General features: G+C 35.4%; 3 protein-coding genes, 1 long non-coding RNA gene and 1 other non-coding gene across 10 annotated transcripts; 2 read left to right on the top strand and 3 right to left on the bottom strand.

Annotated features, from left to right (window-relative positions):
* Positions 1 to 10,384: 10,384 nt before the first annotated feature.
* On the bottom strand, positions 10,385 to 64,419 carry LOC136029549 (E3 ubiquitin-protein ligase HUWE1-like). Of its 2 annotated transcripts, none has more exons than XM_065708024.1 (4): positions 64,343 to 64,419; positions 32,281 to 32,352; positions 20,072 to 26,758; positions 10,385 to 15,575 (listed from the first exon to the last, which is right to left on the bottom strand). In XM_065708024.1, the coding sequence occupies exons 3-4, from the start codon at positions 26,703 to 26,705 to the stop codon at positions 10,486 to 10,488; spliced, it is 11,724 nt and encodes a 3,907-aa protein (XP_065564096.1). In that variant the 5' UTR covers positions 26,706 to 26,758; positions 32,281 to 32,352; positions 64,343 to 64,419; the 3' UTR covers positions 10,385 to 10,485. The 2 variants fall into 2 exon arrangements, with proteins under 2 accessions (XP_065564096.1, XP_065564095.1); XM_065708023.1 differs by lacking the exon at positions 64,343 to 64,419 and adding an exon at positions 48,690 to 48,748 and having other exon boundaries at positions 32,281 to 32,354.
* A 6,059-nt stretch (positions 64,420 to 70,478) lies between these two features.
* LOC136029548 (uncharacterized) lies at positions 70,479 to 149,226 on the top strand. Of its 5 annotated transcripts, XM_065708018.1 has the most exons (11): positions 70,482 to 70,497; positions 78,108 to 78,229; positions 87,475 to 87,572; positions 92,166 to 93,007; positions 113,055 to 114,199; positions 118,372 to 118,541; positions 122,939 to 123,123; positions 127,688 to 127,835; positions 130,586 to 130,803; positions 134,032 to 134,887; positions 143,380 to 149,226. In XM_065708018.1, exons 3-11 carry the CDS (start codon positions 87,534 to 87,536, stop codon positions 144,085 to 144,087), a joined length of 4,311 nt encoding a protein of 1,436 aa, XP_065564090.1. In that variant the 5' UTR covers positions 70,482 to 70,497; positions 78,108 to 78,229; positions 87,475 to 87,533; the 3' UTR covers positions 144,088 to 149,226. The 5 variants fall into 5 exon arrangements, with proteins under 5 accessions (XP_065564092.1, XP_065564090.1, XP_065564093.1 ...); XM_065708020.1 differs by lacking the exon at positions 78,108 to 78,229 and having other exon boundaries at positions 70,479 to 70,497; XM_065708019.1 differs by lacking the exon at positions 70,482 to 70,497 and having other exon boundaries at positions 72,777 to 78,229.
* Positions 149,227 to 151,514: 2,288 nt separating this feature from the next.
* On the bottom strand, positions 151,515 to 159,123 carry LOC136029546 (uncharacterized). Its single transcript, XR_010618065.1, has 2 exons — positions 158,858 to 159,123; positions 151,515 to 151,758 (listed from the first exon to the last, which is right to left on the bottom strand). It is a non-coding gene; the product is annotated as an uncharacterized LOC136029546 (long non-coding RNA).
* A 1,594-nt stretch (positions 159,124 to 160,717) lies between these two features.
* On the top strand, positions 160,718 to 234,946 carry LOC136029545 (nuclear receptor subfamily 2 group C member 1-like). Its single transcript, XM_065708016.1, has 10 exons — positions 160,718 to 160,960; positions 189,064 to 189,185; positions 208,035 to 208,214; positions 215,383 to 215,561; positions 218,520 to 218,734; positions 220,900 to 221,041; positions 222,751 to 222,853; positions 224,485 to 224,679; positions 227,417 to 227,554; positions 229,823 to 234,946. Exons 1-10 carry the CDS (start codon positions 160,926 to 160,928, stop codon positions 229,909 to 229,911), a joined length of 1,398 nt encoding a protein of 465 aa, XP_065564088.1. The 5' UTR covers positions 160,718 to 160,925; the 3' UTR covers positions 229,912 to 234,946.
* Positions 219,657 to 219,729, bottom strand: Trnav-cac (transfer RNA valine (anticodon CAC)). Its single transcript has one exon. It is a non-coding gene; the product is annotated as a tRNA-Val (tRNA).
* Positions 234,947 to 243,692: the final 8,746 nt, after the last annotated feature.

Here is a 243,692-nt window from a genome sequence, read left to right as displayed (position 1 = left end):
TGAGCCTTGCCAACCACATTCAGTCTTCTGTTTTTCATTGTGTTTTTCAGTTTAAATGCGACATTCATTTTTGTGTGCTTAATATTTCTAAGGCCTTCGATCTGTAAGCCATTAATTCTTTAATGGTATTAATATTTCCATCGTTTCGAAAAATTTCTGTGTCGAAAAATTTGAACAGTAAATTTAACTGGAGTTTTTCGTCACATTCATCGCTCAGGTCAATTTAACTTTAACAGTGCCAGAGAAATAAAGTAAAAGATCATTTCAGGACCTTTTTTAATAAAAACTCCGAAAGGCTGTTAATTGGTTTTTTATCCACCTGCTCAACTTTTTCTTATATTTATTTTAGTTCCAAAATCATAATTTTTTTAGTAGGGTTTTAAGACGACTAACTTGATCTTAACCATTTTTTTGAGAAAGGAGTGTCACCATACAGAAAAGACGGAGAAGAGATTCTTAAGAGGGAATAAATATATGATTTACACATTACAGCTTTTCAGAATTTTCAAGTAAAGTTTTCCAATCTGGAATGCAAGTCGCTGCACTCATATTGTGAATGATGTTAACATACTCGCTTTTTTTAATCTACCTGTCAAATATATTTAACAGATGGAAAATCATTTTTTTTGAAAAGTTCGTTTCGTACTTCAACCATAGAATTGATGTTTGGAAAAATGAAAAAAAAAAAAAAAATATCAGCAACTCGTACATTGTTTTCTGAAATCTAGAAATATAAGGTATCGTTTTGCTTTTACTTCAGAAAAAAAATATCATTTTGAACAAACCCAAAAAATATATTTAAGGAACCAAAGCCTTGTATACTTCAGTGTGGGAAAGATTCTCAAGGACATTTTAGAACAAATTTCGTTCAAATTGCCTACTAAAAGCTATTTTGTGTTTGAAAGCAAAGGTTTTTTTTTGTAATATTTTTATTTCAAATAAATATATCTGAGCGAATCCCATATCAATGTACAAAGCTAAGAGTCAATTAATTTCTTGACTGTTAAATTAATTGAAAAAGGAGTGAAATTAGAATTGGTAAGATAATAATAAAAATAATTCATTTCTAACCCACTAATATAATAATATAAACACTGTTGTACAAGAGAGAGAGAGAGAGAGAGAGAGAGAGAGAGAGAAAGAGAGAGAGAAAAAAAACGAGAAAATGTCAGATTTAAAATCATGAAGAGGTGGCAAATGACCAAAGTCTAATGTCTGTCAGTCTTTAGCTCGTAACAGCAACTTTTCTAAAAGTATCACTTATTCCAAATTAATGTGAAATCCTTCAACTACGTTACCAAGGCGGAAGCAAAAATAAATAGAAACGGAAATACCGAGTACTGCTAGAAGAAAAATCTTTTTTTGAGAAATGGGTAAAACCCAGAAAGATATAAAACTGAACAATTACTAAAAGAGAGAATAGCTTGTGCAGAGCTTTACAGTTATATATCGCTCTACTACCAATGATCTTTGAGTATCCAACCCTAATCTTAAACCTGGAGTTGAAAACTAGTCGTGAATGAAAGGAACATAAATTATTAGTAGTAATGTTAATACCGAACCATCGAAAAGATGAGTAAAAAGGGGCGGGAAACTTTTACAAGGAAGGGGAGATGGAGAAGAGGGAGAGGAACCTCCTGTCTGAAGGGCCATGAAACGGAGCTCAGTATCGCCGGTAGGTAGGCACCGTAAAGTCCAATGCCATATTCTTCACCTTTTTTTATAGCTAAGAGATCATCAATATTTGCAACATATGAAACGTTAGCTAAACCCTAAAAATAAATTAGAGGTACATTCAGATGTACCTTCAGATGGCCGCCCTGGCCGAGTGGGTTGGTGCGCTGGATTCGATATCCCTTGTCTGAGAGGACGCGGGTTCGAATCCCAGTGTACCCAATTCTTCAGTTTGGGACGGGGGTCAGTGGCGTGACTCTGTAAGCTTAGCCAGAGTCGACCCAGCTCTAAATGGGTACCTGGAGAAATCGTTTTCTAGTGTGTCAATTATTCTGTCTCTGATAAACATAGGATGTCGAGGCCTAGGTGATTTATTTTACCAGCTATGAAAGTCTGGGTCGTCAAACATTTCATCGAACAGACGTTCCAGCACCCTATAAGGGATTGTCTTCGTTTCAAAAGGTGTCCAGCTGGCCAATTTTTCGAAGGAGACACCGGTAAATAATCAAACGCATCGCTTGTCGGGAATGCCATTGCCTGGGTTGACACTCTTTGATCTGCTTTCTTCATAACGTTTCTTAGGTATATTATTGACCAACAGGTCCCTAGTCCGTCGTCGCCTTCATACTTTAGCCACTCTTTCAATAGGCATGTAGCTAGGGAGTGTTGCCATCGCTTCACCACTAAAAATCCAAAAACTGTTCATGCTTTCTTCTAGTTTGATCTTAACTAATCCTCTTGGTTATTCCGGCTAACAGTGGCATCAATTCACAAAAATATAAGAGGGATCAAAATGTAATTTTTTTTAAGTCTAGGAGACGGGAAAGGGCCATTTTTTTCTATTTTCCCAATAACATTACCAAAAAAAAAAAAATTTTCAATCAATATGCCCCCCAAAAATCTAGAAATCTAGAAGTTCTTTTTCAAATCTTGAGAGGAAAAAGATAAGAAATATGGGACACATGCCTCCTATGAAAAAAATATAGATTATTGCCACATGTTCTTATTAGTTGAAGTAAAAATGTACTTTGTTTATTTTGGTCCGCACTTATTTAGATAACTAATTCTTGGATCGAGCCGGGTAAGCACTCCTTTGCCGAAGGGCACTAATTCACGAAATATAGGGAGGGGGGCAATTTTTTCAAAGAAAATCATAAAAAAAAACCTTTATAAAAATTTACAGGGCCCTCCCCTAACCTCGATTTGTGTCATAGGCTCGTCCAAGGGAATGGAGAGTTTAAAAAAAGAAAAACAATACAAGAAGCTAGGTCCCTAACGGTTTGTAAAACATTGCTCAATAAGACAAATTACAAATTGTTTACTTTGATAAAATTGACGCACAACCTAAAACAGAAAAGATACACTCTTAGTTTGAGCCCCATGGGGTAGGAAATGTCAACTGGGAAATTAAACATACTACTTGTAAAAATGTAACTAACAATTATTGTAATTTAACTCAAATCCCATTTTGTCCGGCACATATAAATTAAAACGAAAGATAATCAATCTATAGACTAAGTTCGCTGCACATGAAAAATTCTGAATCACCTCCTCAGTCAATCATATCTGCATCTATACCTCGTTCACGCCTAGTGTCAGAACTCGAATGTATTCTCCAGAGTTTCCACGTGTTGTACCACAGTTGAATTGTCTTAATTACCTTGGATAGGTCATATGATATATCAGTGAAAATTCCAACAAGCATTATCGGCTAACTTACATGAGATTTTTTTTTAATATTTAAGCCCTAACTTCCAATTCTGGTTGAAGCTCATTTCCGAGAATTATGATTGACTTGACATCAGTAAAGTAAGCGAGATTATCCCCACATTTATACTAAAAAAGAAAAAAAATACCCCCTTAATTTCCTATATATTCATGTAATTTGAGCAGTTTTACTTTTTTCCAAATTTGACAATACCCCTCATCCTAAGAAAATCAAAAATATTGAACACACTTCACTGAAAATAATACTAGTAAAAATATTAAAAATTGAGTCTAAAAAGATATCGTTTTCGTCTAGACTTAAAACAACAGTAAAGTGGTATTCAGAGTGTATCTAAACACTCAAATCTGGGAAAAATTGTAATCCGTGTTAATTTCATTTTTACGATTCGTATTCAATGTTAATGGTCAAATGTTAGTTTCATGGAAGCTTTCGGATAAATCTACTTTATGTCGGGGAAAATCCCATGAATAGTAGAAGCACTATTGTCTTAATAGACCATTAGGTTACAATTCTGTTTCTGAAAATATAATAGTAACTCGTTCAATCAGTGAAATTTTCGAAAATAAAGTCTTAACAATGCATGAAAATCTGTTCCAACTCAAAGCATGCAAGTCGGGTATCTGGGAATCAAACAGTAGATGCAACTGCTCAATGGTAACTGCTATCAGTGAATCTAAGCTCCCAGATCCTGTTAGCACTAAGCTACCAGACATCCACTGCGATCCACGGCAGAATACAAAAGAATTGTGGCAGAGTTGTAATATATACTTTCCAAAACCAATAAACTTGTAAAAATAGTCTTTACTAATAGATTATACACGGGTAACTGTTAACTGTAATAAAATATATTTGAGTCTCTCAGAATCTTTGGCGTCTTTATTTAAAACTGAATGCACTTGAAGCCCTGCCGTCTATTATTGTATTCTCAAGAAATCCCACTCGGAGAATACATCCAATATCAATGAAACGATAAGTGAGTGGTCCAAAAAATTGACCTGGGAAGGTGTTTCCAAATTCCTATGCACACTCGTCTCCCAACTACTATGGTAGAATTTTTCGTTTAATATTTAGGCCCTACAATTATTTGTTGATAACTTCACATTTTGGTCAGTCAGTAGTTGAAGTTCACCTCCTAAAATTTTCATTGAACCTGGTATCAGAAAAGTGATCAAGAATGCCTCATGTTCATACTCCACTAAAAACCTCAAAATATTCAGAATATCATATATATTCATGTAGTTTGCACGATTTTACTATTAGTTTTGTAAATATAACCCCTTCCCTAAAATAATCACTTGTATATGTACCTTCACGGAATCAAGACACGCTTTGTTTTCTAAGAAACTATTAGCAGATAGAGGGCGAAAAAGATTGGAATCAATGACACTGACAAATGCTTAGTTCTGGAGGAAGGTGGCTAACGTACAAAGAAGTCCCCCACCAAAACAAATCCTGCACAAGCGCCTGGAGGGGAAAGGGGGATCTAATTTTTAGAGGAAGACCTGAAACTATATATATATATATATATATATATATATACCCAAAACAATCCGAAGGCAATTTCTCTGGAAAACTTCTAGCAAATGCTCATCCGCTTTCTGAAGCGCTCACGCTTATGTCAGACTTTTTTTTAGATATAGTATATACTACTCTAAGAATAATTAATGTGTTGAATACAGTTCACTAAAAACAATGCGGGTAAAAATTTTGAGAAACATGGGCGTAATTTGCTATGGGGCAGGGGGGAGCAACTGCCCCCCACACCTCAATTTACCCCCCCCCCCCTCAGCTGAATTTTAGTTCCTTTTAAAATATTGTTAAAACTAAGACAAACCTGCTTAATTCAAGCATCCACAGAAACGGGTCAGTTTTCTTCGGTAGCCTCAAGATTTACCTTTATGGTACTATTTGGCTCATTTTTCAATTTCACGGTCATTTTGGGAAATTGGTTCGAACCCCCCCCCCCCCCCCTCCCCTCAAGGATTCTAATGAAATTACGCAACTATTGAGAAAGGAATCTAAAGACGTATCATTCTCTTCAGGACCTAGAATGGCAGCTAAGATGAAACTCAGAAATGTGGTTTAGCACTTCGGATTTGTTTCCGTAATGGTTAAGGTTTGGTTCCGCCAAGGTTTGTCTCTTGAAGGGTCATGAATACTCCGAACTCTTACTATCCACTAAAAGAAGCCAAATTTGCATAAACAATATCGCTCTTTTTATTTACATACAACTAATCAAACAAAATAAATCACTCGTTCGGAGGACCATAAATTTTATCGGTGATTTTCTTTCCAAGTGTGTCTTTAAACTGAAAAAAAGAAAAAAACAGTAAGAACAAGAAACAATGACATAACCTTAAGACAAGATAAAAATTAAGAAGCATGATCTAGTTAAACAAGTGTCCATTTCTGAAAAACCAGAAAACATGCCACATCCCTAAGCCGCTTTGTTGCATAAGATGTGGCAACTCAAGAACATTATGACTTCCAAACACTTTTATTAAACTCTGTCTCTTTAAAAGATAAAGATTCAAAGATCAAATAATCGGTTTATTGCATTCACAAGTAGCTATGGCCATTTGAAAGAGAAGTGGGTATGGTCTCGGCATGAAGTTTTACAAGCGAGCTCAAGTATGAATATGAATTGCTAAGATGAAACATGGAAGAATTATTTTTCTGTCCTGATAGATTCACCACCAAAGGCTAAAAAGAGTAAAATAAAAAAAAAATTTACAGAAACTTTTATTTCCAAATGCACTAGGAAGTAAGTTGATATATAAATAAAATTAGTTTTATTGAGTTTAAAAAATTGATTGAATGAGATTTTTCGATTACTTACTGCCAAAAAGTAAGTTGATATATAAATAAAATTAATTTTTTTGAGTTTAAAAAATTGATTGAATGAGACTTTTCGATTACTTACTGCCATAAAATGAGAGCCCAGTAGTTTAAAATATCCAGAAATTCAGGTGCATTGCTAATTCGTTTTTTTTTCGTTTTTTTACTGGTTGATAGGCTAATTTGGCAAATTGGCTTCATTTGGCTTTAAGCTAATTTGGAAACGTATGTGCAAAAAAATAGTTAAAAAGCTCGCCTTTTCAGAAATTTACTGCTTTAAAATTTCATTGCTTCACCTATTTGAAGATTCGCGTGAAGGAAAACCATCATATTACCAAATCACATTAAATCAATATCACATCATATTACTAAAATTAAAGCCAAACACATTCCGAGTTTTGAATGGACCATTTTTTTAAGAGGTAGGAGAATATCCGGTCATTTGCACAATAAATTGCAGTATATCAGGCTTACGGACCTAGATTTTCCACTATTCCCAAATTTTTGGGCTTCCCCTAGGGAAAATTAGATTTTCCTCAAATTCCCGAAAAATTAGCGTTAACACAAATCAATGACCTTAATATAATATCATTATTCGTATATCCATGATGATTTATTTTTGAAGAAACTTTGAAGAACCCTGTTTTCTTTCTGGAAAATTCAGGATAGTCAAAGGCTGGAAGTATTGTACAAAATTACGCAAATGTTCAAAATTAACACGAAAGTTAACACAAAATGTACAAAAGGAAAAAAAACATTGGTCATTGCCTGTTCACTGCAATAAGTGAAAACTTTTGCTTTTAAGGTTGAAATTATTGTTTATCGTTTAATAAAATTTCTTTTTAATTTGCTTTGGTAGTAATATAGTGTTGTCCTGTCATAATAATAATATCCAGTCAGTAAGAAACAAAATACAAAAGTATACGTAAACAGGCGATAAACTGTAAAGAGTTTCCGTGACTAAAGTAAAAAATAAGACAGAATAAAATTATGTAGTAGTTTAGGCAAAATATTAATATACGGGGCCAGAGGGATTCTCCTCCTCCTCTTCCCATCCCAGAGCTATTTTAAAAACCTAATTTGACATAAAATATTATGAATGTTAATAAATTGAGAGGGAGTAGTCAATCTGAACATGTACCAGTTAAGATAGGAACGGGGCCACAATTAGTGATATGGAAAGAATTAAAGAGAGATGGGCAGAGCATTTTGAGAATGTGCTCAATCGAGATAAAATTGCAGGAAAAGATGTAGAGAAAAATGAAAAAGTTTGTGATACCTCGGATGTGAAGGAAGATTTGTTCTGTGAGGAAGAATTAGCAACAGTACTAAAAGGATTGAAAAATAATAAGGCTCCTGGTGCTGATAGTGTGGTAAATAAGTTTCTTAAAAATGTCGACTCTGAGCTAAGAAATAAGTTACTGAAAATTATGAATATGATTTTGAAAACGGGGAAGTGCCTAGCGACTTCAGGAAAACCTTAATTAAGCCACTGTATAAGAAAGGTGATAAGAGCGAGTGTGTTAATTATTGAGACATTAGTCTAGTCTCTGTAGGTACCAAATTACTTAGTAATATGATACTTTTTCGACTGAGAGATGCTGTAGACACAGTTCCAAGAGAAAATCAACGCAATTTTAGAAAATGTAGAGGATGTATTGACCAAATTTTCACTCTTAAGTCAATAATTGAAAAGTACCTGAGTAATTAAACACCTTTAGTCCTCAGTTTTATAGATTATGAGCAAGCGTTCGATTCAGTTAAAGAAGAACTTTAGCAAAGGTTTTATCCTTGTATGGTATACCAGACGAATACATTAAAGTTATTAGTGCTATGTACGAAAATAACACTGCTGCGGCTAAGGTAGGAAATGAGGTTAGCAGCTTGTTTCGTACTAAATCAAGGAAAGGCAATGGGAGACCAAGGAATCAAATGGGGAAGAAAAACTCTCCCGGACTTACATTATGCTGATGATTTAAGCATCCTAGATGAAAGTGTGAGCAAAATGGATGAACTTTTAGAAGTTTGAAAATTAATGTTATGAAGACGAAGTCACTAAGGCTAGGAATAAGTGAAGATGAAAAGGTGACGTTGGGTAACGAAAAGACTGATCAGGTGGACAGCTTCACTTACCTTGGTCGTATTATTAGTAAAGATGGTGGGAGAAGTGAAGATGTTAAAAGTAGAACAGCCAAGGTTCAGGGTGTTTTTTCGCAGTTAAAAAAAAGTTTGGAAGAATAGGAAGATAAGCCTGCGAACCAAGATTAAAATATTGGAAGCTAGAGGGATGACAGTGGTCAAATATGGCTCTGAATCATGGGGACTCCGAAAAGCGGATGAAGATTTGCTAGATGTATTCCAGAGGAATTGCCTAAGGATTGCTCTGGGTACCCGGCTTACTGACCGTATTTCAAACAGTAGGCTGCATGAAATGTGTGGTTCAATCTCACTTCCTAGGGCTATAATGAGAGAAAGGTTGAGATACGCTAGGGCACGTTCTGCAGATGAGAGATTGCCAAAGATTGTCCTTCTCGGCCAACCGTCTAGGGCTAAACGGAAAGGAAGCTGTCCGCGATTGGAGTGAGAGGATGTCATAAAGAAAGATTTAAAGGAAACAAGATTTCCTGGGAGGTTGTAAAGAGGGAGGCACTGAATAGATTGGGATGGAGGAGGAGCGTGCGTAGCTGTTGCTCTTAGTCGAATTGGTGCTGCGGTGACTTGTTAGTAGTAGTAGTGCTGTAGATATTCTACGATCATATCAGCTTTAAAAATTGGTTCTAATGCTTAAATTGGATTGAATTTACCTATTAATGGAATTATGTATTTACCATAATAAATTATTCATTATAATGTATTTACCTATAAATTTACTTTTCATTCCCGCAGATATTTTTTCAGCGGGGTGAGGAAATAGTAAAAAAAAATGTGTTTTATTGATAATTTGAATATGAAGTGTTCAAAAATTCGGGCAAAAAGTTTTCAGGGGAGAGTCTGGGCCCGAGCCCCTCCCCCTGGGTATTTCTCTGATTGCAATCATCCCTACCCTCTTTCTTCCCCTTTTTTATGACAGACGGTAATCAAGACTATGATTTTTCCATTCTTTTCTTATATTCATGATCCATTCTTTTCTTATATTCATGACTGGTTTTTCAATTTCGCAATTTTAAGTTTCTTCCCATTCTTTCGTTTTTATTGCACCGAAGCTAATCTGGTGGATTGGTTTTACATCGGTTTTTGACTAATATTGCACCCTTGATATAATTACAGCCAAGCACATACGCAGGACTCTTTACTGGTGCAATCATACCATCTGTATTTCTGTTTCTTTGTTTTATGACAGACCGTTATTGAGACCATGATGCCAGCTGACCTTCAACACACTCTTCGCGACTTAATGAGAGGATATTCTTATACCCTACCCAAAATAAAATTTTACCAATATTGAGATTTAGCTAGCACTAATTTACGCTAGTCATAATTTTTCCGTCAATTAGAAAATTCTATGAAAAATCTCATTGGCTCAAATTAACGCTAGCTATATCTCTGCATTAGTAAAATCTCAGCGTGAAAGGGGCATTAACAACACATATCAGCCAATGGTTCAATTGACTTAATAAATATTTATTTTTCATTCTGCTTTCTAGTACAAGAATTATGTGGCTTTAATCAAGCGTATCTGCAGGGGTGCACATATATCAGACCTTCAGGTTATCTTTTCACGTACCAAGTTTCAAAAATGACTTTTTAAATCCTGAAGGAATCTATTGACACTTTGAACAAAACTAACCCATGACACAGATGGTGGCATTTTGCAAGATCTCATCGAAACCAAAATTTGATTCTTATACTTCACAGGATATAATCTAATGTTTAGAAATTCTCAATTTTTTGCCAAAAAAGGGAAAAAATTGTAAGTCACAAAAGTCGACAAACAAATTCATAGTAACATTGTGAACATTTTCAGAGCGTAAAGAAAAAAAACTATTTAGAAATCAATTATTTGAAAAATACTACAAAACTGACTTACTCTAGTGAACATACTCCTATCATCTCTGCGCCACTCTGGTACATAAGAAGTATTCTTTTGAATTGATCTCCACCCATAGTGGATTCCTCCTAGAGCCGGAATCATAACAATGAGAACCAAATTTCTGTTGACGAATCTTTTGAATCCTTCGCTGAACATTACTAAAAAATAGGAAACCGAAAAAAAACACAATAAAATTGCTAAAAAAAAAGAAAATTTAGGCAAAGCCAAAACCTTCAGAACATTCCCGAATAGCTTTCAGAAGATACTCTCTCAATTTATCATACGTTTCATAAGCCGGCAAATCAAGCTGATTAAAGCACGTGTGAGCCGAGGGTAGACGATCTGTTGACCTGTCATCACGATGAATCTGGAATTTTTGTGTTCCATTCATACCTTCAAGTGCAGCAAACCCTTGAAGAGGCACTTTTGAAGTACCTGTGACAAACTGCAAGAACTTAGCACGATCTGCCTGATCAAAACTACGCAGAGCCCGCCAAAACCACTGAATCTGTAGAGAGTTCACTTGGTACTTGTGATATTCAGTATTAGCTCTTAGATCTTCAACGTCGACATTGGGCAATCCAGATATTAAAAGTTCCAACTCTTGTTCATTAAATATAGATATGAGTCTTTTCGGGATAATGTCATAAAATCCTTCTAAGAAAGCATCTAGTTGTTTTCTGATCGCTCCAGTCATTTTCATCTGGCACACTAAACGAACGTATTCCATTTTATTCTCCTCGGTTACTGTGATATTTCTTCCATTAGGCTTCAAGTCACGAATCTCAGTTACACCAAACTCTTGCACTTCCGTGGAAAAGGTCAGCTCATACCCCAGTTCAGCAATATCATGTTCCATTAAAAATACCAAGCCCTGATAAAAACTATAGTCTTCGGTTTCCATATCTGTGTACTTTACATGCTTTCCAAGTATGTGCTTATAGAACGATCTCGTAAAATAGCATTCTAAAAGCTTATTATCATATATGGCTTTGGCAATCACTCTTCCAACAAACTTGAAATACTGTAAGTGATTTGGATTGTAGTGTGAGGATTCATTAATCATATAGGTCACTCTATCACCAGGTGAAATTTTGAAAAGGGCATACATTGGATTAAATATCTCTCTTGAAATGATAACATACCACTCTCTAAGAAGACCACCGGCATCTTGTCCTTCTTCTCCTTCAAAAACTATATAAAATCGGTGCTTCCATTCTTCTGCATTACGCCTATGTAACTCCCTAAACGAATCTTGGAAAACGTGCTCCCTACGGACATGAACAGCCAGATCTTCCCTTCGGTGGCCTTCATCAGCTTTTTCAAGCTCAGATCTAAAAAAACGTCTCTTCACGTCAAAATCTAAGACACGGGTATGGTCCACTAGAACTGCAAACGGACCATCAGTTAAATTGCAACTAGACTGGCGAAGGATTTGATTCAAGACTGTCCGATGTTTTTCCGCAAAACTCAAAAACTTTTGTACTTCTGGAGACAAGTTTGCTTCTTTAGGTACTGGTGTTGGTAAGTCCGTCGAGCCAATGGGCAATGGGGAAGGTGGCTCTTGTAGTTCAGCCGGGGCAAGTTCCTCTTTTTTATTTTTTGCAGCAGATCCGTGAACTAAGAAGAAAGCCTCTACCGTAGGTTGTAAGATAAGCACGGCATGACTATCAGGGGTTTCAGACAGTAGCTCCAAGCAATTACTTAAAGTTATCCAAAGCTCATCTAAGTCAAGTTGCTCACTAAGAGATTTTTGCGGTACTTCAGGTGGAATAGGGGTACTTGTTTCAGGTTCATTATCAACTTCCATAGGAGCTTCTTCATTAGTGATATTGGTCTCAGTCGATGTTTCTGTTTGTCCTCCCCTGTCAGCTTCAGCTACTGGCTGTTGGACTTTAGACGATTTTGCTTCCTTTAACTGAAGAACAACCTTTAGTATACGCAAGAAAAAGGCCTGATTAGAGCCTTTTGTAGTTAATGGTGTCATAGAGGATAACTGTAACTCACTAGTAGGTACAGCCAAAGCCTTCGGCTTTGATGGAGCAGATAAAACAACATTATCACGGGTAAAACGATCTACCATCACGCCCTTGTAACTTTTCGACGAGCTTGGTTCTTCAGGTACTTCTTCCATTTTTTCACCAACATTAGCTTTTACAGACTGGACACTACGTAATTCATTAAGAAGACTTTGAATCTGGTCTCTGATCACACATCCTAGTTCTCTGGCTCCATCTAGAAGCAAATTTAAGATCAAATCACATTTGGAAGCATGACTTAAATTCATGAGTAAAGACGTAGCATCTTCTAGGCCTTCTTCGGAGCAACTTTTAGAAGTTAATACACCGACAGCAAGTCTAAGAGAAGGCTCAAGGGCCCCATTTAACAGAACTGTCTGAGCTTTAGAGGTTTCCTTAGCAGCTTCCTGCTTTTGTATTTCACGTCGCTCCCAATCACGCATTCTACCTTCTTGACGCCTGGAAGATGGCGCTATCGACCCAGGCAATCCCAACGACACAAGGGAGAGTGCCTTTAACATTCGATCCGTTAACAAAGCGGACCTTTTGACCACCGGCATCGAAAGCATCGAAAAAAGCTGACCAAAAGGTGAAGTTTCGAACGTGGTCACACACTGTTCAGATTCGTTTGTCAAAGTAGAAATAAAACCCGGTTGGATTTTAGCCCCTGACTTTCCTTTTTTAGATGCAGAGGTGTCAAGGCGCAATAAAACATCCCAGAAACTAGGAACAGTATCAGATTTTTTACCTTTTGGAGTTTTCTCTGCCTTTTCATCAGTTTCTTCTTTTGGCAAGAATGTTTCGGGGAATGTTTTTGCTAGCTGAATTATGACATCTAAGACATGGCGACACACAGTAGGTGCTGCTTGTGGGTGCACAAGAATGTTGGTTTTCTCTACACCTGGTGCTTTCTTGCCAGTCGCAGGACGAATTATGGAAAAGACGCTGGTCTTAGAACCCAAAGCTGCATCCATACTAATATTCAACCAAAACACACCTGCCTCTTTTGTCGCTGGTAACTGAGCTTTCTTTTTAAGACATGTGTCTTCTTTCTGTTGGTTGATTTTCTCCAAAATAAGAAGTAATGATTTTATCACCCACTGTCGGGTTTGGTTGTGATAGCAAAGATTTCGTATGACGCGATGTAATCTTGCAATATTTAATTTTGGCTCATCTAGAAATAGGAGAACAAGGAGGCAAGTAAGACCATCAACATCAAGAAGCTGTTTTCCTTTTGGCTTTGGTTGGTAAGCCGCTTGTGAGGATGTTGTTGCAGTGGCACCTCGACTACCCCATGCTGTCCAGCCTGAACGAGATGAGGGCATGGCTTGTATAGCATACCTGGCACCTGCAAGACGGACAGTTGAGCGTAAGATTGAGTTCAGCGCACTAGCATCCGAAGAGAATATTCGCTCATTTAGGTGGCGATTGCGTGCTTCCCACTCTCTTCTAAGTCTTTGTGCTTCCGCTGCTAAGTCAGGAGGTAAAAGAGCTATTTGGCTGTCTTCCAAGTCAGCAAGGACAGTTTGACGCAAACTTGTTGGTAAGCTTTGCAGGAAGCCAGCAGAATCCTCTGGTTGGTCTGTACTAGCAGCTGAAGAAGGAACAAGAGCCGGAACAATTCGCTGTTGTTCAAGTCTCTGTTGGGTAAGAACTTCTTCTTGAATTGAAGGAGGCAAAGCAGCTAGAAATTCCGGATTTACTTCAACATTCGAAGCACTTGACGGTATATCATTTACAGACCGTGGAGTACGACCTTGAAGTCGCTGCATTCTATTATGTTCATTTATAACTTCTTGTCTCATTTCTTCAGGCAGCGCTGCAAGAAAGGACGGATCTACGCCTTCTGGCACAACCAAATCTCCTAAAATAGCTTGGATTTCTGGTGGTATTTCTGTAGCGCTAGGCTGAGGCGGTGCTAGTGCGGCTGATTGTACATTGCTTGGTAAGTTAGGCAGAGGTTCCACGACCATTTCAGTTTCAGGCGCACGTTGTCTCTCTGGCATAGCTGGCTGCGCCGAACACAAATTCATCAAAGCATTCAGTGGTGTCTCCGTACCTTCTGGCTCCACAGCAGGCGATGGGGGCTGTTGCTGTTCAGCATTCTGAATTGTGATATCTTGGCCTTGAGATACTGCAGCCACTTCACTTATTCCCGGCACTTGCTGTTCTTCACTAGGGGTAAGAACGGTTAAATCACGGGAAGACTCGCTTTCGGGATGGAATTCGACAGTATCTGGTGTAGAAGAGACTTCTGCATTTTCATTCTCTTGGTCTCTACTTAGGATAGAATCAAGTACTGATTCAACCATAGATTGTGCGAGGTTCATGGTTGCATTTTGAACATCCCCTTGCTGTGAGGATTCACTTACTTTCTGTTCTTCTTGTTTTTCTTTCTTTTCTCTTTCTTGTCTCTTTTTAGCCTCTTCTTCTTCAAGTTGTTTCCTTCTTTTCTCTTTTCTTTCCGCGAGTTCTTTGTCCTTCTGTTCCTCAATATGTTCCATAATAGAAGGTTTCACAATTGTCAAGCAGTCGTGAATAGAGCTCGCATCCATAACAAACGCCTCTTCAAGCCAGCGACCAAGTGTGCTCGGGGTTTGACCGGAGTTTGATATTCCAACAGATGAACCAAACATTCCTCCGCCTTGATCTCTTACTTCAAAATGATCATCTTCTTGTCCCCCAAAAACGGTATCAATAAACAAGAAACGCGATTCACGGCCTAATCCAAGTACTTGTGAAGCATCCAATTGTACTAGATCTTGGTTTGCCGATGGTCCCAGCAGCCGCTGAATAATCACGGAAGTGTTAGGTCTTTGTGAGGGGCGATTTCTTGTTCGACTCATACGGTGCCTAGCTATTACGGTGCCTTGACTCTCCTGAGCAGAGGCTTGTGCAGCTGCTTGTCGATCACTCAAGAGCGGATGCGTAAAGGGAGTAAATCTTGGGGCAGGTGCACCTATGCTTTCTGGTGCTGCGCTGGTGGCGTCATCAAAGGAGTGAAGATTGAGTTGTAAAGCTCTTATATTACTTGGGTCATTGAAAATGAAACCTCCAAGAGCACTTGATAGTGTTGCGAGATTGTCATGGTCGCCCAATGTGTGAATCATTAAGTAGTCGTCGTTCTCAACATGTCGTAGAAAGGAGTCTTCAGCTGCTTGTTGGTAGTCATTCGATTCCTCTTCCATAGCAGACCCACCTTCATCATCGTTGTCACCGTTATCTTCATTTTCAGATGCTTCATCATCTTGTTCATCAATATTTTCTTCATCATTCTCTTCGTCACCTACAATGAAAAGATAAATATTAGTTTTGATATTAGCCAGAGAAGAAATGCAGCAGAAAAACAAAATAAAGAGACTTCAAGTAGGCTACAACAAAGGAAAAACCAAACAACAGAAAACCAAAGCTTCTGTTTTCAGACACAGCAATAGCAGAAGATTTCACATGGTAATCACAACTCAACTGACATGTGGCTCACATGTTTTTCGGTATTAAAAAGTAGTTATTTTAAATTTGTAGGATCGGCACTAATGCTCACAAAATAGTGCACAGATGGTACAAAAATCAAAATGGGCACAAAAGATAAGCATGGAAGAAACTTTTTATATACGCATAAATGTCATTTGATTCTGAAGGTTTTCATTCACTAAGCATTATATTTAATACTTTTTAAAGACACGCTGCTTTAAATCAGGAACATCTATTATCTGAATAATCTTAAATGCAAAACTAATATCAATATTTAATTTCAAGTTTGTATGCCATACTAAATACGTTGTATGGCCATACTAAGACATCAAATGCTTTAAACAAAACTTTAAGACTAGTAAGTCGAAATAAGGTTGCAACTGGAAAGAAAATGATGGGAGAGAGAGGATTGCACTTTAAAAGCATCTGCGGTCTTTTGTTAATTTTTTCATATAAACAAGTTAGAAAAATCACAATTACTTCGTTAACAGCCAAATATTTGTAATGGCAATATTATTGATCCAAAAGGTCAACTATCAAAATTAGCAAAGTAGTCAATTTTTCAGTAAGATTAAGCATATTTTTACTTAAAAGATAGAGTTCTTAGATGGACGACTTAAATTCTCAATGCCCCCTACCCGTTCATACACACCTACGTAGGACAAATGTCCTACCTAGGGTCGTAGGCGATGAAAATTTTCCCTTCTGCCAACTGAAATACGTTTATCATTAATTTTTTGGCACTTCAATGAACCTCACCACACCCTCACCTCCACCAACCCTCACCACACCAACTTCTCAGCGAATGATACACATGTAGCACTGTGTTTGACACCAAGTCATGCAAGGATTTTCAATCAGCGGAACTGGAGGACCACATTTGAAGCTCGGCTTCTGTAACAGGTCCCTTTCATTCACTGAAGTACCAAACACTTGATGATAAACTCGTTGTCATGTCAATATTATTCTTTGTATGGCTGCACTTGTTTTAAATGGACAAATGGAATAGTCTTCTATTTAAATATTTTTCTACCATTAACTTTATAAAAAGGGTTTTTCTTAATAGGACTTGAATCTCGTTTGAAGAATGGAGAGGGCACCTCCAAATTTTGAGGCTTACTTGTCACATTACAAATGCTGTTAATTTCAAACCTTTTCAAGCCAGTTTGTTAGTGAAAAGGCTAATATATGGCACCTCATTTGGGCTAAAATAATACAAAAAGATCTTCAATTATTATTACTGGAGGCAGGGAGTTGGTGCCCTGACGCTCCGACCCTCCCCCAAGTCTTCTTTACCATTTTTCAGAAATGCAAGCAGGATGCGCCTCGCTTGAAGCGAAACCATGTCAAAATTTCCAATCCATACTATTGGATGTAAAAATAAAGGCCAGTCGCCCCCCCTAACATTCACCTACCCCTACCGCCACCAAATTTCAGCAGAAAGATACACATATGGCACCATGTTTGAAACTGTTGAGGGCAGCAAAGAATCTTAGCCAGGGCACCTTGTTTGAATATAAACATGGATTACCAATCCTCATTAGTAGAGGCGAAATATAGGGTTGTGAGCCCTTAACATCCATCTACCCCCAAATCCCTACACTTCTTAGCAGAAAGGCAAACATGTGGCACACTGTTTGAAACCAGTCACGCAGTGATCTTCGACCTGTGAAACTGAAGGACCTAGCTGGACGTGTGACATCCATAATTAACCCTTCCCATTCAATAAACTTCCAAAATATTGGTAATGACAGTATTGTTATTTGAGCAATATTCTTTTGAATTATTTTTTAACAGGCAGATGGAAAAAGTCTTTTATCTTAACTATCATTTTTCAAACGCCCACTTCGTAAACAAGTTTTTCTTAATAGGACTTCAATTCTAATTTGAAGGATGAAAATGACGCCTCCAAATTTTCTGCCTTAGAATATTCCATTACAAACGCTTTTATTTTCAACAGTTTTCTAACCAGATTTTAATGAAACGATAGCCATTTGGCACTTCGCTTGAGCCCGAGTTGCACAAGGATTTTCAAGCGGTATTATCAGAGGCCAAATGTTGGCACATTGATCCTCCTAGTCTACTGTTTTTCGTCGTTGTTTTTTTCATGTCAATACATTTAATCTTGTACTTCTGATTACGATTCGTCACACTTTCTTACGGTTCGTACAAGCCGCAGGACCTGGCTCTAGGACAAAAATCAAACGAGGGGAGATGTTTGACTTGCCCTCCCCCGTTCGAACAAGAAAGTCAAACTATGATTAAAAAGTGAACATTAAAAAGCGGAGAAAACATTGTCAAAATAACCACACGTAAGAGCAAGCTTAGTCCAAAGGACACATCTTGACATTATTAAAAAATATATTAATATGAATAATAATAAGTAAGTTTACATCAAAATAGCATCAACAAAAAGTGACAAACAAATAATTATATTATAAAATATCAAGTTTAATTTAGAAATTTATTAACCGATTTAATGCTTGAAGCTTATACTTTTAAATTTGAAAGATATTACTTTAAAATATAAAGCATACTATTTCTAGTTGAAAAAGTAATATAGGAGAAAAAGATATAAGACAATAGGAAGCATATAAAGAATGGTTATACAAACTAGATCAAACTAGTTTACATATTAAAAAATCGTGATACAAGAATATTAGACATACTAAATTATAAAACAAAACATAGACTAAAACGTACTAATTGACTCACTATAACATTAGAATCTGGTAGAAATCAGTAAGAAAAACAAAATGCACATTAAACAGGTTTCCTTTTTATGCACCCTCTATTATAGACTTGCAAGGGTGCGGCATCTTAAAGGATCACCCTATCTCAAATATTATAAACTTTTTAGTTCTGTGTGGCTGAACTATTTAGAATTGATTCGGCGGTCTTGTCATAGCTTGTACTGTTTGGATATAAGATCTGAATAAACGACGGAAAACTAAATGCCAATACCATTCTTTCCAGGGCATCTAACAAAAAACTATTCACCTTCTTGCGTTTTGCGCCGCAAATAGAGATATTCAGTTTTAGTGAAACTTACATTGTCAGAAAGTGTTAATCTTGTTTTTTCGATTAGATAGAGCAGAATTTTTTTAAGGACAAGACATTCCTAAAAATGTTCTAGTGTAAATGCTCGAGAAACATGAAAAATTCGCTCAAGGGAAAAATCATTTAAGTAATTTGACAGCCTTGGGAATTCCCTGTAATAAAAAACACTTTTGACTGACAAGCTTCTCGAAAAAATACATTAAATTTCATTGTCTTTTTCAGTCAAATTCCACATTCAAACGGTATATTTTTGACAGCTCTCAATGATGGCTAGTCTCATGCAAGAACTCGTTTTCTCCGCCAACTCCGCCGACGCGGAGGCTTACAATATGATTTTCAGGCACGGCGAACTCGTAAATATTTTTTTTCTAAGCTTTATTTTTATATTGTTTGCTTTCACCTGTTTCTACACTATTTTTTCCAACATAAATTTCTTCTATTTGCATCTTAAGAACTAGATACAGTCCCCCCACACCCAACCCCACTAATTACATTTTTTCGTGTGGAAGCAATAGGTCTTAGTGACCCCAGCCTCAAATTAGTTTGGTGAGTCAGATCATAATTACAATAATAACCTTAGGGACTAAAAAATCTATAATCTTAAAGGAAAGGTACTACATTTTTCTTTTCTTTTCTTAACTTGATTTCTTAAAGAAAGCGAAATACTATGAAAAATAAATATATTTTATTTTTTTCTAAGATGCTTGCTTCTACTTTTTTTCTTCCATTGTTTTGGTAGTTTAATTTTTATTCTTTTTTATACTCTTCGAAATTACATCCTTGTCTTTGTGCAAACTAATGGAGAGGGAATGGACAAATTACATTTCAAATGAACAACAGTTAGGTTTATTGGCTTTTTTAAGTTCACAGATTATAGATCTATAAGCACTTTATAGATTTACAAGCAAAGTTTATAGATCTATAACTAAATAGATTTATATGTCAAGTTTACAGATTTGTAAGCAAAAGGAAGAGCATCTTTCAATGGAGACTAGTTCATTCATACGTGCTTATCTTTGTTTTACAGAAATGAAGAGACAAGGTTCAAAAATGGTTGTAATTTTACAATAGGTTAACTTAAGAGTTAGTAATAAATTAACTAGCTTCATATAACACATCTGCACTTTTTGGTGGGATAAAAAGAAATAGAAATAAAAGAATCAGTTTTAAAGATTTAAGTCTAGAACAGACATAGTGCAATAAAATTAAAGAAAAACATAAAAACTACAAATTAAAGAAAATATGACTCACCCTCATCAGCGTTTTCTTCCTCATCTTCGTCATCATGTTCGTCAATCTGAGACCCTTCTGAATCTGATGTGTCGTCCTCATGGTCTAAATTTTCCATCTGCGAGTCAGACATATGGACTTCTCCCAACACTTGACTCTCAGGATCTGAACGGCCTCTGTCCAATATAGTATCCATTATTTCTTCTAGTACATTTTCGGCATCTTCTACAATCGGATCATTCGTCGTAGAGAGGTCATTCTCTGTTCTCTCTGTGTCTTCTCCTGGATGCGCTTCAGCTTGTGCATCACCTTCAGTTGTTTGAGGGGTTGGCTCAGATACATTTGCTGCAGCTTGCGGTCCCTGTGAACGGGCTAAAGGAGATGGAACCGGGATATTTACGACACGAGTCAAAAACTCGAGAGGTTTCAGAACAGCATTCACAGTTGCTGCTAAGTTTGGGCTAGAAAGATCAAGACAATAGGAGGCGCGAGCCAACTCTGACACTATTCCACGTTTAATCATTACTTTTACTAAAGGAGTATTGTTATTTGGGGGCGTTGCCATACCACGGTTTTCTTTTTGGGAAGCTGAAGATTCAAGAATGCTAGAAATCAAATTAGCTATAGCCTGAATTCGAGTATGTTTATCACTTGATTCCTGAAGAGCTAAAGCACGCTGTAAAGCATTTTTAATCTCAACTATTAATATGTTCTGGGCATCCGGAGTATGGCTGCATGATGCTATTGCACCAAGAAATAATTTTACGTGAGCTGGACAGTCTTTGTCTCCAGCCGTCTGGGTAGATGGCAATAAGTTATCGAGGATAAAAGCAATAGCAGAACAGTCCTCAGTAACTAATGGACTTGCACCAGCTTGAAAAGAATATTCAGTTATGACTTTCGAACACCCAGCATAGGATCTTACCAACTCTCCGAGAAGCCGACAGATAATGCTTTTGGATAGAAGGTGCTGTTTCTTCTTTAAGCTTTCATCTTCTTTTGTTTCCTTTTTCTTTTCTTTGGAAGAGTCAGGGATTTCTTCCGAAGCTTGATTGAGCAAATCAATTGCACTAGGGTTTCTCAAGACTTGTTGCCTTTGCTGCCAACCGTGAGGCTTTGGTTCTTTAGAAGGTATAGGCTCAGCTTGGAGAGTTACTGCTGCTTCCTCAGGTTCAAGGATCAATGCGTTAAGGAGGCTATACAGAACTTGACGCCCTGTTTCACTCAAAACAGGAACAGGGGATATAGGTTTGTTTGGATTTGCTTTTACAACTAATCTTGGCTCTTCTTCTTCTCCTCGGCGGAAAGTCATTGGTACATCCAGCGTTAGTGTTGATTTTGCAACATCTGCAAACATATTGCTATCTCTGCAAGCAGCCGAGGCAAAAACTCTCAAAAGGAAATTTATTTCTCTTGTAGCGACCGCATTTACTGACACAGATGCAGCAACCGTTTTCTCCATAGCATAACGCAATGAAGCCTGGTCTTCAAGGAGGTGCCGAATTAATAAGGTTGCAAGAGAGATAAAGCCATGAAAGGTAGAAATCTGAGTTAAGTCAAGAAGTTTCTTCATTCCTCCTAAATCAACAAACAAAAAACTATGTTCGTACTCACGAGTGAGTCTTAAACAAAGCCTTAAAACAGCGTGCAAAGTATCACCATCAATACTAGGAACCATGAGTCCAACGCATGATCTTACTATGATTAAGCCCTGTTCTATATTTAATGGAGACAAGTTTTCATCAGCATCCACTTCCATACTTTCAAAGTTTACCATATCTCCAGGGGTTTTGGCTTGTAAATCTTCTGATTTTTTGTTTTTCAGACAAATCATAACAGGTCTTCTATTACTAGTTTCTTCATTTATTTGCACCATAGCTGTAAACTGAATGACATATCGACGCCTTCCAGCAGTAATCTTTACACTAGTTTCACCATCCCAAAAGGCTTTATCTATTATATCATTATTGGGCTTAGTATAGGTACACCATTTACCAGAAACAACATCATACCACTTCCAATCATGAGAGACTACTTTCTTCATTAATTCACGCCTAGAAGCCGCTACTACAACCTTGGAATACTCATCTATCATAAGTAACAAAGGAGCCATCCATTTGGGCAAAGGCTTCTCAACTTTGGTTTGATGCAAGAATTGCTGTGAATTTTTCAAGAGAGATACTAAGCGATCTAATGTACCAGATCGTGCAATGGACTGTGCACTGTCAGACTTAAACTCATCAATTAGTAATGTACACAGATGCACCTTGGTTGAGAGGCTCAATGACGCAGGGTTGTCAATAAGTTCTTTAACTACATGATCGACGTCAGAGCTACTGCCCATTATTTGTTCTATTTTGTCAATGGCTTCATTTATACGCAGCAAAACTGTATCTAAAACGGTTGCTTTAAAAGATTGGTTGGCTCTGTTTACAAGGGCAACCAAGAAGTCACAGACCCTAAACACAGTATCAGGTAAAGACTCGATTGTTTGCAAGCAATTTGGCAATATATCAGGAGAAAATTCGTGCATAGAACCATAGTCAAGTGGTTCGAGAGTTAGAATGACTGCCTCATCTTCTTTAGCTGGTTGGGGCGGTAGTAGGGATGGAGTTTCAGGAACTGTTGCATTGTCACTTTCTAATGCTGCATTGGAATTCCGGGATGGTGCATTCGAAAAATTCAGCAAAAATTCAGTTGCTTGTTCTAAGCTGCTAGTACACAGTAACGCTTCAATACATTCAGACCTTTCAAAGCCCATCTCCATCAAGCAAGTTAAATGGATTGGATCAATAATAGGCTCTTCACTACGTGGAGCTGGATTTGCGGCAGGCGTTGGCTGAGAACTTCCTTCTTCTACAGGTACAGCCGCTCGAGGAGAAAGTTTCTCTTTAATAGTGGCTTCACCATTTAAGACGTGGCATAAGATAGACAGCAGAGAATCTGTCACCCGTGCAGCATATGTCGTGCATACTTTTCGACTCCATACTTTCAGTGCAACCCCCACTGCAAGCTTATGAATCGTAATAATGTATTTCAAAGGAGTGAAATTAGAGCTTGGTTCCTCTGGGACAGTATGTGGAGAGTCAAACAAGCTTTTTGGATTGCACAGTCTTTCAATAAGAGTAAACCAAGCATCTAGGAATTCTCCAATCGACTCGGACAGTTCAGGAGTTTCAAAATCAAACGTCAAAACCCAGTCAACAGCATTAAAAAGATGTCTCAAGCCTCCACTTTCAATAAACTTCTTCAAAATAAGATGGTATATTAATTTTTTGTCGTCCAACAGCATAGACTGAGTAAATCCAACATAACAGATCAAGTAAGTTAATCTTGTTTTTACATATGCCTTAGATTTTGATTCATTCCACTGAGTGTCAATATTAGTTGGCTCCCATGCAAGGCCACTACTGAGTAATTGGCCAAGTATAGAAGACACTGCTAGTGCAGACGGAGTGGGGACACTTCGAGGTACCGGTAGGAGAGGGGATCGTCGAGGACGAACTGGTGAACCAATGCACAATTTTACAAGCAAGCCAAATAATTCTGCTAGAGACCTTCCAAGTTTAGATGTAGAAGATAGGAGAGGCTTTACGAGACGAAGCTGTGCTATACTAGGTCGCTTTCTAGAGGGAGTGTCTTCAGCATCAACATCCATGCTGGGGCCAGGGGAAGCTGTTTTTAAGGCTTCTAATGCAGCAGTGACTCCTTCATTTGAATCTTCATTTTTTCTTGCAACACTAAGAAGCCTTTCAAGGTCAGCAAGAGCACCCGTGGGAATAGATTCGTCCGATACAACACTAAGTAGTATAGTAGATTCCCAGACAAGACCAGTATAGAGTTTAGATAGCTGTTTGAGTACTCCAACACCGAGCGAAGAGGCCCACTGAGTGATAGCAGCCAGACGAATGTCTGCCTGACTTGTGCGACACACATGTATAAACATAGTAATAAATGAATGAGTTGCTGAAATAGCATGGAGAATAGGAGTAGATTTTGGGTCTCTATTAGCTTCCGAGGGATTGTCCATTAAAGATATCTCGTGGAGAAGATAAGACCCAGATTCACTGGTATATGACGTCAGTGGCGATAAGACTTCAATAGTTTTCTGCAAATGAGATAGTCCTACTTTTAGGACTTGAGCTTCATGTGCCAGGTTGAGGATTGACTTACATACAGAAGAAACAGATTGACAAGCAGTAGAAGAGGGAAAGTCTAGAGGTAAGTTTGGTAAGGAGAGGATGCTCATCAGAGGATCTAAACCATTTTGAGTTACAAATTCTCTACAATGGTCATCTGTTGAGTTATTACTCAAAATGGCGTCAATAAACTTCATTACATTGGTTACGTAATCAACAAGAGGAACTTTCTCAGGTGTAGCAGAGGGCGGCTTCTGCTGTGGCTCTGCTCTAGGGCCTTCATCATCGTCTTCTTCTTCATCAGAGCTCTGGTTGGCTTCTGCAGGGCTATCTACATTACCGACTGTTGCTGTTTCTTTTGGGGTATATGTAGGATCTCTACCTAATGTGCATAATTCTTCAAGCAATTTGATTATAGCACCAGTAGCATCTCCTCGGAGACTAGGCTGGTGACGCATTAATTCATCCATTGCACTACCAAGAGTGGCAGCAGTGTCACCCAAAGGGTCCGAGCCTCGCCTCCTGCGCATTGCGGGCAGATACTCAGGAGACACAAAAACCTTAAATAATTTTTCGAAAGGTTTACAAGCAACAAAAGCCTCAAGGCCACGACTGTTCAAGCAAAGAGCACTAAATACATTTGGCAAGGATGCCAGTACTTCTCGAGTTACAGGGACATCTTTGACTAGTAAAGCTTGAAGAAGGACGTCAGTCAATCCACTATCCTGAAGAGATGATAGAAGAGAGGGCTCATGGAAGACGTAGACAGTAACAACATCGGTAGCAAGAAGAAACAGGGAGGACCCATAGTATTCTGCATTACTTATAATGTGCTTCAAGGAACTAGGTAGACTTCCCTCCATCAAGTGTCTAACGCTATCAGAAAAGCCTGAATCTGCAACAGCTTTCTTAAGAAAGTTTAACATGGATTTTAGCAATGCAGCACGTTGTGGTAGGCAGACAACACTAGTCTTTGGTTTGGTCTCGAGGTGAGATATAGCAGCGGAATCAGAGCTTGAAGGCTGATCAACTTCCATAGCTTGATCTTCAGTCTGACTTGATAGACTTTGATTAGTTGTACTTGGTACATATATCTCAAATGGCTGTTCTTTTCGGCATATGTTAACTTCACTTTCAAGTCTTTGAATGAAAATATTATGCCCACTATGAGCTTGGAAAGCCGTAAAATCTAGGTTTGTTATCAAGTCTATAACTCTTACTGCACGGGTCACAAAGGTGATATGCTCTAGTTCTGTACCATGCCACTGAACAACTCTTAAAAGAGACTCTATGATACCACAATTCACTAGTGCATCTCCACCAGCTTCATAACTGGCCAGATGATATAAGAAGCTGAACAATGCAGTAGCTAAGGGAAGAGGAAACGGCTGAAGCTCAGAGTCAGGCTTGGTTAGAGAAGCAATACAAGACCGTACCATAACAGGCAAGAATCCGTGGTAAGATCCTGCCCCTGTAACATCCACAATAGTGTTGAATTTGGGCACATTTGGATTACGATCAAGATGTATTATAGATGTTAGAGTCCTCAAAGCTGCAGCACGAATTTCCATCAATTGCATTTCGTTCATTTCTAGTACATCAACAAGTTCTTCCAATAATCCTGGATAAAGTAGGGTATGAACATTTTCGCCCAGGGAATTAGAATACACAAGGACAGAAAGCGCTTGCAAGCGTGCTTGAACACATTGTAGTCTTTTTCTATAGTCACTGAATGAGTAGGAAAGTCTAAGCAGGGTAAATAATTGCATTTGTTTAGATTCAGGAACGTTAAAAGTTTCAATCAATTCAGTCATGAATTCTGCAGGAGACACTTTGATTTTGTCAACATTATCAACATGAATGACGACATTACGTCCTGGTTTCTTGGGCTCATTTTGGTTTTCAATGTGAAATTCAAAGTGCAAAGCTGTTGCACTAGAGGGGAAATTGGATATTGGTTGTTCCTTGCAGCATTCAGCGATACCAAATCCATTCTCTTTTCCACCCCAGCTTTCAGCAAGATGAGTAAGGCGAGTGAGAAGAGTTTGGCGACGAGTAGGTGGCAATCTCCATATGAAGTTACTTCTTTTACTGAACATGTAGAGTAAGTTTAGTACCCCCAACACAACAACTAAGCAGGTGGAGGACAATAGATCCGCAAGGTATTCCATAGAATTGTATAAATGCCGAGAGAATGAATGTTCAATGAGTAAGGTAGTGAAATGTAGAGTCCATAGTAATAATTCTTTGAGCTGCTTATTTTGGGGCATATCACAGGCTAGAACCCAACTTCCTTCTTTTTCTCTAGCAACCGCTTTTGCCAATATACTATCCAAGCGGTCGAGCACATCTATCCAATGGTACAATTCACATTTACCAAAAGTCCATGATTCTATTTTCTTCAATTCAATCAATAATTCTTCATCGCTGGCAGTTTTGAGGCGTTCTATTAGAAGTCGACAATCAGTAGGAAGCTCAGAAGCTATTTTCTTATTTTTTGTTCGGTCAATCTTCATCGTGATTCGGGTCAAATCAGGTCATGACAAAAATGCGAGGCTCTGGTTTAAGTCTGTAAGGAAAAGCTTTGAGTTATTAAAATAAAGAATCAAAGAAAAATATGAAGAGGCGCCAGAACATATGACTGAAACCAATTATCGATCTTAAAAGCTACATTATAATTGATCATAACATATTTGTAATAAACAAACTATTAACAAGAGCCTTGCATTTAGGGTCATCAATGTCTTTTGGATCAAATTAGGTTGATCCAAAAGTAAACAACTGTTTTTTGGAAGGCGGTGGTTACTTTTGAGGTATATAATCTGAGGAAAACCAAGGTTTTATTACCGAAAGTTGAATTTTTTTTAATCTTGCTTAATAAAGTCAAATATAAAAAAAAATTGCATTCTGTCTCATGCACACGTAACTATGACGATGGTAATTATAAGAACTGAGAGAAAAAATCTGTACAACTCTGGTTAGACACTACGTCAGAATTCAAAACGAAAAATCCCAACACTTTCAGGCGCAAAAGAGAATTCGTGGACAACAGCAAAAATTAGGGTCTTCTTTTTTTATCATCATGAATTGAACACTATGATGACAAGCTGTACGAAAATGTGGTTCGGTTCAACTGTCTATTACTATTGGTTAAGATGGTTAGACCACGTTCTACAGATGAAGGCTGACAGATTGCCACTTTTTTTACTTTCTGGCCACCTATCTGAGGTCTAACAAAAAGCAGGTTGTCCCCAAATAGGATAGGAAGAGGTCACAAGAAAGGATTTAAAGGAAACTGGAACTTCAGAGAAGTGGGTATAAAAAGAAGCTTTCAACAGATTTGGGTAGAGGAGGAGCGCGCGTAGCTGTGTTGATCTGCGGCGGCCTGGCACTGCAGTGTGTTATTAGTAGCACTAGCGGTAGCATATAATTCAGAACTATATGAAACATGTAGAAACATAGTAAAAATTCTAAGAAAGCAGGGGGTTAGAGAGCCCCACAGTGGCACTAATTGGGGGAAAGAGGTATTTGCCACCTATATTTCTGACCCCCCCCCCCCCGATGTGGTATTTTCATTGAAAAACCCCACCCCCGAATATTTTCGTGAATTGCTGCCGTTGGCAACCTTCCCTGTCGCTTAAATGACTGGAGGTATTGCAATGCAATACTGTCAGTTTAGTTAGCAAAACTCATCTGTTAATATTACAGCTGAATACACGAGCATCAAAATTATAAACTTGCAGAATTATAACTTTTTTTACACATAGTGTTTTTTTGTTAAACAATTCCAAATTAAACAAAGTCAAAAAATACCCCCCCCCCCTCTTTAATCTGAAGCTTACCCTTTCATGGGACTTTGATAAAATGTGCGTCTTTCAGCTATTTTCCAGTAAAATTTTACCTCTCCCCTCCGCAAAATTAGAACTTTACGATTTGTTGGCAGGATTATCGCCGAAATTATTCTAATTTTAGAAGACCTTCACATTTCTAGCTAAAGGAAAAAAAAGAAGAAGAAGAAAACCACAAACACGTACGACTCTTGTTAGCTTTAGGTTCTTTGCATTTTAATTTAGCACCACTCACTTTATCGTTCACGTTCGGCTACGACAATGACCAAAAACAAGTTATAGGAATGTGCTATAAAAATCTACCATTTACCAAATCTATCTATGTCTGCCATATAGATCTAACCGAAAAAGAAAATAAACTATCTTTAAATCAAGGACAACATCCATAGGTGCGAATAAGTCCGACCCTTCTAGGGGGAGGGGTATCAAGAGTATTTTTCCTGCGGAGGGCGAATAGCAAAACTGCATTTCTAGGCCACTATCTTCCTATTTTTCAACGGAGGGTACTTCAGTCTCCAGTGCACAGGTATTCAAACATCTAACACAAAAAAAATTACATTCTTCGTTTTTACTGAAAACAGCATAAGCATTCATTTTTTCTGAACTAGATTAATTTACAGTTTACCAAGGAGGAAAAGTACATTAGTTGGTGTGCTTCTTTAACTCTTTAATATTAAAATTGGATATGTGTTTTTTCTTTCTTTTTAATGACAGCTAATCTTCACAAGAATTCTCACACGGACGCGCGTGAATATCTGCGCATAATCCTATTAGACTCGAATCAGCTCCTATTCATTTTTTATTTGCATTTCATTTATTTAAATGATAATTACACCACATGCTAGTGACGAGGTCGACTGCTTCACCACAACCTTCTATGTGCTACCATGAATTTTAAATATATTTCTTTTTTTTCAAATGTGAAAGATATTCATCCAAGACCCTTAAGAAACCTTTATGAGCTACTTTTGCTATTTAATTCAACATAAGCTTTTTTATCCTTATTTTAATTTTTAAATAATTATAGCTTATCCTGAAAAGAAATGCGACATAGCTTACCCCTTGATAAAACGCGTGATAATTACAAGACGTCTTACGACAACCCTGAAACACCTACACAGGCTCCACAGTTTAAAAAACCTAAAACGTTTTAGCTTTCCCGTTTCAATGCCCCCCCCCCCCACCATGTAACATATTCCACTTGTATTTTGTTTTTTCTTAAGGTGGCAGTGCATAATTTCTAACTGAATCTATTTCAAACTTCTAAATAACTTCTAACTTTTCATTTAGAGCTTTATCTTATCTTATGCATTTTTTTAATGCTTCGGTAGAGTTTAATGCTCTGATTTCACTTGCGATTTGTTGAGTAAAATCAACGCAGCACTGCGTATTTTGGATGAATCACTTAATTTTGATTCTTGGCCCATTCATTTAAACATAAATTGAATCTACAAAAAGCCAGCACTGGCTTTCTTTCAATGAAGTAATCCAACAAATACATGCTCGATAAGTCAGTATGACTGGTTCTTCTTTTTTTTTAAATGAGACAAATAAAATAAATACAATAGATGAAAGAAAACGAAATTAATGACATGAAAACTGCTTATATCTCGACCTCCTGGAATCGGTTAGCGAGTAAATGTAGTGATTTTACAAAATCCAAATATTTCTTTTTTTCTTTTTCGGCGATGATACTAATTTTTAGAATATCATCTTAAAAAACAACACAGTTAGGTCAATGAGGTGCTCTGATGCACAAATAAAAAAAACGCCTAAGAAAAACAAATAAATAAATAAAAAACGTAGACGAGTTTGTTTTTGAATAAATCATATACTGCATATAGTAGATATATACTTAAGACTAAAGTGTAAAAAAAAGAAAAGTATTAAAATATACACTGTTTATTGAAAAGGAGGGAGTATTTCCAAAAAAATTGCCAATGGATTGTTCTGGGTACCAGGCTGACAGATTGTATTTCAAACAGAAGGCTGTATGAAAAATGCGGTTCTATCCAGCTTTCTAGGACTATGACGAGAAAAAGTTGAGATGACTTGGGCACATTCTGCAGATGAAGCATGACAGATTGCCGAAGATCGTCCTTTTTACCCCACCGTCGAGGGCTAAACAGAAAGCAGGTCGTCCGCGGTTGGGGTGAGAGGTTGTAAAGAGGTGGGCTTTGAATAGATTGGGACGGAGAGTGTGCGTAGCTGTGTTGGCCTCAGGCGGCTTGGTGCTGCGGTAAGTTGTTAGTAATAGTAGCAGTAGTATTTCTTGTCATTTCCTTCGAATACAAAAATACAGTTCTACCGAGTCCAATATAAAAGCTAAAACTGGGGAGCCCATCCATAAATCCAAGAGCCAAGTTTTATTAATTTGCAAATGCCAAAATTAACAAATAGGCTTATATGATGAAACTCCACGAAATAGTGGGCTAGGTCATTAGCGCAAAACCTAACTGAATTAGAGGAGGGGCGAGAATATAGGAGGGCATATTTAATGGCGAGAATGTAAGAAGAATTGGCCAAATGTCTGGTGTATATCTAAGGGCGGCGGTATTTTGGCCCAAGTCAAGCGGCAATTCCCCTGTAAAACTGTCTTTTATTCTAGTAAATAAAGCTGGTGCAATAAGAAGTCACCTCCTTCGCTCTAGCAACACATTTGAACTAATCAGATTCTGCAGCTGTTTTTGTCTTGAATTTGGAAATAATTAACCACTTCTAAGAGTCTATGAAAATGTCTCATATTGTATGACATATCTTCAGTATATATATTATACTACGAGCTTTAAAAATAAATTCAGTATATTGACCAAAAAACAAAGCTAGTAAAAAAAAATGACGAAAGCTAGAAAATAATAGTTCATCATTTTAAACTGCAGATTTTCTTTTTGTTTTTGCTGAAGAAATGTAACACAACAATAAGTTACACTAAAGGCTGTTATTTGTGAACCGGCAGGCGAAGCCAGCGTATCTTTCTCATCTATCTTATATTTATTGTGGGTTGTTTTTTTTTCTCCCTTTCATTGTATATCTTAGAACTTTAAAACAAATCAAGCCCACTAACCAAAAACCAAACATTAAAAAAAAAGTTTCCTTCTTTTCAACATTTCATTAATTTTGAACATCTAAAGAAAAAGAAGTTTAACTTTTTAAGATATAATACGAATATTTATTCGAACAAATAATATTGGTGCAATAAAAGGAGCGATTTCACTATCACCTTCTTCCCTCCAGCAATACATATGAAATAATTCTACAGGTTCTGTAGCTATTTGTGCTTCGAATTAGAAAAAATTTAACCACTTCGAAGAATTTATGAAAACTTCTCAAATTTTATGACATGTTTTATCATATATTTTATAACATTTTTTCGAGCTTTGAAACTAAGTAAAGTCCATTAACCAAAAAAAAAACTGATACCCAAAAAACAAAAACAAAATAAGTAATGATATAACCAAGTTATTACTTGCTTCCATGATAACACTTATTTTTTTCTCACAATTCCACTAATTTTAAACATCTGAATGAAATGAAGTTTAACTGTTCAAGATACTAGAACCAACTATTATTCAAACAAATGATGTTGCTGCAACGAAAGCGTAAAAAAATATAATGGAATAGCCTATTAATAATCTGTTTCCATAAATAATTAGTTTCCACCTACAAAAATTTTAATCAGTTTCTGTTTCACGAGATTCCACTTATTTTAGACATGTAAATAAAAAGAAGTTTAACTGTTTGAGATACTAATGTGGTAAATAAAAGCAGCAAAAAACCAAAAACATAGTAGTATAACAAAGTTAATTGGCATAATTAGTTAGTTTCCAATTACAATAAATTTAAATAACATCTTCTTTCTGAAAATATTGCTAGTATTCAACATTTAAAAGAAAAGAAATTTATCTGTGTGTCTATATTTTCCTTAATGCTGGTTTTTGCATTCTCGACCGGAAAAGATAAGCAGGATTAGTCAAGGAGTCTAGTTTTGATTATTCCAGAACCCTCAGTCTTTACATAATAAATTATAGGTAATATAAAAAAACAACTTGCATTTAGTTTGGTATAAAAGGTTGAGCTGGTTCTGACAATTCCTTGAATTACATGAGACTTCAATTTTACATTGGGTAAAAATATTGAAAAATATCAATATTAGTCAAATGTTAATATTTACTGAAAAGAAATGCAATTTTGTTTAGTGTTCAATAATACATAATTAAATCATATCACAAAAAAAGGTAGTTACCTGAGTAAGTAGAGTTTCAAACTTCAAAAAACTTCTTTTTTCTTATAATGTAGTGTAATCACACGCAAATTCCTAAAATTAGAGAAGTTACTAACGCTTTTCTAATGGAAATGACACGAAAAGATTCTTCAAAATAATTAGAACTAGTACTACTACTAATAAATACTCATCTCGGCAAAAAGCCCCTCTCAATCACAAAAAAAATACAATCTTACATCCAAAAATAGCAAAACAATACATTCCAGAAGTAACATTTGATAGATATAAAAATAATCTAGAAAACGACAACCAATAAAATCCATAAATTTCCATAACTTTTTTTTTACCTGTACCATTAAGGAGAATGAGGGTGGCACAGCAATCTACCAAATTTTGAAATTCGAATTATCATTTAGTAAGACTATATATTTTACATGAATAAAAAAAGCGTATTGTTTGGCAATTTTCTATGAATTTGCATCCAACTTCAAACTGATGGACAAGTTCAATCTTCCTTGGCTTCATTGGGAAAGATAGTTTTAGTCCAGATTTTTTCTCTTATTGATGTCCTATCAAGAGTGAGAATTCAAGCAAACTAAAATGTTAAAAAGTTGCAATGCCTCTCATTTTGAATGCCTGAATTGGGGCTTCATGACATGAGGAAATAAGGAAATAGGAATAAGGGAATAAGGAATAATAGTAATAGGAATACGGAAATAAAAGTTAGGGAAATTTATCGATTTTATGGGTTATCATTTTCTAGATTATTTTTATATCTATCAAATATTGCTTCTGGAATGTATTATTTTGTAATTTTTAATGGGGTGAATGGGGGCTAAAAGGGGGCAAAATGCAATGCCTCTCAACCGGAATTACCAGAGCTGTGTCCAATATCCAATGTCAGGGTAGCAATTTGGAGCTTGTATGAAATCTTAAAAATTGCAAAGAACATTCGATAATCAATATTTAGAATATAGAAAAAGATTAGGATGCAGAAAGTTAAATTAGGTCAGGTTTTAACAACAAAACCGTTTCACCACATGACAACCCAACAGGAGAAAATATCTCCTGCAGAAAATACTGCCCGCGCGGAAAATGGTTTTTTAGTTTCTTTATACTCTCCCCCCCTCCCCAAAAACATCATTCTGGCAAAAATCCTGGTTATGGATTTTCTGACCAGTGTGACTTGCCTCGGATAGTTCAAAGGTGGAAAGGAATGAAAACTTGGCAAATTTCCCGCTACTTGTACTCTTTTACATATTATGCGATCTCTACATATCAAAGTATATTTAAAGGTCATTCTTCTTTTTTCTTTAATTTGTTGAAAATCAGGTAGCAATTTGGTAAAATCTACAAAGACTTTTTTAAAGAAAAACTCGAATATACTTCAGTCAAGTTTTCCATAGTTCATTTAAACCAATGTCTTCAAGATAACTTGAGAATGTATAAAGCACCAATATCTACTGAATCTACATAAAATATTTAGTGCTAAAAAGAAAAAAAAATATTTAAGCTCATTTTAAAGGATATATTAAAGCTGAGTTTACATGCGACAAACGTTGCGTTTCCCTCTGATGCTGTAAGAGGATATGCAAAAAAATGATGCCTTTTCACCAAAAAGGTACTGTTTTCTTGGTGAGAGTTTAAAAATATTCAAACATAGGTGTTCAAAAAAAAGGAAATCTCAGACAAGGTTAGGTAGGTTGAGCTCAAACCTCTAGATCACTTATTTCCCAAATAAAGCATTAAAAATAGTTACTTTTGATTAGGCTAGCTCTCAAACTTAACTCCAAAAATGGGTATACATGTTTCTGAACCCCCATGCAACTCATCCCTCATTCAATTCAACATCCATACAATTCAACCATCATTAAACTCGAGCCCCGTTTAGGCAATTCAGCCTAACCTAAGGGTTGAATTGCACAGAATTTGAGTCAAACAAAGGTTGAGTTATATGGAGTTAAGTTGAAGAAGAGTCCAGTTACATGGGTTAAGTTGCATGGGAACCCTAAAAATGAGATTCAGTATAGAAGTAATTTCTTGGTCAAAGCTGGCATAAAACAATCCTGTACAGACTAATATACAAATTTTTCAAGCTTTCAACCTCTTTCCTACACAATTATCCTCTTTTCTATTGTTTAGTCACTTGTTGCAACTGCCAGGAGTAAAAATGAAAAAACATAATGAAACCAACAAAACTGAAATTTTTATTTGATTATTTTGATACTCCTATCCATAATTATAGACCACAACAGGTTGTGCTAGCCATATTCAGCATCAATATATTATTCAATTAATTCCAGCAATTGCTGTAAATTGCCAGATGAAGAAGCATTTGTGTGCTCTTTGCAAGATGAAAAACTGAACAAATCAGACAATAAGTTCAGTAACTTTTATACTTTGTATTTTTTTTAATAAGTTCAGTAACTAATTTATACCAGTGTCATTTACTTCCTATTACCAACTTATATATTTACTGGAAAATTTAATCCTAACAGAGGTTTGATATTCCTCCATTAAGGGATGCTGAAGTATGGCTGATTCAATAACAACATTTTAACCTTTTACATTTGTGAAAACTCACCAAGTTACCCTGTCTGCACCTAAAAATATTCATTTTAATTTTCCCATGTTTTGGCCCTCGTTTGACTTGGTTTGACATTTGACAATAAATTCTTTGCAGGAAGGAAAGTTCCGAAACAGAATTCTGAAACTTTTGTTCAATGAATTCATCAGATCACACCTTTTTGGCACCTTAGTAATAAACCATCTTTGTGTTAAATACATCATAAATGCTCCTTTTCATAAATGCTACTTCTCAAAATACAAGATTACAGGGTTATTGTCTTCTGGTTCTGGAAAGATGATCTTACAACTACTTTTTGAGTTGAACAAGCAGGCATTTAGCCAGTTTTTTTTTTTCTTTTACCTTTACACTGGTTTAACAAAACGAGCTTGCCGATTACAGCGTTATAGACAAAAATAGGCAAACCCCAAAGTGGAAAACGATCTTAGGGCTGAGAAACATTTTTGTTTCAACATTAGGCCTTCTATTATGCTAGATTGAAAAAAAATCATTATTTTTAGAAGCCAACTGATAGTTACTTCTTAGATCAAAGTAAATTTCAAATCATCATTAGAAGAGGGGGTTTCAATAGGGAGATTGGCTAGGATATCTCAATTGTTACAATTTTTTGCATGTCTGGCAATTACCAAAGCTAGTAGGGTTCTTGGAATCATCCTATGGAGGGAACTACCTTTATTTCATGTGTCTGAATATGATTAGGACTACCAAAGTCTCTTAAAAGGTGGTGTATCAAATATTTTGTATCCTAACTATAAAGAAGTAACATATACAGAACTCAATACATTTGCACACCACAGGTAGTCCTCAATTACTTGCACACCACAAGATGGGAAAAAATTAAACCAGTATCCTGAAAGCCTACTTTTACAATTGTTCTAGCTCATTCTCTTAGTTTTAACTGAGCTGTTATTTAAATTTATATCTTCTCAATGAGATGATGAAATCAAGATGTAGTCGAAGAGGAAATCAAGACATAAACAGAAGCGTTGTTTTTCACATTATTAAGATAAAATTATTCTTTCCTTAAAGTTAAATTTTGCTCACTAATGCATTTAATCCATTTTGAAAATCATTATGCTGGATTGTAGAAGTGGATTTTAGGTTCCTGAATTGCCTCAGGTCAGTAAAAGGTAGAATTTGTTTCCTTTAGCCAATCTGCAAGGAATCCTTCATAAAGTTTTGAGAAAATAGGAGTAAGAGTAATAGGACGAATGCCTTCAAAAACAGGCTTTCTATTTTACTTTTTCAAAGAATATATGAAACCCTGTTTCCGAATTGTTGGAATTCACCTAGACTTGGTAATCTTGTTAAAAAGGAAAGAAAAGGGCTTAAAAAGGAAGTCATCAAGGGCACTAATAAGAGAAAACGGGATATCCAAAGGACAAACACTTGTTTTTCTTAGTTTTTCAATTTTTATCTTAGATGGGGAAACAGTGGGAAAAGAAGGGGATATGGCTCCTGTTGGTTATTGGTTGGACAATGCTGGAAAGGCTCTGGACAATGGAAGCAAGAAATCTATTTAAAGTATTGACAGTAACATCAGGAGACTTGGGTAGATTGAGGTTAAGCTGCTCAAGCCTCCTGTCACATAGATTTTTATAATCAGAATACCAATTTTCTGGTTATTAGTGAACAATTCTTTGACCTTAATTTTGTAATACAATTGTGCCAAATTACAAATTTCTCTTTGAATGGATTCTCTTAGTTTATAGGCTTCATCTAGTTTACCATTTTTGAAAAGCTTCAATTTGGTTATAATGAGCGTTTTTAGGGTATGGTTAATAAAGGGTTCTTTATTAAAGCCCCTTTTAAATCTTTTTTTCTGAGAAACAAATTTGATATTTATCAATTAACTTTTTGTGGAATGTAGCATTTTCTTATCAAGATTTTTTAAACTATAAATATCAGACCAATCTTCAGTATTCAGCCACATACCAAAAGAAAGAAAACCTGAATTTAGAAGAGGGTAATAAGTGCCATTAGTTATTGAGAAAGAATGCTTAAAATTTGAGGAAGGAGATAAAACAATCAAAAGATGATAACTCCCTCCTAATGGGGGCAAAGCTGAGTGAGGGCTGTAAAAATTATACATATTAGTTAAAATAGCATCAAGTGAGGTATTTCCCCAAGTCGATGGTATTTTAACAACTTGCTTTATCTGCATTGGGGTACTTGGAAAGAACAAAACCAGCACTTGTCTGCAATTGCTGGATGAATTTACATTCTGAACCAATATTTTGATTTGGGGAGTAATAAAAAACAGTTATTCCAATAAAATTAAATGGACAATGGAGTACTTTTGGCCTAATACGTAGCCAGAGAATTTCATCATACTCAGATAAACTAGGGAATCAAATAACCTTTGGGTAAAGGTTACTCTTAGTAAAGAACAAAACACCACCACCTTTTTTCTTGAGTGGGTGGTCTAAAGGACATAGTTTAACAAACTCTGAATAATTTGTCAGGTCCAGGGACCCCAGGTCATGGGACCATAATGCAACAATAGCTATAATTTCTGTTAGATTTGATTCTGAAAGCACCTCGAGTTCAGTAAGCTTTTCAAAATTAAAACTTTCAGCATTAGTAACTAAGAGCTTAAAAAAAACAAGCCAATTGGAGAATTGTGACAGGGAGAATTGATGAGTTTGAGAATTTCCAGGGTGGGGCTTTGGAGAAGGAGGGTTGGAGAAGGATTTATCTTGGGGATTTGGAGGTGGGGGATAGGCAAGGATATGGACAAATCATGATGAGGAAGGCGCAATTTGTTTCCAGTTGATGGGAAGTGAAAATAATTAGGATTTATTTCAAGACATTTATTAAATGCAAAAAGTCTCAGACCTGACTCACTTTGACAGGGTAGGCACAAGGGATAAAGCAAATGGGCTGGAGGTGGGGTTTCTTGGATATAGGGTAAGAAGGAGTTAAATCGAGAGGATTTTTAAAAGAGAGGAAAGGGAGAGATGGAAAGGCAAGAAGGTTCTGGGAAAGGGAAGTGGGGTGGGAAATTTCTGGGAGGAGGGAGGTCAGATTTACTTTGGCAAATGACAGGTGAGGCCTGAACCAGTCAACAAAATCTTGAGCACATGGAGCGGATAGGATATGCAAGGGAGTTTGTGACTGGAAGGGTATGAGTAAGACGAGATTACAGGAGGATTTAGGTGTAATGGTGATTTGACTGGCCATGAGTAAAGATCTGGGTTGGAAAGGTGTTTTGGGGAGAGGATACCTGGATATGTTGCTTTGTATTGGATAGGGAGGGAGGTAATGAGAGGTATTTAATAAGGGAAGAATGGGACCTGTAATGCTGCCTAAAAAAAGAGGCTTTCCAGGGTGAAATCTTTAATTGGTAACAGTTGGGACTGCCCAAGTTTGTAAACTCGGCTATTGTTTGCAGCTTGTTTTTTCTTGCAAAAAGGAAAAGAGGGGACTTATATATGCAGGTTATCACACCCTAAACAAGGCCTGCTTGATACTAACTTACATAAGCGAACATGGTCAAAATTACCCTTTGCTTTAGTACACTTGCCAGTGAGGTGAAAACAATGTAAGTGCAATAACAAGCACTTCTTTTGGTCATACTTGCTATTTAAAAAACGAAAACAAACTCTTGGCTAGCTTCATTTCATTTTTTTTAGGTTATGGGTAACAAATCAAGTGATTATAGGGTACTTTGGACCTAATTTGCAATTTCCTTGCTTAAAAAACTTGCAATTTTTTTAACACTATTATCAGGAATACTCTTTTTCTAGCAGCTTGCTTGGAGCACAATCATGTCCAAAAGCACATTTACAAATATATACATGCATTTATATATATATATATATATATATATATATATATATATATATATATATATATATATATATATATATATATATATATATATATGGTTGTATATATATATATATATATGTATGTATATATACATAGGCTATATATATATATTTATAAACATATATTTTGGTCTCAAAAGACCAAAATATCTCATCTTATCTAAGTAATTTAGGGCTCTCAAATTTCAGGAAAACATTATGGGAGTTTATGCTAACATTATCGTCTGTTTAATATCAATAAAACAGCACTTATACTTCTGAAACCATGATTACACATTCATGAAACCCAAGATTACAAAGCAAAAGAGAAAAAAATCCCAAGAGTTTCTGCCATTTTTTCTCTCTTTTCTTTATTGGCTGTTGGTACTGCCCAGATTGTTTCACTTATTTTCTTGTTATCCCCCCCCCCCTATCTCTATCTTTCTAGTTTTCCTTTTAATTTTTACATATTTTATGTCTTGTTTCTCTTTGTGTTTATTCACTTATTTCTGCCCCCTTCCCCTTTTTGACCAGTTTTTATCTTTTTAGCTCTTTTTTTGACTTTATGCAGTTAAATTATTGACACTTTTTTAATGTCCCTTTTAATTGTTATATATATATATATATATATATATATATATATATATATATATATATATATATATATATATATATATATATATATATATATATATATATATATATATATATATATATATATATATATATATATATATATATATATATATATATATATATATATATATATATATATATATATATATATATATATATATATATATATATATATATATATATATATATATATATATATATATATATATATATATATATATATATATATATATATATATATATATATATATATATATATATATATATATATATATATATATATATATATATATATATATATATATATATATATATATATCTTGATCTTTTTTGTATTTATTTGCTTATTTTGCCCCCTTCCCCTTTTTTAAAAGTCCCTTTTAATTTTTTTCTGACTTGTATTTCTTTAAGCTGAGTTTGACCAGTTTGTATCTTTTTAATTGACTTATTACAGTTTAATTATTGACTCATACATTATTATTTTTATTTTTTGTTGTTGTTTTTTGTATTTTTGACATTTTTGTGCAATTTTTTGTTGACTCTGAAGTCTGAATTCGGCCCCTTGTGGGCTTGTGATAGAGATTTTTTTAACAAGTATATTATTATTATCTTGCATAAGTTTACCTTTTTGTGAGATTTATGTCTCATTCAGACCTAAAAGAAGAACTGTTAGAATTATTACTGCTCAGAGGTCAAACACATAAGAAAATATTGCAAGTGCTGTAATTGAGTGTAAGGACAAGTATCATATTCCCCAATAAAAAAGTGCATTGATAACAACAGATAGGGCCAAGAGTATGATCAGCATAAGAAAAAGGGTTTTTTGCTATTTTGAAAGAAACAATTAATCACAAGATACTTGTTTACCATTGTGTCATTCATCAAGAAGTACTTTAAATTCATGGAAGAAAGTTGTAAATTTATGGAATTAGTGATTACAGTCATCAACTCCATTTTGAAATGGAGAGTGACTATGCTGATCAATACTTCATAACAATGAATATGGCTTATCAAGAGGGGACGTTTCAAAATTTTTTGCATCCCTTTTTCCAGAAATTAATGCATTTCACCTTCAGAGGGGTGTTCAATACCCAGAGCTAACAAATGATCAGTGGGTCCAAACTTTTACGTCGTGGTAGACATCATGTCTCGTCTAAATAAGCTTAATTGTAAACTACAAAGAAAAGGAAAGTTAATTTTTTTGGTATTAGAAGAAGCAATAACATTCAACAAAAATATCCTTTTTGCTCAGAATATTGAGATGGAGATATTGTTTCACTTTCTGAGTCTGCTGAAGCACTGCCAAGAAAATAATTCCTTTATTGATAAACATCACTAACAAAAAAAAATCAAACCAAAAAGGGAAAGGATGGCAAATGCAAGCTATTTTAGCTGATTTTAAGAGCTGGAAATACTGTTCCAAGCATTGAAACTGCTCATGTCTTCCTTCTTCAGATCATTTAAAGCAGGCCACTTGTATTGTGGCCAATGCTATGATAAATGAGTGGAAATTTTCTCCTTTTGAAACTGACATTGGTAACTTTGAAATACAGTTGCTGGTTTTAAAAAACAAGGAGATATGGCACTGTAAATCTGAACATCTTTGTGTTAAATTGGAAATAGTAGAGAGAGAAAAACGTGACCCTAGTTCACAATACAAGTGGCCCACTTTAAATGATCTGAAGAAAGAAGATATGAGCAGTTTCAATGCTTGTAACAGTATTTCTGGCTCTTAAAATCAGCTAAAATAGATTGCATTTGCCATCCTTTCCCTTTTTGGTTTTGCATATACATGCAAACAATCTTGTTTCAAGCATTATCAGAAGTAAACTGAAAAGTTGTCTTATTGATGAGAACTTAGAACCATGCCAAAAAAAAAAAATAAAATAAAAAAAAACAATACACACCTAACTGATTCAAACTTCACAAGGAGATACAAGCATATTGTTTGCATCAACAAATATTTATTTAGTGTGATAACTTTGTTCAATTTAATGTACTACTTTATTTAGTGCAAAAATAGTTTATTAAACATGCAGATTTTAGCTAATAAGCTTGCTGACCACTACCATAGGGTATAAATCAAACTGAAGAAAACATACAAAAACAATACTCTGCAATATCAAACAAGTTTCAATATCTCACATTTTTGTCCATGTTCATAAATCATTTTTTGATAACATAATTTTATTTGATTTCTTAAGAAACTCAGCTACAAGATTTGAAAATGATGTTATTTACAAGAAGGAATTGCCTTCTATTTTGAGCTCATAAGGCACTTTGACAAGGGTGGAAGAGTCAAGAGCCAAGAGCACATATGGTATGAGCTCTAGCAAAATTCTAAGATTCAATAGATTGATTTAAAAGGAAAATCAGAGGCTGAATGCCCGTCAGGATTTATAATAAGAGCTCTGAGTCATGAGGTCCTTCTAAATATCAAAATACATTAAGATCCAATCACCCATTCATAAGTTATAAATACCTCATTTTTTCTAATATTTCTTCTCCCTTCAGCCCCCAAGATCGTCAAATTGGGGAAAACAACTTTATCAAGTCAATTTATGCAGCTCCCTGACACACCTACCAATTTTCATCACCCTAGCACATCCAGAAGCACCAAACTCGCCAATACACTGAACCCCACCCCCCAACTCCCCCAAAGAGAGCGGATTCAATACAGTTACGTCAATCACATATCTACAACATTTGCTTATTCTACCCACCAAGTTTCATCCCAATTTCTCAACTCTAAGCATTTTCCAAGATTTTTGGTTTCCCCTCCAACTCCTCTCCAGTGTCAACAGATGTGGTAGGGATTCGAAATAAGAGCTCTGAGACATGATTTCCTTCTAAATATCAAATTTCATTCAGATCTGGTCACCTGTTTTTACATTTATGTTTAAGTTTACATTTACGTTCTTAAGTTTTAAGTTTAAAATTACCACAATTTTTCAAATTTTTCCAAATCAACACCCCCCAGCTCCCCCAAAGAGAACAGATCCGTTCCAATTATGTCAATCACGTATCTATAACTTGTACTTATTCTTCCCATCAAGTTTCATCCTGATCTCTCCACTCTAAGCATTTTCCAAAATTTCCAGTTTCCAAGATTTCTGGTTCCCCACTCCAACCCCCATGTTCTTGGATCCAATTCGAATTGAAAATAGAGTATCTGAGACATAAGATCCTCCTATATATCAAGTTTCATTAAGATCCAATCATCCATTTGTAGGATAAAAATACCTCAATTTTCACATTTTCCAAGAATTCTGGTTTCCTCCTCCTCCAACTCTCTCAATGACACCAGATCTGGTTGGGATTTAAAATGAGAGCTTTAAAGCACAATATCCTTCTAAATATCAAATTTCATTAAGATCTGATCACCTGTTTGTAAGTTACAAATACCTCATTCTTCTAATTTTTCTGAATTCCCCCCCCCAACTCCACCAAAGAGAACGGATCTGGTCTGATTATGTCATCCATGTATCTTGGACTTGTGCTTATTCTTCCCACCAAGTTTCATCCTGAGCTCTCTGCTTTAAGCATTTTCCAAGATTTTCAGTCTCTCCCCCCCCCCCCCAACAACGCTGAATCCAGTCGAGATTTAAAATAAGAGATATCAGTTACAATGTCTTTCTAAATATGAAATTTCATTTAGATCCGATCACTCCTTTATAAGTTAAAAATCCCTCATTTTTTATAATTTTTTTTCAGAATTAACCCCCCCCCCAACTCCCCCAAATAGATCAGATCCGTTCTGGTTATGTCAATCACATATCTAGGACTTCTGCTTATTTTTCCCACCAAGTTCCATCCCTCCACTCTAACCATTTTCCAAGATTTAAGGTTCCTTCCCCCCTCACCCCCCAGTATCACTGGATCCAGTAAGGATTTAAAATAAGAGCTGTGACACATGATATCCTTCTAAATATCAAATTTCATTAAGATCTAATGACCCATTTGTAAGTTAAAAATATGTCACTTTTTCTAATTTTTCCAATTTAACCAACCCCACTCCCCCCCCCCCCCCAGATGGTCAAATGGGGGAAATGACAATTTCTAATTTAATCTGGTCTGGTTCCTGATATGCCTACCAAATTTCATTATCCTAGCTTACCTGGAAGTGCCTAAACTAGCAAAACCAGGACAGACAGACCAGCAGAGCAACAGACCAACCAACAGAATTTGCAATTGCTATGTCACTTGGTAGATTCCAAGTGCCATAAAAACCATCATGAATTAAAATCAAGTTGCCATAAAGCCATGGCTGATTGGAGAAAAAGCCAAGACAGATAATCTGAGTGAGAGGCAAAGCTGGCATAAGTCTTTTCCAGGACTGTATTAAAATGATGTCATTTTCACTTGTTGATAGATGATCTTATCATTCATTCATCCATCCATCCTAGGGCAAAACTAATCTAGATAGTCATAGAATTAACAGATGATTGAGATTTTTGAGTTGACTCATGACAGACAATGTCCACTGGACCTGTATGCAAAACAGGCGACTGAATTTGCTTGGAATCATAGGTGAACAAGTGACCTAAACCTAACAGGCTTGCCCACTTAGAGTCTCAGACAGACTACTGTGTTTTAAGATTGACACATACCAACAAGTCCCCTGGAATTGCAGGCAAATAGGAAGATCCATAGTTTTCCAAGTATTTTGGTAAATAGCTGGAGTAGCTAAGACACATTTGGAGATGCATGCCTGCCTAGAGTCTATGATAGGTTGACCAAGTTTTAGAATTTACACATGGCCATACATGTTTATAAATCCTTTTTTAATGATATTATTTGATTTTATTTCTTAAGAAACTCAGCTACCAGATTTGAAAAATGATACTTTCTACAAAAAGGAATTACCTTCTATTTTGTAACTCAGCAACATTTCTCAAATGTTTGTCATCAGCTGAGTTGCTTATGAAATCAAGTGAAATTATATTATAAGAAAAATGATTCAGAAACATGGATAAGATTAAAAGAGTATATGATAGATTGAAATTTGCTTTATTATAAAAAGTAAGAATTTCATTAGTAGTGTTTTATCTAATTTTGTAAATAGCCTAGAACTATATATAGAACTCTTAGTGGGGGAAGGGAGGGTGCATTGCTACAAAAATGACTATAAACATCAAAAACCACATATGAAATATAATGGTACTACTCTAATTGTTTTATAGTGTATCCTTCAGAAAAGCTGGTCATATCAGGTGGTACCAATGAAATTCTTACTTTATAATGTGAGCATGGTTCTATTCATTAAATTGTCATGTAAACTTCCATTGTTATTGGCGTTTTTCAATAAAATTTGTCTCCAACACTATTGCAATTGCTCTGCAGTATGGTTTTCAGATCAAGAATACAACAAACCTGTTTTAACAAAGAAAACATGACAGGATATCATAAGAAGATAAACAATAAAGAAACATATTATTATGACTTTATCTAGAAGCATCAGAGATGGAGTGAGGGGATGTAATGTCACAAATACAGTCTTAACACTACAGGTCCAGAGGACCTTAAGGCTCTTAAATGGATCATATCTCAAATAAAAGAAATCTACTAGTATTACCTTTATTTTATTAATATGTTTCCTTCTGTGGATCCACTAATCTAGGATATTACATTTTATCCTTAGCCTTGTCAATAGCATCACTTAATTGTAAAAAAATGAGAATAGTTGACTAAATATATTATTTAAAAATGCGCATGGAAATAGAAACAAACATGAAGATCTGATTAATTGAACCTCCCCCATGTTCTTAAATGGAAATTTTATTTATTTATTATGTTTGTGCAGCTTTTTATATAGTCTAGGGCTATAACTGACCCTATTAGAAGGACAGGGTGTAATTGTCATGATAGCAGCAATTATACATAGAAATAGGGTAAAATATTGAGAACTTAGACAACTAATCCTTATTTCAATAGCTAAATTGCTGTAAAATCCTTATCATACCACCTACAGAGTGGATTGCTTCACCATTGGATTTGTCAAGATCTTCTTAATAAGTATGATATTAACTTCAATAATTAACCATAAACAGCAATCAAAATTCTATATCTACTGGCAAACAACAATGGAGCCTAATCTTGGACACACATTTAAAGCTTGAACCTAATCTTGAAAAATACTGCCTAATCCTGGACACAGGACCTTAAAGTTAGAAAAAAGCATAAAATTGTAGTTTAGCCACTTTTTGCTATCTTGAAAAGGGGTTAGGTTAGGAAAATAAAACTTTCAGTAATAAGTTCAAGGCCAAAAACATACTCTGGGAAGGTATTGTCAAGCTTCCATGTTAACCATCTTCTGATTTCTAAATCTTAAAAACGTACCTACTTTAATTTACCTATTAAAATTGACAGGCAGTAGAATAAGACCAAGTGATTGTCAAGGGAGACATAGAACTAGCCTGGGAAAATTTTAAGAACACTCCACTCCAAGCTGAGAGGATATGCAATTCAAGTTCATTCATGAAGGCACTAAAACACTCCCACACCTGAACCAGTCTATTAAAGGGGCTATGAACCATAAGAAGAAGGCTTTTTCAAAGTATAAGAAATGCAAATGCACACACCACAGCAATCATTTCGCAAGAACAAGGAATAAAGTGAGACAACTAACTAGGCACTTTATAGCTGATTATGAAGATAAATTGGCATTGAACATTAAAGACAACCCAAAGAGGTTCTGGAGATACATATCTGCTAAAGATAAGAGCAGACAAACCATTCCATTCCTGCTCAACCCTGAAGAAAAAAAGCTGGCAGAACCAGATGACATTACAAATTTGTTGAACAACACATTTGAAGCCAACTTCTCAGTAGACCTCCCTGACAAGCCACCATGTTCTGCCTCCCAGGGTGGTTGAGTACCAAATGCCAAAAATTTATGTCATAATGGATGAGATTAAGATAAGGCTGAGTAAACTAGACCTCAACAAGGCTAAAGGCCTAGACAGTATATATCCCAGGCTCCTTAAAGAACTTGTGGATATAGTGACCAAGCTGTCACTTCACATTAGTAGCCTACCTACATATTGATGGAAAGCCACTATTACTCCAATATTCAAGAGAGGATCTAGAACCCAGCCTGAGAACTATCAACCCAACAGCCTGACCTAGGTTGTTGCCATTATTGAAGTGATAGCCAATGATGTAATCATATTGCATATGACCAAAGGATGGCCTTCTTTTTGGTGGTCAGCATGGCTTCAGGAAAGACATGCCTATCAAGCAAATCTAATATTAGCTTATGAATCTATAGCTTATCTGCTGGGAGCAGGGTTTCCCAGTCAAAATGTTCCTACTGGATCAAGCTAAGGCCTCTGATAAAATGTCTCATTGTTACCTGATCATCAAGCTGTCAGTATATCAGATGGATAATAATGTTGCCCAGTGGACCCACAGCTTCATATCTGATAGAATCCAGATTGCTGTTGTATATGATGAAAGGGGTGACCTCATCTACTCCATATCAGTTCACCACCACATTAAGAATGGTGTCCCCCAAGGGACCAAATTACATGCAACACTGTTTGACCTCTACATGTATGACACTCCTTAGGTGGTCAAGAATGGCTTGGAACTGTATGCTGACAATTATAAACTCTTTGGTCCAGCAGCCTTAACAGAAAATTACTCTTCTCTGCCAGAATATCTTGACAACCTCTGTCTATGGACAACAACCTGGATGCTGGAATTCAACTCATGTAAATGCAAAGTCCTTCATCTCAGTCTAAACAATCCCTGCAATAGGTATCAAATGGTTGACTCTGGAGGTGCCAATATGCCCATTCAGAGTGCCAAGGAAGAGCAAGATCTTGGGTTAATCATTGACAATAAGCTTAAATTTCATAATCCAGGTCAGAACCAAGCAGCTAAGGCAAACAAGGTCCTCGGTTTGATCAAGTGTCCAGTGATAAGTCACCAACTGAGAGTTATCAAGAAGCTTTACACAGCCCTTGTTCATCTTCACCTTGAGTTTGGCATGTCAATTGCCAATCCACACCTTAAGTGTGACATGAAGATACTGGAGAAGGTCTAGCATAGAGCAACCAAGCTCCCTTTTGCCAAACAACAGATCTCCTACAAGCATGGACTAGAAAAAATTGACTTGCCTACCCTAACATACCATAGAAAGACAGGAGATGTCATCCTCACATTTAAGATGATGACCAGTGACACTATTAAGCCCATTTTTGATCATAGTAAATACACCAGAACACAAGGAACCCCTTTAAGACTACATCAAAAATTTAGCAGAAAGCATGAAAAGTTCAACTTCTTCACTTATCATGGTGTTCCACTGTGGAATTCACTCTGCAAATCTACCATGATTGTCAGATCAGTTGACAGCTTCAAGATTGGTATCAACCATGACTAGAGTGGTAAAACATTGAAGATGCAGTACAATGAACTAGTATCATCCAGCAGGGTCTATTAGGTGCCACCCATTTCTTTTAGTTCTCTAACAAGCCTGGTCAGCAATGTATTTAGTGGCACCCAACAATGAAACCAGACTGTCCTGTATAAATCTAAATAAAAATGATCAACTTACAAACTGTGACACAAGTATTCAGTTTCTGTTAGGTTGAAACATCTGAATGTTCTTCAACCTTAGTCACAAGAAGATGTGATTTAAGGTAAAAACAATATTTTACCTTAATTCTCAGTTATCAGCTTCTTTTTCTCTGGTTTTAGTTCTCAAAATGCAATTCCTGTTTTTTGAGTAGAATTTGAAGCCATATTGATGGTTTTTTCCTTCTAAATTTAGGAAATATATTCTTAAATTTTGGAAATTTCATAAATTGGGAGCAAAGCTGAGAAGCTCAAAACATTTTCTTATGCTTTATTTCAGCAGAAGATCTGTTTTGCAAGGTTTCACTTTCATAATAAAAATATTTTTAAAGGTCATCAAAGTTTAATACCCTCTAGAAGAAGGAGCAGAGGTTGGTAGGCCTACTTCAAAATACCTTCAAATGATAAACTTTAGTCTCTAGACCCATCCCTGATAGTTTCCTTTTTTCCTTCCCTAACCTCTTTCCAAGACGCCAAAAAGCAGCTACACTAGAATTTTAACAAAAACATTTACATAGACTGTCGAATTAACTCTAACAACATAATGCACTTAAAATTTCTGGTTGAAGTTAAATAAACCTTAGAATTTTATTATATTAATCATCAATTTAAACAATAATGTGCTACAATATTACAGACTTTACATTAATCGCTTAATTAAGAACAATAGAGTCTTTTTTTTCATTATCCAAAGGGAAAATAACTATCCCATAAGTCAATATCGTTTAGAATTCAGCCTGCATTAAGAATTCCATAATACTAACAGACACAAGGAGCTTGTCCACATTTCTAGATAGGGTTAAAAGATTACCTTTTTTGCAATGATTCAATGAATTTCAAGATTATCTTTTATTCTTTAGCAAATAATGATTATGAGGATTAATGTCAGTGTTGATCATTGAATATTTAGCAAAGAAAAGCTGAAATTTCTTCATCACACCGAAAATTAAAAAATACGACTAGAAAAATAAAAGGAAGAAATGAATTAAAGATTTAAATTTTTTCATTACTTCTAATTTATTGGATCCATTTGCTAATTTTATTTTGTCATTAGGATAAGATAGGTATAGATAGATACTTTATTTTATGAATAAACCAAAAACAGGTATTTCACAGAAAAAAAAATACACGTAGACGCTACAAAAAAAAGAAAAATGAATACACACTATCGAAAACAAAACATAAATACTAACTAAAAGTCAAATCTCTTCGTGCGTGATAAAAATATGTTTGCAATAGTCTGATCTCTATTATTTCTAATTATCAGCGATAAAGAAAACGGCACACTTAGTTCATATTCATTCATTTCGAATTCCATTACTATACCTGCTCTACAACAAACAGGACAATCAAATAGAAGATCACAGCATGTTTCCATTAGAAGGCACAAGCACAATGGAGAGTCAGCTTTCCCAATCCTATTTTAAAAAATGAAGCAATCTGCTATTCCCAGTAATAAGCTGTGTTAATCTGCTATTTGTGTGGATTTTTGACGCTGAGATAAGGTCATCTTTATTTTCGAAAAAGTTAGCCGACCATGTGCTAACAGAGTTTTTAGACTCATCAAAACAACTTGCAACAAAAACTCATTTAAAAATTTACGGTCTATATGAAAGGGCTGAGATACACTAAAGTCATTAAAGGAATCACCCAAAAAATGTGCAATAATATGGTCAGTATAGTGGCTATGATGTACCAAATAGCTGATTCCACTCAAGGTAGGACTCAAAACCCACGGCCAATTTTAAAGTCGACAATTTTTTCCGTATCTTAATATACTTAATTCCAATGCTCTAAAAGCCATTGGAAGCCATCCTGCAAAAGCAGTTACCACATGCGTTTGAGCTGTGTTAAAAGATATAAAAATTATGATCATAGAAGATCTTTGCGCCGACCATAGCATTCGCTGAATGTTTTTTTCTAAGCTGCAAATTCCAATTTATAATTAAAATTGGTTTGAAACGAACAACCGGCTAGAATTGTTGCGCTTAAGAAAATTTCGACTGCACTGAATAAGCTTTAGCATTAATACCCAGTATTTTAGGAAGTCTCACTCTGTTTCATACCCTGATAATTTTTGTTTTTAATTTTAATGTCGATCTTTAGTTCACAAGAAAATATTTAACCATTTTAAAAATGTTGTCGTTTTCATGTGGAACTATTTTGTCTGTCACGGTTTCAATTTTCAATTTCATGTAATTTTTTATTTATTCAGCTAAAAATCGCGTCTTTGACGATGGCTGTAAGATCTAAGACCCGAGTAACAACGACAAAACAGCTGTGTGGTAAGCTATTAGGATACCACAAAAAACATAAAGCTAGTTGGATTATGCAAAACTATATGAAATCTTTCGAGCAAAGGGAAATAAACTATTAATCTGACTTTCAATATTTTTAAAGTCTTATTTAGCCATCAAGTTACGTTAGGTTTGGATGGTCCAGGTTTTATAATAAAAAAATTCACTGATGAAAAAAAGGATAAAATAACTAAAGTAATGAAAGTAATTGAATGAAAATCAGCTAAGGCTAGAACATCATTTTCATTTATTTAAAGCCTTCGTAGAATGTTTCCGATTTTCCAACAGATGTTCTTAAAAGCGTTTTTTTTTTTTTAATATCAATTGCTTCTACATTTTAATCGGTGACTGTCGAATGTATGTCAAGAATTGACAAAACTTGAGAGATGGAAAAATAAGAATATTAAGCAATTTGACATTTCAGCGGTTAATTTTTTAGTATTGCTATTAAACAAGTAAAACTTTGAATTCGGTCCCATTTTCAATATTTTCTTTTCTGTCTGTTGAGAACGACAGTTCACCAGCTGTATGAATTTTGGACCAGACTTGACCCTTTTAACTACCCTTTCTCGGTTCATTACTCGCTGTTTAGTTGAAAAAAGGCTTGTGCCACCTTTATCGGAGTTGGAGTCATCAACAAATTTTAAAACTGTATGATTAGAGGCAGAAGCTGACCTATTGTGATTTCATCACCATCCACCAACACCAAAGTTTCAGTAGAAAGGTGGATTGTTTTTTTAATCTAATGAAGTGAATACCTTGGTAAAAGGAACTTCAAAATGCTAAACTAAAGAGGCAGCAGTCCCTTCTGTAAGCTTTCGACGGAGGACATAAATCTATTTCAGGTATATAGGGAGGGCAAGAAGAGACAGTTTTTAAAATCATAAAAAACCTGTGCGCTCTTTGTACTTTCCACATTATGTAGTATCTGCATGAAAATTGGTAGGCTGTCTAAAATTTGGACTTGTTTTTTTTTTTATCAATTTAGGACTTGGATATCGTTTATATACCAGATCAGGAATCTTCGTCAGTTTTAAACCAACAGAAGAGACATTTTGGAGGCCATATAGAAATTTGGATTGCTCGAAGAATATTCATTTTGATTGATCACTTTTTGGAAGACACAGTTTTGGAAGAGAAAATAGGGTTCTTTAGTATAATTATCTACACCAGGACTTCTTTGATATTAACAAACAACGTCTTCCACCTCAAGATTTGAGAAAATCGGAGCTTGAAGGGTCGCACGCAGGTAAACAGTCGAACAGAGATGTATTTTCATGAATAGTTGGTCCATTTCGGCCTTAAAACTATCTATTACCTATAGGTATAAAATTCTACTGGAGTTTAATTGAGCTGCTTGACGGATTTTACGTTTACTAGTTGTTGGGTTTCAAAGGAAAACAGTTAATGGCTTCCATTGCTACGAATACTGGCTTTAGGCTGTGAAGATTTCGACACCTGATATTTAGCAAAAACAAGAATTTGGATATGGTTTTATTTTAAGCCGTTTCATTTGTTATATTTTTTAAGCTTTGTGAGTCTCTAGTATGTTCCAGAAATCGGTGCAACTGCTTTATAAATCAGCAAACTTTCTTTTTGAAGTCGCTCTGATAAAAAAATTGCTGTGAATTTTTGTGTCCTATGATGCACATGAAACATTCGTCTATAATTGCATTTTAAATATGGTACAAAATACTTTTTTTCTACTTCAAGATATTTAATTTAATTAATAATTTAATTCATTGCCTTGAAAGCCTTTTTCCATGATGTTATTTTCAGTTTCTTATGCTAAAATTTCTTCATTGTCACAAAAAAGCACAAAGTTAGTTGTCATTTTGTTACTCATAGTAAATTTTGGTTATGAATTCACCATTGCAAAAAAATTATCTGGGTATCCGGTGCTTAGTTTTTGTTTGAATCCTATCTTAAGCTCACATTTCCGGTTGAGAACAGGAAAATGAAACTGCTTTATTAAAACGTCAACAAGGAGCTGTGAAAGTACGGGGTACAATTGGCCAGTTTCGCTGGATTAATTTAGGCTATAGCTAAACTATAAAGTAGTTATTAGGTAAAAACAACAAGGTAATTTTTGAAATATAGCCCCCCCCCCAATTAGGAAAGAATTAGAGTACCTGACTTGTATATAGCTAGTTTTTGAAATGAGTCAAAACTTCACATATATTGCTCTGAGCTCAATTTATAGCTTCTATTTGTAGCAGTCACTTTGTTCACAAAAACTTAGCTTTTAATTAGCTCATTTTTTTATTGAATCAAAAATAAACTTGTTTTGGGAACTTATCTGAAACTGCCCTTTGTACTTTGTCTATATTTATTCCAATAAGTGCTTGGCTTTTTCTAACACGGAATTAAGCAATAATTCTTTTTTTTACCGAGTCAAGACTTAGATAGTTTGTGCATTAATTTTGTTTGAAACTTACATTTAATAGTCATTTCGGCTACTTTACACTTTAATTTTTGCGGTTGACGGAAGAAGTTTGGAACCACATTGACTTTGATAGCAAAAATATAAGCGACTGAATTTCTTTTCGTCCACCATTTTGGAACAAAGTTAAGTAGTAAATATTTTTTAAACTTTTATCATTATTGACTTCTGGGATTATTCCTGAAAAACTCTTATCTTCCACCAGTTTATGTTTTTTTATCATGGAAAATTTACTCCAGAATCATTATTTTTGTATTCAACGCCAAATTCACTCGTAATTTTCTATTTAGAAGGTTATTCTCATAAGCCAAAATCAATGCCACGATATTTGACTAGTTAATGCAATCTAAGCTCTTGTTTTAGGTGGTACATTTAAGTATTTAAAATCGGTGCAGCTTCCAGAGCCATTCTTTTTTAATTGCATCCTTGGTTGATTTTCACTTTTAAAAATGTTGCCTCGGGTGCAATCTCGCATTGGTGACGTGTGTTCATATGCTGTGTAGGTTTTATGACTGTCTTAGCTCTATGACTGTCTACCTTAGTTCTGCTGCTCTAGGAATGAGGCATGGATGGATAATAGATAGACATATCTGTTAACAAATGAATTAGCATCATTTTTAGACAATCCTAATAAGGGGGTTTAATGCCAGAATTTCCTCTCATTCAATTCGACTATTTGTATTGGCGGACTGTCTGCTAACGCAAAAGAATTTGAAAGTATTGACTGGGGTAATGGTAATTATTGTTAGTGATATAGATAAACTGATAGTATTGCAATGGAACATGTTTTCACTAATAATACAAAAATGATGGAACTTTGCTCGTATATTAATAAAGAAAAAGTGCATTTAATTTGTCTCCAATAAACACATTTAAATAATCTGAAAAAAGTGTCCATACCAGGATAGAAATGCTGTTGAAAAGATAGGGATTCTGGGAGAAAAGGGGGCGGAGTGCTCATTTTTGGTAAAATTCTAGTTGATTGACTTTTGGCTATCTTGGAAAGGGGTTAGGCTAGGAAAATAAAACTTTCAGGGATGGGTCTACAGGCTAAAGTATGTCCCAATAAGTTATTTTGAAGTACCCACCTCCAATCCTTCTCCCTCTAGAGGGCCCTGACCTGTGATGACCTTTAAATAAACGTGTGTTATAAAAGTGAAACCTTGCAAAATAGATCTTCTGCTTGTATGAAGTTCAACAAAATTGTTTTCAGCAGCACAACTTTGCTCAATCCCAATTTATAAGGTTTTGAAAATATGCAAATACATTTCCTAAAATTTGAAAAAAAAACATTGATACATCTCAGAATTCTACTCAAATAACAGGAATTGCATTTTCAGAACTAAAGGCAAAGAAAAGGCAACTGGTAACTGAAAATTAAGGTAAAATGTTGTTTTTTCAAAATTTCAATAGGTATAGACCTGTAATGTAGGCAAATTTCAGGGCCCTCTAGAGGGAGAAGGAGTGGAGGTGTTTACTTCAAAATACCATCCCACAACATACTTTAGCCTTTAGACCCATCCCTGAAAGTTTCATTTTCCTAACCTAACCCCTTTCCAAGATAGCCAAAAGTCAATCAACTAGAATTTTACTAATACTATAATAGCCTATAAAGAATAAATAATTTTCAACCATTGATATTCCACTAGGTCCTGCTGCTGCTGTTGACCAGGTTTCAATTAGTGGAGTAACAGATCTGCAAAGTGATCATTGCACCATTAAGACTATAATCTCAAATATCTCTCACCAAACTAAACCTAGAAAAAGGAAGTTTATCAACAAGAAAAGTAAATGACCCACTTTCAGACAAATCCTACAAGAAGCTAATTATATTTTACTTGAAGACTTTTCCCAAATTGACAATAAAGTGAAAATACTTACCAAAATTATGATGGTTGCTGCTCACAAAGTAATTCCCAAGACAAGTCCCAACATTTGTGCTCCACGTGGCAATAAGAGAATTAAAAAAATGGTACAATGAAGTATGATCTATTGCAGTGAAAGCTACAAACATAGCAAAAAAGGAATTTCAAAGACATCCATCAATAAGCAATGCAAATGAATATGAATGTAGTTCAGCTAAAGTGAAAAAACAACATGTTTACAGGCCAAAAGAGAGGCATGGGAAAAATGTATGACTAACATAGATCATCACACTATAGTATCTAAGATTCACCAATATGTAAGCAAGATGAATGGGAAGAGAATGACACTTGATTGCAAGTATAAAATAAAACACCTGGGTCAACTAATAACTTCTGATTCTTTAAAAGCTGAATTTTTTACAAATAAATTCATGAAGAAACATCTAGACACTGTTTTGCCAAATCCACCTGTATGTGTCCTCCCTTCCATAGCCTTCCATAAGAAGTTGTTAATGTTACCTTTTTGGTTATCTGAGTACAGGTTGTGATGGGATACTGAGTTGGTTATGATGAGATACACATCAAGTGGTTGATTGGAACACCTGACATGTTTCAAGCTCAACTCCAGGAAGCATGTAATAATGCATGGAGTGATGCAAAATTTCCTACTACCAGTAAAATTATATTTATTTACCCAATCCTCAAACCTGAAAAACCACTCCTGTATCTTACAGACCAATATCAGTTCTCCCCACAATGGATAAAATATTTGATTAAAAGATTTTAAGGAGATTAGAATGGTTTGCAGAGGTGAATCAAATAATACCCCAATCTCAGACAGGTTTTTAGAAAGAGTCATAGTGCAATGGACAACATAAAGAAAAAAAAAAAAAGAAAAAAATATTACAGCTCCCGTCTTTCATGCGCGGCTTCATGTGCAATTAGTTTTAAAAGACAATATCATTCCAAACATCAAATTTCGTTAAGATCCCATCGCCCATTCATAAGTTAAAAATACTTCATTTTTTCTATTTTTTCTAACTGTTAGAATTATTACTGCTCAGAGGTCAAACACATAAGAAGATATTGCAAGTGCTGTAATTGAGTGTATGGACAAGTATCATATTCCCCAATAAAAGTGCATTGATCACAACACATAAGGCCAAGAGTATGATCAGCATAAGAAAAAGGGTTTTTTGCTATTTTGAAAGAAACAATTAATCACAAGATACTTATTTACTATTGTGTCATTCATCAAGAAGTACTTTAAATTCATGAAAGAAAGTTGTAAATTTATGGAATTAGTGATTACAGTCATCAACTCCATTTTGAAATGGAGAGTGACAATGCTGATCAATACTTCATAACAATGAATGTGGCTTATCAAGAGGGGACGTTTCAAAAAATTTTGCATCCCTTTTTCCAGAAATTAATGCATTTCACCTTCAGAGGGGTGTTCAATACCCAGAAATAGCATTTGATCAGTGGGTCCAAACTTTTACGTCATGGTAGACATCATGTCTCATCTAAATAAGCTTAATTGTAAACTACAAGGAAAAGGAAAGTTAATTTTTTTGGTATTAGAAGAAGCAATAACATTCAACAAAAAATATCCTTTTTGCTCAGGATATTGAGATGGAGATATTGTTTCACTTTCTGAGTCTGCTGAAGCACTGCCAAGAAAATAATTCCTCTATTGATAAACATCATTAACAAAAAAAAATCAGATACAAGAGAAGTATTTTTTCAGCAGGTTTCAGAAACAGCAGAGCAGCTTCAGCATTTGTCAAAAATCTTCTCAATGCTATGATAAATGAGTGGAAATTTTCTCCTTTTAAAACTGACATTGGTAACTTTGAAATACAGTTGCTGGTTTTAAAAAACAAGGAGATATGGCACTGTAAATTTGAACATCTTTGTGTTAAATTGGAAATAGTAGAGAGAAAAAAATGTGACCCTAGTTCACAATACAAATGGCCTGCTTTAAATGATCTGAAGAAGGAAGACATGAGCAGTTTCAATGCTTGGAACTGTATTTCTGGCTCTTAAAATCAGCTAAAATAGCTTGCATTTGCTATTCTTTCCCTTTTTGGTTTTGCATATACATGCAAACAATCTTTTTTCAAGCATTATCAGAAGTAAACTGAAAAGTTGTCTTATTGATGAGAACTTAGAACCATGCCAAAAAAAAAAAAAAAAGAAAAAACAGATACACACCTGACTGATTCAAACTTCACAAGGAGATACAAGCATATTGTTTGCATCAACAAATATTTATTTAGTGTGAAATTTTGTTTAATTTAATGTACTACTTTATTTAGTGTTTATTAAACATGCAGATTTTAGCTAATAAGCTTGCTGACCACTACCATGGGGTATAAATCAAACTGAAGAAAACATACAAAAACAATACTCTGCAATATCAAACAAGTTTCAATATCTCACATTTTTGTCCATGTTCATAAATCATTTTTTGATAACATAATTTTATTTGATTTCTTAAGAAACTCAGCTAGTAGATTTGAAAATGATGTTATTTACAAAAAGGAATTGCCTTCTATTTTGAGCTCATATGGCACTTTGACAAGGGTGGAAGAGTCAAGAGCCAAGAGCACATATGGTATGAGCTCTAGCAAAATTCTAAGATTCAATAGATTGATTTAAAAGGAAAATCAGAGGCTTAATGCCCATCAGGATTTAAAATAAGAGCTCTGAGTCATGAGGTCCTTCTAAATATCAAAATACATTAAGATCCAATCACCATTCATAAGTTATAAATACCTCATTTTTTCTAATATCTCTTCTCCCTTCAGCCCCCAAGATCGTCAAATTGGGGAAAACGACTTTATCAAGTCAATTTATGCAGCTCCCTGACACACCTACCAATTTTCATCATCCTAGCACATCCAGAAGCACCAAACTCGCCAATACACTGAACCCCACCCCCTAACTCCCCCAAAGAGAGCGGATCCAGTACAGTTACGTCAATCACATATCTACAACATTTGCTTGTTCTACCCACCAAGATTCATCCCAATTTCTCAACTCTAAGCATTTTCCAAGATTTTTGGTTTCCCCTCCAACTCCTCTCCAGTGTCAACAGATGTGGTAGGGATTTGAAATAAGAGCTCTGAGACATGAATTTCTTCTAAATATCAAATTTCATTCAGATCTGGTCACCTGTTCTTAAGTTAAAATTACCACAATTTTTCAAATTTTTCCAAATTAACACCCCCCAGCTCCCCCAAAGAGAACAGATCCATTCCAATTATGTCAATCACGTATATATAACTTGTGCTTATTCTTCCCATCAAGTTTCATCCTGATCTCTCCACTCTAAGCATTTTCCAAAATTTCCAGTTTCCAAAATTTCTGGTTCCCCCCTCCAACCCCCATGTTCTTGGATCCAATTCGAATTGAAAATGGATTATCTGAGACATAAGATCCTCCTATATATCAAGTTTCATTAAGATCCAATCACCCATTTGTAAGATTAAAATACCTCAATTTTCACATTTTCCAAGAATTCTGGTTTCCTCCTCCTCCAACTCTCTCAATGACACCAGATCTGGTTGGGATTTAAAATGAGAGCTCTAAAGCACAAGATCCTTCTAAATATCAAATTTCATTAAGATCTGATCACGTGTTTATAAGTTACAAATACCTCATTTTTCTAATTTTTCTGAATTCCCCCCCCCCCAACTCCACCAAAGAGAACAGATCTGGTTCAATTATGTCATCCATGTATTTTGGACTTGTGCTTATTCTTCCCACCAAGTTTCATCCTGAGCTCTCTGCTTTAAGCATTTTCCAAGATTTTCAGTCTCCCCCCCCCCCAACAACACTGAATCCAGTCAGGATTTAAAATAAGAGATATCAGTTACAAGGTCCTTCTAAATATGAAATTTCATTTAGATCTGATCACTCCTTTATAAGTTAAAAATGCCTCATTTTTTCTAATTTTTTCAGAATTAACCCCCACAACTCCCCCAAATAGATCAGATCCGTTCCGGTTATGTCAATCACATATCTAGGACTTCTGCTTATTTTTCCCACCAAGTTCCATCCCAATCCCTCCACTCTAACCATTTTCCAAGATTTAAGGTTCCTTCCCCCCTCTCCCCCCAGTATCACTGGATCCAGTCAGGATTTAAAATAAGAGCTGTGAGATATGATATCCTTCTAAATATCAAATTTCATTAAGATCTAATGACCCATTTGTAAGTTAAAAATATGTCACTTTTTCTAACTTTTCCAATTTAACAAAACCCACTCCCCCCCCAGATGGTCAAATGGGGGAAATGACAATTTCTAATTTAATCTGGTCTGGTTCCTGATACGCCTACCAAATTTTATTGTCCTAGCTTACCTGGAAGTGCCTAAACTAGCAAAACCAGAACAGACAGACCAGCAGAGCAACAGGCCAACTGACAGAATTTGCAATTGCTATATGTCACTTGGTAGATACCAAGTACCATAAAACCATTATGAATTAAAATCAAGTTGCCATCAAGCCATGGCTGATGGGATAAAAAGCTAAGACAGATAATCTGAGTGAGAGGCAAAGCTGGCATAAGTCTTTTCCAGGATTGTATTAAAATGATGTCAGTTTCACTTGTTGATAGATGATCTTATCATTCATCCATCCATCCTAGGGCAAAACTAATCTAGATAGTCATAGAATTAACAGATGATTGAGAATTTTGAGTTGACTCATGACAGACAATGTCCACTGGACCTGTATGCAAAACAGGCGACTGAATTTGCTTGGACTCATAGGTGAACAAGTGACCTAAACCTTATAGGCTTGCCCACTTAAGAGTCTCAGACAGACTACTGTGTTTTAAGATTGACACATACCAACAAGTCCCCTGGACTTGCAGGCAAATAGGAAGATCCATAGTTTTCCAAGCATTTTGGTAAATGGCTGGAGTAGCTAAGACACATTTGGAGAAGCATGCCTAGAGTCTCTGACAGGTTGACCAAGTTTTAGAATTGACACATGGCCATACATGTTTATAAATCATTTTTTAATGATATTATTTGATTTGATTTCTTAAGAAACTCAGCTACCAGATTTGAAAAATGACACTTTCTACAAAAAGGAATTACCTTCTATTTTGTAACTCAGCAACATTTCTCAAATGTTTGTCATCAGCTGAGTTGCTTATGAAATCAAGTGAAATTATATTATAAGAAAAATGATTCAGAAACATGGATAAAATTAAAAGAGTATATGATAGATTGAAATTTGCTTTATAATAAAAAGTAAGAATTTCATTAGTAGTGTTTTATCTAATTTTGTAAATAGCCTAGAACTATATATAGAACTCTTAGTGGGGGAAGGGAGGTTGCATTGCTACAAAAATGACTATAAACATCAAAAACCACATATGAAATATAATGGTACTACTCTAATTGTTTTATAGTGTATCCTTCAGAAAAGCTGGTCATTTCAGGTGGTACCAATGAAATTCTTACTTTATAGTGTGAGCATGGTTCTATTCATTAAATTGTCATGTAACCTTCAATTGTTATTGGCGTTTTTCAATAAAATTTGTCTCCAACACTATTGCAATTGCTCTGCAGTATGGTTTGCAAATCAAGAATACAACAAACCTGTTTTAACAAAGAAAACATGACGGGATATCACAAGAAGATAAACAATAAAGAAACATATTATTATGACTATATCTAGAAGCATCAGAGATGGAGTGAGGGGACGTAATGTCACAAATATAATCTTAACACTACAGGTCCAGAGGACCTTAAGGCTCTTAAATTTATTATATCTCAAATAAAAGAAATCTACTAGTATTACTTTTATTTTATTAATATGTTTCCTTCTGTGGGTCCACTAATCTAGGATATTACATTTTATCCTTAGCCTTGTCAATAGAATCACATCATTGTAAAATAATGAGAATAGTTTACTAAATATATTATTTAAAAATGTGCATGGAAATAGAAACAAACATGAAGATCTGATTAATTGAACCTTCCCCATGTTCTTAAAGGGAAATTTTATTTATTTATTTATTATATTTGTGCAGCTTTTTATATAGTCTAGGGCTATAATTGACCCTATTAGAAGGACAGGGTGTAATTGTCATGATAGCAGCCATTATACATGGAAATAGGGTAAAATATTGAGAACTTAGACAGCTAATCCTTATTTCAACAGCTAAATTGCTGTAAAATCCTTACATACTACCTATAGAGTGGATTGCTTCACCATTGGATTTGTGAAAATCTTCTTAATAAGTATGAGATTAGCTTCAATAATTTAACCATAAAGAGCAATCAAAATTCTATATCTACTGATAAACAACAATGGAGCCTAATCTTGGACACACATTTAAAGCTTGAACCTAATCTTGAAAAATACTGCCTAATCCTGGACACAGGACCTTAAAGTTAGAAAAAAGCATAAAATTGTAGTTTAGCCACTGTTTGCTATCTTGAAAAGGGGTTAGGTTAGGAAAATAAAACTTTCAGTAATAAGTTCAAGGCCAAAAACATACTCTGGGAAGGTATTGTCAAGCTTCCATGTTAACCATCTTCTGATTTCTAAATCTTAAAAACTTGCCTACTTTAATTTACCTATTAAAATTGACAGATGGTCAATTGACATCAAGGGAGACATTGAACTAGCCTAGGAAAATTTTAAGAACACTCCACTCCAAGCTGAGAGGATATGCAATTCAAGTTCATTCATGAAGGCACTAAAACACTCCCACACCTGAACCACTCTATTAAAGGGGCTATGAACCATGAGAAGAAGGCTTTTTCAAAGTATAAGAAATGCAAATGCACACACCACAGCAATCATTTTGCAAGAACAAGGAATAAAGTGAGACAACTGACTAGGCACTTTATAGCTGATTATGAAGATAAATTGGCATTGGACATTAAAGACAACCCAAAGAGGTTCTGGAGATACATATCTGCTAAAGATTAGAGCAGACAAACTATTCCATTCCTGCTCAACCCTGAAGAAAAAAAGCTGGCAGAACCAGATGACATTACAAATTTGCTAAACAACACATTTGCATCCAACTTCTCAGTAGACCTCCCTGACAAGCCACCATGTTCTGCCTCCCAGGGTGGTTGAGTACCAAATGCCAAAAATTTACATCATAATGGATGAGATTAAGATAAGGCTGAGTAAACTAGACCTCAACAAGGCTAAAGGCCTAGACAGTACATATCCCAGGCTCCTTAAAGAACTTGTGGATTTAGTGACCAAGCTGTCACTTCACATTAGTAGCCTACCTGCATACTGATGGAAAGCCACTATTACTCCAATATTCAAGAGGGGATCTAGAACCCAGCCTGAGAACTATCAACCCAACAGCCTGACCTAGGTTGTTGCCATTCTTGAAGTGATAGCCAATGATGTAATCATATTGCATATGACCAAAGGATGGCCTTCTTTTTGGTGGTCAGCATGGCTTCAGGAAAGACATGCCTATCAAGCAAATCTAATATTAGCTTATGAATCTATAGCTGATCTGCTGGGAGCAGGGTTTCCCAGTCAAAATGTTCCAACTGGATCAAGCTAAGGCCTCTGATAAAATGTCTCACTGTTACCTGATCATCAAGCTGTCAGTATATCAGATGGATAATAATGTTGCCCAGTGGACCCACAGCTTCATATCTGATAGAATCCAGGTTGTTGTTGTATATGATGAAAGGGGTGACCTCATCTACTCCATATCAGTTCACCACCACATTAAGAATGGTGTCCCCCAAGGGACCAAATTACATGCAACACTGTTTGACCTCTACATGTATGACACTCCTTAGGTGGTCAAGAATGGCTTGGAACTGTATGCTGACAATTCTAAACTCTTTGGTCCAGCAGCCTTAACAGAAAATTACTCTTCTCTGCCAGGATATCTTGACAACCTCTGTCTATGGGCAACAACCTAGATGCTGGAATTCAACCCATGCAAATGCAAAGTCCTTCATCTCAGTCTAAACAATCCCTGCAATAGGTATCAAATGGTTGACTCTGCAGGTGCCAATATGCCTATTCAGAGTGCCAAGGAAGAGCAAGATCTTGGGGTAATCATTGACAATAAGCTTAAATTTCAAAATCCAGGTCAGAACCAAGCAGTTAAGGCAAACAAGGTCCTCAGCTTGATCAAGTGTTCAGTGATAAGTCACCAACTGAGAGTTATCAAGAAGCTTTACACAGCCCTTGTTCATCTTCACCTTGAGTTTGGCATGTCAATTGCCAACCCACACCTTAAGTGTGACATGAAGATACTGGAGAAGGTCTAGCATAGAGCAAACAAGCTCCCTTTTGGTAAACAACAGATCTCCTACAAGCATGGACTAGAAAAACTTGACTTGCCTACCCTAACATACCATAGAGAGATAGGAGATGTCATCCTCACATTTAAGATGATGACCAGTGACACTATTAAGCCTATTTTTTATCATAGTAAATACACCAGAACACAAGGAATGACTACATGTAGTCTACAATAAGACTACATCAAAAATTCAGCAGAAAGCATGAAAAGTTCAACTTCTTCAATTATCATGTTGTTCCACTGTGGAATTCACTCTGCAAATCTACCATGATTGTCAGATCAGTTGATAGCTTCAAGATTGGTATCAACCATGACTAGAGTGGTAAAACATTGAAGATACAGTAGGATGAACTAGTATCATCCAGCAGGGTCTATTAGGTGCCACCCATTTCTTTTAGTTCTCTAACAAGCCTGGTCAGCAATGTATCTAGTGGCACCCAACAATGAAACCAGACTGTCCTGTATATATCTAAATAAAAATGATCAACTCATAAACTGTGACATGAGTATTCAGTTTTTGTTAGGTTGAAACATCTGAATGTTCTTCAACCTTAGTCACAAGAAGAAGTGATTTAAGGTAAAAACAATATTTTACCTTAATTCTCAGTTATCAGCTTCTTTTTCTCTGGTTTTAGTTCTCAAAATGCAATTCCTGTTTTTTGAGTAGAATTTGAAGCCATACTAATGGTCATTTTCCTTCTAAATTTAGGAAATATATTCTTAAATTTTGAAACTTTATAAATTGGGAGCAAAGCTGAGAAGCTCAAAACATTTTCTTATGCTTTATTTCAGCAGAAGATCTGTTTTGCAAGGTTTCACTTTCATAATAAAAATATTTTTATATTCCTTCTAAATTTAGGAAATATATTCTTAAATTTTTGAAACTTCATAAATTGGGAGCAAAGCTGAGAAGCTCAAAACATTTTCTTATGCTTTATTTCAGCAGAAGATCTATTTTGCAAGGTTTCACTTTCATAATAAAAATATTTTTAAAGGTCATCAAAGTTTAATACCCTCTAGAAGGAGAAGGAGCAGAGGTTGGTAGGCCTACTTCAAAATACCTTCCAATGATAAACTTTAGTCTCTAGACCCATCCTGGATAGTTTCCTTTTTTCCTTCCTTAACCTCTTTCCAAGACGCCAAAAAGCAGCTACACAAGAATTTTACCAAAAACATTTAAATAGACTGTAGAAAAAATTTGTCAAAATTTTAAGGTTGAAAACCTAGGCTATAGGTTTTTCACTTGAGATAACTAACAACATAATGCACTTAAAATTTCTGATTGAAGTGAAATAAACCTTAGAATTTTATTATATTAATGATCAAATTAAACAATAATGTGCTGCAATATTACAGACTTTCCATTAATCCCTTAATTAAGAACAATAGAAAGTCTTTTTTTCATTATCCAAAGGGAAAATAACTAGCCTATGCCATAAGTCAATATCGTTTATAATTCAGCCCGCATTAAGAATTTCATAATACTAATAGACACAAGGAGCTTGTCCACATTTCTAGATAGGGTTAAAAGATTACCTTTTTTTGCAATGATTCAATGAATTTCAAGATTATCTTTTATTCTTTAGCAAATAATGATTATGAGGATTAATGTCAGTGTTGATCATTGAATATTTAGCAAAGAAAAGCTGAAACTTCTTCATCACACCGAAAATTAAAAAATACGACTAGAAAAATAAAAGGAAGAAATGAAATAAAGATTTAAATCTTTCATTACCTCTAATTTATTGGATCTATTTGCTAATTTTATTTCGTCATTAGGATGAGATAGGTATAGATAGATACTTTATTTTATGGTTAAACCAAAAACAGGTATTTTACAGAAAAAAAAATACACGTAGACACTACTAAAAAAAAGAAAAATGAATACACACTATCGAAAACAAAACATAAATCTATATATATAAAAATAAGTTGTCTGTTTGTGTGTGTGTGTCGAGTGACGTCATGTTTGTGTGTCGACTGACGTCATGTTTGTCGACTGACGAAATTAAAGACCGGGACATCGGGACATAGGGAATATAAATGACGACCGGGACACTCAAAGAGAAAGCGACCGGCACACAAGGAATATTCGATTAGCAATCACCATCAACAAAGCACCGGGACACAAATGACGACCGGGACACAGGGAATATAAATGACGACCAGGACACACAAATGACGACCGGGACACAGGGAAACAACAACAACGGGGACGCCGGGGGGCACAGGGGGATATATAAATTACGATGGGGACACAGGGAATGTTCGATTAGCAATCACCATCAACAAATCTCAAGGGCAATCATTAGAATAATGATGTATAGATCTGAATACAGATTGTTTTACCCATGGAAAATTATATGTTGCATGTTCAAGAGTCGGTAAACCTGACAATCTATTTATATGCACAGACAATGGGACAGCCAAGAATGTTGTATATTCGCAAGTTTTACGTAGTAAAAAATATATTTATATCTATCTATATTCACAGGTGGGACACAGGGACAAAATAGGGAATACAAATGACGACCGGGACACTCAAAGAGAAAGCGACCGGGACACAAGGAATGTTCGATTAGCAATCAGGGACACAGGGAAACAACAACAACGAGGGCGCCGGGGGGCACAGGGGGATATATAAATGACGACGGGGACACAGGGAATGTTCGATTAGCAATCACCATCAACAAAGCTCAAGGGCAATCATTAGAATAATGAGGTATAGATCTGAATACAGATTGTTTATCCCATGGACAATTATATGTTGCATGTTCAAGAGTCGGTAAACCTGACAATCTATTTATATGCACAGACAATGGGACAGCCAAGAATGTTGTATATTCGCATGTTTTACGTAGTTAAAAATAAATTTATATCTATCTATATTCACAGGTGGGACACAGGGACACAAATACAATGGCGCGTAACCAATATGGCGCATAACGACTTACGCGTGTGGGGGAGCTTGGGGGGCGCGAAGCGCCCCCACCAAGTAGGTGCTGGGGTGGCACGAAGCGCCACCCCAACAGCTAGTCTATCTATATAAAAATAAGTTGTCTGTGTGTGTGTGTGTGTCAAGTGACGTCATGTTTGTGTGTCGACTGACGTCATGTTCGTCGACTGACGTCATTATAAGGATTGATCTGTATGCGTCATGAAGTTGTTTGTCGACTGACGTCATGTTTGTCAACTGATGAAATTACATACCGGGACACAAATGACGATCGGGACACAGGGAATATAAATTACGACCGGGAACCTCAAAAAGAAATTACAGACTGGGACACCAGGACACAAATCACGACCGGGACACAGGGAATATAAATGACGACCGGGACACAGGGACACAACTACAACGGGGACGCCGGGGGTACAGGCGGGATATATAAATGACGACCGGGACACAGGGATTGTTCGAATAGAAATTACAGACCGGGACACAACTGACGACCAGGACACCGGGACACAGGGAATATAAATGACAACCGGGACACTCAAAGAGAAATTACAAACTGGGACACCGGGACACGAATGACGACCGGGACACAGGGAATATAAATGACGACCGGGACACAGGGACAGATCATTAGAATAATGAGGTATAGATCTGAATACGGATTTTTTTTCCCATGGACAATTATATGTTGCATGTTCAAGAGTCAGTAAACCTGACAATATATTTATATGCAACATATATATATATATATATTCACAGGTGGGACACAGGGACACAACTATAATGGCGCGTAACTAATATGGCGCGTAACGACTTACGCACGCTGGAGGGCTTGGGTGGGCGCGAAGCGCCCCACCGACTAGGTGTTTGGGTGGGGCGAAGCGCCACCCCAACAGCTAGTTCTAACTAAAAGTCAAATCTCTTCGTGCGTGATAAAAATATGTTTACAATAGTCTGATCTCTATTATTTCTAATTATCAGCGATAAAGAAAACGGCACACTTACTTCAATATTCATTCATTTTGAACTCCATTACTATACGTGCTCTACAACAAACAGGACAATCAAATAGAAGATGACAGCATATTTCCATTAGAACGCACAAGCACAATGGAGAGTCAGCTTTCCCAATCCTATTTTAAAAAATGAAGCAATCTGCTATTCCCAGTAATAAGCTGTGTTAATCTGCTATTTGGGTGGATTTTTGATGCTGAGATAAGGTCATCTTTATTTTCGAAAAGTTAGCCGACCATGTGCTAACAGAGTTTTTAGACTCATCAAAACAACTTGCAACAAAAACTCATTTAAAAAATTACGGTCTATATGAAAGGGCTGAGATGCACTAAAGTCATTAAAGGAATGACCCAAAAAATGTGCAATAATATGGCCAGTATAGTGGCTATGATGTACCAAATAGCTGATTCCACTGAAGGTATGACTCAAAACCCACGGCCAATTTTAAAGTCGACAATTTTTTCCGTATCTTAATATACTTAATTCCAACGCTCTAAAAGCCATTGGAAGCACTCCTGCAAAAGCAGTTACCACATGCGTTTGAGCTGTGTTAAAAGATATAGAAATTTTGATCATAGAAGATCTTTGCGCCGACCGTAGCATTCGCTGAATGTTTTTTTTTCTAAGCTGCAAATTCCAATTTATAATTAAAATTGCTTTGAAACAAAAAACCGGCTAGAATTGTTGCGCTTAAAAAAATTTCCGACTGCACTGAATAAGCTTTAGCATTAATACCCAGTATTTTAGGAAGTATCACTCTGTTTGATACCCTGATAATTTTTGTTTGGAATTTTAATGTCGATCTTTACTTCACAAGAAAATATTAAACCATTTTAAAATGTCGTCGTTTTTATGTCGAACTATTTTGTCTGTCACGGTTTCAATTTTCAATAAGATATAATGTTTTGTTTATTCAGCTAAAAATCGCGTCTTTAACGATGGCTGTAAGGTCTAAGACCCGAGTAACAACGACAAAACAGCTGTGTGGTAAGCTAATAGGATACCACAAAAAACATAAAGCTAGTTGGATTATGCAAAACTATATGAAATCTTTCGAGCAAAGGGAAAGAAACTATTAATCTGACTTTCAATATTTTTAAAGTCTTATTTAGACATCAAGTTACGTTAGGTTTGGATGGTCCAGGTTTTATAATAAAAAAATTCACTGATGAATAAAAGGATAAAATAACTAAAGTTATGAAAGTAATTGAATGAAAATCAGCTAAGGCTAGAACATCATTTTCATTTATTTAAAGCCTTCGTAGAATGTTTCCGGTTTTCCAACAGATGTTCTTAAAAGTGTTTTTTTTTAAGGAATTTCAAAATGCTAAGCTAAAGCGGCAGCAGTCCCTTCTGTAAGCTTTCGACGGCAGGACATAGATCTATTTCAGGTATATAGGGAGGGCAAGAAGAGACAGTTTTTAAAATCATAACAAAACTTTGCGCTCCTTGTACTTTCCACATTATGTAGTATCTGCATGAAAATTGGTAGGCTGTCTAAAATTTGGACTTGTTTCATTTTTTTTTTATCAATTTAGGACTTAGATATCGTTTAGATGCAAGATCAGAAATCTTCGTTAGTTTTAGACCAACAGAAGAGACATTTTGGAGGCCATATAGAAATTTGGATTGCTCGAAGAATATTCATTTTGATTGATCACTTTTTGGAAGACACAGTTTTGGAAGAGAAAAATAGGATTCTATAGTATAATTATCGACACCAGGACTCCTTTGATATTAACAAACAACCTCTTCCACTTCAAGATTTGAGAAAATCGGAGCTTGATGGGTCGCACGCAGGCAAAAAGTCGAACAGAGATATATTTCATAAATAGTTGGTCCATTTCGGCTTTAAAACTATCAATTACCTATAAGCACAAAATTCTACTAGAGTTTAATTGAGCTGCTTGACAGATTTTACGTTTACTAGTTGTTGGGTTTCAAAGGAAAACAGTTAATGGCTTCCATTGCTACGAATACTGGTTTCAGGCTGTGAAGATTTCGGCACCTGATATTTAGCAAAAACAAGAATTTGGATGTGGTTTTATTTAAGCCGTTTCATTTTTTATAATTTTTCAGCTTTGTGAGTCTCTAGTGTGTTCCAGAAATTGGTGCAACTGCTTTATAAATCAGCAAACTTTCTTTTTGAAGTCGCTCTGATAAAAAATTGCTATGAATTTTTGTGTCCTATGATGCGCATGAAACATTCGTCTATAATTCCATTTTAAATATGGTACAAAGTACTTTTTTTCTACTTCAAGATATTTAACTTAATTAATAATTTAATTCATTGCCTTGAAAGCCTTCTTCCATGATGTTATTTTCAGTTTCTCATGCTAAAGTTTCTTCATTGTCACAAAAAAGCACAAAGTTAGTTGTCATTTTGTTACTCATAGTAAAGTTTGGTTAGGAAGTCACCATTGCAAAAAAATTACCTGGGTATCCGGTGCTTAGTTTTGTTTGAATCCTATCTTAAGCTAACATTTCCGGTTGAGAACAGGAAAATAAAACTGCTTTATTAAAACGTCAACAAGGAGCTATGAAAGTACAGGGTACAATTGGCCAGTTTCGCTGGATTAATTTAGGCCATAGCTAAACTATAAAGTAATTATTAGGTAAAAACAACAAGGTATTTTTTGAAATATAGCCCCCCCCCCACTTAGGAAAGAATTAGCGTACCCGACTTGTATATAGCTAGTTTTTGAAATGAGTCAAAACTTCACATAGATTGCTCTGAGTCAATTTATAGCTTCTATTTGCAGCAGTTACTTTGTTCACAAAAACTTAGCTTTTAATTAGCTCATTTTTTTATTTAATCAAAAATAAACTCGTTTTGGGAACTTATCTGAAACTGCCCTTTGTACTTTGCCTATATTTATTCCAATAAGTGCTTGGATTTTTCTAACACGGAATTAAAAAATAGTTCTTTTTTTACCGAGTCAGGACTTAGATAGTTTGTGCATTAATTTTGTTTGAAACTTAGATTTAATAGTCATTTCGGCTACTTTACACTTTAATTTTTGCGGTTGACGAAAGAGGTTTGGAACCACATTGACTGTGATAGCAAAAATATAAGCGACTGAACTTCTTTTCGTCCACCATTTTGGAACAAAGTTAAGTAGTAAATATTTTTTAAACTTTTATCATTATTGACTTCTGGGATTAGTCCTGAAAAACTCTTATCTTCCACCAGTTTATGTTTTTTTATCATGGAAAATTTACTCCAGAATCATAATTTTTGTATTCAACGCCAAATTCACTCGTAGTTTTCTGTTTAGAAGGTCATTCTCATAAGCCAAAATCAATGCCACGATATTTGACTAGTTAATGCAATCTAAGCTCTTGTTTTAGGTGGTACATTTAAGTATTTAAAATCGGTGCAGCTTCCAGAGCCATTCTTTTTTAATTGCATCCTTGGTTGATTTTCACTTTTAAAAATGTTGCCTCGGGTGCAATCTCGCATTGGTGACGTGTGTTCACATGCTGTGTAGGTTTTATGACTGTCTTAGCTCTATGACTGTCCACCTTAGTTCTGCTGCCCTAGGAATGAGGCATGGATGGATAATAGATAGACATACCTGTTAACAAATGAATTAGCATCATTTTTAGACAATCCTAATAAGGGGGATTTAATGCCAGAATCGCCTCTCATTCAATTGGACTATTTGTCTTGGCGGACTGTCTGCTAACGCAAAAGAATTTGAAAGTATTGACTGGGGTAATGGTAATTATTGTTAGTGATATAGATACACTGATAGTATTGCAATGGAACATGTTTTCACTAATAATACAAAAATGATGGAACTTTGCTCGTATATTATTAAAGAAAAAGTGCATTTAATTTGTCTCCAATAAACACATTTAAACAATCTGAAAAAAGTGTCCATACCAGGATAGAAATGCTGTTGAAAAGATAGGGATTCTGGGAGAAAAGGGGGCGGTGTGCTCATTTTTGGTCAAATTCTAGTTGATTGACTTTTGGCTATCTTGGAAAGGGGTTAGGCTAGGAAAATAAAACTTTCAGGGATGGGTCTACAGGCTAAAGTATGTCCCAATAAGTTATTTTGAAGTACCCACCTCCAATTCTTCTCCCTCTAGAGGGCCCTGACCTGTGATGACCTTTAAATAAACGTGTGTTATAAAAGTGAAACCTTGCAAAATAGATCTTCTGCTTGTATGAAGTTCAACAAAATTGTTTTCAGCAGCACAACTTTGCTCAATCCCAATTTATAAGGTTTTAAAGATATGCAAATACATTTCCTAAAATCTGAAAAAAAATACATTGATACATCTCATAATTCTACTCAAATAACAGGAATTGCATTTTCAGTAAAATAAAACTTTCAGGGGTGGGTCTACAGGCTAAAGTATGTCCCAATAAGTTATTTTGAAGTACCCACCTCCAATCCTTCTCCCTCTAGAGGGCCCTGACCTGTGATGACCTTTAAATAAACGTGTGTTATAAAAGTGAAACCTTGCAAAATAGATCTTCTGCTTGTATGAAGTTCAACAAAATTGTTTTCAGCAGAACAACTTTGCTCAATCCCAATTTATAAGGTTTTAAAGATATGCAAATACATTTCCTAAAATCTGAAAAAAAATACATTGATACATCTCATAATTCTACTCAAATAACAGGAATTGCATTTTCAGTACTAAAGGCAAAGAAAAGGCAACTGATAACTGAAAATTAAGGTAAAATGTTGTTTTTTCAAAATTTCAATAGGTATAGACCTGTAATGTAGGCAAATTTCAGGGCCCTCTAGAGGGAGAAGGAGTGGAGGTGTTTACTTCAAAATACCATCCCACAACATACTTTAGCCTTTAGACCCATCCCTGAAAGTTTCATTTTCCTAACCTAACCCCTTTCCAAGATAGCCAAAAGTCAATCAACTAGAATTTTACTAATACTATAATAGCCTATAAAGAATAAATAATTTTCAACCATTGATATTCCACTAGGTCCTGCTGCTGCTGTTGACCAGGTTTCAATTAGTGGAGTAACAGATCTGCAAAGTGATCATTACACCATTAAGACTACAATCTCAAATATCTCTCACCAAACTAAACCTAGAAAAAGGAAGTTTATCAACAAGAAAAGTAAATGGCCCACTTTCAGACAAATCCTACAAGAAGCTAATTATATTTTACTTGAAGACTTTTCCCAAATTGACAATAAAGTGAAAATACTTACCAAAATTATGATGGTTGCTGCTCACAAAATAATTCCCAAGACAAGTCCCAACACTTGTGCTCCAAGTGGCAATAAGAGAATTAAAAAAATGGTAGAATGAAGTATGATCTATTGCACTGAAAGCTACAAACATAGCAAAAAAGGAATTTCAAAGACATCCATCAATGAGGAATACAAATGAATGTGAATATAGTTCAGCTAAAGTGAAAAAACAACATGTCTACAGGCCAAAAGAGAGGCATGGGAAAAATGTATGACTAACATAGATCATCACACTATAGTATCTAAGATTCACCAATATGTAAGCAAGATGAATGGGAAGAGAATGACACTTGATTGCAAGTATGCAATAAAACACCAGGGTCAACTAGTAACTTCTGATTCTTTAAAAGCTGAAATTGTTGCAAATAAATTCATGAAGAAACATCTAGACACTGTTTTGCCAAATCCACCTGTATGTGTCCTCCCTTCCATAGCCTTCCATAAGAAGTTGTTAATGTTGCCTTTTTTGTTATCTGAGTTAGAGAAATTTACAAACATAGCAAAGGGAATTGCAAAAAGATGCAACTTAATTTCAACTCCAGGATATGATGAGATACACATCAAGTGGTTGATTGGAACACCTGACATCTTTCAAGCTCAACTCCAGGAAGCATGTAATAATGCATAGAGTGATGCAAAATTTCCTACTACCAGTAAAGTTATATTTATTTACTCAAACCTGAAAAACCACTCCTGTATCTTGCAGACCAATATCAGTTCTCCCCACAATGGATAAAATATTTGAGTAAATGATTTTAAGGAGATTAGAATGGTTTGCAGAGGTGAATCAAATAATACCCCAATCTCAGACAGGTTTTTAGAAAGAGTCATAGTGCAATGGACAACATAACCAGAATAGAAACAGACATGACAGATGCTTTACAGGAGAGTGAACCCAGTATTGCTGTACTGTTTGATTGAACAGATGCATATGGAAATGTAAAACACAAAAAGTTACAAGAGATTATGTATAATAACAATTTTCCACCTCTGGTGATCTCAATTATAAGGGATTTATTGTGTGATTGTTTTTTTCAAGTACAGATTAATGAAATACTGTCTGCTAGAAAACAAGTTGAAGATGGTCCCCCACAAGGAGCTGTCATAAGCCCTCTTTTATTTACATTGTATATTTCTGAACTAAAACTTAGAAGCCAGTCAAAACATGGAGAAAACAGCTAACCATCCTAAAACAACTTGTAGGATCTAAATCAGGAACTTCACCAAAGTTGATTATTGACTTTTACAAAACATATATTTGATCTAAATTGGAATATGGTATTTCAATTTCCTACAAACATTCAGTGGTTAAGCTCAAAGAGCTTTCTGAACTACCTGCTCTGAAAGACAGGGCTACTATGCAGAGAAACCACTATTTCACAAAAATACAAACATATGGGAAAATTCATACACTTTTTCCTTCCACTTATGGAAATCCTGTTAAGCCCCAACACCTACTATCTTTCTTAGCCATTATTTAAAAGATTACCAAAATTGGAAAAGTGAACATGTAGGTAGTTACCCTTTTCCAAAATTTCCACCATGGGAAGTGGTGGCTCCTGAATGTCATCTTCAGTTACTTTCTAAAGACAAGTATTATTATTCAGATCAGTATGTTTATCAACTCTTTGCTGATAAGATATCCTCACACTTTCCTGAACATATTCTAGCCTTCATGGATGGTTCAGTAAAAGGATCAAGAGCAGGAGCAGGTGTGTGCTTTCCTTGTGTTTCCTTGAATCTATCAGCAACTCTTCCATCCAGCACTTTAATTCTGTCAGCAGAGTTATTTCAATTCTGTCTCTTGCACATGGGCTGTTTCCCTCTGGCTGGAAGAACGCCTTAGTAAAACCCCTTCACAAAAAGGGTTCCAAATCAGATTTTATAAATCTTATGCAAGAGGACCTGGATTCCCTGACTCAGTGGTGTGAGTCCAATTCCATGTTTATAAATCTGTCTAAGTGTGTTGCTTTACATTATGGTTGTAGGATACCTCCCAATTGCACATATATTTTGTCTGGTACAAATGTCCCTTCTGAAGAAATGGTGCAAGACCTTGGTTTCCATGTTGATAGCCAACTAAAATTTGATAAGCATATTTCAGCAATTGTGAAAAATGTGAACTACTGTCTATAGTCTTTGAAGAGAAGTTTCAGAAAAGTAAATCATCAAAATTTCCTTTTGCTTTACAAGTCTCTTGTTTGCCCACTTCTTGAGTATAGAATAGAATAGTACTTTATTAACAAGCAAACTCTCACAACATAAAAACTGCCGAACTTGTTTCTTTCTATCAACTAGCCTACATTGTATATAAAAAAAACCAAAGCACATAAGTACAAAATATAAACATAGCCTACAGCAATGAGCCCAACTGGCTTGTCTAACAAAAATGAGTGCAATGAATAAAAATGAGTATATAAGTAGACAAACATAAGTACATAAGTAAAAAGTCAGTAACATAAGTAACAAGAATAAAAAAGAATATAGGAATAGAATAGAAGTACTTTATTATCTACGAAACTCTCACAACATAAAACTACCAAACTTGTTGCCTTCAGTCAGCTAGCCTACATAAGTACATAAGTGAAATATTAAAACACTGCCTACAGCAATGGCCTGTCAAACACAGTGAGTACAATCAATAAAATGAAAAAAAATGGGCACATATAGAAAAACGTAAGTACATTATAAAAAAGTATAGACCAATGAATCCATCTGGCCTGTTGGTTAAAAATGAAATAACAAAATTAACACATTAACAATATAAATGACACATTAACATGATGCATTACAAATTTCATTTATTTATGATTTCAACAAATGCTGGCACAAAGCTCTTTCTGTAGTGCTCTGTTCTTGCATTAATAGGATTTAAAACTGAATTTTTTTGTGCTTTTGATTGAGGTAAATGGGGCTTTGGAGGGCAAGAATGGGCTGGGAGTTTACATTTAAAGCATGGGTTACAATGCATATTATTTTGGAAATTGGTACAAAGAGTAACAAGTTGGGCTGCCAAGGTAGGGAGGTGGAATTTCTTGAGAAGGAGAATATTAGGCGCTTTGCCCTGACTGTAAATAATTCTCAGGGCCCTCTTCTGGATAATTTCTAGTCTATCAGACTGAAATTCCATACCAGGCAAACATATTCAAGCTGTGGATGGATAAAAGATATATAAAGGTAGAGGGCATGATATGTGCTTTTGGGCACGAAAAAATAGCAAATAGCTTAAGGGGAGGCAGAGATATACTAGCATGTTTAACAATAGAGCAAATGTGGGCATCCCATTTCAAATTGCTCCTATGAGTTTAGTTCTTGTTACAATTATTTCATTAGGTATTGGGATTATAAATGATGGCTTTGATTTAAGAAAACTAAATGTCATAATATAAGATTTATGGGAGTTCACTTTCATTTTTGACTGGGCTGCTTCACTTGCAACATCTTCGAGAATTTCCATTGCACTGCTCTTAATATTTTTTCTGCATTTTTTGAACAATGACATGTCATCCAGAAACTTCCATCAATTGACTGATTCATTAGCAAGATTGTTAATCATTACCAAAAATAGTAAAGGACCTAAAAGCATACACTGCAGAATTCCGCAAGAAATAGGGAGTGCATCAGAATAAACATTTTTATACTTAACAACTTGACTCCTATTTGACAGAAAAGATGCAATGATATTGAATTGAAAATGGGGGACATTAAATTCATCCAGTAATTTTTCAACTACCACATTATGACTAACTAGATCAAAAGTCTTTTGGAGGTCAATTAAAAGGAGATTGAGCCAGGTATCTGGCTCGTCCAGTAATTTATATACAGTATCAAGGAGACTGACCAGGTAATGCATCATTGAAAAACCTTTCATGTTTCTAAATTTTGTTCATCAATAAGTACAAGGATCGTGTTTGTATGCCAATCTGCTGCGAAACTCTCATACAGTTTAGAGAATACTGGTGTTAAGGTAATTGGTCAAACTCCATAAAAATCGAATCTAATACCTTTCTTTTGTATGTGTGTAATGTATCCTTTTTTCCAGCACTTAGGGAATGAACCACTTCTTGTAATTGTATTAAAAATATTTGATAACGGTTTTGATAACTTATCAGGAAATGCTTTTATTGAATCAATTGGAATGTCAAGGGGCATATTAAACTATAACCCTTCCGTCTGGTTTCCATTAAATGTAATGGATGAGTTTTGTATAGAACAGGTACAAAGGAGGGTGTGAAGGATGACTCCATAACTTCAGCATCTTCCCTACAAAGAGCAACTCTCTAGGCTTGATATCCCGTCATTGAAATTCAGACGGCGTCGTAGTGACCTTATCAACGTGTTCTGTACTATTAAAGATGACCTTGATCTTGATTCATTTTTTAAATACAGTCACTATCACACAACCCGCAAACACCATTACAAATTGTATCCCCCAAAATCAAATAATGAAATAGGGCAATGGTCATTTTCTAGTAGGGTTGTTCCACCTTAGAATAGTCTACCTGTTAAAGTGATGGAAGCTGGGAATGTGCAGATATCTAAATCCTCTTTAGTTGATACCCCTTTCTATTTGGGAGTTTTTTATGTTTAGTTGTAAGTTGATCTTTTGGTTATGAGTTTTTGATTGAGTTTATGAGTTTTTAGTTTTGGATATAAGTTTATTTTTCTAACATATCTTCTTCTAATATTCATTACTGTTGCTAATTAGCTTATTTCTTGTTTTGTGTCTATAGTAACAAGCATTATTGCTTACTGTTTGATATATTAATAAATAAGTCATAAATAAAGCACTTGAAACTATGGCCAGACTGAATCTTTCATCAAAGAATGTGTTAATCCTTACAGATTCAAAGTCTGTATAATCCAATTAATAAGATAAATAAATTACAAGGCTGCTGATTCAGATTTAAAATTAATAAGATATTATCTACAAAGATTAATTAAATGTGGCATTTTTGTTTGCTTCCAGCATATTCCTGGTCATAAAGGACTGATTCATAACGTGACTGCTGATAGCCTAGCAAATGAAGCAGCAAATATGGGCCCCCAACCAGAATCAAAACTGGGGAACCTATGTGATATTATGAAACACCATGGACAAATAAAGTGTCTACCCTTTTGAAATTCTCCATTTCGTTCTAGAGAAGACACAGTGCTGTACTATAGACTGTAATCAGGATAACTTTTTCTAAATTTTGTCCAATTTCAGTGGAATTGTATCAATCACCACTATGTAGGTGTTGTTTAACAACAGTGGAAACTCCCCAACACATCTTTTTTGATTGTATAATACTTGCACCAAAAACTAATAAGATTAAGATAATTTGCAAAAAACTTTTTCATGCATTTCATTGCGGAAATGTTTGACTCCATCATTAGCTTACAACTACCTCCTAATACTGAAAGGCCAGTCTATAGTGTGTGATCCAAATTATGAAAAAAAAAACAATGGAAAATGAGCTGGTTTATTAATGAAGATCTACTGTACAGAAGAGAGCAAGAGTGAATTGGAAGAGCCATATTGCTAGCGCTGGCCTCTGGGCCTTAAATTGCTGGGGACAGGCAGCTCATTGCACTTCCCAGATGACAAAGAAGGATTGCTAGTGTCATTTTGAAGTCAAAGGGGATAAAGGACTGTATGCAGTCTGTATACCCTCATACTTATTCTGGAATTGGTAATATGGGACCCATTCTGTGGTGACAAAGTGGGTTTGATCCTAGCTTTGTAATAAGGGACCTAAAGATCAAACCTTGCTGTAGCAACACTCTAAAAGGCCACCGCAGGGACCTTAGTAGTCAAGAAGTGTTGTTAATTCAATTACTCATTTTCGTAATCATTGGTGCCGATTCACGAAAATGCAGGGGGGGGGGGGGGGTAAGGATTTTTAATAAAGATAAAGAAAAAACTGAAAAACATTGAGTAAATACACCTAAAACAGGAGGTACCCATAGATCTTATTTAGGCTGGCAGCTAGCTACTGCTGGGATGATAATTAAAATTATTTCTAAGACTTATGTTTAGTTAATTATGAAAAGCCACTATATCTAGCAATTCCCTTTAAATGAGTCATTAAAGCTTTGTGATTTTTCAGTGCTTCCCTAGCTGTAGAGAAGGAGAAACAGAAAAAAGATAAGCCTACTTTCATTGTGGCTACAGCCAATATCCTTGTTTTTCAAACCAATGGATTTTCCTTGTTGTTCAAGCCAAGGAACTGTAAGTTTCATCTAAAGGATTTTTAGACAAGGTGGTTCTTATGGTGTAGGCGGCTTTGTATTTTGATGTGACACCATTCTTATGTGTTTTAGGAATACAATGCTATTTCATAGCTGTGAAAAAACAAAGCTGTCTAAAAAAGGGTGACAGATTAAAACAACTAATTAGCCAGTCTTGCCGCTTTAATATAGCACATAGGTAAAATAGAAAATAGCTATAAAGTGGAAATAACAAGATTTCATCAAAGTCTAAGAGGGTATAATTGCCCTCTTTTCCTAATTGGTGCACCTGTATATCTGGGTCCTGTATTATGTTAAACATAATACAGGACCCAGTGATACAACCTGGCTGTAGCAATGCACTACTGGGCTGACATTGGGAACTTAGTTTGTAAAAAAGTGGTATTAATCCAATGACTTGCTTAATTTTTTTTAAATTACTCAGTTTACTTTACTTGATTTACTTACATCTTTAACTAATCACTTAATTTTTGGTAAATTTGAGGCAGTTTAAATAGGTGAACATACCCCTTGATGCCTTTTTTATGCTGTCTAAATGTAATAATCACTTTACTTGGAAATTGAATTTTAAGCCTTTACAGAACCTTAAATATGATACCTACTTCTCTTATTAATTAAAAACAAATATTCTAAAAAAGAAGATTTTCAAAAAAAGTTAAGAGCCATATCAAACTTAAGAGAAGAAGAAATAAAAACCTACAATGACTCAAAACAACCAGAAATTATTATTAAAGAATAAATGAAGCTCAAAATAAATAGAAATTAAATAAATGAATAAATGAATCTTAAAAAACTAAAACTCAACTTCGATATGGAAATCAAGCTTAAAACAAACAAAAGTTTCTTCTTTTTTTTGGGGGGGGGGGTCAGGCCATGCGGGGAGGGCCAGGGGTCAGGTCTCATGAATTTTGGAATTAAATATTGTTAATAAGTTTGTTTTTTGCTGGGAAGGGTGGAGAGAGGGCCAGAGGTCTCCCGTGATTTTTGGAATAAAATACTGTTAATAATTCTTTTTTTCTTTTGGAGAGCAGCTGGGCCATGTATGGAGGGCCAGGGGTCAGTTTCCTTGATGTATTATTGATAATCTTTTTTCTTGGGGGGATTGGGCCATGGAGGACTGGTTAGCTCTCATAAGTTTTGGAATAAAATATTGTTTATAAGTTTTTTTTACGGAGGAGGGTGGGGCATGAAGGGCCACAGGTGAGTCCCCATAATTTTTAGAATAAAATACTGTTAATAATTATTTTTTGTGGGGAAGGGGTCAGGCCTTGGAAGGAGGGCCACGAGTCAGTACCTATAATAAATTGGAATAAAATATCATTAATAAGTTTTTTGGGGAGGAGGGTGATCGGCCATGGAGGGAGGGCCAGGGACCAACTACCATGATTTTGGAATAAAATATTATTAATAAGTTGATTTTTTGGGGGGGGGAGAGGTCAGTCATGGAATTGTTTATAATTTTTTTTTGGGGGGGGAGAGGGGGACATGGAAGGAGGGCCAAGGGTCAGCTCCCATGATTTTTTGGAATAAAATATTGGAAATAAGTTTTCTTGGAGGGTGAGGAGTTAGGCCATGCAGGGAGGGCCAAGGGTCAGGTCCTATGATTTTTGGAATAAAATATTGTTAATAATTTTTTTTTATTTGGAGGTGGAGGGCTGGGCCACGGAAGGAGGGCTAGGGTTCAGCTCCCATGATTTATCATTGGTAACTTTTTGGAGGGGAGGGGGCTTGGGCCATGGAGGGACAGGGTTCAGCCCTCATAAGTTTTGGAATAAAATATTGTTGATAAGTTTTTTTGAGGGGGTGGGGGAGGCTGGGCCATGAAGAGACATGGGTGAGCTCCCATAATTTTTGGAATAAAATATTGTTAATAATATTGTGTGTGGGGGAGGAGGGGATCAGGCCATGGAGGGATGTCTAGGGGTGAGTTTCCGTAATTTTTGAAATAAAATGCTGTTAATAAGTTTTTCTGGGGGAGGGAGGTCAGGTCGTGCAGGGAGGGCCAGGTGTCAACTCCCTCAAATCTATATATATAAAAATAAGTTGTTTGTCTGTGTGTCTGTCTACTGACGTCATGTTTGTGTGTCGACTGACGTCATGTTTGTCAACTGACGTATCTATATGTATATATATATGTATATATATATATATATATATATATATATATATATATATATATATATATATATATATATATATATATATATATATATATAAATACTAGCTGTTGGGGTGGCGCTTCGCGTCACCCCAACACCTAGTTGGTGGGGGCGCTTCGCGCCCCCCCCCCCCCCCCCCAAGCCCCACCGCGCGCGTAAGTCGTTACGCGCCATATTAGTTACGCGCCATTGTAGTTGTGTCCCTATGTCCCACCTGTGAATATAGATATATATATATATATATATATATATATATATATATATATATATATATATATATATATATATATATATATGTATATGTTTTTAACTACGTAAAACTTGCGAATATACAACATTCTTTGCTGTCCCATTGTCTGTGCATATAAATAGATTGTCAGGTTTACCGACTCTTGAACATGCAACATATAATGGTCCATGGGAAAACAATCCGTGTTCAGATCTATACCTCATGATTCTAATGATTGCCCTTGAGCTTTGTTGATGGTGATTGCTAATCGACGATTCCCTGTGTCGCCGTCGTCATTTATATATCCCCCTGTGCCCCCCGGCGTCCCCGTTGTAGTTGTGTCCCTGTGTCCCGGTTGTCATTTATATTCCTTGTGTCCCGGTCGTCATTTGTGTCCCGGTGTCCCAGTCTGTGATTTCTCTTTGAGGGTCCCGGGCGTCATTTATATTCCTTGTGTCCCGCCCTTGAGCTTTGTTGATGATGATTGCTAATCGAACATTCCCTGTGTCCCCGTCGTCATTTATATATCCCCCTGTGCCCCCGGCGTCCCCGTTGTAGTTGTGTCCGTGTGTTCCGGTCGTAATTTATATTCCCTGTGTCCCGGTCGTCATTTGTATCCCGGTGTCCCGGTCTGTATATACATTCGTTTTTGAAATGGTATATGATTAAATAAATTTTTGTATTTTTCTCCTTTTTTTCTTTTTAGTTTTTTTTGGTTTTTACTTTTTTTTAGTTTAGTTTTTCTCCTTTATTTTTCATTTTTTTCCTTTTTTCCTCTTTTTATTTTTTAGTTTTTTTAGTTTTTTAGCTTTTTTAGTTTTTTTAGTTTTTTTATTAGTTTTTAGTTTTTTTTTTCTTTTTAGTTTTTTTTTGTAGTTTTTACCTTTTTTTAAGTTTTTTTGTTTTTTTTTTACTTATGTCTTGGTCGTCATTTATACTCCCTGTGTCCCGGTCGTCATTTATATTCCCTATGTGCCGGTGTCCCGGTCTGTAATTTCGTCAGTCGGAAACATGACGTCAGTCGACACACAAACATGACGTCACTCGACAGACCCACACACACACAGACAACTTTTTTTTATATATATAGAAGTTGTCTGTGTGTCTGTCGAGTGACGTCACTATCCGCATATGACGTCTGAATTATTTCATCATATACCAATTCAAAAACGAATGTATTCAAGCCGAAGTAGCTCAGTTGGTAAAGCGTTATGTTCCAGGTTCTAGGTCCGAGAGGTTCCAGGTTCGAACCTTGGCTTTAGCAAAATAAAAAGAAAACAAAACTAAAAACTAATAAAAAAACTAAACAAACTAAAAAAAACTAAAAAAATTCTGTGTGTCTGTCGAGTGACGTCACTGTCCACATATGACGTCTGAATTATTTCATCATATACCAATTCAAAAACGAATGTATTCAAGCCGAAGTAGCTCAGTTGGTAAAGCGTTATGTTCCAGGTTCTAGGTCCGAGAGGTTCCAGGTTCGAACCTTGGCTTTAGCAAAAATAAAGGAGAAAAAGAAAACTAAAAAAAAAATAAAAATAAAAAAAAACTAAAAAAGGTACATGTATTCAAGCCGAAGTAGCTGAGTTGGTAAAGCGTTATGTTCCAGAGAGGTTCCAGGTTCGAACCTTGGCTTTAGCATTAATACAAAAGAAGAAAAAAAACTAAAAAAGGTAAAAGCTACAAAAGAAAACTAAAAAAGAAAAAACTAAAAAGACTAAAAAAAAGGCAAAAAGAAAAAAAACTAAAAAGAAAAAGAAAAAAACTAAAAAAGCTAAAAAAAGGTAAAAACCAAAAAAAAAATAAAAAGGAAAAAAACAAAAAAATTGATAAAGGAGAAAAAGAAAACTGAAAAAAATAAAAATAAAAAAACTAAAAAAGGTAAAAACTACAAAAAAAACTAAAAAGAAAAAAAAACTAAAGAAGCTAAAAAAAAGGTAAAAACAAAAAAAAATTAAAAAGAAAAAAAAAAAAAAAAAAAAAATTTATTTCATCATAAACCAATTCAAAAACGAATGTATATACAGACCGGGACACTGGGATACAAATGACGATCGGGACACAGGGAATATAAATGACGACCGGGAAAATCAAAGAGATATTACAGACTTGGACAACTGGACACAAATGACGACCGGGACACTCAAAGAGAAATTACAGACTGGGACACCGGGACCGGGACACAAATCACGACCGAGACACAGGGAATATAAATGACGACCGGGACACAGGGACACAACTACAATGGCGCGTAACTAATATGGCGCACGGCGCGTAACTAATATGGCGCATAACGACTTACGCGCGCTTAAACGCTTACCGACTTAAACGACTTACGCGCGCATAACGAAAACGCTTAAAGCGGAGAGATCAGGATGAAACTTGGTGGGAAGAATAAGCACAAGTCCAAGATATGTGACGGAAATAATCGGACTGGATCTGCTGTCTTTGGTGGAGTTTGAGGGAGGGGAGTAATTCGGAAAAATTAGAAAAAATGAGGTATTTGTAACTTACGAACGGGTGATCAGATCTTAATGAAATTTGATCTTTAGAAGGATTTTGTGCTTTAGAACTCTCATTTTAAATCCCGACCTGATCCGGTGACATTGGGGGAGCTGGAGGGGTAAATCTGAAATCTTGGAAAACGCTTAGAGTGGAGAGATCGGGATGAAACTTGGTGGGAAGATTAAGCACAAGTTATAAATACGCGATTGACATAATTGGAACGGATTCGTTCTCTTTAAGGGAGCTGGGGGTGGTTAATTTGGAAAAATTAGAAAAATTGAGGCATTTCAAACAGTTCGTGGTAACGAACTGTAGTAAGGAGCGATCCGGCTCAATAGTAACCAAAACTCTAAAAAATTGAATTTTGATATCAATAGCTACATCAAAAGAATCGCATTTTAATGCTGATTTTAAATATATAAGTTTCATCAAGTTTAGTCTTACCCATCAAAAGCTACGAGCCTGAGAAAATTTGCCTCATTTAGGAAAATAGGGGGAAACACCCCCTAAAAGTCGTAGGATCTTAACGAAAATGACACCATCAGATTCAGCGTATCAGAGAACCCTACTGTAGAAGTTTCAAGCTCCTATCTACAAAAATGTGGAATTTTGTATTTTTTGCCAGAAGACAAATCACGGGTGCGTGTTTATTTGTTTGTTTGTTTTTTTCCCCAGGGGTCATCGTATCGACCAAGTGGTCCTAGAATGTCGCAAGAGGGCTCATTCTAACGGAAATGAAAAGTTCTAGTGCCCTTTTTAAGTGGACAAAAAAATTGGAGGGCATCTAGGCCCCCTCCCACGCTCATTTTTTCCCCAAAGTCAACGGATCAAATTTTTGAGATAGCCATTTTGTTCAGCATAGTCGAAAACCATAATAACTATGTCTTTGGGGATGACTTACTCCCCCACAGTCCCTGGGGGAGGGGCTGCAAGTTACAAACTTTGACCAGTGTTTACATATAATAATGGTTATTGGGAAGTGTACAGACGTTTTCAGGGGGATTTTTTTGGTTTTGGGGGTAGGGTTGAGGGGAGGGGGCTATGCGGGAGGATCTTTCCTTGGAGAAATATGCCATGGGGGAAGAAAAATTCAATGAAAAGGGCGCAGGGCGCAGGACTAATCTGGTCACGTTAGAAAAAAACGTCAAATTCAGAGCTTAATATACAATGCTGGGTGTTCGGAGCCTCTCTATTATGGAGTATAATTTGAAAATAACACAACTATACGAGCGATAAAACATATATACCACAACCATAACTCAACTAACGAAAGAACTGCTAAGAGATAACACAACTATAAAGCGAAAACAGGTGAAAACTAACGGGAAAATAAACGAAGTAAGAAGTGGAAGGGGCCCAGAGAAAAAATATAATCCTTTTCCAATTTTGAGCCTAACTTCCGCAAAGGAGTAATAATGTCAGAAGCCCCGAAATACCGAATTATTTTCTTTTTCCTATAAGACCGGGGTAAATGAAACAAACTTACAATAGCGGAAATATAATATACACTATTCAGCCAGATCTTGTCTTTTTTTCAGAATAGGTGAAATACCAGATAGGAAAAGTATTGAATGGTCGCAAAAACTAGTGTATAGCAATGCAAGCGCTTTTCGATAATTAAATAAAAAAAACAAGTTTTTTAAACTGCAAGTAAGGAGCGACAGTAAAACTTAAGACGAACAGAAATTACTCCGTATATGAAAGGGGCTTTTCCTCCTCAACACCCCGCTCTTTACGCTAAAGTTTGACTTTTTCTCTTAACTCTACATTTTAAAACAGTAATAAACAGTAATAGAAACGTTAATTAAAAACTAAAAGTTATAGTTGCCTTTTTATGTAACCGAAAAATCGGAGGGCAACTAGGCCTCCTTCCCCACCCCTTATTTCTCAAAATCGTCTGATCAAAGCTAAGAGAAAGCAATTTAGCCAAAAAAGGAATTAATATGCAAATTTCATTTTAATAATCTGTTAATCTGATTCAATACAAAAAATTCAATAAGATTGGACAAGTCCTATGGTGGAGAGCCAAAATCAAACATGCATTAATTCAAAACGTTCAGAAATTAAATGAAAAAAACTAGTTTTTTTAACTGTAAGTAAGGAGCGACATTAAAACTTAAAACGAACAGAAATTATTCAGTATATGAAATGGCTTGTTCGCTCTTCAACGTCTCGCTCTTTACGCTAAAGTTTGATTCTTTGCCACAATTCTACTTTTTAAAACAATTAAAAGCTTTAGCGTAAAGAGCGAGACGTTGAAGAGCGGACAACCCATTTCATATACTGAATAATTTCTGTTCATTTTAAGTTTTAATGTCGCTCCTTACTTACAGTTAAAAAAACTAGTTTTTTTCATTTAATTAACTTAAGAATAGGAGACCGGATCTTAATGAAATTTGATATTTAGAAGGAACTCATGTCTCAGAGCTCTTATTTCAAACCTCGACCAGATCTGTTGATATTGTAGGGAGTTGGAGGGGAAACGGGAAATCTTGGAAAACGCTTATAAATGTCGTAGATACGTGATTGACGGAACTAGGCTGGATCCGCTCTCTTTGGGGGAGTTAGGTGGTGGGGTACAGTGCTTTGGCGAGTTTGGTGCTTCTGGACGTGCTAGGACGATGAAAATTTGTAGGCATGTCAGGGAGCTGCACAACTTGACTTGATAAAGTCGTTTTCCCCGATTCGACCATCTGGGGGGGGGGGCTGAAGGGAGAGAAAAAATCAGAAAAATTGAGGTATTTTTAACTTACGAGTGGGTGTTCGGATCTTAATGGATTTTGATATTTAGGAGGACCTCGTGACTCAGAGCTCTTATTTTAAATCCCGACCTGTATTAATCCTCTGATTTTCATTTTAAAACAATCTATTGCTTCTTAGAATTTTGCCAGAGCTCATAGCTCATACCATATGAGCTCTTGGTTCTTGGCTCTTCTGACCTCCTCACAAGTGCCATATGAGCTCTTAGCTTTTTTTTTCTTCTTTTTTGTTTCAACAAACCTCTTAAGGTATGTTGGAAAATTTGGACCCAAAAATGCAGTTTTTGAGGCTTCAGAAATTCAAGCTTTCTTATGCTAATAATCATTGACAAAATTGATGGGCTTTATGTGCTTCAAATCAGTATAAAAAGCAGATTGTAATGCATTAACAGTGCTTTTGAAATTCTGCTTCCTAGAGTCTATTTGAGTATTGATAAGGGTTGAATATAAGGAGTTTTTCAAAATGTTGTGGTTGGCCCAGTAATTGTTTATTTCAGGAGTGTAAAATTTTATTTTAATAAAAAACTGAAACAGCTTGAAGGAACTTCAACTAAAGAAAATGAGAAAGAAACTTGGTTAGTAGCCTGTACAGTCATGATGGGATACTGTCAACTGCTAATATTCTTCTTCATTGGGATACAAAGCTTATAGATCCCAGGAAATGATTCATTCACATCTCATTCCTCTTTCAATTTCCCAGTATGATCAATGGTAATCCATATTGGGTATCAGTTGATAACTGTAAATATGAGAAATATAATGCTGGTAAGAGTTAAGCTATAGGGCATTGCTTTCCACTTGGGAAATGGTAGATGATTGATTAGGGTGTCTAAAAGACACCCAACAAGATGACAACAGTTTGTCATTCTTATGGATTTTTTATAAGCCACGTTTCACTCAAAGAAGATAGACTGTGTATTTTCATAGGCTAGGTTGCAATTTCTGTGTAAGGGAGAATATATTATGAATATAATAATATAATGGAGCATATTAAGATCTCTAGAATGAGATGAAGGATTTACAAGTCAATACAGTTTGTTATTGTTTTAGAGTTATTGTTTTTGTTATTGTTTTTTTGTTATTATTTTTATTGTTATTGTTTTTGTTAGAGCTTGACTACATCGCTAAAATTTGAAGTCTCGAAGTTCCTTGGACAAGAGTTGTTTACTGCCTAATTAGTTAGAGTATAGTGATCTTATTGACAACAATTTGTCCTAGTTGAATATTAAGCAACTAAATCCTTCACTGTATACCTTTAGGATCATAATTATCAGCAAGGTAATTTCTTTTGCTTAATATAAGGAATATAATAAAAAGATAATCACAGCCATTGAAAGAAAGAAGAATATGTTACAATGTAAATATTTCAGTCGAACCTTTGCTCAGCCATTCTCAGTACAGAACTGAGAATAAAAACTCTCATGATTAGCTAGTGTGGTATCAGGAATCATAGAAGAATTTTTAAAGAAGCTATTTTACCAATGTTGTTTCTATTTTGTTTTTGTTCCTGTATTTTTATTTGTGTTAATTGTATTTTTATTCATTTATCGATATTATTTTTTTCCTTTTCTAGGTTTAAAAGGGAATTACTCTTGACGTTTCTCAGATCAAAAAAAATAAATAAAAGAAGAAATGTCTTCAAAGAGTTCACAAGATATCAGTAGTCTTACAGTAAGTGTCATTAGCCATAATTTAAAAGCCATCATTAGCCATGACCAAGTGACTTTGGGCGTGGGAAAATTTTCCTTGTTGAAAATTCTTTTTTTTGTGATATGTGCCTCTGCAAGGCTCTATGGCTGGGAATGCAAGGACAATAAAGACCAAAATTAGGAGGAAAAAGAAATAAAAAAAAGTAACTAACCAAAAAAACAATGCACAAGCTACAAAGAAAATGACGAGAATTTGCTCTCCATTGACTAAAATTAAGCCGAAGTTAAATGCCCTGCACAAAAAAAAAAAAAAAAAAAAAAAAAAAAAAAAAAAAAAAAAAAAAAAAAAAAAAAAAAAAAAAAAAAAAAAACGAATACACAATTTCAACTTAGCACAGGGACATCAGCCACATGGATGCAATAAAAACAATAAAAATAAAACATGTTCAGTAATCATAAATGTTTTTACAAATTTTTACAATTCTTCTGAAGGCACCAAATAATTGGCACTTTTTGCTGAATTTGGCTGAGTATTCCAGACAGCATGAGAAGCAGTCAGAGTATTGAAGTCTGATATGACCAACGGATTGAATGCAATTCGAATTTTACCAGAATTGCGAAGATGGTGTGCAGAATGGTCAGTAACAAGAGATGAACTAGTTCTGAGGGCTGCAGGAACATGAACAATGGGCAATGATTGAAGAAAAACGAAAGACACCACATGCAAAAATATACAGTAACTTCAAATAGAGCAATGTATTACAAACAGAACTATTTATGTCAAGGATGAAGTTCCTTGTCTTATCAAATAGCTTAGAGAGTGGTAATAGAAGGGAAGAAAAAATCGACATTCATATAGTAAGGCAATAAGAGATTTGAAACTATATTAAACAATGGAAGAACATTTTTACATTTGACCCAGGAAAAATGTGCTCGAGCCTTCTAAGCCTTCCAAGATTGCTTGATATCTTCATTTAAATTCATTTTAACTTCTTTAAAACTGTATGAAATAGTGTATTTTATTTTATGTACAACTTTTATTTCTATCCAGTGAAAACAATTCTCTCCCTCCAAAATTTTTTGACCTTCTATCTCCTAAAATAAACTATTAAATTGTAGGCTATGTTAACTGATTTGAAGGAAATGCAATTATACATATCACTTACTGGATTTCTAAGATTCTAAACTTGGCAAAAAAAATTATAGTAAAGTCAGCAGATTTCAATCAGTTCTGTCAAATCATATGTTTTATTAAAATAATGGGTAAGGCCGGCCTAGGTTTTCTTTCGTAAGGAGGTGCAGATTTTCAAAGCACAAAAAACTAATATTTATAAATATTTTTTTTTACTATTCCCAGGCTTCCCGTGGGACAACTCTAAGGTTATACCCCCTTATTTGTGCAGGTATGGGCAGAGCTATACTTCAGAAATGAATTGCTAGAGAAACGGAAAAGAAATGCTGGTGATATGGCAAAGACCTGGGAACAAGTAAAAGGACAAGAAATCTTAGCGCTTCACATTCAATTCGTCATAGGACCAGTGGAGATCTTTTGGTGGAATGTGTCGTGAAGCTCTTCCCCCGTACCTGGTTGTCCTATCATAAATATGCATGAACTTTGGTGCTGATTGTGTTTTGTAAGCTGCACTCTCTCTTGATTCTTTAAAGATGGAAGGCTCATAGCGTTTTGGAACCTTTCTCAGCCTGGGAGTTTCTCGTCTCGTTAAGACTGAAGTGTGTTTGTGGGGCAAGTGTAAGAATATCCTCTACTCATCATGTACCTTTGTAAGGGCAGTAACATTAGTCTTTTTTAAAGAGCTTTTGGCCTTTGAAATTGAAGACTGAAAGACTACACAATTAAGAAATGCTCAAAATGTAAACATTAAAATAACAAAAGTTTAAAAAGAAGAAATGAAGAAACAAATGCTGATAATGAATTAAAGTAGGCTACAACTTAAAAACCAAATCATAGGCAGCGCAATAGTGCTGCCTAAGTAAAGAGTGATATGGGCATAATCAGCCCTACTCGTGTTAATTTTTGCTCATTTTGAATTTAACTATTTAGTGTAATATCTTTTCATTTTGAATTTCATTTATTTATTGACTTCGATTTCAGATAGTTTTACGCTTGAAAGATTATTTGACTTTATTTTTGCTCATTCTCGGCTCAATGGAGCTCTTTACTTTTCTTTGAAAAACTTTTCTTGTGGAAAAAAGTTTTTTAAATTAATACATAATTAAGAGATTGTGGTAAATAGAAAATTAAAATATTCCTGAAAAAAAATCTTGATTCATCACCTTAAATTTGCTAACATGTTTATGAAAGGAATTTGATGCAATACCCATTGAGCATTGTTAAGAAGAATGAAAGTTTGCAGCAAAAAATAAAAATAGTGTATCCATCATGCTCAAACCTGTTTTTATTATGTATTCCTTCTGGTCTCCCATCTACTTGCATTCTTAATTCTGCTGATGTTTTCTATCTCGCTTATGTAGATGGTATTCTTTTCATGAGTAGGAATAAAAAGAGCTGTCTCTGTCTGTTTCCATATTATCGTCTAAACTTCGCCGGATCTGGAGCTAACAATAATGTGATGTAAATTTAATGAACATGACATATTAGCAGCAACGACCCTTTGTTAGGCCCTCCTCCCTCACCAGGAAAAAAACTCTGTTGAGTTTCGAGTGGTGTTTCTTCTTCTTTGACATTATAAGAGGAATTCTGGGCAAGAAAAGGTTCAAAAATTTTGAGTTTAATTTTGTCTACGATAGTTTCATCATTGAAGCGCTAAAAATATTGTTTTTTTCTGCTTCTGCAAGCTATTTATATGCGCGTTTTATTTTTATACTCTTGTTGTTTTTTTCTGTGTTTATCTTTTCTGGGCACTTTTCTTGTCTTTTTCAATTTAAGGTAATCTGAAACACTTTTGTTCTCAACCTTTTGATTCCAATGTATGATGGCTATCCTGCAAGTAGCTTGCATTTTTGAATTTAAAGATCAATGAAAAATGGAAATATTGTCGTTATACAAATTCATACCTGCACACAGGACGGGAGGGGGGTAAAGTGTTAAAGAATGTTTCAGGGGTCAACATGGTCTATTTTCATATTTGATCATATATCCTAGGGTCAGCAATTTTTTGGACAATCTGTGTGTGTGTGCATTACTACACTGTTGATCTGACCGCCAAGAAACTTTAAGAAATTGTTGAGTACATTCTTGCAAAGGTTTAGGTATAAAATGTTTTTGTGTAGAATAACAATCGTTATTTTACAAGTGAGGAAAATTCTCCAGTTGCGAATTTTCCGAAGGAGATTTTCCTTGAATTTCCTTTCTTTTTAAATTGCAGTAATGCACGATGGGTAAGCTAATATTTTAAATAAAATAGAAAAGAGATAGGTAAAAGAAACGTTCAGGAATCAGCTGAAGTATCAAACTGTGACAACTTTCGACAGTTTCATCTACCTAGGTCTGCCTAATTTCTTTAAATTTTTTTTTTTACGGCAATTGTTTACCCTAATGGTTTTACTTTTTTTCCCCCAGATAAATAGAAGTCAACTGTGTTGTTTCGTTTCATCCAATCAGTTATATTCAAATCTACTACTACTAACAACTAATTGCAACACCAAGCTGCCCGAGGGCAACACAGGTACAGACGCTCCTCCTCCATCCCAATCTATTCAAAACTTCCCTCTTTACATCATCCCAGGAAGTTCCCATTTCCTTTAAATCTTTCCCTATGACATCCTCCCACCCGAATAAAAAAGGGATCCTCTCTGTCATAAAAATAGCCATGTTGATCTTTTTGTAATGACTTTGCTGTAGTAAGTATTTAAAAGTCCCGATTTACCCAAATGACGTGGTTTCTGTTTAACCCAAGATTTATAGGAGTCTACTGTATTGTTTCGTTTCATCCAAACTCTAATCAGTTATTGTTAAATCTACTACTACTAACAGCTCACTGCAGCACCAAACCGCCTGAAGCCAACACAATCACGCACGCTCCTACTCCATATCAATCTATTCAAGGCCTCCCTCTTTACACCTTCCAAGGAATTTCTCATTTCCCTTAAATTTTCCCTTACGAGATCCTCCCACCCCAATCAAAACGCATTCCTCTCTGTCATAAAATTGGCCATAATGATATTTTTGTAATGAGTTAGTTGCAGTAAGCATTTAAAAGGCCCAGTTTAATCAAATGGTGTGACTTCATTTTAGCCCAAGATTTATACCAGTCTACCGTATTATTGAATTTTATGCAATCTGTAATCAGTTATTGTTTAATCAAGTTCAACGAATCCGTCGAAAACGGGTTCTCCCTGTCAGAAAAATGGTCCTAATGATTTTTTTTATGTTGTGACTTAGCTGCAGTGAGCATTAGAACGTCCCAATTTATATAAACCAGAAATAAAATAAATTCTTCTTTGCCACTGCTGAGTGTGTATAGAGTAGAAGAGCCTTGTAGAAATCCTTGTAGGTTTTTACATTTTGGCATGCAGCCTAAAATCAGCTTCGTCGGTTGTGATTTATTGCGTATCGCACATTGCTATATTTCTTAGTAGTCATGGTCACTATTTCTTCTTTGACTGATTCTTTGAATAGATTTCTCTTTTCTAGGCCCTCATGAGCCAACTACAGAAATCAAAGAACAATATACACGTGGGCAATTTTGATAAAGTTTATGATATTATATCAAATCCATCATGCTATCCACTTGATATGGCAATGCTGGCAGGTATTGCTTTTGCTGTAATCAAAAATAAAAAGGATGATCTTATCAATGAGCTAAATAGTGATAAAAGTGATGTACAACGTCTGTGCCTTCTTCATGGCTCTTTGTCTTATGTTAAGTTGGATATTTTGTCTGTTGGTTCTGAAGATGATTTGATTATGTTGAGGAAATTGGTGGAAATTACAAGTGAACTACTTACAACTCAAAATTATGCTTTTCATAAACTCAAAATTCTAGTACTTTTTGCAAAACACTGTAAACTGAATTATGAACAGCAGTCAATACTGTTGCTATTTGAAGCTCTGTTTGTGAAATTTAATTTCTTACAGTTTATTGTTTCTAATTTTGAGAATCCAGAACCTGGTGTGAGTGAAGCTGCCAAAGAAGCGTTGAGATCTTGGCTATCTTTGTTTGGAAGCTATTCTTTTTTTAAAGTGGCAAAGTTTATATATGAGGAAACCGTGTCGAAGTTGACGTGGAATTCACGGTCTCGTTATATCCTCCTCAGTTTGACCATACCATATATGGATTGTAAAGAGGTGCTAATTCAAACAAAAGGCTTTCTTGTCAATGGACTTTCAACTCGAGTCTACACCCCGCTCGAAGACAATTACCTGTCACCAGTTGGAGCTGAAATGCATCAAGCTATTTTGAAGAGCTGGGGCAAAGAAGCATGGCTTGGATGCTTCTGTGACAATTTTGTTGGATGCCTGATTTCAAAAAATGAGTAAGTAAGACAAGTAAGATTATGAACGATTCCTTTGAAATGTTGTTTGTGTTTAGAAAATTTCATCAGAAGAATTGTTTGAGCATCAAAACACGAAAAATTTTTTTTTGTGTGTTTGTGCGTAAAAAGCTTTCAAGTCACAGTTTTTGTAGAGAGGTCCATCAGACCAGTCTGAAAGTATGCTAAATCTTCATCATCATTAGTGATAAAAAGGGTAATAGAATTTGTTGTCAGCGTGAATATTCCTCTTTTCTAAAAGAAATTGAATTTAGAAGTAAAATAAAAATAATATCCACAAAAAAAATTTAAAACATAATAAACCAAAATCAAACCCCTTCAACAGGCTTCCTCCATTAGATTAAGAAACTTTGTTTCATTGTCTGCTGAGTTTTTTCTGGCGCTTGAAATTGAAACTAAGTAAGAATGTTGTTATATCATGTCCAAAAATGATAGGTAGGGGCAAGATTTTGAGAAAGTCTGTGTTAAGTAATACAAAGAAGATAACTTCTATGGCAATTTTGTAGAAAGTCTTGTTTCTAAAAGCTGGTAAAGAAGAGCATCAACAATATTCAGGGTCTCTAGTTGTGGTTTGAAATCGTTAACGAGCAACTTTTGTTATATATTAGCTCTAGAATGAATCAGCGTTGCCAATACTTTGGAGTAGTAGACTTTGAGATTTTTGAGTAGACTTTTGAGTGGTAGACTTTGATCTGTAGCAATTTTTCGACTAAACTTGTACTGCCAGAAGATAATTTGTACCATCTCAACAGGTTAAAAATTTGTCGTAACAAGAAGAAAGTTTTGATAAACTAAAACGTGAACAGATTTCCGAGTAAGAAAGGAGCAGGTAAAATTAAAATGTAGAAGAAAACTTGTATTGTACCGAAAAATGTCCAAATGTTATAAAGCATAATAAAGAAGGAAATCTAGGCTTCTTTCATTGTTTAGTGTAACTTTTTGGGTTTTTACCTTTGATTCTGTAACTTATTAAGTTTTTATCTATAACACATACACAGCCTTGACTTTTATGGAGGAATATTGCGAGATTTTTCTAAGGAGAGGAAGCGGGAGCAAAAGAAGAATTTTTAACCTGCCATTTTCAGGGGAGTCCTTAAGACCAACCCTGGTTTATACCCAACCCATCGTCATTTAACAATTTAAAGAGTAATACGATTTTGTTGTTCTCTAAACACGTTTGCCAGCAGCTTGAAAGTGGTGTCTCGAAGCTAGTCAGTCGTTTTGGCTTTTAGTCAAACAGTTCGTGGTAACGAACTGTAGTAAGGAGAGACCCGGCTCAATAGTAAACGAAACTCTAAAAAAACGGAATTTTGATGCTAAAAGATACATCAAAAGAATCGGATTTTCATGCTGATTTTAAATATATAAGTTTCATCAAATTTAGTCTTTGTCATCAAAAGCTACGAGCCTGAGAAAATTTGCCTTATTTGGGAAAACAGGAGGAAACACCCTACAAAAGTTTGTAGAATATAAAAAGTTTGTTACGTAAGTTAATTCTTAAGTTACGTATATTTTCTACTAACATAAACGTTTGTTAACAATTAAAAGTTCTAGTTGCCTTTTTAAGTAACCAAAAAATTGGAGGGCAACAAGGCCTCCTTCCCCACCCCTTATTTCTCAAAATCGTCTGATCAAAACTAAGAGAAAGCCATTTAGCCAACTAAGAGAAAGCCATTTAGCCAAAAAAAAAAAATTAATATGCAAATTTCATTTTAATAGTTTATGTGCGGAGATCCAAAATCAAACATGCATTAATTCAAAAACGTTCAGAAATTAAATAAAAAAAAACTAGTTTTTTTTACCTGAAAGTAAGGAGCAAAATTAAAACTTAAAACGAACAGAAAATACTCCGTATATGAAATAGGTTGTCCCCTCCGCAATCCGTCGCTCTTTACGCTAAAGTTCGACTCTTTGCCACAGTTCTACTTTTTAAAACAATTAAAAACTTTGCTCAACAGGAAGATTGAAAATTAATTTGAAACTAATTTTTTTTTCTTGATATTCTCTATCCCAGAAAAATTTTCCTAATTTAACCACATTTAGTTTAGTAATTCGGTTTTTATGGCACTTGGTAAATACCAAGCGCCATATAGCAATCACAAATTCTGTCGGTCTGTCTGTTGGTCCCGGTTTTGCTAGTTTAGGGACTTCTAGACAAGATAGGACGGTGAATTTCCCCGATTTGACCATCTGGGCGGAGTGGGGGGACGGTTAATTCGGAAAAATTAGAAAAAAACGAGGTATTTTTAACTTACGAACGGGTGATCCGATCTTAATGAAATTTGATAATTAAAGGATATCGTGTCACAGAGCTCTTATTTTAAATTCCGACCGGATCCGGTGACATTGGGGGAGTTCGGGGGGGGAACCTAAAATCTTGGAAAACGCTTAGAGTGGAGGGATCGGGATGAAACTTGGTGGGAAAAATAAGCACAAGTCCTAGATACGTAATTGACATAACCGGAACGGATTCGTTCTCTTTGGGGGAATTGGGGGGAGGGTTAATTCTGAAAAAAATAGAAAACTGAGGTATTTTTAACTTACGAAGGAGTGATCAGATCTTAATGAAATTTCATATTTAGAAGGATCTCGGAACTCAGATCTCTTATTTTAAATCCCGACCAGATCAAATGTCATTGGGGGGGGGGACCGGAAATCATGGAAAACGCTTAGAGTGGAGAGATCAGGATGAAACTTGGTGGGTACGATAAGCAAATGTCGTAGATACGTGATTGACGTAACCGGACTGGATCCAATCTTTTCGGGGGAGTTAGGGGGGTCCAGTGCTTTGGCGAGCTCGGTGCTTCTGGACGTGCTAGGACGATGAAAATTGGTAGGTGTTTCAGGGATCTGATCGGATCTGAATGAAATTTGATATTTAGAAGGAATTCATGTCTCAGATCTTATTTCAAATCCCGACCAGATCTTTTGACATTGGGAGGAGTTGGAGGGGGAAATCTTTGAAAACACTTGGAGTGGAGGAATCGGGATGAAGCTTGGTGGATAGAATAAGCAAATGTCCTTGATACGTGATTGACGTAACCGTACTGGATTCGCTCTCTTTGGGGGAGTTGGAGGGAGGGGTTCAGTGATTTGGCGATTTTGGTGCTTTTGGACGTGCTAGGACGATAAAAATTGGTAGGCGTGTTAGGGACCTGCACAAATTGACTTGATAAGGTTGTTTTGCCCGATTTGACCATCTGGAGGGACTGAAGGGAGAGGAAAAATTAGAAAAAAATGAGGTATTTTTAACTTACGAGTGAGTGATCGGATCTTAATGAATATTGATGTTTAAAAGGACCTTGTGTCTCAGAGCTCTTATTTTAAATCCTGACCGGCATTAGGCCTCTGATTTTCCTTGTAAATTAATCTATTGATTCTTAGAATTTTTGCTAGAGCTCATGCCATATGAGCTCTTGACTCTTCCGACCTCGTCACAACTGCCATATGAGCTCTTAGCTCTTGTTAAAAATCTGACACAAAAATCACTTTTTGAACAGACTGAAATTTTTGGTTGAAACTTAACATTGTCATTTATCAAGAGCTAGGAATAAGTTTATTTTCCTGTTTGCTAAGAATGAGATATCTAGTTTAAGTATAAAACGCCAACTTTCCCTCATTGTTGACAAATACTGGTCATCTGAGTTAGTAAGTGAATCATGATTTCTGCTCATTTTTAAAAAGATTTTACTGAAGATGATTCTTTTGGCTCACAGTAGCGGGACATCTTAATATTTGTATGGTTTCGGTGATTATTATTCCTATCTCCAGGTTCTTTTCCCCACAGTAAACGTCTCCCCTTTTTTTCTCTTCTTCTTTTTTCTCTTTGGAAGCGTTTTGTTGTTGTTTTTGTTGTTTTTGGATTATTTCTTGTGTTAAAGGAGGCGCATCAAGTTCTACTTATCTGTCTGCCTTGTTATAAGTTGATATGTCTTCTTCTTGGAATGCTAAAGCTTCTGGAGTCCACTTCGGTTTCCTTTTGGCTTCACGACGATTTTCAATCTGTACTTGATGATGAGTCAGGGTCCGTCTCTGTGATCTACTTGCAGATATTAATATGTCTTAGGAAATTGAAAATACTTTTGTATAGACGTCTTTCAGTGTTAGCGGGTGGGCTTAAGAGCAGCAACACGTTGATCTCAGGATGGAGGTTTGCCTCACTTAAGATTCTCCTGATGTTGATTACTTCCTGCTGGATGCATTGGCATTCAAAAGTCAGGTTGTTCAAGGATTCTGGAATAGAGTTGCAAAGCCTGCGTTATGGGTCGGCTCGTTTATGCCAAGTAAACTCCTCTTTTCTCAGGACCAAAGAGTTGCTTTGGATATGCTATAACCTGACTTCAATAAGGCCGTTTTGGAGACTGATTAATTTATCTTTGATTGTCCTCAGGTCTGTATCTATGGCACTCCAATGGATATTATCAATGGGCTGAATGGCGCGTTTGGAGTCTGAGAGCAATTCTACTCTTTTGGAGGCCGGTGGATTAATATTGATGATCTTTAAAGCCTCTTTTATTGCCAATAGCTCTGCCGGAAGGATGGAAGTATTATCAGGAAGTCTAATTTTTATATTCGGAGAATAACTTGGGATAACAGATACAGAACCACATTTTCTTTCTTTAACTGAGCCATCAGTGTAAATTTGGAGATAATTTAGGCACAAAGTGGTCATTTTCTCAATAGTTTCCAATAGCTCTGCCGGAAGGATGGAAGTATTATCAGGAAGTCTGGTTTTTATATTCGGAGAATAACTTGGGATAACAGATACAGAACCACATTTTCTGTCTTTAACTGAGCCATCAGTGTAAATTTGGAGATAATTTAGGCACAAAGTGCTCATTTTCTCATGAAAAAGTGCGAATGTGTTCCGTTCTTCTTTTTAATTGATACAATATGGTAATTTGGAACATTTGGGGATGGAGGAAGCTCTGAATTTTTGTTTTCTCGCTGGTGACTCAGTTCGTTGAATGCTAACATTTCCTGGGGATGATTTTACGGATTCTTTTCCTTGGTTTGCTTTTACTTCTTTTGGGGCTTGCTGATGGAGGTGATCGCTGCATCTTCGAAGCTTACTTAACAAGGGAAGCGTTGATTCCTGCTCACCTGATCACTGCAATTTAAGGGATTTTACTGCCGGCAGGTATATCAGCGCTTGCGGCAGGTGACCAACCCTCTTCTGCTTTATTAGTCAGTGAATCAACACAAGGATGCAGATTCACCGACTTTTTGACTGAATTTTTAAATTCATCCAAAACAAAAAATTATATTGGCAACTCTGCAGCGGCAACGACGACAAAGAAAATTCAAAATCTGAAAACGTTGGAATATCAAGGGAAATAATTATAACCAATTAAAAAAACATAAACAGAATAAAACACCAAGGTAAGTAACTATAATATAACACTTTAGGGTCTCTTAATAAGTAAAATAACACACTAACACTATAACACTATAGGAAAATAGCACACAATTGAGGCAATAATGCACAATTTAAATTTTACAATAAACATGGGTCTGTTGATCAACATTGACTCGACCATGTATAAGTTGCACTTCCATAATTTGAAAAAAGCTAATCGTTGAGTGGTTTTCCTGTTTTAAAAGTTGTGAAATATCATTTGACGATCAAACTCGCTCTGGACGTCCTTCGACGGCCCAAACTGACGAAAATGTTTTGAAAAAAATGGTAAAATTCTCTTAGGAGATTGGCGATGGACCATTGAAAAAGCTAAGGTTTGGGAATGAGAGTGGGGGTGGTGAGATTTTTTGCTAAAATGCCAATGTCAATGGAAGACTAGACCTACGTTGCCTGGGCAACGTGAAGTGTTGCGGCAACCTTTGTCCGGCTTCGCCGATAAAAGTGTTGCGAGAGCAACACTTTGGTTTTGTTTCTTCGCTATCGGTTAAATTCTGAAGTTGTTAAAACTATCAAAGCATTCAAAACGGCATATTCAAAGCAGAACACAATCAGTAATCACATGATCAAGTTCTTCAGCGTTGAAAAAACAACAGCAAAAGAATATCGGAAGAAGGGACTAAATTGAGTTTGCAGCCAGTTGAACTTTATCCTTTTCAATCGTAGACATCGTGACCGATGGAAACTTGGAACATTATCTTATATAATCTAGTTGGTATTATAAAGCTATTCGTGACTTTTCTGGATCAAATACCATAGATGTGCACCAATTTGCACAAATTTTTAGCCTCTGATGAACCTCCTCTAGCAACCGATTCTTACTTACAAGTCCCTCTCCCGTGATATACATCCAAGTTCACCGGAAACAAATAATGGGTATACCAACTAGCAAAAGTTGCAAACCCCTTGTCGCTGAAGTCATTGTAGCCTAACAGCCGATTATTACTTACAACTCCCCTACATGTCTTACAATCGGGAACCAAGTTGTTCTTACCATCAATTACACCAGAAACAGATAATAGGTACACCAATCAGCAAAAGTTGCAAACCCCTCATTGCCAAAGATGATTATAAGCTAATAATCGACTGTTGCTTGGAAGTCCCCTACATATCTCACAATTGGTATCGGCCTATTTTTGGTTCAAGTGTGTACCTTACCACTGAAGTTGTCAACCCCCTGAAACTTTCAAACTGGTGTATGTCATGAAGGAATTTTTGTAACAAAAAATGGATGACATATACTTTGATCAGTTCATCAAGGTCTATCGATTGTCATTGAAAAAAAAATTCTATCTGTCTTAGTTCAAAAGTTGACTTTTTTGCCGGAGGCCAACTTTCTAACACCACCACTTAGAAAGGAGCAAAGATAAGCTCTAATTTCTTTAGCAATGAGAGAACTTTTAAAGTTTAAGAGGCATATCTGATACCATTTCTCTATTGCAATCCCAAGTAGAAAAAAATGAATGGTAAAGTCAGCTGAAATCACGAACAGAAATGGCTAGAAACAATAGATGGCAGCACTTTCGGACCCGTGGGAAAATCGAACTTTTTTGTTTCTGTAAATTTTTCTATTTATCACTCAAAGAAGATATATTGGCTGTGGGGCCGGGGAGCTACCGCATATATTTAACACTTATAGATTTTAGTCCATCTTCAATTTGAAACTGGTGCCTGCCTGCTTGCCTGCTAGAACGGAGCTTTCCACTCGAAAGCAGAAACATGGTTTGATGAAACGAAAGCTTGGCTGCACAACTTCAGATACTCCTCTCTGACATAGGCTATATAACTCCACTTCACTTCGCACACCATAGGCTCTGGCTCGAGGACAAGCAAAAACCATCCTTTTTGGCCCCAGGCAAGAGTTCTACGGAGCTTTCCAAAATGTAATGTCATATTCATCAATCCGGCCTGAGGTCCACACTTTCCGTAAAAACCGCACAGGTTAGACCCTTACCAGTTTCCAGGAATAAGCCGACATTGGCGGCATAGGAAAAAAAAGAAAAAAAAACGGGACAAAACCAAAGTGTTGCTCTCGCAACACAATTAAAAATCTGCTTATCCCTATGAAAGCTCTTCAGGTAATGTCAACCGTTGAGAGAAAGGTCATCTGCTTTTTCAAACAGTTCGTGGTAACGAACTGTAGTAAGGAGCGACCCGGCTCAATAGTAACCAAAACTCTAAAAAATGGAATTTTTATACCAATAGCTACATCAAAAGAATCGCATTTTAATGCTGGTTTTAAATATATAAGTTTCATCAAGTTTAGTCTTACCCATCAAAAGTTACGAGCCTGAGAAAATTTGCGTTATTTTAGAAAATAGGGGGAAACACCCCCTAAAAGTCATAGAATCTTAACGAAAATCACACCATCAGATTCAGCGTATCAGAGAACCCTACTGTAGAAGTTTCAAGCTCCTATCTACAAAAATGTGGAATTTTGCATTTTTTGCCAGAAGGCAGATCACGGATGCGTGTTTATTTGTTTTTTTGTTTTTGTTTTTTTTTTTTCCCAGGGGTGATCGTATCGACCCAGTTGTCCTAGAATGTTGCAAGAAGGCTCATTCTAACGGAAATGAAAAGTTCTAGTGCCCTTTTTAAGTGACCAAAAAAATTGAAGGGCACCTAGGCCCCCTCCCACGCTAATTATTTTCCCAAAGTCAACGGATCAAAATTCTGAGATCGCCATTTTATTCAGCGTAGTCGAAAAACCTTATAACTATGTCTTTGGGGACGACTTACTCCCCCACAGTCCCCGTGGTAGGGGCAACAGGTTACAAACTTTGACCTGTGCTTACATATAGTAATGGTTATTGGGAAGTATACAGGCGTTTTCAGGAGGATTTTTTTGGTTTGGGGGAGGGGTTGAGAAGAGGGCGATATGCTGGGGGAACTTTCCTTCGAGACTTTGTAATGGGAGAAGAAAATTTCCATGAAGGGAGAGCAGGATTTACTAGCATTATTTAAAAAAACAATTAAAAAATAAAAGTGAAAAAGCTTTTTCAGCTGGAAGTAAGGAACAGCACTAAAACTTAAAACAAACAGAAATTATTACCTATATAAGGGGCTCACCTCCTCCTAATACCTCGCTCTTTACGCTAAAGTATTTTTAGTAATTTCAACTATTTATTCTGCGGCTTTTTTGATTCAGGGGTCATTCTTAATGAATTGGGATAAAATTTAAGCTTTAGTGTAAAGAGCGAGGTACTGACGATGGGGCGAATCCCCTCATATATGTAATAAAAACATGAGAATACAAAAGTTCTTTACGTAAGCTTATTTATAAGTTACGTAAATCTTTTACCAATAAAAAGATTCGTAAAAAATTAAAAGTTCTAGTTGCCTTTTTAATTAACCAAAAAATCGGGGGGCAACTAGGCTTCGTCCCCCGCTCTTTTTTTCTCAAAATCATTCGATCAAAATTATGAGAAAGCCATTGAGCCAAAAAAAAAATATGCAAATTTCGTTTTGATTATTCCTCTACGGAGAGCCAAATCAAAACATGCATTGATTCAAAAACGTTCAGAAATTAAATAAAAAAAACAAGTTTTTTCAACTGAAAGTAAGGAGTTACATCAAAACTTAAAACGCACAGAAATTACTTCGTATATGAAAGAGGGTGCTTCCTCATCAACGCCCCGCTCTTTACGCTAAAGTTTGACTCTTTCTCTCAATTCTTCTTTTTAAAACAGTAAAAAACTTTAGCGTAAAGAGCGGGGCGTTGATGAGGAAGCACCCTCTTTCATATACGAAGTAATTTCTGTGCGTTTTAAGTTTTGATGTAACTCCTTACTTTCAGTTGAAAAAACTTGTTTTTTTTATTTAATCTATGTGAGAACAAACGTTCATTCACAATTTGTTCCACCGAGTAAGATAGTTAACCTGGTATTTTCTTGGAGATTTTGAGAAGATTACGGCATACTTTACGACGAAAAAAGGCTGATTTTTGGTAGTTGCGGTTTGGTTTTTGTCTTCGATAATGCTCCCGCTCGCACAGCCCTATTCACCCGATCTTGTACCGTGCGACTTCTTTTTACTTCCCTGATTGAAAAGGGAAATGAAAGAAACTGTTTTGTGCATGTTGCGAAAGTGAAAAAAAACGACAAATGTGCCGTCAGACATCTTGAAGGAGGAATTTCAGAAATGTTTCAAACAGTGGAATAGAAAATTGGACAAGTGTATTAACTCCATCGGAGGGTGCTTAGAATGAGAGTAAATGTTTGTGTAGATAAATTTAACAAAACAAAATACAAAAATAGTACAAAAATAAAATGTACAAAAATAGTGCTATTTCCTTTTGGTACAAAAGGAATTAACAAAACAAATAACAAATAAGAAATAAATTATAAACAATTATAAACAAATTATAAACAATTATATAATTATAATTATAACAAATATTATATAATTATAATATTATATTATATATAATATATAAATATATTAATATATAAATATACAAAAATATATAATTATAATATTATATATTATATAATTATAAACAAATAAGAAACAAATAACAGATAAATTAACAAAACAAATGTGTACAAAAATAGTGCTATTCCCTTTTGGTACCCTTTGTACTTGATCTTCCGATTCAGTATTCCCTCACAGATTTAGCTGGGTCCCTTAAGCCATTGATTTCTCCCCTTCTGTCGCACGTGAGGTATTACTGATACATCCTTTCCACCACCTGGATGCACATAATGTCGGGTGATTTAGTTCAACATCTTCTTCAATATTTTGAGAAATTTAAGATATCTTAGACATGTCAGCTTGACAACCAGGAGGCATGTAGTTTCCTGGGATTTAGTTCGACATTCCCCTTGGCATTCCCGAAGGTTCTACCTTAATACACTTAGTCGTTCCTGAGATATTGCAGATAAGCCCTTGGACAAACCGAATGTACAGATTGTCTTTGATTTAGCTCAACATCTCCCTCAACTTTCGCAAAAAGTTTTAACTTAATACCCTTAGCTGTTTCTAAGCTATTGCATGTATGTCATTTGGACAAACACGATCCACTATGTCTTTTGAATTGGCTTAATATCCCTCTCGACATTCTCTAGATTTCAAATTGACATCCTTGGCCATTCCTGAGGTATTACAAGATGGTCTTATTTACGATTTTGCTGCGCATAGTAACTTTTGACTTTTTTCAGCGCCCTCCTGACCGTTCCCTGAAAGTTTCAACTTAATACCCATAGATATTACTGAAATGTTGCAGATTTGTTCTTTTGACAACCTGACTGCACATAGTGTCTCATGATTTAATTCAATATCCCCTGAACTTCTCCTGAAAGTTTTACCTTATTACCCTTAGCTGACCCTGAGTTATTGCATACATGCCATTCTTAAGACCATGATGCATATAGTGTTTTTTTTTTTATTTATTTCAGCATTTTCCTCGATATTTCATGAATGTTTCAACTTAATACCCTTAGCCATTCCTGAGATGTTGCAAGTGCTCCTTTTTTACGATCTTCATGCAAATAGTTTCTTTGATTTTTTTAGCACCCCCCTCAAGATCCCTGAAAGTTTTAACTTAGAAGTTTAATACCCTTTAGAAGTCCCCTTAGTTTACCCTTTAGAAGACCCTTTAGAAATTTTGTACCCCTAGAGTCCCTTATATGTTGCGGATGTCTTTTTGACAACCTGAATGAACATGGTGTAATGATTTAGTTTGTTATCCCCTCAACTATGCCATTTTTCATGGTCATGAAAGTTTCATCTCCTTAACTATCCCTGATATATTGCATATATACCCTTTTGACAGCCTGGAAGTACATAGCCTGTTTTGATTTATCTCAACATGCATTGAGACTTCCAGCTTAATACCCTTGGCTGTTCTTAAAATATTACAGGAGCGCGATTTTGTAAAAATGGGTGCATGTAGTGCCTTTTGATTTAAATCAACAACTACCTCCGCATACACTGAAAGTTTTAACAAAAGACCCCTAGCTGGTTCTGATATTTTGCTTATACACCACTTTGACCACTTGGATGCAAATAGCGTCTTGATTTTGATTAGCTCTTGATTTTTTTTTTGTCTCTCCTCGTCATGAACTGAAATTTTCATCCGAGTACCCTTAGAAATTCTAGAGACATTGCAGATATACCCTTTCGACAACCTGGATGCATTTTGTATCTTATGACTTAGTGCAATATTCCCCTAAGCTTTCCCGCAAAGTTTCAACTTAATATCCTTAATGCTCCTAAGCTATTGCATATATGCCATTTTGACAATCATGATGCAGTTAGTACCGCTTATCTAGTTCCACACTCCCCCGTCATTCTATTGAAGTCACAACCTAGTGCCCTTAGCTGTTCCTGATATATTGCAGATACTTTCTTCTGACAATCGGGCTGCACATAGTCAGACAGTCCCTTTTTACAATCAGGATGCACATAGTGTCTCCTGATGTAACATTCCCCCTCAACATTCACTGAAAGTTTCAAGCTAATGCCCTTAGGCGCTCATAAGATATTGCAAATATATCCTTGTAAAAAAAAACAGATGCTCAAACTGTCTTTTGATTTAGTTAAATATCCCCTACATCATGCCCTGAAAGTTTCAACTGAACACCCGTAGGTATTCCTGAGTTACCGCAGATACACCCTTTTGACAGCCTTGATGCGCTAAGTGTCCTTCGATTTAGTTCAACAAGCCCTGAAAGTTTCCATCTAATATCCTTAGGTCTTCTTGCGATATTGCAGATACACCGCTTTGATTTGAAAATGTGGATGCGTATGGTGTTATTCAGGTTAGTTCAACACCACCCTCAACATGCACTGAAAATAGCAACTTAATACCGTTAGCAACTTAAAACCCGCCATATCCTTAGATATGGAAGATACGCTTTTTTTAAAACCTGGATGAATATGCTGTCTTTTGATTTAATTTTGACTCCCCCCCCCCTTCAGCATGCCTGGAAAGTTTTAACTTAAGCTTTGACCTTAGAAATTCCTTAGATATTGCAGATACGGTCATTTGACAATCTGAATCTACATTGTATCTTTTGGTTAGTTTAGCATCCTCCACAACATGCCTTAGAAGTTTCAATTTAATATCCTTAGCTGTTCCTAAGATACTGTGCATGTGGCCTTTTGACAACCTGGATGAACATATAGTCTTTTTAGTTTCACCCCCTCCCCCCGCTCAAAATGCACTGAAATTTTCACCTTAATACCCATAGCCGTTCATGAGATATGTTGAGGGGGATGAGATGTCTTTGATTTAATTGTGTATGTGTCTAGTGTCTTCTTATTTAGTTTCAAATTTCCCTCAATATGCCCTTAAATTTTCAATATAATACCCTCAGTCGTTCCCGAGATATTGCTGATACGCCCTTTTAGCAAACTGCACGCACGTTGTGGGTTTTGATATGTATCAAATTTTGGATATTTGAACTCCTCATTTTTTTTTTTTATTTGACTTACATTCTTTCAACTGTGTTTTAATACTTTATTGTACGAAGCTTATTTTTATAACACAGTTTTAATCCTAAGAACTCACTAGTCACAGTCTAGAACCCTTCAATGTAATTTTGTATTTCTTTTCTTTTCAAACTATGTTTGAAGCCTTTTCATTTCAGGAAGACTTGTAATTTTTTTTTCATCGTTAGCAGTAATCTTTTGTATAGATTTTTTTTCACATCAAGATTTAAGCATTTAATTCTTCTTTTTGACATCTTATTTAGATATTTTTTTATCATCAAACAGTTCGTGGTAAGAACTGAAACTAAGGAGCGATGGGGCTCAATAGTAACGGAAACCCTAACAAACATAATTTTGATACCAATAGATATAGCGAAGAAATCAACTTATTGTGGTAATTCCAAATATATAAGTTTGTTACCCATCAATGGCTACGAACCTGAGAAAATTTGCCAGATTTTTGAAAGAGGGAAAACACCCTCTAAAAGCGAAGAATCTTAATGAAAATCACACCATCAGATTACGCGTATCAAAGAACCCAGGTGTGGAGTTTCAAGCTCCTATCTGAAAAATGTGGAATGTTGTATTGTTTGCCAGAAGAAAGTGTTTGCCAGTAAAGCGTGAGTAGTGTTAGGGTTCCATGTCCGGGAGATACATAATATATTCCAGCCTGAGGCTCTAAGCAATGGACAATCTAATTTAGATCATTGATCTACTTACAAGACCATGCTACAAGAGACATATCAGTAGTATAATCCAGCTGGAACTTCATCATATACCTGTCTGAACATGATTAACAAAGAAACTTAAAATATGTGTTATGACGATTTAATTATACGACTAAATTTTTTTATTTGGATTGAATGAAACTGGTATTATGACACGCGCCCGGTCATGGACCTTCCTCAGCAACCAAATTGTATATACTACAGAGGTTCATCTCTTTTGTGTACTACCCCCAACCTTCAAGGGCACCAATGCCCCTCCCCCAACTTTTCTCCCTCCTCCAAAAAATAACGAAAAAATAATGATAAATAAAAAAATAAAAATGATAAAATAACGAAAATCAAAACAATCTTAAAAATAAAAAACAAAAGAAATCAAGAAAAATTTAAAAATAAATGTAACGAAAAATAAAAAAAATAAAATTCAAAAAATAATGAAAAATAAAAACAAATTTAAAAATGAAATAGTAACGAAAAATAGACGCAAATTTAAAAAATAAAAAAAACGAACAATAAAAACATACTTTGAAAATTAATGCATAGTATTGGAGTATGCATATAGTCGAAATAAATAGAATTTGGCTGGTCATTGACAGCACCTAGTCTGTTGTGTGTTTTCAAACAGTAATATTTGTACATTGGAAGGATAAACACATACACCATATTTTAAAAAAAGTGAAGATGAAATATTCCAAGAAAGTGTGTGTACATGATAAAGTTATCGTTGCGTTGAATGCTGACAAAGACAAATATTTGAACTATAAGACAAGCAATAATGGAGATCTTATTGAAAGTGTATGCGTGTGTTGTCATGACAGTGAGATTAAATTTCTTTGGAGCATCGGAAAAATCCAACTTTTATGGTGGTGGATGTGAGAGAGTAGCATTTCCAGATATATTAGTGCTCAAAGACAATGCAAGTCTCAAAATAATAATTGACTTCTTGCTAATGGTTTTGGTAACACTTTACCCATTGATTGATCCTATCGCCATCTTTCTGGTATTAGCATTCAAATGAAAGTAAAGGGAAAAAGAAAGGCCTACTGCTACATTAATGTTATAATGCATATCTAGTCTATGTGCCAGAACTGCAAACTATGTAAAAACAATTCGACAATAGACAGTGAAATCGAAAGAAAGTTAAAAATGACATTCGCAGACAATATAACAACGGTGTTTAAAAATGAACTAATGAAAAACAAAGCACATGTGAACAATATTAATACCATTGATTAAAGCACACAGAGAGAGAGAGAGAGAGAGAGAGAGAGAGAGACATACAAACTCACAGAGTCAGAATACAACACGCATAGACAGACATGGAGACAAGCAAACATCCGTTCAGGCACACAGGCATCGAAACTGAGAGAGAAAAAAACTCACAGCGTCACACTCACAAACACACAGAATCAGACACACTAATACCCAAAGACAGACACAGGGACAAGCAAACATCCACTCATACACACATGCACAGAGAGAAAGGGAGACAAAACACATACTAACACACAGAGTCAGACACACAAACACACAAAGACAGAAACAAGCAAATAGCCGCTCAGACACTCTGGCACAGAGAGAGAGAGAGAAACACCTAGTAGCACCTAGAGTCAGACGCACAAGCACACAAAGACAGATACGGGGGACAGGCAAACATCCGATCAGACACACAGGCACGGAGAGAGAGTGAGAGAGAGAAAAACAAATATAAATACACAGAGTCACACATAAAAACAAACATAGACAGAGAAACATGTAAACACAGAATCAGATACACAAAGAGAAACAAGCAAACGCACAGATTCAGACACACGAACACACGAAGACTGGCACGGAGACAACAAACTCCCTCTCAGACGCATATGCACAGAGAGAGACTAGCAAATAGTCTCTCAAACACACAGGCAGAGAGAGAGAGAGAAAAAACACACCTACAAACATAAAGAGTCAGATGCACAAAGACAGACAAGGGGACATGCGAACAGACGCTCAGTCAAATAGACACGGTGGAAGATTGACAAAAAACATAAGCAAAAACACAAAGTCACACACAGAAACAAACAAAGACATGTAAACAGACGCTGAATCACACGGACATGGGAAGGAAAGACAAAAAACACATACACACACGAAAACACAAATTCGATCACACAAACACATAAAAGCAGGCAGAGAGCCATGCAAACAGACAATCAGTCACAGGCACGGGGGGAGAGATACTAAAAATACCCACAGAACATAAAGTCAGACACATAAACGAACAAAGACAGGGACAGAGATATGCAAACAGACGCTCAGTCACACTGACAAAGTGGGAGAGAGACAAAAACACATGCAAAACACAAAGTAAGACACATAAACACACAAAGGCAGACACAGAGACATGCAAACACATGCTCTGTCACACAGGCATGGTGAGACAGAGACAAAATCACACGCAAAAACACAAAGTTAGACACACAAACACACAACGATTGGCACAGAGACATGCAAACGGATGCTCAGCCACACAGGCACGGAGGGAGGGAGACAAAAAATATACGCACGAAAACAGAAAGTCAGATATACAGATTCACAAATGCAGACACTAAGACATGTAAACTGACGCTGAGTCATACAGAGACGGGGGGAGAGATACAAACACACAAAAACACAAAGTCCGACACACAAACAACAGAGATATCAACAAAGACATGCAGACGGACGCTCAGTCACACAGACAAGGGGGGAGAGACAAAAACACACACAAAAATATCAAGTCAGACACAAAAACACATAGAGACATGCAAACAGACGCTGAGTCATACAGGCACGGTAGGCGCGAGATTAAAAACATATAAAAACACAAAGTCAGACGCACAAACACACAAAGACACGTACAGAGACATGCAAACAGTTGCTCAGTCACACAGGCACGGTGGGAGAGAGAAAAAAAATACATACACTCGAGAACAAAAAGAGCGACTCAGAGATATGCAAACAGTGGCTCCGTCACACAGGCATGGTGGGGAGAGATAAAAAATATATAAACACAAAAACACAAACACATAAAGAAAGGTACAGAGACATGCAAACAGATGCTGAGTCATACAAGCACGGTGTGAGAGAGATTAAAACACAAAGTCAGACCTTCAAAGACGGGCACGGAGACATGCAAACAGATAATCAGTCACACCGGCACGGTGGTAGAGAGATAAAAAATACATAAACACAAACAAAGACAGACACAGAGACATGCAAATAGAGGCTCAGTCACACAGGCACGGTGGGGAGAGACTTTTAAAATATATAAACATAAACACACAAAGACAGGCACAGAGAGATGAAAACAGACGCTGATTCATACAAGTACGGTGGGAGAGAGACAGAAAACACAAAGTCAGACCTTCAAAGACAGGCACGGAGACATGCAAACAGATAATCAGTCACACGGGCACGGTGGTAGAGAGATAAAAAATATATAAACACAAATAAAGACAGACACAGAGACATGCAAATAGAGGCTAAGTCACACAGGCACGGTGGGGAGAGACTTTTAAAATATATAAACATAAACACACAAAGACAGGCACAGAGAGATGAAAACAGACGCTGATTCATACAAGTACGGTGGGAGAGAGACAAAAAACACAAAGTCTGGAACACAAACAGAGACGTGTAAACAGACGCTGAGTCACAGAAGCACGGTGGAAGAGAGGCAAAAATACACAAGATCCGATACAAAGACACGCAAAGACAGTCACCAGAGACATGCAAACAGACGCTGAGTCATGCAGCTACTGTAGGGTGGAGACAAAACACACACACATAAACACAAAGTAAGACACACAAACACTCAAAGACAGGCACAGAGACATGCAAACATACGCTCAGTCAAACAGGCACAGTGGGAGAGATACAAAAAAACACACAAAAACACGAATCAGACAGACAAACAAACAATGACAGGTACATAGACATGCACACAGACTCTCAATTCCATAGGCAGGGTGGGAAAGAGAATAAAAACACACACATCACAGTCAGACACATAAACACACAAAGACAGGCACGGAGACATGTAAACAGATGCTCAGTCACACAGGTATGGTGAGGAGAGAGAAAAACACACACAAAACAGTCAAGCACAAAAACAAACTAGGCCCACAAAGACAGGCACAGAAACATGTAAACACATGCTCAGTCACACAGGCACGATGGGGAGAGAACAAAGCCACAAAAACACAAAGTCAAACACACAATCACACAAAGAAAGGCACAGACACATTCAAACAGATGCCCAGTGCCACAGACACGGTGGGAGAGAGACAAAAAACACACAAAAACACAAACCCTGACATACAATAGATTATTTTGTGTGTTAGTTCGTTTGTGAGCAGCAGTGTGAGAGTCAATTTAAAATGAATAATGCGAAAAAATCAAAAGTATCTTGTGAAGTCTTTATACGTTGGGTTTTATATCAAAATCAAAGATACATGACCGTGAATTGCAGCCCAACTGCTGCCATCTATCCCACTATAGCTATAGACGGCAGCATAACTAGATAGGTTAGGTCTTTGTGTGCGTGAGCGGGTGTTTGCTTGTCTTTGTGGATTTGGAAAAAATCCAACTCATCTCTCAGACTTTAGTAAAAGCCCTGTTAACCTATCTCAGATTCTAATATACATACCCCTAGTGAGCCCGCTAGTAGTATCTGTGTCTCTGAACATTCCTTTGCTTACATCTCCAATTTTTTAACAAACATTCTAAACGTTCAACTTGCTAGGGTACCCTAAAAATAATGGAAACATAACAAAGTAATGCATAAAATATTTTTATTGAGATAACGACATATACAATACTGTCATAAAAACAAAAATGAATGCTTTGAATCCATTCCATAAACTGTCAGCTTGAATCGCATCTAACATTTCATCATTGGTACTATTAGTTCATTGACTGTATATGTTGGTATACGATCAATGGTAGTAATAATGTTCACATTTGCTTTGTTTTTCATCAGTTCATCTTTACACCCCGTTGTTATATTTTCTTCCAATGTCATTATTTTTTGTTTTCGATTTCATTGCCTATTTCCACATTTTTTACATAGTTTGCAGTTTTGGTAAATAGACAAGATATCATTATGACATTATTGCAGCTGTAAGCCTGTCTTTTCCCCTTTGCTTTCATTTGAATGCTAATACCAGAAAGATGGCGATAAGATATATCAACGTTACCAGACCGTTACCAACGTTGCCAAGTGTTACCAGAACCATGAGCTAGAAGTTGACCCTCATCGTTAAATATTAGTTTCAGGTTTGCATTCTCTTTGAGCGCTGACATCTCTGGAAATGCTATTCCCTGCATATCCACTATCATAAAGTTTTAATTTTTTCGATGCTCCAAAAGAATTAGTCTCTCAGTTCAAATATTTGTCATTGTCAACATTCAATGCAACGATAGCTTTATCATGTGCACACACTTTCTTGGAATGTTTTATCTTTACTTTTTTAAAAATTTTATGTATGTGTTTATCCTTCCAATATACAAATAATACTGTTTTAAAACATAAAATAAACTAGATACTGTCAATTACCAGCCAAATTCTATTAATTTCGACTTTATGCATACTCCAATACTAAGCAATACTTTTAAAAAATTGTTTTTATTGTACGTTATTTTTTCGTTTTTAAATTTATTTTTTCGTTATTTTTTAAGTTGTAAATTTGTTTTTCGTCAATTTTCTTCATTTTTTCTTTTTTTTACATTTTTGAATCGGTTTTTAATTTTGTTACTTTTCATTTTGATTTTTGTCATTTTTCATTTGATTTTTTTTCGCAATTTTTTCTAAGGGAAGGGTATTGGTGCCCTTAGAGGTTGGGAGAAGTATGAAAAAGAGATATACCGTCTGTAGTATATACAATCTGGTTGTTAGGGAAGGACCATGACGGGGCGCGTGATATAATACAAGTTTCACTCAATCCGGATAAAAAATTTAATTCATATAAGCAAATCGTCAAAACACATATTTTAAGTTTCTTTGTTAATCATGTTCAGACAGGTATATGAAAATGAAATGCTGGTCGGATTATGCTAATGATGTGTCTCTTGTAGCATGATCATGTAAGTAGGTCAATGACCAAAATTGGATTTTTCAATCTTTAGAGCCTCGGGCCGGAATAAATTATGTATCCCCTGACCTGGAGCCTCAAGACTACGTGCGTGTTTATTTGTTTGCCTGTTGGTTTTTTCTAATGGGTAATCATCGATGGGTAATCATCGAATTATAACTTTCTTTGAGAACAGTTCAAGTTCTACTTGTGCTCCATTTCGACAGCAATTGGAAACTGCTGTTAACAGTGCTGTAGATGCTTTTGAAGTGTAAGAAATTTGAAACTGTTACCGGTTGGATGAATTTCATTGGGTCATTTTCTTGATTTTTTTTCTTTTTAATTGTTTTTCTTATTTTTAGAGTCGTTAAACATAATGTTGTCAACTTGTACTTACCCCAAGTTTTGTCACTTATCCCTGATTCTGGAGACTATATACTGAAATTGCTGGATGTAAACAATTCAGAACATTGGCTTGCTATATGCAGTATCTTAAAGCTAGACCAAGAAAAGCATCAAATCAGTGCACTTATGGAACAAATTGCAGAATCACTAATTCCAATAGCTATGGAGTATTCAGATGATATTGTTAGAATTCGGGCATTTGCATACTTCACTTATTCTAAAAAGAAAACAGATCCATTTAAATCAAGTGACTTAAATCAAATTTTAACTTTCTTTAAGAATAATTTAAATTCTGATTGTGCTCCATTCCGACAGCAGTTGTTATCAGTTGCGAAAGTGGTTATTGACAGAGTTGTAGAAAGCTCATTACAAGCTTTGAAGTGTAAGAAATTCGAAATTGTTCTTTGTCAGTTAAATTTTATTGACAGTTGGGTGAACATGATATTTGAAAACTTGAAATGTAGTGGGAATTATCAAAGATATTCTACGTGTGCAGATTTATTGACAGTTATTTTTGGAATCCTTTTCACTGATAATAAACTATTATCTAAAGGTAGTGTTCTCACTGCCAAACCTACTTTTTTACAATTTGCAAATGAACAAGGAAAATTTTCATTTTTCTCTCCAAGTAATTTCGAAATTCTGAAGAGTGGGTGTTTAGTTTCATTTGGAGATGTTCGCGAAAAAATTGCAAATCTATTAGCGCAATATTTTACTCCAAGCCAAGATGAAATGCAACACTGTCTTGAAATTGCTGAAAGTCTTTGTGGTAGTCCTAAATTTACTCTAAGTGAATGTGGGGCAGTTTTTGCCAAGTTAATTGCTATTTGGACAAGAAAAGAAAGTCAAGTAAAATATGATGTGTATTTGAATAACCTCTTCTCAACGTGTAAAACTCAATTTGAGGCTCTTAAAACAAACTTTCTCGTTGGAGCAAGGGAGTCGTCGTTGCAAGGAACTGTATGTGCATTGAACAGAGTAATTTGTGAATCTGGTAGCATCAACGTTCCGAAGTTTAATTGGAATGATATTGTTAATTTTGTGGAAGAAATAGTCAGTTATATGCTTGGAGTTTTGTCTTGTAAAGCAGTTGGTCCTAAAGGTAAGGATTGCCAAAATTTACGTTTTTAATTTATGAATTTATTCCTTTTTTTTATGGTTTCCCTAGTTTGGCCTCAGTTGTTTTGTCTACTTTCTTCTTCTTTTTTTTTGGCTGTTTTCATTAGGGACTCAACTTAGTGTTTTTTGCTATATATTTTTCACTCTTACTATTAATGTGTATTTCTTTAACGTAAGAGCGGCTCAAAATGCGCCTTTTGAAATCTGAACTCTTTTGTCCTAGTCCATCTTGGGCTGTTCTGTAGATACTTTGTCGTTTACTTTGCTGTTTTCCATAAGTGCTGAACTACTATATTTTCTGTTATATATTTTTTTTACCTTTACTGTTTATGTGTTCTTTTTTCCTTTTTCTTTGAATTTTGATGATCATCTTTCAATGCCTCAAATGGTATTAGGAAGCTCTATTGCCAAAAATACTCCTGTGCTCAAATAAATCAATACTTTTATTCCCTTAATATTAAGATGCGTTTATTTCTTTTATTACTGTCGCTTCGTGCTTTTTCAAATTTTAGTAATTACTTTCTAACGCATCTAATGCAATTATAAAAAATCATAGTACCAAAAAATTTCCTCTTGTGGAAATAAGAACAAGAGCAAGATGAGAAAGAAAAGAATAAAATAGTAGCACGCCAATGAAAGTCGTATTACCAAATAGACTAGAGCGTGCCGTATTGTAGGGACCACCCCGCCTAAAAGGCTGAGTGCGATTTTTTTTAAATATATTTTTGTATATATATATAGTTTTAGTATAGTTTAATATAGTTATTGTTTTCGAGAAATGAGCTCCATATCTTTATATACTGTACTGTGAATTGGAATAAAATTCTTAGTTTTGATAGTTGAAAGGTTCCAAGAACGTGACTTTTTGATCAGAATGGCTGAGTTTTTGTGAGCTTTTTTTGTGCTGCAAATATTTCTATCCAATTCAGGACAGTTATTTTCTTGAAATTAACAAAAAAAAATGGTTTCTAAAAAAACTTCTCAAATAAAAGGTAGAGAGTACTACCAATGAATAAAGGAATCACGATTGAAACAGAAAATTAATAATTACAGCGGACATAACAGGGGCGTCGATCGGGGTAGGGGGCAGTCCCCCCTCAATAACTTAGAGAAAACAGTATTATATATCCCGTGCTCTTTTTCTATCCGGATATGGACCTCTCTTGCCCCTTCCCCTCAATAAAAATGTTGGAGTTTTGCCCCTGGACATAAATATATTAGATAATAGCTGGAGATAAATCTTAGGATAAAATAACAAAGAAACGAAAAAAAAACAAGTGAAAAAACCCCAACGAGATTGATTATCTGCTAGTGAATATAGTGAAAATATAAAACGAAAAATGTTTAGAAAAGAAAGGATAACAGAAAGAGTTTAAATGAAATTAGACTGTTTGTTTAATACACAATAATATTAAAGTCCTAGAAGTCTCAGCAATTTTTGATTTTTTATGTTAAAAATACGAAAGAAAAAATTTTTGAAATATATTTTCTTTTTAATAAAGCACTAATGAAGCTCTGACCTTTAGAACTTTTAGGATGGGTGGGAGGGGGGAGTTGTCCTATTTCTGCCTGTTGATTTCTGTTTTAAGTTTAATTTGATTATATTCATTTTAATTTCTGCTCGTTTTAGGATCCATCTATTTATCCATACCATTATTTGTTATCTTTATTTTTGATGTGATTATTCATTTTAATATGTGTTCGATTTTGGGTGTCATTTATTCCTTGATAGTCATTTCTACTACTTTTGAGTTTAAATTATTATTTCAGTTTGTTTTTGCTCGTCTTAGGCTTTGGTACAGCTCTTTATTTTTCTTTGAAAAATACCTTCTTTAGAAAATGATTTTCAAATTAGTTTTCTCTTCTTTATTAACTGATATAGTTTTATTATTGATTGATATTAGGACTATTTGTCAAGTTGCCTTTTCGTTTTTCTGCTTAAGGAAGTTGGATTGTAATTTTGAAAAGGGACAAGATTTGAATATTCGGTCAAAATTTCGGATAAGCAGTAGTTTTGTGCAATGAATTCGTAATTGTAGTTTTACTCTAGATTTTGGTTGGATAGGGAGGGGGATTATTATTCTTAAAAAATAAATGTCTCCATAATTTTGGTCTTTTATTGGGCTGAAGCCATTCTGAACCCTCCACCCTTTAGACATCTTCAGTTTTAGGCTACCCGTAGTATAATCTACCATTTTATTAAAAGAACATTTTTGTGCTATAAATGCGTTTTAAGGTCCTTCTAGTCCATTTTATTTGCCCAAAAATTTTCACACCGATCGGAGAAAAATAATGTTTGGCCCGTCTTGGGGATTCAAGAATCCATACATTTTTTTTAAACAGTTTATAACTTACTTACGTGAAACTGAGGTTTTTTCTTCCTTGTTGACTCAAAGGTAACCTGAAAAACTTAAGTTGTTTTCTTCCATATTAGCTCAAAGGGAAAATGAAAAAGAAAAATATCAAATATTATTCATGTGCATAAGAACAATCTTTTTCAAATTATGTATAACTTGCTTACGTGAAACCGAAGTTGTTTTCCTCCATGTTGACTCAAAGGGAACCTGAAAAAAAATTCAAATATTACTCGCATGCTTAGTAATCTTAATGCTTAAATATTACTCGTATGCTTAATAGAACAGTCTTTTTCAAATAATGTATTACTTACTTACGAAAGTTGTTTGTTGAAAATTGTTACGAAAGTTCTAAAACAAACTGAAGTTGTTTCCTTCCATGTTGACTCAAAGGGAGCCTGAAAAAGAAAACTATCAGGTATTAGTCGTATGATAAAGAACAATATTTTATGTTGACTCAAAAGGGTGCAACAGGGTAAAACATAAAAAAGACTGAAAAAGACGGTTATACTTACAAATACAAGGAACATATTACAATGTGTGTTTTTTTTCTTGCTTGAATCCTCAAAATCTATTTTCCAATTTCTTAGATACAATTCTTTCGTAAGATTTTTATTTGCTAATGTTTTTCCATTGTCTAACATGTTTTATAATTTTTGTCATTTATTTTAGAGCTAAATTTAACTCTATGTACCATCGTTTTGGAGCTCCTATGTTTACTGGATTTATTAAGAATTGAATAAAAAAAAAAAGGTTTATTTTTTTTACCAAAAGTAAAGAGCAATGGTAAAACTCAAAGCAAACAGAAATTATTCCGCATATGAAGGGGTTGCCCCCCTCCTCAATACCTTGTTCTTCACACTAAAATTTTTAAACGCTATTAGAATGGTTTCCTTTTCTAATTAAACGGCCTTTATTTTTCAGGAGTTGTTCTTAAAAAATTGGTAAAACAGTCAAATTTTAGTGGAATGAGCAAGGTACTGAGGAGGGGGGCAACCCCTTCATATACGGAACAATTTATTTTCGTTTTAAGTTTTAATGCTGCTCCTTACTTTTAATTGAAAAAATCTCTCTGTTTTATATTTAATCTTATAAAGAACGTCCTGCAGAAAGTTGTTTGAATATATTCTGGAGGATAAAGTGGTGGTCCTGGGACGATTCTGAAGATAATTCGACCCCTCCCTCCATTGAGCACAATGATATTTTATTGTCTCATACTTCCATTCAATTTCTATATTTTAATGCTCCCATACATTTTAAAGTCTAAACAAATTCTTTTATTTTCACACATTTGAAGTAGGCCAAATATTTAGACAGTTTCCTTAGAAATTTCGAACCTATGCGGTTATGACACAAAAAAAAACTTCTTCAGGTCAGTGCGATTTAAAAGTAGGAGTTTTTTTTTACAATTTTTGATGTGTTTTGAACTCACTGTCGTGATACCCTTGTTCACAACCATAGCTGCCAAATACTTAAAAGTTGCCCTTTTATAGATGTACCTCCGTACATATTTTATTATCTTATACTTCCATTCAATTTCTATATTTAATGCTTCCATATATTTTAAGTCTAAAAAAAATTCTTTTATTTTAATACATTTTAAGTAGGCCAAACATTTAGCCTGCTTCCCTTGAAATTTTGAACCTATGTGACAATGACACAAAAAAAATCCTCTTCGGGTCAATGCGTGCTAAGAGTAGGAGTTTTTTGTTTACAACTTTGGATGTGTTTAGAACTCATTGTCGTGTTATCCTTGTTGACAACCGTAGCTGCCAAATATTTAAAAGCTGTCCTTGCATAGATGTACCTCCGTCTTTTGGAGAAATGGCTGATTCTATTGAAGAAACTATAAGAAGATCTCTTGGAAAAATGGAAGCTTTGACAGCCTCTGCTCCCCTAGAAGACGATCTCGGAGTGGAAATATCTGATGATCACCATGTCGTCCTTGCCTGCGCATGGCTAAACTTAAAGGTATAAATAGAAGTCTGATTATTGAAAATCATATTTTTAATTTTCCAAACATTCTATTTTCTTATTAAAGGGTTGTAGGATGACTGACCATTTGATATACAAAATAAGAAAAAAAAATTCAATGATTTGATGCATTGATTTTTATTTTTATTAGATCACAACAAAATAGCATTTAGCATCATTCACATTATGACACAGTTTTGCAACGCAGCTAACTCGTAACTTATAATTAAATAGCAATATTAAGTAGAACAAAACAAAAACTGGAATCTTCCGTAACACACTACGAGTGAATAAATTAGCTGAAATAAAAAACCTTTCAAGACATAGCATGAATGACTCTTATTCTCACGTCCTTGCAATTTACAAAATCGTGTGGCGATTTAAGACCAATCTCCATAAGGTCATGCCTAGCAAAAGTTTAGGTACTTTCGTCTTGCGGGAGTTATTAGATCAAGTGAGTGAGGCTATTGACAAGTACCAAGTTTTGGGATGGCGGACTTTCCTGTCTTCTAAAAATTTTTAGGCCAAATTTAACAAAATTTTCATTTATTAGCAAAATTTTGATACAAAATATAAAAAAAAACACTACAATTAATTAAATTCGGTCTACTAACTTTTATTTTCAAGGAATGGTGATGAAGATATGTTAAAAATGACAATTTTGGAATCAATTTGCTTATACCTGCTGCCAACTGCGCCCTCTATTTTATTGTAATGGAAAAAATTCTAAAATTAAAAATGGCTATAACCGTTAGATTATTTATTTTGGATTTTGCACCCCTAAAGTTTCTATGCCTAAGGCAAGTTCCCCTCTACCCCCCTAAAACCGCCTTTGTTGATCCTAAAGCGGCTTGAAAAGCAAGGCTGTTTTGTTGACTTTGCAGCCCTCAATTTTTATAAAGTTTTCCATCTCCTTTCACATCTAATGGCCTTCCTAAGCCTGAGACGGTGTAAAACGACAAACCCTGGCAATTTTGATTAATTTTTTGTCCAATTGAATATAAAAAAAAAACGTTTTTTTTAACTGAAAATAAGTAGCTACATTAAAACTTAAAACGAACAGAAATTATTCCGTATATGAAAAAGGTTGTCCCCTCCACAACGCCCCGCTCTTTACGCTAAAGTTTGACTCTTTGTCACAACTCTGCTTTTTAAAACAATAAAAACTACGAATTTCTACGAATTTTAGGGTTGTTTCTCCTTTTTTTGGTAAGACTAAACTCGATAAAATTTATATATTTACAATCAGCGTAAAAATATGATTCATTTGATGTATATATTTGTACCGAAATCCCGTTATTTAGAGTTTCGGTTACTATTGAGTCGACTCGCCTCTTACTACAGTTCGTTACCACGAACTGTTTGAAGGATAATAAAAGCATTCATCTTACACTAACAGGACTGCGACTCAGAGTAGTGTGCAATGACTTGCGGTGCCCCGCAGGTGTCGAAACTGGCAGGAGTAGTGTTTATCACCATCATCAACTTCTTGCTGGTAGAACATAATGACAGATACAAATTTGTTGACGATTTGTCTCTCTTACTTGCCTAATTTTTTCAAAGGTATGTCCCCGCGAAGCTATTCCTCGAAACCATTTTCGATCAACTAAGTTTACAATACTCTGATTCTAGTTGACTATCGACTCTGTTAAGTAGGAATACTAAAATACTTGAAATGCAAAAATACTCATGCCGTTCAATAAAGACCCCCTCCCCTGATGCTCCTTTCCCTGTTGTGAATTTGGTAAAAGTACTTTTCCATTCCATCTACGTTAGGTGGAATTGGCTGTCATTTCCTAACATGACTGCACCTTTACTGCCCGTACTAATAGCGTTACATGTAAGGTTAACGCATCCTTGCAAGCTTTCAAAAATGCGATGCTTCGAATGCAACGCCCGTATTCTTCTTTGGGCATACCTGTGCTATGTACGCACTGTCCTCGAATACGCCTGTCCTCTTTGGGGCCCATCAGTGTTAAAAACTGCCTATTTGATGTAGGAACTGGAGTCAGTCCGGGAACGGGCAGCCAGGATCTTCCTGAGTAATAAAGACATCTCCTACCATGATGGCCTCATAACTCTCCAATTCCAAAGTCTAGAACTATGCTTAGACAACCTCATCCTTAGGTTTGGCAAGATGCGAATGTCTAACGTCTCTCACAGTGGCATCTTACTCCCCTGAAGGCAAAAGAAAATTACGAAAGCCTTATGATACAGAAGCTAAAACTTGTGCATGTATCTAGTAGACTAGTTAAAAAAAGTAAAAACAAAACTAGTAAAAAATAAAATTAGCCATTGAGCTACGATTATTGTGCAAATAAAACTCTCTCTCTCTCTCTCTCTCTCTCTCTCTCTCTCTCTCTCTCTCCTCTCTCTCTCTCTCTCTCCTCTCTCTCTCTCTCTCTCTCTCTCTCTCTCTCTCTTCCTTTCTCACTTTTATTTTGTGCCTTTAACTTTAACTTTGAGAGCATGAAATGGGGAAAATAGACTTGTTTTTTTTAATAGGGAGAAGGTGCAGAGGTAAATTAAAATAAATTAAGGACATCCAGATTATTAAAATATGATATCTTCAATAAATCATGAATGGCTTGGGTATAACTTTCAGATAGGGTTTTGGGTTTGGGGATTGAGCTCAAACCAATAGATATATCAAAAAGATCGGATTCTTATGCTGATTTTAAATAAATAAGCTTCCTTAAGTTTATTTTTACCCATCAAAGGTAACGAGCCTGAAAAAAATGCCTGATTTTCGAAAAAAAGGAGAAAACATCCCCTAAAATACATAGAATCTTAACGAAAATCACACCATCAGATTCAGCGTATCAGATAACCCTACTGTGGAGGTTTCAAGCTCCTGTCTGCAAAAATGTTGAATTTTGTAATTTTTGCCACAAGAAAGACCACGGATGCGTGGTCTTTTTTTTCTTTTTTTTATATAGGGTTGGTCGGATCGTCCCAGTGGGCCTATAACTTCAGAAGAGGGCTCATTCTAATGGAATTTCGAACGACCAAAAAATTGAAGGGCGACTAGACCCCCTCCCACGCCACTTTTTCCCAAAATCCTCCGATCAAAATTTTGCCATAGCTATTTTGTTCAGCATAGTTGAAAGGCCCAATAACCATGTCTTTGGAGATAACATGACTCCCCACAGCCCCTGTGGAATGTTCTTTAAGTTATAAAATTTGCTCATTGTTTAGGCTACGTATGGTATTTGTTATTGGGAAGTATGCATACCTTTTTTGGATGGGGAGGGGAGGAAGAATTTTCTGCTGAGGGGATTTTGCACGGGGAGAATTTTGTATGGAGAAGGAAGTTTCCAGGGGGTGAACTTTTCAGGGGAAATTTATACTGGGGGAATTTGCCAGAATTCCTAGACGAAAATTTCATGTCTTGCTTTCTCTTTACCGATTTAATTTTACTGGTGGATGTGTTAAGGGTAATTGTCCGGGCTAGATATTCCCCAGAATTGAATTGTCCAGTGGATATTTCCGTGGCAGAGGGATTTTTCCGTGGAGGTGAAGCCAGTTTTTCTGGCGTTATTCAAAAAACGATCAAAAATTAGGCTAAATTAAAAAAAAAATTCAACTGAAAGTAAGAAGCCACATTCAAACTTAAAACGAACAGAAATTGTTATGTGTATGAGGGGGTATTTCCCTCCTCAACACCTCGCTGTTTACGCCAATTTTATCCCAACTCCTTAAAAACAACTCCTGAAACACAAGAGTCGTTTAATTAGAACGGTAAGTAACTTTTTAAAAGTGCCGAAAAACTTTAGCGTGAAGAGCGGGGTGTTGAGGAGGGGAAAACCTCCTCATATACGTAAACAATTTCTGTTCGTTTTAAGTTAACCTAACCTTAATCTACTATTATCAGCTAATCTGTACTTTTCAGGGGCCGCAAAAAACTTGATTTATATACTTAAATGTTTAATATTTTTTAATGCAATTTCAATTCGTTTTATGTTTGTATTGATGATTCATTTTAATTTTTCTGGTTTTAGAATTTAATTATCGATCAACACCAGTATCTGTTATTTTTATAGTAATTAATAATAATTTATTTTGAACCCACTATAATCAACGTGAAAAAGTGGAGTAATGAATTACAAAAAGAAAAAGCCACCAAAATAATACAAAAATAATCAACTAGAACAAAAATATTATTCTTAAGCCGTGGAGGCAAAAAAAAGTGAAAATCTCAAGCACCGGAAACACGCTGAGTGTAGAGTTCAGATATTTTTTTATGAAACTTTTGAGCAAACAAGATAAATAAGATAGAGTGGTCATAGTAGGCCAAGTACAGTTTCATTAGTGCTTTGTGTTGTATTTATGGTTATTTATTTGAATATCTTAATGTATTGACTTTATTATTTAATGTTTTATTTTGCTTTTAGGAATCTGTAATGCTTGCTGCTGACATTGTTAATAAGTATAGAGACATTTTACCTCATGATATTGTCGAACGATGTGGGACTATAATTTTGAAGCTGATGACGCAGTGTCGTCATAAGGGAGCTATTGAATCTGGTGCAGTCGCTTGTGCGACATATTGTCGCAGTCTCAGTGGAGCGGACGATGTGTAAGTATCGGCAAGAGCTGAATTTTTGGGAGGCTTACCACCCATCTACTGGAAAGAGTAGAGTTTTTGAGCTTTTGATTCGATCCGGGAGCTATTGAAGCTGTTTCAGTTGCGTTTGCGACCTATTGTCACAGTCTCAGCAGTGCGGACATGTTTAGATATTGGTAAGAGTTTGTTTTTGACAGGGGGGCATATCGCTTATCTACAGGTAAGGGTAGAGCCCTTGAGTTTTTGATTTGGCAAGCGATCTATACAAACTGTTTCAGTCGCGTTTGCGACCTGTCGTCGCAGTCTCAGTAGGGCGGACTATGCATAGGTGTTGGCTAAAGTCTGATTTTTTGGGGGGATAGGGGTGGTATATCACCCATCTATAGGTATATTCCTTGAGTTTTCGATTCTACAGATTCTAGGTGGAGCTGCTCTTAACTGACTGATGATGTAAATCATGTGGTTGTTATCAGTACAAAAGACGTAAGGGAGTACTGTGAAAAAGTAACTCTGATTTTGATGAAAAAAATATAAAAAAAGAGACCAACGGCATTAGTTCAATATGAAAACAAAGAACTGAAAGATATTTTAGGTCAACAACCACAGTTCAAAAACAAACATTAACATTACAAGATATGTGGATAAAAATAAATAATATCGAATTGCATCTTATAGAAACCAGCCACACATAACTTTTGTTTTTGTTTTGTAGTGACAAAATTTATGTAAATATTCAGTGCTAAAATCTATTATTAAGAGGGAGAACTTGGAGTGTAGTACCTGAATTTGTAAAGTCAGAGTCAGAATTTACGTACATTTTCAGTGCTAAAATCTATTATTAAGGGGGAGAAGTTCGATTCTAGTGCCTGAAGTTGTAAGTTCGGAGTCAGAATTTATGTAAATATCCAGTGCTAAAATCTATTATTAAGAGGGAGAAGTTTGAGTCTAGTACCTGAATTTGTAAAGTCGGAGTCAGGATTTGTGTAAATATTCAGTGCTAAAATCTATTATTAAGGGGGAGAAGTTTGATTCTAGTACCTGAATTTGTAAATTCGGGGTCAGAATTAAATGTAAATATTCAGTGCTAAAATCTAGTATTAAGAGGGAGAAATTCGAGTCTAGTACCTGAATTTTTTAAGTCAGAGTCAGAATTTATGTAAATATTCAGTGCTAAAATCTATTATTAAGAGGGAGAATTTTGAGTCTATCTGAATTTGTAAAGTCGGAGTCAGAATTTATGTAAATATTCAGTGCTAAAATCTATTATTAAGAGGGAGAATTTCGAGTCTAGTATCTGAATTTGTAAAGTCGGAGTCAGAATTTATGTAAATATTCAGTGCTAAAATCTATTATTAAGAGGGAGAAGTTCCAGTCTAGCTCCTGAAATTTGTAAATTCGGAGTCAGAATTTATGTAAATATTCAGTGCTAAAATCTACTATTAAGAGGGAGAAGTTTGAGTTTAGTACCTGAATTTGTAAAGTCGTAGTCAGAATTTATGTATATATTCAGTGCTAATATGTATTATTAAGAGGGAGAAGTTTGATTCTAGTACCTGAATTTGTAAATTTGGGGTCAGAATTAAATGTAAATATTCATTGCTAAAATCTATTATTAAGAGGGAGAATTTTAAGTCTATCTGAATTTGTTAAGTCGGAGTCAGAATTTATGTAAATATTCAGTGCTAAAATCTATTATTAAGAGGGAGAATTTCGAGTCTAGTATCTGAATTTGTAAAGTCGGAGTCAGAATTTATGTAAATATTCAGTGCTAAAATCTATTATTAAGAGGGAGAAGTTCCAGTCTAGTTCCTGAATTTGTAAATTCGGAGTCAGAATTTATGCAAAAATATTCAGTGCTAAAATCTACTATTAAGAGGGAGGGGTTTGAGTTTAGTACCTGAAATTGTAAAGTCGGAGTCAGAATTTATGTAAATATTCAGTGCTAATATCTATTATTAAGAGGGAGAAGTTCGATTCTAGTTCCTGAATTTGTAAATTCGGAGTCAGAATTTATGTAAATATTCAGTGCTAAAATCTATTATTAAGAGGGAGAATTTCCAGTCTAGTACCTGAATTTGTAAATTCGGAGTCAGAATTAAATGTAAATATTCAGTGCTAAAATCTAGTATTAAGAGGGAGAAATTCGAGTCTAGTACCTGAATTTTTTAAGTCGGAGTCAGGATTTATGTAAATATTCAGTGCTAAAATCTATTATTAAGAGGGAGAATTTCGAGTCTAGTATCTGAATTTGTAAAGTCGGAGTCAGAATTTATGTAAATATTCAGTGCTAAAATCTATTATTAAGAGGGAGAAGTTCCAGTCTAGTTCCTGAATTTGTAAATTCGGAGTCAGAATTTATGTAAATATTCAGTGCTAAAATCTATTATTAAGAGGGGGAAGTTCGAGTCTAGTACCTGAATTTGTAAAGTCGGAGTCTGAATTTATGTAAACATTCAGTGCTAAAATCTATTATTAAGAGGGAGAATTTCGAGTCTAGTATCTGAATTTGTAAATTCGGAGTCAGAATTTATGCAAAAATATTCAGTGCTAAAATCTACTATTAAGAGGGAGGGGTTTGAGTTTAGTACCTGAAATTGTAAAGTCGGAGTCAGAATTTATGTAAATATTCAGTGCTAAAATCTATTATTAAGAGGGAGAAGTTCGTGTCTAGTACTTGAATTTGTGAAGTCTGAGTCAGAATTGCACCTTTGAAAAGTTGAAGACTCGGTAGTCACCCGTCCTAGAAATTTAGAAGAAGGATTCAGAGCGAAAATGCTAGAGCTATGAGTTTGAGTCAACCTTTTTTAAGTTTACTGACTCTATGGCCCTGGGTAGAAGCATATGGCTTCTTGGTCATACCCAGAAATGATTATACTAACCACCACTCCTGGGGAAAAATTGCTGCTTAAAAATGTAGGATGGATGAATAATTATTGAAAGAACTCGGTTGAATTATAAAACAATAAATTTTAAGAACATTTCTCGCATATTTTTTTTCTTGTCAATTCCTAATTTACCAAAAAAGCAAATGAATGGAAGAATCAAAAGATTTCTTACTAAGTAAAAAGTCTTTCCGGTAAAATTCTAGTTAATTGACTTCTTGCTATCTCAGAAAGGGTTTAGGTTAGGATAATGAAACTTTCAGGGATGAGTCTACAGGCTAAAGTATGTCCTGGGAAGGTATTTTGAAGTACCTACCTCCACTCCTTCTCCCTCTAGAGGGCCCTGACCTTTGATGACCTTTAAAAATATGTGTGTTATAAAAGTGAAACCTTGCAAAATACATCTTCTGCTTAATTGAAGTACAACAAAATTGTTTTCAGCTTCATAACTTTGCTCAATCCCATTTTATAAGGTTTTAAAGATATGCAAATACATTTCCTAAATTTTGAAAAAAAACATTGATATGGTTCAAAATTCTACTCAAATAACAGGAATTGCATTTTCAGAACTAAAGGCAGCAAAAAAGCAACTAGTAACTGAAAATTAAGGTAAAATGTTGTTTTGTAAAAATTTCAATAGGTATAGACCTGTCATGTAGGCAAATTTCAGGGCCCTCTAGAGGGAGAAGGAGTGGAGGTGGGTACTTTAAAATACCTTCCCGGGACATACTTTAGCTTGTAGACCCATCCCTGAAAGTTTCATTTTACTAGCCTAAACCCTTTCCAAGATAGCAAGAAGTCAATTAAGTAGAATTTTACCGTTTTTCCTCCTTGTACAAGAGGCACAATTAAGTAGACGTATTTTCGTATATTTTCGTAAGCTTTTTACAAATTCCATGTTATCAGGAAAGGCTTGTGAATGTGTTTGAAGCAAATTAAACCGTTTATTTAGGTCTTGGTGTCTAGAATTATCCATTGATCACTCTTCTTGGTAGATACAAGGTGGCCGTTTACTTGCTCGCGTATTTCAATACTACACTAGATTGTCTATAAATCTTTTTATCTATTTAGTTTTAAAAATATAAATATTTACAAATATTTACACTATATTTGTCTATCTATCTATTTAGTTTATAAATCTATGCACTAAGCATAGACAACAGTGTGTGTGTTTTATACACACCAACTCTGTTGTCTGTGTGCGTGTGTGGGGGGGGGGGAGGGGGGGGGGGGAGGGTGCATTATCAGAAAAACAACCACGATATTTAGAAATTGCATAAAACAATGAATACAATAATGCTGCCCCTCCTCCTGCTTCATTTTGCCTCCTTCAAAAGTGCCACTGTACTTCAATTTCATTTAGCTAATCACATGCTAGTTCAAAACTACATAAAAGTATTTTTTGGAATCTTATGCTACAAAAATACTAATCTAGGTTGGAAATAATGAGCAACGAGTCAGTAAAATCATAGTTACCGATTACTTAATTGTTTTATCAAGGAAAAGATATTGATACTTTGCAGTATCAATTAAAAGAGTTTTCAAACAAGTTCTGTTCAGAAGATATTTTTATTTTATAAGAAAACACCAATTCATTCTTTCATCATACTTTCTTGCATATTTTATGTTTGAGTCTGATTATTTAACCTGCTGTCTTCTTCACGAAAAAAAGTAATTATAGAGTTTCATTTTAGATTTCTGAGTTCCATCCCATATAGACAGTTGGAATATATAATCAACTTGCTGGAATCCTCCACGACCGTTGCTTCGATAACAAGAAGATCCGCAGGTCTTGCTCTGGTTGTTTTGAAAATAGTGAGTTCTGGAACGAAAGAATCAAAGGTCTGATTAAATCTCTTCTCTTCGTTTTAATCTGTCTCCAAAAACAGGACATTTTTGCTAGTAAAATTGACTAATAGTAATAACTTTATGCGATTTCATATGATAAAATGAAAGAGTTTTGGAAATTAAGAATTGGAGGTTGGATTAATTTCCCCTCTCTCTATTTGAACAATCGAAATTTGGCTTTCATAATTGACAAACTGTAGTTGATGGATGAAATTTGAGCTGATAAAATCAGTAAGTTCTAAAATTAAAGAGTTGAAGGTCTGACTCTCTCTCTCTCTCTCTCTCTCTCTCTCTCTCTCTCTCTCTCTCTCTCTCTCTCTCTCTCTCTCTCTCTCTCTCTCTCTCTCTCTCTCTCTCTCTCTCTCTCTCTCTCTCTCTCTCTCTGTCTCTCTTTCTCTTTCTCTCTCCTTCATTGGTCATCGGCTGGGTTTTACTTTGAATAACCCGATTTTTTTTTTTTTTTTTTTTTTTTTTTTTATCCTTGTTAAATAGTTTTTTGTTAAGACGAAAGTAAAAACAGATGCAATTGTATCAATGAAAATCATTCATCTTATCAAAGAAAATAAAGTTATGTTTAAAAAAAGGAGTTGGTCGTGATCAAGGTAGTACCCAGGATTTTTCAGCGGGGGTTTTCAGTGAACAAATGTAGTCTCAGGTCACAGCGCCCTTTTACAATCAAGCAACTAAGTGAAAAAATAGGAATTAAGGGTAGAAAAAAATGAAAATCTTCAAAATAAAAAAGGCATTTATAAAAATTCGCGAAAAGGTAAGAAAAACAAAAGAGTAAAGCAAAAAAAAAAACAGGCACTGATCAAAAATCTATAAACACGAAACTTGCTTATTTTCTAAGAAGTAAGATATATAGTAAGCCCTTAGTATCTGGCTTAAATTACTCCCCCAGCGTTTACTGGCTGATTTTTTTTTTTGTAATATCAGTTAGGTTTTGTTTCTTTCACCTGTGATTATTTGTTCCCTATATTTGTCATTGCAGAAACAGTAGGAATTAGGGACAGATAAAGTTGGAAACCTATAAAATAAAAGTATCTCCTTATACTTTCGTTACAGAGTAAGAAATAAATGGAGTGGAAATCAATATAGTAAACAAAAACACCTGCAAAAATATGCAATAAACAAACTCTCGCCAAACATATTGAGAGTGAACCCCGCTTCTTTCCTAAGAAGTAAGATATGGGACGAGGCCTTGTGAGCAACTATTACCTATTAGAAGCTTAACCAGCGTTTACTAGCTGCGAGAATTTAGGAATTTAAGAAAGTTTAAGAGACAAAAACGGGTTTGATCTAAATCAAGCAGTGAACAAAACGTACTAAAAACAAACACAACAAAAAACATTAATTAATGAAATAAAAATCCGAATGTTTCAACTCCACATCTGGGAGCCTTTATCAACGGTAAAGAAGAAAAAGAATAGAAAAAACTGAAATAATTTAAATCATGAAAAAAATAACGCAAAAAAAAGAGAAAAAAAGAGCAGAAGGCAAACAAATAAAAAACTCATATTTTAATAAAACTTCCTCAATACTGCTTAACTATAAAACTGAACAGAAACACCAAAATATATCGATAATTTTCCTCCATAAGATTAGATTGGCAAATGGGATCTATATTTCAATAAAGATTCCTCAATACTGCTCTCTTAAATTCTCGTAAGTCGAAAATCAGTGTGGTCTAAAAAATTATCTATGTTTACTAGCTGATATTTTGTTCTAATATCATTTATTGTCTTTTAATGTAGAAAATCATCTATTGTAGAAAAATCATCTATGAACATCATCTATTGTAGAAAAAGTAGGAATTAGGGGGAAAGAAAGTTGGAAACTTCCAAAATAGAAATAGCTTCAAGAAGTCTTGACAAAGGATAAAAAATAAAAAGACTAAAGAGCCATATAGTGAACGCGAACCTTGCTTCTTTCCTACGAAGTAAGATAGTTGGTGAGTCCTTCTGAGTACTTAGTGTCTATTAGAATTTAACCAGCGTTTACTGACTGATATTTTGTTCTAACATCAGGTCTGGTTTTGTTTGTTTCATGAGTGTTTATTTGTTCCCTTTTTATGCTATTGTAGAAAAAGTAGGAATTAGGGGGAAAGAAAGTTGGAAACTTCCAAAATAGAAATAGCTTCAAGAAGTCTTGACAAAGGATAAGAAATAAAAGGACTAAAGAGCCATATAGTGAACGCGAACCTTGCTTCTTTCCTACGAAGTAAGATAGTTGGTGAGTCCTTCTGAGTACTCAGTGTCTATTAGAATTTAACCAGCGTTTACTGACTGATATTTTGTTCTAACATCAGGTCTGATTTTGTTTGTTTCATGAGTCTTTATTTGTTCCCTTTTTTGTAGAAAAAGTAGGAATTAGGTGGAAAGAAAGTTGGAAACTTCCAAAATAAAAATAGGTTCAAGAAGTCTTAACAAAAAATAAGAAATAAAAAGGTTAAAGAGCCATATAGTGAACGCGAACTTTGCTTCTTTCCTAAGAAGTAAGATATGTGGTGAGTCCCTGTGAGTACTTAGTACCTATTAGAAGTTAACCAGTGTTTACTGACTGATATTTTTTTTCTAATGTCAGGTCAGGTTTAGTTTATTTCAAATTTTAACCGCGCTTCTTAATCCCATCATTTTCTTTTCAGAATTATTAGCGAATGTAGATTTTTTTCTATAAATAAAACTATTTTCAAGCTGGAATTATAGAAAACTCCTTGTATGCGCTCTGAGAATTTAATTTTTCAGGAAGTTCTCGTGGCATATGCTATGGAGCGATTAATTAAGATAGCCAGTCAAGAACCAACTAGCTCAAATAGTCATTTAGATATGGTTCAAGCACAGGCACTCCACATTATCAAAAGTCTTGTCGAAGACGCGTCGATGTCTAAATTTATTTATCCTTGCTGTGGTCGATTATTTGGAATCTGTGTTGACCACTTTTCTTCTCCATTTTGGACTATTAGGTAAGTCTGCCTCAGTACTGGGTCTCCAAGGGGCCAAGAGAAAGCACGCGACATGGGTCCTCATGGAACTCCTTCTTATTGTGGGAAAACTTTCTACATAAAATAGAAGAGTATCTTGATGTAATTACAGGGGGGCTTCCTCTAAGATTAGAAGAATTTTCACTCCCTTAAAATACAACATTATTCCCAGAGAATTCAAGTTTTAGTATTTTACATAAGTGCATTCAGAATTTTTTTTTGACCACTTATCTTCTCCATCTGGACATCCATTTGGACTACTAGGTAAGTCTATCCCAATGTTGGATCTAACATGGTCAATAGAGGGCACGCGAAATGGGCACAGAGGCACTCCCCCTTTATTGCAAAAAAAAAATCAACATAAATTAGAAGATTATCTTGATATATTTACAGAATGGTAGAGAGAATCCTCCAAGATTAGGATAAGTCAGAAGAATCTTCACTCCCTTAAGGTGCAAAATTGTCCACAGATAATTAAATTTTTATCGTTTCTCCTGGGAGTATTCATAGTCTTTTTGGCCACTTTCCTTCTAAATTTTGGACTATTAGCTAAGTCTACACCAGTTCGGGAATTAGGGGGGGGGTCGAAAGAGGGGCAGAATATTGAGGCTGCTGGAACTCCCCTCTTGGCTTAGAAAGACGTTCAACGTAAAAATAGAAGATTATCTGGGTATAAAAACGGAGGCTAGGGGACATCCTCCAAGATTGAGATTAGTCGGGAGAATCATCACTCCCTCAAAACGCGAAAGTTTTGCCCAGCGAATCCTAATTTGAGCATTTCTGATGGGCGTATTCGGAACCTTTGGTGACCAATTCCCTTCTCCATTTTTGGCTATCACCTAAGTCTGACCTAGTGCTAGGTCTAGGAGGTTCGGGAGATGGGGTGAGAAATTGGTGACAGAGGAAGAGGACAACAAAGGCTTGCCAAACCTTTATTTTATATCCATAAAAGTAAACTTTTTTCTTTATTAAACAGCAACAGCATTACAGAAAAATTTATCTTTATAATTGTCATATTATATTTTTTTTTTTCAAAACTAAAAGACCTATTCATTTTTAACTTTGGTAGTAATAGAAACTGAAATGTGAACCAAGCAATATTTGAGAGACAAAATTAAGAGGCTTCGATCTTAAAACCTTTATTTTCTTTTTCTATGGCTTAAAAAACCTCTAAACTACTGTGGTAACAGTGGTAGCTGCAATCATTTGTCCCCTGTATTTTTCCCCCTCCCTCTAGATTAAAAAACACCTTTTTTGGTGAAGGGTATTTTTATTGAAAACTGCTTTTTTCTGGATTTTCATTGGAAATATTTGGAAAACGACCAGTATTCCCATCTAGTTTAAAAAGAACACTTTGTCCCCCCTCCCTACATTTTTGTGAAATGACGCCACTGATAGAACATCTATGAAAAAGATTAATAACTAAGAAAGGAATAATGCATTAAGTTTTTATTTTTCTCAAAAAAACATCAGTAACATTATAATTATATGTACAATATTTGCAAAGAGATGTGTTAAATAAATTTTGTATGTATTATTAAATAGAAATGTGCTTCATCAACGTCTTTTATTAATGCATATAATAAGTTGAAAATAAAAGACGAACTTCGGCCAAAAGTAATCCAAAATTGATTTTTTGAAACTAAATCAGGTTGAAATAAAAAATAAGCCATGAAATGAAATAAAAAATTGAAATGAAATGAAATAAAAAATTTCCATGGTGCTACACCCTGTATATGAAACTTAAAGTCCCCTGGCTTGAACAACAAGGGAAATCAATTTTTTGCATGGGAAGCACTGTTGTGTCGTCTTTTTTCCGTTTTTTTTTTTCTTTCTCCACTGCTAGTGCGGCACTCAGAGGCGCCATTTGGACCAAATCTTGAGGTGGGCATAAACCTTATCTTGCCCCCCCCCCCCCGACTCATTTCGTGTCGCGCAATCATCTAGGAAATGGGCATTTGACAGAATTCGAGAATTTTATTATGTATCTTACCTATTTTACACGTTTACAATAATTAATAGCAAATAGCGTAATTACCCCTAGGGTGTCAAGTAATTACGCTCTTTGGTTAATAGGCGTGCAGTAATTACAAATCAATTGGGCAGAATGGATTATGTTGGACATAATGGATTATTATGGCCAGCAAAGGGCCCTTTGTGGTGGAAGCTTGGGCCCCCTGGAAAATCTGGGGTGGGCATTTGCCCACCCCTGACCCCCCCAAATGGCGCCTCTGGCGGCACTGATACGTAATAGAGAACTTTTTAAGGGATCATTTTGAAGGAGATTGCTACATCTACATGTTTTTTTTTATTAAAATAAAACATAACATTTAAAATAAAATATTAAGAAGGATCCACCTATTTCTTTTAGTGTATTTGCTGGTTTTTAACGCAATTGTAGGCTGATTTTAAATAGGACTAGCTTAAAAAAACATTATGGTTTATTACGAAGCTTCAACCTTTCTATTTTCTTTTTTTAAGGTCATCAAAGGGGGGAGGGCCTAGTTAGTGATTGTATTTTTACCCAATTATAAGTTGATATTTATAGGGGTGTCCTAATTTTCAAAATCACTCAACAGTGAGGGGGCACTAATATCCATCTCTTCGAGTTTTTTTTATAGACCTGACACTGGTCTACTATTTTTACCTTATTTTTACTTTTAACAGGATTGTCGGTGGCTACATAGGTTATGTCTACTTCACTACTAGGCAAGTACTTCATTTACATGTAATGTATATTACTACATTTGACAAGTCTTCAGCATATGGCAAAAAAAGCGTTAGCAAAATAATTAAACTCCTCTTCGTGATATATGTTAGTTAATTTTCCGAGATCAATTAAGAAAATAATTCCTATTGACCATAAAATAATTCATTATAGTCCTCAAAACATCTTTAAGTTGAAATTAAATTATTCAATTTTCGTGATCTTCAAAATGGACCATTTGTTTCTCTAGATATTCATGCCTTCATAATTATTTAAGATATTAAAAAAAAAACTTAGAAATACTTCTAGGTCCCCCCCCCCTTCCCAGATCCAAGTAATGTGGAAAATGTCAACGAAATAAAAAAAAATTGGTGGAACCAAGGGTTTTTTTGGGGTGCAACATTTATGATTAATCCTAAAATGGGTTATTGATTTTCACCCTTTTGTATAGTGTAATCTAAGAAAACTTGGCTAGTCTGTTCATAATTATTTTACTTTTTTAGGAATGCGAGTCTCCAATTGTATGGTGGCTTAGTTCTTAGACTAATTGGTCAGAAAAAAGTCAACGAAAACGGCCGTGCCTCACTAACGACATTTGGATTCATAAATCGCTACCCAGAAATTGCTCAAGTCGTCTCAAAAGAATTAATTAAGTCATGTGCTAACTTACGCCATCTAAATCCAAGTCTAGTCCCTCTATTAAGTTTGCTCGCAAGACTTAGTCCTGGCTTTGAAACCAATTTTGATGCTTCAATGTGCAGCTCTTTGCGAAGACTTCTTGGTCATGTTGAGTACAAAGTGAGAGAGCTTGCCGCCCAGGCTCTTGCAAACTTTGTTAAGTACTATGACGTCCCCAATGCTATTGTGAGTGATTGTGCCGAGGTATGGAAATATTTAGGAAGAGACAATACAAATTTGATTCACGGATATATGTTATATATGTCTGTTCTTTGTCATAGACTTGTGGAATTGGAAGTGATACCTTCTAATCGATTTGAACGAAATCATGTTGTGATTGTTGAGCTTCAGAGGTTAAGAGAATATATAATAAAATATCCATATTTAATTCAAAATGAATATTATAAACTCTACAAAATTCTGAATATTCCCTTGATTGAATTTGATGTTAAAGATATGCTGGGCAAGTATGACGAAGTAACAGACCCGGGCTTTTGTATTTATGCCCAAACGATTTTTAGTCTTCATTTTCAGCAGTTGAATGACAGCTTGTCTGTCACGTTCCCCCATGATTTTTGGGAAGAAGAAAGAGGATTTCCTAGAGATATTATACTAACCTGGATTCAATGCATGAAGAAAAGGCTACCGAAAATGGCGAAGTCGAGTATTGCTGCTGTTCAGGTTTATTTTTAAGATTTTTTTTGCTACATTTAGTAAGTTCTAAATAATCGGGATTGGAAAATCTGTATTTATTCAAATTTGCTCACTGTTAAGAAGGATGGAAAAGAGTCATAGGTAGTGATAGGTAGGTAAAGTATGTAAATAGGTAAAGGTAAAGTAATTGGCTACGATATGAATAAAAGGTTTCTTTAAGAAAAGCTGCCTTCAACAATTGTTGACGAAAAATTGATTGAAGAAAAAACTGGTTTAATTACTATAAAGCAATGAACAAAAATAAACTATATAAACTGCACTTTAGCTAACAAAAATAAAAATACTCCGAATATTTCGGCCCCACGTCCGGGAGCCTTTCTCAGCGGAAAAAAAAGAAGAAAATTAAAAACCAACAATTTAAGACTTTTTTTAAGACATTATAAATAAAATGCCACGACAAATAAAACACAACAAATAAATATAAACAATAAAATAAATTAGAAACAAACTCACATTATAAAACAAAACTCCTGTACTGACGGTAATAACTTTAGAATAAAACTAAAGCAATTGTATATAATGAAACTTTCCTCTGCCACATTCGGTGTATAAATGGGAATCTATTAAAAATGAAAATTATAAATACTTGCAACAATACGAAAACAGGTCACCCAACCCCAAATCCAATGAAAATCTTACAGGTTAATGAAACAAAATTATGAATTATAAATTGAATGGATTTTTTTCATTTGCTATTTTAGCTGCAGTCCGTTGACTTTTTACAGTATTGACCTTGCTTTGACTTTCGTTCGCAAGATTATTACTTGTTTCGGGACAATTATGCAAATCAATACTCGTTGAAGTTTTTGACTGGTCTTTAATCAAACTATTATAAATTGAATTTATTTTAAAATCCCCTTCATCTCTGTTGATACTAATATAGATATATAGTATAGATAATATAGCTCTATAATTTCTCTGAAACTTTGTAAAAGTCCTACAGACTTATCAACAATATTTGTCTGATCAAATAAAATACTGTGGCGAGGAAAATTATACACGTTTTCCGCTATAGCGGATTCAAAAGTTCCAGGTTTTTTATTCTGTCTTAGCGAGCAATCTATCGCACTTTTGTGTTGCTGTAGCCTATTTTGTAAATTCTGCTGTGTTCTACCTACATAAAATTTACCACAAGAGCATGGAATTTTGTATACCCCCTGTTGTATATTTCTTGAAACTTTATCTTTTCCATTATTTAGCCATGAGCGTTTATTTTTGTTAGCTAAAGTGTAGTTTATATAGTTTATTTTTGTTCACTTCTTTATAGAAATTAAACCCGTTTTTTCTTCAATCAATCTTTCGTAAATGGAAAAGCAGTGTGGTCTAAGGAATTATTTTCAACAATTGTTGAGCCACAATACCACGATTGTGGCTTTATTTCTTTACAAAAAGAGGTAGTTTTTATGGTATGACCAAAACGCTTTAATTCAACTTCATCTGTTTGAGCTTATGATCAAATTTTGGAAGTTTATGTACCCATTCATAGCTAAAGATATGATTGTGGAAAGATAAATGTAGTCTTATTGTGTTGCAAACCGACTTATTGGTCTAGTTGTTTATTGGTTGAAGGTCATTGGTTGATTGGCTTATTGGTTGAAGGTCATTACAGAGTGTTTGATAGTTTAAAAATATATGTAAACAAATTATGTCATTATAAAGGGTTAAGCGGGATCACAATGTAAAACAGGAAAATATTAGTATTAAAAAAAATCAAAAATTTGTTCTTTTCCAAATGCACTAAACAGTCAAAATAACTGTTTTTGGTCCTGATACGTGGAAAAATAGAAGTTTCTAGAAATTAGATGAAAGCATGGGTAGCCGTAACCTATATCCCTGTCCTCGAATAGCTATAGAATATACCTTGACCGCCCTACGCTTTATTTTTACTCTAAAAATATTCAGTGTTCCTCGGAAAGCAGGAGTCTTTTTTACTTTTTAGTTCATTTGGAGATTACGGTGTTTCTTATACTTATTTTAAAGTAAACTATTGTTATTACAGATATAATTTTCATGCTAATATTTTGAAAACAAATTGCCATATGAAGTGATTCAACAATGGTAACCTTTATTGCGTTTAATTTTATTGGTAAAGGTTAATACATAAACTAGGGTTGCTTTCCCTTTAAATACACGGGAAAACTGCTATTAACGCAAGAAAAACTCTTCTAGTGAAGAACTAGTAGAAAAGCGAAAGTTCAAAAATGCCAGAAGCATAATTGGGTAAAAGTTTCTGTAGAAGAAATAACCGAAACAACATTTTCGTATTTGCGAACCTGTAATCGGTCTTTATCGGGAAAGGTCCCTCTTTTTCATGCCTAATCTATATATAAGATAGAATGTATGTGTGTTTATCCTGTATGTACCACTACACTGTTCATCCAATCACCAACAAACTTTTAGAAGCTATTAAGTACACTCTTATAAGGGTCTTAGGTATACCCTCCCCCATCCAGGGCCGTCTTATAATATTATGTTCCTATGAAAATAGGGACCCCTCAACCCAAATAGTCAACAGTTGTTTCCGGTAAAGTAATGCTCGTTTTGTGGATGTCAATTAACGAATTTATTAATTAATTGTGAATTCCGTCGTTTACCCCTCTTTGAGAATTGAACAATTTCTTTTTCAATAAACTGTGAATTTAAGATTTACAGTGGTTTTCAAATCTAAAAATACTATCGTTATTTTAAATTTGGGAAATTGTCGGGGGGAATTCCACGGGGGAGGGGATTTTTGTATTAAAACGGATTTGGTTTGCGTATTCTATTTCGAGTTTGCTTCACCTGATCTTGAGTTAGACGATAAGTTCGATAATAATCTTGATTTATGTTTAGAGTTTGTGTCTTCCGAACCAAGTGTTGGCCACGTAGTTAGTGTCTTGTGTAGTCGTTCAACTTGAAACTAAAACAGAAGTACATTCGTAAAAAAACAGCAACAATTATTTGTAATGTTTATCAACAATAAAAAATTGGAATTTCGACAGCTGAAAATTGTTGGAATTGAATATTTAGGGCTTTATTAGAATCCCCTAACCATTATTGAAATTCCGACTTGTTGAGAAACAAAAATACTGGATTTACAAACCCGAATTGAAATTTCAGTTTGTTTACTGAATTACCTGAAAAATCATTATATTCGTGGCAATTCTGATTAACATAGTAAATATAAGTCATACCTTAATGCCCATGCCAATCAGTAAATATCACAAGCACTAGCAATTCCACGACCGCTAATTTCATCTATCGCTATCCAAATCACCAGAATAGCCACTAGGAAGGGTCCTAAATAACCAAGCTCCGACATAAGCTAGATCCGTTTCTTCTCCAGCACAGAGATGGACGACTCCACTTATCATCTAGGATAGTTGAATCATCAGTTTCCCAGCGAAACCTAAGCAAACATTCTACGAAAATGATCTGGCGAAATATTAGACTTAGATGTTCATATTTCTTGTCTTTATTTATATAGATATGGCCAAAAAAGATTGTTTCTCTTTTATGAATACACTGTACCTATTCCGTTAGTAATATGAGTCTAAAATATTCATAAAATATTCTTCTCTAGTTCAAAAAACATTAATTATTAACTTAAACTATTAGTACATAAATTTGCTTTAAATGGCACCATGACAAGGAATTTCAATCTAAAATTGAAATCCAAACCATTTTGATAAATAAAACCTATTTACTTTGAGAATTAATTTTTTTTTTCTACTGAAAAGTGTATAAATCTTAATAATTTCAGCAATTTTTTGGACCTTGAACACGAATCTACTGTTTCAACAACAAAAAATCGATTTTTTTCTGACTTGTTTAAATTCAAGCAAAACTTTTTGTTGGAAATCCTTTCCGATCAAATTAATTTCTTAAAAGTGACTGCAAACACTAAGACTTTTGTTTAAAGAGTGGGGGCTCGCGTTGGGCTGTCCCTAAACCACCAAAAAAGCAGAGAGCAGTCCCTCTCATATACGAAATAATCTCTTTTCCTTTTGAATTTTGATACCCTCCTCACTTTTTTTAACAAGTTGGAAAAAAAAATGTTTTCTCTGTTCTAAAAGATATTGAGTTGCTCTAATTTGATGTTTATCCACAGCACAATGTAAAGGTGTTTTATTGTGAGGATGTTGTTTTTTACCAAAAGGGTGAACCTTCACATTAAATTGTAACCCATATTATAAATATTTTTTCATTTTTGATAGCTCTTTTCTGAGGAGATAATAGAATAGTTTTTGATTACGCATACATCATGATTTTTAAATTGCTCTGGATTGTTGTTCTGTGGCATAAGTCGAGTTCTTTTTTTTTTTTTTTTTTTTTTTGAAAGAATAACACCAAAAATCCAGACCAATTAAGAATGTCACGGACCCATTCACTGCAGGTTTGCCATATGGGGTGCATTTGAGCCATTTGGGTACTTTTTTGAGGCGGTTGAGCATTGAATTTTCAAATCAGTGTATTTCGCCAATTTTTGGGGGGAGGGTGGAAATTGTTCATTCGATGTATTTTCACAAGAAAATTGGCGCTTTTGGTGCATTTTCAATTTTTAGGTGGCATAACTTTAAGGCAGACAACAGGTAACAACTGATTCACTATGAGATTTTCCTAATAAAATGTTTGATCATTTATCATTGTGTAAAAAGACACATTTTTTTTAAGTTGTCTGTTTTCTTTATTGAGATTTTTTCCCGAAAAAGACGATTTTCAAAGAAAAGTAAAGAGCCATACAAAACATTAGACCAGGAGAAACAAGTCATGTAATAATTCGAACTAAGAACAATCAGAAATTACCATCAAAGAATATATGAAACCGAAAACGAACAGAAATTAAAATAAATGACCATATCAAACATAAACATACACATACTAAAATAGATGAAAAAATAAATTTTAAAATGAGTAAAATTAAATAGAATATTTAAGTCAAACTTAATACAAACAAAAAACTACAATTAGAAGTTTGGCTGCTTTCCCCCTCCCCTAATCATAATACCCATTGCTAAAACCCATTCTAAAACCCATTGCGTCATTTGCGTTTTATTGAAAATTAAATAAAAAAACAAGTTTTTTTTAAATGAAAGTAAGGAGCGACATTAAAACTTAAAACGAACAGAAATTACCCCGTATATGAAAGGGGCTGCTCCCTCTTCAACGCCTTGCTCTTTGCACTAAAGTTTGACTCAAAAAGTTTGACTAAAATACTCAACGTTACTAATTGATCAGAAGATGGGCCTTGAGGCGACGTTTCAGCTGAGGCAGACTTTATTATTCCTTAACTTGGCGTGGGAATGGATTCCAGACAGTCGGTCCCGTGTATCTGATGACATGAGCCCACCGGGAATTATTCCGAAACTCATGAACAAGATTATTTGAATTTCGCGTGTCATAATCATGATAAGGAAAACCAAAGTTAAAACAAACATTAAAAATATCAGATCCTAAATTATGTAGACACTGATATACTAAAATACCAATCTGTATGTCTCTAATTTTTCCAACATCCAAAATATCAAACTTCTTATATGTAGATACAGTGCTAGCGCTTCCACGATCATAATTTCCTAGAATTATAATTGCCTTATTCTGTTGCACTTGAACTCTCCTATAATTAGACTAAAAGTTACTACCCCATATTAAACAACCATAATTTATATACGACGCTATTAAAGTATGGTACAGTGACATTAAAACTTTAATGGGAAGTACATTTTTTAGAAGCAAATAAACACCATTGTGCTTAATATCGGAAGGTAATTCTTGGGGCTCACCAGTCGTCGTAAAAACCATGTAATTTGTTTTTGAAGCATTCACAGCAAGTTTACAGAGTGTAACAAACGTATCAAGTCCCTTTAAAAGCACTGTTTGCTTGGTCTTTCAAGTCCGGTAACGATTTGGCAATAACAGTTATAGCAGTGTCGTCGGCAAAAGACGTTAAATAACCAGGGATAAGAAATCTCATGCTATCTACATAAATTAAAAATAAAAGAGGACCTAGGACAGAACCTTGTGGCACTCCGCAATTCAGCGGGTAAACCTGTGAAACTTTATTATTTATTGCAGCTTTTACACTTCTACCTCGCAAATACGACTCAAACCAACTCAAACACTTATTCCTAATATCTAACTTCGACAATCTATCCAACGAAATTCCAAAATCAACAGTATCGAAAGCTTTCTTACGATCATAATTTCCTAGAATTATAATTGCCTTTTTCTGTTACACTTGAACTCTCCTATAATTAGACTGAAAGTTACTAGCCCATATTAAACAACCATAATTTATATACGACGCTATTAAATTATGGTACAGTGACATTAAAACTTTAATGGGAAGTACATTTTTTAGAAGCAAATAAACACCATTGTGCTTAATATCGGAAGGTAATTCTTGGGGCTCACCAGTCGTCGTAAAAACCATGTAATTTGTTTTTGAAGCATTCACAGCAAGTTTACAGAGTGTAACAAACGTATCAAGTCCCTTTAAAAGCACTGTTTGCTCGGTCTATCAAGTCCGGTAACGATTTGGCAATAACAGTTATAGCAGTGTCGTCGGCAAAAGACGTTAAATAACCAGGGATAAAAATCTCATGCTATCTACATAAATTAAAAATAAAAGAGGACCTAGGACAGAACCTTGTGGCACTCCGCAATTCAGCGGATAAACCTGTGAAACTTTATTTATTGCAGCTGTTACACTTCTACCTCGCAAATACGACTCAAACACTTATTCCTAATATCTAACTTCGACAATCTATCCAACGAAATTCCAAAATCAACAGTATCGAAAGCTTTCTTAAAATCTATAAAAATTGTCATGCAAAAATAATTATTTTCCAGAGCACTGTTTACTTTATCAATTAAATTTAAAGCGACATGCACAGTTGAATATCTTTTTCTAAAACCAAATTGAGTTTCAGACAGAAATCCGTAATTCATTAGATGCTCGTATAGTCTTTTGTGCACTATTTTTTCATATATCTTTGAAATAAGGGGTAGTATTAATATAGGTCTCCAATTGGAAAGGTCACTTAGGGTCCCAGACTTTGGAAGCAGGATCACTTTGGCCATTTTCAGCCAATAGGGAAATTGACCCTCTGCCATTGACAGATTTATCAAAAATACTAGTACTAGAAGAATATCCGAAAGCACTGATTCTAGAGCTCTTAGGTGGAGGCCATCGATCCTAGCACTGTTTGATTTTATTGAAGAAACAACCTTCTTTATTTCTAACAGGGTTCTAATTTCATTTCAAAACCTTGACCTCTTAGGTCTTCAAAAGTAGATTCTTCTGTCAGCAACTCCTTGTTCACTGCTGCTTCACTCTGAACAGTTTCACCAATCTTCGAGAAATGGTGAGCATGCAAATCACAAACTCTGTCAAGATCTTGAACTAATTCGCTACCAGCATTTAGACTATACTGTTGTGGAGCAGGACTACCTCTGATCACTTGATTAATAAATTTCCAAGTGGCTTTAGGGTTTGATGCATTTCACCATAAAAATCTCTCATTTTCTTTCGTTTAGTAGAGTTAACCAGATTACGTTGATCCTTAAACTGTGCGTAACTAAACTCAATTGGTTCATTGTTGTGTACTGCACACAAAGCATTTCTTAGATCAATCATTCGCATAAGCTCATCAGCAACCCATGGTTTTCTCGCTGCTTTTTTTTCTCATTTTCATATTTTTCAATGGGCATGCCGAGTCATAAAGACCTAGTAGCCTTGTGTTGAACTTTTCAAAAGCCAAAGATGGGTCATACTCCCTAAATATACCTCCCAATTTAATTTAAAATTTTAAAAACTCTCCCAATTTACCACACCTAGCCCTTCTGAAAACTTCTTAACGTTCGCTGGCTTTAGATCTTGGATCTGTATATTACGCTTCCAAACTTGTTTTTTATGTGAAGTTCTAATTTAGCTAGGACTGGCAGGTGATCAGAGATAGGCGAAATTACAACGTCTGCGCATATACTTGCTACTTGGCGTGACGAAACAAATATGTTTTCAATCAAGGTCGCAGAATGCTCGGTGATCCTCGTAGGAACTGTGACCACAGGGTATAGATCTTGAGACGACATGAAATTTTATAAAATCAAGATTCAAACCAGCTAGTATTTTCAAATCATAATTAAAATCACCCATTATCATAAATTCCAAACCTGAATTTCTTACTTTCAGCATTAAATTATCAAAACCAGCTATAAAACGATCAAACATAGCACTCGGTGGTCTATAAATAATTCAAAATAAAAAAAATATTTCCTTAAAGTAAGAAGCACTTTTAGTATTATTGCGAGTAAGTACTTGAGTGTTTTTTGAAAGTAGTTTTCAAAATTTTATAGTATTTCACTCTGAGGGGGGCATCCACAGCACTAATGCCTAATTCTAATCGTGCTGACTTTTTGTATTTTACCATGTATTTATTTGAATATTGTAAGTAATAATAATTATGTGTTAATTCCAGGCTGTGGATAGTCTGACCTTCATGATCTATATCTTCAGTGCTGACTCTGAAGTCTTTTCAAGATGCTTAGAAGTCCTTGAACTAAGAGGTCTTGAATTTATTGTGAAGGAAACGGACCTCAGGGGTCGTTTGGCAGCTCTCTGCATAAAAAAAGCTGGAACAAACGATCCAGATGTTTCAAGTGTCTGTATACGTGTCATAGCCTCATTGGCTGTCTTAATGAACAAAATGAATGACACTTTTGGCGAAGAATTTTGTGAAATGTTTCAAAAACTGATGTGGACAAATGTACATCCAAGCAAGGCCTTCATATTAAGGAAAAGTGTAGCCCAAAATTTAATTGCTCTGAGTAATTGTATCTCAAGAAATTTTTTAGATTCTAAAGCCCTTGGTATTGTTAAATTTGCCTTAATTTTGCTTCAAGATGAATCACGGGAAATTCGGCTATTGGCTACTGAGTTTGTTGCCAAGTTTTTGGGACTAGAAGTGAAAAAATCGCCGAATTTGGCAATTTTAGATCTGCTTTTCATGTTAAAAGGTGAATTAAAATTGGAGTACATGGCCTTTATGGAGTGCATAATGCAAGACTTACGAGTAGTTAGTAATATCTCTGAATCTAGTCAGTTATTTTCGCCAGAAGCAGTAAATCCATTTTTAGAAATCAAATTGTTTGAAAATATAGTGCGTGAGGTAGGTCAGTCAGAGTAAAGTTAAGTTCTGATAGTAGACAGTAAGTTTAATCAAGCAAAAACGAATAGGTGAGGGCGATTCTGGATGACAGGTCTGATAGAAATGAAAACTCTCGCAGATCTTTGTAGAAAACTCCTAAAGAAAGAGTTTGACTTATTTTTCTGCATAAAAAATTTAAATCGCACATTTATTACAAGTATTAATGATGGCCCAGTAATAAACTATTTTGTTGGATGGTGCGCTAGACTTGCAATCCAATGTCCTTCGGGACGTGCGTTCGAATCTTGGTGTCGCCATTCCTTTGGGTTAGGGTGGGGGTCAGTGGTGTGACTCTGCAAGCTCACCCGCCATTAGTCTTGGAGACTACGGTTATGAAATCCCCACGAAACATCTTAATTTCAAATGGCACATGAGGCAGAAAACGCCTCCTTGATGCAGGCTAGTAAGCTTCACTGCCAATTGCTAAATAGAAAATTTTATTCACATTTTGTCGACCAGAGAAAAGAAATTTTCATCACGGAGTCGAATAGAATTAAATCAATTATTCACCAGATATATGTAAGATATATTTTATCAAAAACAACAAAAGTCATTTAGTAAATACGAACACAACCACAAAGGTTTTATGGCCTTTAAAAGGGGGAATTATGAAAGAACACTTTAAAAATTGAATTATTGAACATTTAAGCTCTTTCAATTTAAAAATTTACTCATAAAAATAAAGAGAAAAGAAAAACCAGAGATCGAAGGAGACAGCGAAAGAGAGTTCATTTAAATATGCCATAACCCGACAACTCAAATCAGGTTATGCGGGTCTCCACAGACCTGCCAAAAATACAAACCCCTCTCTAACCTTGGGAAGTCGGGACGAATTTCGACTGCTGTACCTAGCTTACGTAATAACAAAGTAGGCTCCTAGAATAGGAGTCATCAGTTGGTAAAAAAAAATTATGGTATTTCGTGTTTTTTTCTGCTTCTGTTATCATATCTTTTAGTATGAGCTTGTATTTTTTATATATTGGTTAGATCTAAGGGCTAGATCTCATTTACTTTAATTTTTGTCCAACATTTGATGCTAATCAGTCTAAATTCGGTTATTCAGGCTATTCTGCTGGCACTCTGTATTTAAATACATTTTGCGTTTATTATCACCACCGTAGCTAGTATCCTTGGAGCCATGCCTGTACGCTGTAATTTATTAAATGCTGAGGCCCATTTCGTCACAGCAGAAAAAAAAAGTATTAAATGGAATATGTGTGCTAGTATGGTAAAAATTGCGGGGTTCAAAGGAGGCTGTGACTCAAGCTTACAGGATTCTTGTAGATTGAGGTTATACCCTGACATTTTTGTAATCAAATGTTCGTGGTAACGCACTGTAAGTAAGGAGCGATGCGGCCTGATAGTGACTGAGACTCTTGCTATTGAAGTTATTGCTTGCTATTTTTTAATTTTAAGGAGAATGGGTTTATTATCCCTTTGCAAGTGTTTTGCTGTCCGACACTTTTAATCTTTCAATGCAAGACGACAATTTTGCTCTTATTTTTGCTATAAGCTGAATTCAACTTATCCATCTACTGGATAGTAACTTTGAAATTCGCTTTGCACATTTTTTAGATTAAAAAGCATGATAATAACTTGAGAGAGTAGGAAACTGAGCACAGGGTTGGATGCAGAACTTGTGTTTGGGGGAGGATGATTAATACCATTTTCGAAGTTAATCGAAAGGGAGACGTATCTCTTTGCCCCATCCCCCTGGATCCTCCCCTGTCTGTGTGTACAAAGTTTGGAATTGATTGTTTTTTACCCTCTTCTTGTTGAAAAGTGGTTTTTGTTGATTAGAGGCTAATGTTTTGAGTTTAGTTAGAAAATATTAACTTTATATTATTTATGAATAAAAATGAATAAAAAAGGAATAGGTTATTTCTACGTTGGTTATTTTTATAGTTCATAGGATTTTTTTTTTTATTGCTTCTCGTGGCATCCCTTTAAACCATGCATCCGAATCGAACCGATTTTCTAAGATTGAACCATTCGACGTAGTTTGAAAAACTGCAATTAGAAGAAATATGTGGGGTATTAAATAGATACCCCAAATATTTAACATTCATATTGTAACGTGAGGACCGTAATATGTATTTATTTTATTTTTTGCTGCTGTTGATTTTTTGTGAGAAACGTTCTTGGTGTCTGTATACGTGTTTTGGGATTTTAATATATTTACCTTTGGGAGGACCATGTTTCGAAAAGCTGAGCCGATGGACCTACTATGCTTTACTACATACCTTATTGATTTTGCTCTAATTGAATAGTTAAGCGTTGTCCTTATAGACACCCGAAAGAGAATTAGGTCATGCAAAGCATCAACCAGAACACCAAAACGGGTACTCCCAACCCCCCTCCCCCTCTCCAAAAAAATGAAAAAGCTTAGAATTTACGCGGTTGGAAAAAATTTCAATCTTACGGGGGAAAAATTGTCGTTCAGACCTTTCCTCCTCCCCTATGTATTTTTTTTTCAAAATATCTTTAGGGGACATCTTTTTATCTATGTTATCAATTTTATCTATGTATAATACCATTGGGTGGATTAGATCATGAATATGTATCCTTTGCTGCAGCGGATTTCCTAAAAGAATTGTTCTAAGTTTTGCTCCACGCGTTACTAGTACTGTGTTTTATGTGGCACAGTCATCTTGTCAAAAGCAGTCTTTGGTTTTACTCCGCAACTAAGCATTTATGCTTACGGGCGTCCAAAAGAGAGGAGGGTTGCGCCGGGTGTTAGCCCCTTCTGGAATAGTGAAACAAAAAGCCTTTTGTTCTAACATTTGCGCCCGTCGACTCACCCCCTCGTAAAACCTGTTACTTTGTGGAATCAGACAAATTCTTCGATTTTTTCACCGCGTTTCAACAGTTTTGCTGCTATTTTTTCTGTGTTTCTGCCCCACTGCTATGAATATCATTATTCGTATTGTTACTGTAACTGTTATTGTTATCAATTTTGCTGTAGTTAAGATTAGGCTTTGTAATAGTACTGCCAGTTTTGTTAGTATTTTCGTTTTTCATCATCGCTTTAACTAGCTGTATCGTTTAACACATTTTGTCAGATTTAATGTTTCTTAAGAAGGGGCCCCAATTAGGGTGGGGACCATTTTTCCCCTATAATTTTGTTGTATTCCCTTTAGATTCCAAAAAATACCTTCTTTTATGAAATTCCCTTTGAAAAGTATCTTTTTTATGTATTTTCATTGAAAAAAGAACCGTCTCCCCGATATTTTTGAAAAATATATACCCCCCTTTTACATGTACAGTTATTCGTACTCCTGTTTTCAACATTTTTGTGGTGTCGCAGTCCCTGCTATAATAGGTTAAAATACTGAGGCCCCCTTCCCAAGGCTCCTGACCTAATTGATGCGCCATGTGGAACAAATCAGTTTGAGTTTAGATATCAGGTCTAAGCAATAGGTTTTGCTCCTGTCGCAACTTCTAAAAAACGTGAAAATAACCCTTAGGAAACTTTTGTTGGCAGTTGGCACTATGGAGAAAAGGGTCAAGGCGTTTATCCAACTCTCATTGAGCCTTTAGATAAATACAGAATTTCTTTTAAGGGAGAGATGAGGGAAAATTGATGTTTAATCCACAGGGCCGCAACTACGACTTTTTTTTCGGGTAGGGAGGGGGCGCAAAAAAACTTTTGAATGCGTTTAAATTTTAAAACTTTAAAAGGGGTGCATTAAAATGAATCCTTTGAGGCATCTCCCTCTACCTAACCTGAAAACCATCAGAGCACCTCATTGTAAAGGTTTAAAGCCATTGTATCCAATTGATTGGAATTGTAAAAAAAATAAGGGATTTACATAAGACAATGAAATTTCTTTAGACCTTAAAAATGTTTTGGCTTGTTAGAGAGGGAGGGATATACCTCTAAAAGGTGCATTTTAATGCCCAAACATCCCAACTCTCATTGCACCTTCAGATAAAAACAGAATTAGTTCTAGGAGAAAGACGAGGGGAGGGGGAGGTAGATGTTGATTTGTAGTCCCCAGAGCTGTATCCAGGATTTTTTTTGTGGGGGGGGGGGGTACAAAAAGCTTTAAAAAATGCATCAAAGATGTGAAATCTATATTGAATCCCTCTTGATTTCTGGGAATATTTCTGGGCTACGCCTTTATTATGAAAGTAAAGAGTAATATTAAACCCCATAATTAGCAAAATTTATTCGGTATAGGAGGAGGCTGCCCCTTTCTCATCTGCACCTCTACATCATAATTATAGAAATTTCGAAGGGTGATCATTACAGAAGAAAATGCGAGTTCTCGTTTTTTTTTAAGTGTAAAGTGATTAGATCAACCAGCTGCGATGGGAGGTATTTTTCGGGGGAGGGTAAACGTCGGCTCCCAGAAAAATCCTCTAAAAAAAACAAGGAGTTTCCGAAAGCACACACTATCAGTAGTCAGGGTTGCCACCTGTAGCACTGGAGTGCTATTTTAGCACTATTTTACAATGTTTAGCACTGTAGTACGTGCTCAAGGTTCCTAATATAGTGCTAAAATGGCGCGAAAGTCCTGTTTTCCCATTATTACTGTCAATTTTTTACTATAGCACGGGGAATCGCTGTGTAGCACGCAAATTTGGGAAATTGTAGCAATTTAGGAACTCACCATGGTGGCAACACCGTCTATAGTCTGTTATAAATTAATAGGTCTATGTTGAAAATAAAGTCAGTTGTCTGACGACCACAGTATAAGTATATACCAGTAGAGAAATCTTTTCCAACCATGACACATTTCATAGCGCGTAATTAGACTCTGGGCATATACGTCAGAGCCGTAGTTTCAGTTGGTACTTGGTTTTCCATCGGAAACATTTGTCATTGTTCGTGCGCGAAGGCGGGGTTGTAAATCTTGTGTGGTTTTAGATCTGTTTCAAAAAATTTTTAATGGGGAATATCGAACTTTTCGCTAATGTATAATACCTTTCCTGTGCTCACTACCCGCTGATAGTGAGCAATAATTTGAGCCTGATTATGTGTTTTATCAGTGGAGTCTAGTTTTTCATGAACTAGTGGTCGATACATGCTTCTTCATATTTACATTATGTATCTTTTGCATCTTATATGATTTATTTATACAAGTTAGCAAATAAAAGGATCTTCTTGCATAAGCGTTTAGATTGTTTTCTGACTAAGTACAACATCTTCCCAATGGGATCGTGACTCCCCTCAGTTTGAGAAACGATTATCCATTCTAAGAACGATAATAAATTTGCTCGTTAAAACCTATGTAAGGCTGGAACATCATTTGTAGGAAGAGACAGGGAGTTATATCCCCTCCGCTTTAAGATTGAAAATAAATCAAATGGATGTTAAAGCGGAAAGATCCTAAAATTCTCTGGACCAGTAGCGGATCCAGGTGGGGGGGCGACCCCCCTCCTCTAACGTAATGGTGGATTTTGGGATAATATCATGTTGCCTTATTAACTATCGTGTTTTTCGCCGAGAGTGAACAACTTTTTATTTTTTTTTACGGCCGAGCAGTTTCTATAACTTATAATCGTTGAGGTTCCCTTTAAATTGCTGGTATTTCTTTGTTCACAAGTTTATCGGAGTAAAATATTTTGTGCCATCCGCTAAAAAAAAATCCTGGATCCGCCCCTGCTCTGGACACTAATTAATGCTACTTAAGAAATTTTCTTCGCGGGCAGAACGCCAGAAGAGAGGAGAACCGCATCCATATCAGTTAATCATGCACTTTCGTGTGTACTTGTATGAAATAGCCCCTACCGCTCAAGTTGTTCATGCATTGACGTACTGTAAACCGGTTTCTTTCGCTAGTTTCTTTCACCTTCGCGTGAGAAAAGACAAAGAAAAGTGACAGAATAGATGGGAAATATACAGTTTGGGCTATATTTTTGCACGTTAGGGGGGGGGGGGGGGTAAAGTATATGGACAGCCTGAAATCAGAAAACAATTCTTACTTCAAAATATCAGAATAATTGTAGCTATCACAATTTGCATGCAGGCCTGCTGTACTTTACCCCCCCCCCCTCCTAATGTGCAAAAACATAGCCCAGTATTATATTTTTATCATACTTAGGTATATGCTTTGGATGCCACTTTATAGCCACTAGCATCTATACCATTTTATTTTATTTTCTTCTTTAATAGGTAGGTAGGTTTTATTTTTATGCACGATATAAACATAAATAAAGATGACAACAGTAATAAATTATTGCAGCAAAAAGAAAGTCCTAAGGACTTGTGCTGCAATAAAAAGCAGTGTTTTTAGATAAATACTCCTGAATTCAAATGTCAAGTATCAAATACAGTACAAAATTAAGGGTTGCCAGAGCGAAAAATTTTCGAATTCATCCCATACCAAACTCATGCGCCATTGAAATTTAAAAAGGGCTTATATCGAATAACAGGTCAGATCAGGAGGCTCCTCTAAAATCTCTCTTTTCAGTAAATATAAGAAGTTTTTGGGATACTCAGAAAATTTCTGGTTCCCCTGTAATTTCGTTTAAAGTAGACCTTGAATTACGATAAACAGAAAATCAGTTCTGTCTTTGAGACCACTTCTCAGTAGACCTGAGAAATGGCCAACGAGAAAAGGTGCTGATAAAATGTGCTGAATTTTCAATATGTTAGTGCCGTTTCTAGCACCTCAGCTATAGAGGTTTTAATTCTCGAATCCTTTACCAAGCTTTTGATGTTGATGCTTTTCACTTTAGCTCTCAGGTACGAAGGCAAAAAAAGGTCGAACAATTAGCTTTAATCTTTTTAGCCAATCATTCGAGGTAGCGAAAATTTAGGAAACTCGAAATCTGATGCGCTATATGAGGAATAGAGTTAATTATGTAGGATATCCTTGAAATTTCGGGATTTTGGTGGGGACACAAGCCCCAATCTCCAACCTACATATATGCTCGGGTGAATCAGTGTGAGAATACCCTTTCGTCATCACCGTAGTTTTTTTTGTTTTTTTTTCAGTAAAAATCTCAGCGGTTAATCATTTTCTCGTACTCTTCTTGCAATGGAACTGAAATTCTTCTTAATTTTAATCTTTTTTCTATTTTGAATTTGATTTTCCTGTTTCTAATTTGATTATATTTTTTCCAAGAGATCTCCAGAGACTTTTGATACCGTGTTGCTGACGTTGTTTTCGGTCGATATGGGCCTTTAGCAAAGAAGTAGGCGAATGGGTGGAGGCTACACTGGAGATGCTTGAAAATTTATATTTCGAAGTAAAAAAAAAAGCAATCTTCTATTTGAATGTAAATTTTTTTTTAATATTGACTTGCCGTCAAGTAAACCTTGTCAACACCGACTGACGAAATTTCAGATCTTAATGACAAGAGCTGCTCGGATTCAACTTCAGTGTTCAGTTGAAGGTTAATTTTATTAGATCAACGTAATCCGTTTTATTTCGTTCATCAAAAAGCATAACGTTCGGGAATTTTTTTATTACACTAAGATGTCATAATGAAGTGAATGGAAAAATAATATACAAACAAGAACGCAAATAAAATATAACATAACCTCAATCATTGCCAAGGAAAATATAAGACTCATCTAGCCTTTCAAAGACATCTTTCACGGAGACTCTCAGCTGCAGGGGCTACGCCAAACCATAAGTGGCGATCAGCTGCCTGTTTATAGACCATCAGGGAATTCCCAAGAGAAATCTTGCATATCTAAAAAAAAATATGTTTCGACTTTACTCTTAAAAAGTGCACTAGAAGTTTTAATTTACAATTGAACGGGCCTCTCCCGAAGTTTCTACGAGAGTTCCTTCCATACAAAGTGCCTTGGTGAACAAAATAATACATTGCCATTGCTCACTTCTATCTTTACTTCGGCAATACGATTACGATGCCTATGATATGTCACTTTTAAAGGGTCTAATGAGCTACAAAAAAAAAAGAAAATTAAACTGACAAAAAAACAATGGCGTTATAAATTCAATAATTTGATGCTAACTTTTGTCTTGGGTTCAAAAATTCAAAGCTTTGTTAGCAGTAGATAGTTGGTTTTCTTTCGAAACCGTTAGAAGAGAAGCAACGAATCCCAGAAGAATGTAAATCCTACAAAATTGACGATTACGTGATCCATTAACAAGAAGAAGGAATTAAATTCACCTCCATTCTGAATTCCTTTCGTCCTGTTAATGCTTTTGATGCAGAATTTTGTGGTTGTAGCCAAGGTTGCCATCTGTAGCACGAAAGGGTTAAATGTAGCACAACCGCATCATGTGTAGCACTGTAACACGTGCTACATTGAGTGTAGGGGAGAGTCGGGTAAGACGGACCCCATTTTGGTTTTTCGTCTGTGGAAGGGGTTGGAAACAAGCAACGACTGACGAAAGGTGTCTAACTTGTCCCCAAAACATTGAGTTATGTAAAGAAACCTTCTTCACACATAAATCAGCCGTATTTCCGGGCCCAGATAAAAAAAACTGAAGTTGGTCAAAAGGTCCATCTTGCCCACCCCATAGGATAAGACGGACCAGCCCTTTGGGCAAGACGGACCCAATTGCTCAAAAAGATTGATTGTCTCTAAACAATTTTATTTCGAATACTTAAAATACTAGTAGTAAGTAAAAAAGTAAAAAGTTAGCAAATAACTATATTTAAACACTGTACGAGGCCAAATCTACGTGAAAAACGAACTGAGCCGACTGTCTCGTCGTTCCACCCGAAGGGGTCGGTTTTGGCAGCTTTATGATGACCTCTTCTTTTCGCACGAAGCTCATCTCCTCAGTTGCCGTGAATTTACTCGATGGAGCTAATCGCTTCCAAAACTGAACTTGGAAACCATCAGATTCATAATCACACACAACTCCAACATAATTCCTGAAGCTCTTCTTGGTCGGCACTTTCACAACCAAGATATCCCCACTTTTTGGTTCGGTTCCATCAAGAAACTCCTCCTCCTCTGACCCATCCAAATGCAAGCTGTCATCACTTTCATCATCCAGCGCGATATGTTCATCGAAGCTGTCTTCCCCGTTCCCAGGCTGTTTGGAGAGGTTTCTCTTTTCAGGCCGTTTTCTTTGAGCTTTCTTTTCTGATTTTTTTCTTTTCAACTCAAATTCTTCTTCCAGTCTGTTTTTTTCAGGTGTGTTCGTCAGAATTTTGGACTTTGTTCTTTTCCTAGACGTTTTTCTGTCTCTTGCATAGAAACTCGCCTTAGGGCGAGGACGAACCGACTCTGGAGTCACTAGCATAGTCGCAGAAATCACTGAGCTACTGGTAGTTGGCAGTACGTCGTTATTCAAGCTCTCGTCGCCAGGGCTGGTTGATGGAACTGCAGACTGGCCTGTCATGGGAGACGTCTCTGGTGCTGGTCGGTCTGTCACAAAGGCGCTGAGAAAGTTGTGATCTTAGAAAACGTTCCTATTGAAAGGGTATATTCCTGTTTTTTGGAACCCGCTTAGTACGTTTTCCATGACGAAAGCTCTTGGAAAAGCGATTCCAACGAATATTCCGATTTCATAAATGGTAATCCTCCTGTTTGGGTTCGAAATCATCCACGAGTTAGCTGCTTCATTGTAGTATCGCTTGAATGGCCCATATACAGCAACATCAAGAGGCTGCAGCTTGTAACTGCAATGTGGCGGAAGCGTTAAGACGTCAATGCCGTTTTCTCTGCAAAGATTAACCACGCTCAATGAGACGTGCGAATCATGGTTATCCATAATCAGCAGAAGTCGATTTGTGGGCGAGCAACTGGTTTGGGAGATCAGATGGCGTATCATATCCCGGAAGATTTCGGCTGTCATCCATCCAGACGGCTGGCATTTTCCTGTGCTTCCAGGGGGCGTGCCATTGAGAAAACTTTGAAGCCAGTTCACTCGTGGAAAGACAAAGAAAGGGGCTATCGACTGGCCAGCTGCGTTGATACACCCTACGACTGTTACCAGCGTCCCTCGCTCAGCCGAAGTAATACGTCCAACTTGCTTTGATCCCTTTTCTGCAACCACCTTTGGTGTCTTCTGAACGGTGGTTACTCCAGTCTCGTCAAGATTATATATTCTGTTCGGCGGATACTTGTGCTTTATAAGCAGCTCTTCTAAATTATTGAAGAATTCGCTGACATTCGTCCTGTTGAAGCTGGTGGCTCTGGCAAGGCTTGTCGCTTCGGAGGACCTTAGGGAAAGCCCAAAACGACTCATAATGCTATTCATCCAGTCTTTTCCTGCACACTTATTTTCAGTCCAGTTCTTCGGCATATTCTTCCCTTTGGCCTGGGCATATTCATATGCAAGCTGACCTGCTTCCTTTTTCGTAAGTCCATGATGCATGTGCTGTGCCGTGACATATAGTCCTTCAGAAGTATCTCTTCGTTTGCTGAGAACACACTTTTAAAGTTGAAGGTAGTTGCCAACTCCACTGATTGGGGATCTTCTGCTGCGTCGAGTTTTGCAACTGCTCTTCGCACTGTGCTTCGTGGCAAACCAACCTCTTTCGAAACTTTGCGAAGCGGCGAACCAGATTTAACTCGCATAGCAGCTGCTCTCAGTAAGTCCTGGTCGTGGAGACCGCGGGTGGTTTTCCTAGTATACTTTCCCATTCTGCAAAAGAGAGACAGCTTAATATATTTCTAATTGACATGCGGGAACAATAAATGCAACACAATATTCACAAAATACGTAAAAAATAATAACTTCGAAAAAGATCCCAGATGATAGGGGGCAAGACGGACCGGTCCGTCTTACCCGCTGTCTCTGTGGTCCATCTTACCCTAAACCTGCTTTTTCGGAATAGTTAAAAATTATAACATAAGATGGCGCTGCAATGAAAAAAATTAATGTCTCACACACTCTCCTAGACCTCCATATTTGTAAGAAAAATTACCACAGTATAAAACAGAACATTAGAAACACCAGAAAAGAAAAACATTTACCTCAAAAGCCGGTTTCGAGAATGTGAAAACGAATAAAAATATTTTTCTCGAAGACAAGATTGGCTTCAACTCTCAGACTTCGCTCCGAAACTTGCCACTAGATGGCCGTTGTTTCTAGCTCTACAAGTGATAAAAAGGTGACGCTCAAGTCGAGCAATGACAAAAGGTCCGTCTTGCCCCCCGGTCCGTCTTACCAGACTCTCCCCTACTTCTTGAAAAAAAAATTATTGTCCGTCATAATGTAAAAAAGCACACAACTGACGGAGTAAGAAAAACAAGATATAATGAAAATATGATCAAAACTTAACCGTAAAAGTAACACCTCTGGAAAGAAATTTTGAGTACAACAAACTGTTGATCTATGAGTTTCAATAGAAACGATTTTTTTTTTTTTTTGCTTTGAGTTATAGGAGATCCACACAGCACTACATAGGTTTGTACTTTGACATACACTTATAACCCTAGTTCTAGTTTAGTTTTCCCAATCTCTGGATAGAAAAAGAAATGAAAATGGCATTGTAAGGGAGCTTTTTGGATCTTAAGCAGCTAGGAGCACAGCATTTTTTTTTCTATCTTCTCAAAGATTTCAGTGTTTCATTTAACATGGTGACAATTCAAAATGAATTTAGCAAGATTATTATTTTATCTTTATCCTTCAAAAGATGTCAGTTAGTTAGAGTATTAATTTGAAATTTTCAGGTCATGGGTGGGGGTGTTGGACTAATCTTGTTGGACTAGTCAAAATGTACTTTTACCGTCATATTTTCAACAGTGGCGTAATTTCGTCAAAGTCCTGGGAGGGTGGGGGTCAAAAATGGAGCCAATTTTCACAAATCAATTCGAAATGACAGTAAAAACTAAAAAATAAGCCATTTGGTACCATAAATGTACTATTTAGTACTATAAAAGTACTATAAAGGTATTTTATTGTACTATGAAGATAAATATGTACAAAAAGACTGATCTATTTCTGTTGATGCTTGAATTATGTAGGTTCATCTTAGTTTTGACAAGATTTTGTAAGAAGCTCAATTTTAACCATGGTTGGGGCAAACAGGGGTCTGAGGAGGGGGAAAACAATGATTCGAGAGAGGCAGTTGCCCCTCCTGCCCCGTAGTGAATTACACCCCTGACTTTCAACAGCTCGGTTTTCATGTATTATAAAAACAGAGCTTATATAAAAATGACTTTCGTATAATATACCATATCCATACTATCCGCTTTCTGGAAAAAGGGACCGAAGACTGGAAACTGATTACTGCTTCAGTGCAATCTTTTTGTTTTCAGGCCCGGAAGATCAGTGGATCAAAACAATTTAGAAAATAGGACAAAAAATGGTAGTAGAGACCGTGTTTCTGGAAAATTTACCCGAAGAAAGAGACGAGAAGTGATAAAGAACAATATTTTATTAGCATTAATTAGAACAGAAAAGTGGAAAGCGTCTATCTGAGGCTCTAAAGTTTTTTATTTTAGGTTTTGAATCAGAAAAAAAAACACAGATTAGATGAGGATAGTACCAACACTCAAGGGCGTATCAAGGGGAGAAGGGCTTTCAACCCCCCCCCCCCCAAAAAAAATTGTCCTTGTGTAACCGTAACAAAATTCATACAAAGAAATTTTTTATGCAGTCCTGGGATATATTAAATAATAATATAAAAAATCCAACTAAAAATCAGGAGCAAAATTAAAATTTAAAAGGGATTGTCCCCTCCATAAATTACTCGCTCTCCACGCTAAGATTTTTTAATATTGTTCAAAATTAGCTTCTAAATGCTCTAATTAAACAGCTCTTGTGTTTCAGGAGTCGTCCTTAAAGAATTGTGATAAAAAATCTAAATTTATCTTAAAGAGCAAGTTCTTGAGGAGGGGGCGACCCACTTCGGTTCGACTCCCCCCCTTCAGACCCCAGTTTGCTCCCCCAGCTGAAATTTAGTTTCTTCAAAAATCTTGTCAAAACATAATTCAAGAATCCCGAGAAACAGGTTAGTTTTCTTTAGTATATATTTGACTTTATGGTACTATATGGCCCGGTTTTCATTTTTAACTGCCTTGGAGAGTTGGCTCCAACTTCCCCCCCCCCCCCCCTCACCCGAATTTTGAAAAAATTACCTCACTGATTGTGATATTATTAAATTGGCTCAAAACATAGACACAAAAGCTGGATTTTTAATTACCCAAGCAAAATACACAGCAAAAAAAGAGCGAGATTTTATCGAGTAAATCACTGCTTGCTAGAATTTTATTAGTATTCATCCTGGTACTTGTATGATAAATGTCCAACTTAATTTTTCTCTGACACTCAATCGTAAAGAAATGCACCAATGTAAAATAAAAATATAATACTTTAAAAACAAGTTTGGATTATATATTTGCACATTAAGGGGGGGGGGGGTTAAGTATAAAGGGTCTGCATGCCTAATGTGTTATTTACAAATATTTTGTATATTATGTAGCAAGAATTGTTTTCTAACTTAACAATGTCCAAATACTTTACCTCCACCACTAATGTGCAAATATATAGCCCAAATTATATATTTTCCGTCAAGCTAAGCTGTAAAAAACTAACGAAAAGAAACCGATTCTATAATGCATCAATGAATGAACAATTGAGCGGTAGTGTGTTTATCATACAAGTACCTTCATTCTTTTCATTCTTCATTTACTTGATTAGTTTAGCAACAGTTTAGCCAGAAGACACTGTTGAAAAATAGATGGCCATAAAGTATAATTCCTGTTTTAAAGTAGAATTTAAGCATAAAAGAAAACAAAGCACCCTAGGCTTTGAACTCTAGAAAAGCAATAGAAAATGAAAAAAAGGTCCTTAAAGATGGAGTTGGACTAGAAAAACTTAGTAGAAGCAAGGTAGTACAAGGGAAGTTGCATTCTAAGACGGTGGTTTCTTTTGATTTTTTTCAACTGAAAAAGATCAATGGTTTATGGACTATCAATCTCCATGGACTTGTTGTACTAGTTTCTGTCCCGATTTCTTGAGCTTTGCTTTGCTCTTTATTTTTTAGCCTAAAATTACGTGGCTATACAGAAAGCATAATAAATCTAGCAATAGTTACTTTGTTAAAGAAACAAAAGAGGACACAATTTAGCTTGGACTTGGCTCGCTTTTACACCATCTAAGGACTTAAGAAATATATGCAAGAATGTTTTCTTTCCAATGTGGTTCAGCCTCTGGACCCCTCACAAAGCGCCCTTTCCTCTGGAGAAAATTGGATTGTGTAAAATTTAGGACGGTTGTGCAGGAAGGTCTGTTATAGAAACAAGGGCCAGGCCTGACAAGACCAATTCCTTGTACCAAAATATCTTCATTTGATGTTTAATAGAATGCACTCAGGGCCTGATAAAGGACGGTTGGGTCCAATCGGGCCCCAAAACTGAAAGGGCCCTTGTTACTATAAAACGAACAAAAAAATTTTGATATTTAGAGTAAATTATTTTTGACGATACGGAATAAATTATGATTTATTCTGATAACTTAAAATATATTTATTATAACTTTGCATTGCTGGATGAGATTTATTAATATGTTAATTATTATATGATACATACTTTATAAAATATAAAACTGATATCTGCGAAAGTTCATGTCAAATTTATTGAATTTAAACGAGATAACTATATTTGAGATAACTACATTAGAGAAATGTTGCACTACTTACTTGATCTTCTTTAAGTACGTAAACTACCAGGCAGGAATATTTTATTTAAATATTGAGTATATCGAAAGGGCCCTGCCAAAAAATCTAATCGAGCCCTGCAACTATTTAATCTGGTCCTGATTGCACTTTAATCATCAACTAAATGAATTCAGTGTTCATTGACAGAACATAATATATGAACCCATGAATCATCAGTTAAGCTGACAAAATGCCTTACCTTAGACTCCTCAGATACATCAATGAAGAACCTCAGAGCTTTTTCTCTTGATTCTCGTTCTTCCTTCACGGGAATCGCACTGAATGAATGAGCATTCATTCCGAGAGGAACTTGACAGCGCTCGAGCGTTTAATACATTTTACAGGCGTTTGCGAATTCATTAGTGAAAAAAAGACTAGAGTGGCTTTGAATAACCTGGATAATATTCGTTATTGGATGCAACAGTACGGTGGCGAATAATATATCTTAGATGGTCTCCTGCTCCACCGGGCCACTTTCACAGGTGATTGCTAATGACAGCGTGGGCCTGCCCAAATTTAAGATAAGTATCATTTTTTATTCACGGATGTACTTCGGAATGATTTCCATTCATCTTGATTGTCATGGTGCTTTATTCTCTTTCTCGTTGTTTCGATAAAGGAAAAAATACAATTCAAATATTTTTTTTTCAGTAAGATGCAAATGACACTTAAGCCGTTCAGAGGGTTCGGAGGGAGGGGAAATATCGCTGCCATAATTTTTCAACCTTAACTTGCCTTATCATGCTGTTTGTTTGTTATTCGACTGTTGTTAATATTATGGTAATTTAAAAACTCGCTGCTCGAAACACAGTTCGTTTTCAGTAAAGTCATTCGTTTTCGTTTCTCGGAGCACTTAAAAAGTTTTTTGCTCAAGTGGATTACCTCAATAATTAAATATGAGTAAATTGTAATTTCTATGCGGGCTTAAAGTGATTTTTGTTTAGGCGGATAGGAGTTATAACATTTTACCTTCCCCAATCACAAAAATGGGAATATCCCTGCTCCTTCCCCTTCCGTTCCCATTGAAACCTGACATTTAAAATTATAACCCCCTACCTGCTCCCAAGATAGTGCAAATATGGTATTTAGATAAACTTCATCCACAGTGTCATTTGATTTTATTGAAGCTCAACGTCCAGTCACCCCCTTCCTTGTCAAATATCCTGGTTAGTGGTGCCAATTGTGAGGGGGGGCTTTTGCCGTCCTTTATTTTTGTCACCCCTCCAAATTTCAAAAATACCCAATTTCATTTTTTCACTGAAAAATACCCTATTTTTTGTTTTCATTGGAAAAATCTAAAAAAAGCTCCTCTTAAATTTTAAAAGTACATTTTGCTCCCTCCCTCAGTTTTGTGAATTGGAACCACTGTACCAAGAAGTTTCTACTTGATGCCCCAAGCTGCTGCTCACGTTAAATGTAAGTTTTGTTATGTTAAGTTTTGCTAAATTTTATCGGTTATGTTAAAAGCACTGTTTCTCGTCGGTTACGTATTCATTTAGTATAGAGCTCTGCTCTCCGTTGGCTAGAGTTGAAATGTTGATATAACAATTTGTATTAACAAGGTTCTACTTGTTAAAGATTTAACTACCATTTTGAAAACCTTGCAATAAATACTGCTTTTTGATTGACCTTGATGGTAAACAAACACAGTTTTGGTGGATCACAGACGGAATCTTTTAGCCCCTTTCCCTCCCCCGGCTAAAAAGTTTGAAATCTCCTTCTTCCTTTCCCCAAACAGTACCTAAGTTTCCCCATTGAAATAATCAAATTACAATTATGTTTATGCATTACTTGGAAATGTGACCTTATTTCATTTCATGGTGCACAGAATTACTACCTCAATTAAAGAGGGAACTACGATTATCAAATGTCTTTAGCGAAAAAAATTTCTTGCTGAATCAAAAACGAATTGTTTAGCTCCTCCCCATCCCTAAGTCTGAAGTCGCCTTCATACACTCTCCATTCCCAACAGCATCTGTACTTGAATTTCCTCCAATCTGATCATAATTACATCCCCATTAATCCAAAATATGGCCTCATTTTATTTCAAGGTGTACAGAGTTACTACCTCATATCAGAGAGGATTACGATAATGATATGGAACAAGTTCTCCACGGTTGGTTCTTTCAACTACGCCGTCAAAAGGGAAACCGGTTTTGGGTTCACAACCTGGGAGCATTCTAAATGTGCAAGCCATGCTAGAAGGACAGAGAAAGTTGATAAGTTAAGGAGTATAATCCAGTTGATAGACAAAATTATTGGATTTTATGGATATGTCCTTGTTCCCTGTTAGCTATTCGGGGTAAGTGTGAAAATTATCTCCTTTTTTGACCTAGTTATTAAAACTCTAATTTTGATGTATTCTCTTTTTGGTAAATGTTTAGTGGTTGGCCACTTCCGAAGGAAATAATGAGCCTAGTGGCCAAATATTTACTTTTTTTGCTGTATTAAATCTAGACTATCTTGTTTAACTTGCGGATTGGTCTATGTGTGGTGTCTTAGGAATAGTAGGCTATCAGTTACAGATTTGCTAGTTTTACCAAGTGACTAGCCTATCTACTGAACTAGGCTTGGCTTAAGGTCTCATTTTCTCTTTTGCTTATTTCTCATAATCTATTGGTGCACAGTTTAACGCTAAATAAAGCCAATAAAAAAAAGAAAGACTCCCCTGTCTGATTTCTGCCCTGTAATAAATCTTAATGTATTCTAGTTTTAATTAGTCATCGAACATGGGCTGCGAATCTATAGTTGCAAAATGACTCATTGACAGAGCCATTCCCAGGGCTAGGGGGGCCCATGGAAAAATCAATCCAAATCAAAATGAAAGATTTCATCTAAGTGGACAACCCCCCAGCCGTGACACCCCCCAGTTCTTGATGCCCAGGGCAGCCACCCTGGTTGCCCTCTCCCCCTATGAACGGCTTTGTTCATAGGCTATGCTTAGGCATAAGCTGGTAAAATGTGCAACTTTCTGTATCCCTAGCCCATTTTCACTCAGTTAATATCAGAGGAATTATATTAGCCTATTATGTATGTAGTGTCTGATTAAGACGGTGCCAATAAAACTTGCCCCATTGTCTACTTTTATTAGAATTACAAAAATGGGTCAATGCTCCTACCAAAAATTAAAATTACTGCCGTCGTAATTGCGTCCCAGACCTTCTCCTGTCCAATGGGACCTGATATAGCCCTAGACTTTATGCAAAAATTTGCCGATTTTTAAGGTATTTCTCATCTGCCCATGTGGATAGGCTATTTGCTGATCTGGGTGTTCTTGTGCTTATTTCTCATAATTATTTGACGTTTATATGAAGCCATTTTGAGAAAAAATTGTAATATCAACAAACTTTGCATATAGCTTAGAACCATATCTAGGTCCAAGGGGGTGGGGTTGAGGTGCAATTTTTGACCGCAGTGATTGTAATATCCCGAAAAAGCATCAAATGGTATGCTCTTTTATTCTATCTGATATCTGTCCTATAAGGAACATTAACCGAAATATGTATATTTTGACAACAAAATTTAGACAATGTTGAATAGTTGGCTAGCTTTTTAGAATTTTTTTCAGATGAGGGGGGGGGGGGGGCTCTTGTATGCACCAGAATTAGGACAACCAGAAAAGTCCTTTGAAGAAAATAGTAGAAGGATTTCATAGAGCCTGGCCAAAAGGGTTATTTGGGAAGCGTAGGTGACTTGATTCCTTATTATAAAATGCTAACTTGATCTTAAGACTATAATTAATTTATGCTGAAAAGGAAAGCACTATCTAAAAATAAAGTAAAATCCAGCTTGCGTTTACCCCCCCCCCCTCAGGGAAATTCCTTGTTGTTGGTTCTCAAAGAACATTTGAAAACGGATTCTTAGGGGACCCTCCCCCCCCAAAAAAAACAGTAAACTATGCTGATCAACTTTAACTTAATGTGAAAGTAAAACATGTTTTTTTAAGGGGGGACAGGGCCAAAGGCTCTTTCTGCATGTTTTTCTGACTGAGGCACCTCATACTATTGTCATGAATCTTGCGATAAATAAAAAAATTATGTCACTTTCCTGGCAAATTGCGAGATATTCTCCTACGAGATTAGCATTCGATATATTGTTTTCATGTGTATTGCAAAAAAATTCGTCTGCCAAACTTACAGCAGTAAAAAAAACGATGTAGACTGACGGGAAGTGGGGCCTAATTTGACTGATTTTCCGTCTTGCCGCATCTTCCCCCTCCGAAAATATGGGTTCCCAAAATAATTTCTGCTTATATGCCTGATTGTGGCCATAATTAATAAGCTATAAATGTGATTGTCCCTCAATTTGTATAATTTTTCACATATTTGTGTATTTGATCAGGAAAGGGCCACCACTTCTTTCGCTCTACTCTACAGTTTAGAGGAGCGCCAAAATAATGTCAAAACTAACTAACCCCTTGCATGTTCGCGTGATAAAGATTATGGCTCAAGTTTGTCAGCAAAATTTTGTCAAGATATATCTTAGGGCAGACATATTTGATGGTATTTGTTTCGGGGAGAGGGTAGAGTAAATATGAAGACCATTCCATAATCACATAATTACAAGATAAACACACTACTAAATACCCTTTTTCATGCTCTTTACATGTATAATAACCATTTCACTTGCAAGTGCACCTCGCCACTCTGATGGTCCCAGATCTACCTCATAAATAAGTACAATTCTTACTTTTTGATATGAATCTGTTACTGTCATCCTTTTAGAATGTTTTCATTTACTGTCATCCACATTTATATATAATATTTATCCAACACATCCATCACTTAGCACTGGGGGGAAGGAGGACCTTGCAGCCCGAAATTTTTCTGGCGCCCTCTTTGCCTGTTTTTTTCTTTTCTTTTCACTTTTAGAATAAATTTATCAAATTGATAATTTATTGTCACATTGGGCCCTCCAAGATTTTGCTCTAGGTCCGCCCCTGTCACTTAGACAATGGTTTGACCAAAATAAAAAAAAGTCAAAAATTAAAGAAATTTCTTTTTGCAAAAAATGCATAACACATCGCTAGGGGATGCAAAATGGGACCGTGTATGGGACCATGGAGGGGGGAGGGAAAAGGAGCAAAAAATTAGAAACCTAGCAGTACTATCTCTTATTAAGGTGTTTCTTTCTGTGGAGCCACTGAACTAGAATGTTAACAAAAAAAAAGTGTCATTTGAGATAAGGCTGTAAATTAGATTTGCAAGTGAAACAGTTACTGTATTTTGAAAGAGCATAAAAAAGGTGTCAAGTAGCGTGTCACGTTGTCCCTATGTCAGTCATGAAATTCTCTCTAAATTTGCCAAGAGAATAATTTTTTCTGGATGGAGGTGGAGGGCAAATTAAGAAAAACTTAAATTATATAGAAAATATGGGGAATCTTAGGTGTTTTTCTTTGAATCAATCATATTCTTATGCAATACCGTTGCTAATTTGTCTGAAATATGGGGGAAGAGCTATTCTCAATAATATTGATTCTGGTGACCTCTATCCCGGTGATATTCAAAGATCAGTCTACTGTAGTACTTCACATCTTGCTTTTCAGTATAGGCACTAGAGCTGTGCTTAAAACGGGATGTGTTCCAGGTTTGACTCCCTGAAACGTGAAATTATTTCGTAGGACTGTTGTTATTTAGTGAAAAAAAAAAATCAATTTTTCATTGTTGAATCCCACCCAAAACAAGTTGACCCCCACACTCTATATTGGAATAATTTAAAATACTAATAATATACTAGTACTAAAATACTAATAATAGGTGGTATGCTAATCTTGAAAAAGAAGGTAAAACCAATAATCCTCCTTTGTTTGTCGTCTTGAATAAGTTGACATTAGAGACAGCCTAACATTTAATACTTGTGCAAAAAGCGCAACTTTTTTAAAATCAAAAGTTTTTGGCAAGTTTACCCATACTTCTCCTATTAACAATATAATTTTTTCGTGAAGCTGACCCTGCTTTTAAATGCTTATTCTTCATTATTACGGTAGCAAAGCACTCGTTTAGCAATTTGTTACTTTTATTTCACGATTATAACGATTTTTGAAATCGTTGATCAAAGACCTACTTCCAACGAGATTTAGTTAACGCCAAGTTTAGAAAGCGCCGAACTGAATTTCAATTTATTTGAACCGGATTTAAATAAGGTCAAGCAAAAAGAGAGTTCTCTAGAAAAAAGGGCTGTACAGGAACTTAAATGTTTTCTAGTCCTGAAGTGGCGCAGTGGGTTTGATATCAGCTTGATTATACGGGACCCAGGGTTCAAACTGAGCTGTAGCAACACACTTGAGGACTAGGGATTTGATTCTGGGATAAAATTATGCGAAAGTGTCTCCATATTAATCCAAACAAGAAGAAGACGAAGAAAATATTTTCTAGTCCTGTGGTAGCACGGTGCGATTGCTGTTGGCAACACGGGACGATGAGTTTGATCTCATCTACAGTAACCCTCCTCAGGGCCTGTAACTTCATTCCGGCAATGAGATTATACGAAAACATCTTAGAAATGATCCAAACAAGAAAAGGATCATTTTATGTGCCACAGGGCCTAGAACTGCATGCAAATTATGCATTAGCGTCTCCAAGTAATCAAACAACAACAAGAAGAAGAAATTTTGGATCTGGATTGGTCAAAACTAGCTAAACAGATAAACCTTTGATGAATAGATCTAATGTTAGCTAATTTTGAGCGTTTGCTAGATTTCATTGTATATGGGCCTTTGATTATATTCCTTAGGTTCCTTGATTATATTGAAAAGAAAATCAATAAAATTGAGGATCTTAACAAATAAATTATGAGAAAATCTGCCAAGAATATAAGAATCAGAGATGCGCACTTTTGAAACCTTAAGGGGGGGGTGGGTCATCGAGTGTTAAATTTTCAAAGTATGTTTTCTTGGCAAAAATATGCTGATTTCCTGCAATCCATGTCATTCCGTCAGAAATAAGATTTTTGGACTAGCCTCGGTGACATACTTTTGGACTTGGAACTCTTCCCCAGCTAAGAATGACTCGAAATGCTCTCTGGGAAACTTGAACTAAGATTCAATTTAGTTTGTTTTTGATCTCGTCTCAAAGAGGAATCGGTCTGAGAACCCCCTTCCTTCCAGAGCCTCGGCCTTATTTCCGCCTGTGCCTGGGGGAATTTATGCTAGTGATTTTCCTCGTGGATAGTTTACCTATGTTGCGGATTATATTAGGCTGTTTGTTCTTTGTTTAGTTTGTACCAAATGTATACATAATTCAGAATGGGGTGTCAAGAAACCGATATGTTACCTGCCATGTTTTGTTTTATTAAAGTAAGACTTTTCTTTCCCATCTCCCTACTTTTCTTTTGTATTTTGTTTCCGTTGGAAATGGTCTTATGAAAAGTTTCACCCTTTTTTCATTTTTTTTTGTAATCCATAAGACGTTTTATTTAAGAGATATTTTTGCTCTTCTAATGTACTAAAAACATAGACAAAGTAACAACTAGAAAAATATAACCTTGAAAAAGTCATGAACTAATACTTAGAATCGTCCACAGAAGCCGATGGTAAGCTAGTTTTCTCCCATGCGCGTACGTTGGATTTCTTGCTGGGACGAGGGCAAAGATAAATAACAAATTTTATGGATAACTTGAATAAGATTTTTCCAGAAAATCAGGAATTTAGGATTCCATGGAAGGGAACCAAGCCCCATGGCTTCACTGTGTACGTCTCTCTTCCCTAAGAAGCGCATGAAATCCTTCGTAGTTGAAAATTTATCTGAAAAAGTTACCAAAGTGCTATCGTGGTATTTAGGCCAAAGAACGCAATTTAGGAAACATCAGAACTTCCTGGAGATAACTTCGAGTTTTGACTGTGTTCACCCATAACTGGAATCTCAGGTAGAGTGGGAAATGCCGTCTTCTGATTGAGAATCGAACACTTCACTATTTGAGGTTTATTTCTAAGCCAGTATTCATTTCAATGGGGGGTTTAGAGACCTTCGTCAAACACGTTTAGAGGCTCATGAAATGTTCACTAACATTCTATCTATCCCCCATCTACGGCTTTTTCAAAAAATAAGAAAGATATTTGGGTACTTTTCTATTATCCCGATCATGCTCAAGTTCTTGATATGAGTATATCCCGTTTCTCTGTCTGCATTCGATGTTATATTTCCATCAGATTTTGGTGTATTTCATTATGATTAACCTAACTTCACTTCTTAAGTGGGTCGGGATAATAGACAAGTACCGATATTTGTCTCCTACATAACTAAAAATTTTAATCCATCACCATATTTTCCCCTTTTCTCATAGCTTTGAGTAATTTTTTTTATGTCATGCTGAACTGTGTTACATTTAATTTTCTTATTTTGTTTCAATTTTGTGGCCTATTTTCTAATTGTTCTTTCAATATCTTTCTTAGTACTTGTTGGTTATTGGAAACACACTCGAGAATTACGCTTACGTTACAAAACGTAACAAGTGACGGATGACACAATGCATTGGGCTTAGACAGAATGCGTTTGACTTGTATATTTCGGGCTATATATTTGCACATTAGGGGTGGAGATTCTTAAAAGGTTGTCTTGCCGCAAACTTTACCTACCTGTCTTAAAAACCTTCGCTTGCCAGCAAAAAACTCTTCCTTTGCAATGTCAATTTGAGTCCCAATTGGTTTAAAAACGTACCTGTGATCATAATGACAATTTTACAATCGAAAATAAAATTATCTTAAGGTAACTAAAAGACCGTTCCTAGAAGGATAAGATAAGATTTAGTCGTCATGAAATACACATACAATATTACATTTTACTGTTCCCCCAAAGGCTCTTTGGCCTGTAAAGAAGGGGGCTGATAAACGAGTCACTTACTCAGAGAAGAAAAAAGAATAATCACTTACTCACAGAGAGAAGAGCAAAAAGGAGAAGAAAAAATATAACTAAAATAAAAACTATAGAAAACAAAACTAAATAGATTGAATAGACTAAATTGATTAAGTAGATTAAATAGACTCCAATAAAATAATAATGAATATATATATATAAGAAAAAACAGATAAAATAACTTGTAAGAAGCCAAACAATTTTTTTAAGAAACCGAATGAGTGACACCTTCGAGCTGATGCGAGCAATTTATTGCACACATTATGACTCGCAATTAAAGGAATTAAATCTGACCTTACACAAGGAGTAAAAGGAACTTGAACATGATTTTTGGTATTGCGAAAATTATAATTATTCTGATCTATAATTATAATTATAATTAATTTTATTGACTTTATTATTGATATTAAGATATTATTGACTTTATTATTGATATTATGACTTTATTATTGACTTATTGAATTATTATTTGATTATAATTATTAAGGTTATAATTATAATTACCTGAACACTTGGGGGATGGGGGAGGTCCCCATGAAGCTGAGAAAAATTGAAACATTCGCGCGAAAGAATACACAGTGACTCGAGATCAAGTAATGGGGATCGAGATCAAATAACTCTTGAACGATTAGTTTCCTTAATGAAGTTTCTAGCTTTATTGTAAATCTTAGGAAGTGGTTTTAACAATGAAGGAAAGGTTGACATCCATACTGTTGGCCAGCAAGAAACGTAAGATTTGATCAAGCAGTTAAAAAGGGTTTTCAAGATTGATCCAGGAAAAGTATGTTTTAACTTTCCTTAAAATATCGAGACTCTTGCATATCTTCATTTTAATTAAATCAATGTGACGTTTGAAAGTCAAGTTTTTATCAACAAGAATGCCCAAAAAGCGAACATATTCATCTTTAGATCTATGAATTATCCCATTTTGCTGGTGAATTTCAGATAATTGGGGACGAATCTGAGAAACATGCGAAAATATAAAAAAACTGGGCTTGGAAAAATTTAGGGTAAGATAATTAGCATCAATCCATAAAATTACTCTCACAAACAAGTTTTCCTAACTTAATCGAAGCCCGGATTTGTAATTTCACGAAGTGCAAAGCGTGCTGTCACCAGTAAAACAAACAAGGACATCAGAAGACGGCAAACTATAGTTGACACTATGGGCAAGGGAAGACTAAAACCAAAAAATACATTACCCTTAATGCCAAAATGAGACGTCTCCGATAGAAGAATTTCATGGTTTAAGTAATAGAATGCCTTACGAATATCCAGGAACCTAGCAGCCGGAATTAATCCCGAATCTTATGCAGAATGTACAAAATTCAAAAGGGCCATACAGGCATGTTCAGTGGAGTGCTTCTTTCGGAAACCAAATTGAAAATCATGAAGAATTTTTTTAGATTTTAGAAAAGTAAGGAGACGAGAAAGCGTAGCCTTTTCAAAGATTTTACTTAATACTGATAAAATTGGAATTGGTCGATTATTTGCTGGATCATTTCTTAGTCCATCTTTGTACAGAACAATATCCGAGCACGCTTGAGAGCATCCGGAAAAACACCACATTCAAATGAAAGATGAACAAGTTTTTTTAGGGGCAAAACTATTGAAGAAAGAATAGATTTAACTACCTTAGTAGAAATAGAATCTGGCCCAGATGAGGACGAGTTTTTCAAGCCATTAACAATTTTAGTAATTTCACTTACTGCTACTAGCTCTAAAACATAGATTTTACACAAGACGGCCCGAAGTAAGATCTAAAGTCTGGCTTAGGCCGAGACAAAGCAATTGTCGAAGCAATATTCTTACCAATACTAGCAAAGAATGAAGTGAATGTCTCTTGGAGATTAAGCTCACCCTCGACAGCTTCGTCACCAATGACCAGACTCATAGGTAAAGAGCTAGATTGAGAACCGAGTTTAAGCACATAATTTATTACCTTAGTTTTACAGATATCATTGCCACACGCAGCAAAATTATCAAACAGTTCGTGGTAACGAACTGTAGTAAGGAGCGACCCGGCTCAATAGTAGCCGAACACTAAAAAATGGAATTTTGATACCAATAGTTACATCAAAAGAATCGTATTTTAATGCTGATTTTAAATATATAAGTTTTTAATCAAGATTAGTTTAACCCATTAAAAGTTACGAGCCTGAAAAAATTTGCCTCATTTTCGAAAATAGGGGGAAACACCCCCTAAAGGTCATACAATCTTAACGAAAATCACACCATCAGATTCAGCGTATCAGAGAACCTTATTGTAGAAGTTTCAAGCTCTTATCTATAAAAATGTGGAATTTCGCATTTTTTGCCAGAATACAGATCACGGATGCGTGGCTTTCCTATAAAGAGATTTGGCTTTCCTACACAAGGAATTATATATATTCCGGTAAATCTTGAATTGACAAAGACGAGTAGCACTCGTTGAAAGTGTAGCGCATTTATAAGCCCTCCAGAGATTATTTTTCCTTCTCCAGCTTTTGAGAAGTCCGGATGTCATCCATGGGTTTAGAGGAACAATCTTTTTAGACCTATGATTAGAAGGTGGTACTTTACAATTGCTAAGAATAGCCTCTTTCACGGCTCCATAAAAGGACTCAAATAAACAAGAAAAATCCTTATCATTGTCATACAAGCTGCCCGAATTTTCCGCCAAAATAAACCCAATAAGAGATACCTCTTTCTCACCTAACCTGATAGAATATGAATCAAACACTTGAGCCCAGTTGCTCTTCCCCTGTTTAAAGCTGAACCGAGAATATATTGGAAAATGATCGGAGATATCACTAACTAAAATTGAGTTTTCCTTCAAGCTAAGCGTAGAGAAGATATTGTCTATCAGAGAAGCTGTAACATTAGTTACTCGTGTGGGGATAGATGTAGTTGGTAGAGTCCCTGTGGCAAGCATGGTTGAAAGAAAATCAACTGAAGCCAAAGAATTTGAACCCATTAAATTTATATTAAAGTCACCCATTATGATTAACTCACACGGATGTTTCAGTATTGTGTCAATTGCTACCCCAAGACTCCGAAGAAACCACGGAACGGCACCACTAGGAGAACGATAAGTATTGCCTATGATGAGATGAATACAATTAGATTTAATTTCTACAAATTGTGGCTCCATAGGTCCTTAGGAGGGTAAGCATGACCAAAATGAAAAAAATAACCTTCGTAACCATCTGTCGCAATGCTTTGAAATATGCTTGGCTTTGATAGTTTAATTAGGATTACCGTTATGTTGAAAGGAAGCCGGAGATTGGTTCATTGGATGTGAACTTTTTGTATAACGTAGATTTTTCTGGGAAGACCACGTGATGATCATGATAGGTATCTAAATGCATCAAGGGCCTTAAAAAACTGCAGGGGGAATTACCTTTTCACTCCGCACCTAGGAAAAGACGACAAGAAGCACTTTAAGGTTCGCAAAAATTGCGTGAATTAAAATACAGTTATTGATGCCTTAGACCAGGCACAGGCGCAAGGGGGGTGAGGGTCTTGGGCCCGTGTACCGTTTCCAAAAGCTGGTTATTTTTTCCTGAATGCATGTATTTTCGCTGGAATTCGCTTGTTTTTTCCTTCATTTCAAAGTTATCTCCCTTCTAAACAAAGTCCTGCCCCACCCCTCTGATGTTCCTGAAGTTTTGCCAGCGAGCACCCATGTATCTAAATCTAGTTTTTTGGAAATATTTTTGGTACTTTTTCTGTCAAACGGACACCCAAGAAGTGAAGTTAGGTTAATTCTAACGAAATATGCAAAAACATAATGATAATAAAATACTTTCGAAACGCAATTTTGGAAAATACGGCAAAAAAATTATGGAAAGCAGGCCGCGTAGAACGCATTATATTAAATACCTAACTGAACTTAACCTCAACCACCTCTAAATATTAAATGTTTAATTAAAATATACCTATATCGTAGTTTTCACACTCAAAATAAGTAAATCATAACCGATTCCAAAGAAGCAAACTGGTTTTTGTCAGATCGTAGAGAGCATAATTCTTGAGTGTGTTCCGTTTAACAGAAACGTACCATATTTTTTTTATTAATTGGACAGCCCACCGGAAAAAAACATCCCTCTAGGTTTTAAGTTAGATTCAAGATTGTTCTGATTGCCTGAGGTTTACTTTCGTGCTAAATTTTCCAAACCTATCGTTATTCAGCTCAGCTGTGTATCCGAATTCCTGCAATTTGTTTTATATTGATATATTTAAAAAAAAAAAACAGAGGAGGGGGCTTCATTGGTGACGTTACTTAGTACAGAGTAGTTCAATGTTATTCTGATATAGTCTCCGAGTCTGTATATGTTCACATAAGACTTTTATATCAGGTTTAAGACTATTTAAGAAAATTAAAATGTCCATGTATGTAATTAGGGTGTTAGCAGCAAAAATTTCGAGTATACTTGGTAAAAACATGTCAAACAGTTTTTGTACACAATTTCTAATGGTTATTTACTGAAAATAACATATATAGTTATGCTATTGTTTTCTTGTTAAGTATGGTATTCTACATAGTATAGTAGATACACCCGTTATGTTTTATAACTTGTGTCATAAACAATAGTAGGGGCACATACATCTTTCAGACAAGAAGCGATTTACAAGCAAAAAATAAAATCAAAAATCATAACTGTTATGAAAAAATACGAGTAAGACAAAACATACATGTTTATCTATTGGCTAAGAAGTGTTCTTATTTTACATACTGATCCTAACATATTTAATAACATGACTAATAATGAAAATCGAACCGGAATTGTTATCATTCAATCCCCGTATGTAGGTAAGAAGGTTTATCAGGAGAGGCGGCCCAGTAATGAAAAAACAAACAAATTTAATCTGGCATTTTGAATAAGAAGTGCCCAGAAACTTGGAAAAATTTAGGATTCTTGGACGGGGTCTCTGACACGCTGAATTTAATTTCGTAATTTACATCAGTGTCACTCCACTTCTTTGTTTTTATTCCCCTCTCTAATGTTAGATAAGTTTTCTTGGCTCCTAACTTGTATTGGGAGATTCTGAATTTAATATTTTACATATTTAGAATCACCATGAAAAGCGAATTCTTTTGATGTATATTTTACTACCAAATTCCATTTTGATGATGTACGCTAATGCTGCTACTAATTTTCGAGGGTACCCTTTACATGGAGTTTGTTTGGACGAACTATTTGAAAGAGGACAGATAATTTTTCTTGAATTTTTTTTTGGCTAAATGGCTTTCTCATAGTTTTGATTGGACGATTTTGAGAAAAAAGGAGCAGGGGAGTAAGCCTAGTTACCCTCCAACTTCTTGGTTACTTAAAACAGTTTTTTTTCAGATTTTGTAAAGGGCCCGAAAGCCTACGGCACAGGGATTTTGACTTTGATGATTCCTAAAGTGCGCTTTTCATTTCGACCCGCCGCCATTCTCACTGATCAATATGAAAATGACATAAGAAATGTGGTTTTCTTGAGGGAAATCGCATTTAACTAAGTGCTACCAAGACGAACCTATGTAATACACGCATATATTAGCCAATAAAAAAAAACTTCAAGATAATGGCATTAGACTGATTTTTGAATTAAAAAAAAGGGAATAGTTGTGGGAAAAGTCAAAGTCATGGCCAATTGTAGAAAAAGCCAAGACAGATTGTCCAATTAAGTGGGCATCAAGTCAAGGTTAATTTTACCCCTTTGATTGCCGTTGTTACTGTCTCCCATTTATGATACACCTCTCCGCGCATGCATGTCACTACACAATGCCAAACTAGAGTCAACCTTGTTGGAGGGTCTCCCCGGGAAACACACGCTAGTTGACAGTAGTTTACTTGAAAATTGTCAATTATACCCTACCGGCCGTGCTGACCTCCGTTTCTTGGCCCTTCAGCCAGGAATGGAATGGGGGGTTGGGGGCCAACCATTCTGTGCTTCCGCACACCCTTCCTGTTTACCTTCCCCAGATTTCTCCAGGTACCCATTTAGAGCTGGGTCGACTCTGGCTGAACTTACAGAGTCACACCACTGACCCCCGTCCCAAATTAAATAATTGGGTACGCTAGGATTCAAACCCTCGTCCTCTCAGACAAAGGGTCCTGAATCAAGCGCACCAATCCACTCGGCCAGGACGGCCTCGGCAAAGCTTTAAAAAGCTTTTTATACACCTTTAAAAAGCTTTTTAATGTTCCAGTGTCCTGCTCTTGAAAAAGGATATACTATTGATTCACATATTAAAATGTGAATTTCTGGGAGTTTTCAATGGTAGGCTCAAAACTTCCATTCATTGGTTTTCAGACATGGAAATTGCAATGGCCATCTTTATTTCCATTAACCACAGTTTCCGACGGTTTTAATCCTCTTCTTCGGAATTTTTTCGCCCGCACTTTGAGTATAGCGTTGGTTATATTTGCCATTCCTAAATCATTGTCGATTGGTGATTTTCTTTAACATTTCAAAATTTATTTAAAGATGTGTCTTAATTTTTGGCTACTATGGGTGAGTTCCTCTCTTTACTATGTTGCAGCAACTGTTTTCATGACATACAACACTGATTTTACATTTGCTAAGTACCCCTCTCACAGTGATTTACGTAAGATCTGTAGTGATGAAAACTAGTCTCTGATTGGGGGATTATTTTTATGTGACCAATCGAAGACCGTTCTACGTTTTTATACTACGGAATGGCAATATGGATCCACTATAAGACGAAAGCGACTTTCACAGTACTTTAACAATTTCCCATCCTAAGTCGTTAGGCTACGTTACGTGTAACCTTTCACACGTAAACAGGTCATTTTATGCTGCACTAAACTAAAAGTGGTAAAATTATGATTATCATTATCTAAAATTATCGCAATTATTATAACCGAACTATTTAGAAGTGTGGAATGAAGTTGAAGATTGAAGCTCAGATAAAGCATAAAAAGCTTTCTGGAAAAAATCTACTAATTCATTTTCAAATTTTATTACTTGCTCATCCTAAATTATATCATGTTGCTGCTATTGATTTTTGGCCATCTACTCTTTAACAAGGTTACGCAAGCCGCGTAACGCAAGATTCAAATTGGAGCTGTAGTCTACTTGACACTGTCTGTGGTATGGTAGTCTTATTAAACTATGCCAGCGTGAAAGCTTTTATGGCGTGGTTTGAAAGAACTATAAGGATTAATTAGAAATTACCTAGCCAAATGTAACTGAAAAGCTAGACAAAAACTTTTACTGAATTTTATGTAAAATAATAGAAGACTGTTTTTTGTGACTCATTGTCAATTGTTGAGCCTCTTACGGTTGGTCCAACTCAAACATCCTGTCGACTTTGTTTGTTTATATATTGCGAAAGCGAGCGCCTAACTGCTTACGCCTAATTGACCTCAATAGATACCGTGATAAATTTATTTATGTTTAAGATGCTGATCTAAAGGAAATGATATTAATCTATTCACTATTCCAAGAAAACTGCTTTTGAGTTAGATTTGTACCAAAGAATTCATATTGCCAGCAACCAATTAACTGATCAAGTGGTTTCAGCTGTTAAAGCTCAAAAGAAAATCTCAAACAAAATTGTGTTTAGTTAATTATTCTAGTAGAAGGCAGTATTTGTTCATTTCTAATGCCGTCTATTCTATAAAGAATAGTTTTTGAAGAAATACAATAAAGGACAATACATTTCCTACTAACCATAACTGATTAGAGAGATTGGGATAGTATGAACTTTCCCCCTAAGATTGGTCCCAAAGACCTCCCACCCCTCTCAGAAAGAAGATAACCTAATATGACTAAGAAAAAAATTATGAGTCTCGGATGTTCATTAATTAAAAAAAAAAAAAAAAAATCGAGAGAAGTAAAGAGCGAAGTTGAAACTTAAAACGGACAAAAATTAATACTTCACATCCTATCTAATATATATCAATATAACTAGTTGAAATAAACCAATTAATTATGATTCCATATGCTTTTAGGACTATAGAAAACTAGCGCTTTACTGAAAACACAAAAGTCAAGTATAAAAAACAGGAATATTGATTTTGGAGTCAAAAGTGAGTATATAGTCTGGCAACAATAAACGAACCTATAAAGCTTTTCATAGTCTTACACCAGTTGTGACGTCTGTAACTTTCAGTATACAATTAAAACTATCTTAAAAACATGAGCGTAATATGCTTTAGCGTTACTTGACATAAAGATTAAATAAGATATTACATGCACTCTGGAAGTCTTATTATTTCTCATAATATTATTTCTCATATTATTTCTCTAACAGTGAATTTCAAGCTACGATACAGTTTCTAAAGCTAGTTTATAGCCCTTGTACTATCAAGATGGCTTTACTTCGAACTTGTTTACAAAATAATCATGAAATGTCCTTTTTAGGACCAAAACGAGGTCCAGTCATTGAACTAAGTCACTGTGCAGAAACTAACAATCCTAAAAGGGATTGTTTCTTTATCGTAAAAGGGATTGATACTATTTTTATTCAGTAAAAAGTGTTCTTAATTGGTTTGCTTTTGCTGTACCAAAACTCCTATATCATTTTGTGTTTTCAGTAAAGCGCTTGTTTTCTGTAATCCTAAAAGCAAAAAGAAACATAATTAGTTGATTTATTTTGTATTAGCTTTATTGATATATATTAGATAGGCGGTGAAGTAATAATTTTTGCCCGTTTTAAGTTTCAGCTTCGCTCTTTACTTTCCTCGGGAAAACTTGGTTTAAAAAAAATTAATCTTTGTCCGTTTTTGATTAAAATTTAATGTAGAAACAAAGCTACCATTATCTTTTTTTTTGTATGGAATAATGCATGTTCTTTTTAAGTTTTAATGTACTCCTTAGTTTCAGTTGAAAACTTGTTTTTAATATAATTCATAACTATCCCCCATCTAGGGGAGATAGGACACCTCTAGAAAATACTGCAAACAACCTTGACAGCTACAAAAAACTTTCAGTCTATAACATAAGTTCATTATCCATACATCACAAAACAATGCATGTTTTTAAGGAACGATTGTTTTTCGATAAGCAAAAAGCTGCATTTACTCGGAATTACTTATTGACTTGCAAAAACTAGAATGCTATTATAACAAAGGAGACTTGTTTAATGGCTTATTTAAAAATGTATATTTTTAAATATTTATATTTTAAAAATGTATAATATAAAAATGTATATTATTTAAAAATTTACCTAACCGCTTTTTGAATTTGAATTGAATGAACATTCCCACAAAGTGCACTTTCGATTATTTCCCCTATTTTTTTTTAAATAAAAAAAATGCCTTTTCCAATGAAATGACCAAAAAAAGGTGTTGTTCAAAACCCAGGTAAGAGCAAAAGACTAAGGGGGAAGGAGGTCCCTTCCCCTCAAATGCCGCCGTTAGAACTAGCACACAGACCTCATCGCAGAGTGAAGTTTGAAGGTTCAATTCAAAACTGTTGATCATTCAAGCTTAATTTTTGGTAGATTTTTAGTTGAAAAGTTTTTAATTTTAGCTAATTTGTTTTCGCAATAACTTTTTACTTTTAAGATGAGCAGGCAATTTATGAAACTTACTAAGAGTGTCTGAAGGGGGACTATATGTGAGGGGTTCTTATAAACCTTCAGTTAAAGGCATTGCACCATACTTATTGCAATGGTACCGTTTTATGCTTCCGAACTCTTCCACTTTAGAAGTGAAAGTGCCGTTTTTAGTGCTATATGGCTATTATGGATGGTAAAATAGATAAAAAGCACGTAGATATGAGTAATAGGCTTAAAATGAGCTTTTCCGGGATATGCTTTAAAAATGAGTGCATCACATCTGCAAAAATAGTGGATTATCTAAAAAGTAATCTTAAGAAGGGACAGATGAAAAAAAATCCTAGCGCTTTACTAACAGAACCACGCCTCTAATAATGTAATTTGATATATTGATATTTGTAGGACCTCAATTGCGAGGAGGACAAGCAGGTGTTCTAGCAAAACTCCAGCTAAGGGTTTCGGACCATAATTATTACTATGATACCGTTATATACTTCCAGGATTTTCCACTTAAGAAGTGGCACCAAAAGTGTTGTTTACAGTGCTATAGCTCACTTACGTATGGTAGAATTGATAAAAAGCTCGTAGACGTGAGCAAAAGTTTTCAAATGAGCCATTAAACATCACTCTAAAAAGTTCTGGTAGCCCACTAGCCCCAGCTTTTCCACTTGAGACACCGTTTTTAATGCCATTCGAAACGTGCAGATGGTGGAATTTACAGGAATAACGTAGATATGAGCAATATTTTTTATATGAGGTATCAAAAATCTATCTAGGATGTTCTGCTAGGCCGCTAGCCCCACCCCTTGAGAAACGGCATAAAAAGTGTCTTTTTTCGTGCCATACGTCAATCGCAGATGGCAGAATTTATAAAAACCGCGTACATATGAGAAATAGCTTGTGAATGAGCTCTTAAGCATCTCTATCCGCCAGGCCTAGTAACCCGCCAGGCCTAGTAACCCGCCAGGCCTGGAAAAAAAGAAGAAAAAAAACCGTTTTAACGTTTTTTAACTTTTAGTTACTGTGGGTTGTGGTTCGCTCTTTACCAGATTGCAGCTAATGCTTCAACCATGACAAAGAGTTCATTGCAAATTCTCCCCAGAAACTAGTTAACATTGAAATCTAATAGAGGGTAGAATTTGTAAAAACCTAGTAAATATAAGCAATAGCTTTTAATTGAGCCATTAAACATCTACCTACGATGGTGTAGTAGCCTGCTAATGTTTCAGTAGCTTACTGATTAGCAGACGATTTATGAAACTTACTAAGGAGGCTATGAGGGGGAGTTTAAGGGAGAGGTTCTTGTAAACCTCCTGTTAAGAGTTCTGGAATATAACTATTATAATAGTACTCCTTTTGTACTTAAGAGCTTTTCCACTTAAGAAGTGGCACTAAAAGTGTTGTTTTCAGCGCTATATCGCTCAAAACTGATAGAAAAATAGGCACGTATATATGAGCAATAGCTTTCAAATGAGCCATTTAACATCACTTTTTATAAGTTCTGCTAGCCCAAATAGCCCCAGCTTTTCCACTTGACACGACACCAAAAGTGTCGTTTTTAGTGCTATTTAGAACTTACATATGGTGGAATTTATAGAAGAACGTATATATGAGCAATATCTTTGATATGAGCTATACAAAATCTTTCAACGATATTCTGGTAGCCTGCTAGTGCCACCCCTTGAGAAATGGCACACAAGTGTCATTTTAGTGCCATATGGCATTTGCATATGGCGGAATTTATAAAAAGCACGTAGATATGCGAAATAGGGTTTGAATGAGCCATTAAGCACCTCTATAATGATATGGTAGCCCGCTAGGCCTACTAAAAAAAAAAAAAAAAAAAAAAAAAAAAAAAAACGGGAGACAGATACATGCAAAGAAGTGATTTTCCTTGTTGAGGACTATAATTTCCCTGTATCATGTTTTCGACCCTGTTGATCCCAATGGTACACTTCTCATTTTCATTTGTCTCCATTTTCGAGGGGTTTCAGTCTTTTTTTCCCAAATCATCATAAACTTCTCTTCGCAATAAACTTTTGCTCTTAAGACGAAATGAAATAATAGTTACCATTCCTGAGTCAGTGTCAAGTGGCATTTTTTTTTGAAAACTTGTCTTTTAACTTTGGTTGCTATGGGCTGTGGTTCACTCTTTATTCGATTAAATAAAAAAAAACAAGTTTTTTTAAATGAAAGTAAGGAGCGACATTAAAACTTAAAACGAACAGAAATCACTCCGTATATGAAAGGGGCTTTTCCTCCTCAACGCCTCGCTCTTTACGCTAAAATTTGACTCTTTCTCTTAACTCTACTTCTTAAAACAGTAAAAAACTTTAGCGTAAAGAGCGGGGCGTTGAGGAGGAAAAGCCCCTTTCATGTACGGAATAATTTCTGTTCGTTTTAAGTTTTAATGTCGCTCCTTACTTTCAATAAAAAAGCTTGTTTTTTATTTAATTTCTGGACGTTTTTTAATTAATGCATGTTTTGATTTTGGCTCTCCGCACATTTGGCTCTCCGCAACAAAATTTGCATATTAATTTTCTTTTTGGCTAAATGGCTTTCTCGTAGTTTTAATTGGAAGATTTTGAGAAAAAAGGAGAGATGGAGAGGAAGCCTAGTTGCCCTCCAATTTTTTGATTACTTAAAAAGGCAACTAGAACTTTTAATTTTTTTACGAACATTTTCATTAGTAAAAAATATACGTAATTTACGAATTAACTTACGAACTTCTATATTCGTATGTTTTTATTGCGTATATGAGGGAGTTCACCCCTCGTCGATACCTCGCTTTTTACACTAAAGCTTAAATTCTGTCCCAATTCCTTAAGAACGACTCTTGAATCACAAAGGCCGTAGAATAAATAGTTGAAATTACTAAAAATACTTTAGCGTAAAGAGCGAGGTATTACGAGGAGGTAAACCCCTCATATGCACAATAATTTCTGCTCGTTTTAAGTTTTAATGCTGCTCCTCACTTTCAGTAGAAAAAAATTATCATAATTATTTTTTCATTGTTTTTTTATTTTAAATAATGCTAAAAAATCCTGCGTCCCCTTCATTGAAAATCTCTTCCGCCATGAGAAGTTTTTCCATGGATAGATCCTCCCACGTAACTCCCCCCACCTTAACTCTCCCTCCCAAACCAAAAAAATCCCCCTGAAAACGTCCGTACACTTCCCAGTAACCATTACTGTATGTAAACACAGGTCAAAGTTTGTAACATGTAGGGGAGACTGGGGTAATGGCGTTCACCTAAGGTAAAATGAGAATAAAACATAGCATAAACATAAAATTCAATCGAAATAATGTTAAATCGCTGACATAGTATATTTTACCTATTGCATACTTAAATTGAGCCTTAGACAGGCTTACCTATTGGTATTATGAATGATTTTGCAAAATCAGCTTTGACCGGTATTACCCCCTATCATAGGGTAATGGCAGTCGCTAATGTCACGTTCTACTAAATGGCTGTAAATTAAGAAATACGAGAAATTTCAAAGACACAAACATGTTAAACTTAAATCATTATATTTATATTGTTACATAATTCCGTATTTAGGAAATAACAAAAATGTAATTGAAAGTATGGACATAATTAGAAGCCAAACACTTGAAAAAACATCTTTTCATGCTAAAAATGGCTCACAAAATTTAAGCGCCAATATATTTAACTCATGAGCTTAAAGAACTTTAAGTCAATTTCACTTTCTGGAGCACATGTCATATAAACAAAAGTCAGGAGTGTCCCATCCAGAACATTCTTGATGTGCCCAAAATGCACAAGAGGTGGACCGGTACCATACCTCTCCATCTTTTTATGTGTCTTCGCAATAGACATAAATTTCGTTACCCTTTTTCTCAAACAAAGCTCACTTTTTTATTCGTCTTCACAAACGTTTTCCTCATCAATCGATTCGGTCTCTTTATTTTCTTAAAGCAGGATTTTCATCCCTGTTGAAGTCAAGATCTGAGAATGTTGCTTTTGTCTCGCTCCTTTTTCTTGGCTTATCAGCCCAACTACTGCATCCAGGTAGAGGAGAAACCTCTTGTATGGACACATAAATTTCTGTGTTAGGCTGAATATAAACTTTTTCAAGTTAGACCGAGGATTCTAAGTTTTGTTCAGTCATGACTTTGTATTGGTCTACTTTTGTGATGACTTCATTTGCATTAGCTTTCAAGTAATCTTCCACACAATCAGGCGTTAACTCTTGATTCTTCTGGAGGATGTCCTCTACCAAAAAATGCTCATCTTTGAAAACTCCTTGATAAAGAGGATGGATCCCAGTGTTTTTGAACCCACTTGTTGCTTTTGCAATCGTAGCAACTGGTGAATAGGCCTTATTAAATATCTCTGCTACATCGTAAGGGGTAATTTTTACTATGTTCCTGGTTTTCATGAGCCTTCAAGGGTGAGTAAAATACTATATTCAGAGGCTGAAGCCTATGTGATGTATGGGGTGGCAGCGACACGATAACAATCCCTTTCTCCCTACAAAAATCATAAGCTTCAGCTGAGCAATGAGTGGAATGGTTGCCCAGAATAAAAAGCATTTTGTTGTTGTTACTAACATGAGTAAACTGAGAAAAGTGTTTTAACCAAATAACGAACAATTCTTCATTGATCCAGCCTGTCTTAGAACATGAGTAAACTGATCCAGGTGGTCCGTTTTTTTCTAAGAGCGGGGACATATGACATCGAGGAAAAATTAACATTGGTGAAGCATAAAGCCCTCCCGAACTCATTGTACACACAACTGTAATGTTTTTGCTCATTTCCCAAATTGTAATAGGACCCACACGCTTTTGGCCCCGTTCTGCCAGTATTAGACCAGGGTCCTGCACAGTACTTCCTCTTTATTAAACCCCATGGCTCTTCCGATGCCTGTGGCTTCGGGTTTGCGCACACTAATTTTGTTTCTGTCCATGAACCCCTACATCCAATCCAGGCCAGCCATTTTTGTTTCTTGATCGAATCTATGACTGAACTGGTTTTTTCTGCATATTGAAATGCAATTTTCCTTAATTTTAGTGCAGTGTTACCGTAGAAAATCTTCGATAAAGTTTTTACGTGGCCAGTTAGAGCTGCTTTATTATGTTAAAGCTGCTAATCATTATTTTATCGGCTAAAAATGAAAATATAAGTGCTTAAACCTTAATAAAATTTTGGAAGATACAACAATATGGCTTACCTTGTTATTGCGAGATAAGTCTCGTTTCGTGAAATGTAAACAGAAAGAGATGATAGCGGATTAAACTATTGTCTGTCTTATAAGGTGAAACGTCAAAACAGTCTTTCTTGCACAACAGACAAACTGAAACTGGTAAGATGGCGAGCGCTCCACTAGTATTTCCATGAACTTCCTTGAGATGGCAGATACAATCGGTATGAATCTGCGGTATCGACTTTGCGAGAAATCATGGTGACCGGCATTACCCACTGGCCGCCATTACCCCAGTCTCCCCTAACCCCTCCCACGGGGACCGTGGGGGAGTAAGTCGTCCCCAAAGACATAGTTATTAGGTTTTTTGACTATGGTGAATAAAATGGCTATCTCAGAATTTTGATCCGGTGACTTTGAGGAATAAATGAGCGTGGGAGAGGGCCTAGGTCTCCATTTGTTTGGTCATAAAATGGCACTAGAACTTTTAATTTCCGTTAGAATGAGCCCTCTCGCGACATTCTAGGACCACTGCGTCGATACGATCACCCCTGGGAAAAAGCAACAAAAAAACAAATAAACACGCATCCGTGATTTGCCTTCTGGCAAGAAATGCGAAATTTCACATTTTGTAGATAGGAGCTTGAAACTTCTACAATAAGGTTCTCTGATACGCTGAATCTGGTGATGTGATTTTCGTTAAGATGTTTTACTTTTAGGGGGTGTTTTCCCCTATTTTCTAAAATGTATATATATATATATATATAACAAACAAATACAACGTAGAGACAATAGGGAAAATTTCAAGACTGTCTTGAAATTTTCCCTATTGTCTCTACGTTGTATTTGTTTGTTATGGAAAGGCAGTGTGGTCTTCGTCGCTATTTTTATTTATATATATATATATATATATATATATATATATATATATATATATATATATATATATATATATATAGCCATAGAATTACTTATTTTCCCTTTTTCCACATTATTATGGCCAGCAAACTTCCTATAATATGCATATCGGGTTCCTTTGAGGACCCCCTCCCTTGCAGTGCGTGTCAAGTGTCGCGAAGAACGTGCCACGCTTGGTGGAACTGTGCGGCACACTTGCTGCTCCGAGATGTAACACCAGGTGGCCAAAAGTGGGCCACCCTCGTTTGAAACATGTGTTTTTCATAGTGTTGAATGTTTCATTATGTTTAATCTGATTTTTTAGAACCTTAGTCTATTTAAGGTTTTGTTTGTCTTCCCGAGGAAATTCTGAAAGTTGTAGTTTGAAGGGGAACTATTGAGTATATTTTATCCCACTAGAAACAGTTTTACTATCTCCACCTCTTCCAGTTTCTCTGGTCCTTGTTAATCTTTGTTAAGGTTCTTAACCTTCTAAAGTATTTGGACAACATTTTCTGATCCCCTCGGAATTTCGCTTGTTCGTGACCTACCAATGTTGATTTAGTAGATTTTGTCTATAAAATTTTATGACGGGCCTAGTGTTTAAAATTTGAGCAAATAGGAAAAATTACGATTTCATAGTATTATCGCACCTACGAGGGGACGAAATGGAGGGGAGGGACAGCTGCTTCCATGGAAAATATTTCAAAAGTGCAACAATTTGTAATGCTTGAAGAAAATGATACTGGTGTCGAAAATTTTGTCCATCTTATCTGGAAATATTTCTACTGCCATGCCCTCCTTTCTCCCCTAGACAAATTTCTGTGTGTCCTTTACCCGGCCCTATGTAGGGCAGGGGTTATCGTGATCGTGCCCTACACCCCCCCCCCGCAAATGTATCAGAATTGTCAGTGTTAACCTACTATTTCCTTCATCTCCCATACGATTCATCTATTTTTCAAATTGCTGTTCTTCCCCACGGAAAAAGCTTTCGAGTACGTTCCGGTCATTAAAATTTAGCAGCAATATCTTCTCTAGAATTTTGATGAAAATGAGAAAGTATGGAGTTGGCAACCTGTCTGGGTGATTTTTATGACAACGAAGGTTATATCTAGAGTTGCTCCAACTCTGCTCTAAATTGGCAAAGCCGGCGACCCAGTTATTTCTTTACACAGTCGCTCGCCCCAAATCATTGAAGGATGCATAGGGTGAAATTAAAGACTGCCTAAGAGCTGCATGTTTTGAAAGCGTTCTTGAATTTAAATAAGCCATCTGCTATGAGAGAGGCGACCGCTTTAGCCCTGAGCTTTTCGGTCTGGTGATTGAAGTGGCGTGGTTATCTTATCGACTGGGTTCTCTGCATAACAATACAGTTCAAATTACTCAAGAATTTGCAACAACAAAAACAGTTAGGCTACTTCAAAGGAAATAATTTCTTTGGTGGGGGTTAAGGAAAAGTTGGGGGAAAGATGTTTTGTTGGTTTTTAGTTCAGCGTGAGCTAGGCTACAAGAAGGACTGGAGAAACTGCGAAAACCGTTAATTCTGGCAGGATGATGAAGGGTAGTATTAACAAAAACAAAACAGTATTAACAAAAACATGCTGTACAAACATGGCCGACATGTTAATAATTACCTTTCGTAGTTTTAGTGTGGTAAAGACCGAACCACGGCTCATAGTAACGGAAAGTTCAAAAACACGTTTTGTGAAAAAAAAGTGTTAAGTGAAAAAAAAAAAAAAAAAAAAACATGCCATATGGAACTCATAATAAAACAAACGGTACTTGTCATTTATTGGAAACACCCAAAAGTGAAGTTAGGTTAATCCTAACGAAAAATAACAAAACGTAATAATAAAATAATACTTTAGAAACAAAATTATGGAAACTTAACCTAACGTGACTTAACCCCGACCCCCACCCCTAATGTGCAAATATATAACCCAAATTAAACAAGTCTAATGCATTCGAAGTTCAATGCATTGTATCATCCAGCGCTTATTTTCGTAGCTATGAAACCGGTTTTCTGAGATGTAACCTAAGCGTAATTCTTGAGTGTGTTTTCAATAACCGAGAAGTAAGCCTACCAAACAAACTACAAAACGATAATGCCTAATGTGCAAACTGAATAACACAATCATTTTCTTTTTCTTTTTTTTCTTTTTAAACATTTATCCATAAACACACCAACTCGAGTTATTGTGGTTGGGTTACTGCTTTATAGAATACCAGGAAGCAGCAAATCAATCCCATGTAAATATTTTCTTCTTAAATCAAAGAGCATCGGGCGGTTTCGGAAATTGTCCAAATCTTCATTCTCTTCTTCACAAAGGGGCCAAGCATACCGCCCTTCCGGAACCACTCTTTTTATAAAGTCCCCTTTGCCTGCTCTGGATTGGAAGGCAATTCACCCTAAGTTGAATCCATCGACATAAAAGCATAGCCGGTAAATTAAATTTGGAATAAACCTCTCCAAAACTAAGTCTAGGCAAGCCATAATGTTTCAGGGTTCTAGAATTTAAAACCAGCTTCTGCCAGTACTGACTTTTTTTTTTACCAATAGTGAAATTTATATGTTTCACAATTTTTTGGGTCCATAAGTTTAAGTTTAGGATTTTCCTGGTTGGCCGGGGAAACCTCTTAGAGGGACCTGTATATAGCAAAAAAAGGTAAAAGGTAAAGGATACGGCATTAGACTTTACAGTCCGTACCGGCGGTGCTGATCTCCGTTTCTTGGCCCTTCAGCCAGGAAGTGCAATGGGGGGTTGGGGGCCAGCCATCCTGTGCTTTCGCACACCCTTCCTGTTTACCTTCCCCAGATTTCTCCAGGTACCCATTTAGAGCTGGGTCGACTCTGGCTAAGCTTACAGAGTCACGCCACTGACCCCCGTCCCAAACTGAAGAATTGGGTACACCGGGTTCGAACCCGCGTCCTCTCAGACAAAGGATGCCGAATCCAGCGCACCAACCCACTTGGCCAGGATTTAGCCGGAATCAGCTTTCTGTAAATAGCACTAAAATTGTCTGCACTGTTGTGATTGTGCCCCATTTAGCGTGCTTACTTCAAATGCTTTTATGCGAGAAAAAGCTCGATATTCTTGTGGACTGAGGCGTTTCTCCCTAGATATAAAACAGACAAGGCCGATGAGAGCCACGACTGGGCCCCGGATACACTTTTCTTTATGACGCTGAAAACATACTGTTGGAACAAATCGATATTTTCAAAAGTAGTTTTTCGTGCGAGTGACATTTTTTGCAATAAATTATTTTTACAACCTCCTTGACGCTACTGCACGACATATCGGGGCATCATACTTGGTACTTGCACGGTCAGTCTCCCTTGTGTTTATCATGGTTTCGGCGACTTTTCTCAGAGCGTTCATATAATCCGTTCTGTTTTTGCTGTTTTAACGATTTCTCCTACCTAGCAAAACATCATGCGTACATTTCTGGTCATGATCAGTTGGCAAGCCGTGCTAATGAATTTTGAGACATAATTGATTGGTGCCTGTATTTCACTCCAACATCAAGACAAAGGGTACGATAAACTGACTTGACATGAAAAAAAGCATCACCTAATGTTACTTAGCGAAATTTTACTGAACGATAAAATCCTATTTAAAAGTATTAATTTGTATTTATTTTGTAACTTTTGTTTTTTAATTTAATTTACATTGGGTAGAAGAGAGAATAACCGCTTTGGCCAAAAAGGTACAATGAGTTGCTTTGTTTACTTTTTCTACGACTTAGTTTATGTTCAGCATTGCTTACTGACCTAGACCAAATTTTTTTTTATCATCTATAAGAACAAGAAATGTAAAAAACAAGTGACTCTGTTATCTTTCAGACGATTACAGGAAAAATGAACTTGCATCTTTGAGTGAAATCCAAATTTTGAAAAAATTAAATTTTATTAATGAATAATTTTCTTTTTATTTTTTTTTTTGAAGTGATAGAAATAGATGAATACACAGAGTTTTATTGATAGGTTTTTACTGAAGTCCATACCGTCCTTGCCAATCTATTTTCTGCTGGATGTAGAGACTAGGTTTTACAATTCTAATATTCCACAGTAAGTTTTGCTGCTGAAAACCCACCTAAGCTAAAAATCGTACTTTGTATTGATGCTCGGTTTTGGCAGAGGGTCGCAGACTGAACTTTCAGATGTGCAATTTTTATATTCCTATCAAACCCATCAGGGTCGTATCCAAAATTCTATTTTTTTTTGGGGGGGGGGGTAAAAACTTGAAAACGGATGACAATTTTGTTTATATTCATTTTGTAACGTTTTTGCGAGTCGGATAAACTTTTGACGTGGAGGGCTCACACCTTTTACCCCTTCCTCCGGATACGGCCTTGAAACCCATCTTAAAAAGCAAGCCGAGGCATTACTCATTTTTGCCTCCTAGTGTACATCTCAGTGCCATAAATGCTGCACAGTTCTGCCATATGTGGTACAGTCACCGCAACTTTTGGTACAGTTCCGCCATGCTTGGCACGCATCAACTGGAGTTCATGATTTTTTAAAGTTGGTGACCCCTGAAAGCCAATAGTTTCCTCTTTAATCAGCTCCCTATACTTTGTGGTAATAAATCCCAAATAATATTCTGTCCATCAGAAATCATTGCAAGAATAAAATCGAAAGTCTTCCTTTTTAAAGAGGAAATGCACCATTTTAAAATGTCATTCATATAATTTATATTTACGCAAGTTCCTGCATTGTTACATCACGGGCCAAAACCTTTTCAAATACATCTGCGCGAATGGACGTCCCATAAAAGGGAGGGAATGGGAGGTTAGGCGCGTCACAGATTAAAGAAGGTTATATAGGAAGGGCGGAAAAACAACTTTTTTTCCGGGTTAATAGCTCGCCTTTGTAGACATTGTAGTTGCTTTTGTGTGACGACGGTTAGTGAGAATGAACGAGTAATGAATTGATTAGAAAAGCGATTTCACTCTTAATTCCATTTTTTCCTTGTTTTTGTTGAAATATTTTTATCTGAATGGTGAAGATAATTATTTAAGTTATGTGAGGTTGGCAGATTGGGCGGTTTTATTGTCGTACGACAACCAAAAGCTGGTCTCCATTCTCTAAATTCAATTATGTCTCTTCATTCAGTAGGTCTTAAGTGGATTGTACGTATTGGTAGGTAGAATTGGGTCCTTTTCCTTCAAAATATGGAGTGTCCCCATCGTTCCTGATGTTTGCCATGTAATATGCTTATTGTTTCTAAGCTGCTACCTTCCTGAATAATACAAACTTGAAAATAGCATACATTCTTCCTTTTCTCCTTCTGTCTCTCTCTTTTTTTTTCTTTTTTTTTGTTGTTGTGTTTGTGCTGTTGCATTGGTGATTTCTCTTTTCATGATATTAAGGAAGTAGGCTATATAAGCAAGTAAGCTCTGATGTTGTTTTTTTTTAGTCTAACAGAAAACAGTCAATAATTTCGGGGTAGAGGTAGGGATAATAATATAAACGAGCTCATTTATATAACAGTTTTAAAGTAACAAGAACATAAAACTATAGCTTCTTTGTAAATAAAAAGCTACGTTTGGTGCTATATGGTTTTAGCTTATTTTCGCTAATTTTCAACCATGTTTTTCTTTTCTTTTTAATTTGATGCCCGCCACTACCAAAAGCTACATAGCTCCATTTGAAGTTATTTATCATTAGAAAATTCCCCAGTTTTCTGAATTTTCCAAGATACATATACATGGTTGTGTATGATACATGTACATGGCTATGTCATAAGATTTCATTGACACCATCCTTGAAGATTTAAGTGTATTTTACGACTTTTCTTAGCCTTCAATTATTTGTTTATAGTCGAGAAGATTAATTGGTCTAAAACTTATGGTATTTGTCATTTTTGATAAAAGCCTGCTAACTTAAAATTACAGGAAATTTAACTGTGATTTTGAATAATTCTCGAATAGACTACATATAAAAAAAAGAAAATCCCCGAATCTACTAAAACTCGATAAATTTTTTTTTCAGAGACAAGATGATGACGAATATAACAGGCCTACAAGGAATGCCTACAAATCCAATTTGTCGAATGACCAGATCTGGCCACTTAACTACTGACCTATGCAACGTTTGTGGAGATTCCGCTTCAGGTATTGATCCGACGTAATAGGGCTTCCTTTTTTTTATATACTAAGGTTTCTTGATAAAAAAAGAGAAAGAATAGGAAATGACTGCAGCAGGGGCGTAATCAGAGTTTCATACATGAGGCATTCAAACACATTTGAGGGGACTCCACTAGAGTATGGACCGTTGTATAGCAACCTGACGTTGTATAGCAATTTTGACAAAGATTTGTTCCTTGACACAAACCAAAGAAGTTAGTTTATTTTCGGATTTCTACACTTTACACTGATCCTCATATTCAGTATCCGTTTGACTTTTACTTCTTTTTTTTTTTACCAATTTTGATACTTCTATGCTTAATAGCCGTCTTTTAGTATCCTAACAATTCACTCTCGAAGCAAGTGGATGCAGAACTTAAGAAGAAACCGTACGTCCCATCAAATTAAAAAAAGGCAAGTTAGCCATCGGAAAAGAGAGGGGAAGTTGAATAGAGGGAGAGGGAAGAAGCGATATGTGATAAGCAAGATGAAATTGACCTTAGAACCGCTAGGAATAACAGTGTAAGTAGGAATATGAACAATGTATACAGATTTTTAGTGGGTTTTTAAAATAGACCACATTAGGGTACTTGCTGATTAAACGAAACACCCAAGACGTGAAGTTAGGTTAATCCTAATAAAATATAACCTTTATATAATCTTTATTTTATATAATAAATATTATTTGGGCTATATATTTGCACGTTAGGGCGTGGCGGTAAATTATTTGGACAGCGCCCCTAGCCTAACTTAACCTAACATACCCCCACCCATCACCCTTAATGTACAAATATATATCTTAAATTATACAAGTCCGATGTATCCTGTCACTCGTCATTTGTCTTTGTGCCTGAGAAACCAGTTTTCTGGGATCTAACCTAAGCATAATTCTTGAGTGTGTTTCGTTTAATTAACAATTATCCAAATCAGTCCGCATGTTTTCTTATGGGACAGCTTGCTCTGCGATGATGATGAACAGGTATCATAAAAGAATACTTTTGAGCTTTTCATGATATATTCTACCATATGTCATCTTGCTGTAAAGATTCTAAGCAAGCAAAATCATTCATTATTCTTTTCATATGAGGATGGTGCATATGTAGGCTCTTTTGAGGTCGAAATATCCAGATTTTTCTGACTTCCAATTTTATTGTCCTGCTTTCCGGAGTTTTGATGGACTTTTCCTCCTCTGCGAACTAAGTTCTTGCGTACGTTTCGTACATACTAATGAAGGTGTCTTTAAGCCACATGCAAGTTATTAGGTAGTTGTGCGGGTGTACTTATTTGTACAAAGCAAACTTTAAGCATCTATTCAAAGTAATTTTTAAAGCATTCAATCAGACACAATCAGATATTATTTATTCTACTTTCGTCAGCTGTTCAAATTTTTGAGCTTAGTCGCTTAACCTTGGGATCTAGTAAGCTATCGTCTCTCAACCTTTTTAGGGTCCTGACCCCCCCCCCCAAATAGATCAAAAGATCTCTATCATCTAAACCCAAGCATCTTAAGAACCCGTCTGTGCTAAAGTCCTTCATTTGCTTGTCAGCTTCCTGTGTATTTCTAAATGAGTTGACCATTGCCACACCTGATCTCCAGACAGGGACAGATCTGGGGAGAGAAGGGGCTATCTAGGGGTGGAGGGGGTAGTGATATATCATGTTTCGTTCAAATTGTTTATAGAAACTATGACTTTCTCTTTCAAGAGAAGCTCAAGAAAGGGTTGGGATTTTGTTAGAGGAGAAGAGAGGAAATGAGATTCGTTTTCATACAAGAACTAAACTCGGTGAAATTGACAGGAAAAGTCTTAGGAAGATCGAGGGGGAATATATAGTTCTTTGTTCAAAACGTGAATAGGAATTCTGACGTTCACTGATGGGACAATGTCACAACGGGGACAGGGGTTTAATTGGAAAGGGAAGCAGGCCTTAAGATTTGTCTTCTACCATTTATAACATGATATATATACTATGTCTTATTCATTTAAATATAGTCTTATATCATCCATAAAAATCCAATATTTTATATGTGTTAGAAAACTAAACTTAAGTTTAAGCTATCGCAAAATTTTCGTCCAAGCCAAAGCATAAAATAAAGTCGTTTTAACGGTTCCCAAGCAAGACTGGGTGGCTTAATCTAGTATATTATGATTGGGGCCAGACTGTTTATTTTATCAATAGAAGCGAATTATCTTGTTAGTTATTACTTGATGCATACTTATTTATCTTCTAGATCTCTAGATTTGTCCCTTTAGTAAACTTCTTTCGTTGACAAGTGTTTAAATTGTTTGTAATCTACGGTGACCTTTTTGTTAATCGTGAATTCCATATGGGGTTGCCATCCCCTTGCTGAAAACCGCTACTACTACTTCACAAGCGCAGTGGTAGACATTTCTTAGGCTTTTCCCTGTATTGCATGTGCATTTTATGAGAAAATCCGGTTTCATAGCCACAAAGACAAAACTCATTTTAGTTTGCTACGCATAGTGATAGAAGATAGTGTCTGAACATGGAGTTTGAAATGAAGATTTGGGATTTGCCAAAGACTGACAAAGAGGCAATTATATTTTTCCAGGATAAGCGGTTGTTGCCCACAACAAAACAGTGTGTCAATGGACACATAAAGTATATAACTAAGCATTATATTTTCATCATATTTTGTTTTATTTCATTAGCTTTATCAAAATTTTGGGCTGTATGTTTCACATTGGGGGGGTGTATCATACCAAATACCTAACTTAACCTAACCTAACCACCTCTATATATAAAATATTTAATTAAAATGTACCTGCATCGTAGTTTTTGCGAAAGAACCTACCTTTATTTATTGCGTGTGTTCTGAATAATACACAGGTACCATAAAAACTAAATAGGAAACCCAGCTATATGAAATAAGAAATATTTTATGTATACAACACAGGGATTTGGTTATCTAGGCGGGAGGGTACCCGACATCAAGGTGATTAAGCTCAAATTGCCGCCAAGACATCGTATTCAATATTTCAGAACAACTCGATATATTTTGTTTTGTCGTTAGAGTTACTTTCGGGTCATCCGGTAGATATTCGTTGACTGAAAATTGAACTTCGTCGAAATTAAGAAGTAGGTGCATTTAGCCCTACTTGCGGTATATTCAAACTATTGTTTATTTTTTGTCTACCTTTATTATAGTGGACAAATGCTGATCTTTTGCCCATTTCTAGAAAGCTAGGGAAGGGCCAAGGTGGGAAGCTCACCCAAGTGAGAAGCTTAAAATTTTTGAAATCGAGTTGTAAAAAAAATTGCAAAGGAAGATATAAAGTTTAAAATGTTTCTTTTGACATTCGTTAAACTGAAGGTGCGAACCTATTGTTATTCAAACGTTTATTATACGCTTGCGGCAAGTATACCGTAAATCTTGTGACGTCTGCTAAAAAGGCAAATAGTTGTTATTCATGTTGTTATCTTTTCGGGTTCATCTCTGGGTTATCCTCAAATCGAGCAATTGAGTTTACGTCAAACCCGTTGACTGAGGGTAATAACCTTTTCATATTTTTGCCCTTGCATGTAGCTTTCAGCTATAATCAACTGCGGTTTTTCTGCTTGACTGTTACATTATCAAAAGAAAATAAATTCATCTTTTTTGATCTGGTTTTGCCAAAAATCTTATTTTTCTAACTTTCAATAAGCAAATCAAAAACAGCAATGTGCTTTCGGTAGAAATGATACATAAGTACGTCGTTTATTAACATCTTTTAGGGCCAGGGACTTAACCGGAGGAGGAATGCAAGGTTTGAACCTCCCTCCCTACGAAATATTTTCCCCTCCGAAATTATGTTTCTATGTTTTCATTTTGTTTGTCTATCATAGCATATAAGTTTTTTTTTCATAACTTACGAAACATTAGTAAGAAGACCGTACAAAATTTTGGCATTAAGTCATGTTTCAAATTTTTAGGAGACGAAGTCAATACCGACCTTTGAAAATCTCTGTCGGTTCTCCTGGAAATTGAGGAGTTAAGCCGAAAATTAGGTGTCGGAGTTATCGTTTGATAGCGACCCCAATGCATAGTAATAATACACCAAGCTACTCCCACTTTCGCCTGTCTATTTTATCACTTTTGGAAGATTAGCGAGCATTCTCCTTCTGTATAAACTTCATCTAATCGATAAATCGTCTTGAACTTAGAACCGTCATTTCTTCGGACAACGGAAAGTCGCTTTTCTGTGTGAAATGTATTGACATCCAAGTTAACATCATGATCTCAGGTTTGCCAATAGCTCAGATACGTATGTGTGAACATACCGGACGGGTGGGTTTAAAATAGTGTAATGAGCAGTGGAATCCTTATATAAAACAAGAGCTAAGAGCTCATATGGCACTTGTGCCGAGGCCGGAAGAGCCAAGAGCTCTAATGGCATGAGCTCTAGCAAAATTTTAAGATTCAATAGATTGATTTAAAAGGAAAATAAGAGGCTTAATGCCGGTTGGGATTTAAAATAAGAGCTCTGAGACTCAAGGTCGTTCTAAATTCCGCTCCTTTCAGCCATACCTCATACCTCATTTTATACATCATTTTTTTTCTAATTTTTCCACAGATGGTCGAATCGGGGAAAACAACTTCATCAAGTCAATTTGTGCAGGTCAGGTCCCTGACACGCCTACCAATTTTCATCGTCCTAGCACATCCAGAAACACCAAACTCGCCAAAGCACTGGACCTGCCTAACTCCCCCAAAGAGAGCGGATCCGGTCCGGTTACGTCAATCACGTATCTACGACATTTTCTTATTCTACCCACCAAGTTTCATCCCGATTTCTCCACTCTAAGCGTTTGCCAAGATTTCTGGTTTCCCCCTCTAACTCCCCCCAATGTCACCAGATCTCGTTGGGATTTAAAATAAGAGCTCTGAGACCTGAGTTTCTTCTAAATATCAAATTTCATTAAGATCTGGTCACCCGTTCTTAAGTGACAAATACCTCAATTTTTCTAATTTTTCCGAATTAACACTCCCCCAAAGAGAGCGGATCCGTTCCAATTATGTCAATCACGTATGTAGAACTTTGCTTTTTCTTCCCATCAAGTTTCATCCCGGTCTCTCCACTCTCAGCGTTTTCCAAGATTTTCGGTTTCTAAGATTTCTGTTTCCCCCCTCCAACCCCCCATGTCCTCAGATCTGATTCGAATTGAAAATGAAGCATGTGAGACATACGATCTTTTATATATCAAGTTTCATTAAGATCCGATCATCCATTCGTAAGATAAAGATACCTCAATTTTCACGTTTCCCAAGATTTCCGGTTTCCCCCCTCAAACTCCCCCCAATGTCACCGGATCCTATCGGGATTTAAAATAAGAGCTCTGGGACACGATATCCTTGTAATATCATATTTCATTAAGATCCAATCACCCGTTCGTAAGTTAAAAATACCTCGTTTTTTCCAATTTTTCCAAATTAACCGCCCCCCCCACTCCCCTCCCCCAGATGGTCAAGTAGGGGAAACGACTATTTCTAACTTAATCTGGTCTGGTCCCTGATACGCCTGCCAAATTTCATCGTCCTAACTTATCTAGAAGTGCCTAAACTAACAAAACAGGGACCGACAGACAGACAGGCCGACAGAAATTGCGATTGCTATATGTCACTTGGTTAAAAGCAAGTGCCATAAAAATGAGTAAGTCGCAAAAATCTTTCCCTCCTAGGTTGGGGCCCCCCCCCCTTCTTGCGAGGCTGCCTGCCACTACCATAATTTTTCTTGTCAGAATCGTATTTGTGAAGAAAATTCGTAGTTTTCATTTTAGTTTAGTTTAATTTAGTTTAGTTTAATTTTTTTTTGTTTAGGTATTAATTTATCTTGAGAAATTTAACCGAGTTTATTTAATTAATTGATTAAATTAGTGAAGAACAGGCGTGCCAATTTCTATGAAGCAGGAGTGGGGGGGGGCAATTAATCCCTTCAAGCCAGAATAGCCATACGTAGATCTTAGTTATTCATTTCTAACCCATCAAACAATACAAAAAAATGCACAAAGACACAAGACAAAAAAGAAACATCACAGCGTTAACCAGAAGAGATAATAAACAATTATGCTTAGCAACTGAACAATAGTCATACACTCATTACTTCAAAATCACCCTTTAAAAGAGGGTGCTTCAAATTGAATTTTTACCGTTTGTCTCCAAATAAGTCTTGACTAAGCTAGTGGGTCGGCAATTTTATATTTGCAAACCAATAATGAATTTTTGGCCCCAGGGGGGGGGGTTGAGGGAAGTAAACAAGCTTTGGGATGGGCAAAGGTGAATTTCGTATACACTCCTTTCCCCAACTCCCATTCCCAGAACTGGATGTTGAGTTTCGTAATATAACCAAACTCATTTCTAATAGCTGCGGGTATCGCGCTATTCATATGCTCGTAATTTTGAATGGATTTTGACTCTGAGTCAAATTTCGGTCTTCCAAGTACTAAACTAATAATATACGTGCTTCATTGAAATGTTATTTATGATTTTTTACTAAATTGATTTGTTTGTGGGTTCGCTGAATTATATTAATAAATAGTATTGATACCAGCGGGTCACATTAGCTAAGTAAAGATACAGGCTAAGTCTAACCATTACCTCAGATTGCGACATCATATTGTGTCATTTTCCCCACATTTAAATAGCGACCATATTTTCAATTTGAAAATATTTGAAAGATAAAGTTAGAATTATTAAATTATTCGTTGGGCATTGTTTCAGAAAAAAATACCCAGAAAATCTGAACAATGCTTGGCATCATTGCGGCAGAAACCGTAAATTAATTAAAACTGGCGAGGGATGCCAATTGAAAGGGAAATTGACTCCTATAGTTTGAAAATTACCTTCCACTTTGTATCTTTGTTTTAAAAAAGAATTCTATAAAATTGACACGGAAGTTTTTCTTGTGTAATTAATGGTATGGGGACATACATTTCCAGTGGGGTTACACTGAATATCGTTTTTATGTCTATAATTCCCTTCACAAGCAAGGCACGAACACCTCTACCATATTCCATGACCAAACTACAACTAATTTGACCTATCTAGTTATAGTGCGAATATCATTATAAAAAAGCACTAAGTCTTATTTTCTTTTTCAATGATTTCTTTTTCATTTAGAAAATTTTATTCACTGTACATCTCCTTTCTTATTCTTCAATGATTCCATTTCTGTCCTATTTGCAGATGTAGAGGGTGTATTCATTTCCGCTTTTGAAAGTCTTAAAACAAGAGAATCTAATCCTGACTGATAGATTTTGGGAAGTAAATGCATCTTAAACATCAGGGAAAAATTTGACCTGAGCAAATGTGGTGAAACAGGAAGCATAGAATATTTTTCAATTTTACCATCAACTAAACTCACAGTTTTACTTATTGATAAGCTTTCAAAGGCAGTATATTTGGAAAAATTTTAATGTGTAACAAATTGTGAAGTGTAATGGACTGCTATTATTCTAGTTTTCCTTATGTTAAAAATGAGCATGGATTAATAACAAATAAAATCTGCTCAACACAAAGAGCAAATTTGACACTTAAACGAGCAATAGTTTTGAAGCTACTTAATAAATCATAATTCTTTCCAAATTATTGAGGGGACAACTGACCCCTTGCCCCCCCCCCCCGCAACGACGCCACTGCTAGGAGGGGTAAACGGGTTGTTTTTCTTTCTATTTTTTGTTCAATAAAAAAACCAAAAAGGCGTCTTTGAGTGAAAATACCCCCCGAAAAAGACATTTTCAGAAATTCGGGGGGAATAGCCTTCCTGTTTTCAATTGACGCCACTGATGGAGGGCTACCGGAAGTTTTCTTATAAATATCGAAGACTTAAAAATACTTAGTTTTATGGTCTTTGAAATCAAGGATCAAGCTTTGGCTTTCTCTAGAGTCCAACTTGTATCTGTATATATTTACTTTTCTCGTTTGTGAAGCGTAGACTCTCTTACTCTAAATTTTAAATCCAAGCGTGTTCACAAATAAAGTTTAAACGAATCTGAAAAGTGTCATTTCCCAGATTGATGTACTAGTGGCAACTCTGTGCTTATGACGTTAACTTCGGTCACATCCATTCTTCTCACCTCAGCTTATGTATATGAGCTAGGAGCTTTTCTTTACCCGGATTTTTTTCTTTTTTTTTTTTACTGCTACCCAATTTCAATGACCTTAGGTAGTATTTCAAAACAATTCCTATTCAGTAAGGTATAAAACCGGTAGGAAAAGTTCAAGGCTTTGTCCTAAGGCTTGTTCTTTTGTGCTGATGCATACAAGATCCATGCTAAGCGTAATTAAATACAGTGTTAGGCAAGTTCTTCTTTTGAGAAACTCATTTTTCCTGTCACCAGTTGAAAGTATGCCTAATGGGAAAATTACTTATAGGTATTGCTCTGTGACAATTTACATTATAGTTGCTTGTTTGTTTTTTGTTTTTGTTTTTTCAATGTGAGTCATTCAGAAGCCGATCTGAATTATTTCTGTTTTTCATGTCATTTGAGGATTTTTCATCAAAGCACTTCAGTACAGGGGCGGATCTAGATCTTTTTCTTGGGGGGGCAAGGTGCCACTAAACAAAATCTTGGGGAAAGGGGTAATGCGACAAGGGTGCCAATAATTGACCAAGTTCACAAATTTATTTAAAAAAAGAGTGAAAAGCAGAAAGCAAACAAGGAATGAAAGTGGCAGAAAATCTTGGTAACCCCCCTCCCGCCCCCCGGATCCGCCAGTGCTTCAGTAACTTTTAGGTTTTTACAGTTAAATGGATATTCTCTAAAAATAAAGAATAATAATTCCTTTTAGAAGCCAATCTGACTTATGTCATTACACGAATTAGAACTTTCCAAGCTCAAACATACTAGGGAATAGCAATAATTTTTGTAAATAACATTCTTTTACCATACTGTTTGTGGAAAAAATTCAAAACCAACAATAAACATTCCTTTTGGATTTTTCTCATTTTATGGACGTTGTCGAATGGCTTCTTGACGTTGGATATTAATACGTAACGTAACTAGACGGGTTTATATGGGGGGGGGACCATGCCCAAAAAATCAAACATTGAACATTGAATTTGAACGTTTGCTTTTAAACAATATAATATGAATTTAATGTTTATAGTTTCTTTATTTTTGTTGCTTCCTTCTGTGAAGTAAAACTGCACAAACAAGTATGGATCTGTTTTTTTCTTCTTCAGTCTTGCGTCCATTCATTCCCGTTTATTAGATGACTTATTTCCTTAACCTACAGGGTTAACTTCAGCAATCTCAGTTGGTTCAATCAGGTTTTCCACATCCTTTTTAGTTTTTGAGAAAATGTTGGTTCTTAAGAAATTCCGTGTATTTTTTTTTGAATAACCTCGCATTTGATTTTTGGCAAAAGAGAAGGTTTTTTGATGATGCATAGTTGTCTTAATTTTTTTTTTCAAAACACAATAAATCCCCCTTTGTCGCTTAAAAATACTAAGAATCAGAATTCAGAACCTGAAAAAAATTTCATGGGGTGGGGTGTTCAAATTTCGTAATGCCCTACCCCTGGATAGGCCTTAAGGGAGATAATGAATATTTCGAGAAAAATTATTGGAAAAGCTTGTAAATTAAAATTTTATATATTATTTCTAAAGGATTAAAGAATCCAAAGACCCCTGCAAAGAAAAGAAGAGCCAAGAGCTCATATGGCACTTGTGACGAGGTCGGAAGAGCCAAGACCTTCTTCCCACAAAGTTTCGTTACGATCTCTCCACTCTAAGCGTTTTCCAAGATTTCCGGTTTCCCCCTCCGACTCCCCCCAATATCACCGGACCCGGTCAGGATTTAAAATAAGAGCTCTGAGACACGTGGTCCTTCTAAATATCAAATTTCATTAAGATACGATAACCCGTTCCTAAGTTAAAAATACCGCATTTTTTCTATTTTTTTCCAAATAACCGTCCTTCCGCTCCTCCCCCCTCCCAGATGTTCAAATCAGGTAAGTGACTATTTCTAATTAATCTATTCAGGTCCCTGAAACGCCTGCGAACTTTCGAACTTTCAGCGATCGCTACATTGATCATGTATCTAGTTTCGGGTCTTCTTCATGTACAAATTGGGATGGTAAATATCAAATTTCAGTTTTTGAGAGAGAGAGAGAGAGAGAGAGAGAGAGAGAGAGAGAGAGAGAGAGAGAGAGAGAGAGAGAGAGAGAGAGAGAGAGAGAGAGAGAGAGAGAGAGAGAAGTTTATTAATATTAAATAGAAGACAATACAAAACACAATTCAAAATCGAATTTCAATAAATATAATTCCCCTCGAAAGGCTCCATGGCCAGGGATACAAGGGGGATAAGAAAAAAATATTATACAAGCAATAAATTCAATATAGGCAATTACATATAGCTGTTCACAGGCAATATATTTATGGGGGATACAATATAAGCAAAAACTAGAAGAAAAAAAAACATATCTGAGGCCTGGGAGCAAAGTGCAGAGAGAAAAACCACACACCACTAACAAAACACAGGGGCCATCAACTCCTCAGAGAAAAAATTAATCTATTTGATTCTTTATTAAGTGATCCTAAAGAATCCTTTTAAAAGTCCCAAACGAGCGGTATTTCTGCACTGAAGAAGGTAGTGAATTCCAGACCTGTTGACAAGCAATATGGGGATTGAAATCTAATCGAATAGTAGGGGTAGGCAGAATGTAGATATTATTTGAAGAACGAAGGCTATATGGAGCTGAATCAGAAATAAACATAGGAGTTTTCCGAAGATATTTTGGAAGATTGCCGTGAAGTTGATCAAAGACAAGAAACACAAGAAATAATGATCTGATCACCCGTTCGTAAGTTAAAAACACATCATTTTTCTAATTTTTCCGAATTACCCCCCACCAACTCCCCCAAATAGAGCCAATCCAGTCTGGTTATGTCAATCACGTATCTAGGACATGTGCTCATTCTTCCCACCAAGCATCGTCACGATCTGTCCACTCCAAGCGTTTTCTGGGATTTCCGGTTTCCTCCTCCAACTTCCCCAATGTCACCGGATCCGGTCGGGATTTAAAATCAGAGCTCTGAGACACGAAGTTCTTCTAAATATCAAATTTCATTAAGATCGAATCACCCGTTCGTAAGTTTAAAATACCTATTTTTTTCTAATTTTTCCGAATTATCGAATTAGCCCCCCCCCCCACCAACTCTCCTAAAGAGAGCGTATCGGATCCGATTATGTCATTCACGTATCTAGGATTTGTGCTTAATCTTCCCACCAAGTTTCATCCCGATCTCTCCACTCTAAGTGTTTTCGAAGATTTCCGGTCCCCCCCCAACTCACCCAATGACACTGCATCCAGTCAGGATTTGAAATAAGAGGTCCGAGTTACGAGATCCTTCTAAATATCAATTTTCATTAAGATCCGATCTCTCGTTCGTAAGGTAAAAATGCCTTATTTTTTTCTAATTTTTCCGAATTAAATTCTCGGACCAGACTTCTTCCAGATTCTCGGACGTTTTATTCATGCCCTCCACTTCACACTTCCTTCATATTTAATGCTTTCTCTACTTTCTTTATATTTCTTTTGTTTTCATATGTCTATCGCTCTATAATTCTTGTTCAAACCCGTTCTCCTCTCTATTAAACATAAAGCTTTTTCACTAATATTCCTAGCTGCAGCCTTAACTTTCTTCCCCAAGACACCTAAAATTATTCCAACCATCTTTCACATTTTCAAATTTTAAACTTAAGTTTAGTATCCAACTGTTCCTGGAAAGTTTCTCTCAAATTCTCGTCCTGGAGTCTGCCAACATCATAGCTTCCCGGGAGGTAGTTATCTTTCCGAAATTTCAGCTTTAAATTAACCCTATACACTATTAGCTGGTAATTTTTCACTTTTAACATCAATAGCAGCACTCCAATATACCCTAGTATCTCAAATTGATCCTACCTGTCTTCGGTTTACTATAACATAATCAATAAGGTTTGCTGTCTTACCATCACGTGAACACCATGTCAACTTATGTGCCATTTTGTGACCAAACACCGTGTTGGTTAACGCTAGATTGTTATACCTACAAAATTGCAAAAGTCTGTATCCATTTCTGTTTTCTTTTCCTACACCAAATTTACCTGGGCTAGGATACCGTCTATCCCTATTTCTACTGACCTGAAGGCTAAAATCTCCTAGTAAAAACACTATGCTTCTACCTGGGACCCTATCTATTTGCTCCTGTAATTGTAAGTAAAATTCATCTGAGTCACTAGTATATCCGTCAGTCGGTTCAACAGGGGTATGTACTACTATAGCTGATACCCTGAACTTTTTAGTAATAAAATGAGCAATTGGAGATATTAATATCTCCGAGCCTAAACAAGACTTAGCAGCTTCCTTATTCACCATGAGCCCTATTCCGTCTATTTAACCCATCCTTCCTGCCTGAGTAAACAAATCCTATATCACCTAATTTCATGCTTCCTACCCCTAGGATATGAGTTTTTAAAACTCCTAATAAGTCTAGTTCGAATCTTCGAATTCGTCAGTCAAAATGTCGAGTCATTTTTTAACGTTTTAACACGGCCGAACAGCCGCCATAATATAGAAACTCTCCAGGGAGTAAAATGTTACTGGAAATTAAGATTACCAATTTCTTCACCTACAGCAAAGTTTTGATATTTAAAAGATTAAGATTTCTTGAATTTTTTTCAATTTTGTCGTAATATAACATATTTTTTAATTCTTGAAATAACTTTCTGATTGAAAACAACGTCAAACCGGCGTTAAATTCAATACAAATTTGTGCTCTTGGAGCTGCAATGAGTTGCTAGTAACAGAATAATTAATAGTAATAGAATAGAATAATTAATAATAATAATAGAATAATTAATAGTCATAGAATGCATCATTATATCGGATTTAGGGCTTTCTATTGTCATAATTGATAGGATTGCTTGTTACTTATTAGGAGGTGATGCAAAAAAAAAAAATTAAAGAAGAAGTTGAGGTTATGCCGCATTTTCATTTTATGTTTTACTGCCAAAATGTCAAATGAATCCAGTGATTAAAACATCGGATTTTTATGGTAAGTTGAAAAAGTTGTTTTGTCGCAGTTTAATTGGTTGATCTACTTTATCGTTGCTGCAACGCCTAAATGTCGTATGTGACATTTTCAGCCTTCTAAGATAGCTTTTAAAAACCACTGCTAGGCTGTTCTAAAAGCAGAGGTGGTTTCAGGGGGAGGGGACAGAGGAGGCACATTCCCTTCGGCATAGACATTTTAGGTGCACACGATTACGAATAAATAATTCAATGTTTATAATCATTTTGTAATTATAGAAATTATATTTTTATTAAAATACAGTAGAGGGCGCAGTTGACAATAAGTATAAGCAAATTGAACCAAAAAATTTTCATTTTCACTCTTATCTTTTCCCATATAAAGTAAGTAATATCCGATTTTAATAAATAAAAAAAATTAATAAATAATTTTCAAATAAAATTTGGCCTGAAAATTTTTGTGAGACAAGGGGGGCGCTAATCCAGGTTCTGCCCCTGCACAAGAGAGGCCACAACCGCCACTTTCTACAAGGGAAAACCAACAAGGCAGTGTATATTCAATCGTGTCTTGATCCACCTGATCAAAATTGACCTGGGGGTCTTCTGTGTGTGAACAGCTTAGCAATCAGTTTTTGGCAATTATCTCAGAAGGGAAAAATGCTAGATACGACCTTTAGGCGTAACATCGACGTTAGGCTATGTCTGTAGAACACCCAATAATAACGCCATAACCTTACACTTTTAACTATTAACCTGGAAATTTGATATTTCCTTTGAGCCGTTAAAAAATGCATCCGTTATTTTAATTGAAACCTTTTTGGAATCATACAACGGAAATAGCTGAAAAAATAATTCTGTTTGTCAGAAGTTTTATTTTAACATATGACGAAGGACATCAGGGCCATTCGAATAAACTTCATTCCCAGGGCCTTAGAGGACATTTCCCTGAAAATCAACATAAAATATAACAATTGCCTCATTAATTAGGCATAACTAGCCAAGACAAATACAGGCTAAGTGTTTGAATATTTCTCTTGGCTAATAGAACTTAATTTAGCCTATTCCTATGCCTGTACTGTTTGATTATGTCATGTTAGTTTTTGTGCTTCAATAGCCGCAATGAACCGTTTCTTCATGAACATTTTTGCAGTTTCTCTTCATCCACTTTCCGTGAGCCGTGTTGCGTTAAAAAATCGCATCCGTCTTGACAAAGGGTAACTGGAATATTTAATACTGCCTATCTAATTGACGAAATAGATGGCGAAAGTATGTGAAGAATCTATAGGGGCGAAATAATTGTTCTCTTTAAAGCCAAAAATTACCTTGGATGTGATTTAGTATTAAAATGAGCTAGGTACAAACTCTAGGTTCAAGTGATCTCTCTAGAAAAAAAAAACCCTCTGTAAATTGACGATTGAAAATTCCCTATCTGGAAATGCAGCAAATATTTGAACATACAATTTCGTAATTCCTCCTTTGCATTTTTTTACAACTAATTATGTCAGGCAAAAACGATCTAAGTTCGCTTTATATAAATTCTATACGGTTACTTTGGGCAAGTGAGGTACTGATAGTCGCATGCAGCTCTTCATTGCGATAAATGTGGCTTTTGCATTATTTTTCAGGTGTTACTATGCTTCCCCCCCTCCCACCAGGGGGTAGGCCAAAGTTGGAGCCAATTTTTCCAAATCAGTTGAAAATGAAATCTGAAAAATAAATCATATGGTACCATAAAGGTAAAAATATACTAAAGAAAACTGATGTGTTCCTGTGGATGCTTGAATTATGCAGGCTTATCTTAGTTTTTTAAAGAATTTTAAATAAAATAAATTTCAGCTGGGAGAAGGAATCAGTCTGAGGGAGCCAACCGAGTTCTCGGAGGAGCAGTTCCCCCCTCCCTTCTCCGTAGTAAATTACACCCCTGGTGATATTTCTGTACAAGAAATCTAGTAATCCATAATTACCAGTTTACTGAGTTGCAACCATCAAAAGCCTCCTCCCTAAAAAAAATAAATAAGTTGCGTATCAACAATTAAACGTTGCTATTTCCACTGTTTACATTCATTAAACTGAAAGCTGTATATTGCTTAACAGGTACGCAATGACCTCAGACACTACTTTTTTTCTTTGCCTCTTCAGCTTTTATATAGTAAGAACTTATTAGAACCTGTTTTTTGCATGTAAAATCTTAGCCAAGCCTCGATTCAATAGATTTCGCAATATGTGTCGAAGGTACGCATTCCTAAATGCCCCTGTGTGTAATGTAAGTGTCATACCGCTGCTGCTGCCTCCACACCTATGTGGCTTCCCTGAATCAACCTAATACCTCTTGCTCCTTTTTGCTGGTTTTAATCTCCAATTTTTTTGGCTGATAAAAATAAGCGTGCTGAAGTACAATTTCATTTTTGACTGTTCTAGGACATCGTATAACAGATATCAGGTTATCGTTATTTTTGTTGGCTAGTAAAGGGTATCCAGCAAGGCCGTACCAGGAGGGGGTAGGGGCTATGAACCCCCCTCCCCGAAATGTTTGTCCAACTCTGAAAAATGTAACAAAATGAACATAAACAAATTTTTACCCCTCCCCCAAAAAACTTTTGTAATCCTCCCCTGCCCCCGAACAAAAATTATGGATACGGCCCTGGTATTAAGTAAAAACCCGTTGCAATCTATTTAATGTCATTTTTTTAGCATACAATTTTTTTTGTATAGGTTAATAGCGTTTGCATTTGCTTGTAAATGACTTTCAGTTAAAGAATAGTGGCTAATCAGTTAAAACCTCTGCTACAGAAAAAGGTCAAAAGAATGGCTAATTTTTTTTTCTATGGGAGTTTTTGGGATCCACTTTGACTCACAAGAATATATTGGGACCCACGAACTTAATATGGAGAATAAAGAAGTATGGAAAAAATTATAAAAATCTAAACTCTTATGGGATGGCCTGGATTTACCTAGAGGCCCACTAGGCTCGGGACAAGGAGCGCACAATGCCAAGGGACGCAATAAATTATCACTGAGTTATTTTTCTCTGAACGAAAACTAGACCAGTGTTATTTATCGTCAAAGTGCCAAGTGCACTCCTCTGCCATGGAGCCTATTCACATAAAAATGATTTTAAAACAACACAGAAATTCCATGACCACTTATAAACTTTCATATTTCTCCCAAGAATGGCAGCCAAGAGTTCAGTATCACCTCTCTCTTTCATTGCGTTTGGCTCATCAACTGCGTTCTGTTCAGCGCTTCACTATCCCACAATTTTCGGGGACTTGTCCGAAAATGTCGTAAAAAGGGTGTGGCAAAAACGCTTGGGACTAGAAGCGTCAAAGCTTTAAATCCAGCCCTGGGGGTGAACGAGGGAGAAGGATGGATAGGGATGCCCAGGGGCAATATTAAAATATAACTGTTGAAAATAGGGATGAAACCTTTTAATTGACAGTGAAACAAATATAAAAATTTTTAACTCGATATTTCGAACACATATACAGCGTCCATCATCAGCAATAAAACTAAAAGACATTAATAAATACAAACAAAATTTATACCCAATAAACTAATTAAATATATTCTATTCCTCTTATTTTTTTCAAATGCAACAGTCGAAGCAAATCCCCTTGACCTTTTCGGTTCCGTTTCATTAGATTGATCTGAGATATCAGGCGGAGAGAGGTCAAAGCTCTTAGGTTAAATGAGATTTACTTTATTTGACCTCTGTAAATTATCATAAATTGAATCCAATCCAAATTCACCTGCATCTCTGATTATGGAATTATTCTTGAATAATTCTTTTTTAATTTCAACTGTTTCCCTGAAAATTTGCTTTAAACCTTGGTCCCTAGAAATCAAAGATACATTGTCAAAAAAAAAAAAAAAATGACTTGGATAATTATAAATATATTCCGATAGAGCCGACGGGAAATCTTCAGGTTTGGAATTTTGCTTTAAGGACGACGAAATAAAATTATGATGTTGTAGTAATCTCATTTTTAAATTCTGGTTAGTACGTCCCATATAAGAGCTTCCACAAGTACATGAGATTTTATTAACAAGAAGAGGAAATCGGATGAATAATCTAGGATGATTCATTGGATGATAAAATCTAGTAATCCATTAAACAAAAAGAGGAAATTGGATGATAGGTTATGTGAAATCATTGATACTGTTTATTTTTGGGGAGGACTGGGTCCGATGGCCCTTCTCAAATAAAAACTGTTGAAAGAACAATTTAATTTTCTGCTCAGAATATTATCCGTGACAAAATCAGACACCGGTCCTTTATATTTTCATCATTTGGAAGTGGTGATAGTAGGTTACTCCCTTTTATTTTCCATTGATAACAAGAGGTATGTTACGCACTTGACAAGCAGATTGTAGAATCCTCTGTAATTATTTTAGTTAACAAGCAATTAATTTAGCATACTTGCCTAGCAGGTATTCGCAATTCAAGTACGCGTTTTATTTTTGGACTTGGCAGGCCTGTTTTTCTTGATTCTTAAGATAATGCCTTTACGAATGCATGCAGTCTTAATAAATGGTTTCTCTGCCCTGCATAATCGAAGGCAGTGTATAAGTTGTCATTATTTTTTTGAGGACAGGCGGGCTTAGTGCAGAAAAAAGTGCAGATGTAGCCGCAAAAGCCCATTGTTTTTATATGAAATCCTATAGATCCGTATGAGAAGGAGCAACTTCGTAACCAGCATTTTTTTTAAGATGGGGGGGGGGCAATTATGAAAAAGAAGAAGAACAATTGGGGATTTTTTTTGTTAGACAGTGAAATGTAATTTGGATGAATATTTCGGCCCTATGTCCAAGGGCTTTCCTTAGCAAAACATAAATATATAGCTGTTGTTGTAAATATATAGTATAGTTGTATTTAGTTGTTGCAAGTTTTTCTTCTTCTATATATTTATGTTTTGCTGAGGACAGCCCTTGGATATAGGGCCGAAATATTCATTCGGATTAGATTTCCACTGTCTTACGAAAAGAATTCCCTGTTGTTCTTCTTGTTTTCGATGTTTGCGATGGAAAAGCAGTGGGATCTTCGTCGCTATTTGGGGCAATTATCCAAATGAATAGATGTAATGGTAACACATTCAAGTACTTAAAAAATGACTGTTTTAAACAGTCTGGTTACAGAGGGAGAGCGGGGAAGTGCACAGAGATCTAAGTTTCAGAGTGAAGTTTTATTCATTTCTCTTGTCCCAGTAGTTTTTTGGTCCCTTTTCCCATAGTCCCCTGAACCCTCCATGGGGATGGGGGGGTGTCCCCATGCTGATAGCATTATTGGGAAAAACAAACAAATCATTAATCAAGGAAAGGAAACGGTGTAAAAATGTATACATGCATTGATTTGGGGGATAGTGGGGAGAGGAAAGGAAACAAAAAAAAGTACGAAATGGGGGAATTATACGAGAAAGCTACGCAAAATTTTTGAGAAAAATCTCAAGATTTGGGAAGTGCAAGGGCCAAAAGCCCCCCTCCCCCTGCATAGCTTTCTTGTCTTTGGACAAAGGAAGTTGTTAAGCAGAATAAACTTGAAAATGACATTTTTTATTTATGAAATATAAAATTCGTTTTAGTCTCGTTAACAATTTGGAAATTCCGTTGCCACGCCATATTTGTATGGTTTCAACTTCGACAATCTTTGTTTATTTATTCTAGAGATTAGTTCAAGTCATAAGCAACCATATAGGAGGGGTAGGCCCCCTCCATCTGGGAAGACGGAAATTAAATAAAAAATCTTGTTTTGCCAAAAACTTTTATTTAAATTAAGTGTTATGATTTTGTATATGAATAACCAACTATATGTTTCTTTTTCTTTTTAGGAAGACACTATGGTGTGGTATCATGTGAAGGATGTAAAGGTTTTTTCAAAAGATCTATCATGAAAGCTGTGAAATATGTCTGCCAATTTCAAAAAGTTTGCCCAGTTGACCGCTTTCAACGAAATAGATGTCAGTTTTGCAGATTACAAAGATGTCTCAGTGTAGGAATGAGGATTGACTGTAAGTAACTGATCTATTATCAACTTTGTGTTAGTAATTATTAATATATAATAAGGTACTTATTCTTTCTATACATACGTGAATGTAGACAGAGGAGCACAAGATATAAACGAGCATAAAAACTGAACACTAACAAAACGACACTTGTGAGGAGAACATCGATAACATAATAATTAGCCTTATCTGAATAGAGAAAAAATTCTGTAAAAAAAAAAAAAACAGGAAAAGGAAAACCGGGATAAAAAAGAAGTGATATAGTGGGGGAAGCTTCTGGAGCATGCATCATCATCGATGCTATGTATGACAATAGCATCATTATGTTTTACTGACTAGCGATCTCTTGCCTTTCTCCCATGTATATTTTTGTCACGACCCTCCACCCACCCCCCAAAAAAAGATCATGGTCAAAACTACATTCTCAGGTTAAACATAAGTAGGTCTTCTACTGTAGAGGTTTGAAGCCCCTATCAACATAAATACAAAAATTTCGCTTTTTCCCAGAAGGATGATATTGAATTCAGGTTTTTTGTAATTTCCTCTCAACCGTTAATTTATCAAACTAAGAAAAGACCTCACGAGGTCTTTTTAAAGCTTTCTCCAAAATTTCGGAAATGGCGATTAAGCAATGATGATAATTATTCGTACCCATTCTATTTCCCTTCTTGTAGAGAGGAATAACCCGAATCCACAATTTAGTCCAATCCAGATTTCCACAGTGACTTTCAATTTTATCAAATTTTCATGTGAGGAATGACGAAGAATCTGAAATTTGACAAATCTGAAATTAAGGAAGAATCACTAGGAATAAAAAGTTGGGGAACTGAGGGATGAACAAATATTGTCAATAATTTTTCTGTCTATAATCATCGTAGGAACAAAGAATGAAAGGCATAAGTGAAGTGAACGGATGAATTAAAAAGAAAAAAATAAACTTATGCAGCGTGATTTTCTTGGAAAATTTCGACTAGTCCTAATTCACCGGTAAAAAATCGTAGCAGACAAGATTCCATTTCTTCCTCGCTGCTTCAGAGCTCACGGCAATTCCAAACTTAAATCTTCCATCACTTTTCGTTGACTTTTTTTTTTCTCAAGATCTTTTAAAAACAAGCACTGATTTGTGGTAAGATACATTTATTCGAAATATTATTCTGACGCACAAAACGAGAAATCGAAGTTTAATGAAATCGAAATCATTAGTAAGTTACTTAGCAATAAGCTAGAAATAAATATCAAAAATATATCAAATACAGAAATAGACATATAAAAATAATCTTAAATCTCACTTTTCGTACACCTCTTTCATTTTTTTTTGTTAATTTAAGCTAGATCCTTCACTCAGCTTATATTTTCTACTTATAATTATATATACCAGCTTATAACCGTAGTATAACACATTCAAAACGTTTGTAAATTATTAAGTTATAAGGTAAAAATAAACCTATTAAAACATATAAAAATATTAAAATAATCCTCCGCACATACTCAACCTTTTGCTTTATTCTGTACTGTATATCTTTTGGGTGTATCTTCTACTCAACCATATCATAAAATATTCAAAACAATAGTGAATAATTAAGCTGTAAAGTAAAAATAAACCAAAAGGTTAAATAACGAAAGCCACACAAACATTACTCGCGCCAGGTTACAGGCTGGTAAACATTAGAGGTTGAACTATATCAATGCAAAAGAAACAAATTATCGCCAAAAATGCATATAGCACTAATCAGTGGGGTATGGGGATAGTTTATGGGTGAGAATGATACTAGAAGCAAGCATTTGTTGTTTTTGGTTGTTTATATTAAAGTATTGTCTGGAGAACCCCGTATGGACCTTGGTAAGGGAACCGTTGGTGTGAACGAAAAGGTTTACCTGAGTCCAACCCTTAAGGAGAAGGAAGGTAGGTATTATCGTTGGCACGCCAAAACCTGAAAAAAGGGAGTACTAGGATAGATTTTTTCAAATTTTACTTGGAGATAATTTGAATGTCTTGAGGGAAACCCCCCAACCTTTATTTTGTGTTTAGTCTATAGGTATGTGCACCTTTTATCTATCTTAATTTGTAACTTAAAGGCGAAATTGCTTGCATCATAATTAACAAAGCAGATTGTTTAGTTCATTTTGGGTTACAAAATCGCCCAGTTGAAAGGGAAAGTTGCTGTTCAAGTTGGAGATTGAAACAGGTTAACAGAAACTATTTGTGTCAAGAAATTTTTGTATCTTACAACAGCTCATTTAGCCGTGTACTGTTTAAAGGTTCAAGCCAGTAACTGGGTATAGGAAAATTATGTGTATCTTAGTTTTACTAATTTTAGTATTTCGAGAAAATAAGAATCTAGAAGAAACGGAAAACGGTGGTTTATATTGTTTTCTGCCAGTTATTTTTTTTTGCATTTTGTTTCCCTATCAAGCCCAAAAAGCAGTATCGTAAATTAAAGATTTAGGAGGAGGTCTAAACACCCTTATTATTTATTATTTCTACAAGTTGTTTTTTCCTTCAGCAACAACAAAATAAATAAAATAATAGGTTTACGCATATGTGACCCTTGGGGAGAGGGGGCTTGAGACAGGGATGATAACGCAAATAAACTCTCAGGCCATGTTTCCAAATTTCAAAAAGGTGCATAAAAATTTTGGAGAAGGGAATAATCCATATGACCCTTATCTGCAATTACGTGAGACGTATTGCTAGAAAATACCAGTGCCCAAAACGACACAAATCCATGCTTAATGTTGAAATGCTTAGCTTTTGTAATTCTGTGGGTAAAATAGACACTGCATTTCTAACTTTCAGACTTGTAAATAGTACTTTTCTGTAAACGTGGCTTAGGGTCGAATTCCTGGAGGAGAAACCGAATTAGCTCTATTTTAATTCAACTTTGTTACCACCATTTTCATATGCCATGTCGCAAATGAAAACGTTCTGTTTACAAATCAAACTTTAAAGTCGAAACTTTTAAGTTTAAAGACGTCATCACCTTCATTAGAAAGACGGTGGCCAAGTTTCTTTGGAATACAATTTCGTTCACTATTGAGAATTGGTATTGGTAGAAAAAAAACTTTCTTCTGGATAAGTGTATAATAATAATAATAACAATAATTTATTTGTACCTTCTATGTACAAAAATGCACGTTAGAAAAATAATAGTAATAATTATAATAAGAAAATAAGACAAGAACTACACAAGTACAACAACAATAATATAAAACTACACAGACAACTACTTAGCAAAAACATGAAGAAAAAAAGAAGAAAAACAATTTCACTCATAACAGAAAACATACCTTAATTGACCTAATACACACTTCAACATACTATAACTCATAATATTTACACTTTAAAGATGCATAATGCATAATTACTCTAATTTGGCCGAATACGATTCAAAGGAAAGTCAAAGGAAAGTCCATCTTTTCACGAATTTCGGAAACACCATTGCTTAGAAATGCAACTATTTCTAGTTATTAAATGCTTTAAACCGATCATGTAGATTTATACAATAAATGAACAATCCTGTAAAAAAGCTTTTCATATGCAAAAGTTCAAAGGTTGGTTTTCCCGACAAAATCGTAAAATTTAACTGGAGTTTCAAGAATGCAAACAAAAGATAATGTCTTGGTCTCTTAGCTAAAACAATAAAGCTAGGAACCAACAATACTTGAAGCAACACCAAGCCGATTGAGATAAGCTCAGATGCACACTTTCCTCCTCTGCCCCAACCCTCTTTGCCTTTTCCCATTAAGATTTGGTTTCCTCAAAGACAACTTACTCTTCTTTTTGTCCAGATGGATGGCCAAAAAGTATAATTTTTAGCCATCTGCTATCCTCCATCTGTAACACGTGGCCAAGCCATTTTAACCTTTCTGTCACTATAGCTCTTAGTGGGATCGAACCAAATTCTGTAAAAATATTGTTTGGCATTAGGTTGTCAGACGAATGCTTAATAATATTCATGGGAATTCCCTCTGGAAAAAATTGAACACAGTCGAAGTGCCCGCGTTTCAGTCACATTTGACCACTGTCAATACTCTGGCTTTTAATATTCTACTCTTTGCTATTAGTTTTTTTTCAATCAATAAATAAATCAATTTATTTTCAAAAAATAAATTCATAACAACTACACTTCAACATAGACTCCCCCATAAGGCTCTGGCCAGAAAAAAAATAGGAGAGAAGCAAAAAATGGAACAGATACATTAAAAAAAAAAGAAAAATATTTTCAAAATAATGCATTTACATCATTGAGACTCAATAAAAGAGATAAAAAGAGAAAATTATAATATTCAAGAGACTCAAGCATTAAGAGAGACCCCCTCCCCCCCGAAAAGGACTATATCATGAATCAAAGATGTTTCCAATTACATATCTGAAACCAAACCAAGAGAAAGGCTGAGCACTAAGTCAAATACGTCTCAAAACAAAAATTTCTAACCCATGTAAGAGACACCTCCCCCCGTCCAGAAGAAAAAAAATAAAATAAATTAAAAAAATTATTCAACATAAGTCAACAAGACAATAAAAAAATTCTAAAAATTCTTTTGAACATACCAAACGAGTACATCCTTATATATACCAAACATCCTTGAGCTGACTCAGGTCAGTCTTCACCTTCCAAACTTCATACAAGCGCGAGAAAAAATCCCGCGCCTTGGCTGTTATACTGTCTACATTTTTACTGCATCCACTATATTTATCAATAATACTTACCTAGGAAAGTGAAAGCATCTAGTTGATCAATTTTGCAGTTACCCAACATTGCCTCTTCATCCTTATTTATTCCTTGCAGAAGCGAATTTGCCTTCATAGCATCTAGTTTCAATATTATTCTTGCAAACTCAGCTCTCAAAATCTCTAAAAATAACATTCAGTTCGATAATATTCTTATCTAAAAGCACTTCAATCGCTTGCATATATAAGTCAAAGAGAGTTCTTTGTTTCCCTTTTCTGCGAGGTTCTCCCATAGGCTTTTCTGTGTACCTTAATACTGAGTCCTACAAAATAATCCATACAAATGTTTATAGGACGCAATCCTGCTTTACTTTCGATTCTACAACGAGCCGACAACTATCTTGACTTCCTACCTTAGCTGCAGCAAAATTATTCTCGTTCATAGCAGTAATCGTTTTAGCATATGTCTGCTATACAATACAAGGATGGGACGTTCACTTAAGCTTTCCTTCTAGCGAATTTTTTTCATTGAGTGCTGCTATTTGACTCACTGTCATCAGATGGCTTTTACATGAGCCTTTACTTTAGACCTTAGTTCCTCCAGAGCCATCGGTGGCGCATAGGGCGTCGACAAAGCCTCTCCATTCGTCTGGCATTGGTGCTGCAGCCATGACGTCTTCCCATTCAGGTATTAGTCAGGTTTACATGAGCACTGCCAGAAAATTTCCCAGGAAAGGGGCAAGTGGTATATGGAGCGTTGTTTTTTTTTTTTTTTTTTCTAATTCCCTGGCCTCATCCAAAGAATAGTATAAAATAGCGCAGCCATGAAAGCTAAAATTCACCGATGTCACCAATTTTCCAGTCGAAATGTGCCAAAGCTGCATTTTCACATAAACGATTATTTTAAAGCATTCACCGACTCAAGAATTCAACACGTAAATACCGCAAGAAAGGACCCAATTGAAACAAACGTCCCTTATCTGGCCACAATGATTTGCACATTGCACTTCCTGGCTGCAGGGTTACGAAACAGAGATCAGCACCGCCGGTTTGGACTTTAAAGGTCTAGTGCCCTCTACATACTACTTACTTACAATGATTTGCCTGATCTTATTGGTAAGAGCCTAAAATAAGCAATAGGTATATTGGTAGGCATATACCACAGAGGTTTCTGCCTGCATGCTGCGATGGAAGCGAAGCAATAACTGCGTTTTACCTGCATGTCTTGCTGCAAGGAAAACTACAACTGCATTGGTAGGCATATGGAGCGAAAATGTTCCCACTTTTCATCGGGGTCGTGCATTCAGAATTGTCTGAAGCCTGTTCGGTGTTTGCCAGAATGTATTTTGGGTTATTTTTCACCCATGTTCATTTTTTTTACTTTCTTTTTTAAACTCCTTTTCTTTTTTTTTTCGGTTGTGAGTTAATAATTTGGGTATAATGTGTATATAAAAGAGGGGGAATGTTCCCACCAATTTAATTTGTTTGACAGTTTCCTTGTCCAAGAAAAAGAAGAAGCCTAATTGTGAAAGCAGAGATCTGCCCAATGGAAAGCTACTTGATGTATGGCAAAAGCCATAAAACAAAAAGCAAGTATTTATTTCAACGGCTTTCGGTTGCATTTTACAAGAAGTGTACAAGATTTAATCAATACGAAAAAGTTTCCGTTGAAATAATCTTCTGTCAACAAAAAAAAGTCCCTTATAACGAGGCTGAAATCTGGCCAGAGGGAGATAATAACTGGCTTCATATTTTTTCACACGTATCAATACCTCTTTTTCCGGTTGGATTTAAAACTCGTTCTGGCGTTGTAACCTCATAGAATACTTTTTTGGTATTTACAGCGGTTTTTGTTTAGCTGTATAAATTTCAGCAAAATTTTTAAGAATAATTTCTCTTTAGATTATGTTAGGGTCTTTCCCTTAGCTCTTTTATTGCATATAACCTTTGTCTTGTGATTTTTTATATATGCATTTATGAATAAAAAATTATCTTATCCTAAAGAAATGGAGTGAAAGGAGCCAAATAAGAGGCACCCAAGCAAATGAAGTAGTTCTAATACACTTATTCTCCATTTTAGATTTTCACCAAAAGCCTATTCACAACGAGCTTTTATCAACATCAAGGCTCATCTTAGTTTCTGGACTCACTAGAATTTAAACCAGGTATGATAAATAGCATCCTAAATGAAAATTCAATCGAAACACCAACTTAGTTGACTTGAACTTAGTCAAGACGACCCGAAGAATTTTGAGGAAATTATTGTGAACATTTTGGAAATTTTAGCTTATACAGTAAGATATAAAGTTGTACTCCTGCACAGGGGAGACGAGGAAGCGGCCCATGGGAGGATTACTGACAAATCCCTGATGGATCCACTTCTTTCGTGTTTTAACCTTTTCCCCAGGTAAATCTTCTGAACCACCCAAAAATTCTAAAGAGAGAGGAATGTTTTAGCTTCTTATCTTGCTTTGATCTGAGACTTATTTTTCTGACTTTTAGCGGTACAAATGTCACCAAGAAGGCTTGGAAAAACTAATGGCTCGAAGTCCCCAACAAATAATAATGGAATTGGGGCAATAGAAGAAAATCAGAATATTATAAACTTGAAACAGGAACCCATGACGGTGATAAATTACTCGCAAGATTCAATGTCATCATCACCAGCTGCACTAACCGAGGTATGTTATTCACGACTGATAATATTTTGTTTACAATAGCGACAATTCCAGGGAAAGGGTAGAGTCCATACCCATTAATTTGGTTTTCTGTTATGTTTTACAGAATATATAAGAAAGTTTCTTCTCTGTTAAATCTGTGCGATGTTTATTTTATTGAACTAATCGACCTAACATTTTAACCATACGTTATTTCTTAAATGCAACTTAAAATTATTAAATGCAGTTGAAGCAACGAAATTAAAATGTCCAAAACGCAGAGTATTTCCTGAAGTAGCTTGCTTATAGAGTAACCTAGTTAAAGTGAGACTAGCAGTCTGTGTTGGATACACCCTCTATATTATTCTAACGTAATTCTCAGTAATTATTTTTTCCGTAAATATTGGCCTAGAAATGAACGCGTCCAGACTAGGGCTTGCACAAGTTATCCGGTCTTGTGATTTCTTTCCAAACGCTCTACAGAATCGTTTGATCTGATATTTTTAGTTTATTATTAAAAAAAAAGTTAATATAGTAAAAGAGAAATAATTTTTTTCGAATACATCTTCGATTATGTACTTCGTAGGAAATTTTTCATAACAGCAGCATCTAGTAAATTAAGTGGCAATGTGTAAAAGGAGGCGTTTTTACCTTGACCTAGCCTAATGTAAAAATAATCTTTACAATAGGTGTTTCCGCTCGCTATATATATATATATATATATATATATATATATATATATATATATATATATATATATATATATATATATATATATATATATATATATATATATATATATATATATATATATATATATATATATATATATATATATATATATATATATATATATATATATATATATATATACAAAATTGCATGGACAAAATAAGGCAAAATGAAGGGATGTTTCATTTATTAAATAATAGCATGACGCCTAAAAATTCATAGTAAAGTAAGAGAAGTTCAAGTATAGTTTATTAAAAACAAGATATTACAACTGTTTTTACTATTAGCCCCCCCCCCCCCCCAATAAAAAAGGAATCATGCGACAGGGCGGCTTCTTGCATATAAAAATAATAATTATCGTAAAAAAGCATAAGAAAAAATAACATAACTAAAATAATGCAAAATAAAAACTACATAACCGCAATACAAACTATTGCCAATCTCTCATCGCACTATTCCACAATAACAATAATTGGAATAACAATAGTACCAATAGTAAAAAATAGAAACTATGAACCCTTTCACAGTAAAAATAAAATATCTCTTGAATTTACTTTCAACAACATTGGGTGTTCAACCGCCCAATTAGCTTCGTTTACGCTAATTATTAGTTTTATACATATAGATACGTTTTTATTTACGTCTTCTTGAAGTAAATGCGATTCCCTAAAGGATGTTGGTTATACAGTCATGGTGTCATAACCCTTTCATGCATTATTCAGTGGAGTAGTTAAGTGTAGCTTATTGTTAGTCACGTAACGAAGACTGTATCAATTTAAGCTCTTGAACTTTTAAGATTGTCAGTGGGCTGAACAGAAGGCAGAGGCGTCAATTCACGATAATTTAGAGGGGATAAAAATCTAGAGGGGGGATTTGCTATTTCTTTCTAATAATTCAATTAAATGGCTGAAAAGGGTATTTTTCAATGAAACAACCTCCTAAATGAGAATTTTCAAAATCTAAGGAGGTCGGGCGGGGGTCTAAAATTTTTTGAATGGGCACGTGGCCCTCGCCCTCCTTCGATTGACGTCACTGACGTAAGACCATTTTTATACACCGAAAGCAGGCAGCTACGAAATAAATTTATTTTGGAGGGATGGGAATAGGCTTTTTCGTGAAACACCGCAAAATAGGCGAAATATAAACAAAATATGGACGAACCTGCAATTCAAGATGCTTTGGAATTCGGGTAAAACATAAGTTTCCCTTCTAAATTCGATATATTTATTAGTCGTAGAATAACGATCCTATTCACAGACGTGAAAACACCTCAGATTTTAAGATTAGCAAAGGGTTGAACACGAGGACAGGTTCATTGTACATCAAAAGCAGGTACGCACATAAAACAAAATACTTCGGATAGAGGGTAAGGATTTTTTTGTAAAACGCTCAAAACTGATGAATTAGGAGAAAAATATAGGGTAGATTCTGCAAAATATTGACACTTTGAAGTTGAAACAAAGGCCAAATTTCCCTTCTGAGGAAGTGCCTGACCGGAAGCAGGGTTTGATTTACGGACGTAAAGTCGGCTTTTTGTTTCAAGTTACTGGAAGAGGTAATAAGGGCTTAGTCCGTTGACTATCCATTATTTAGAGGGCCGAACCTAGGATTTTTAGGACTTTTTTCGCGACACATACGTGAAGAAAGGCTACTATAATTCAGCTTATCGTCTAGAATTGCAACTATCTAACTTTAAAATGTATATTTGTGAAAATATTGTCACCATTTTTTTTCTTCACTGATCCCTGGAGTATAGACTTGATAATTGATCTGGAATACAAACACAAAGAGAATCTAAAAATGTAGCATCATATCTTCCTCTCGAAACTCATTTTGAGTAGTCCACCCGAATTTTTCATTTTTACTTCTAGCGTCGGAGCAGTCGGTTCAGTCTTGACTTTATGCTTTCATAAGGATCTAAGGATGTAGTACTAACAAATGATGATGAATTAATAATAAAAAATTGACAAATGCTTTTTGGGGCCAATATTTTTAGTTTTTTTTTTTATATGTATAAACCGACTTGACTTAGCCTATTCTAACATGTTATTTATTCCATATTCTCTTCACTCCCAAATGCAATAGCACGCAGTTGAAATTCTTGACTAGAATGTTTTAATATAAATAACTATAAAGTTATTTTGGGTTAATACAAAGTTATATTTGGGAAGGGGGAAGGGCATGGCTAATTATGAAAATATGTGCATATATTTTTAATTGAAGAAAAAGATATTTTAATATTTATTTCAGGAGGACACAACATGGACAATGATTCGCAAAAGTTTCGAAGATTTCACACCTCAAGAAGTACCCCTGCTCTCGGAGGCACACTTTAGATTCACCATATCCGACATTGATCCAGGTCTGATGGAGCATCATCACGCATACATTGTCGAAACCACTGCCAGAGTACTTTTTTCCACCATCAACTGGGTCTCTTCTATTGATAGTTTTAAAAAACTCCAGTAAGTGGCAAATAGTCTCTATCAATTTTTGTCTTTCGGGCAGGGTTGTCAATCCTTCAGACTTGGGTTGTTTCAAATTGCAACTGGGCTACTCAAACCGGCTTTACAATGTCGCATTTTCAGTTGTATTGATAGGTGCTTCCATGAATCTGCTTGATGGCCCCAGCACGACTCAAAAGTGCATCCAGGCAAACTTACGCTGCATATCATTTCTTTTAGTACCTAGTGCACCAGGCACATGCACTGAATTTCTTTTTTTTTGGGGGGGGGGTGCAATTACAATTTTTTTTATTGACAACTTAAATAAAGAGCGCCCAAATTTGAGGGAAATTTCAGACTGGGGTAGGGAGACCCGCACTCCCAGTATAAACATCTCGTAGGGTACCATTGGGTTCATTTTCAATCAGATTCACAAAGACCCAGTAGACTTAGTTCTTTTCGAGTGCAGTCGTAACTCGAAATAATTGGGAATCTTAGGAGTTAGTCAAACTATATTTTGGTAACACTTGGCTGAACATGTACGGTTCAGACCCATTTTAGCTTCAATCAAGCATTCTTTTTTTTTTTTTTTTTTTCAATCGGACATGTGTATTTTACTGCCAAAAAGGTCGACCTCGTCAGTTTTTTGTCTCTTTCTTTCCCTTGCTTGAGCCTTCGGCCTGCACAAATACAGTCTTGTGTCGCCTCTCTCAGCTTTCATGATTTCAAAATTTTTCTGCTTTACTCAGAAATAGTTTTAGCTTATTTTACGGTGTAAAGAAAATCGGCAAGTTTTCAATTCAGTGAATATTCAGATATCTATGAAATTTACCCTAAATAAAAATATCAGACTTATTTCCATCGTACGTACAAAACCATCATTTGGATTCAAACATAAATAACATCTTTAACAGTTTCGATAAAAATCATATAAAATTAAAAATGTTCCCGCCCGGGTTCGAACCGGGGACCTTGTGCGTGTGAAGCACACGTGATAACCACTACACTACGAGAACTTGTTTTGATAGATTTGCCTTCAAAAACAAGCAAAGCTTCAAATTTCTAAATGTTGAATGGTTGATGTTATGCAAAAGCATTCACACCGAAAACAAATTAGGAGCATAGCAATGTTCTCACAAACAACCTCTATTTAACTCTATTAGGCTCTATTGATATGGCATGAATTAGCGGATCTGAAGCCTCCGCAACTGCGAGGATAATAAGAGTTGTGGTAAAATTGCAACATGGACTAGTGGTTTCCTGTTACTCCAAAAAATGTTTTGCCATATGAATGAAATTTTTTTTAAGTGGGTGTATCCTCATTACGCCTCCTTCCCTTCCTTTTTTAGGCCAAAAATAACTTTTCCCTTCCTTTTTTAAAATCTTCATGCTTCTCCTACGCTGTAGGCAGTGGCGGTTCTAGGCCTAGGTGGAGAGGGGGGCAGCTGGCCCCCCATTTTCCACTAGCATTAAATTTCTTAAATTTGACGTAAAAAGTATACCTGTGGTATGCTTTGCCCCCCCCCCCTTCTAGATTATGAGACTTAAAACCGCTACTGGCTGTAGGTCTTTGCAAGACTATTCTTAGAATTTGAGTCAGGTTCTTATCGAAATTCTAATTTTCTATAAAGAATCATCTTTTGTAGAATCTTTTCTCCATTTTCTCTGTAGATAGGCTACATTTCTTCAACTTCTACGCTAAAGCTCGTTTGAAATAAAGCAGAACTCGTCCTGGAAAGGTCTTTTTTTGTGTGTATGTCCTCACGTTGTTTTAGAAATGTAAATTTTAGAAATTTTATTTTAGACACAGAAAACACCTATGTCATTTCAATGTATGAACTACTCAATGAAATTTGGTGCCATTACTGTCTTGGGTCTATTTTTAGTTTTTCAGTTAGTTTTCTTTTCTTCTCATTTTATGTTAAGTTTGCTTTGGTTTAGTTTGGTCTTTTTTTAGAAGTTACTTTCAAGTTTTGCGTTCTTAGTCCTTTAGTTAAGTACACGTCTTTTTCATTTCCATGGGAAAATAAATCTGTTATTATTTTAGAAGATAAGTCCTTTCGTCTTTTTTGGCTTCTTTTTCCTCTTTCTTTTTATTGGCCAGTAAAATTTTATTCTGTCACAGCTTTTGAGTTCGTCTGTAAATCCTTTGCCTCTTTAAAAGCTAAAACGCCTCTTTATTTTAGTTTGAACCTACAGTTGACCTTACTCAAAGGAAGTTGGTGTCAGTTATTCGTCCTGGGTCTAATTCAGTGTGCTGAAGAACTTGGCTTATTCCCTGTCCTGGATTCCTTAAGAGCAAGTCATTTTACTGACCTTGCTAAACAGGTAAATGAAAAGATAGTAGAACTAGGGGAATACAAAAGACTCTTGACAGGGGACGAATATCAGAACTGAATAAAGCATACTTTTAACTAATATCAATGGGCAGTTATTATAAAGAATAAAAATAGAAATCAAAGCATAAGTGACCTAGACTAACGCAGCAGCCCAGGGCTGTGCCAGTTCTTGACTCTTTTAAATACGTTTACAGATAAAAAAAAAAGTTTTCTTTTTTCTTTTTCGTATACCTTTCTTTCTGCCCCTTATTTTGCGTGCTGAGAACGGCTTAGTGGAAATCTTTATCAAAATATTTGCTTTGTCTCTTGTTGTTGTTTTTTTTTTTTTTGCTTTTTTTTCGTTTTTTTTTTTTTGCTTTTTTGCACTGGTTGAAAATCACCTTTGTTTGGTTTAATTTTTTTTCTTTGCTTCTTGTCGAACGTCAATTGGATGTATTCACCTCAAGAGTGTAAATGAGTTATTCAAAAAGTGGCGTTTCCGCCCCTTAATGGGGCTGTAGCGACTCAGTGGGGCAGTGTTGGTCATAGTTGCTTAATAGTTGTAGTATATAGTGCATTATAGATCCATGGCAAATTGTGAACTATCGTGATTTAAGGCTACTGCTGGTGAAAATAGGGTTGAGAACTGATTTAACCCTATTATTAAAAAATACGCACAAAGATACAACATATGAAATGAAAAGAAAGCGAAAATGGAACCTACGCATTATCCAAACCACAAACAACCAAGGAAATAAGAAAATGAAAACAATTCCGACGCTATTTAAACCTGGATGCAGTTCAGCATTAAATCGACAGTGAATTGTCTAGGATTTTGTAATTTTGTCGATAGTTTATCCACTGTCTCTGTAATATAAGACACTCTATTTCTTAGCGATGTAAGGATTCCTGGTCTATGGGGGAAAGGCAAGAAAAAAAAATGTATCTAAAGAACTGTCTGCAGATTAATAAGGTATCTTGTAAAAAAAAAAAAAAAAAAAAAAAAAAAAAAAAAAAAAAAAAAAAAAAAAAAAAAAAAAAAAAAAAAAAAAAAAAAAAACCGGCGTGATAAAAAACATACAGGGCAGTAAACATTGCACTTTAAAGCCTTCCTAAGCATTTTTTTTAATCTATCCTTTATAATCTGGTAAGCATACCTCACATCTTTTGAAAATTTTTCCTTGATAGCTTGAACAGCTAGAGTTTTTGTCATTCAAAGATGCACTGGAAATTAATCCAAAATAATTCACCGTGTCCATACGCCCAATTGAGGATAACCCGACTAGATGAGACTCGCTTGCTCGAGATTTTTGATTAACTACCCCAAATTCTGTTTTACATGCTATACGTTGACTATTTATGTATATACTGCAAATAATATGTAGCTTATATGCGGTAGTGATTGGTGTATTACGCAAAACCAGTAAAGCATCTTCGTTGTAATTTTCCTGTGTCATAATGTCGGTAACTAAACTGCTCATTTGTTCCTTGATTCATCGATTGACAACGTCTGAAAAATTAGTAGATGTTTCATTTTGCTAAATCTAGATGATATTTTTTGACCTCAATTCTAAATTAATTTTAGTGACAAATTTTAGACTAAAATTCTACCTTAATTAGAAATACTAGAAAACGTTTTATTTGATACCAGACGAATATAAATTTCAGAACAGAAGAATTTTCATTTTTTTGTCTAGTTTCATTTTATTATTCTTAAAGGTAATATGTGATAAACTCCTAAGACACGCCTCTATGTTGAAATCCTTGGATGTCGATGAAATGGAATTAGCTCACATGAAATGTATGGTGCTCTTCACTCCAGGTAAATAAAAATTTGTTAAAACTGTTTAAGTTGAAGTGCTGAACTATTGGACAGCTCGTGTGCACGTCATGAAATGTATGGTAATCTTCACAACCGGCAAAAGAAAAGTTGAAAGTCTGAATGTTATTATGCTATAATTTTCAAAGGTTATTACAACCAGAGCTCTGTATGTCAACGGGTGGACACCACAAATTAAAAGTAAAAATGGAAATGTAAAAGAAGATTAATGGCAAATCAAATATAACATTGTAAATGTGAAGGAAGAAGAAACATAAATAAAGAAGTATGACAAACTGTCAACGGGTGGACTCAACAAACTAAAAATAAAAATGCAAATGTAAAAGAATACTAGTGGCAAATTAAATATAACATGGTAAATGTGAAGGAAGAAGAAACATAAATGAAGAAGTATGGCAAACTGTCAACGGGCGGACACCACAAACTAAAAATAAAAATGGAAATGTAAAATGTACTATGTGTGCACACAAAAGTTATGTAAATATGGCGAAAAGCCTAGGCAATTTTGGCATAACTTGGTTGGTAACTTATAGATATTATGTATTATTTAATTTTATTTATTCATTTCATTTATTACCGTATATATATTGATTTATTATTTTTTTTTATTGTTAGTACAATTCAGATGTTTTCAGGATGATATTTTCTTTCTGTACGGTTAATAATTCGTAATACAGGCATATTAAAGTTTGAAATAAGTATCTGAAATTTATATCTTACGTTCATATATTTGACAATATAAGCTTCTTGAATAAACTTTTGCCTAATATTAAACCCTAAAAATAACTTTTTTTTATTAACAAATAAAATGTAGTCTTACTGGTCGATTTCATTAGTTTCATCATTAAGTAACTCTTGAAAAAATAATGACAGCATCAGACAAAAAAGAGAATATATTTTTTCTGTAATCTGTATTTTTATACCTTACGGAATTATTGATGTTGAATAAAATCTGCTTTGCTTTATCAATCTTTTACCAAAAACCAAACCCAAACTTTGAACAGGAGTGTCCAAGGGTACTTGTGGGGGACGTTTGCTCCTCCCCTTAAATTCTCCCCCCCCCCCCTGTATTTCAACAATACCTTTTTTGGTAATTTCATTGCTAAATACTTTTTTTTTTCAAATTTTAATTGGAAAAATTGGAACTCCCAGGTAGGGATAATTTGTTAGGATAATTTGGGAAATTATCCCAAATACAGTAGAAAGTTCTGTATTTTCTTGCCAAAACCTTAAGCTTTAGGAAGAAGTAGAAAATAGTTAATTTATATTTATATTTAGTTCGTGACGATGAAGAATTATGCAAAAAAGAAAGTTTATTGTTAGAAAGCTTCTAAAAAGAGATATCTATTGAGTTAAGGGTGATTTTATAGGGAAAACTAAACAACAGAACCTTTAACATTTTCTTCTATGTTTTATAAGAAGAACATTTCTAGGTACCAAACTTACTCTGTAAAAAAAAAAGTTGTAAGCGATACATTTGAATATGCTAAAACTTGGACTCAGGAATCATTTCAGAATCGCATTGGAATCGGGAATAAGAAGTGGAAATTGTAATGAAAAAGCATTTCTTTACATTTTTAATTTAATTTTTCGTTTTTATTTCACTACTTTAGACTATGCCCCTGATGATTATAAATGTGTTGTTGAGCTTCTTCGGGGTCGTGCCATTACCGATCTGCAGAACCATCTCGAACAGATTCGACCTCAGGATAAAGAAGAGCGATGTTTAAAGTTGCTCCTGGAGCTGCAACCGCTTCTTGAATTTGAACCAGAACTCATTGAAGATATGTTCTTTAAAGTTGTACTAGGTAAATTTTACACTCTTATCCTGAAATAGTTACCCTGTATTTTCATGCTTTACTATTTTATTATAAATTCATAAAATTAATTTAATTTTTTAGCCTGGAAGTGTCCTGAAATGGTAGATTTTAGTATAGTTAAGATGAGAAAAAACTGGAGCAGAAGAAAAAACGAGGATACATCTAGCCTGTGAAAAAGTAAAAATGCAATGCCAAAATTTTTGACGAGATCTAAATATTAAAATACCGTAAAAAACAACCACTAAAATAAATAATAACAAACCGCAAAATAATGAACTTAATACGGATGCTTCGCTTTTACATTATAATGTTTCACAACCTAATAAAATCTAAGATAATATCAGATCTGGTAAGCGATTAACTTTTACATTACATAGAATGAACTCAGATTTAGTTTCTTGAATTACCATCCAATATCGGAGTTTTTATTCAGTTCCCATTTCGTCCTGACATAGAAAGGGTCTATTTTCAATTATGTTGATGTTGGAATTATTATGGAAAAAAAGTTATCAAGTTTAATAAATTAGTTTTACTCGTTTTATTTTCTTGGTTCCACTTCGCAACACGGACAAAACTGTGGTAGTACCACTACTGCCACTAACGTCTCAACTGCAGAACCGCGTCGCCTGTGGCTAACACAGCTACATACACTTCTCCATCCTAATTTATTCAAAGCCTCCCTCTTTACACCTCCCAGAAAGCTTCCGTTTCCCTTAAATCTTTCTTTACGATATCCTCTCAACCCAATCGCGGACGACTTGCTTTCCATTTAACCCTGGACGGTCGTCCCAAAATGGCAATTAGTCATCCTTCACCCGCAGAGCATGCCATCTCAACCCTTCTCTCATTAAAGCCCTAGAAAGCGGGACTGAACCAAACTTTTCGTACAGGCCATTGTAGTACTGCTCTCAAAATTTTTTAATTTCGAAACAACCAAAAGAAATATCTTAATTTCGAAATGATCAAGAATGAATAGACCTATGGGTCCAGCGATATTAAATGTTTTTATCTCAATGTCGTGGATAAGAAATTCAAACTGAGAACTGATCTCTAAATGTTCCCTTTTTTCTAAATTTCGTAAATACCCTTAGTTTAATCGCTGTTGCAAGATAACTCAAAACTTCGTAAATACTAAATATTTAGTATTAACATAAAGCAAATATCCTTATAATAAGGGTGGCTAATACAAAGGAGAGAGGGGGAGGGTGTATTTTGCTTAATTTTGTCTAAAGTACACAAATTTTTTCCACCATCACCCTGCCCCGCCCCTCCTTACAATACTGCCAACAAAGATTTCGCCATGTTTCTCATTACCGGGGAAGCTGCTTTGGTTACAGTTATGCTTAACGTTGAATTATTAAAATTACTGTTCTTGTATATCTTTTAGAATGCATTACATTTGGCCGGTCTTTTGCCTGATCAATCTTAAGGTTCTGTATCTTTGACTGCTTAAATTGTTTTCTTAAAAAATCGAAATTTCATTATGCTCTGATCTGTTGTCTAAGGACTGACTTTAATAAGGAGTAATTAGCCCTATGTTCATTCTCTTACTGGACATAAATATTTAAACTTAACCGTTTTGGACTTAGGTTATTAAGTTCTAAGATCTAAGTACTAAAAATTACTTGTTTTATACAATACAACAAAAAAAAAATCCACTATATAGTATATTGTATAATATACACATATAAATTATATAATATAACATATGTACTTATAATCAGATGTTATATGTAGTATATATATATATATATATATATATATATATATATATATATATATATATATATATATATATATATATATATATATATACATCAAATGTATTAAATATAATATCTTTGAGAACATATATTATAAATAATGTATTATACTTTTGCATACCATTATGAAAGGTAATACCAAAGATGGAATAGGATCATGTTAAATTATTGAAGTGAGTCTAAATAGATAGAAAGTTTTTTGGTACCCCCACCCACCCTGAAAAAATCCTGTTGTAGACACCTCCCTCCTCTACTTATATTTGCAGGAGGACCAGACGTTTTCACCTCATCTGGCATCTGAAGTTTAGATGTTACATGGGTATGAGTCCAACCATAAGCTCTCCAGGTTTACGGCGGGTGAGCAGATTGGTTAGCTAAAAAGGGGGGCTAATATTTTGTTTAAGTACTACTTTGTACGCGTGCTATAGCAAAAAAAGGAGAAAATGATGCATAAAGAGTCAAACAAACTATCGACAATAATTCTTGGAATGTCGTTTGAAATAGTGGGACGTCGTGGGTGGCGTATAAGCTCAATTTTTTTTTTTTTTTGTGCAACATGTTTGTATTTCATATTCACAGAGGTTAAACATTAATAAACAGCTAAAAAGTATTTTGATGGATATGAAATTATAAAAACAGGAAAACTATACCATTTAAATAATTAACAAATAGCTGTCCAAGAAGAAATAAAGATCTGAAGACTAACAGCTGTAGCAATCAACATTCATAAATTAAAGCTAATTATATCGGGAAAATTTTTTGTTTCTGCATCCTTAAGGGTGATACTAATAGTTTTAGTGAATAGTGTAAATTATTAATTTTTTAAATAGTTGTTTACAAATTAATTATTTTTTCGAAATTTTTCTGGGTACCTAAAAAAAAAAAAAAAAAAAAAAAAAAAAAAAGTGACAAGGATTTTTTTTTGAGTGCACTTTTGATTTTAGACTTTTCTTTTCCAATAGGTGGCATTCCAATGGAGACAATTTTACCACATTTACTAGCTTTAGACGAAGGAAAAGAATTCGCATCAACTTGCGAGATGAAGGTGTCTCCTCGTTTTTATTCAGGTCAAGAGGGTGCAAAAGACATGGCCATTGAAAGTAAGTCATTAGTTTTGCATTCAAATAAAATCCATATTACCAAAAAAAGTAGTTCAGGGCATTTTCATCTTTAAAAGACCTTTTTTGATGTTTTTGTTGAATAAAAACGACAAACTTCCCCTCCCTCTTTAGTTTTTGTGAATTGGCGCCACTGAGATAGATCTCTTGTTGTAGTTTCGTGGTAATGAGGTTGCTTTAATCTCGTTGGTTTGTGTCTGTAACGTATTTCTTAAGTCAATCACGTAATTCGTTAAGCGTATGTCAGAAAAAGAGGGAAATAGGCAGAAAGGGAGAGGTTTTTAAAATTTGATTGGTTCTGTTTCGGGGCAGAATTTTCAGGCTGTTAAAAGAATGGATTTTTTTTTATTCGTTATATTTCATTAAATCATATAATAAATATAATATATGTAATAATAATAATAAAATATTATATAATACTCGTATTACATTTTTTTTCAAAATATTTTTTCGTAAGGAGCCCTTTTATTTCTCTATGATATTACTTTACCGCTATTGGTATCATAAAATTGTTAATTGCACCATTTTTATTTAATGCCTATATTATCTTACAACTATTAAATCCGAAGTTCGAAATTAAAAAAGAAGGCTTGGATTATTTAACGTAATGTGTTTTTAGAAACGTTCGACATTGAAAAAAAAAATGAACATGTTCGTGAAAAAAGAGCAACAACTTTCGAAAACTAAACCCCTTTTAGTATGGATGCAATTATACATAACTAAAGAATGTAGGATCTTTTCGACTTGAATCAGTAGGAGCTATCTCAAGTTCAGGATATACATCTCTGTAAGAATTGTTAGAAGAAAAATTAGCTAATAAATGAATTGCGCTTGTTTTGCACAATCCTGATTGGCTTCACAATCTTCCTAATAATTTGAGTAAAGCCCTATTAGCTTAACGTTGATTGGAAAAAGATTTAAAAGAGAAGACTATTTTTAAAAATATAGAGAGTTCATAGGACGAAATCTTAGAAGGTGCAAGTGTGCATATAAGGCCCAAGATAATTTCCGCAGCTGAATAAAGTTTGGGAGAAAAGGAAAGTAATTCCAACTAAGATTAGGGTATTGGAAACCACGTTAATAGCAGTGCTCATGTATGCGTCAGAAACATGGATGATTCGAAGGGATTGGGAAGATGTTTTCAAGGGGAATTGTATAAAGATTGTTTGAGGCACTCGTTTAATTGATCGAATATCAAATAACAAGCTCTACGAAGACGTGGCCCAATATCACTCTCTAGGGCTACTATGAAAAAAAAAAAAAAAAGTTAATCTGGCCAGGTTACGTTATAGGAATGGAAGAATTGTAGTTAGCCAAAAATTGGGATTTTGGACTATCCGTCTAGGGCCTAAAGAGAAGCAACTTGTCCTCGAATAGGGTAGGAAGGAGAGGAAATTTGATTTTTTTTTTGGGGGGGGAATAAAGAGTGAAGCTTTAAATAGATTGGGGTGAAAGAAAAGGATGTGGAGCTATGCTGGCTTCAGATAATTTTAGAGTTGCAATTACTTGTTAGTAGCCGTGTACGTATGTGAATATGAATATTTCGATTGATGCAGCTGTAAAATGAACCTAAAAAGGTTGCCAGAGACCTATCTTGTTTTGACGCAAAACGGCTCTTACATAATGGCATTGCAATACGACTCAGGCTAAGTATTGTGTTTTTTAATAGCTGAGTTTGTAATATTTGAATGAAACAGACAGTAAAATTGGGGTTTGTTCTTGCGTTTAGAGGGTGTCTATAAAGCAGTGGCGTAATTTCGTCAAAATCCTGGAGCGGGGCAAAATTGGAGCCAGTTTTCTCTAATCAAGTGAGAAATGAAAAATTACCTGTATAGTAGTTCCATAAGGGCAAAGATATAATAAATAATATTGACCTGTTTCTCTGGAGGCTTGAATTGTGCAGGCTTATCTTAGTTTTGACAATATTTTGAAGAAACAAATTTCAGCCGGGTAAAACGAGGTCTGGAGCCCCCCTTGCCCAATAAAAATTACGCCCCTGCTAGAAAGAAATGAAGAAACTGTTTCAAATCACCAAAAAAGTCTTCCTTTTGCCGCGGTTTTTCTGTTGTTGGGGGGGGGGCATGAAACTATTCTAATGCTGGATGGCATTGCCAATATATTTTCATCTATGTTGAACAAGTAAAGTAGTAATTTACACTTGATTTAGAAATATTTAATGGAATACTATAGTAGTAACAGAGCAATTTTATATATAACAAATAAATATTTAACAAAATAATCCCTTTCTAGCTTTAGAAGTTGCAGCAACACCAATGGTTTCTATCGAAGACATGGATGTTTGTCAAAGTAGCACATCAAATGCTGAAGTTCCTTGCTAATATTTATATATGAATATTACATATATATATATATATATATATATATATATATATATATATATATATATATATATATATATATATATATATATATATATATATATATATATATATATATATATAAATATATATATATATATATATATATATATATATATATACATGTGTGTGATTTTATTCGTTGCATGCGCGCAGGGCTAGGGAAGTATGAACTGTTGGGGCATTTGTATATTTTTTCTTAGTCTATTTTATATATGGGAATAATTTATAGTTAAAAATTTTCATATAGCAGGTATATCTTCGACTGGTTGCATAGTTGTCCTGTCAGTATGTGTAATTTTATAACATCTCGTGTTTTATGATCGTGACCCAAAAGAGGACTATATGTCACGGTTTGAGTTATCTCAAAATTGGAGCTTAAAGTTCTTCTAAAGACAAATTAGATTTTGAATATAAAGATTTATTTCAAAACAGCTGTTATAGTCTTTGGTGGCAAACCAAATATGCGTGCTGTTATTTACAGTCCAAGTCCTCGGGCTTTTTTAAGGAACATGAGTACGTGGCATTGAACTATCCTGTGAGTCGGTGTTTCCATTTACTTTTTAAGGTTGTTTGCCATTAAGATCTGTTGCACTCAACAGTGTAGCTAGAGTCGTACTTTACATAAAGCTAGAAAAAATCGATTGCGAATCCCGTATTCTGAACGAATATTTATACGAGACTGAGGTCACAGCTCCAGTTTCACATTAGGGACACGACAATCGTGCAACCAGTAAAAACTGTAGTTATTAGCTAGTTTGAATGTAAAATGATTCACTGCCGAATAAAGTAAATGTCACAAAAAGTATCCCACTCCACCTTTCTATCCTTGACAATCCTCATACTTAAAGCTTCGAAAACCACCCCCCTCCCATTTTGATGTGATTAATAGGAAACTATTAATATTGAATACATTAGTAGTTTAGTTATTTATAGTCATCCTGGTTTGCTGGACAGGCTCGAAATCTTGTTTAGAAACTGCTGGATGGTTAACTTTTGTGTTACACCTTCATTTCTCAGTTGCAAATAAAATCCTTCATAGTCCATTTTGATGAGAAGACGAGGCTCCTTTTAGTTAATAACCCTTGAGAACTATATGTCTTACAGAATTATATCCAACGGTTGCAACAGTATTCATGTTGTTAACTTCTTATCTAATTCTAAGTCTATAATTTTTTAACTGAAAAACCTGCTTTAGTAGGCAATGCCTTCCTCCCAAGAAAAAACTGAGGATAAAATGCAGATAATTGAAGGTATTTGGACACACAATTTACAGTCGATTTTTCTTCCCTTCCAAGATAAATCTGATCTTAAATGCCTGTTTCCTAGTCCTTAGGAATCAAATACTTAACGCTATTTGAATTCTGACGAAAATAATAAAAGATGGAATGCAAGCTAGAACAGATAAGGAGAAAGGATATAGCAAGTAGAAAAGGGTATCTAACGCCCAACCTGTCAAAAACTACATAACGAGTGGACAGATCCCTCGAGTTCGAAAATGTGTTCATTTGAAAACGCTTTAGTATTATAATAGACTTTTTTTCTAACCACTTTCCAATGTATGTAGAATTTGAAAGCTTCGTTAATATCTCAGAGGCTAATAACGTTTTAATATTATGTGTCTTTTTTATATTTAATTTAAAACACCCATAGTGAATCTGTGTATTGTTTCTTAACACGTCTACGAATTAAAAATACTATATAAATTTACTATATAAAAATACTGTTTTATATTATAAAACTGCAGTTTTATAATATATAAAATATTATAAAAACTTATTATCAGGTTTTATATTATAGAACACGACTTCTATTTTTATATTTATATACCTTTTTTATTTAACATTCCTAAATTTTTTGTAAGTTATGGGATTATTTGCTATTCGGGTTTTTATTGTCAATGAATAATTGATTTACAGACTAGTTTTTTCGAAGTATTTCAGTTTTAAATTTACATGAGCTTTAAGTACTATTTTAATTTTTACTTTTGCTTTTACCAAGAAAGTTTTAGTTTTTATATTTTGTTTCATATTTTATGCTTTGAAGTGCTATATCATTTCCGAGCTTTAGGTATTGATATATTTTTTTTTCAGTTATTTGTTTTTCATCTGAGTTGTAGTTTCATATGTTTTGTTTTATGTCATATGCTTCAAAATTGACATCCACATCCGCACCGAATTCCGCAAAGTGCAATCTAGAATTTAATATTCTAGCAGTTTGGAATTTTTTTTAAATATTTTATGAAAAAAGAACAGGAAAACGAAGAATAAAACAGAATAAAAAAGATATAATAAAAGAGAAGAATGAACAAAGGATAAAATATGAATAATAACGAACAATAAAAGAGAAGAATGAAGAAGAAGAATAAAAAAAGAAGTATAGAAACAGAACAAAAAAGAAACAATAAAAGAGAAGAATTAAAAAGGAGAACAAAAACAAAAACGTTTGTGGTTATGTTAATGCTTCCCTTTTATCTAAAGATAATTGTACACAACTATACAAGGGAACTGGTGAAATTTCTTAGCCTTACCCTGAGACCCCCCCCCCCCCCTCCAAAAAACAATTTATAACGGTGCGGAAAAGTTGGGTATTTGAGCATAAATTGTGCCTTTTACAGTATTTGTCCCCTCACCCACAATTGTTACTCCCCTCTGAGACAAGTCTAGGCTTACGTATCTGTTTCACACTCCCTGGAAATAAAGGGTTTAATAAATGAAACAATGAAAACCTGGCGAAAACAATGAAAGACGGGATACAAGATAAAAGAGACAAGGGGAAAGGATATAAAAATAAAGAAAGGATATAATGTAAAAAAATGTCATAACTACTCGAGAGCTACAGAATACGTGAACGGATTCCTTGACTTGCGAAATGCATTTGAAAACGCTCTAGTACATCGCTAGAGTACGATATAAGAAAGATTGATCTAAAAAAAATCTCATCACTTTTCTTTATTTTTTTTTTATTTTTTTTTTTTATTTTTTTATGTATGAAATTGGGAAGCCTTGTTGTTATCTCCCGAGGCTAATGATATTCAAATGTCCGAAGTTCTATTCATATTTGATTTGAGACACCCATAGTATTATGAACACCGTGTTTTGTACTCCATTGAATTATTTTGCTTAACTTATGTGGGGCCCAACGAAAAAAGTGAAAGATTTAATGTAAGAGAGATAAGAGATAAAATAGAAATTACATTTACTCATTTAAAAAATTGTTCTCAAAGGTACTGCACCAGCATATAAGACCCATAGAAAAAAAAGTGAGTTGAATTTATAATTTACTAAAACTTTGAATATATATACTTTTATAAAGTACTTGTACTGAAGATTTTGATAGTTTACAACTGTCTTTATCTTTTATCAACCTCCCTTTGTCGGCCTGCTATACATGTGTGATTGACGATTGAAAAAAATACTTTTTTCGGCATTTTCGTTCAAAAATATCTTCTTCTTTTGTATTTTCATTGTAACAGCTGAAAAAACAACAAAATTTAACCCCTCCCCACCCTGTATTTTTACCCTCCCCCCCTCATTTTTGTAAATTGACACCGTCGATGACCAGGAAACGCTGTGAAAAAAAACAAACATGTGACCGCGCAAGAAAAAACTCAACTTACATTACGCATAAAGTACAAAATGTTTTTTGTTATAAAAATAGAAACTCAAACAATATAACCAAATACTGCAGAATTTGGAATTAAAAAAAAATCCATAGTCAATTTTCCTCTAACAGAGACGTTTAAAATCGATCATTAAATTCGTGGTTATTTTGAGCTTGGAATTTAGGACTTAAAAGTTTTAATCGAAACTTCCATTTATATTTTAATCTTTACAATTTTCAACATGAAATTTTGATTTCATTTTAAAACTATTTGAAACTCCAACTTTAACTGACAGCAGTTGCTGACTGTAGTTTCTCCTTGGAAGTGGTTTCACATTATCTTTACCATCGTGGGTCTTTCAGCTTCTAGGATAAGGGGACGGGAGTCTAAGAGCCAAGAATCTTCCTAGACGATGAGGGGGTGGGATTAGCGTAATAAATACATCATTTGATATCATTCCCTAATAGTGTCCCCTTTTGTGAGACATAATTTATGGATTATAAAGCCTTATGTGGTCTGTTGTGTCTTATTCTCCCTAATTATGTCCATATTTTTGGGCGATCGCCAAAGCATGCGACAAGGCATCCCATTGTGTTTGTCTAATTATTATGGACCGGAATTTTGATTTCGCTCGTAAAGCTGTCTTTATATGCACTGTTTTTCAACGGAGTCAGGATACACAGAGTAACTGGGGTAATTCAAAAGGTGTTTTCGTCACATTCTTTTTTTTCGAACCCAGACTAAGGCTACTGTTTTAAACCAAGCGTACTTTATCACAATTTTTATATTCCTTTTTTTGTTTTTTAAGTCTGATACATACCCTTTTATCCCTTGTATTAATAGTATTCTGATATTTTTTATGGTATTTTTATACTTTTTTATAAAAAGTGATCTTTCTTATTTTAATAACTGGGCATAAGTCTCTAATAAAATTTCTCCTATTGAACATTCGAATTACCACTTTTTAATTAAGGACCGAAGCCCAGTCGCACTGCTTTGTGGCAACGACAACGTTACCGTTTACCATTTAAATTACCACAGCTAAAGGGGATAATTACAGTTACTCTGCTATGTCTGGTAATAACAACAACAGTCATTGTTCTTAGACGAAAAAAGCAATAAATGCCTGTTTCGTGCGTTTTCTGACGGATTTTCGGTATTTTAAGGCTATTTCTAACCTCTGAATGCTCTTACTGTGTGCCTTTGGATTTTGTTTTTATCTTCGTTTGTGTTATAACTTGATTGACATGTTAAAATAATTCCATTACCTTCATTCGTTTTCACCCAAGTTTTATTGTTATTTGACTAGTCGTCTAGACGTTTTTATTAGTGCGTGCCTTCATAATATGATAATTGTATATTTCTATTAAATAAATTTTTGTCATAAAAGAATGCCTTCCCTCTAACTTAGGATGAAAAAAGGTATCGATGCAGAAACTTACGCAGGTGGAAGACTAAGGAGACAACTCGCCAAATCTTTTAAGTCTATGATTTTCTGTGTATTTTATCGATTCGTTTATGTCCTTCGCCTGTTTTGGGGGGTTTGTTGAATCCACCAAATCTCGAAATATATTTATTTGTACGCTCTTCTATCCAATGGTTGAATTTTACTTCCTTTCTGATAACTTTCTCCTGGCGCAGACATTTAAGGGGTGCAAGATTTCAAATAAACAATCTAACGGCTATAATGGAACTGTAATTTTGAATTTTTTTTTTAATAAAGTAGAGGGCGCAGTTGGCAGTAAGTATAAGCATATTGAATCCAACATTTTCATTTTTCATCACTCCTTGAAAATTATTTCATTTGTTTCACGAACTTCCAAGACACGAAGAAAATACTTCAAAACTGACGAATTTCCTGAAAGAAACCTGTAGATATCAAATGTTATTAGCGATTGTAGTTTTGGTGGCCAGTAATGAGAGGTCCTCCAGAGCCAAGAATGGAACATAGGGCGCCAACGAAACCTTGCAAAGTATCAATGAGCTGAACTACAGCCCTGATGTTCTCCCACTGTGGATGAAGAGGCATCTCCACTCTACTTAAAACAGGTGGGTCGGGAATCAATCGAAATTAGACTCAAAATAAATCATAGTATTTTTTTAAATAGGGAATATTCATTAAATTCTTTATACTCAAGTTTCAAACAGTTCGTGGTAACGAACTGTAGTAAGGAGCGACCCGGCTCAATAGTAACCAAAACTCTAAAAAATGGAATTTTGATACCAATAGCTACATCAAAAGAATCGCATTTTAATGCTGGTTTTAAATATATAAGTTTCAGCAAGTTTAGTCTTACCCATCAAAAGTTACGAGCCTGAGAAAATTTGCGTTATTTTAGAAAATAGGGGGAAACGCCCCCTAAAAGTCATAGAATCTTAACGAAAATCACACCATCGGATTCAGCGTATCAGAGAACCCTACTGTAGAAGTTTCGAGCTCCTATCTACAAAAATGTGGAATTTTGCATTTTTTGCCAGAAGGCAGATCACGGATGCGTGTTTATTTGTTTTTTTTTCTTTTTCCCAGGGGTGATCGTATCGACCCAGTTGTCCTAGAATGTTGCAAGAGGGCTCATTCTAACGGAAATGAAAAGTTCTAGTGCCCTTTTTAAGTGACCAAAAAATTGGAGGGCACCTAGGCCCCCTCCCACGCTAATTATTTTCCCAAAGTCAACGGATCAAAATTCTGAGATAGCCATTTTATTCAGCGTAGTCGAAAAACCTAATAACTATGTCTTTGGGGACGACTTACTCCCCCACAGTCCCCGTGGGAGGGGCAACAAGTTACAAACTTTGACCTGTGCTTACATATAGTAATGGTTATTGGGAAGTATACAGGCGTTTTCAGGAGGATTTTTTTGGTTTGGGGGAGGGTTTGAGAAGAGAGGGATATGCTGGGGGAACTTTCCTTGGAGAATTTGTAATGGGACAAGAAAATTTCCATGAAGGGAGAGCAGGATATAGGCTACTAGCATTATTTAAAAAAAAAAACAATTAAAAAATAAAAGTGAAAAAGCTTTTTCAGCTGGAAGTAAGGAACAGCAATAAAACTTAAAACAAACAGAAATTATTACCCATATGAGGGGCTCACCTCCTTCTAATACCTCGCTCTTTACGCTAAAGTATTTTCAGTAATTTTAACTACTTATTCTACGGCTTTTGTGATTCAGGGGGTCATTCTTAATGAATTGGGATAAAATTTAAGCTTTAGTGTAAAGAGCGAGGTACTGACGATGGGGCAAATCCCCTCATATATGTAATAAAAACATGAGAATACAAAAGTTCTTTACGTAAGCTAATTTATAAGTTACGTAAATCTTTTACCAATAAAAAGGTTCGTAAAAAATTAAAAGTTCTAGTTGCCTTTTTAATTAACCAAAAAATCAGGGGGCAACTAGGTTTCGTCCCCCGCTCTTTTTTTCTCAAAATCATTCGATCAAAATTATGAGAAAGCCATTAAGCCAAAAAAAAAATATGCAAATTTCGTTTTGATTATTCCTCTGCGGAGAGCCAAAATCAAAACATGCATTGATTCAAAAACGTTCAGAAATTAAATATAAAAAAAACAAGTTTTTTTAACTGAAAGTAAGGAGCGACATTAAAACTTTACTTCGTATATGAAAGGGGCTGCTTCCTCATCAACGCCCCGCTCTTTGCGCTAAAGTTTGACTCTTTCTCTCAACTCTACTTTTTAAAACAGTAAAAAACTTTAGCGTAAAGAGCGGGGCGTTGATGAGGAAGCAGCCTCTTTCATATACGAAGTAATTTCTGTGCGTTTTAAGTTTTAATGTCGCTCCTTACTTTCAGTTAAAAAAACTTGTTTTTTTTTTATTTAATAATAAAAAAAGATTGAACAAAATATTTTCTAATAAACAATAGTAGTGAACACGTTATAAAAATGCCTTTAAGGCTATCTGCCAAAAAAGTAAGATTAGCTTTGAAAGCTTGTATTTAATTATTTTATTTCTTTTGAATGAACTTTATCATATTACATCAACGAAATTAAGATCAGAGCAAGACCTACCAGATCGAAAGTTGATGACCTCCAGATTAGCGTATCGCGCTTCTTGAAGAGGTAGACCAGTGTGCCCCTGGTTCAATCTTTTGGGACATTTTCCTTATTCCAGACGACCCACTAGGAGAGCTGTTCAAAGCGTTATACAGGCTCAAAGGGATGTCTTAAGCATCTCTGTCGTGATCCCAGCGACTTCAGACGCACATTCAATTTCAAAATATTCACAGTCGTTGTCACTTCTTTGGTGCTGGGGAGGGATCAGAAGTTACGTCAATTAGTAAGAAAGGTCCGATCGACTATGGGCCAGGAGTAACTAAAGGATTTAGCGTTAATGAGCATAGAACGTGAAGAATAGAAGCAATCTATTCAGGCAAAATAAATAATAATTTTCCAGAGGCCGAGACTTAACAGGACCAAAGGGACAACCTGAAAAACGTAAATTCACAGTACCTGAGAATGAATAACCTGGGCCATCAAATGTGACAAAACCAATCGAAGCAGCTAAAGCAAAAGGTTTGAACGAACGTCTGATAAACGAAAAAGAAAAACAAAATATATTTAATAAATTTAAGAACAAAGAAAAATGAGGTTAGAAGATTTACGATAACAACGATCACAATGAGTCAAAACGAAAGTGAAGAATAAAGAAATATCTGGTTAGAAGACTTGCGACAACGAGGATCACAACGAATCTAAAACGAAAGTGAATAACAAAAAATATGCAGTTAAAAGACTTGGGACAACGAATCATAACCAAAAGTGGAGAACAAAGAAATATGCGGTAGAAAACAAACGAAATCGAGAAGAACAACGCCGTCGAAATGTTCGACGCCGACAAGCTATGGCATAAACCCAGTACAAACCTACTAAGATGCCGTAAACTGCGCAAGTTTTAGTTATAAGTCATTGGGACCCTTCACCGTAGTGTTGGGCGATATCTTAATTAAACGATGTATCGGTATTTTTACTTTGAATTAAGAACAAAGATCGACTTCGATATTTCTGATCAATTTTTGCTCATGATTAACCTTAGAGTTTGGCAAAATCCTATAATAAAATTTAACCACTTCTTAATACCTCGCTAACGCATTGAGGAGGAGGATCCACTCTCATACACGAGGTAAATTATGTACGTTTTAATGTTGCTCCTTACTTTCCGTTGAAAAAGTTAGTTCCTTTTAATTTAATTTCTGATCGTTTTTCAAATAATGCTGGAAGGTCCACCTTTTCTCCATGGAAAATCTACCCGAAAAAATTTTTTCTTGGAAAGTTTCTCCCGCGTAAGATACTCCTACCCCCAGACAATTCTATCCCTGCTGAAAATTCCCCATAAGAAACTTCTTGTGACAATTCCCCCTAGAAAATTGTTTTTAACCTACTTTCATTTGAAAAAAGACTTGTTTTTCTTTCAATTTTTAATGGTTTTTCAAATTATGCTAGAATTCGTCCCTGCATGTAAAATTTTTCCTGGAAATTCTCCCCACCCAATATCTTAATGGAAGGTTTCTCCTGCTTAGAATTCCTCCATGGAAAATTTCTCCTGTGGAAAATTACCACCCCCACAAAAATATCTCTGAAACAACTTTAACTCCTTTGTAAAATTTCACCTGGACTATATCCCCGGAATATAACAATTAAATTGGCAAAGAGAATGTAGGATAAACAAAATGAATTGTGTGTAAGAATTCTGGTAAATTCCCCCGTGTATTGTTATCATTTGATATTTCATCCCCAGAAACTTCTCTCCTCACGAAAGATTCTGCCCGCGCAAAATCCCCCAGCAGAGAATTCTCCCCCACAGAAAAATATTCCCCCCACCCAGTTCATAACCTACAACCCTTTCCCCAGAGACTTGGAGGGCCATGTCATCCCCTTAGACATTATTACTTGACCTTTCAAACATACTGATCAAAATGACTATCTCAAATGTTGATCACATGACTTTGGAAAAAAGGAGCATGGGAGGGAGGGAAAATCTAGTTGCTCTCTGATTGTTTTGGTCACAAAATGGGGAACTGGGACTGTAATTTCCGTTTGAGCAAGTCCTTTCCCGATCTTATATGACCATTGGTTCGATACGATCACCCTGAGGAAAAAAAATAAAAAAAATAACAGAACTAATAAACACATGCGTATGATGCGTATGCAATAATAAAACTTTGCAGTATGATTTTCTGATATGCCATATCTGATGGTGCGATTTTTATTAAGATTCTTTGACTTTTTATGGGCGTTCCCACTCTGTCTAAAAACAATTTATATAAATTTTCTCAGGTTCGTAGCTTTTTATGGGCACATGAAACTCGATGAATTTTATATATCTTGAGTCGGCATAAAAAGCCAATTCATTTGAGCATCTATACTTATCCAAATTCCCTGTTTTAGAGTTTTGGTTACTGGGCCGATTTGCTCTTTACTTACTGATTGGTAGCACGAATATTACATTGTTACCCATATTACAAGACTTCCACGATTTGATTGGACCAGTTTTTCTTGGAACTAAAGACTCCCTACTGAGAATCTGGAGAGCTGGGATAAATACAGCTGCTGATGAAGCTTGCTTTGCGTTGACCACTGAAATTCTAGTGTTGATACAGATCAAACAGTTCGTGGTAATGAACTGTAAGTAAGGAGCGTACAGGCTCAATAGTAACCGAAACTCTAAAAAACGGAATTTTGATACCAATAGATGCTCCAAAAGAATTTGATTTTTATGCTGATATCAAATATGTAAGATTTATCATGTTTAGTCTTACCCATCAAAAGTTAGGAGCCTGAAAAGTTGTGCCTTATTTTCAAAAAAAGGGCGAAACGCCCCCTAAGTCATAAAATCTTAATGAAAATTACACCATCAGATTCAGCGTATCAGAGAATCCTGTTGCATAGGTTTCAAGCTCCTATCTACAAAAATTTGTAATTTTGTATTTTTTGCCGGAAGAAAGATCACGGATGCGTGTTTATGTTTTTTTCCCAGGGGTGATCGTACCGATCCAGTGGTCGTAGAATATCGCGAGAGGGCTCATTCAATCGTAAATAAAAATTTCTAGTGCTCTTTTCAAGTGACCAAAAATCGGACGGCAACTAGGCCCCCTCCCACGCTCACTTTTTCCCAGAGTCACCGGATCAAAAATTTGAGATTGCCATTTTGCTCAGCGTAGTCGAAAAATTTAAAAGCTATGTCTGAGGATGACTTAATCCCCCACAGTCCCCAGGGAAGGGGCTGCAAGTAATAGACTTTGCTCATTGTTTACATATAGTATTGGTTATTGGGAAGTATACAGACGTTTTCAAGTGGTTTGGGGGAGGGGGCTACGTGAGAGGATCTTTTCATGGGGGAAGAGAATTTTTCCATGAAGGGGCGCCGGATTTCCCAGCATTATGTAAAAAAATAATAAGAAATTAAATAAAAACAAGTTTTTTCAACTGAATTCCAGGAAGGCCCAACTCATGCCTCTTGATATTTTACTCTCAACTTGGAGATGATTGTCACAGTTAATACATAGTTTCTAGAAACGTGAATTGAGGTATATGGTAATTGTAACCTCACATAGAGTGTGATCTAAGCAAGGCCTATAAGATTAGAAGATATTTTATGTAGCGAAGACTATTGGAGGTTCTCAGCAACATTTGAGAGTCCACCCACACTAAAAGTAGTTTGCCTTTGTCAACAAATATGGATACAGCTGTGCATACTGTGTACCAGCATATATGAATCAGTGGATTGAATACATAATTCTTCTTTTCGGCCATTTGCGAAAAAAAATTCTATGTTAAATATTTTCTGCTGGACGTTCACCGGTAGATACCAGAAAAAGCAAAAATTATATCGTTGTTGATATCGATATTTTGGTGCGATATATCGATATCTAATATTGCCCAACACTATTTCCACATTATATGTATTCACTGTGGAGCCCTCTATTTTCCGGAGGAGAAAGTAGCAGACAGAGGTGATTGCAGAGATTGCTGCTTTCACGGTCGAATTGCATACCAACTCCGCAATTCCCAAATGAATTGGTTTACCTTTTTTAGGACATCACTCGCTCTCTAGAGTTCCCTAAAGAAATTCGAAATTGAACTGATGCTTCGCTTTAGCTCCATTCAACGCAAGCGATGATTAAATCATTAATCTATAATGTTTTTAGCTTCAAAGTAGTCGTACAATTTATCACAAAATCAATTTGGCGGCACATCCATCACAATTTTGAACCACCTTCACATGACCGAATGTACTTTTTAGACACCGATGATGCTGTTGGCGAACGCCTCGCACATCCTTTAAATTATGGGATGTCTCGTAACTTACTGGATATGTTATGTTGCGAGACACAAACAACTATACCAAATGTTATATATAAAAATTCGAGAAGTGAAGGATGATGTAAATCCACGTGCTGCTTTACTATGACAACACTCCAAACGTGCAGCCTACTTTCACAGTTCCAAACGGATTATAAATGATTCAACTCGTAATTTGAACCGTGTGGAGATTCCTACATAATTTTTAAATGAACTGGTTTGCCGAATGAAAATTAAGTCAAATGTCATTTTTTGCGTGTTTGACAGAAGTAACTTTCAATAAAGATGACAGACAACTTTTTGTAGACACTATCAAAACATTGTTACATTACACAATAAAACTAAGATGGTACCTACAATCGTGTCCTACATACTTGTATGATGTCATGTGAGGCTTTATGAACCTAAATACAAAAAAAGTTTTTTTCTCTTTTCAAATGAAAGCAAATAGCGACAAAAAACAAACAACTTCTAACGAACAGAAATCATTCTAAGTTTTCACTTCTTAATCCACGAATCTTTGCGCTAAAGTTCTCTAAAGCATTTATGAGTAAATACTTAACCAACTGCCTTTTAAAATTTTTTTAGTGAAAATTGTATTAGATACACATAGTGCCTCAAACCCCACCTCAAAATGCTCTGAAAGCTTTGATTTATTGCATTTAAGAGTTCTTGATATATTGTAGATACGTCCTTATGACCATATTGATGCTCAGTATCATTCGATTTACTTCAACTTTCCCCTTAAAATGCTCTGAAAGTTTCAACTTAATATTTTTAGCCATTCACGAGATATTATAGATACACCTTTTGACAACCTTGGATGAACATAATATCGTTTGATTCTCATTATCCGTAACACCATAACCTGAAAATTTCAACGTACTACCCTTAGATGTTCGTGGGATATTGCAGAGACGCCATTTTGACAGTCTAGATACACATGGCGTCTTTATTTAGTTTTATATTCCCTTGGATTTTCAACTTAATAACCTAAGATGTTCCTGAGATACGGCCTCTTGACAACCTGTATGGACTTAGTGTGTTTTGATTTAGTTCAACAGCGCCCCCCTCAACATTCCCTGGAAGTTTCACCTTATTTCCCTTAGCCTTTTCGGAGACGCGGGATCCAACATAACCCTTTTTTCCAATAGCAAAACAAAGTAAACAAAGAGAAAATTTCATAGCTTAGAGCCCTTACCCCAAGGGCTTTAGGGGGTCATGTCATCTCCAAAGGCATAGTTGATCTTTGAAGTACTTCGAACAGATTGACTTACTCAAAATTTTGATCAAGTGTCTGTGAGGGAGGGAAGCCATAAGGGGTGTGGGAGGGAGGTTGGTTACGTTCCAATCACTTTTGAGTCTTGACAAGGGCACTAGGACTTTAAAAGCAGTTTGTGGAAAAGCGCTTTCAGATGTTTTGTTGCCACATTCCAGCTCGACCCAGGTACCTTAAAAATAGATTCTCCTCCTTAACACGACTGGAACTCTCAACTTCCAATCAAATTAGCCTCCTTCAAAATTTCTATGACCATATAAAAGGGGTGTAAAAAAAACTTCACTCTTTAATAAGATTTAAGAGTAAAGATTTAATAAAATTTAATAATAATTTTCTTCACTCTTTTATTGAAGCAGCGCTAATGCACTGCCAGAGATTATCATACTTTGATTTATTACGGCTTTAACTTTGTAACTCATAGAGCTTCCATTTAAGTCTTAAAGCATTGATAAGATTTTTACCATGAAAGGACACATTACCTAGAAATAATCCTCTGATTTGTGAAATTATGAAGAATTGGTGATTTTTATATCAATTAGAGTACT

This window comes from Artemia franciscana, chromosome 7 (assembly GCF_032884065.1).
Source record: "Artemia franciscana chromosome 7, ASM3288406v1, whole genome shotgun sequence".
Taxonomy (NCBI): Eukaryota; Metazoa; Arthropoda; class Branchiopoda; order Anostraca; family Artemiidae; genus Artemia; species Artemia franciscana.
The sequence above is the reverse complement of the archived record's forward strand: the minus strand, read 5'-3'. Positions and strand labels throughout refer to the sequence as shown.

Excerpts from the sequence above, each read along its gene's own strand:
- LOC136029548 (XM_065708020.1), top strand. The coding sequence starts at position 87,534 with ATGTCTTCAAAGAGTTCACAAGATATCAGTAGTCTTACA. Across the intron at positions 118,542-122,938 it reads GCGCATGGCTAAACTTAAAG|GAATCTGTAATGCTTGCTGC; the intron begins GTATAAATAGAA and ends TTTTGCTTTTAG. Across the intron at positions 134,888-143,379 it reads CGAGTATTGCTGCTGTTCAG|GCTGTGGATAGTCTGACCTT; the intron begins GTTTATTTTTAA and ends TGTTAATTCCAG.
- LOC136029549 (XM_065708024.1), bottom strand. The coding sequence starts at position 26,705 with ATGAAGATTGACCGAACAAAAAATAAGAAAATAGCTTCTGAGCTTCCT. Across the intron at positions 15,576-20,071 it reads GGAAGAAAACGCTGATGAGG|GTGACGAAGAGAATGATGAA; the intron begins GTGAGTCATATT and ends TTTTCATTGTAG.
- LOC136029545 (XM_065708016.1), top strand. The coding sequence starts at position 160,926 with ATGGATATGTCCTTGTTCCCTGTTAGCTATTCGGG. Across the intron at positions 189,186-208,034 it reads TTGTGGAGATTCCGCTTCAG|GAAGACACTATGGTGTGGTA; the intron begins GTATTGATCCGA and ends TTTTCTTTTTAG. Across the intron at positions 224,680-227,416 it reads GTTCTTTAAAGTTGTACTAG|GTGGCATTCCAATGGAGACA; the intron begins GTAAATTTTACA and ends CTTTTCCAATAG.